This window comes from Mustela erminea, chromosome 4 (assembly GCF_009829155.1).
Source record: "Mustela erminea isolate mMusErm1 chromosome 4, mMusErm1.Pri, whole genome shotgun sequence".
Taxonomy (NCBI): Eukaryota; Metazoa; Chordata; class Mammalia; order Carnivora; family Mustelidae; genus Mustela; species Mustela erminea.
Window position 1 is genome coordinate 130,372,464 of NC_045617.1, and position 288,358 is coordinate 130,660,821.

The 288,358-nt window shown below is 40.2% G+C and overlaps 1 protein-coding gene across 2 annotated transcripts; it reads right to left on the reverse strand.

The window, feature by feature from the left end:
* Positions 1–373: 373 nt before the first annotated feature.
* Positions 374–164,990, reverse strand: F13A1 (coagulation factor XIII A chain). 2 transcript variants are annotated; one of them, XM_032341019.1, is made up of 15 exons: positions 164,880–164,990; positions 162,785–162,932; positions 151,044–151,232; positions 115,102–115,353; positions 92,381–92,499; positions 89,633–89,740; positions 68,163–68,337; positions 64,980–65,118; positions 45,230–45,333; positions 43,812–43,900; positions 34,947–35,100; positions 27,130–27,417; positions 21,617–21,777; positions 8,225–8,361; positions 374–2,122 (listed from the first exon to the last, which is right to left on the reverse strand). In XM_032341019.1, the coding sequence occupies exons 2-15, from the start codon at positions 162,912–162,914 to the stop codon at positions 1,969–1,971; spliced, it is 2,199 nt and encodes a 732-aa protein (XP_032196910.1). In that variant the 5' UTR covers positions 162,915–162,932; positions 164,880–164,990; the 3' UTR covers positions 374–1,968. The 2 variants fall into 2 exon arrangements, with proteins under 2 accessions (XP_032196910.1, XP_032196912.1); XM_032341021.1 differs by having other exon boundaries at positions 164,741–164,965.
* Between the last annotated feature and the right edge of the window lie 123,368 nt (positions 164,991–288,358).

Below are 288,358 nucleotides of genomic sequence, written 5' to 3' on the forward strand. Positions count from 1 at the left end.
AAAAAGAGCAGTGAGAAAAGCTAACTAACTGTGCATGAGTACCTATTAAAGTCATTTCCTTTAAAGGAGAAATGCTTGCTTTCCTAGCCAGGGTAGGTCATCTACTGCTAAGGAAGGGTGGTTTCTTGACCACTTGTGGTTAGTAGTATGTTGCGTTGAAAATTAAAAATGTTCACTTTGGGGTACCTGGTTGGCTCAGTGGGCTCTGCCTTCGGCTCAGGTCATGATCTCAGGGTCCTGGGATCGAGCCCTGCATCGGGCTCTCTGCTCAGCAGGGAGCCTGCTTCCTCCCCTCTCTCTCTGCCTGCCTCTCTGCCTACTTGTGATCTCTGTCTGTCAAATAAATAAATAAAATCTTTAAAAAAATGTTCACTTTTATGCAGATGCAAACACAATCACATTAACTTTATTTGAAGCTTTGATTACATTCTCGTTAATAAGCATATAATTACATGAAGCCAGTTTAACCATATAGCAACATGCATTTCATTTTAAAATTGGTTATTGGAAAGCTCGGCAAATGCTGGGATTATTAATTACTTAATAGAATTAGATATAATGCACATAAGGAGGTGACCAGCAGTCCTCTTGGGTCGCTGGTTCCCAGAAGAGTCTCAAAGGCTTAGAAATGTGGTTATGCAGATCAGAAAATTTCATTCTGGATTCTCCCACTTTGTTTTTGGTTTTGCTAAGAATCATACCTTAGGCATATTGATAGATAATTTTGATCATAAATCAGCCTTGCAAATAAACAGCAGGGGGCCTTGCCAGTTGGAATCTTGGAGCATAATACAAAGGATGTCAGCATCTTCTGTCATTGGGTCTGCGTTAGCATTGGCTACTTGCATGATGGCGTCTGTATTACCTTTTAGCTTCTGAGTCCTAAGCTGAGGTGATATGAAGGACACTCATATCACATGAGGGATATGAAAGACAACAGGGAATTAGTGGCTGCCCACCTTTCTATATGTCTGGACACTAAGTCTGCCAGATTCTTCAACTCATAGGGCTTATTCTCTCTCTAAAAATGTACCTGGGCTGGCATCAATGTGTGAAGGAGATGATCCCAGAGAGACAGATGAAATATAATCACTAATAAAAAAAGACTAATTCCTCATTTTTCCTGTCCCAAGTTAGCCTTGTTACTTCCTAGTCCTGAGGCCCCAAAAGAGTTAAAGTAAAGGATATTGGTTCCTGCTATCAGGCCACAGTGTGACAACCCTTATAGAATGCACCATAATACTGCATTATTTAATAGATCTGAGTATTGCACCTGCTATCTTATCTCCTCTTAGGTGATTAAGTTTCCCACAAATGCAATTTTTTAATATGGGGCCACATCTTCTCACAAGGTAAATCTGTGAAATTTGGCAGATAGTTGTTTTGCCGCAGGTGCAAGATGAAAGACCTTGCCCTGGCTTTGCCAAGAAGAAAAATGATGTTGTTCTTAATATCTGGGAAAAATAGTCTGACATAGGGCGTAGAACCTGATTCCAAAAAGGGAGTATAGAATTCTAGGGCCCAAATCATGTGCTTCTCTATCTTTTGGGGAGTATATTACCAAAAGGCTGAGTGGTAGATCAGAGTCTTGTTTTTACATGAAACCAGGTATTGAGCAAATCCCCTGGTTAAGAGAAGTCCTCTGATATTTGGAACTTCAGCCATTTGTGATGATAAATGATGACTTTTACTCTTATGAGCTATGAGAACTTAATTAGAGCTTAATTAAGGCTAATGCTCAGAATCCTTTGGAAGGTGGAGTGATTAAAAACTAACTTCCATATTGAATAGTCACACTGAAAAGTAGTCTTTGAAATACATGGCATCTCTACTCTAGGGCCCCTTGTAGTCCTGGCTGAGTCTCCACACCTAAGTTAAAGCAAGAGCTGACTATTTTTTGCATAAGAATTTCTTTAGCCAACACTATAAGAGGCCCAGTACTCAGGTCCGTCTCAGCTCCCTGTGCATTTATTCAGAAGGTCGTCTCTGAATCTGCAAATCCAGCTCGCCATACACATGTCTCAGGGCGTCACTGGTCATGCTGGCTATCAACTTCCGATGGCCAGACACCCAGGGTCGACACACTTCTTCCCATTGCACGGTGGAGTTGGGCTGAATTTCACTGTAAGGATGATAAAGAGAGGAAAGGTTTTACTTTGCAGAGAGGCAGATCCAGTTCCCCACCTTAACCAGGAAGCAGTGAGAACCCCTGCTTCCATCACAAGCTCTTTTTCTCTCAGTTGATGTTAGAGGAGACAGAAGGGCTGATTTTACCAGTTCCAACACAAATGAGGTCCCTAGATGGGGATGTGCCAATGACAGACTCATTGGGTCATCATTCCTTCCACTTGGGTGCATCAGCTGGCATCTGCGGCCACGCAGTAGATATGGTCCATCCAGTGCCTGGTGAAGGACTGAGTCCCCACTAGGCATGAATCACCTGACGTCTAGCTTATACCCCAGCCTCCACAGTAGCTTCGTGAATGTGACTGATCTTCCTGGGCTCATTTTGGGTCACTCTAGTTCCTTCCTGAATTAAACTCCTATCTGAATCCCCAGCTGCCTTTGCTGAGGTCCAGATATTCTGATTGGTTCTTGCCAATCCCTTTGGGATAGAGCTTATTCCCAGGCCTAAGATCTGGAACATAACCCTACCTGCTGCCAACGGATGGAGTGTTTGCATGTTTAAACACCAAATTGCATCCCCCTGCCCATGCACCTGTCTGCTATTCAATTGTATCCATTCTGATAATGGGGCTGGCCTTTAATGGTTCTGGTATTCTCATCTCCCTCTGCAGCATATGCTCTGAGATTTTCCTAAGCTTCATGGCCAAGCCCACTCCGGTGAATGATCAACCAGGGTTGGGAAGATTTAGGCTTCTCTGGGGTGCTTCACATATATTACACTATGGAAGCCTCAGGCGGAAGTTACATGCAGGTTTTACATGCATGATAGTCCCTCGAAGGGGTACCACTTGACACAATGAATAATTAAGAAAAATAGAGGAATAAACAAGTGAAGCAGTTTTTCCAAGATCACACAGCTGTGAATGGGCGGAGATGAGATTTGGACCCAGGTTGTTCTGATTCCCAAATCTATGCTCTTTCTATTATTGTATACTGTATTTCATACTATAGCCTCCATGAAGATGACTTTTCTGATCTCTGTGCTAGCTTTTTTTTTTTTTTAATAAGAAAGACAGATGCCCTTTTATTCAGTACTAAGAGCTTCTTGCAGTATTGTTCATAGAGGATTCCTGGTCTCTGCTCGCTGATCCTCAGGAAGAGCATGTAGTGGGTGGCCTTGCTGGGGATCTTGGGCCAGCACTTCTCTGGGAGGACATTAGGGAGATGAAGGGAGACGACCATAAGTGCCTTAGACAGAAAAGGGACCTGTTTTCATGGGGATTACTGAGGCACAGCAGGTCAGAATTGGAAAGGACTTAGAAATCACTTAGTCCAGCTACCTCATTTATAGGCAAAGAGGATGAGATCCTAAGGAGACTTATGGAATCTTCCACATTCATAGCCTGATGGCCCAGACCATGGATGAACAAAAACGTGCTGGGGAAAATGAAGAGCGCACTCGCGCTTAGATATGAGGAGCATGCTGTGCAGAGGAGTTCTGTGAATACATCCCTAGTGGAGGGTGCTTCCTACTAGTACCACGGAGGGACAGATCAAAGGAGCTGGGGATGCTGTAGCTTCAGACTGGAGTGGTGGTTGGAGGGGTCACAAGGGAGGGGAACTGCCAAAGAAATTCTGGAGTGGTTCAAAGGCCTCAGCTGTGGGATCCCCTATTTGCCCAGAGGGGCCAGGGCCATAGAGCATCACATTAAACACAGCCAAATTTCAAGGAGAAATGGGGGCCACATACCTGTGCTTGACCTATTCTATGTAAAGTTAGAACCCCCAAATTTCCTCAAATAGAGCTAAAACGATATCTATTTTAGATGGCAGTGGATGTGCAACCTCTGGGCTAGATTTCTAAACCTTAGAAATGTAGACACTAAATAAGAAATCACTTTCAAACTCTTCTACTTGTGTTCAGGGAATTGGGAAAGGCATCTAAGGCCTTGGGGACTCCTCTCTTTGGAACTGCTCCGGGCATGGTCTCTGCCACTGCAGGTCTAAATGTCTCAATTAATTTGGTATTTGCTAATTCTCTTCTTTATTTTTGTTCTTTATAAATGTGGTTCTATAAATTATTTTCATCCATGATATAAAAGCCAAACTGGGTGAAAAGTACACACATATAACCTAGATAGGTTGTTCAAACTCAGTAAGTTGATTTTATGATTCAAGGGTTGAAAAACATTGACCTCATCGTGTGTTTCTTTGCCTATATAAGGCAGACACTACAGAATATTGAATAGAGTGTGGGGGCACCTGGGTGGCTCAGTTGGTGAAGTGTCTGCCTTTGGCTCAGGCCATGATCCCAGGGACCTGGGATCAAGCTCCATATCGGGCTCTCCACTCAGCGGGGATCCTGCTTCTCCTCTTCCTCTGCATCCCACTCTGCCTACTTAGGCTTGCTTGCATTCTCTCTCTCTCTCTCTATCAAGTAAATAAATATTGAAAAAATGAATAGAGTGTGGAGAGGGGTGAATTATTATTTGTACTGCACTTAGAAGCATGGCATATATGGCAATCGCCAAGTCTCATTTAGATTTGTATTACTGTTGTTGTTGCTATAATTACTATTATTAACACAATCACCCTTGTGGTGGTTGTTTTCTCTGCCTGAACTCTGCAAAAGAACCAGGAAAGTAAGTTCCTCCTGCCTGTTTGCAAAAAAACGGTTCTTTGTCCTCATTTACAGTGATTAATTCAATATGAATACATGTTTCAAGATATTTATTTCTCAAGACCTGGGCTATTTTTACCCTGATCCATTTGTTCTTTCTTCCCTGGTTTCCCCAAGTGATCAATCAGAAACACTTTGCAAAATAGTTGTCTTGCTTCGGGATCTGGCCTGGGGCCATGTAACGCAGGTGACTACCTCAAATAGAAACTATAATCCCTGAGCTTCACTTCATTATTGACTCCCACTCACAAACTCAGCCCCATAATAATATTCACATACTTATCTCATACATGTATAGATGTCTACTCAAGACTATCATACAAAGATACTCATACATGAAGATGCACATGCATGTCTAAGTCTGCATTTATTCAAAGACAAATATGTCCAGAAAGAGAGAAGAATCACTCACTCATACTGGTAAGTAGAGTAATACTGGAATAATCCTATTTGCCTGAGGATAGATGTTGTGATAAATGGTTCTCAGTTAATGTGCTGAGCTATCAAGATACACTGGCCATTTATCATCTTGAATGCATACAGGCAAATGGGATTATTATTACAATAAACTGCAACTATCTATGGGTTGTTCTCCATGTGTCTAGCCCTCAGCTTCTGTCCTACTAAAGAAACTCAAAATTAAAAAAAAAATCACAAAGTCAGGGAACTTTTCTCTCGAAATAACTTACTGAACCCGATCATTTTTTAAAGACAAAAATGAATCTGGAAGATGAATTATTTGATGTTCTGGAAGTATCAAGTACAGAAACTTGAAAACTGAGAGTCTGTGGGGGCAGCACTTTCAAGCATCTGAGATAGGTGGGAGGTGGTGGCAGAAGGCAGGAAGGTGAAGCATCTCGGAGCACAGTTGGCGCGTACCCTGAGCAAAGAGTGAAACACCACTGCTTTCCTCATTCCTAGTTCAATTCCCTACTCTCTAGCTCTTGCCTTCCAGGACCCCAGCTTTGAGGTTGATGTCCTTTGTCTTCTAAGGCCCTGGCAGGACTATGGGTGGATATGTGGGGGTAGTGATTCCCTTGACTATTCAAGATGTGTATCCTAGAAGGGAATACAATCTTGTGAACGATTCTGTTTCTACACATTGCTCTTTTTAAGGGTCCAAGTTGTTACATGGATCTGTCACTCTTAGATCATAGCTTGGCAGCACTGGGTACCCTGGAGTGCTTATAATTATCTGACAATATGGATGTGGGTGCTGGCTGGCTCAGGTCTTGGTTGTGAATGTGTGTGCTGGAGTCAGGAGGAGACAGGGTAAGTAGTGCTCTCTCCAAAGTCCTAAACAGAACCTAGATCGTAAATATTTTCCGTCTCAAGTTCTTTCCAATTGTTGACAGTCTCAGAGAAATAAAGCTACCCTTGCATTGGAGAGAACCACCCCCTGCATCTGGATTCCCATGAGAGATTGAGGACCTTGTTTTCTGTCTGTTAGCTATCTGCCATAGCTGTGTTGGAAGTAATGACAAACAGTACCTTAAGGAAGAGTGTGGGCAGGGCATTTGCCTTGTGTCCATGTAAGGGCTGGACTCTTCCATCCTTTCCATGATTCATTCCACTTTGCCCTACTGCAATGTCAGATATTACCCATAAGCACCTGGACACTCCACCCACTTAGAGCCCTATGTATCCCAAATGGTGGGTCATTCCACTGTGTGAAGATTAATCTTTCTTCTAATACACAGATTGTCCTTTTTCATGCATTGGTCTGTGATCAAGGGGGTTTTTTGCCAGAGCCAAGGTGTGCTGGTAGCAGGAGGTTCTAGTACCCGCAGATGAGGTTTCTAGGGTTACCATTTGAGAAGGAAAAATTGGATGCAGCGGGGGGTTGTTCTGAGGAAGAAACGTGTTTCACTTTGCCTGAGTGATTCTCGCATCTGATTCGAGTGGGAAGGTGTGAGAAGGGGTGAGTGAGGCTGTCGTTTCTGACGAAAGCAGGGCTATCACTGCTGACCTCTCCCTCTCGCTAAGGATGATTTCTAATTTAATTCTTTTTTCCCTTCAACGTTCTTATTAGCACAGGAAGCGTTGTTATGTTTTGTGCTTGCTTTTTTAAAAAAAAGCACTCAAATTATTTTCCCTGTTGCTTATTGCATTCAATAAGCAGGCAGGCATCTCTTGGACAATGGGATTGCAGAAGCTGTGAACACTGTAATTTGAAAGAAATGCAGAGAGCCCTTAGTGGGCAAATTGTTCTTTAAAGGCATCGTGGAAGGGGTGAAGGAGGCATTGGCCTGGTCCCACAGATTCAGAGGGGGTAACTTCCAAAAAGAGTGTTAGGGAGATTCCTAACATATCTCGTCATCAGGCACTTTCTACAGCCTTCCACCTCCCCTTCTATGCTTCAGAAGTTCACCCCACAGGAAATATGCTAGACTGATTGATGCTGACAGGGACTTATTTGTGGTAGAAATGAAAGTATTAAGCCTCAAAGATTGGGATCCATTCTGGGTGTCACACTTTAAGAGGAGCACAGATGACCTGGAGTATGTGGGAAAGCGGCGGAAGCTAAAGCCACGTTAGGGGTCAGGAGAGGGTTAGAGAAGATGTGACAGTTGTTTGCAAATATTTCTAAGGCACCAGATGGAAGAGAGATGGGCTTTATTCTGTGCTGACCCAAATGACAGAATTAGGATCACCAGGTAGGATCAGAAGGTAGAATTGTTTTTGAACAATGAGAGCTACCTGACTGTGGAATGGGCTGTCTTGTTGGGGGACACTCTTTGTCAGCAGAAGTCAGAGAAGCTGAGCCACTATAAGGCACAGTCTGATGGGACTATATGTGAAAGAAGCAGTCCCATTCATTTTATCACAGAGCCTGAGGTAGTTATTGGTCCCCTAAATAGAGAACCAAGACTGAAACTCTTTAGGCTCCCCTTTATTTTACAGAAAGCAACAGTTCTAGAATGCTTGTATCAGGGAAATCTGGAAGGTGGATCTGGGAAGAAAGGACCCTTGAAAAGGGACATCTTTCAGCATAATAACTGACACAAACTAGGTACTCCATGTATACTAGTAGAATTGACACCTGAGGAGGTGGTATGGCAGAAGGCTTAAAACTTAATTTCTGAATCAGCCACCCTGAGGCTGAATCTGGGCACCTCTTATAAGCTGTAAAACTTGGGGCAAACCAGCTGACTTCTCAAAGCCTCTGCTCCCCAAAGGGTGATGATAATAGTACCTATCTCATTAGGATGGTCATAAGGATTAAATGATGGAAATGCCAGCCAAACCAATCCTACTTTTATCCCCTGAATCCTAGAAATGGCCAATAAGAATGCAGCAGCTTCTCAGACATATTCATCAGGTATTAGATGTAAGTTTGGAAAAGACAGAGAAAGCTACACCTTCCCACAGTCCCACATCCCTTGTCACCTTCTCAGTCCCCAATCCACACCTTACCGGAACATCTTCCTCCTTGGCTTCAACACTCCAGGACCATCCAGGTGTATCCACACATTCCTCAGAGTTTCTTTTAGAGGATTGGTGAACTCAACTGTCACCACCATGTCAGAACCAACCATCCTGGCGCCGCGGACCTAAGACAGGAGTTGGAGGAGAATGCAACTCATTAGCAGCACATAAACCCTTTCTGCTCTCCTGTGTCCTTAGCCATCTTCACTTTTGCTGGTTCTACAGAATGGTTATTTTCTGGCAGTAGAACTTGTGTGATGAGGATAGCTGATTGCTTTGACTGGGGGATACCTATTGAGACAAAGATGGAAAATTACTAATTAGGATCACACTCTTTTCCTCATTATAAAAACCACCCTAATTAGAGCTCAGGTTAATAGCCATGACCACCAGCTGCTCTTTCTCAGCAGGAGGTGGAAGTGTATTTGGTGAAGCAACACATTTCCATGGTGAGGATGGCCAGGCAGACTCTGCTTCTGGACAGGTATCAAGTTTCCTACCAGCACACAGGGGATTCCTACGTTCAAGAGGAAGAAAACGCTCCAGGGGCGCTGAGCCTTCTCACCTTTAGGTACACTAGAAAGAAATATGACCAAAGAGGGAGTCTTAACTGTGGAACTTGAAGAAAAGTAATTTGGATACTAAGATAGGCAAAAAAAGACTTTTCATCTGCACTTACAATGTCTGAGTCCAACAGAGTCTAAGCCCTTTGTTGGCAAGTTTATCTATGACAAGTCTCAGAAGTATCAGGTATTTGGCAAAGGATCTCATGAGGTGGCCAGAGTTCAAGGTCAGTTCAGCACTTACTAGTAGTGGGGCCTTGGGTGACTTCCTTAACCTTTTTGAGATTCAATTTTCCTGTCTCTAAGACTGGACTGACATTCCAGTGGGATCATTGATGTGAAATGCTATTATTATTTGCTCCTAGGCTGTGTTTACTAGGTCCAGGAACAGTACGCTTTCCTGACACCAACACGATGAGCTGGAAAGTGGCCATGTGGCTCTGAGGTTAGTTGGTTTGTCTGTTTAAGAGATAATATGTGCCAAATGGATAGATCTGACTAACCTCTACATAACTTGGGAGATAATAGTAATAGTAATAGTAATAGTTCCTACCTCGTGGGTAGAATGGGATTATGCATATAAAGCAATAAACACGCTGTAGGACACAAGGCAAAAGCCTTTATAGCACATACTGTTTTTGGAATAGCAATGCTCAAGGTAGTTTGTTTTATTCACCATATATTTAGTGTACTTTCAACTCCAACATCTAGCCAGAGCCCAACAAATATTTGTGAAATTAGGTTAACTGCTTAACAGTGGAATTTACGGACTGAGTTTCCTATGTAAGGACTCAGCCATTCTTACACCTTATTTCTTTAAGTGTCATATACTATAGAAAAAAAATCATATGGAAATGAGCCTTTCTTATGAACAGAGGAAAAGAGGAAGGACAATTCCCAGAGAAAAAGACTCTCACTGACTGACTTTGCAGTAAAGAACAAATCTTCATGGGCTTTACTCTTTAAGACACAGTTTGTGTCTAAATTTACATCTATGGAATTTTAAAAATCTATGAGAAAAATGAAAATTGCACCCAATTCTCCATGTCTAGTACATTCAAATCAGTATCTGCTGGGTGGGATGTGGGGAGTGGTAGCGTCAGAGGGATCAGGTGTAGAACAGACAAGGATCATGGTGCTGACCACAGCATGTGTCATCAAGAGAGCACAGATCATGGCCAAGTGGTTTCTCCAGGGCTTCGCTAGAGGTCTTCAGCCTGTCATGCACACAGAGTCACCTGGGGAACTTTAAAATCACAGAGGTCTAGGCCCACTCCCAAGCAATTAACTCGGAATCTCAGACGGAGCCTATAATAAGTTTACTCTAAGCACTCCTGTTGACTTCTAGGAGTCAACACCTAGATTGACTAAATTTTCACCCAGTGCTCCCTGGGTGAAAATCTCTGATATAGAAAAAACACTTAGAAGACAAGCTGAAATTTTCAACCCCCCCTTCCCAATGTCCTGATTCTCTCAATATATACGTTGGAAGTACAAAAGTGCTTTATGAGAATACTCTGAGTTCTCTTAGTTTAATTTTTGGGTGTGGCCAACATATTTTTCCTAAGTTGGCAAAAAAATTTCAGAACACTTAGATTTTTAAATATGTAAGATAAAGATAATATTTACAAAAGCTGTCTGAATTGGAGAAAGTGGGGCTGCTTCAGAGACCCTATTGGTAAAAGTCTGATCACTTTAATTTCGGGGGGGATATTTTGTAGCCATCTGCTGTCTTCAAGGCATGCTATTTATTATAGGTATGGACAGAAGCCCCTTACAAAAATCTGGTAATAGCTACTGATCCTTCCTCAACACAGACACACAAATACAAGACACATACACCCCTCACGTGTGGTTTTTGGGGATTCATTACAGACCCAGAAGATCTATCCATGGACCTCCCCAGGTTCATGGGCTGCAGGTGAAAAATGATTTCCATGTGTGAGGCTAGCTCTACAGGAAAATTCCTTCACTGTGGCAAGCAAAGCGTACCTTTCCAGGTCACTTTTGACAGTGTTGGGGAAATTAAGTGTTTGAAAGTCTGGCCTCTGTTCTTTGGGTCTTCATGGACAGGCTTTAGATTTGGCCATGATTGGAAAATTACGCCTTCTCACATAGTGCCTCACCATGCCTAACCAGTTTCCCTTCAGATGTTATTTCTGTAGCGGCTGCTTCCATGGGTGTGTAAATATTCCCTGGGCTTCCCCAATCCTGAGTAGGCAGGAGGCCAGGGAGAGTGGGAGGGTGAAAGGAGAGGTCTCTTCTCGGGTTGTAGAGTGTTTCTTTTGCAATTAACAAAGACTCAGTGTCCCTTTCCTGACATGCCTCTCCTGCACCCAGAATGTAAACTTCCTCTGCCTGACTACTGAGATGCTAATGAACCTTAGAGACTCAAACCAGCCAAATAGAAAAGCCTGTCTAGCAGTTAACATCACTGTTTCTGTGTGGGAGACTAAGTGGAGATATGTTCCTCCCTTCTTTTGAGGAAAACGGACATAGTATTTTCACAGTACGTGTGGATTGAAGCGAGGCACCATGCTTTGGTATCTGCCAAATGCTGAGAAGACCATTGTAGATGAAAATGTCCAAATCTAGTTCTGTAAGGAACCCACACTGCTCCCTTTTCTTTAGTGCTGCAAAAATAATTCCCTATATTGTCATTGTATTTCTGAATTTCTTGCTTTTGCAAGAAGTTAAACATAGGGAGCCTTGAGCAATCCAGAGGTTAGGTCAGGAAAAAACTTTTATGTGGACTCGCTTATGAGAAGAGTAGCCATTACTCAGTCCAGAGAAAAGGATAAAGTATATGTCATTCTTCATGACATCAAAGTCTCTTTTATGTGTTTGATAGTCCTTATTGTTCTCAATATTCTATTTAAAATATCTTCTTTTAAAATTTTTAAAAGATTTTATTTATTTATTTGTCAGAGAGAGAGAGAGAGCAAGCAAGTGCACAAGCAGGAGGAGCAGCAGGCAGAGGGAGAAGCAGGGACCCCAATGTGGGACTCAGTTCCAGGACTCTGGGATCATGACCTAAGCCAAAGGCAGACACTTAACTGACTGAGCCACGCAGGCATCTCTAAACTATCTGATTTTAGGGTACCTGCATGGCTCAGTCAGTTAAGCGTCTGCCTTTGGCTCAGGTCATGATCTCAGAGTCCTGGAATCGAGCCCCACATCCAGCACCCGCTCAGCGGAGAGCCTGCTTCTCCCTCTCCCTCTGCCTGCCACTCTGCCTACTTGTGCTGTCTGTCAAATAAATAAATAAAATATTTTTTAAAAATCTGTTTTTAAATATTGACTTGGGTATGATGCTTTCCTAGTTAAACATTCACCAATACTGACATACTGAGTTCTTGTCTTTTGTAGGACTTCATGGTAAAGAGTAACTATTTTGATTCTTTGGTGAAGGAGAAAGTTACTGATAGGCACACACACACACACACACACACACACACACACACACACTGATACTCACTCTTTAATCCTCACAACCCTATGATGTAGATACTATGAGTCTCTGCTTTCCAGAGGAACTGAGGTGCAGAGAAGTGAAGTAACTTGTTTGAGTTCACATGGATAGTAAGTAGGGGAAGTAAGAGGGAAGGCAGGCGATCTGGTGCCAGTCACTGCTCAACCACACCCCCACGCGGACTCGGATTGGTAGCCCTGAAAATAGCACCTCGCATAATTTTTAGTGTTTCTTTAGTAATGCAGGCTTGTGTTTCACTTACATTATCTTGTTTCATCTTCCCTACAGCCCTCTTTATGGGCTTGGGGGCAAACATTATCATTATCTTCATTCAATCGACGTCAGTCTGACACTTAGAAGATAATCAAAGAACCCAAGTGAACGGCGCTTGTAAACTGGCAGAACCCAGTGAGCAATCTAGGTCTTTCTGACTCCAAAACATTCCTCTGTAAGCCCTACATACACTGTCATCTCTGACAGCAAAGAGGCAAAAATAGTGACTTTTTTTCTGATGGAAGTAGCTGCTTTATCTTCTGAAATCCACTGATGAAATCATTCACGATATTAGCTTAGGCTACCATTAAACTTCCAGGTAAGCACAGTGATTATAATCTGACCCTGAACTAAATTTAAAAATGTATGTATAACCCAAGTCTTTGTTTTTTACTTCATTGGGGAGAGAATCCGATTCCTATGCCAGAGTAAAACATGACAAGGTAGCCCCGGGGCCTTGACACATTACTTGACGATAATAGGATTTTCTATTTAAGGTAAAGATAGAAATACAATTTTAAGAAAATAACCAGTAGCCTAAACAGAGTGGGATCATAGGAAGGTAGATAAGATTAATTATTCTTGAGGTTTTACCTTGTATATATGTTTCTTTTTTAAAATTCAATATAGCAAACGGGAAATGTATAGAGAAAATTATGTCTTAGGCACCCCAGTTAGCAGTGATTTCTCATTTTTGTTCTCAAATACAGGTTGTTCAATAGCTGTGCCCAGCAGGGAAATGGAAATGCACACTTATAGTGGCAGGGCTCGCTCAGAGACCTCGTCTAGGATGTGCTCTCCTGGCTGATGGAGCGTGTGCACGGTCTGCTCCTCTGTAACAAACAGCCATGAATGGGCAGAGAATCAGCTCCCCGAGCATGGAAAACCATGGCTGGTGGTGCCCCATCTGGGAACCTTTGGGGTACATAGGCTACACCTGTTCAGAGCCCTTCAGGATGGGACCCCATAGACTCACATCCTTGTTTTTCTCCCCAGATTGAGAAGACAGTGCCAAGGGCGACCACTGCAGTGGGTGAGACACAGAACAGGACTATAGTCAGGGGGAGCTGAGGGAGTGCTGCACTCAGGCTGTAAAGACCAGGGGCTGCTGCTGTGTGACCTCGGACCAAGTCCTTCCAACTCTCTGGGCCTTGTTTCCCTGTGCGGTTCTTGGGAGGAAATGTGAAATCATCTGACAAAGCATATGAAACGTGGCACTCATTGAATCTAAAGGCAATTGATGTTTAGAGGGAGAATCTGAAATTGCCAGCATGACCACGAGAACTTCCTCACCCAGAAGTCCTCTTCTGCGGAAGGACAGAAATGGTTTCTCAGGTACTGGAGTAAAGAGCCACAACGAGAGAAGCTGCCAGCCTCCACCAACACTTAAAAAAGTGGAGAAGCTCAGGTCCCCACGCCCACCAGCCTCCCGGTGACCTATGGTCATCCTGGTGGTCCAGACATGCCGTAGAGTCATGGAGAACCCAAGGGAGGTTGGAACGGATAAATGTGCTTGGTTGGTGACATTGGAGGGTTCTATCGGCTAGGCTTCAGGAGACAGAACACAGTCTTTCTTTCCTTCCTTCCTTCCTTCCTTCCTTCCTTTCTTTCTCTCTCTCTCTCTCTCTCTCTCTCTCTCTCTCCATCCCTCTTCCTTCCTCCCCTCCCTCCCCGCCCCCTCTCTCTTTCTCCTTTCTTTCTTGCCTTTCTTGCCTGGCTGGAAAGTTTCAGACGTTTACGCTGTCACAGAACAAAATGATTTACCCAGTAGCTGCCATGGGGGCACTCATTCCTCAAGCAGTTCTGCAATTTTACCTTCCCTCCAGGATAGAGGCATGTGAATTGAGATGCTGGAGGAGCAGGGCTCAGGCACTCCCCACGGCAACCCTCTGCTTTGCTCTCCTCTGGTTAAAATAGGGGCTTTGGGGAGCATGAGCAGAGGGGGAATGGAGAGGATTCTATACTTAACCTCAGTAAGACTGCTGAGTTCCAGTGAAGAAAAACCAATAGTGTTTCAAATCAGAGCAGATGTGGATGTGAAGACAGTGCTGGGGTTTATCTGTGCAAGTTAGGCAAGGGCACCCCTTTTTCGGGGCCGATGCTGCTCCCTGTATGGTACAGCAGGTGGTGAGTGGGTTGGATTTGGTTTCCTCCCTGCATCCCCCATCCCCAGGCTGGGTTATCTGCACCAGTGTTGGCCGGGAGTGGGGCCTGCCCAAAGGAAGATCTCAGCACGCTCCTGGGCTGGAGGTGGGGGGACACTGGGGACATTTCCTGTGGGACCTGTGTGGCCCTCAAGGCTGCAAGCCTAGAGGACATTCCGCATGTTGATTTCTATGAGTCACTTCCCTTTGTTGGCCCTGAGCTAGAACAGCCAACCTGAGCTAGAACAGAGCCATAGCACTTCTGGAGCTGACTGAGGGCAGCCACTGCTAGAAGGGAAATCAGCAGTCTCTCCCCATTTCAGAGAATAAGTCAATAAAAATGTTCCCGGTGTTGAGTTTTTCTCTGGTATTTTTTTTTTTTTTAAAAGCATTTGCTACAACTTATTTACAGAGTGCACACCAAATAACTATTTGTTGGATGGATTGAATACCTGCATGTGTAAATGTGTGAGTGGCTAGAAGGGAGGAATCAAAGGGAAGGAAACTCTTTCAGCCAACGGAGCAAATAAGCAAGGAGCACATGCCTGTTACTGTCTTGCTTGCGGGGCTCTTGCCCAACACCTAGTGGGGACTGGGCCCAACGCGGCGCGGGAGGAGGCAGGGAGCCATGTCAAAATGGTATCAAAAAAAGCTTGGAATCTCTCAATTGTTCTCATTCTGAATGCTAAAATGATTTTTTCCTTTAAATTTGGGGGTGCCTTGTGTTCATGGTTGTAATTAATTTTTTTTATTTTATGTTTTTATTCTAATTCCAGTTAGTTAACATACAGCGTGATGTTCGTTTCAGCTGCACAGCGCAGTGATTGAACACCGACACCCAGGGCTCGTGGAGACAGGTGCACTACTTAATCCCCATCACCTGTTTCACCCAGCCCCCCACTCCCTACCCTCTGGTAGCCGTCAGCTTGTTCTCTATAGATCAGAGTCTGTTTGTAGGTTTGTCTTTCTCTCTCTTTCTTTTTTCTTTTGCTTGTTTGTTTTGTTTCCTAAATTCCACGTATGAGTGAGATCATATGGTATTTCTTTTCTCTGATTTATTTTGCTTATATTCTCTAGCTCCATCCCTATCACTGAAAATGGCAATATTTCCTTCTTTCTATGGCTAAATAATATTCCATGATACACACACACACACACACACACACACACACACACACACACATCTTCTTTATCCATTCATCAACTGAAGGACACGGGCTGCTTCTGTATCTTGGTTATTGTAAATCACGCTGCTATAAACATCGGGATCATGGTTGCAGTTTTTTTTTTAATCACACACACAGGAAGTGGTTATGTTTTCTCCTAGCAAAACTGTCCCTAGTTCATATGAGGAAATTAGTTCTTTCAGTGTATTGTGATGTCCTACAAAGGCTGCAGGACGGGTTCCACGTGACAATACTACAGAGCTGTTTTATGATGGCACTTGGATGAATTCGTTTCCCAGATCCTGAATGGAGGTCATCTGAGGAACACGGGAATGCCTCCTCTCTCACAGTCTCATGCCGAGCACTGCAAGAGTGGTCGCCTTCCTGGGCATGTTCCCCAGGGAACAGAGCACACACTGCACACCTGGTGATCGATGCCACCTGGTGAGGTTACGTTTGCTCTAGACCAGAGGGCCACATGCTACCCGAAGCAATTCTCAGGGGTGCACCTGCTGGATTCCCAGGCACAGGTGGGACCAGGCATGGAGGGAGGCAGGGGATATTTATCAGCAACTACCAGGTCCTGGTGTGGGCTTAGCATTCTCACAAGCATCCCTGATGTTGATGCTCACAACTTGGAGTTTTGCATAGGATTGTACTGAGTAATAACTAATAATTATTCATAATATTAATTAAAAGAGTAATTATTATTAATTAAAATAAGAATGAATAATTAAGTGTTATTCATTCTACAAAAGTGGACTCAGAAGTTCAGAGAGACAATGTGCGTGAGACGGAGAGAAAGGAAGGGGAGGGGGAGGAGGAGGAGGAGGAGGAGGAGAGAAAGCAAGATGGTGACCAGGTGTGAGTGGTTGAGGATGTGCTATGATTACCATGGTTTCTTGCTAGACTCTTTATGGGGTTATTTCAATGATCCCTCCCAGAAACCCAACGAGGCCAGGACTCTTATCGGATCCATTTTACATAGAAGGAGGTCAGTAATTAGCCCAAAGCAGCTCACGTGGGATGATGAATTCAGGCAATCTGACTCCAGTCTTTGAAGTCACTATGCTGTTCTACCTCTCTACAGAGGGACTGCTGGTGTCCCTGCTGGAGTTCTCATCTATTTGGCTAAAGAACCTGAAAACTGAAGCCTTCACTGGTGATGGAGAACTGGAGAAATCCACCAGAACTGTTTCCACGTTACACAGCACAGATGGCAAGCAAGCCAGTCGCTAGCCTGCAGAACAGCCAGATTCCCTCCAGGTCCCCGTCCTCTCCAAAAAGTAGCTGTTCACTAAAAATCAAAATGGTGAATCTTTTCCTGACTCACAGCATCTTACAACTATCAACACATGAGAAAAACTCCATGTCTGATTTAATAAAACATACTTTTCTCTTCAAAATATTTTGATAGCACAGATAAAGAGCTGCGTGCTTATTAAAGTTTAATGAGTGTCTCTCCCTGCCATTTTCCACATGAGGATCAGACACTATGACTCATGCATGGTGGATGCCGGGAGTAGTTAACTGGGAGCACCATTTAACCCAGTCTCAATCTCTGTTTTCACAGGGACACATGCTGCCCCAGACGGGGTCCATTAGGGTATAAGCACACGTCCGCTGACCTTCCTGCTTTGAGAGTGACATAGGTTCAGAAAGGTGGGAGCAATAGTGCTCCTGGTTGATCTTTATTTGCTCTAAAAAGGGAGGGAGGGAAGGATAGGGGCACACCGGTTGCCAGGTGACTCCCACCTCAAGGCAAAGCTGGGGTCTCCCAGAAGAGGGCAGTGCCTTGGACAGAGGTTTATCTTCATTAGTGTCCTGCTGCCTGCCTGGACTCCATCCAGGGCAGGCCTTCTTGATCTTTCTGTAGACCGCCTACCGCTCTCCTTGCTTTTGCCCCCACTCTCTCCTAGCCTCTGGGATGGTCTCTGCACCCATGCCTGCAGCCTGAGATGTTATCCGTTCATTGAGGGTTGTCTACTGTTCTACCACCTTGAGTTTTGGTGCCTCGACCTGATGTGATCTCTCCTTCCCAGAACAGCACACACCGTCTGTTAAGGCCGGCACTTTCCATGGAAGTTCTCATGTAAGAGCAATGCAGCCTTGGGGTTATCTGCACAGACTTCCAGTCAGAAAGACCCCGCTCCTTCCCTGACCAGCATGTTATTACAGTCATGGACAGAATAGTGACCATACTAATGACGGCCACCTGATGCTTGGTGTTTACTGTGTATGTGGCATTAGGCATCCATCAGCTCATCATATACTCACAACAACCTGTGAGGTGAGTATGGCAATTTGCAGACGAGGAAAAAGAAGCTATGAGAGATTCAGTGATGCGTCAAGGCTCACACACATGAGAAGGCAGGCTTTGATCTCACAGCGTTTGGTCCCAGAACCCATTTTTTTTTTTTTTTAATCATGATGCTACCACCCACTCGGGGGCTCTGTTTTCTCATCTGTAAAATGGAGACTGCAATAATGCCCACCTCTAGGATGGGCACACGGACTAACTAAGATAATACCAGAGAAGTATAATAATCGAGAGCTCCGTGGCTCCTAGCTGCTGTCATTGTCATCACCACAGGCTGGTCTCACCCCTCTCCTGCCCCAAAGTGAAGGGGGGGATGGCCAAGTCCTCCTAACACTTTGTCTCTCACGCAGGGTCACCCTGTGCCCAGCATTCCTCACAGGGACCTTGAGAGGGTCTGTCCACTGTGGGCCTGACCTAGGCTCAAAGAGATTGACAAAGTGTTCTGCCTCTTCCTAGAATTCGGGGACGTGCATCCGAGGTAACTGTGGACCCCTTAGCCATTGTGCTTTTCTGCTTTCACGGCCTTTACCCCTTTGCCAACTCCTGCTTTAGACAAGTAATTCAACCCCTCTCCCCGAGGTCTCCGGGGCCAAGGTTCGTCATAACCTTCTCTTTCTCCTCTCCTCTCACTTCCCCCTCCCCTGCTCTTCCATCCGCCCCCTTCCCTCTCCCCTTCAACACCTCCCTTCCCCCCTCCCCTCCCTCCCCTGTTCCTCTCTCCTCCCTCCCCTTCTCTCTACTCCCCCTGCTTCCCCCTCCTCCACCCGACCCTTCTCCTCCGTTTCCCACTTCCCTCCCTTCCTTTTTGTCCCTCCTCTTCCTTCCTCTCCCCTGCTCCTCTTCTCTCCTCCCTTCATCCCTCCCTTCCCCCCCAACTTCCTCTCCCCTCCTCTCCCCTCCTCTCCTCTCCCCTCCTCTCCCCTCCTCTCCCCTCCCCTCCCCTCCCCTCCCCTCCCCTCCCCTCCTTTCCTCTCCTCTCCTCTCCTCTCCCCTCCCCTCCCCTCCCCTCCTCTCCTCTCCTCTCCCCTCCCCTCCCCTCCCCTCCTCTCCTCTCCTCTCCCTCCTCTCCCCTCCTCTCCCCTCCTCTCCCCTCCTCTCCCCTCCTCTCCCCTCCCCTCCCCTCCCCTCCCCTCCTCTCCCCTCCTCTCCTCTCCTCTCCCTCCCCCTGTTTCTCCCTTCCCTCCTTTTCTCTATGTCCTCTTTCTCCCTCTCAGTCACTCTCAGGATGATCATATCTTCAGTAGGCCAAGCAGCATCCCAGATCCCCGGCCCTGGAGCCAGAGTTTCTGGAACCAGGGCCCCCTACAGCTTGGTGACATCTGGGTGGCGTCAGGCTGTGAGGTGTTTTATGAGGAGCACCTCTTCCCTGGCTTGGATTTAGTTCGCCCCTGGGGTTGGTCTAGTTAATGAGGTTAGTGGTTGAGGGGCAGCTGAGGTGAGGATGTTCCTGCCTCCTCTCCTGAACGCGTAGCACTGGGCAGCAGCCAGGATCTCCATCTTGCTCTGGCTGGAGCCCTGGTCAAATGGCCCCGCCTCTAAGTAAGTTTCCTTCAGGAACAGCATCTCCCATACCTTTATGGAAATAAAAATTAAAAAACAAAAAACCCATAACTCTTTTAAAGGACGCTGCTGTTTCCCAGGTCACTCCACTTGTGGCCAAGGGAATTTCCACTCTGCCCCAGGGGAATTTCACTGCTCTTTAGGTAAACCCAGAAGATAACCAACAAATAACCTTTCACATTAATGATGTCTCAAAGATGAAAGGTATTAGTTTCCTTTATACATCCAGCTTATTGTCAGGGGTGCGATTAAATTCTATCCTATGCTGTGGCTGGAGCATCCCACAGCTTGGAGGGGCTCTCTCCTGAGACCTTCACAGGGACAGCGCATTGGTTCTTAATGAAGTGGGCCCCGCCTCTGGTGGGACAGGTCTCTCAGGGAGCACCTGCCATTGTGGAGGGACCCTGGTTACAGGACGGGCACCTCTCGCTACTGAATGCCCGTCCTCATTCCTTTGAAGGCCCCCCGGAGGAGCCCTATCCCACCCTCCATTTGTAGCTGTTTCCTGTTCTGCCTGAAGACCCTGCCTGACCTCATTTTTCAATTACATTCTCAGGCCTCTTGTGTGGATGGTACTGCCATGGGCTGTGGGTGGTGCCTGAGGGGGAAGGCCTCCTGATGACTTAAGCCTTTCTCAAAATGAAGGACTTGGGCTGTCTGGATGGGCATGGTCTGTCTGTGCTTGGTAAGCCCCGGCCTGGGTGACTCGTTCGTTACATGGCAGTCCTCTCGTGCCATGTGCACAGCACTAGACCCATTGATGGCTGCCCTGCTGAATGAATTAGCTTCACAAATGATTCACAGCAAAGGATTAATGAGACCCAGGGCTTACCGTCCCCTCCACCCCTGCCACCTCTAGGGCCATTTAAGATATGCACAACTTGGTAAACTTTGATCATCCCTTTAGAAGAATGATGCTTACCGTCTGTGCTAATATTTTTAATCACTTTTGGAAAAAAAAAAAAAAAGTTCTCCAGTACCTTGGAGTAAGGCTGACAAAAGGTGCCCTACCCCAAGGACATGGATGAAGGCCTGGGTTTCTGCTCACAGGACAGAAAGGTGTCTCAGGATGTGGCTACTGATGGTGCCAATGTTCCTCCAAAGAGGGAGCAAACAGGTTGCCATATTTGTGTTCCATTTTCATCCATCCTCAGCCCTTCTCTGTTAAGTTTCTTCAAACAATTTGGGGAGAGATTTCTGGTGGTAAACATAAGAACTACGAGGCAAACGGGCAAAATAACCATATGGTGATAGAAGTCAGGAAAGTGGTTCTCTTGGTGATGAAGGAAGGGGTTATTGACTGGAAAAGGCATGAAGGAACTTTCTGGAGTGTTGGAAATCCTCAATGTCTTCATCTGACTGGGAGTTGCCAAGCGTTCACGTATACACAAACCCACTGTCGCCAAGCTGACAGTGAGTGCCTCCTACTGTATACAGTTATATCCCAATGAACAAGATTACTGCCCCAAAGGCAGGCAGGACACAATCCCAGTGGTTTCCATTTCTTGCCATGCCTGACCCACTTTACTCTGGAGACACTGAAATTCTATCTGCATCCATTACACATCTTTATCTTCCTCCACAAGTATGTTTATACCCACAGGTTATATTTATATCTGCAGCCACATCTATATATTTAAATCTGGAGAGGAGAGGAAAGTGTTATATGTGTGTGTCTATATATAGGATAGTTTACTTCTTTCAAAGAACAGGAGGATCTTAGGCCCCTCCCCCCCCTTTTTATTTTGTTGAGCAGGACACACACACACATGCATGCATGCGCGCACACACACACACACACACACACACACACACACGAAGTATCCCTGACTGCCTAATCAACAACCTTGCTTTCTCCCTTGCCTGAGATGGTAAAACTGACCTTGATGGCGAGCTGGGGGATGATCAGCATGGTGGACTTCTGCTTGGCCAGAACATCCTTGGTCTCGTTGACACGCGCTGTGACAAAGAAATGTAGGTACGCTTGTTCCAGCAGCTGGCTCATGTACTCGCCTGCTCTGATCAGCACCTCCTCTTTCTTGGCTGGCAGGAGGAGAAACAAACACACAGGGCATCAGGACCTGAGTGAGATCTGCTTGACTTTGCCCAAGTGCCCCGTCCTCTACCCCATCGGGATTCAAGGGAGCAAAAGGACCCCAGCATCCACCAGACACACAACCAAGGTGAGGGACGAAGACTCAATCGAGGACAAAGTCTCCTGCCTTTTGGATAAAACAAGAATGTGCTAGAAATCTAAAAAAAATTATTTATTTATTTATTTATTATTATTACTTTTTTTCAGTGTAACAGTATTCATTGTTTTTGCACCACACCCAGTGCTCCATGCAATCCGTGCCCTCTCCAATACCCACCACCTGGTTCTCCCAACCTCCCACCCACCGTCGCTTCAAACCCCTCAGATTGTTTTTCAGAGTCCATAGTCTCTCATGGCTCACCTCCCCTTCCAATTTAGAAAGCCTTACTAGAGAAGGTGTCAATTTTTCCAAACGGTGCTTTTGCTGTTGTAAAAATGCAAAGCCATGACAGGCCTGTTCAAGATCAAGGACAAAGGGGTTTTAACTGTGGCTGTTTAGACTTGACCAGGAACAATCCTGAGATGACAGATATGGAGCTGTGAAACCCAGGGTCACCAGTCCATGCCCTGCCCCCTCATGCTACAAGAAACCTCTCTCCCAGGCCACAGGCCACCCTTGAGCAGAACTGTCAACTACCCGAACCTTCTCCTTACAGCTCTTCAGCTTTTCTTTCCAACTTTTCCTGTACCACGCTTACCTGATTTTTCCATTTAAGAGAAAGAAGCCTATGAAATCAGTTTTTACCTAAGGCATCCGGCTCTTTCCCATCCCATTCCTATTTGCAACGCAGAAGACCTCTGTGCCAAATGCCCGTTTCCTGAAGTCACTGACATTATCTTTTTGGTGTTGAGGACAGACCAGGGAGACTAGCACTTGGAGGCTGGGGAGTGGTCCGGGCTCCCCTCCATTCACCATCTGGGCTGAGGGTGGGAATGCTATCTTGTGGCTCTGAGTATAACAGAGAGGTCCTGTTTGGCTGCCCTGCCCCCTTTCTCCATCACTCTCATTTCCCACTGCTCAGCATTCGAGGGAGCAAAGAGGCCAACCCGGGCAGTGGTATAGCACCTGCTGCACCTGCTCAGAGTCAGGTGCTAGTGTGGCGTGGACTGCTGGCCCTGTAGGGCAACGTGTGGTGATGCCTCCATCCCCGTGCCCAGAACACAGGCTCTGCAAAGGTTCACAGGATGCAACATCTCCCCTACTGCTTCCCTGCCCCATGTCTGCCTTTGGCCGAAGATTCCTCCTCCCTGTGGACGTTATTAAAGGGAATGACTCCCAGCATCCATCACTTTACATGAAGGTGCAGGGCACAGTCAGTCCCCAGTCCTGAAATGAGGACAGGATACTGTGTAGGGTGAGCCGGGGCACAGGGAAGGCCCCTGACTTGCTGGCCCACAGGCGAGGGTGCATCAGCACACTCATCAGCGGCTTCAAATCCCCTTCACAGATGAATAGGCACTGTGACGTCTCTAGCCCCCAGTGAAGTAGGGTTTATGAGGCTGGGGTCCACGCCTTATTTTACAGGTTCGCAGCTGACTTTAATGTGCAGCTAGGGTGGGGAGACATTTCTCCAACAACCCAGAGGGTCCCCACAGGATCAGCTCTGTAGAAGCCTTCGTTCATGTAGAAAGTATGGCCCTTCCCATCCACGAGCTTGCTGCTCAGTGAATTAGGATCTGCTTTTGAATAAGATACCCATAGGGATGCATCTTCAACTTTGAGAAGCCCCCAGATTTAGGAGGACCTTGGCTTGAACTCGGCCCTTGAATTCTGCTTTTTTAATGACCCGTTCATATTGCCTTCTTTGGGCCCGATCCTGGAACTTACTTCCTCCATGGCTCCCCAGGAAATTAATTGTCCAGACACATAAGACTCTATCCCTTGACTGGATACAACCTCAGATGAGCACAAGGGGGCCTGTTTCTCATGCCCCCAGCTTTGGATGGAGGGAGTGGCAAATGGTATGCCTTGAAGAACAAGTGTTTTGCCTTCGGCTGTCTCCAGCAAAAATAATAATAATAATAATAATAGGCTTCCTCTGGTTTTTACTGGCAGAGGGGCTGTGTTCAACCACTGAGTTCCTTAAGGCTGGTGAGATACGCCAGACTTCTTCCTACCCATCTTAATGGAGGCTTTTGCTACCTTTATAATGTTGGCACCAGGACAATATTCTCTGGGGTAGAACATTCTCTAAATCATAGCACTAAGGAAACTGGGCTGTGCTTCCAAGCCCAAGAGAACAGTGCTCCTGAAATAGTATGTTATGTAAGTGTTGTGTTTTGCCACTGCACAAGAAATTGTTCTAGATAAAGTTTATTAAACGTGGCAAGAGAAAGAAGAATAGGTTTTCATTCTATGAGTGGTGAAGCTGGGCTCCTGCCAATATCACTTACTGTGTCTGGGGAAAGCCGAGGGAGACACAGACAGGAGCTGCCTCATCTCTTTTTCCAAAAAGCAAAGAAAACTAAATATAGCCAAGTGGAAATGATAGCACCTTTGAAGGTACTGGAAGGTTTAAGTTATTCAAATCTTCCAAGCTGATTCTAGCCCACACATTCTCTTTAATCATCAATCTGGAAAGTATGCCTCGCATTCTACTTGGAAAACTTTCTTTGCAATCGAGCCTCCGAGGAGTGTAGTCTGACCTGCTTGATCAAGGTCTAGAATCAGGTGGCTTTTTGCAACACGTTGCGATTTATTTTATTTTAGATTATGATTATTATTTTTTTGCAATTTATTTTAGATTGCAGTTTGCAACCTATTGCATACAGTTAAGTCCACCTGGTCACTGTCCCTACATCAGTGACCGAGAGGGTTAATGTATCATGCCATTCCAGCCCACCAACTCACAGAAGCTCATTTTCTTATTGGATTAGGGAGAAAGGGGGAAGGAGATGGAGAGATAGGACTCTTGGGAGGTGGTACAGGATGGTGCATAGTGAAACCTGAGTGAGATCACACCTCATTTCTGCTCAAAATCCTCTAGAGGCTCCTCCACTCACTTGGAATCAAAGCCTAAGTCCTTACAAGGCCCCACAGTTCTTGATGTGGTCTAAACCATCCATTCTCTTTTGCCACCTTTGCTCCCAAGACTGGTTTCCTTGCTACTCCTTGAACACATCAAACAGGCTCTGGCCTCAGGGCCTTTGCGTTTACAGTTTCTTCGGGCTGCAAAGCTTGCTCCTTTCCTTCTGCCAGGTTTCTGTTAAATGTCATCCCATTAGAAAGGTTTTCCCTGGTCATTCCGCCCCTGCCAATATTCCTTCCTTCCCTCACCCTGTTTTATATTTTTTATTATGTGCATTACTAAACGATATGGGACTTTGTTTATTGCCCAGCCCCACCTCTTAAGACCACAAACCCCTTGAGGGGTGGCACTTCTGCTGTGTTCATGGCTGTGTCTCCAGCACCAAACAGCATCTAGACATTAAGCAGCAAATAAAGGTTAGGGGAATGGATCTACAATCCTGTGATGTGGGTGGTATTTTTCCTATGCACAGAAGAGCTCAGATTAGTTAAGGAACTTGCCTTGGGACACATAGCCTGTAGGTGACATAATCACACCTAAAATCTCCATTTGTCTAACTCCAAGTCTCAGTTTCTCTAAACTCCACTGTTTGAGTCCTTTATACAGACTACTCTTGTCTTTAAGTATTCCAATCTTCCTATCTTGTGGGATAGGAAAAGTGCTAGATCTCTCAGCAACACCCCCCCCCCCGCCAAAATGTACCATGATGATTTCCTAATTGTTAGTCATGTGACAGTAGCTCTGGAAATTTGTTGCCCTATGGTTGGGTAGGTTTCTTGGAATTAGGATTCTTAGGAATGTTCCCCATTTTTCTGGGAATATCTTTCTAAAACATTACAAGGGTACTGATTGCGGCTTGGGACAGCCCTCGAAGCCAGAAAGCCTGAAAACAACTGGGATGTGTGAGTCGGTCATCCCCGAGGGCCATATTAGTCTTGCTTGCCTTCACGTTGTGAAACTCGTTATTTGTACACCTTTAAAATTTTTTTCTTTTTCTTTGCCACATGTCAGGCCAACAGAAATCTAGTGCTCTGAAGGGTTCAGGTCCTGAACCCTTGGCCTGGAGACTGGTTTCTCCTGGTTAACTCATTTTACCAGTTGTGTGACCAACTTCTGTGCCCCCTAAATACTTGTACCCCAAGAACTGAGATTGGTCAAAACTGCAATCTCCAAGGTAAACTGAAGTCTGTGGAGCCCAAGCTTGCTTAAAATATCCTGAAGTTACACTGAAGGAGAGGCTTTGCAAGGGCATGTGTTTGAGGGAGGCTGGGCAGTACCAAGGATGAGAAAGAGACCCCATGAGAGGTGGCAGAGAGAACAAAGTCCTTCAGAGGCTCCTGGAGAGCACGCCCTGAGTCTCTAGTCTCTTCTCCCAATGGGGGGCTCTCCCCTGTTCAGATATATCAGCAGATGAGTTTTCAGAAATGGTCTATATACAGAGCTCAGATCTTTTACCTTCTCAATGGTAAAACAAAACACATCCTTCCTGCTGGGGCAGTCCCCCAAAATGTTACCTGATGTGGGGATAGAGATATCAGCAGGTGGTGCTGATATTTCCTGACACAGGAAAGCATGGCAAACTTTCCTGGGCACTAAAAGCCCCTCGGGATTTTGTTACAATGTAAATCCCGGGTCAACAGATCTGGGGTGGGGGCTGACAGTCTGCATTTCTAATCTGCACCCCCATCCCCACTGCAGTTGTGGGGGAGATTCTGATGTTTCAGGTCCTTGGCCCACACCTGGAATCGCAAGAAATTATATTTAATTTTCATGACTCGGGGGGGTCCAGGACTTGAAAATTTCAGTATTCATGTCTACGCATGAGAGGGGAAGATGGAATCTGAGGCCCTCTGGCAGAAAGGGGTTCTCCTCTGGGGCTCATATTCCTGAGCTCTAAGGTAGAACTTCAACTTTGACAGGAAGTTATTATTATTATTATTATTATTATTTAAGATTAATTTATTATTAATTTATTATTTATTTATTCATTTATTTTAGAGAGAGAGGGAGAAAGAGGGAGAAAGTGGGGGAATGGGTAGAGGGAGAGGGAGAGAGAAGCCTCAAGCAGACTCCTGCAGAGTGCAGAGCCAGAAGTAGGACTTGATCCCACGACCCTGAGATCATGATCTGAGCCTAAACCCAGAGTCAGACATTTCACCGAATGAGCCACCCAGGCGCCCTGACAGGAAGTTATGAATGAGTGACAGCACCAAGCCGGACAGGGAGGCAGAGAACAAGTTCCCGGGAAAAGAGCCCCCCTAGTTAGCTTACGAGACAAGGGCTCCAGTGTCACTTCGAACGCCTCCTTCTTGAATTCTGTCTTGGAGACCCCCGTGTAGAAGACAATGTTGCCCGAGAGATAGGCCGAGAGGGTGTAACGGTTGTTGCTGTTGTTCTGGAAGGTGATGGTGAGCTTGAAGTCTCTTCCCAGCACAGCATTTTCCACTTCAAAATTCATGGTCACATCAGACCTGGGTTTGAGGATGCCATCCGTGTTGATGGGCTTTTTAGCCCCATACATCAGGGCAGTTTCCAGGGCCAGTCTCTCCTCTTCTTGGCCTAGGAGAGACTCAGAGATCATGACGGGGGAAAAGAAATGCAATCCATCCAAGAGAAATCATGAAACACTCAGCGCTCTAAGCACTGTGTGCTCTACTCATCCGTTGGCCTCTGTAAGCCACTGACTGCCCTATGAGACAGGTTTCATCATTACTCCAAGGCTACCAATTCTCCAAAATCAGGTTTCCGGGAAACTATGACCTGCCTGGGCTGCCGAGTGGCATCTCCAGGGCTTATCTGAAAGGGGGGTGCTGAGAGGTTGCTCTCGGGGCTGTTTCTCTGGGGCTGCTACTTTGGGGTTCTGTGGGCAGAGTTGGCCCAGTCGCAGTCTTCTCAAATGGTAGCACCAGTTTGCTTCCCTACCCAAACCCTAGCTAGCATTCGGGCTCTCTAAGCAAAGATTTGGGCCATAGTCGCATCTTGCCATTCCATATTGTGCTCTACGAGTTTTCTCCTATTCACAGATCTTTCTGATAAGACCTGTCTTCTTCGTTGTCTCTCTTTCCACGTGGGCCTGTCCCACTTGCTACTGCTGACCTGACCCCTGGACAGCTGCTGTCCTATCCCTCTACTCCTTCCCCTTTTGCCATTCCCCCCTGATAAAGTGCAGAGAACACCCCCCCTTTTTTTTTTTTTGTGCATATGCACAGCGCCATACACTCAGATCTGGCAAGTCGTTAACAAGTCTTCCCTGTCAAAGGGCTCCAAGGTCAAGTTCCCTTAGGGAGCACTGGGTTATCTAGTGCCTCCAGATAGATGTTCACTGTCTTGATTCCAGCCTATCAGACATTCTGAGCCTGAGCCCTACAGTGAGGAATTTTAGTTAACATAAGACTTCCCAAACTCATCTGATGCAAAACACGTTTTTTGTTTGTTTGTTTGTTTTTTTGTTTTGTTTTGTTTTTTGAAGAACACCTATTGGCACCTATTGGCACAGCTATTGGTACACTGAAGTTCTAATGCATTTGGAGATGTGTGTGCCTTTTTTAGGAAAATGTCATCTGTGGAGTATCCAGGGTGATGGTGGAGAAGATGAAGGTAGGGACAGAAGGAGAAGGGGTGAGCTCTGGAAGAAACGACCAGTAGCTTTGGACAGGTGTGGAAGCAAGAAATACAGGTACAAGTCAGACCTCAGGGCTCGCTCCTCCTGGCTCTGAGCTAGGCTAGTTCCTTACAGAGCTCTGGACAAAATGCTCGCTTGAGGGGACAGAGAGAGTCTCTTTTCTCCTTACCACTCGAATAGCTTTGGGTACATCTTGGTGCATTGTGGAAGACACAGAGGCAAATTCTTTGACTTGTAAAAACTAGTCATGGGAATGGTTAGCAAAAAAAGAATCACCTGGAATAAAAGTGCAAGCTTTTAAATTCATTAATTTTAAGATAATGCCTTCTACTTTACTTAGCAATGAACTGCAGGGCAGATGAGGAAGTCAATTAACAGCAACAGCTATCCCTGAGAGCTAACTCTGTGACAGGTATTGTGGTGACGTGTATACTGGGCATTATCTCCTTTAATCCTCAGAGAACTCTACAAGGAAGAGGCTATTATTGCTATCCATGTCCTTGTTTGTAAAAAAACAAGGGGGGCTACTTTCATCAGAAGGCTTTTAGGAGGTCTGGAGGCATGCATAAGAACTGGTACTTTGCAAAGACAGACAGTGCCAGTAGGTCTCGCAAACAAATGTGAATGTGTGTATGTGTTAATTTCTCTGATCGTCAGGATTGCAAGAATGTGCCAGGAGCAATTGGTCTAGGACAAGCATTGGCTAGAGCACATGTTTATAGATCAATAGGAGGGAGACATTATCTCCCTGTAAAGGGAAGGGGGGGCTATTTTAGGGAAGGGAAGGGGGTGAAATATTTTAGCAGAAAGCACCTGGCCAACAGCTCCTCGGGAGAGCTTTATTGATGACACTTTGGATGGGCACCAGATATGCATTTAGACAAAATATAGGAGGGGAACACCAGCACCAGGGACCTACCTGGCAGAGAGGTGCCATCCCGGGGGAGAGAGGCCGAGCTGGCCCAGATGAGGGGAAGGGGCAGTGGAAGGCTTGTGGCAAGCCACGAGAGACTTTCTATGGCATCACAGAGGAGCCTCCGGTCTCCTCAAGGGATCAGCTTCCCGTGAGCAGGAGTTGCCCGCCAGTTGTTCCAGGAAGCACAGGCCCAGATAGGAGGCAGGAACATCAGGGTTTCCCCAGAGCTCTGCAGAATTCCCGTCTCTCTGCAGCTGTGCTTTACGCTCTGACATCTTACATAATTCAGGGCCATGAATTTAGTGCTGTGGGAGAATGATCTAAAGCCAGATTGTATTTTCTGAGATTCCTCTGCAGCCCGCAGGAGCAAGGTCAAAAGCATCTTTCCGTTAACCGGGATGTAATGAAAGTGCCCTTTTATGTTTGATAAGCTTCTCATTGTTCAGATTTTTAGCTCAAATGTCACCTTCTCAGAGAGCACCCCCTTCCATCACCCTGTGTAATGTGTCCCCAAGCCCAGTCCTCTCATCTCTTCCTCACACGTTCCCTGGTTTTTGTCCTTTTCCCAGCACTTGACACTGCATAACATTATTTTTCTCACTAGAACCTAGCTCCCTGTCCCCAGAACCTAGGACCCAGCCTGGCACAGAGGCTTTGAAGGATCAAGGTTTGGAAAAGCACTTTGCTTTCATCCACAGACAGAACTCTCATCTTTATAATGGATACGAAATAGTCCAGTTTTGGGGTATGTGATGTGCATTTAAATTCACCTGTGGAAGTGTCACCTGCATTAGCATTTATTTGACTGTTTGGTGCTGCTTGAGCCACCGTGATGTCCAGGCACTGTATTAGGCTCAGATGAGAAGCACAAGCCTTCCCTCCCTTGTCTCAGGGACACATGCAGAGGAATCGCTATGTGTGTCCATCACAGATGCCGGGTCAGGGGGAGAGACCCAACAGCCCCTGGGGGCAGGAAAGACTTCTCGGAGAGGTTTTTCTCTCGGCAGTGAGAGCAAAGGCATGAAGAAAATGGCAGCCTGGCTTTCAGGAGGACCGTGAGTGAGCAGCTCTCTGGGCTGCTGCCTGGGGAGCCTGTGGCTGTGGTCAGGAGGAGGAGCTGGAGGGTCCCAAAAGGCAAACAGCAGAGGCTTGGTGAGCTCTGACTGAAGGGCCCTGCAAGGCAACAGAGGAGATGAAGGGCTTTTAAGCAGTATCCTAACAGGCTCAAATTTATATTTTAAATATGTCACTTTGGCAGCAATGCACAGGTTAGACAGAGGGAAAGAGAGGATGTGGCGGGAAGGTAGCCTTGGGAAGTAACCCAAGGTAGCCAGGAGAAGAGTACTCATACACTGACTAATAGTAGGGGTATCATAGTAAGAAGAGAATTACTAGCAGGAGCAGAAAGTAACTTTATCGGACACTTATTCTGTATCAGGCACTATGCTAAGGGCTTTCCACATCTGATACCACTGAATTCTCAGCATGCCCATATACAGAGAGGCAGGAGAGGAGATGAATTTGAACTATTTCAAAGGGAACATTTTGAGAATTTGCTGCTTGACTGATTCTCGAGTTGCTAAACCTGGGGGGACTGTGGTTCTCTTCACTGGGGTCTGGAATAGGGGAAAGAGATCCAGGCAAGGGAGGGAGTGAGAGAAGGTGACATTCTAGAAGGGTTGGTTTCAGGTTTCTACAGGAGACTTAGGGGAATGTGAAGCTGAACAGAGAAGCTGGGCCAGAGACACCAACGGTGATGGGGAGTTGGGTAATGAGTAGATATGTGACTCAGCCACGGAGAAAGAACATAAAATGGGTAGGAATGAAGCTTGAGGATTGAGCCTGGAATGAGTACCATTCAGAGGTGAGGGGAAAAGAGGAGCTTAGAGTTACAGAAAGGGTTAGAATAAAGAGTCAAGTAGGCTGGAACTTGAAGTGGTGTCCTAGGAACAAAGAGGAGAGAGAATTTCAAGATTTGAGGGGTTGAGCAGTCGCATCAGAAGGTACGAGAAGCTCAGGCAAGCTGAGATCTGCAAACATTTATTCCACATGGCAATCAGGTGGTGCTGGCAGTTTTGAGAAGAGGAGCTTCAAGGGGCACCTGGGTGGTTCAGTCAGTTGAGTGTCTCTGCCTTTGGCTCAGGTCGTGATCCTGGAGTTCTGGGATGGAGTCCTGCTTCCGGCTCCCGCTCAGCAGGGAGTCTGCTTCTCCCTCTGCCCTTCAACCCTCTCGTGCTCTCTCTCACACTCTCTCTCAAATAATAAAAGTAAATAAGACCTTCCCCCTCAAAAGGAGAAGAAGAAGAAGGAGGAGGAGGAGGAGGAGGAGGAGGAGGAGGAGGAGCAGCTTTAGGGATCTGGGGCTGGGAACAGAATCCAGGGGATGGTAGGTGATAAAGGAAAGGAAAAGGCACATAATGGGCTGCCAAGGACAGGCAGTGATTTCAAGATGCCTGGCTGTGGAGAATAGCGGGAAGAAAGAACAGGAAAGGTTTGGTGGGGAATATATTGCTGAAAAAAGGTTGCCTATTTTTTTTTTTTTAACACAGGTGACACCGGATCCTGCTTAAATGCAAATGAGAAGGAGCTAATAGGGAAGGAGACATGGAAATACAAGCGACAGAGGGAGTGATTGATGGAACAAAGAGGAAATAGGATCCAGACACCATCATAAAAGAAGACAGATGGCCGCAGAGGTTTGAAGAATTCTGGTTTTCAAAATTTTATAGTTTCCATATCTTACATATTTGAAAAAAAGTGTAAAATTAATATTAAGCTTTAATTCATCCACATGAAAAATGATCTATTCACAATTTAGTTAATTAAAATAGTTAATCCCTGAATCTGGTAATAATTTCTTCTCTATGTTTTTATTCATCTCCACATTTTAGTGGCCACGTTCAGCATTTATGGTTAGAGAAATTATATGAGAGATTCAATAATGAGAATCAGAGTGACAAATGTGTGACCACAGATGCCGGCAGCCTTTCCTAGGGGCCCGTGGCAACGTCTATAATCACTCAGTTGGTCCCACCAGATTCAGGCATGGTCTCTGAATCCTTCTGTAAAATTGCTCCCCACTTCGTCATTCCTAAGGTCAGAATTTAAAATGTAGCTGGCATTCTTGATTAAGAGGCTAATTAACCTCCTGAGATCGAACTCCAGCCCAGAAGCCAGGTGGAGAGTCTCATAACTATCTATGCAGATTTAGGGGTTCTTTTGCTTGGACCAGACCCCCATACTGTCCACCACCCTGAGCCTTGTGTTCTCGCCAAACTCTGGAAGCCTGTACCTCAGCTATCTTCCTCATCTGGAGTGGGCACATGTTACTTCTTCTAATCTGGTGTCCATCCCTGGTCCAACTCCTCTTCTGTTGGACTGGACTTTGGTCCTTTCTCTTTTGACATCTGACCCTGATTTGGTCTTCACTGTCACCTCCACGGATGACAGCTGATGACAATGGTGCTCTGCCATGTGGTTTAGAAGAGTCAGCGGGTTGTCTGGATGGCTCCCTATAGGGCCACGGCCTTTTCTCTACACTGTCTGTTCAAGACTTCTTCCACACCAGGAGTTTATCCACAATCCCTGATGGGCTGCCTTTTCCTGGAGAAGTCTCACCTCGTAGTGTTTCACCTGCCCAGTTCCTGTTTCTCCTTTTGTCTCAGTGAGCCCATCACTAATGTCCTTCAGGATTCCAAGTCTGATTTGGAAATTCCCTTCTCTGTTCCCTGTCCTGGGCACCTGCTGCACAGCATGGTGAGGGCTTGGTTCCTGATCATCTCTCCAGCTAGGTGGGAAGACAGGTCTGTGTGTCTCATCCCTACACAACAGTGCTAGGAATATGGTGGGGGGTTAAGAGCAAGTTGTTGAATGGATGAATGAGTAGATTACAGAATGTTGCAGTTAGTTTCTTTCTCTCTCCTTTTTAAAGACTTTATTTATTTTTTCTCAGAGAGAGATAGAGCGTGCACAAGCAGGGGGAGTAGCAGGCAGAGAGAAACAGACTCCCCACGAGCAGGAAGCCCTATGCAAAACTTGATCCCAGGACCCTGGGATCATGACCTGAGTGGAAGTTAGTGCTTTACCAAGTGAGCCACCCAGGTTTCCCCTCTTTCTCTTTTTCTATGGACTTTTGTTTTTCCTTTTCAAACCTTTCTGCCCATAACTCTATAACAAGAGGGCATTACTTGTTTGCTTTATTGTACTTATGGGTTTTTAAACTCTCATTTCAAGAAAAAGCCAAAAAGAAAAAAAAACACCCCACATTTGTATCTATGTTGTGTAATGGATGATAACCACTAGAAGAAAAGAATGAACCATTTCAGAAATACAGCAAAAATTCACTAGTTCAGGTGGCAAAAATCCTGAATTTCTAATACAATGTGTGAGAATTCTCAATTCAGCAAACTTTCTCTTTATAGTGCAAATTGCTTTTTAAAATAAGAGCAGAGAGACTATCTAAAATATTTAAAACAAATTCTGCCCTCCTTAGCACTTCAGGAATACTGATGAATATTTAGGTATATGCTAATTACTTGTCATTTCTCTCCATTCACTAAAATAAATGCCACTCCTAAGAACCTCCGCTGGTGAATCATTTGTAAAATATACACCACATTCCCCATCAAGAAACCCAAACTCCTCTAACTCCTGTCCACTACTGACCTTGGGCAGCCTTGCCTCTAGCCACTGGCACTCTGAGCTTGATGTTTTTAGAACCCTAAACACTGACTAACTCACACCTCCCAGATGCTTTTGGTCATGTTCCCAGTGCCTGGAAGCCCCCATCTAGATTTCTTCAACTGTGGCCTGTGATTTCTCTCTGCTCTGCTTTTTCTGAAACTTCTGGCTGGACTGAGTGTCTTTCTTTTTTGCTCCCCAAACACTCCACATGATGATCCTATCACTTTTCCAGGAAGAGAAACCGAATCCTGCTCACCATGGGGATCCCTGGCACCAAATGTAATTCCAGACATTAGAGTAGGTGCCTGGTACTGACTAAAATGGCTTTGAACTCCACAGCTCCCTTGGAAGCTCCCAATAAACACTATTAACATTAACATTATTTTATGATTGAAATGGGACTTTGACCTAATGGACCTGAATTAGTGAGATCACACTTCCCGTTGATATTGTATTATCTATCTCAAGGGACTTCTTTGATAATTCAATGGAACAATGCATGTAAAAATAGTTTGTTAAGTACTAAACAGCACTGAACGGTTGTTCAAATTTCTATTATTGAACTAAAGTCACATTAGTTGCACAGTGTTTTCTATTATTGGAAGTTAAGATTCTTCCATGTTTTTGTGGGCAAGAACTAGATTGTGTTAAAAAAGACATGACTTGCAACCAGATCATCTTCACAAGTGATGCAAAGGGGAATTCTGCTCAGAGCAAATCAAGAAAACTACAAGGAGAAATTGTGGGTGTGAGGTGTCTCCCTCATGAAAATTTAGGGTATTTTCTCCAGAACACATTTCATAGTGACAGTAAGTAATACTAAACAAACTTGGGCAACGGAGTCTTCATTCAGGGGCAGTAAGTTACCTTCTTGGAACTTGTACGTATCAGTAATATCCTTTATGCCGTCTCCTCCAACTTCTTTGGTCACAATCATTTTCCCAATGTGAGCGGTATCAACAGCTTCAACCACATGAGTGCCATCTTTCTTGGCTGTAATGTAAATGAGATCACTGTTGACCTAAAAACAGGAGAAGAAAGCGTTAGCTACCCTCTGAAGTCCTTGTCATCAAAATCCCTCCGTGGTGTAGCCGTCCGGGATCCCTAGCGCGGACGTGTTCTTCTCTTCGACAACACTGGATTCACAGGGCTGAATTTGTTTTAAAATGAATCTGAAGGACAAGCTAGCTTATTTTAGTCATCAGGCGTTATAAATGAAGAGTATTTGGATATTGATTGTTTAAACATCAATCACTTCTTTCTCCCCTTTTTCTTGCTTGTGAATTCTGCCTCTTCAGAAAGGAGCCCAAACCATCACACCCGTTGCTCACTTTCCCAGACTGCTCTTAATCTGGCTGTGGCTTTGTGACCTCCTTCTGGGAAGAAGAGGAAATCTGCTGGGTGGCTTCTTGGAAGGATTCTTCTCTGTTATAAAAAGAGAGGGTTTGCCCTTCCCTTCCTGCTTTTCAATGTTTTCACGTGAAGTGAGGTGATGCTTGGACCTTCTGTAGCCACCCTGGGACAGTGAAGAGAAACACTGCCAACAATACAAAGATGGCCGTGTGGAGAGATAAGAGGCATGTGAGGACTTAACAATGCTGTACAATAAGTACTTGGGGTGTGGGGATGCTGAAGATACCACGAGAGCACCTGGGGTAGCGGGGTGGGGTGGGGCAGGGTGGGAGGGTGGCAAGGAAGTAACAGCCAAGTTGAAAGCTGGAAGATGCATGGGAGTCAGCGAACTAAAGGAGCTCATGTTACTTGTTCTTACCAACCAACCCACAGAAGCTCACGAAAGAACACAAGGAAATTTGTGGAGGTCATGGCCATGCGTATTTCCTTCATTGTGGGGAAGATGTCACAGGTGTATGAATATGTCCAAACTCATCATGATGTATCTATTAAATATGTACCATAGTTTACATTAATTATACCCTGTCAAAGCTAAAAGGAATAAAGAAAAAAAAAATGGAAAGAGGAAGGTGGTGACAGCCACAGTCCTGAGAGGACGGATCAGGGCCAGGCTGGATTAGCTGCAAGAACCTTGGGTTCTGATCTTGAATGTGTACTTTTGGAAAACTGCCTTATCCTCTCTGAACTTCAGTTCCTGTTTCTATAAAACGAAAATGGTTATACTTGTTCTGCCAATCTCATAGTAAAGTGTTAGTGAGACAGCACCAAGTGAGATAGGATCTATGTGAGCATGACTTGTAAACTTTAAAACTGAGTGAAAATGTAGTGGTTTTTATTAGGTAAGGAGGAACTTGATGATAAAACCCTAACTTTCAGGGCGCCTGGATGGCTCAGTGGGTTGGGCTGCTGCCTTCGGCTCAGGTCATGATCTCAGGGTCCTGGGATCGAGTCCCACATCGGGCTCTCTGCTCAGCGGGGAGCCTGCTTCCTCCTCTCTCTCTCTCTGCCTGCCTCTCTGTCTACTTGTGATCTCTCTCTGTCAAATAAATAAATAAAATCTTTAAAAAAAAAAAACCCTAACTTTCAAAGTTGGGGTTACAAAGAGCAACTTTTCTCTACTGTCTCACAAAATGTTCTGAATTTACATGGACTCTGACCTCTACTGAGGTGAAAGCAAGTAGCCGACATTTACGGAACAGCTACAAGGTTTCGGGGACACTTACAGATTATTTAATCTAAACCTCACAGCAATAACCACCTGTGAGGTATGTATTCTTTTTTTTTTTTTTTTTTAAAGATTTTATTTATTTATTCGACAGAGAGATCACAAGTAGGCAGAGAGGCAGGCAGAGAGAGAGAGGGGAGGAAGCAGGCTCCCTGCTGAGCAAAGAGCCCGATGTGGGGCTCGATCCCAGGACCCTGAGATCATGACCTGAGCCGAAGGCAGCAGTTTAACCCACTGAGCCACCCAGGCGCCCGAGGTATGTATTCTTATCTGTGTTTTAGAGATGAGTGTGCCAGGTGGGTTAAGAAGGGTCAGCAAAGTGTTAGTGGTCCCATAGCCAGGAGCTGCTAGAGAAGAAAATCGTGGGCTAGCCCATAGCCTGTTCCCTGACCTTCCCCCTGGGCTGGCCCATTCCCTGACCTTCACTGTATGTTGCCTCTCCCATACAACCCTGCTGCACCACGAGGACTGCCATGAGGTGGGGAGATGGTTTCGTGCTTGGGGTACAAGTGGTCCCATGTATGGGGCTCAGATATCTGAGGGGTGATAAATGGTGACCTCATGTTTCAGCAGAATAATCCTGGCTTTGTGGCACTAGCTCTAGGATGTGCAAGACCAAAATAGGAATTTAGGAATAAGGATGGACCATGATAGGGTAGACATCAGGGATATTTGTCATTTGGGGGGGGGGGAGAAGGAAAGGAAACTTTAAATGAGATTCCTGAGGATTTTGGCTTCCCCCCGGAGAAGGCCATGGGAGCACAAACAGCCTCCTCCTTCACTTGCAAATTATAGCAACAATGCTGATAAATAACCTCGTAATAAGCACCCTTACTACAGTTTACAGTTTTCCAGGGAGACGAGGCTAAATATGACAGTGGCTAAATATGACAGTGGCTTAATCATTGTCTTCCCTTGAACGTAGAGCTTAGGAAATTTACGTGGGCTAAAATCTCAGGCCAGCCCAGCAGCACTGTCCCTTGTGGGGAGAGGCTAGGAGAACCCACATATGAAATGGCTCTTGCATATGTATGTTATGGGGGTGTGGGGAGTAAGTATTCTTTCCGATCAACATTAGCAAACTTTCTTTTCAGTTTCAGCTGCCAGGACAATGGTCCTCCAACCTGGCTGCATATGAGCCACTGAAGGCTTAAAAGGGTAATGGTGGTGCTAGGCCCCCAGCCAAAGCCAACTGCATGTCGACGGCAGACAGTAAGTGCAGGTGATGCTGGAAAGAATATTGGATCTATGTTGGATCTATACTCTGTGACTTTGGGCAAGACTCAATGTCTCTCAGCTTGGGTTTAATAATGCCATTCTTGCAAGGCAGAAAGCTAGATCAGTACTGCTGGAGAAAGCCCTATGTTGAAAGCTAACTTCTTTCGAATGAAAAGGAGTTTTAATGGCCATCTAGTCCTACTCCGATGCTTGAAGGGACTGTGGCATGCAGAACCTGGGCATCCCAGCATGGAATCTGGTGCTCGTTTCAGTCCACCACACCTTTGTCTCTTTGTCAGACACAGGAACTAAGCCTCTGTTCAGGTACTTACTGAGCTCCAGAGTCCCAGCAAAGGTGGACTGGGGTTGCAAGCTGAGGGTCCCCTCTCTACAGAGTTCAGCGTGTACCCCTAGAATGTAAGCTTATGTCTACTGCTGGCAGAAGCTATGCTTGTGACTGCTAAGGATGAAAACTCTTTTTTTTTTTTTTGAAAACTCTTTTTACAGGATGCAGCAAGATTTGTTTTACTCCTTTGTTCCCAAGTAGAGATAGCTACAAAAATAGGCTGTGGAGAGAAAGTGGTGCTCCTCTGAGAGGCATGGAAGCAGTGGGTCCATGGACCTTGTCCATCACCTTCTGGCACAATTGCCATCCTTCTACTCTGTGCTTGCCATTCCTTCAGCCTGTAGATGCTGGCTATGAGGCCAGACCCCTGTGTGTGTTTCCTGCTGCTTTGTCCCTGTGTCTCGTCTCCCCCCAGGATTGCCAGCTCTGAGGACACCATTGGGATCCTATCCTAATCTCCGAGATTCTGTTCTTAGCAGGGTCCTCTGCATCTGCTTTTGTTTGCTTGCTTGCTTCATTCAGCCATCCACCCATCATTCATTCATTCATTCAACAAGTACTCATCCAAGTCTACTTTGTGCCAGAACTTGCTTTCGGTGATGACAATACTTTCCCAGAACTTATGTTCTAGAAGGGAGAGAAATAATAACACTAAGGCAGAGTAGAAAGATAAAAGCAATGGGTCAGGAAGTGAGATTTTCGGTGGGGGTGGGATAGGGTGAGTCAAGGCCTCTTTGAGGAGGGGACCTGAACGGAGACTTGGTTGCAAGGAGGGGTCAGGTGTACAAAGTGTGGTGGAGGGTAGGGGAGAGCCTTTCCAGAAAAAGAAACAGTATATATAAGAGCTCAGAAACAAGAGTATGTTTACATGTTGCCAGAAGGGCAAGGTCAGTATGACCTGGAGGGAAATGAGCAAGGGACGAGATGGAAAGAAAGCCAGGGGCCAGATCACATAGACTCTAAAGACTTGTGATCAATGTTATTGTAAGGGTGGTGGAAATCCACTAGAAGGTTGGGGGCAATGGAGTAATGTGTTTTATTTACATTTTTAAGGGATAATTATGGCTAGTTTGTGGAGAATAGATAGGAAAAGGGTCAGACAAGAGAAGGGAGGTAGGCTAGGAATCAAGTTCATAGAGCTCAGTATTGTACAGAGTTCAAAGGATCAGCATCACAGACTTGGATGGATGCGTGTTGTTTTTAGAAGGCATTTTTTAAAATTAACATATAATGTATTATTTGTTTCAGGGGTACAGGTCTGTGATTCATCAGTCTCACCATAGCATATATGCTCCCCAAAGCCATCATCCAACCACCCAATCCCTCCCACCCCCTCCACTCCAGCAACCCTCAGTTTGTTTCCTGAGATTTAGAGTCCTTTATGGTTTGTCTTCCTTCCTGGTTTCGTCTTGTTTCATTTTTCCCTCTCTTCCCCTAAGATCTTCTACCTTGTTTCTCAAATTCCTCATATCAGTGAGATCATATGATAATTCTCTTTCTCTGATTGACTTAGTCTGCTTAGCATAATACCCTCTAGTTCCATCCACGTTGTTGCAAATGGCAATATTTGGGGTTTTTTGATGGCTGCATAGTATTCCATTATATACATATGTCCCAGATCTTCTTTATCCATTCATCTGTGGATGGACACCTAGGTTCTTTCCATAGTTCAGCTATTGTAGACATTGCTGCTATGAATATTGGGGTGCACGTGTCCCTTCAGATCACTACATTTGTATCTTTGGTGTAAATACCAGAAGTGCAATTTCTGGGTCATAGGGCAGCTCTATTATCAACTTTTTGAGGAACCTCCATGCTATTTTCCAGAGTGGCTGCATCAGCTTGCATTCCCACCAACAGTGTAGGAGGTATAGGCATATACCCTTAGAAGGTATTTCTGGCAAGATGCATGAAGAAGATTAAGAAGAGAAGCCAACCTGATTCTAAAATCATATACATTATTTGAATAAATGGATGAACTATTTTAGATCAGAATAGGAGCCCCCCAAATGGGCTAACAAGTGCTAGCAAAATAACCTTGAATTGAGAAGGAAGCATCTGTACCATTGGTATCCACAGTGCCTCTGGAAATTGCTATGTAGCTTCTGAGCAATGGAGCAGTTACTGTGGCCCTGGGGGACCAGTCATCCTTGCTGCAGAAATCATCTCAGGAACAGGGAGGGAGGGGAATGGGCATGTGCTCGAGTGTGCATGTATGTGCAGTTTTGGAGTGGTCTGGTATGAAGGGAAGACAGAGCCAATGAGAGGAAGCTAAAATCAAGTGAACACGGGAACTCACGAGATGACTCCACAGCTTAGCATTGTTCTGCTTTCTCCTCTCCCCCTTTAGAAGCCAAAGGCCATCATTAGTTGGGGAAAGAAAAGGCAGATGGGCTTCCAGAATGGAGGTCCTCTCCATGGCACTGAGGGCATGAGAAAGGAGGAGTTAGAGAAATAAGCTTCAAGCCCTGAAGCAATCTAAAAATGTGACGAATGCATTTCTGAAAGAGAGGAGGAGAGGAAATGGATGCTTCCCATGTACCTGCCTCTTTTTTAATTTTTAATTTTTCAATATGAGTCTAGTGGATACACAATGTTACATAAGTTTCAGGTGTACAACATAGTGATTCAACTTCTCTATGCTGTGCTCACGGCAAGTGTAGCTACCATCTGTCACCACACAACACTATTACAACATCATTGACTATATTCCCTATGCTGTGCCTTTCATCCCCGTGGCTTATTCTATAACTGGAAGCCTGTATCCTCTGCTCCCCTTCACTTCTTATTTTGGGTTTTGCTTTCACTAAAGGAGACCACGGCTCTGAGATGATCAAAAAACGTCAGTGAACATGATGTTTAATCCAGCCCGGAAGTGAGTAAGGAATGACCAGTGAGAGGCAAGAAAAGGCACACTGGGCTGCCTGCCTGGGGTGTGACAGGCAGGCTTACGCAGCCAGACGATAGAACAGGGAAGGGAGGATGCCATCTGAACCTGAGTCATGGACACTCTCATTAAAGTTAAATACGACGCCCCCCGTGTGGTCCTCCTTTGGGCACCCTTGAGAAAAGATTCCTCATACACTTTCAACAGCTTGAGCATCTCTTATAAATGGCTCAGCCCTGGGGCTCAGTCCGTGCCAAAGCAGCAAATCGTACGCTCTGTCAGACAAGTCTGCAGTGGTTGAGAGAGGAGTAATTATAATCTGCGAATCCTGATGACATGCCTAACACCCTGATCTATATTTAATAATAGCAAGAAGCGTTCGCATTAACAGCTATTAGGCAATTCGCTCTTGGAAGGAGGCTGCTCCCTCCTTCTCTGCAGCAACAAAGCATAATAAAAATATAAGAAACGTGGCTCTGTGAATTTTAGAGTGATTTCCCATTAAGAGGTTCTCCCAGCATCATAAACGATCAGCTGGCGGCTGGGGACGTTGGATAAATCTCCAAATCCCGAAGTGAAATCGAGGGGGATGAAATTCGAAATACAGTCTGCCTGTTTTCGCCAGGCTTCTAGCAATTGTAATGGAAGTCTCCATGTAAGAAATACTGTCCCCTCTGTGTATTCAAATTCCTGATCTTGCTGTCTGAATATTCGCGGTAATTTTGCTTCCTAAACATTTCCGGATGCTCCCTCCTCCTTCCCCCCTCTTGCCATTTGGGGAGCTCAGGCCCGGCCCTCTCGGGTGAGTGTGGGGCAAGCACAGGCTTCCCTCTGACCTCCTCCCTGGGGCCACTTCTTTCAAGTCCTAGCTCCACTGGACTCAGGCTCCTTCTGCCTGCATCTTCTGTACCCCGGATATGCCACCTTCCGTGAGCCTGCACAACTTGTCATTTCCCTCACACACCATTCAGAGGCTCAGACTGTCCCCTCTGCCTCAGTGTCTTTCCTTCCTCCGGCTTCTTTCTTACCCACTTGGACTGAATAACTCCAAACTCTCCCTCAAGACACAGCTGAGACACTAAACCCTCCAAGGCGCCTCCCTGTCCCTTTCTCCATGTGCTCCCACAGCGCTCCTGTCCATCTGCTGTGGCTCTCACACAGGTGTCCTTATCATCCGTCCTCATGTTACCCTCCCTCCCTGTTGGTGTCTTATAGCCTTTACTGTCCCACTCAGTTCCTGACCCGGCTTCCTCAATTAACAAATCTGTATGTATTAAATGCAGATCATTCTTCACCTACATGGCTCATCTAACAATTAGCTCCACAGAGCCTCATGTACTACTGTTATTTAACCTTTAGTGTGCTATGTGTTGCCACCTCTCACCAAGAATCTAATTTTTTTTTTTTAAGATTTTTTTATATATTTGAAAGCGAGAGCACCAGGGGGAGGAGCAGAGGCAGAGAGAATCTCAAGCAGATTTCTGTTGAACACAGAGCCTGTCCAGCGGTCCATCACCCAAAACCAAAAGTCAGAGGTTTAATGGACCGGGCCACCCAGGCGGCCCAAGAATCTAGTTTCGTAAGGGCATAGGATTCTGAGTTCCCTACAGCACAGTGCCCACCACATATTTATAATAGGGATTTATCCAATCCCAGTGTAGTAGTAGAGTGTGGCGGTTACTGACTTGAGTTTCATTCAGTCCCTGCCTGGCTTTAGATCTTAGCATGACTGTTTATTTAGTTCAGTGAGTGTGGACAGGTTATTAACCACTCTGCCTCAATTTTCCTTTCGGTAAAAAGGGAAGAATCATCATACTAATTTTGAAGGGTGGCTAAGAGTCTCAAACGGTAGGCATAGTGATTACATAGTAACTATTCTGTATACAACTGACATTACTTCTGTGCGTTTATTGGTGAAATTGTACTCTGGGTAAAACCTGCCTCTTAGCCTCTGACGTATTTCTCTGCTCTTCCCCGCCTGTCCCCAGCCTTCCAGCCTCCCAGCCTTCTCCTTTACCAATACCCTTTATATTTAATTTGATTTTTAGAGCTCTCCTTGGTGTAGTCTCTGCCTCATCTACTCCCCATCAACCCATGAAGTATGCTGCCTTCTAGCTGTCATTCCCTCCCTTCCCAATTTCAGCAGCTCTGCTTTCCCTCCCCAGTGATGGATGGCCTGCAGTGGCAGGAACTGGGCTGCAGTTCCCAGACTAAACCCCTGGATGGGGTGTGTCTGGATTTTGTTTTTATGGGAACTGTTACGTTAGTGTCGGAGTAAACCAGTACGCTCTGAAGTTTCAATTCATGGACTGTCTCCACCAATTTTTAGTTGAGTCATTTAGTCACTTAATTTCTCAGGAGCAGTTGGTATCTATTTCATGGGTGCGAAGAACTCAACTAAGGTTAGGAACACAATTGCTTTTCAAGGAGAAAATCTCAAAACATCAAGGAGAGAAAAATGTTAAGTAAGAATTACATTTAGAATTAAGAGCCTGGAGGTTGGAATGATGTTTAGCCGACTTTGTAGACATGAAACACATGCCACGGACTTGGGAAATTTAGAAGTCACAACCTGTTGTCTTATTTTTCAAGTGTTAAGAGGTTGGGGAAGAAAGTGGCGCGTCTCTCCAGCTTACTACTTACCTCTGCGAAAACAAAGGGTGCATCAAACTGGAAGCAAATATGGCCATGCTTAATGGCTTGAACAGAGGCTGGGCCACACCGATACATGCCTGTATCACACAAAGGAAGGGAAATGTGAGTTTGTTATCTCCAGTTCTGTCCAGAAACAGATACAGGCTCTGTAGAGGCAAGTGTTCCCAACTTCAACATTGATATATCCCCAATGCTTCCCATGGCCAGAGACGGCCAATGACCAATGTGTGTCATCAAGAGGGCTTCGTTGGAAATGCCTCCTCATACCAAAATACAGGGCATCACAATGTCTTTGTCTGGTCTCCCACCTGGAACACATAACTTCAGACATCTGTGCTGAGGCTGAGCTGTTTGCTTACAGAGGACTGATCCATTTCCCACCGGTCTCTGGAATGCTGGAGATGGTAATGTGTCCCCAGTGATTGTGTTAATTGTTTGTTTTGATTTTTGTGTTTTGTTTTTGGACATTATGGATGGATATCAAGTGTTAAATTGGGGAATCTGGACATCAATCAATGCCCGACATGCATTCAGGAAGTCAGTAGGCACATGATTACTTTTATAAAGTTCTTTACATTTTAACCAGCTATCTTTGGTTAATAAGAGATTAACTGCCATTAGTCATCTCTGACGTCTCCTCATGATACATAATTGAGAACAGAGAAAGTGTTGAACATTCTCCCTCAAAATCCAGCATAAATAAAGCATGAGTCTCTTATGAATAAGTTATGAATGTCTATGGATATATGCGTATATATACACACACGTCAATATCTCATATCAACACCTGAGGAAGTAAACATAATGTCCCCAGGCCACTGATTTTTATCATCCTATTAAAGAGAAATGGAGGCCTGTGATGTGATTTTATAAAAATCTGGGGGAGGTCATAGCTGTCACTCATTGCTTAGCATAGACTGCAAGTTAGATGATAAATACCCACATACTTAGGTTTTGGAAGAAATCACACAACATAAAAAGAAATCAGGTTCTGGAAAAACAACTAGATCTGTAACTATTTTTTGAGTTCTTTATTTTCTCTACTGCCTTATAGCTTATCACTGTGCATCACAGAGAGCCGAGGTATATTTTAGAGCCTAGTAAAAGTGCCTACATGGACATTTTTCTCTTGTCTTCAAAACTGCTTATCAAAGCAAGAGTAGATGAATTATATATGTTAAGTATTATGCACTTTTTTTTAACCAGTTATAGAATAATCAGGGGAAAGCCGACCATTGAGATGAAATTAAACTGATTGACAGGCTGTTAATACTGTACATGGGCCCAGGAAGCACGCTTTTGATGTTGGTTCCCAGTGGGAGTGTTGCCCACACATCAAATGCAACCCTAAGAGCAAAAGAAAGATTGCTGTGAAACGAGTTCCTGGGGGGAGAATGCGATTTTACCATCGCTGTTTTCTTGCGGGGTGCTGTCCACAGCTTGCCACCCTCCAAATCCAACAGGAAGATCAGGTCTTGTCATCCAGGCTTCATTCCAGCAGTGGTAGTTCCTGAGAAAACACCACCCCAAGAAGATTAAACTTCCCGTTCCAGTCAACGCCCCAAGAAATCAAAAGGTGTCCAGAATTCCTGTGAGTTCACTACCTACAAGTTGCTGGAATGGGAAAAAAAAAAAAAAAACTAAATTGAAGACTCGCCAGAGATGTCCTGGACTTGAGTTTGCTGGACAGATGCATTCCCATTGGCACCCTTGGGGGGGCATCAGGTGGCTGGATTTCTCTTCCCTGCTAGTATCAGTTTCAAGGCCACCCAGTGCATGAAACAGTTTTGGTCTCAACCATCCTTTGCTGCCTAATGAAACAGAGCATACTATGTGCTAAAAGGGTAGAAAAGAAAAGTTAATTGAAACCGAAATACATATATCTTTGCATTTCTTTTATATTTATGTTTATATTTATGCATACTAGATTTATAAGAAGCAGATCTCTTGTAACAATTAAGCAATAAAATGCTTGTGTTTATGGGCTTAGGCTGTTGCCATAGAAACTATAACGTTTACTGCTGACTATAATTGTCTCTAATTTGGGCAAATTTCCATTTGGTGTCCAAGAAGAAAAGGGTGTCAGGGTGAGTATCTCTTTACCCTTTATCAAAGGTAGGCAACCCACAAGCCAAAACTTTACAGAACTTTGCATATGACCCTTGAGGCAAGAGCATGGAATAAAATGTCATCATGAATTGTATTATGATGTCCTTGGAAAGGCCTGAAATTATATGACAGTACAGAAACCAATGAGAGCACATTAAGCCGTCCGCGCTATAGAAAATATTCATCTAGTAATAATGATTTAACAGTGGGAAGAAGTAGTTACAGAAGTCTTTGTCTATAGCATGGATGAATTTCAGTTCCAGCTACCATTCCTCCTTTACTTAAGTGTCCTTCAATGTCAGGAATTTGTACATGTTCCCATGTCTGAGTTTGACTCCGCTTTGATTGGCTCAATTTGGAGGTATTAATTTCACTGTGTACCTTTTATGTACCAGGCTAGTGCTGGGGATGCGGGACTGACCGACAGGTAGGTTCTTGCCCACAGAGACCCTCGTGATCTAGGAGGAACGATGAAAAGGTAAACCAATCGTTACAACATTTCATAGCTTTGCTGTGAGCCGTAAGCAAGATAATGGGTGTAAAGCACTTAGAATAGGACCTGGCATGTGAGAAGTGCTCAAAAATAGTTAAGTCTCAGACCTTTAAAAATAATTCATAGACGTGATGCACTGGAAATTCATTTGGGGTACAGCGGGGTCTCCGTGGGGGAAACCCTTAGGGTATGAAGAAAAGTTTCACAGCAAAAGTGATAATTGAGCTAAGTCCTGGGGAATGTGGGAGTTTGGAAAGTCAACAAGAGAAGTAAGAACAAAATTGTAGAGGTATGAAATAGCCCACACGATGTGTTTGGGGGACGGCACGCTGTTCGTCGTGGTGTGAGGGCAGCATGCTTGCATATTTGTGTGCATGGGGGAGGGGGTGGCTGGTAAGGGTGGGCAGAGAATCACAAAACTAACAAAAATGCACAGCACTTACTGTGTGCCAGGCACTGTTCTAAAATTTTATGTATATTAGCACATCTGACATTCTGCTACCCTATTAGAAAGATTCTACTATTGTTATCTCCAGTTTGCAGGGGAAGCCCAGAGAGGTTAAGAATCTTGCCTGGGGTCACAGAGTTGGTTCGTGACAGAGCTCCAGGGCTCAAGCTCTTAAACAATGAACTGTGGTATAAGGGAGGATGAAACTGTGAAATCCTTTTATCCCAGATCAAACGATTAGACTCTATTCTTGGGTAAGTTAGATTTGCAAACCCGTCTTTGTGGAAGACAGGTGGGGAGGCAGGATGGGCCTTGGAGCTGAGCTGACCTCTACTCCTCCACTCCCATGGGGACGACTGGGAGCCATCAGCGGATACAGGCATGTGGAGATGAGAGAGCTGGATGAGTGGAGGAAGACTTTCATGTTTTCAGGGAATAGGATGGTTCCATTGACCAAGACTGAATGAAGGAGGAAGGAAGGACAGTTTGGGTTGGGTGGTGTGTGTGTTGGGTGGCTGGCAAGTTCAGTTTCGGATGTGATGAACTTGAGAGCCAGTGAGAAACCCAGGAGACAAAACCCTAGAGACATTTTTATCTATCTGTGAGACACTCAGGGTTGAACCAATTGCTAGCGTCTTCACTGACGGTGGAGGAGAATGGGGGGCAGAGCTAAACGAGGAGAGCATGGAAATGGAGGCATGCAATGTAGGTTTCTCTCCTGAGTGATCTAGGTTGTGAAGGGAAAAAGAGAAGATAGGACCACGGCTAGAAGGTAATGCAACACAGGCAAGAGTGTTTTGATTATTTTCACTCTAGCAGAGATTATCATGCTTATGGAGGAAGCACCAGGGCAGGGAGTGGGAATAGAGAATAGAGAGATGGAGTAAGAGGGCATTCAACTCCCAAGAATGCAGGAGGATGAGGTTGACTGCTAAACTTTGCCGGGTGTGGGGATCGAGGCATTGTTCCCAGGGACAGGGAGGTGTGGGTGTAGATCAGGGTCAAGGTATGGAGGTGTTGGACAGGAACCTGAGGTTGGTTCTCGCTTGAGAGCTGCATCTTTCCTCTGAAGCTGGAAAGAAGGTCACTGTGAATTTAAACATGACTGTTAGCCTCCCTCCAGAACACTGAAAGTTGCATCATTAGGCAGAGAGATCCAGGAAAACAGCAAGGAAACATTTGCAATCCAAATGGACGTAGTCCTGCTTCCTACACAATCCGTGTAGGCAACCTGTGTTTAGCAATCCTGGCTCTAGCTATGATTTCACTGTTACACCACCACCCTAGATTAATAGGTGCCAGAACCTCCTTATTTAAATTCAAATATCCTGGGCAAGGTTAGCCTCGAACAAGATAAACAAGCTTTGCTTTTCAGATCTCAGATAGAGAACCCAAGTTGAGGTTGGGCCTTAGTCAACGGGTAGAAAGCCAATGGCTGGGCTCCCAGGCTCGTCGTGAACAGAGTGGGAGGATGTTACCTCCAAAGCCACAGATTTTTTTTTTTTTTTTTCCCCAAATCATGCTGTTCTCTCTGTTCAAGAATGGCCAGGGAAAATGTGTCCTGGGCCACTCATGCCATGAGGGTTCCCTTTTGGCTGGATGTTAAGTATTTCTGGGTACACATGTTTGTTTTTCATTTTAAGGTCACCCATGAAAGGGGCTAATATTTACAGACATTTCTGAATTCCATTTGCAACAAGGTTGTCTGTAGGTTGGGGAATATATATGTTTCCTGAAAGGTTTTTTTAAAGTTCCTTATCTAGATCTGTCATAGTCTTTCTGTTTTCATCTTGTAATTTTATTATGCATTCATTGAGGGATTGATTCACTTCTGGGACTCTGTCTTGTTCACCAACACATTCCCAGCCCTAGAGCTAGGCCTTAGAAAGTGCTCAGAAAGTATCGCTTGATCGAAAAGCAAGGACAACTCCTAGCAAGCATAGGACATCTCCAAGACAGGTGTAATTAAACTTTCATTTGCTTATTTGTTATTAAGATTCATTTTCTCAGAGGCTTCATTTGGAACTTGACTTCTCACTTCCCACTATATGATCAAAATGTATGGTGTCACTTTAAAGGTAAAAGAAAAGTTGGAAACCTTCAAAATGATCTAGTTTTCTTATTGCCACTTTCTAAAGAAGCAGTGTAGAAATTAAAATAAAGCCCCATTTCATTGAGAGTTATTTAATCAAGTTGAAAATAACTTTTTTGAGGGAGAGTAATGATGGAATGACAAGTGAAGAACACCACTTTGCTTTATGTTACTTTTTGCAAGTTTCCTGCAGTGACAGCTAGTGATTTCTAGAACTCCTTTCAAGGATGCTAATAACTCAGCAGAACTGGTACAAAGGATCAGCGGAATCTTCTCCAAAGGCAGAGCTTTTCTAGAAAAACAGCATCATGCATTGCTGAGGGACCTTCGGAGAACATCACAGCATTGGTTTGGTTTATCCTTTGATTAACCCCTTTCCTTGGAATTTATGTGTAGCAAATAATCACACAGATGCAAAGACAAGTACTTCAGAATGTTCATTCTTGCATAATTTGGAAGAAGGAAAAATCAGAAATAGTTTCTCTAATACATGACTGCTTTGAAATACAGAACAGAATATTATTCAATCATAAAAATGAAAATCTACATATATTAGGCAGGAAAGACACTTATGGAATATTAAGTTTTAAAAATCATAGACAGAACACATATTGTGTGTGTACTTATGTGTGGAAGGCAGAATTTTAAATGATCTTCACCTTTGTATAATTTCCCCCTCTTGAATGTGGGTGAAATCTATGAATAGGAGGGTGTAGCACTCCTGTGATTATGCTACTTTACATGGCAAAGAGGATTTTGCAAATGTAGTTAATATAATTAATTTGTGGGCTCTGAGTTAGTTAAAAGGGAGCTACAAGGTGGGCCTGATCTAATCAGGTGAGCCCTTTAAATCTGGATCTAGAGGTTAGGGACAGAGCAAGCTGGAGACTAGAAGCAGCAGAGACATTTTCCTACTGACCCTGTAAAAGATGGAAGCTTTCATGAGTTCTATAGCTTCAAGGAACTGAATCCTTACAGGAACATAAATGAGTTTGAAAGAGAGTACTGGACATCAGATGGGCCACAGCCTCCCCTAACATTTTGATTGCCATTATCTGAGACCCTGAGCAGAGGACGCAGTTAACTTGTGCCCAAACTGCTGACCCAGAGAAACTGATAGTAAACTTGTGTTGTTTTAGGTTGCTAAGTTTTTGGTAATTTTTTATGCAGCAGTAAAAAATGAGGAGTTAGAAGATGGATGACTCTGACTTTTGTATTTTTTTCTGCAACGTCTGAAATTTTTATAATAAACATGAACTAATTTCTACCGCCCCACACACATACACATAAGTGGACTATTTTTTTGTTAAAAGAAAATAGAGCACAGTTAACGATCTGTCCGGTTTTAAGCACTGTCTAAGGTCACATCTGGAGTCGCAAGAACCTGTGGGATGATGGAGAAAAGGAGAGAGAACATAGCTGAAATCAAGATGGGCTTTGGGTCTCTACATGTTAGATGTTCAAAGACAATAAACTGGATAATTTAAGCAAGGCATCCTTTACTGCCTTTAACTCGGCTAATTGCTTAAATGCTCCACAGGGTGGTCTCATTTACAATTTGTCCAGGAACATTTCCCTACAAGGGAAGAAAGAGGTGTGGGCCTGTAACCCTGTTTCTGCAGTTTTATAATAGCTAAAGGGAAAGCACGAATAAGATTGACTGAAAGCCCTCAAGGAGATTTATTGGGCCAATTTCAAATGTATACAATTCTTTGAATTCTTTTATTTTAAAAATGGGAGGGAGTGGACGAAAGGTCCTTAACTATCTTGTAAATTGGGTATTTGTGGCATATGCATGCAACCCCACTTCCCAGACTCTTTTGGTATACTCTTAATACAGACAATGCTATTGGTGACAAAAATGAGAGCAAACCCTGAAATTGTTGAGCTTTGGCCATTTCAGTGGTAGAGGGTATGGGTGGGCTGGAGTTGAAAGAAGTATAGACAAGTTGATGGATTCTGAGGCTTGTCTAGCAAGACATTCCAAAGCAGAAACGAAAGCTTGGACCAAAAAAAAATTTGTCAGTTAGGAAAGGTAATGAAGCAAAACAATGAAAAGGAATTATTCAGAGAAAAGGAGGCATGCTGGAGGAATCTTTTATGGAGCTGGGAGATGGGAGCAGTACACTACTTCAGAATGTAGCTGTTTATTGTCAGGGGCTGTTGGAATGCTGAAACCAGGAAGGGGCATTTAAAGTCTCTCTGGGATTGTTAGTCAAAGGTTGGAGGTCCAATCTTCTGGAGACCAGGACAACCCCTCTTTAGAAACTAACTACCCACCAAGAAAAAAGTGAAGTAATGAAGGTGTTTGTTTTTGCTTATCCTTTGCAGGGAAGGGGTCCTCCAATGCTAATTGAGAAATCGGTTTAAACAATCTTCTGTAGCATGAAAGATCCCAATTGGGGTGCTGAAGATAAAGGGGGTGGGCTTGCCCAATATTCCCAAAATGAAACTATGTGGTATATTTATAGAAGGGGTAATAATCAAAATAATAACTGCTCAGACACAGACATGAACCAATTGGAAATCTCAACCAATCACAAAGGACACTCAGCCTATATAAATGCTGTATGTCCCTACCAATACGTATTGGACAAATGCCAGCCTAGATGTATTCAATTACATATACGGTACCACAGTACCTAAGAAGTTTGTTTCCATTTACGAAGTTTTCTGGGAGTGTGTCTTTCCTTAGTCTTGAGCCTTTCTGCTCTCTTCTTAAGCTTTCAGGTACTGACTTCTTGAATATTTATTAAGGGCATTTTATAGCAGCCTTATTATAATGATTTTTTTAAATTTATTTTTTGTTTATTTTCAGCATAACAATATTCATTATTTTTGCACCACACCCAGTGCTCCATGCAATCCGTACCCTCTATAATACCCACCACCTGGTACCCCAACCTCCCACTTCAAACTCCTCAGATTGTTTTTCAGAGTCTATAGTCTTTCATGGTAATGATTTTTTTTTTAAATTTTACTTTTCTCTCTTCTTTTGATAGCTTCCCCTCTTTTGATTATCTGTTTTAATTTTTTTATTGTGGCATCAGAAAATGGGCAGACAGAGAATGAAACTAAATTTGGCAAAAATTGGCAAACACAAAATAAATAATCTTTAAGATGCTCAGAAAGTAGATGCCACTCATCCATATGAACCACATCTGCCATTACTTCTTAGCAGAAAGCTCTCTGTAACTCGCCTGGGTTCCATGCACTAGATTCATTTTGAAAATAAGACCCTGTTCCCCTTTACTACTCTCTCTGGCATCACAAATTGGGAATTAATCTCACACCTGAAAATGAAGAAAAAAATAGATTTTGAGAATATTTTTTTGGATAACTCTAAAGTATAAAAAATGTCTATAATAAATTACGGCCAGGTTTATCCATAACTATTGAAGGAATTTAAAAAATATATAGCCAATAGTTTAAATAGGTACCAAATCACCATTTTGTACTATAAAGCTATTTATAAGTGTAATATTTTAAGGTTGATAGCTCTTATTTATATAAGGTTTTTCTAGAGCTCTTATTAATCATCAAAAGAAATTAATACATTCAATATAGCCTATATGGTTTTTATTTTATTAGCTTCTAATCATTTGAAAGTTGGCAAAATTTGAATGGTATATATGATGACTTTTAGACAGAATTTATGATTAACTAAAACATGATATTTTTCTTGTTATGGAAAATACCTTTCTGTTTTCTATGTGGTTTATCAAATGGCTCCCACTTTCTTTTCCATTCTAATTTCCAAGAGGTATTTGTAGTAACCTCTGATTTTTTTTTTAACCTCTTAAACTCCTTCTTTATTTTTTCTTTAAAGTGGATCTTTAGTAGAATAGGGACTTCAGGCCTCTTTGGAGATATTCTTCAGGAGTATGATAGGAATGGGAAGAGAATCTAGTGAAGGGATTTTCAGCCTTCAAAATACAATGTCCCTTCCTAGTTTTAAAACAAATATTTTATAACATCTCTTTATTGTACTGAAATGAAATCCACAGATAATTTTTTATATACAATTTCTGAAAGAGCAATATAATGCCCTATAATGTACAAAAGAAATAGAGAAGTAAAAGGATATGCATAAAGTATTATTATTTTTTTCAATAGGATATCAGGAAGATGACACTGGATACTTAAATATTACTACAATATGTAAAACTTTCAAGGAGTGTGGTAGACTCCTAATTTGTGTTGTGGTTAAGAGTGTGCTCTAAGGAAACATTTCTAAAATGACAGAGTAAGGATTTCCAAGAAACTCTTCCTTCATAAAAACAAAGGGAATGTTAAGAAACATGATCAAACCAAATTTTTCAGAACTTTGGGCATGGACCAAAGACTTACAATAATCTGAGGTGGAACTTATTCAACAAAAACAAATGAGTCTCATTAAGAATAGTGAGCTTTGTAGCATTGGAGTTTGCCTTATCCCCACTCCTCTCCATAGCTCCACAGTAGTCATGAAAGTCAAGAGCCTCACAACTATGGTATAAAAACTTGCAACCTAGCAACAAATTAAAGGGAGAAAATTGGGTTTGGAATTCTCTAAAAGCCCCATCTCCAAAGAATTGCCACTAACCTGTCTGAGGGTTTTCTGAAAACTCCATTCTCAGGATTTCTTTTTATTTGATTAGATTCAGAATTCACCCTGTGCAAATAGCCTTACCCAAAGACTGTTTTTCAAAAACAATTAGAAGTGACTGTTTGATATCACAGCTGCCTTAAAGAATGATACCAATTGGTAATAATAAAAGGCTGACCTCCAAAAGAACGTAAAAGGCAAACCTAATGACAGAGATGTCCGTAGCGGGCTTTGAACAACTCTGACATACTCTTAAGAATCTGAATAGCTACACAGATGTGCAGGTCAGTGAGCATGGCCAGGAAGGCCCTAAGAACCCTAAGAGGGTTCTAATCTTTCACCTCTTAGTGTTCTTGAGATATGGTGGATGCAAACAGGATGTAAAAGCTACAGCAGAATTGCAAATTTACTGGTGGAGCATTGATGGCATCCCCCCAACACACAAAGAACTCCTTGAGGACTGAGGACTTCTTAATTCAATTAACTAAGGAAATTTCTGTCCAATTGCTAACTGACAATTAAGCTAACCCAGCAGAGACTTCAATGGCCAGACATGATAAAAAATACAGACTTTCCAGAATTAGTTCAGGAAAGTCACTAAACAAAGAGTGGCAGCAGCAACAATCCTACAAACATCTATAACACACTCTGGAGAGCAGGAAATCTGATTTACAGAGTTGTCACATTATATTATTTAAAATGGCTAGCATTTTTTATTTTTAAATCGAATACACACAAAGAAACAGAGAAGTATGATCCATACACAGGAAAAAAAAAAAAAAGCAGTCATGTGTCACTGAGGAAGCCAAGACATTGGTTTTACTAGACAAAGATTTTAAACCAGGTATTATAAGCATGTTCAAAAACTAAAGAAAACCAAGTGAATAATGTCTAATCAAACAGAGGATATCAATGAAAAGATAGCAATTATGAATAGAAATCAAATAGAAATTCTGGAGCTGAAATATATAATAACTAGAATGAAAAATTCAAAAATTCACTAGTGGGTCTCAAAAGTATTTGGGGTAGACATGAAGAAGAAAGAATTAGTGAACTTGAAGATAACTTGAAGATAAGTAAATTGAAATGAAAAAATATGAAGAAAAATGAACAGAGCCCCAGGGACATGTGGGACACTATCAAGAGTACCAACATACTCATAGTGAAGGTCCCTGAAAGAAAAGAAAGAGAGAAAGGAGCAGAAAGAATATTTGAAAAAACTAATAGCTAAAAACTTTCCAAATTTGATAAGACATTGATATAGACACCTGAGAAGTTAAATTTCAAAAAGGTTAAACTCAGAGATCTATACCCCTAAATACCTCAGAATCAAACTGTCAAAAGCTGAAAACAAAGGAGAATTTTGAATACAATATGAGAAAATGATTCATTATCTATAGGAGTTTATCAGAAGGATAAAACTAACTACTCGTCAGAAACCACAGAAGCTAGAAGGCAGTGGAATGATGTACTCAAATTGCTGAAAGGAAAAATTAAATAAGAACTGTATATCTAGCAAACACTACCCTTTAAAAAAGAAGGCAAATGTAACTTACATAGAGAAATAGACAAAACCAGTATAAATTTATATTTGTTTGAATTCTTTTCTCCTCTGATTTTAAAGACAGTTTTATAAAGCAGTAATTATAAAATTGTGTTGAAGGGCTTATAATATAGAAAGATGTATTCTGTATTACAGTAACAGAACAAAAGGCAAGGGGAATGGGACAATGTTTTTGTATGCTACTGAAATTTATTGGTATTATTATGAACTAAGTTGTTTTAACCCACTGAGCCACCCAGGTGCCCCTGAACTAAGTTGTTTTAAATGATGGTTTTATTTTTTTTAATCACTTCTTTTATTTATTTATCTATTTTTTTAAATTAAATTTATTTTCAGCATCACAGTATTCATTATTTTTTCACCACACCCAGTGCTCCATGCAATCCGTGCCCTCTATAATACCCACCACCTGGTACCCCAACCTCCCACCCCCCACCACTTCAAACCCCTCAGATTGTTTTTCAGAGTCCATAGGCTCTCATGATGGTTTTAAATTGTAGTCCCCAGAGAAACACTAAGGAAAAACCTGAAAAATATGTCAAAATAAACAGAAAAAGAATTAAAATAGTAAACTACAAAATATCTTTTTATATAAAGCAAGAAGTAATGGAGGAATAGGGGAAGAAAAAAGACATAATGCATATGGAAAGAAAATAGAATTGCAGATATAAACCCTATTTATCAGTAATTACATTAAACATTAGTAGACTAAATACTAAAATCAAAAGGCAGAGATTGGCAAGATGGAAAACAAAACTGTATGTTATATTTAAGGGATACACTTCATATTCACAGTTGCAAATAGGTTGAAAGTAAAAAAGATGGAAAAACATAAACTGTGCAAATAGAACATAAAGATAACTGGAGTGGCTATATTTATACCAGACAAAATAGACTTTATGACAAATATTGTTACTAGAGACAAAGAAGGACATTTTTTTTAATCTAAATTCAACTGGCCAAGGAATAGTACATCATTAGTTTTTGATATAATGTTTGATGATTCATTAGTTGAGTATATCACCCAGAAGGACATTTTATAATGACTAAAGGGTCATGCTTTAGGAAAACAACAATCATTAGCATCTGTATCTAATAGGAGAGCCCCAAAATACAAAAAAGGCAAAACTGATAAAAGGGAAAATAGATAATTTAACAATTCAAACAGACATGGGAGTAGGAGTAAGGAAAATGGGTGAAGGGAGTCGAAAGGTACAAATTTCCAGTTATTTGAAAGTTGGTAGGTAAGATCTTAAAAGTCCTCATCAAACACACACACACACACACACACATTTTGTAACTATGTATGGCAACAAATATTAGCTACTGTGGTGACCATTTTGCAATATACACAAATCATTATTGCACTGTGGTGACCATTTTGCAATATGCACAAATCATTATTGCACACCTGAAACAAATATGTCAATTATACCTCAATAAAAACAAACAAGCAAACAGAACAAAAATGATTTAACAAATAAAATTTGGAGACTTCAATACTGCATTTTCAATTACAGACAGAACAAACAGGTGGAAGATTAGCAAGGAAATAGAAGACTAAAACAACACAATAAACCAACAGACCTCATGGATGGCTATGAAATATCCCACCCAACAACAAAGAAATACACATTTCTCAAGGGGAAATGAAACATTCTTTGGAATAGACCATATGTTAGGCCATAAAACAAATCTTAATATTAATATGTGATTCATTAACATTTAATCTAATTACTGACAAGTAGGACTTACATTTGCCATTTTGCAAATTCCTTGCTATAGGTATTATGTTTTTTTCTTCTTCTATTCCTCATTACTTCCTTATTTTGTGTAAAAAGATATTTTCTAATATACCATTTTAATTCTTTTTCTGTTTCTTTTTACTGTATATTTTTCAGTTTTTCCTTAGTGGTTTCTCTGGGGATTATACCTAACAATCTGAGAATTCTAATTCAGATTAATACCAACTTATTTTCAACTGCATGCAAAAACTTTGTTCCATTTCCCCTGTCCTTTGTGCTATTATTGTAATTCAGATGACATCTTTCTACATTACAAGCCCAGCAACACAATTTTATAATTATTGATATGTGAATTATATTTCAATAAAGGTGTTATTTTAAAAAAGTAGGCTTTAGGGTCAACACCCTTGGATTTGTAATTCAGGCTCTGCCACTTTTCGGCTGGTAACTGTGGTTAGGTTACTGTGTGCCTTAGTTTCTTCATTTATAAATGCGGACAATAATAGCAAGTACCCTAACAGGTTGTTAAAAATGTTAAATGAGTTACTACGTGTCACCCACTTAGATCAGGACCTGGCACAGTGAAAGCATTCCATAAGCATGAAGCATTTTGGTTCTTGGAGGTGGCAAATAACTTTTTCCATCCTTTCTTCAAGACTTTGGTATAGATTCAGAGTGTATATTCTTAGTTCTTTAGTGACAGAGCTTGTGATCTTGTTTTAGGGGATTTCCTCAAAAACAACTTGGCTGACAGCAATGCGGTTAACAAGATAATCTACTTGAAAAGAAATATCTATGGTAGATGTTCAAAACTGGCAACCTAGATGAATCACCGGTTAATTTTACAAACCCTTAAACATGTTTAAGCAGTTTGGTTTATATTCAGAAAATTTTCTCTGCCTTTTTATTTGGAATTCATTTTTGTATAATCTTTTTTGCACATACAGTAATTAAAACTTAGTGTGATGTAAGAACATGAAAGTTTAACTAGCGGGATCACACTGAACATCTACAACAAGACAAATCGATTTAAATTTCAAAAACATGCCTACAATGGTCAAACCCCTATGTCAAGCGCAGAGACTGCAATGAGAATTAGGATCAGTATGGTACCCTGTGCTGATTCCTAGGTGTGAAGGCTGTTTAATTTCTGCTCTAAAACTTGCTTCAAAAGAGCTTTGTTTATAGATTCAATACTACCCACTACACAGTTTTTGTTTTTTTTGTTTTTGGTTTTGTTTTTGCATTTGAAATGAGAAAAATAAAACAATAAGGGCTGTACTCTTTCCAGCAAGCATGAAGGAAGTTGAAAGTTTCTTTTTTTTAAAAAAAGAACCAGATCCGGGGCGCCTGGGTGGCTCAGTGGGTTGGGCCACTGCCTTCGGCTCGGGTCGTGATCTCGGGGTCCTGGGATCGAGTCCCGCATTGGGCTCTCTGCTCGGCGGGGGGCCTGCTTCCTTTCCTCTCTCTCTGCCTGCCTTTCTGCCTACTTGTGATCTCTCTCTGTCAAATAAATAAATAGAATCTTTAAAAAAAAAAAAAAAGAAAGAAACAGATCCACGGAGGCCAGAAATTACAGCTACAAAATTTTTCTGTGGTGTGTGCCTGATTTTTTATTTTTGTTTGTTGTTTTTGTTTGTTTTTCTTTCCTTGGGAGCTGATGTTAAGTCAGTTTGCAAAGCGGCACTTATATGTGAGTGGGTGGATCCTAGCTGACCCTGTGCATGTGAGTAGGTCTTCACACAGAGCAAGGTAGAACCTGCTGTATACGGAAGGAAAGACCTTTCTGGAAGAACAGTGATATTTATTTTAAAAAATTTTGGGAGCTAGAAATGACCCTAGAGCTCATTAAGACCGAACTCATCCATTTACATAAGAGAAAATTAAGGTCCAGAGAAATCAAGCAACTTGCCCGAAGTGACCCAGCTAATTAGTGGCAGAGCTAATCATATTGCCTTGCACCATGAAGAGAGAGAGAGAGAGGGCAAAATTACAAGAATAGTTTGACTTGATTTGGTGTTTTTCCATAATGCCCTGGAGAAAAACAGAATAAAATTGTGATTACTTTCCATGTGAATCACTGACTAATTCTTAGATTGTTGCAGCATTGAACTGAAAGTGAGAAATACATATTTGCTAGTTCACAATTATTTGAAAAAAATTAAATTGTTAAAAGCCAGTTTAATCAACCCTACTTAATTCCAAATGAAAAGGAAATAAAGACTTGCTAATTGTTACAGTACTCATGGTTTTTACAATTATCTTTGATATCATATAAAATGTTTAAAACTCTGAGTTAGGATGTTTCTACATCTGCCAATTGGCTAATCAACCAGAATCTGAGAAGCAGACCAGTCAGCCATGGGCCTGGGTGTACACATATGTGTTCAGCTCCCTTCTCCTCACATCCTGAGAGCATGGACAGCACATGCTTCCACCCACCCGTCTTGAAGCTCCATTGTCAGGAAATGAACAACTTCCTTGGGAATGTGATCAGGATGGGAAGGGGCATGTGAGGGAGGGGCTGAGAAGCTGGACAAAAAGGAGTCATAGGGTCTCAAAGCTGTTGGTTCCAAGAGGGAATCTGGAGCACTGTTGGCTGTTGGCACCTCTGAAACTAAGAGTGAGGGGTGGGTTTATTTTAAAGGACTCAGGGATTACTGCCTATGGTTCACATATACAATGAATATTACTCAGCCATCAGAAAGGAAGAATACCCACCATTTGCATCAACATGGATGGAACTGGAGGAGATTATGCTAAGCGAAGTAAGTGAAGCAGAGAAAGACAATTATCATATGGTTTCACTCGTATGGAGAAGAAAGGGGAAAACTAAAGGGGGTTAAATCAGAGGGGGAGACAAATCATGAGACACTATGGACTTTGGGAAGCAATCAGAGGGTTTCAGAGGGGAGGGGGTGGGGCGATGAGTTAGCTCAGTGATGGGTATTAAGGAGGGCACGTGTGGTGATGAGCACTGGGTGTTATATGAAAACAATGAATCATGGAACGCTACCTCAAGAACTAATGTATGGCGACTAACATAACATAATTTAAAAAAAAAAAAAAGGACTCAGTGCCTAGGGTAGAGAGGTAGGAGAGGGGGTGATAGGTGGAGAACACAGAAGGAAGGATAGAAGGGTACATCCCTGTCCCTAAACAGTATCAACTCCATCTGCTCCTCATTGAATGCACAGCCTGGGGGCTTTAGCTCTTTCAGGATGGTGGGCAAAGAGCCAGCTGTTCTTGGCGTTTTAAAGGAAGGGGTGGCAAGGGGCTGGAAGGTGAGTTAGAATGAGTTTTGATTTTCAACAGCTGTGGTCATAAGAATATAGACTAACTCTGCATGAACTTTCATTCTTTCCTGTAGGGTCCTTGAAGCAGATTGGTCTCTGGTTGTCTCATCTCAGTGCTTTTGACTTTTATAGACAAACCCCTGAGTTTCGTTTGTGAGCTAAGGTCATTTCCTGGGCATGCCGTCTGTGAATAGCACAACCAGAAGATTGCAGGGGGGATAATGGCTTTGAGTCCATGGCCACTTCCCACGTGAACAGCCTTTCCCTTTGCTCCTCTGGGCTTAGGATGGAAGCCCTTTCCCCTCACCTCCGTGCCTCCTGCCTCATGTTACAACCTACCTTATAATTTTTAGAGTTCTATTGTGGTTGTCTCACCCACGAACATTGGATCAAGCTCCTGACGGGTAGTGACTCTAATTTCTCTCTGAATCCTTAGAATCTGGTATTTGGACATAATAGTGCACCATAGTGTTTGTTGAATGAATTAAATGACATTTATTCAGTTAAATGAGCACCAGAAATTTTTCCAACCAATTCCATTTATCAAGTTCTTGCTCTACACCCTGCACCTTGTTACATGCTGACAAAACAAACGAAAACAAATTAGATCAGACACTGCTCTCCCCCATGGGGGCTGCTGTCTGGTGGGGGCTAGCCAAGAGGTGGGCATAGTTCTTTCACCCAGAATCATCAAATCTGACTACATCCTCTCCAGCAGAAAGGACACAGGATAATGCTTTCATTTAGAAGAAGAAGAGTCTTTCACGGAAATACCTTCATGACACTAATAAGTGCCACCATCTCTTTCTTTTAAAATTGTTTCCATTTCCACTGTGATAGTCATATAATGAGGTGATCAAACCGAGTTCTTGCAAGGTGAGGCCAAACCGACACTTTACCCCTGCCCACGTAGTGAGCCGTGTTCTCCCTCCTCAATGAACCCTCATCTCCCTAGTCACTGTTCGCGCTGCAGCTAAACATTGTGCAAGCATCTTCATTAAACTGTCCGCAGTGATTCATAGTTGCCTTCCTCTAGAGGTTACACATAATTCAAAACCCATCAGCACACGGGGGACAGGCGGCTTAAATTGCTCCTTCCAGGATATGTTACCTTGCATTGGTCCACTCAGAATTTCATTTGCTACGGTGAGGTCCAATTACTCTGCCCAGCTGTGCCCTTCTAAGGTTCCTTGGCCCCTCCCTCTCCTGAATTGCTAAGAAGTGGACTCTTCCCTTGGTGGGCATCAACAGTGTGTCCACTCTGCAAAATTGCTGCTCCCAAAATTCACCTTGGAGGGACCCGAGGTGCCAAACTGGGAGGCAGGCACATAAGCAGGCAGCCCTCCATGGTCTGTGGTACTAGAGGGAGAAGTCAGAGCACGGACTGAAATCCATGCTTTGTGCCCCCCAACCCCTGGCCTTGGGGAGTGCAGCGCATAATATGCCCTTGAAAGCATTCTTGCACAGGCTCTCCGAGCCCTTTGTACTGGTTTACTTCTGCCCTGGCCACACTGGACCTGGCTGAGTCATGGGAAGAGGACAACTTTCAGTCACAGAGACCCAGTTGGACAAATTAACTCACCACAAACTGTGTACCATCAGGTTACCTCCATGTGAAAGAGATGGTGGAAGCACAAGACAGAGAAACTAAGAAGTCATTCTCATGGTTGCCTTTAGAAAGGAGGGGGCAGGGAGGGAGTGCAGGAGCCATGCACAAACCAGGAGGGAGGTGGGGCGAGTTTGTCTGACTGAAGCCTGTGGAAGGAAGTGAGTCTGGGGTCTTGGGGGAGGCCACTTGCACCTGAGACCCCTGCTAGGAAATCCGTTAGGTCATGTTTTCCAAGCCATGCTGTGCTGTCTCCTCAGTGATCAGCTGATGCCCACCAAATCCTCCCTGCCCTCACCTCAGCCTCTGTCAGCCTTCAGCCCCGCCCCCTCCCTTGCTCGCCAATGTATAGTTCAAGCAGCTCCAGCTTCTTACCCAAGGCTATTACTAATCTCATTAGTAGGCATGCGGGAGTACACCCTCTGGGCCTAGCACTGTGGTAAATACTTTACCTGTATTACCTCATTTAATTGTCACAGCTACCCCATCCGGAAATGGTTACCCTTATTCAACTGATGAAGAAACTGAAGCTCAGAGAGGTGAAATCATTTTCTCAAGGTCACACAGCAAGTAACTATCAAAGCCAGAGCCAGAGGGTCCTAGAGATTCTTTTGGTTTTATGGAACATCTATAGTTTGTAGGTCCACTAGTGTTTGCACTGGGGTGTGTGGAGGGAGACACACATTTCTGATTTTGTTTTAAGAATACCCGAAAGGTACAGAAATGGCACAGTCATCTTAGGACATGGAACACCCCCCTTCTTTTCTGACTGCTTCAATGTGCTTAGGTTGATGGCAACATATTGCTTCCAAGTAATTCCAGCTGTATGACTAATAATGAAGGCAATAATGACAGCTAACATTCATTAGGCACCTGTTAGGCTCTGCTCTGGGCTGAGTGAAATAGGAAATTCTGTCATCTCCACTTTAGAGGAGGAAAGAGGCACAGAGAGGCTGTTCCTTGCCCAAGGTCACACAGCTGGTTATTGACAGAGCCAGGCTTTGGACTCAGACCTGACTGAGCCCCTCCATTTTTGTGCTCCCTGGTCAGACGTGTCCCAAGTTGGGTCCACATCAGCCAGTTAGTGAGGCGTCAGTCACCGTATGTTGAAAACCCACCATGAGTCATGCAAGGGCAGGGAAGAGGAGCCTAGGGCAGTGGTCTGGTGGTGGAGGATGGGTGAGGCTCCCAGAGCAGGGAACATAGTCCCAGGGTGATGGGCATTTGTGGAAGGCAAGGAGGGAGCAAAGGCTGACAGAGACAGGGAAAGGAATTCAGAGTAGGAAGCCAAAAGAGGGAAAGGTTACCAAGAGCAAGATCTAATAGCTTCACAATTTGTTATCAGTTTTGTTAAGGGCCTTGTGGGGTTATTTGTTAGGGGGTCCGTGGGGATTCATGGTGGAAGCATTTAGATCAAGGAATAGGACGGATGAATTTTGAACTTCGGTGGGCTACTAAGGCATTAAGCGTGTGTGTGTGTGTGTGTGTGTGTGTGTGTGTAAGAAAAGGCACAAAGTACAGAATACCAAATAATTCTCATTTTGCCATTTTCTACTGTCACAGCAGGCTTTTAGGGCAGCTATTTTGGTCTTTTTTTTTTTTTAATTCCATACACATGTAGGGATGCTATACTGTAATTCCAAGGGCTTAAATGATGCTTTAAATTGCTGTTCAATTTACAGAGGTGAGGTTTTTGTCTTGCCTGTACTCTCTGGCTTACCATTCCTCAGCTCATTCCCTTCAAATGAACTGCACTATTTTTTATTCATAGTACCATACTGCTACTAGTTCCCTGATTTCCTTCTTTCCACATCCTCCAATGAGTGTTTCCCAGTACTGGCAAGTTAATACTGCTCCTACCACTGCGATTCATTCCTGTAACACGGGGGAGTAAAGGCACTTCTAACTTTTAATGTCTCTTCAAATGAGCTTGTAACTTCCTCCCATCCCCGTTTGGATGCTTTTACAACTGACAGTGTTTTCGCTTTATTACTTAAACAGAACAACCATAGTAGACACACTTTTGGCTTGGAGATTCCAACTAGTTCAATGCCTGGAAATTTCCCCCATTTAGACTTTCATAAATAGCCTTTACGTTTGGGTTTTTTCTCCTGTTTTTAGAATATTGTTTTGGACTGAGTAAGTCCCATGAACATAGGAAATTTCTCTGGGATCTTAAACCCCCCATAGCCAGCTGTAGTGCAGCTACTCAGGGCAGTGAAAGAAAGATGTGGTTGGTATTAATGACAATTGTTAACTTTACTCTCATTCCTATCTCTGTTTGAAAGATGAAGTCACGAGTCACGAAGAACCACATCTTTACATTCAAAGAGCATTCCCAAGGACACCTGGGTGACTCACTTGGTTGAGCATTTGACTTTTGATTTTGGCTCAGGTCATGATCTCAGGGTTGTGAGATGAGCCCAGGTCAGGCGCCATGCTCAGTGGGGAGTCTGTTTGCGATTCTCTCGCTCCCTCTTCCCCCACCCCCTACTTGCATACTCTTTCTCTCCCTCTCTCTCTCTAAAATAAAAAAGTAAATTTTTTAAAAAATTAAAGAGCAATCTCATACTGCAAAGGCAAAAAAAAAAAATCATGGTTAAGGGTCAGATTCACTTGGGTTTTATTTTCAGCTTATGAGATGTGTGACCTCGAGCAAATTGCTTTAACCTCTCTGGGTCTCAGTTTCCTCTTTCATAAATGGTGATACTAATAAGCACCCACATGATACAGCTGTTAAAAGAATAAGATGAAATCACATACATGCAGACACTGGTACATAGTAAGTGCTTAATAAGTGTTAGCTATACTATTCCTGGAGCTTAATAAGTGTTAGCTATATTATTCCTGGAGTCCTGACATAGAGAAAACTCGACTCCACCATAGTATGCCCCTCACCATAGTATTCTCATACTAAAGTAGAGACAAGCTAGTATGGACTCTCATCTGAAGGCATAGCTAAAGCCATTACCCTTTCCAGGGGTTGCTGTCGTAATGTAATGATGGATCTTTATTACTAGAAAAGCAAACTGCCTGTTCAGGAACAATTCTTTCATTCACTAAAAAAATCTCTACCAATCAGCCATTTTTGTTTGGGGTATTGATCAGCCCTTAACATAGAAGGGAAAGAAACATTAGACCCAGTCTGCCTTGTGGTTAATGTGTAATGTCACTCTAATTTGATATCAGCAAGTGCCCTTGTAAATCAAACTCACCACACGGAATCTTTGGTGAGTTTGGAGTTCACGTTCCCATCTTCTTCCAGGAAGATGTCCATTTGCAAATTGGCATCATTATCATGGGCTGAGAAGTAATTGGTAACAACTCTTGCTGGTATCCCAAGGCATCGCAAAACTGCAGGAAAGGACAGGCCACAGTTAAAACCATCACCAAAATTTAATATATACATAGTGAACAATTCCTTCTCATAAAGGACTTCCTTCTTTACCCAAAAGAAGAGACCTTTGCCCGTGTTTTATCCTCAAATGTTCCATACTGAAGAAGGGAGACTACTGTCAAGCTTTGGGACTGTGGACAGAAACCTTGCTATATGTTCATTCAGAATTAATGGAATAAAAGGACTAAAATCCTAATAATGGGGTTCTAATTGTTTAGTTGCTAATCATGCAATCACTTAAATAGTATTATTTTAGTCCCTCTAATGGGGACTGTGTTCCTGAAAATAAATTTTTTAAAAAACTCAGCTAGATTTTATTTATTTATTTGAGAGAGAGAAGGAGCACAAACAGAGAGAGTGGCAGACGGAGAAAGGGGGAGAAGCAGACTCCATGCTGAGTGGGGAGCCCAATTCAGGGCGTGATCCCAGGACCCTGAGATCAAGAACTGAGTCAAAGTCAGAGGCTTCACTGACTGAGCCACACAGGTGCCCCAGAGAAAGACAAATACCACACGATTTCACCCCTATGTAGAATTTAAGAAAAAAAAAAAAAAAGAACAAAACAGATGGACATAGGGAAGGAAAGGAGAAATGAAATAAGATGAAATCAGAGAGGGAGACGAACCATAAGAGACCCTGAACTCTAGGAAATGAACTGAGGGTTGCTATAGGGGTGGTGGGTGGGGGGATGGGTAACTGGGTGATGGGCTTTAAGGAGGACACGTGATGGAATGAGCACTGGGGGTTATATGCAATGATGAATCAATAAATTCTACCTCTGAAACTAATAAAAAATTAAAAAAAAAAAAAGCAACCCTCAGCTAATAGGAAGTTATAATAGAGGTCCTCAGTGGGGTTTGCTCTCCTGGCTGGAATTGGCTCTTGTGACACTTGGTGGAGGGTGACACCACAGATTCATTTTAATTGCTAGATAATAAATTACCTGGATGCATCTCTTGCCATATGTACCTATTGATTAAACTCAATCCAAATGCCCTCCCTGGCTCCCAGGATGCCAGACATCAGGGCTCATTGAAAATAATTCAGCTGACAATTTTAAGATTAATGACTTGGCTTGCCTTTTTTTCTTCAGAATAGTTTAGCATTTTTAACTAAAGGCTATCCACCTCCTTCAACAGAACAACCTTGGAAGTCCAAACTTGAGTCTGGTAGCATTCAAGTGTCCTCATTATCTGACTTTATCTTAATACCCCAAACAAAAATGATGGGCATCTGCTTCCTACTTCCATCTTCCTATATTGATTCACAGACCCTATTCAAGCCACAATTTTACCAGTAAGATGATTGGCACTCTAGCTCTATTTCTGGCTTACCACTAATTCACAGAATGAAAATTGTTCCAGACTTTGCCTGACCTCATAATTTTAAGACAGATGAAGCCTGACACTGGGGCACCTGTACCTTCTTCCTTCCCACTTCCCTCTTGGGGTTCATTCTTACTCTAACTTCCCCACATGTTCTTCTGTTTTTTCGTAGCTTACCATCAAAGCCTGTTTTCAGGTATAGATCTGATGACCTTTTCATATAAAAGGCATAAGTGTTTGGAAGGTGTTCACTATTTTATCTGGTTCTAAGCCTGAAGGAATTACGGTGGGATAGTGAAATTGTAGACAGCTGGAGGAAAGGCAGAGGGTCTTCTCTGTTTTTCTGGAAGCTTTTCCTAAGAGTGACTGCTCCCATCAGGCACCCTCTACATAGTCTGGGATTGTGAACAGAGAGGGGGCAGTAGCTACCTCTAATCATTAGCCCATCATGAATTTCAGCTTCTATCTGGAACCTCAGAGGCCAAACACCTAGGAAACTGGTAACACTGGACTTTATTGCTCTCAGGAAATATATTCCCTTATCTCTTGAGTACATTCAACTGGCTAAGAAAATAATCTTATTCAGTTTAATAACAGAAAAACAAAAGCACAAGAGGCATAATTTCTTCCCACTTGGATCACTGACTAATCTCGGACTGTCACAACTTTGAGCTAAAACTGCGAGGCTTCAGGATGATTTAAAAAAAAATGGCCTCATCCTGGTTTCCAACCTCCAGCCCTTCCTTGATTTTTCTGATTAAAAGAAAAATGCTAACTAGGTAAAACATTCTTTATTAAGGAGCAAGCAGAAAGGACACTTCAACCTGAGCTTAATATTTTCTCCAAGGCTGTAGAAATGGCAAGTGAATGAAAATCATTACCAATGATGAAGACATACTGAAATAAATGTATTTTTAAAAATATTCACTGGATTAACAATAATATTGTCTGGTCCTAGACGGGCAAATGGCATTTCAAAAAATGATGCATGACGCTGAAAAGACTAATTCTGTTCCCATATGTTTTTCTCTATAGATTAGATGTTGGGTAGATTAAAAACCAGAAGGGAAAGTGGGGAGTAAAGATTGTTCATTAAGTTCTGATATGTAATTGCTCATGGGCATTGAGATTCCCATGTAAAAATGGAGTTGAAACCACCTGTCACAATCTCTCGCACAGCTACAGTAAAAATTAAGTGCATATATTTACAAAATTTCTCAGTGGAAAACAATGTGGTAAATAACAAGCTGTTAAACATATTTATAACATATTTATAACACTTTAATAATCAGTGTATACCTATTATTATTTATTATTTTAAATTTTGTTAATTTAATCTTTTTTAAAATATGAGGGGTTACTGAAAAGAAAATGGCATATCCTTTCCCTCACATCATTTCTTGGACCCAGGACCCCCATTTCTCTGGATGTTGAATGATGGATTATGTAGGAAATAGTCCATCATTCTTTCTATAAAGATTCTGCAGTCAAAGAGAAACTATGAGCATATTTGGCCCAGTACAATTTAATTATGCATTGACTATATCCCAGAATAGCCATCTATAAATTCTAGAGAGCTAACAGGGTTGCTGGGTCTCTTCGCCAGTTTATAGATAAAATGTCTTGAAGTAAAATTCTCTTTACATTAAAAAAATGTTACTCAATTTTTTACTTACATGTATTAAAAACACCAGCAAAAACCCAGCACTGACCATACCGGACTGGATTCTTTGTACTCTGGTATTCCAACAGAATGTCAACACTTCCTGTCCAGGCTGATGGGGGGACACCATAGGCATAGACATTGTCCCAGGATCCAACAAGGACACCTTCATCATCTTTGGCGTTAACCTAAATGAGACCATGATGGTAAGAAGGAAGAAAAAACATATAGAAGGATTCTCTCCAGACTCTGAAATTCAGCAAGCTAAGGCATCCAGTGCCTTCCAAATGTCCTGTATGATAAAAACAATCCTACTAATGTTCTGTTCACTGTTGTGTTGTCAGGGAAAAGTGATGCAATAACTAACTGTGCAAGAGAAAACCAAATAACCAAGACAGCTTCTCAAATAACATATTATTGTAATTAAGGTGGTGTTGAATAGCAGCTATGAAGAGTTGTAATGTCTTCTCTATATGCTTAGGAAAAGATAGGCACAGGACACTTGGTCTGGTTGGAGTCATGAGGAAGAGAGAAAATACAACTGCAAAAGAGGACAGTTCAAGTAGGGATCTTGCCTTTGTGGAAGGAGCATTCAAAACTGACACATGACAAAAAGGTATAGGTAGAGTGGGGGGTCCAAAGTCTCATGGTCTAGTGAGTTTTGACTTTGAGGATTAATTGCAGGCTCTGACAAAGTAAATAGATATCATAGGAACCATTAAGAATTAATAAAAATCTAGATTTCCATGGATAACTTACAACATTTATTTTAAGCAAGTCACAATTACCAAGTATTTTCTTTATGATTGTTTAAGGGGACTAAGGTTTTGTAGTTTTGTTAAAAGATATCTGCATTTACAGGAAGGGCTTGGGTATTATAGTGTAAGTATGGGAGAGATTTAAAAATGGCAATCTTGAAGATTTGGGGAAATCTTGCTACACATTTAGAGCACAGTCTTCTGGTAGCAACAGACCTTAAGTGCAGGAACAAAGACCTTTTGTGTTTAGACATTAAAAAAGCTAAGAAGTAACCATTTCAAGGCATCATTTTTTGGGGGTGCATTATTGTATCTTACCTCTCTTGGTGTAACTTTCCTCATGTTTAATTATACTTAGAAGACTATCTAGATAACACGAAGTGGGAGTTTTTCCAAAAACTGATGCCTCTTCAACAACATTTATGTGTTGACATGACAAGCATTTAGAGCCTTGATCCTCAGATTGTGGTCTGTGGACCAGCACCAGTGGCATCCCCTGGGAGCTTGTTTGGAATGCAGAATCCCAGTCTCTGCCACAGACTTACTAAATCAGAGTCTGCATTTTAACAACAACATGGGGTGATTTCTGTGAGTGTTAATTTGAGAAGCAGGTTTAGACTATGCCAAGAAAACATTAGCAAGCAATGTGAAACACATGATTGAAGCAGGTGTATTTGGATTATGAAAACCATAGTAGATGTATTAAAACATGGGGACTTTATGTGCACTGCCTTGCCAATTAACAGCTCAGCCTCAGCACTTGCACAGACCCCTTTCTTAGGCTTGCTGAGTTTAGTTGTATAGGAGTCTATTCTACCCCACTGGGTCATGAATTCATTGAAAGTAGAGATTAAAAAAAAAAAAACCTATGTCTTTTTTACTTCTAGCAAGTACGAGCAAAGAGAATGTGTTCAATAGTGGTTGAATAACCACTTGTATATTCAACAAGCATGTAGTTATTGTTTATCTGAATAGGAATAAGACCTTCTCCCTGGGAGAGATGAACAAGAAACGAATCAAGTAGAAGTAAAGTTTACTAATGTTAAGACAGAAAGATGTACATGTAAGGTAGAAACACAAAAGAGGTGGTAATCAGTTTCATTAGGTTGGAGGGTTGTGGTGGTAGTGGGCTGAATAGGAGAAATTACATGAAAGTTAGGTCTTGAGTGGTTGAGGGCCATTTACACAGTGGAAACAGTTTGAATAAATGCTTGGTATCATAAAACAATATGGCAGGTTCAGGGACCTCCTAGGAGTTCTACATGGGTGTTATGTAAATAGACCACATTGGGTGAAATATAAAATGCCAAAAGGAGACACTTAAAATGTGCTTCTACTGTGAATGACAAACCCTCTACTGAAATGTGAGATTTACTCTAGCACTGAGCGGCATTTCCCAAAGAGGGTGCTTCTGGAAAGTGTTCACTAGATCACCATTCAATTTGATTTAGATGTCCTATTCCTCCCCCTTGATTCTGTCCCTTCAACTTAAAGTAAAGGTAACTACTCAGTTGATTTGTTTAAAGTAGAAAAAGTAATTCTTTGAGATTCCTGAAGGACCTTGTTCAGCTAATTGTAAACTCACACCTTTGATGTAAAGTTTGACTTTATCCTATAACTATATGAAAATGACTGGAATGCAACAGGATTTAGTCAAACATTTTGGCTCTATTACTGATCAATACATCTCCTTGCAGCTGAATTGATTATTTAAAAATCTGTATCTATTATAATGAAGTGTGAAGAGTGCCCTCGTAGGCTATGATGTAGTTTGGTCTTTGTGGATAGGTAGATTCAGGTTTAACTCATATCTTTATCACTGAGAAATAAAATAGAGCCTTCACACTTTTACCTCTCAGAGGTAAAAGTTCCTAAATTATGATTCTAATGACTGACTTTCAAACAGATAGCCATTAACTAGAAGACTATTTATAGCATCTGGCTGAACCCAATCTGCTAAGGGGAAGAGAAAGAAAAAAAAAACCTCTCTTATCTACAGACCTTTAAATTGTTAATGCTGAGTTGTTTCCTTGTTGCTAGATAAATCACAGGTCTCATTTATTAGCATTTGGTTGGATTAGCTACTGTTTTCTAATTAGAATATTGATTTCTGAGGGGCCCAGACACTGAAAGAAGTTAAGTCTTTGTGACAGATATAAAGGGTTAAAGTAATACCTCCCTCCCTTAGACAACAAGATATGTTTGGGGAATAGCTCAAGGGCATCCTAGTTCTTTTTCATGCCACAATGGACTGTTTTAATACCCTGTCATGAACTTGGAGTTTGACCAGTGTCAGAATGAAAGTCCTGGAGTTGTTTCACTCACCAGTGAGTGTCTAGGAGATGGTATGAGTGCAGGACTTCGGACAGGGAGTGTTAGCTACATTAAAGTTGCACTAGATTGTCTTCCCATAATACCTACAATATGGGAAAACTAAAAAACCAGGCCCCCCAACAGTCATTATCCACAGCCTCATTGGCATAACATAATTCAGTAAATTTCCAAAATCTGGTTCTAAGAAAAAAATGAGGATTATAGATTGGAATAGAGAGGCAGCACGGCTCAGCTACTGATCCTCATCTCCAGTTCTCAGAAGCCCACTGTCAAGTCCACAAAATCGTAAGAATTCTCATTTGTATTTCAGAATCTGGAAAGAAACTAGTGGAATTAAAAAGCCAAATTTTTTTCTTGTTCTGACCAGAACAGTGGAAACAACTGCTGTGGAGAAATGGGTGAGAATGGGTCTGCGCCTCTGAAGAAGTAGACTTTCTGGGACTAGAATGGGAAAGTGACCTAAAGCATGAGAGTTACCCATCCCCCCATGGAAATGAGATACATATCTAGTTAGGTGAGGTAGATTATCAGCTGAGAAATTTAGCAGAACCTTAAAAGAAAGAGCAGAGCCGAATATTCTAAAAGACATTCCCATCTCTTCAGCTCCCCTTCTCTCCCCTTTCTTAGGGTACTTAAGAGTAGATGGAACAAAAAACATTGGCTTCAAGCTGTAGTTCAGGGGGAAAACTAATCTTAAGGGGAAAGTGTCAAGATTTCACTACACTGTATTAGAGCAAACAGGACACTTAGAGAAGAATTATGCAAATATGAACGTGAATAAAAAGAAAAGAAGCAGTGAGGAGGGAGGGACAGAGAGATAGAGAAGGAAAGAGATGGGGAAGAGAGAGAGACAGAATATGAAAAAAAAAACAATACTAAGGAGAAAATAAAATTAAGAAATGGAAAGAATTTTCTCACAATCTCTTGGGAGATCACAGACTTAAAGGACCAAATTGAGGAACAAATCACATGATTATGAAACCAAAAATAAAGTACAAACCACAAGAAACAGAGTAGATACTGGTAGAAAATAAAATTAATGATGTGTACTAGGTGTTGGCTAATTGAATTTAAATAACAATAAAAAATTAATGACAGAAGAAAAGCTTGGAAAATATAAAGAGATGAAGTTATTTGGAAATGAGATAATAGTAATGGAAAAAAGGATGATACAACATAAGGATAATTAGTAGGTTCAAAATAGAGAACCCATCAATGCAGTATCTGATGGTTCAGTTGGTTAAACATCTGACTCTTGATTTTAGCTCAGGTCATGATCTCAGGGTGGTGGAATCAGGCTCTGAGTTGGGCTCTGAGCTCAGCGTGGAGTCTGCTTGAGATTCTCTCTCTCCCTCTCCTTCTACCCCTCCCCCTGCTCAAGCTCTCTCTATATAAATAACCAAATAAATAAAATCTTAAAAAATTGAGAACCTAACAAATGAGGCAGAAGATATATTTCTGATATAATATAAGAAAATTTTACTTGAGGAAAAATTGAATCTATACCTTGAAGGAACAATCTGTGCTCCAAAGTAATTTGATGCAGAATTCTTGTTGTTTAGGAACTTTAATTAATTAAGCTATTTGAACTTAAGAATAAAGAAATAATTGTTCAGTCATACAGGCAGAAAATGTAAATTAGCAACAAAGGAGGAAATAATGCTGCCTTTAGACAGCTCCGTGGCACCATTCAACGGCAAAACACAGTCAATCAATATTTGCGCAGTCTTGAGAAAAAGAAAGGTTGACCCAAGAATCTTAGCACAGCTAAGCACAGCTAAGAGGTTCTGTAAGTATAAAGGCAGCCAGCACTCATTTTCAAACATGAAGAATATCAGGGAATTTAGTACCCATTAAAACCAAACTACTTGAAAAGTGATATCAAGATAATTAAGGGCTGAACCAAACAAAGAACCCATGAACAAAGATGCTGTGGCAAAAGAGCCAGTGATGAGAAAAACCCCATATAAGTTTAAAGACCTTTGGGAATTGTAGTATCAGAATGAATATGAATTTTAAAACTTGATAATATGATAATAACAATCTTAAAAAAATTAGACATGAGGGAGGTAAGAGGGAGAATGAAAATGCTGATGTTTTAATGTGTTGGGCTCTCTTAGTTAATTGGCAACATCTAAAATTAAAACATAATCTAAAAATAAATAATTAATCTATTCTTTTAATGGTTTTAATGGTTTTTATAAATGATCTTAGATCTGTTAAGAAATAGTATTTCTTGTTGTGAAGAAACATTTATTTGACATTTAACGATGTCTTTTGTTGCAATTCAGATTTTTATTTCTGTGAAAGCAAAATTTAATGAGATTAAATAAAACTTAAAATTAAATAGAATTTGAGTACAATAGACATAATGCTTTTGAATTAAATAGCATGACACTATTTGGCATAAAGTTAAGCAAACAAACCAATAAAACACAATAGAGAACAGAGAAATAGACTTTAGAAATACAGTTAACTAATTTTTGACAAAATCATAAAGATAATTTCATGATCAAAGGATAATCTTTACAACAAATGGTGCTGGGACAATTGGATACTCATATGCAGAAATGAACTTTGATTCATACTTTACGCCATATAAAAATATCTCAGAATGGATCATGTACCTAAATATAAAACCTAAAACTATAAAACTTCCAGAAGAAAACAGGAAAAATAATTTTTATAGCCTTTGGTTAGGCAAAGATCTCTTAGCTATAATACCAAAAAGAAAAGAAAAGAAAAGAAGAGAAAAAAATAAAAGAAAAGAAAATTATTCATAAGGAATATACTTACAAATTGGAATTCATCAGATTATGGACTTTTGCTCTTTAAAAGACATCATTAAGAGAGTGAAAAGGTAAGTCCAGAGTGAGGGAAATATTTACAAATCACACATGATAAAGGACTTGTATTCAGAATTTGTAAAGAACACTAGAAACTCAGTAATAAGAAAATGAGAAAATTTAAACCATGGGCAAAATATTTGAACAGGTACCACATCAAAGAAGATACATGGATGGCAAACAAATGCAACTAAACATGCTCAACATCATTAGCCAGAGGGAAATGCAAACTAAAACCACAATGAGATAATATTATATACCTATTAGAAAGTCAAAAATTAAAAAGACTGATCATATCAAGTGTTGGGGAAGATGTGAATACATGGGACTCTCATACACTCCTGGTGGTGATGTAAAATGGTACAACCATTTTGGCAGTTAAAAGTTCTGCCAAAATCTTTAAAAAACTAAACATATACCTATCATATGACCTAGCAATCCCACTCCTAGGTATTTAAGAAAAAAAAAGGCTTATGTCTATGTAAAGGCTTTTGTATGAATAGCCCTAGCTTTATTTGTAAGAGGAAAAAACTGGAAACATCCCAAATACCCAACAAATAAGTGGATAAACAAATTGTGGCTCTTCTATATGATGGAACACGAGTCAGCAAGAAGAAGGAATACAAACATTAGTATGAACGAATCTCAAAATGAGATAAAGAAGACTGAAAAAAGTTAAAAAGAGTACATACTGCATGATTTCATTTATGTAAAATTCTAGAAAATATAAATCAATATGAATGATGGAAAGCAGGGGAATGATTGCCTGGGGATGGCAGACAAAGCAGAGACTTGTCAAAGGAGAAATTATAAAGGAAATTTCTGGGGAGTGAAACAGATGTTCATTATTTTCATTTTGGTGATGATTTCATGGATGCATCAAACTATCAAAATGTGTTCTTTCAATATGTGTGTTTTATTGTATATTAATTATATCTTTTAAAAGCTATAAAGAGTAAATGTAACACTTTTTAAAGTAGCATCTATAGTATAATATCATTATGATTTTAAAACAACATTTACCTCTTAAATATCTATGTTTCTACTTGAAATGATATACATCAAATATTAATAATGGTTATTGCCTGGTGGTACAATTTGGGTTGATTTTTTTTAATTAAATTTATTTCTTTTCAGCATAACAGTATTCATTGTTTTTGCACCACACCCAGTGCTCCATGCAATCCGTGCCCTCTCTAATACCCACCACCTGGTACCCCAACCTCCTACCCCCCGCCACTTCAAAACCCTCAGATTGTTTTTCAGAGTCCATAGTCTCTCATGATTCACCTCCCCTTCCAATTTTCCCCAACTCCCTTCTCCTCTCTAACTCCCCATGTCCTCCATGCTATTTTTTATGCTCCACAAATAAGTGAAACCATATGATAATTGACTCTCTCTGCTTGACTCATTTCACTCAGCATAATCTCTTCCAGTCCCGTCCATGTTGTTACAAAAGTTGGGTATTCATCCTTTCTGATGGAGGCATAATACTCCATAGTGTATATGGACCACATCTTCCTTATCCATTCACAATTTGGGTTGATGTTTTTGAGGAAAAATTTATTAAAGATTTTCATCTTTAAATTTTTCTGAATTGTCTAAGTTCTTTTTAAAGAGCATTATAATTTTCAAAAATATTTTATTTATTTATTTGAGAAAGAAGGAGAGAGAGAGAGCATGAGCAAGGGGAGGGGCAGAGGAAGAGGGAGAAGCAGATTCCCCTGATGAGCAGGGAGCCTGATGTGTTGCAGGACTTGATCCCAGAATCCCAGGTTCATGACCTGAGCCCAAGGCAAATGCTTAACCAACTGAGCCATCCAGGCATTCCAAGCATTATAACATTATAATCTACTGTGTCCAATTCCTGAAGTAGGAATATATATGTACATATGTAAATATACAGATACGTATATCTGTATATTTACATATGCACATATGAAGAAAAAATATATAGATACATATGTATATCTAAATATATATGTATTTATATTATATTTATAATATATATTATATTTATATATGTATATTTATATATAATAGAAATATAGATATAAATAGATATATACATGGATATATACATATATGTGGATATATATACATATATATATCCATGTATATGTATATATCTATTTAGATCTATGTATATAGATACACACATGTACATACATATACATATAGATATGTATACATCTATTTATATCTGTATTTATATATATTATATTTATATATCTATATAGATATATACATATATCTATATATTATATTTATATATTTATATGTGTGTATACATATATATTTTTTTTAGTTTTTTAAATGTTTAGAAATTTCTCATGCATGTACCTTAGGGGAAAGAATAGTTAAAATTCATTCTGTGCTCAGTGGTGTGGGGTATTTCTGAATTCCAGGCTTAGGCCCATGGGGAGTGATTACACTGGATTTGTTCAATATGGGGAAAGGCAGAGGCAATGTTCTTTGAGGCTAATGATTTAGGAACTGAGCCATCAGTGACTGGAGACTGTGGGAAATCCAGTCAGGAATTCGTGCTTTCGGGGTGAGAAGCCCGAATGGGATGGGATGACTGCAGGAGGACTACCCTTTGCTTGGTTCCGTGACGTTAGGGTCTGGTGCTGGGGCAACGCTGGGTAGATCTCCATCCCAGGGTCAGAATAAGTCCCCAGTTCCTATACAATTCAAAGGATAGGGAGGGCCTTAAAGCATAACCAATACTGGACTTCTCTCCAGTTTTGGTCTTTGGACAGATTTTCACCTGATATTGAAAAATAGAAAAGTGACATTTCTTGATTCTCCAATTTCCTGAAACATACATGTTTACATTTTATTTTTTAAAGATTTTATTTATTTATTTGACAGAGAGAGATCACAAGTAGGCAGAGAAGCAGGCTGAGAGAGAGGGGGAAGCAGGCTCCCTGCCGAGCAGAGAGCCCGATACGGAGCTCGATCCCAGGACCCTGGGATCATGACCTGAGCGGAAGGCAGAGGCTTTAACCCACTGAGCCACCCAGGCGCCCCTCATGTTTACATTTTATATAATTACAGTTTTTTTTCCCCTGCTTCTCCTTTTTTTATTTTTAAGATCTTTATTTGTCTGAGAGAAAGAGAGTGAGAGAGATCTCAGCGGGAGAGGGTGGGGGAGATAGCGATGGAGAGGGAGAAACAGACTAGCAGCTGAGCAAGAAGCCCAATGCAGAACTCAATCTTAGGACTCTGAGATAATGACCTGAGCCAAAGGCAGATGCTTAACTGAGTGAGCCACCCAGGTGCCCCAATTTCCTTCTTCTTTTTAAGTAAAGGTAAAGGTATGTAAAGGTATTTTTCTTATACTGTGTGCACATTGTACATGGCTTTTTTATGTAAAGGTATTTTTTAGGTACCAAAGGTATTGTACATGGTATTTTATGTAAAGGTATTTTTCTTATACTGTGTGCACATTGTACATGGCTTGATGAAATAACTTTTCTTTGTTATATTCTGTTGTTTCATTGTTAAAAGTTATGTTTTCATAAAGGCTAGGATTTCTGTGACTCTTGTAGAATGCAGTTTTATGCCTAATCTTGTTTATAACAATTTCTCAAAGACCACTGGATATAAATTTTGGGAAACATGAACTAGTTTCAAGACGAAGAGTTCAATTTGGGAAGGAAAATAATTATTTCTTGAGTGAAATTCTTTCCAGGTTTTGTGAACCACAAGCCCGCAGCTACAATCTGGTGGTGATCAATCTTAGCTGTAGGTGAAAATGGTGTAGTGGATGTCAAATTGTGCCCATGACACTTTAGGGATTTGCAAAAGCAGCTCAGTGGTCATTGTGTTGGGTGGTGGAGGAGGAGATGATTGAGTGATGGTGGTGGTAGCTTCAGGCACCATCTCTTTTCGATGACAAGAGTTTCTTTCTTTCTTTCTTTCTTTATTTCTTTCCTTATTTCTTTTGTATTTGGGTTCAAGTGATATTTGCTTAAAAAAGAAATCATTCCAAAAGTAAAATCTGAAAATTCATTCATCTTGGAATGTAGAGATCTGTTTCTTGTGTCTTCCGTGTCATTTGTCAAGTGATGTGGTGAGTATGAGGGAGATGAACAAAGGCATGAGAGAAAGAAATAGGGTAGCAAGAACTCTATTTCCTCCCTTGTCTGGATCCTCATCTTTGATCCTTTTGGGGCTTTCATAACACCTCTAACAGCTAGGATTTTGATCCAAAGAGTAAGAAAGCCATCTATTATCTCCTTGACTTTTATAGTGGTGGACTTAACAAACTCTTTTCTGCCTTGGTGCTTTTAGCAATGTCATCCTCTCTTTCTGGAATATCCTTCCATACTCAAACCCTTTCTTTATATGGTGCATGCCTACTCATTCTTTGCAACTCAGCTGGTTTCATTCTGGAAATCTTTAGCTATCACTTTGATTTCGATGTCCTCTCTCCATGTTTGTACAGTATTCTTTGATTTGTAATGCTCTCCTATTTATCATATTGCCTTGTGTCATTGGTTGATTGTCTTTGCTCTCATTGTGAGGATGGAAGATACAACACCGTTTGACTCTGTATCCTCAGTACCAGCCCAGAGCGAACACTCAATAAGTTCTGCAGAATGAATGGATATGGTATCAGTGGAAGGTGGTTGTAGGTCACTTTTTAATATTTCTTAGATCAGGGCAAATGGGTGAATCAAAATGTAACAGATATTTTGCTGAAATTGAGAAATTGTTTCTAAAATTATACAGAAATGAAAAGGATCTAGAATAACCAAAACAGCATTGAAAATGAAGAAAAAAATTTGGAGGACAGCCTGATTTTGAAGATTTACTGTAACACTACAGTAATCAAGATAGTATGGTATATAAGGACAAACAGAGATCAATGGTAGAACAGTGTCTAGAAATAGATCAAATATAGTTATTTGATTTCCAACTGTTATCAAAGCAATTCAATGGGGGAAAAGATAGTCTTTTCAACAAATGAAAGTCTTTGTGACAAATGAAATTTTTCCCAACAGGCTTTTCAACAAATGGTACTGAAATAAATGGATAAACCAGGAAAAAAATTTAAACCTTGACCCCTACCTCACACCACACAGAATGATAACTCAAGATGGATCATAGACCTAAATGTAAAAGCTGAAATTATAAAGCTCCACCCCCCCAAATACAGAATTTCCTCATGACCATGTGGAAATAATATCACTTCCTCAGGATGATTCTTTTTAAAAAGTTTAAAAACTGAATTTCATAAAATTTTAAAACTTTTGTTGCTTAAAATGCACTATTAAGAAAATTTAATGGCCAACTGTACTCTGGAGAAAATACCCTCTATACTCATATGACAAAAGGTATGTATTCAGAATATATAGACAGCCACTACAACTCAATAAAAAGACAAACAATCTAGTAAGATATTGGACAAAGACTTGAAAAGATACCACACTAAAAGGTTTTTTGAATGGCCAATAAATGCATAGGAAGGTGCATCATCAGTCACCAGAAAAATAAAAATTAAAACCCCAAAGAGATACCACTATACTTCTGTTAGAATAGTTAAAATTAAGGAAGCTGAAACACCAAAAGGTTAAACTGTAGAAAAACTGGAACTTTCATGTATTTCTGCCAGGAATGTAAGTGGTTCAATTACTTTAGACAACTGGCAGATCCTTACAGAGTTAAGCATATATAGACACCATAACCCCGACATGCCACCTTTGTTACTTGCCCCAGAGATATGAAAACATATGTATAAAACTTGTACAAGAACATTCATAGCAACTTTACCCATAATAGCTCCAAGTTGGAAATATCTCAAATGGCTTTCAACAGGTGAATGGATGGACAAATTATGATAGAAAATGCAATGAAATGCCACTTAGCAATAAAAAGGAACACATTAAAGACCCATACAACAACTGGTTGAAAAACAAGCCAGCTCCAAAGGGTGCTGTATGAACCCCATTATACAAAATTAAAGAACAGGCACTGTTGCAAGAAATCAGAACAGTGATTGCCTATGCGAGTGTGGATTGGCTAGAAGAAAGCACAAGGGAAATTTCTGGGCTGAAGATCATGTCTATTTTGGTGATAGTGATTCCCTCAATCAAAACTCACTGAAATTTGCATTTAATATGCATTTCACTATATGTAAATTTTATTTCAAGAAAGAAACAACTCATGAATCAACCCTAACCTATATTGTGAAGCATATAACCACTGTTATGCAATTGGACTTTGTATATATACTCCACACAAGCTCTGACAGGGGTGGGTAATTAGATTCATTTTTCATGGAAACCATTACAACTAGAGATTATTAACCTTGTTCCCTTAGTAACTGAGGATCCTTACTCGGCCAAAACATGTTTTACTAATTGATAATCATGAAAGAAAGAACCAAATGTGGACCGAGAGAGAGAGCCTGGGATTTTAAGCTCTTTGACTGTCTGCTTTTGTCATTGTTATACCTCTGTTGCATGGTCTAGGGTTGGTATAGAGAAGCCTCCAAAAATACCTGAGTGAAAGAAATAGATAGATGAGAAATACAAAAAAGCAGGGTAGGAAGAGGAAAGGAGAAGGCTGTCAGGGAGGAGGGAGAGGAAGGAAAGGGCACAAAGGAATCCGAAAGTGCATAACACTCTGTGGCATATCTTAAAAGTCTTTGCTGCATTGGATCCGTCCACCCTGGGGTGGCTCTCCTAGAAGAGTAGAGCAGTCCCAACTGCACAGCTTGGGGAGGGGGTGGGGAGTGCTGAAAATCATCCCCGTGTTTCAGAAATAGCCTATGTGATTATGAAATAGATGCAGCATTGAAACCTCATTCTGGGAAAGCAATTCAGGGAGAGCAGACATTTAGATTGACTACGATTATCACATTGGAGAGATGGTTGGTAATAAACGTCTGTTTTCCTCCAAAAATATGGTGACAACAGGCATAAGAAATGCAACCTTAATAATTGAGAAATCAAGCTGTTTGCCCACAAATGGAAACTTCATTACATTGCTGACTTTTACCATTAGAGAAAAAAATGATGTCAGTTCATTGTCCTCTTCCCACCACCCCCAGATCTAAAAGAGAAGGACCGAATCAGACAGAGCTTTTAAAAGGCATTATATTTGTATCTAAGGAGCTCATGCGATAGAGAAAGAGGACAGGCAAAGAGGATAAATCCAAGGAAATATAACACTGTGTATGGAAGGCTGAAGTCAGACAACCTAATATCCATTTCCAGTTCCTCCGGTGACCTTGGGCAAGTCGTTTAACTTCCTGATAGCCAATGTCTTCATTTGCATGCAGTTTGTTTATGGAATGAATGCAATTTCTCAAAAGTGGCCATGAAAATGATTCTGCTGGGTAGATTCTATTCTCCCACTGGCTTCCAATGTATTTGTTAACTGTAAACAATTCTTCAAAAAGCAAAAATGAAAATCCCTAGTCACCTAATAAGGTGACAGTATGGTAGCATGTTTAGTTTAAAATCATGATTGGATTGCTTGGTCCTTCCTGAACTTCTAGGAGTGCCTCCCATGCTGAGGGAAAATTTGATTCCAAATTTAAGGGTTTAATTTAGAACTAGGATGTTAGTCTTTTATGCTGTTGGACTATAATAATATTTTTCATTAATTCTAATCTGTAGGTTCTCCAAAACTGCCATCACGGATTGAGGTGTGTCATCATTGGAAAAGCTATAAAGAGTGGGAGGCGTCTCTTTTTCTGCTATACCCAAATGAAGAATGTCATGCCTGACATTCCTGGGCCTGAATCATAGAGAAAAAAGAAAACAAAAAAGCCAAATCAAATCCATCATGAAGCCTAGCTCTGGCAATGGTCACCAGCCCGGAAATTTTAACTCATGGGCATCTGTAAAGTTAGTAATGCAGATGGGTGTGTGCCATTGCCACTTTTCCAAAACACCACAAGGAAGTAGTATCTTTACCTTTACAAAGGTGGCACCAATCACATTCAGTGTACTCTTACTGATTATCTGCACTGATACCAGCACTATGGCCACCATTAAAAGTTCTGATTGGCAATAATGTAAATTTTTGACACAAGAATGGGGAAACAAATTATTATTATTACATATTCATGGTTTTTCAGTAGATGAAAAGTTTCCAAAAATAAGATGCATATGGGGAAATGTGAAAAACTCCACAGTGGTGGCATGACAGAGGACAATGGTCATTGAGCACCTAGGTCCTCAATTCGCCCCAATACAGGCAGTTTTAGCTGCTTATAAACCAAAGGCTCAGCTAGATGGTGCCTTTTAAATTTTTATTTTATTTTAAAAATAAAACTCTTAGGGAACTATGCTATAGTTGCCCTGTATAATTAGGGAATAGATTTCATGTTTTTATCTCTGACTTCACAATTTATTTGGGACAACGAAGGATGGAATTTCTAACCCAGGTGAATTTTTAAATGTAATTTGAGTAGTCATACTAGTTTGTTGCTTGGAGAGGTTTGCTTGATGTGAAACCTACAGTAGGATGCCAAAGTCAACAATTGGAGGAAAATAAAAGCATGGTTTTGTAGTAAGCCTCTTGTGGAACTGCTTGGCAAACTATAAAAGAAGTGATGTCAGTACTTTTTTTTTTTAATGCATGCAAAGAAAAAAAAACTTTCTAAATACTAGAACAAAGAGAAGTGAAAGCAAAATGGGTAAGGTAAACAATAGCTCTATTTTCAGCTTATCCACGAGATCATGTATGCCAAAGGACCAGAAGCCCTGGAGTCTGCCTTGTCTGCAAGTTCTATGGCCATGCGTCTTGTATTGGGCCCTACAAAACTCCAGGACCTACCTCTAGTTGTGGTCAATTTGATTTACTAGCTGGAGTTCAAGATTCTTTTACAACACTAAAGAGTACACCAAACATCGATTGGTTAAAAAAAGTTCAAACTTGAGTTAGTTCCCAAAAGGCATAGTCAGAACAGGGTATTAATGGGGATTAATGATGGCACTGTGGTTCAATATTAGCAAAAGACCAGGGTTAAAAATAAATGTGGATATCTCAAGGGAAGCAGGAAAGTCCAGGCTGGCAACAGTATAAAGACTAGAATTTTAAAATATGAAATTATGTTGACATTTCTCTCCTCTGTCTCTTTCCAAAATTTCCCAATATTGTCACATTATTAATATTAATGTTATTAATATTGTTATTGAATTATGCCCCTAGAGGAACAAATTACCCCCAACTACATTTTCCTGTAGTGCTTTTGGCAACTGGCTCTTCGGGTATAATTTCCACCTCAGAGAAGGGTTTCCATGAATAATAGCATAGTTTATTATTGCTGTGGGCCCTTGTCAGCCATTCTTCTAGCTCTTTGTCCAATATCCCAACACTTGCTAGGCCAGTGTTTAGTCCTGGGAAAACTCCATGCAAAGCTTGAGAGATTTGGTTTTCCATACAACCCTATGCTTATTTCATCAAAGAATATGCCATGTTGTGTTGACATATTCTACTCATCGGCCTGTCTTTTCTATTAGACTGTTAGGTCTTTGAAGGCAGACATTATGTTTTGTCTACACTGTACCCGAGTATCTAGACTGGTAGGTTCTCAAAGGTTCTCAACAAGTACTTGTTGAATGAATGAGTTAACATTGAGTGTTTTACTACTATCTGCACCATCATAACAATCACTGCCACCATCACCAACATGGTCATCCCATGACCATAATCATCACCACCACCATCATTGACACCATCGTCAACAACCAATACCACCATCAAACAATATTTGGTGCTTATCCTCTTTGGAACTCTCTCCTGAGGGACCCAATGCCTCTAGCTATTTAGAATTTTCTGGTTTACACCTTTTTTCATTTATTCATTTCACTTTTTCATTTATTCCCTTTTTTCATTTATTCATTTATTCTGGATGTTCTGGATGCCATTTGCTTGATGTTGGTTGTTGTTGTTGTTGTTTTCCCTAGGAGACAGCTAATTAACTTGATGTTGTAATTGTATTATAGTACTAACGTGTTGGTAGTGGCCTTCTAAGGTAATATGATCTGACAGCAAGAACACTATTTACTTGTTATGTGACCTTAAGGGACATCATTTCCAAGGGCTTCTTCCCCTATCAGACTCCTGGAGAGTCTTGCAGATTTCGTGTACTGGTACTGTGTGCATTTCAACACAGATTTTCTGTTGATAAACTCTCAACCCAAAAGAGGGAACCTGTATGGAGGTGAAATATTAGGGATTTAGCAGAAAATAAGCAAGTGGTATCCACAACAGTGGCCACTCAACCAGCAGTTTATCTCCCTGGAGAGCTTCTCTGCCCACAGTTGCTGCCAGATCCAGTCAGTCGTGGGACAGGTAATCTAACCACCCAGCTGCCAGGCTATACTGTCATTGACTTTCCCCTTTCCCAGAACTGTGTTGTTTTTGTCTCAGATGGCATAACACACTGTTCGGATAGTCTGACAGAGGCTCAGAGTCCATGCCTGGTTTCTTCACAGTGATTTAAGGCCAGCAATGGGATGCTTTATTAATGCCCTGTGAGCAAAATGAATTTTCAGAAGGCACAAAGCATCCTTCTACAATTTTCCTGGCACATTTCCTGGCAATTGTTCTGGTGGGGCCTGTCACATCAGATTTGAGGTAGAAAGAAAACACCAATCACACAATGTAATTTAAAGGAGAAAGTATAACTTTGGGCAAGTTTCTTCTTTTTTCTAATTTCCTCTATTTAAAATTTCTCTCTCTTCAGTCAGTTTGCAGTGTGGCTTTGGTAAAATGTACCACTCAGTATTTAGAAGGGCCTAAATAAAAGTCAGCTTATGTAAGGTTATAATATCTCAGACCCAATGCACCAACAATGAGATTATAGGACTTTTAGACTTTCTTTCTCTTGCAAAAATCCAGTAGCCCAAGGCTGTCCAGATTGTCATAAACTTTTCTAGTTTTCACATCAAAGTGAAATAACAGCAACTCAAAATGAGGACAAAATAAGATACTGAATTTATAAAGGAAAAAAACAGAAGAAAGGAGAACATTGGTTTGAAGAATAAAAGGATATATGTGCTACCACTGGGAATAGCAAACGTGGTTTGAGCAGAGAGACAAAATTTTGTTTTAAGAATGAAGTGAAGCCTGGAGAGGTTGAGTGATTTGTCCTGAGTCACATAGTAAGTTAGTGGTAGAGTCAGAGCTGAGGGTTCTGATCTGACATGGGCCAGAGCTCTTCCCATATGATGCTACCTCCACTTTTGTTTCAGTAGAGAAACGAAAACAAGCATATTTAAGTATATTTTATTTATTTATTTGATAAAAAGAGTGAGCGAGAGAAAGCATGAGCAGGTCGGCGAGTGGGGGAGGTGCAGAGGGAGAGGAAGAAGCAGACTCCCCGCCAAGCAGGGACCCCAGTGTGGAGCTCAATCCCAGGATGCCAGATTCATGATCAGAGGTGAAGACAGACACTTAAACAACTGAACCAACTAGGTTCCCTGAAAAGCAGCAGGTTTTGAATGAGTTAAGGAGGGTGAGAGAAGGTTATGTCCATTGCATAGACTGGGAAACTGAATCACAGGAAGATTTAGTGCTGTGGTCCTCACTGGGGATAGTTTTGACGCCCAGGGAACATTTGGAAATATCTGAAGCCATTCCTGGTTGTCACAGCAGGTGGTGGAAGGTGCTACTGTCATCTCTAGGGTAGAAGCCAGGTATGCAGCTAGAATCCTCTTGTGCCCAGACCAGCCCCAACAACAAGGAACTATCCAAGGTCATCGACACTGGACAATAAAGATTTTTATCTGGGGATTATGCCCTCAACATCCAGATTTATATTACTATTATTATCATTAGAAATTTTTCACACCTGAATTATTGTCTTTACTCATTTAGCATTACATACCCACCAAATCCCTGCAAATCCCTGCGTTCTTCAGTGCTAGACTTTGTTATGACCACAGTAGGCAAACTTGTCTTTGGGGCCTCAATCATCTGCTCCTGCCTCTTGTTGCTACTGGGGCCTCTTCAGGTTGCTCATTCCAAATCCTTTGTGGCAGAAGTTGATCCCAGGAAACTGAACTGAAGTCAGTGCCGTACCCATCCCAGAGAATTTGCATGTCACCATGTCTGGCTGTTCTAGCACTGGTATCCTGTGAAAGGAATTTCCAGCCTTTGTGATCAGGCTGGGCAGATATATAAGAAGAATTCCTAAAATACCCAGCAGCAGCCTCTGTTCTTCCTGCCGACGAGGCCAGCCCCCTGAGAAACCAGGCACAGGCTCCTCTGCCTTGGCATCGATGTTTTGACTGGACTCAAGCAACTTCAGAGCATTTTCTTTCTGGGCTTTCTTAACACATTTCATATTTTAAGGCAAATTTTTGAGAAATTTGAGGGGGATCTTTGTTTTGTTTTTCATTCAGTCTTTGTTTAACTTCACTCAACAATTTCAGGATAGATATCTAAAATTTGTGAACAGGAGAGGAACTGCCTAAATGACCAGAATTTTCAGAGGCTCAATATTTCACTTTCTAAAATCATTATAACTGAATAGATTTTGAAAAGATTTACAGAGCTCTTCTAAGGATTAAAGGAGAAAATGCATATGAAAAGGCTTTGAAAACTATCAAACATGTATTTTGTGTATGGAAACAACAATGGGGGTGGAAACAACTACTGTCCAAAATAACCCAGGATTAAACAATCAACAAAATTTAAAGAAAACATTCAGAATGGGAGAAGGTATTTGCAAATGACATATCTGATAAAGGGCTAGTACCCGAAATCATAAAGAACTTATCAAACTCAGTACCCCCGAAATAATCTAGTTAAAAAATGGGCAGAAGACATGAACAGACATTTTTCCAAAGAAGATATTCATATGGGTTACAGACACATGAAAAGATGCTCATCATCAGGGAAATACAAATCAAAACTACAATGAGATATCACCTCACATGTGTCATAATGGCTAAAATCAACAATACAGGAAACAACAGATGTTGGTGAAGATATGGAGAAAGAGAAAGAAACAAAGAGAAAATTTGTTATTTTAGAAAAGCAACTCTCAAACTGTTGGTGGAAATGCAAATTAGTACAGCCACTGCAAAAAACAATATGAGGTTTCCCCAAAAGTTTAAAAATAAAGCTACTTGATGATCCAGCAATTGTACTACTAGGTATTTATGCAAAGGATACAAAAATACTGATTCAAAGGGACACATGTACCTAGATGTTTATAGCAACATTATTAATAACAATCAAATTATGGAAAGAGCCCAAATGTCCATTGACTGATGAGTGGATAAAGAAGATGTGGTATATATAATGAAATATTACTCAGCCATCTAAAAGAATGAAATCTTGCCATTTGCAGTGATGTAGATGGAGCTAGAGTGTCTTACGCTAAGGGAAATGAGTCAGAGAAATACAAATACCATATGATTTAATTCATATGTGGCATTTAAGAAACAAAACAGATGAGGGTACGGAAAGGGTGAAAAAGAGAGAGGCAAACCATAACTGACTCTTAGCTATAGAGAAACACACTGATGGTTGATGGAAGGGGGGTAGGAGGAGGATGGGCTAAATGGGTTAGGGGTATTGAGGGCACTTGATGTGATGAGCACTGGGTGTTATATGTAAGTAACAAATCATTAAATTCTACTTCTGAAACCTATATTACACTACATGTTAACTAACTAGAATTTAAATAAAAACTTGAAACAAAACCAAAACCAAAACAAAACAAAACAGCGCAGAGTAGGGCCTCTGTCCCCTAATGTCCAAGACTACTGCATTCAAAAATAAAGCCAACCCAAACCAAACCAGCCCTCCCTTCCTATTCCCATAGATTCTGTCTAGTTCTAAATCTTATACTTGGGTTATGGATTTTCAAAATTAGAACTCCATAGGCTTTTTGTAACTAATAACACTCAAGGCAATTTGCATTAAGATTGTGTGCTTAATGCAAGATTCTACCACTTCTACTTGGTTAGATGCTACTAGAGAAGGTATTGGGTTAGCTGCTTCATGTTTACTTCCCTCTTGCAGTGGCTTGTGTTAGGCAGTGATTTTTAGATTAGTAAAAATATTCACAATGTGTGAGTAAGCTTAGGCTGGTGAGCATGCCATTTCAGAATGCTAAAGAAGGTATTAGTTCATATTTAACCACTGAGAGCTGTTGTTTCCTTCTCACTGCAAACCTATAACGGTAACTTCAAAGAAAAAGAAAAATGGGAATCTTGCCTGGGAAACAGGAATAGCAGTGATCACCTACAGGTCTAATAAATATTGTTATAAATAGTTACTATAAAGAAATTCCTAAGTTCCTTAGAACTAACCATCTTTTCATTCTACAATGTGAACTAACTACAAAAAAAAATTGTCTTAAGAGATTGGCTTTGTCTAAATTTATATGTCGCTTAGCCACCAATAAAAAACAGCACTTCTTAAAAGCTAAAAGAAATTATATTTCACATCATTCTCATTCTAATATGTTTGCATGAACAATATTGATTTTATTTAACTCCAACCAAACTCAAAGACAAAATTCTTCCAGAGAGAGAGAATTTGTTTTATAGAAAACTTAAGGAAATTAATAAAATAGACTTATTTTTTTTCTCAGTCTTTGTATGAAATAGTATCCTGCTTAGTGTTTCCTCAGGAATATTCCACTCACCGACCAGATTTGGTATGCTTTAATGTACCAAAGGCAGGATCCATATGCTGTATTTATCAGGACAGTCCAGGACTACACAGGACCTGGGCATCACATTTTATCCACTTCACCACCTGACCCCAAGCCTTCCTATTAATGATAATTCTATTCCTTCTCCTAGGAGCTATTCCATTGCAGGATCTCTGCATTCTTGAAGCTGTTTCAGGATCTCCTATAGAGAGCAGCATGGAAGGAAGAAATTGTCTAGATTGGGAGTCTGCAGACCTGGGTTTCAGCTGAGGCTTTGTCAAAAACAAACTGTTATTACCTTGTTTCCTAACTTGTAAAATGGTATGCATAATGTCTTCCCTACTTATCTCACGCAATTAATGTGAAGCATTAACTACAAACTATAAGCTAAACTAACTTTCATAAACTATAAAGCCCTATGGTATTATTATACCAGGTATTATTATAATAGAAGCTAGGATTTAGACTCATTTACTTCTTTATTCTTACAGTGGGTGTGAAAATGGAGAAAAGCTATATATTGCAATTTTCTCTCTCTCTCTCTCTCTCTCTTTTGTGTGTGTGTGTGTGTGTGTGTGTGTGTGTGTGTGTGTGTACTCCTTGATGTTTCTTTGTTTGATCAATAGATTATAGTTGTTGACATTTTGTCATGGTTGCTCCTCAGTCCCAAGGCAAGAGAGTCTAAGAATAAGTGGTCTGTGGTATCATGTCATCTATCACCATTTGTCTGAAGCCAAAGAAACATATAGTACTGAGATAAGATTTTGTTTCATAGCATTTGACAAGTCCAGGGAATTCAAATAAAAGTTTAAGTATAAGTCATCATTTCAACAACTCTTAATGAACTGGCATCTATACTGAGGCAAATGATGTGTAATCAACATAGTAATCAGTAATTGCTTACCATTGCAGACCCAACACGGCTGACTTTGATGGGATTCCCTCTACCAGAAAGATCCATCTGTGCTTTGTCCATCACATACAGGCAAGCGTCAAGGATGCCATCTTCAAACTATTTGGGAAAAATTAAAAAATAAAATGAAAAATATAAAGAAAGAAAAAAGAGAAACTATTTAATGTCCACTCTGCAAGCCCAACATTCTCTGGCAAAAAAAAAAAAAAAAAGAAAAGAAAGCACAGCCTTAATGTTTAGAGGTGCACATTTCCTATAAAGTAATCACCCATAATCTTTAGTATGAAATATAAAGTAGGAGGAAGAAAACATCTTCCTTTGTTTTTCAGTAAAATGGATAAAAACTTAAAAGCAAGCTAGAAACATAAATAGAACTACTGGAGAGCTGGTATACTCAAGGATCATGAACTGACTTGAAGTTCTTCAGAAAACTGTGTAAATTAATTTAGAAGATTTCTTCAACATGTGGGCTCTAGTGCCAAAGGCAAAGGAATAAATGATGTAACAAAGTCAGGCCAAAGTTTTGAGACCTCAAAAATAACACAAATCCTTGCACATCTCAAAAATAAATGGCTCTCAGGTGTGTCATAGGGAGGTATTTCAGACCTGTATACCTTGCATTGATAATAGTAGGATACCTTGTGTCATGAATGACTGTCCAAGTTTTTTCCTCTTTTAAAATAAGGGAGACTCCATGGTCTCTTTATCTTAAAGTCTTAAAAGTCTCTACCTTTTAAAACAAGGTGAACTCCTCCAAAGAGAGGGCGGGAAGGTCTAGAGAAAGATTACATTATCAAGGGAACAGATTAGAAGTCAGTTCCATTGCAAGATCTCTCTGTTCTTAAAGATGTTTCAGGACCTCTTACAGAGAGGAGCATGGGAGGATGTTCATAGTTTGATTTCCTTAGAAAGAATTGCTGGCCCCATGCAACACCAGATTTTTTTTTTTAAAGAAAGGAACAGGGACAAAATAGTAATAAAATAGCAAAATGGGGAAATTTCTCCTATATTGGATCTCGCTGAATAAGAGATCTGAAAACCTTGTATATCCACCCACGTACTTATGACAGAAACCACAATTTTAATGGCTAATTACTATGTAGTTCTTTATTAAATCTAGTTAAAATACCAACTTTCTGGAGACCCTAAACTGATAGGATGAATGTTATAATGTAAGGGCACTAGTTCTTCAGATATGTAAAGAACTCATTTTTCTGGTTCTTATTAAGTACCATCTCTCAGTCTGTGGGACTTAAAAGAGTGAACTGGGGAGGTAAAGAGATAGTCACAGGACTAGTTGTTTGCCTGCACCATTGCAAACTACTGGCTTGGATATTTGTTTTGACTAAAAGACCCAAATTAAGGGACTCTGAGTGGCAACAGAGACAGATAGGGCTCTGCTCAAGCGTGTCTACCCAAAGGCTACTCAGCATGCTGGCTGAGGAGAACCCTGATCACTTGGGATTCTTTCCCTCTCTTCCCTGTTACCCATCTTGGTGTCTTCTTTCCTTATTAGCTCTCTACAAAATGTTACTTTGGGGACACAAATAGAATCACACCTAAACATTAGGAATTAGGGCACTAGACAATAGGCAGTAACATGGATTTTATGTTTTTCAGGAGGGGAAGGCTTGTAACCAGGGAGCCAGCCTGGGATCCAAAAACAGGAGAAGAGCACACAGATGATTAGCTTGATAGGACATCAGAAGTGCAGGTGACCAAGGCTGACCACTGGGCACGCAATTCTCAGGAGTCCAGGTGGAGAAGTGGGTTGTAAAGTCAGGCAGACAAGACAAGAACTAGTGATGACATTGATCCCAATGGGCAGGCTGGATCAGGGGTAAGGGAGGCAGGGAAAACTCACATGGAAGTCAAAAGAAGGCATCAGAAACCAAGAAAATATGACGCAACCTGGTGAGGCCAGGTTCCATGAAATCTACCATCCTGGATACGCAGAGCAATGGTGCACAATTCCAATCATCTCATCCAAACTCTCTGAGAAATGACACACTCATCTTTTCTTATGTTGCTAATGAAGGGTCTTCACTGAATCACAGGACATACATTCTTAGGGGAATATGGCAGAAAAATCAGTCGCTTTTTCCGTTGTTAGAGATATCCAACTGAAATAGTTTGGATTATTGAATATCTTAAATGGAATACTATTTATTATTTTATATCCAAACAGTAATGTGAGATTCTAGTTGATAAAATGTCTCAAAGTAAAAGTCCAGTGGGCCCTCCTTTGATGAAATGGTGATAGTCTTTTCTAATTCTAATTCTAATTTCTAATTTTCTAGGATCTTATACTAACAACAATTTTAAAAAGGGGATTTCTTTGAGTTGAGCACACACCTTACAGTATCCTTTGCAGCAGCATCAAAACACTTTTCTTTATAAGAAAAGGAAAAAATCTATTCCGTGTTGAAGAACAAGTTCTAAGGTAATGAGATTTGACTGTACTGGATGCCAAGCATTTCTCACTAGAATGCTATGTTATCCATAGAATCTCTGATCTCGGTAACCTTGTAATACCTGAAGATACGTGCTTTCAGTGGATAAATTACGTAGTTGCCTTTTGAAGTCTCTGCTCCTGTGCTGTCAGCCTTGGAGTCTCAGATCCTCAAATGCGGGAAATTGTGTATGTCTGATATCAACATATGGCCTTGCAGTGATACATGTGACAAAAAAATATTAAGGAAAAATGTCCTTGACAACGACAAATGTTAAATGGCTCACCTGACCATAGCTCCAGCTTCTACTCTTGATGTCATTGAAGTCTCCATAAAAAATAACCCCGATGTCATTCAGGACATATTCTTCCTTTTCTTTCTCATCATCCAGGTACACAGCATCCTCTGCATCAGAATTCAAAAATAATGACCATTACCAAACCAGGATGCTTTAATATACTTGTAAGTTTGTTCTGGTCCTAAGTGGCATTTTAATCAACTAAATGAAAAACAAAAAAAGTCTTTTGTTTCACTAAAGAGAGCTCATTTCCCGATATGTAATTTCGGCAATGGTGAACCTAATCCGTAGCCAAGATCAGCATCCGAAGGATGACATTTGTCAGAAACCCTGGCTCTTTAAATTCCAAGTAGTACAATTAAATTGACACGTCTCATTAAACATTTTTAAGATTCTGGGACATCAGTAGTTTCAGAATCAGAATTCTGGGATGCAGATACAAATCTGTTACACAGATCGAAAAATAATTTCCAAGCTATTAACATTAATAGGAAACGAGCTGAACTGAAATGTTTAAAACAAGTCTGGGATGTGTTAGAAGAATCTAGCATGGTCTGTCTCGCCTGGTGTGTGGCCCATCATGGACAGGAGGAGACAGGCTGGGGGTCGTCTCCTACCAGTGAACAATCCTTGTGGATGTGCTGGTAAGTATCTGTGTCCGACCAGCCTTCCAAGTCAGCTTCTTCCAATACAAGGACTTTTCTCCCTGTGGCCATAATCTCAGTAAGGCCACGCTCCCCATCTGCCTGCTTCATAATTAGCCTGATATTTATTTCCAGGTCAGGTATGAGAGCCGCAAAAGCATCACTAACAAAGGCAGGACCATACAGGTACACTCAGATAAATTTGCATGGCTGGAGTAGGGAGACATTTGATTCTGACTGGGGACATGGTTTATTATGTTTCTCTGGCTCCCTATTACCTTTTTGGAGTTGCTTCCTCCTGATTCCGTAAGACTTTTATCATTTTCTTTGGAGTAGATGTCAACCTTGGCTGCATATTAGAATCATCTGAGTAGATTTAAAAACCTTTAATTCCATCTGGACTGAACTCTAGATTGATCAAATCAGAATTTCTGGGGGCTGGGGGCAAGATCCAGATATCAAGTGTTTGCTTGTTTTTTCCTTTATATAATCTTATTTATTTATTTATTTATTTATTTATTTATTTCAAGCTCTCTAGTGATTCTGATATGCAACCCAAACTGAGAACAAATGCTCTAGCCCTTTGCTGTTCAAAAGAATCATTGAAATACCAGTAGCTTCAGCATTACCTGGGAGTTAGGGAGAAATGCAGAGTCTCAGGCCCCAGCTCAAGACCTAAGGAATCACACCCTGCATATTAAGATCTGAAGGGGATTTATGTATACATTAAGGTTTGCAAAGCATGGCTCCGTCCAGCCCGTTTAGACCCCCGTTCTGGGTTATATTACAGCTGTGATTAAATCTCTTGGAGAGTCTTTGGTCTTATCTCCTCCCCAGTACTTTCTTTTATCTACCTGTTTCTACTCTCTACCTCTTGCCTACTATTTGGTTGGTTTTTTGCAAACACACACACACACACACACACACACACACACACACTTACACAGATACTAATATCCAAAAACTTCACATATTTAAAGTGTGCAATTTCACAATCAAAATAATATAGTTATCCATCACTTCAAAATTTTCCCGTGTCCCTTCGTAATTCCTCCCTCTGGATTCTCTGACCTCTCACTCCTTCCAGGGAGCCACTGATCTGCTGTCTGTCATCGTAAATTCATTTGCATTTCTTGGCATTTTATATGAAAAGAATCCTCAGTGTGTACTTTTTTTTTTGGGGGGGGGTCTAGCATCTTTCATCCAAGCTAGTTATTTGGAAATTCATCGATACCATATCAATAGCTCATTCATCCCAAAGCCATTTCATGTTTCCAGGAAAATCAGAGTCGCACTACAAATGTACTGCAGCCATCCCTCTTCCCTTGCAGATGTGAGCTCTTAGGCTTCACATTGGCCGTTCAGGGTCCGGAGGTGTATGGTCCCTAAACCAAAGTGAGAGCTTCCTTTCTAAGTGGAACAAACCAGAGACGTGACAACTGTGTTCGAGGTCAGTGTTTCTGAGCAGAAATATGAAAGAACACTTTTAAAAGAAAATCTCATAAGGATGTGTGTGAAGGAGCATTGACCGTTTACATGCATAGTCCTCCACCAGATACAATCAAATGCCCTGGAAAGTAAAGGCCACTTTTGCTTTCATCTTTTTATAATAGTGGCTTGACTACTGTGACCATTGTGATAAAAAACATCTTAGTCAAGTGGGTTTTAGAGGCCTGTTACTGAGACAGAAATCTCCTCTTAAGATCACTGAGGTCTAGAAGTGCCATTTGGCAATGTGTTTTTAACACGTTTTCATTATAATATGAGATGTTTATAGTCTTGTCCTATAAGATATTAGAAATTGGATTGTATTATTGAGCTACTATAATTTAAATGGTTGGTATAAAAATAGATTAATGGGTCAAAATAGAGAGCTTAGAAATAGATGTTACTGTATGCATGTTTCTATGAAATCAATATATGATAAAGAAAATACTATAAATTAAAGATGACTGGAGTGTTTATTAAATTCAGCTGAGAAAATTGGCTGGTTGTGAAAAGTAACTTCTCTGTACATCAAAATAAATTGAAAATTAATTTAAAACCTGAATTGAAAAAGAGAAAGCAAAAGAAATTTAAAAAAAATTGAATATTTAGTCTCTAGATGAAAAAGTTTTATCTAAACAAAAATAATAGAAAGAATTTTAAAAAGATTTAAAATTTTTATTATTTATTTATTTATTTCAGAGGAGAAAAGGGAGAGTGAGTTTGAGTCGAGGGGTGGGTGGATGGGGCAGAATGAGAGGGAGAGATATAATCTTCAACAGGTTCCACAACCAGAGCAGAGCCCAATGCAGGCCTTGATCCCACAACCCTGATATCATGACATGAACCGAACTAAAGAATTGGAAGCCCAACCAACTGAGCCACCCAGATGTCCCTCCATGTTTTTTTAAATATAAATATACCTTTTGAATTTCAGATATAATGTAATTTAAAAGTTCACTACAGAAATATTTGCAATAACAGAAAACCTTAGCAAATTTTCCTTATACATAAAGAATTCCAATAAACTGATGAAAAAATTAAAAAGTGCTTTTAAAAAGTCAACAAAAGGAAAATGATTTCACAGAGAGGAAATGGAAACAGAAAATAAATATATAAAGACAATTCTAACTGAGTAGTAACCTAAGAAGTGCAAAGGTTTGCAAGTAAATTTTCATCCACAAAAATATAATTTCAAGCTATTTTTATTCTTTTACAGATAATATTTTTAAAGTTGGCTTTAAGGTTTGTTTTTTTCTTTGAAGTTTTGACATTTAAACAGTTTGCATCTAGGTGTGGGTCTTATTTCATTTACTAGGTTTGATATACTCTGATCCTTTACAGTTTGACAATGTGAGTTTTTCTTTAGCTCTGGGAATTTCTTTCTCCTTTATCTTTGACTATTTTCTTCTTTTTATTTTTCCTTCTTTTTATTTTTCTGTATTTTCTTATAATAAAATGCCTTTTAGGCGGATATTGAACTTTCCAGATAATCTCCATTGTCTTATCATACTTTTCTATCTCTCTCTGTCTCTCTCCTTCTTTGTCTGTCTCTCTATATATGATATATACATATATATGTATATATCTAATATACATATATATGTATTATATAAGAACGTATGTTAAGAAAGAATATCATCAGCACTTCCAGGAGAATTGAGGAATTCCTGGAACAAAAAAATGGTTGAATGAAGTATGGTATACAATGAACAGCTATATAAAAACTTTGGAAGGATCCCTATATGCTGCTATGGAAGAATATCCAGGATCTCATTAGGCAAAAAAAAAGTGCATAAAAAATATATATAGTTTACTGCCTTTTATTTAAGAAAGAAGGGAGGTAAATAGATAGCTAGATACATATTTATATACATTCACATATGTGCTTATATTTTTAAATGTATAGATAAGCCAAAAAATTAACAAAATTATTATCTAAAGTGTAGGAGGGATAGTTGGGAGTTAGACTTTCTCTCTAAAGTGTCTTTATTGCTTTGTAACTTGACTTTGGGGTTACATACCCCAAAACATAAATGTTTTGTAAAGTCACAAAACAAAACTAAGAGTAGAGAGCCCAGATATGGACCCTCAACTCTATGGTCAAATAATCTTCGATAAAACACGAAAAAATATACAGTGGAAAAAAGACAGTCTCTTCAATAAATGGTGCTGGGAAAACTGGGCAGCTATATGTAGAAGAATGAAACTTGGCCATTCTCTTACACCGTACACAAAGATAAACACAAAATGGATAAAAGACCTCAATGTGAGACAGGAATCCATCAGAATCCTAGAGGAGAACATAGGCAGTAATCTCTTCGATATCAGCCACAGCAACTTCTTTCAAGATATGTCTCCAAAGGCAAAGGAAACAAAAGCGAAGATGAACTTTTGGGACTTAATCAAAATCAAAAGCTTCTGCACAGCAAAGGAAACAGTCAACAAAACAAAGAGGTAACCCACGGAATGGAAGAAGATACTTGCAAATGATAGTACAGACAAAAGGTTGATATCCAGGATCTATAATGAACTCCTCAAACTCAACACACACAAAACAGACAATCATATCAAAAAATGGGCAGAAGATATGGACAGACACTTCTCCAATCAAGACATACAAATGGCTATCAGACACATGAAAAAATGTTCCTCATCACTACCCATCAGGGAGATTCAAATTAAAACTACATTGAGATATCACCTTACACCAGTTAGAATGGCCAAAATTAGCAAGACAGGAAACAACATGTGTTGGAGAGGATGTGGAGAAAGGGGAACCCTCTTCCACTGTTGGTGGGAATGCAAGTTGGTGCAGCCTCTTTGGAGAACAGTGTGGAGATTCCTCCAGAAATTAAAAATAGAACTTCCCTATGACCCTGCCATTGCACTGCTGGGTATTTACCCCAAAGATACAGATGTAGTGAAAAGAAGGGCCATCTGTACCCCAATGTTTATAGCAGCAATGGCCATGGTCACCAAACTGTGGAAAGAACCAAGATGCCCTTCAACGGATGAATGGATAAGGAAGATGTGGTCCATATACACTATGGAGTATTATGCCTCCATCAGAAAGGATGAATACCCAACTTTTGTAACAACATGGACGGGACTGGAAGAGATTATGCTGAGTGAAAGAAGTCAAGCAGAGAGAGTCAATTATCATATGGTTTCACTTATTTGTGGAGCATAACAAATAGCATAGAGGACATGGGGAGATAGAGAGGAGAAGGGAGTTGGGGGAAATTGGAAGGGGAGGTGAATCATGAGAGACTATGGACTCTGAAAAACAGTCTGAGGGGTTTGAAGTGGCAGGGGGGTGGGAGGTTCGGGTACCAGGTGGTGGGTATTATAGGGGGCACGAATTGCATGGAGCACTGGGTGTGGTGAAAAAATAATGAATACTGTTATGCTGAAAATAAATAAATGAAAAAAAACTAAATATAAATAAAAGACAAAACAATTTTTAAATAAATGAAGCCAAAATGAAGCAAATGAACATGACTGTGTAAATAGATTAGTGAATTAACAACAGAAAACTATTTCAAGTTACTTTAAAACAAAGTAATTTCACTATATATCCCCAGAGTAATTTCACTGTATATCCCCACTATATATTCTTTAATATAAAGAAAAACTGTAAAATAACTATGTTGGTACTAATAATATTGATATTGCTATTTTGAAATAAATATAACATAAGCAATCATGTTAATGACACTAGAAACCAAGATCTGCAGGATAAGAGAAAAAAATGCATAAGCAAAATCAAATAAATAAAATCTGAAATCTTGTATTTTAACTTCAAGCAACTTATTACATAATATTCCTTTGCAAATAATTTTAGATTTAGTGCTATTTTTCCTCAATTGCTTTATTAATTTTTTTAATCTGGAGGGAAAGTCATTCTTTCATCTTTTTTTTTTTCATAGTGACTTGCAGGCCTGTTATGATACTTAGTACTGTAGCTGCCAGAAATTGGTATTGTAACTCTTGCTGCTACGAAGTAAGAGCTGGACTGATTTTGAGTAAGAATGAAAGTATTAAAAAATCTAATATCAAAAAGAAGTTTTCTTTAAAATCTTTGTAAAATGGGGGCATCTGGGAGGCACAGTCACTTGAGTCTAACTCTTGAATTCGCCCAGGTCATGATCTCAGGATTGTGAGATCAAGCCCCACATCGGGCTCTACACTGGACATGGAGCCTGCTTCAGATTCTCTCTCCCTCTCTCTCTGCCCTTTTCCTTTCCCCCAACCCCCCCAAAAAACCCAAATAAATAAGATCTTTGTAAAATGGCTGTAAGACTGACTCTTCCTTGGAAAACATCATAACTGATTGAGGTTTACATGGTTGCTGGACCTCCCAGCTCCAAACATTTCTGTAAGTTGCTGTGTGCCCGTGATTCCTCTTTAATCTTATATGCACACTCATTTCCTTACTCAAGAGAAAGAAAAATATATTTAAAAAAAAGAAAAAATGTAGGGTGCCTGGGTGGCTCAATGGATTAAGCCTCTCCTTTGGCTCAGGTCATGATCCCAGGGTGCTGGGATCAAGCCCTACATCAGGCTCTCTGCTCAGCAGGGAGCCTGCTTCCCTTCCTCTCTCTCTACCTGCTTCTCTGCCTACTTGTGATTTCTATTTGTCAAATAAATAAATAAAATCTTAAAAAAAAGAAAAAATGTATTGAATAAATCAACTTAATATAAAAAATTATTAAATACTTCTTTAAATAGTGTAACTTAGTCATTACAGCATGTCAATGATAAAGTCAAAGAATTTTTTTCCCCTGAAAATGCTACCTGGAGACTATTTTGCAAATGTAGATGTTTTGTAAAATAATCTTGAAAACATACCTTGACATGTTTTTGGTCAGATTGCATTAGGCTTAATTTGAATTTAAAAATGACTTTAGTATGGATTAATTCCATGGTTGCCATATTCTGACATTAAGAGATGTATATCAGAGCAGTAATACTGCAGAAATATTAATGAGTATAAACTTTGGGGGTAAGGGGCTTCTTTGTTTCTTCTCTGCCTATCCTTGCCAATTAAGGTATTTTTTTTTTCTCAACTCATAAATCCTTTGATGCTTTTAGCCAGAAATTAGCCTTATAAAGCTATTTTTGAGTACAGTTTGTGTGAAAAAAAATTCACTTTGGTAATAAATTTTCCAAGCTGAACTCTAGCAAGATATTTTTCAGTTCTTTTATTTTATTAGGCTCTGCACTTTTTCTGTAATATTTTGTAACACTTGACTTTTTTGTATTTTTGCCACTTGAAAGCTTGGTGTAGTTGGTCTGTAATTAAGTTTCAAATTTGAAACCACTGTTACTTTTGTAATCAAAATATAGGTATTTTTGTCTTTGTACATGTCATTCCACCTACAGCTCTACCTGGAATCCCATTGATCTTCTAGCTACCATTCATTTCTTCACAGTTCACAAATGAAGAATATGAAATTCAGTGAATGCAGTTACTAATCCTATTGGGGAATGACTCTCATTTAACCAAAATTAAAATGTATTTTCACTAAAATGAAGATACAAGTTGATGATAAACTCTGAAGTTGGAAGACCTTCTCACTTAAGACTCTGAAGTGATTTATTCAACTATGTTCTGGGTTACTGCTCTTTACTTTGTTCACTCGCTGGAGATTGTGATTTTTTAAAAAGATGGACATTCTAATGACTGTCAAATATCTATGTTTTAGAAAGATATAATATGAAAAATTTTAAAAATATGTATGAAGGAAGAGACTAGTTATCTCTTCCCATATTGTTGTGCTTATTCTCTTACGGCCTACAAATACATTTTTGGAAGTTTGCTTTCACCATGATTTTTCATCAACAAATATTATTATGAGATTTTTTCCATTTATACTAGTCCCTGAAATATTATGAAGTGTTTCAATCAGAGCATACTATGATAATCAGAAATCTAATTCCATTAAAATAAAATATCAAACAAAAGAATTTTTAAAAAAATATTTATTTATTTATTTGAGAGAGAGAAAGTGAGACAGAGCATGAGCGAGGAGAAGGTCAGAGAGAGAAGCAGACTCCCCGTGGAGCTGAGAGCCCGATGCGGGACTAGATCCCGGGACTCCAGGATCATGACGTGAGCCGAAGGCAGTCGTCCAACCAACTGAGCCACCCAGGCGTCCCAAACAAAATAATTTTTAAAAAAATAAATTTAAGTTGAAAATATCAGTATAGCTCATGATACATTTTCTTTAGAAACCACATTGTTAAATTCTATCCACAGAAAAGAAATAGAAAAAACAACCAATATAGTAGCAATGAGTCTCTTGAGCCTGGACTATGGTCTCTAAGTACCATTCCATTCCCTTCCCCTTTCCATACTAGAAGGGTACTCAGGTTTCCTATGAGAAATGACTCATTAAAAATCTGGGTAAGTAAATGTACAAGACCAGCTTGAAATACTTCTTGGCTATTAAAGATTCTAGGAGTCATGACAAAGGAATCAGAAATAAACTTGAAAGCTCCCACTGTCCAAGAATAAGAGAATTCAAGTATCAAAAAATAAGTCATCACAAAGTATTAAAAAAATTCAATATTCATAGATTTATAGTAATTTAAAAAATTCATTGGTTATCTCTACAGGGTGTTAAATACCAACTCATTATTCTGATAACTTAGAAATAAGGAAAGGGACACATATCTAGACTTCTTATATGAATACTTCCTCAAGGCAGCAATATAATTGATGCTAATAGATGCAGAAGGAATGGTAGATTAGAATATTGCCATTTTGCAATCCCTAATGAAATAATGAATCTAGGCTAAAATGATTCGTTAAAAGGCTAGTGGAGAATTTCATAATGGATGTAAGACTGATAAAACCTGATCCTATTGATAAATCTAAACATCACTAAAAGAGGGGCAACCAAACATCATGTATCTCCTGATGGGATGGATGCCCTGGCAAGTGTACAGCATGACTTACGTAGTATTCTTGCTCTATCTTCCTATCCCTACCACAAAAAAAGAATGATTCTCATGACGATAAATCTGATTGAGTCTCAGATCAAACTAACCACTTAATAAATAAAGGGCTAGAGGAATGTTATGTGACACCAGGTGATAGCATAGATACAGCAAAATCTTGATAACTATTGAATTTGGGACATATGTAAGTAGATATTCATTGTACTACTCTTCCTACTTTTGAGTTGTTTGAAAGTTTTAATAATAAAAATAAACCCTGCTGAAGGGCATAAGAGAACTTGAATAAATAAAAACATTAAAAATATTTCTAATTGCATGTGGAGATTCCAAATTATAAAAATTTATGAATTCTACCCAAATTAGTTTCTATATTAAATGAAAACCCAACTAAAATTCCACTCATACTTTTTTAGAATTCTGCATGCTGATTTAAAAGTTTATCTGAAAAGGGCGCCTGGGTGGCTCAGTGGGTTAAGCCTCTGCCTTTGGCTCAGGTCATGATCTCAGGGTCCTGGGATTGAGTCCCGCATTGGGCTCCCTGCTCCGTGGGGAGCCGGCTTCTCCCTCTCTCTCTGCCTGCCTCTCTGCCTACCTGTAATCTCTGTCTGTCAAATAAATAAATAAAATCTTTTAAAAAAAAGTTTATCTGAAAAGACAATGTGAAAAAATAACCCCAAGATAAAATGTTGAAAATAAAGAAAAATGGGGGGAATTTTCCCATGGTAAACTGAACTTTGGTTCTAACCCACCTGATCCTGTATCCATGCTTTTGTCATGTAACTACTCATCCTTCTTTCTAAAGGTAGAACATCCCCCTTTTGACTTTGGGGCTTACTTTGGCTGAAAGGGTGTTAGTCGATGTGATGCAGGTAGGGGTTTGAAATGTGCTTGCACACTTGAGCATATGCTGTTGCATTTCTGCCAGCACCATGAGAAAAACATATCCTAGCAAGCCCACTAGCCACAGGAGGATGAGAGATGCATGGAGCAGAGTATCTCCACAGTGGGGTGGTAAGGAGTGGGGCCTCTCTGGCTATTCTCAATGCAGAGCTGGCCAGTCCGGCCCAGTCTACAGTAGCCCAACCACAGACAAGCCAGATCCATGAGATAACATGCTTGTTGTTATAGACCAGTGACATTTTCTGGTCCTCTCTTAATGAACATTACTGTGATTATAGTCAACTAAAACAATGCTATAATGAAAACTGATTTTGACATAGTAATAGATAAATACATGCATAGAGCTAAATGTATATTAAACCTTAGAAGATGATAAAGTTGGCATTTAAAACCAACAGGTAATGATATATCTGATCAATAAATGATGTTTTGATGACTGGCTATTCCTGTGGGAAAAATTTTTCCATAAGATCTTTTTCTCCCACTAACACAAAATTTATCAATTGATTTAAAAAGATGCATGTGTGTCTTTTCTTGCCAACCCTTAATTCACCTAAATTGTCCCAGATATGAACAGGTCAAGAAATGCAATGCTCAATAAATATACACAAAATGTTCAACTTCATTAATAATTAGAGATACATGAATTAAACCATGAAATGTTAATGTATTACCAATTTTTGTCCATCATGTTAGCAAATTTTAAAACAAATGGTAATAGCTGGTGTCAATGAAAACATAAAGATATGAATATTCTCTTGTGCTGTGGCTGTATTATAAACTACAGCAGCATTTTTAAAAAAGATTTTATTTATTTGTTTATTTGACAGACAGAGATCATAAGCAGGCAGAGAGGCAGGAAGAGAGAAGGGGGGAGTGTGCTCCCTGCTGAGCAGAGAGCCTGATGTGAAGCTTGATCCCAGGACCCTGAGATCATGACCTGTGCCGAAGGCAGAGGTTTAATCCACTGACCCACCCAGGCATCCCTACGGCAGCATTTTTAAAGGAGTGATTTGGCAGTATCTATGCAATTTTAAAATGTGAATTGACTTTGACCAAGCAATGCCATTTCCAGATATTCATTCTACAGAAATATGTTTGTTTAACATCTATGTGAAACATTCAATATAACACAGTATTATGGTGAAAATGGGAGGAAATCAAAATATTTGTAAGCAAAAGACCAAATTGATTATGGTACAACCACACCCAGTAGTCATTAAAAAGAATATGTAGGTACTGATATAGAAAACTTTCCAAGATATATTATGTAAGGAAGTAAAGTATAGAATAACATGTATAAACAATGTCCCCTATGTTTTGGAAAAAAAAAGAAACTCTATAGAAGTACATATGGAAAATTATAGCAAAGTATCCAGAACAATATAGAAATCAAGAAAGTTAAAGTTAACAATCCAGAAAGTTAAAGTTTTCTAAGGAAGTGAGGATCGGAGGGTAGGTGAGAAGGAAATTTCACTTTTTACCGTATATATAACTACACGTGTTATTTGAAAAGGACATTCAGTTAATTGAGGGCAATTCAATTAATTGTGAGATAAAAATTAAAACCATTCAAAAATTCATTAAGGGGTGCTTGGGCGGCTTAATTGGTTAAGCAACCAACTCCTGGTTTTCAGTTAGGGTTGTGAGATCGAGCACTGTGATGGGGGTCAGTGCTCAGCATGGGGTCTGTCTGACATTCTCCCCCTCTCCCTCCCCACCTCTACCCTACCCCCTGCCCATGCATGTGTGCATGCACTCTCTCTCTCTCAACTAACCAGATAAATAAAATCTTTAAAAAATGCATTAAATGGATGGAAATACACCAAAATGTTAACAGTGTCTGTGATTTGTAGATCTCTGAGTTCCTTTCATGCTTTCATTATTTTTATTCTATAAGGCTTTCATCATTAGATGAGAGTTTTAAGACATTTTTAAAAAGTTCGTTTTAAATGTTGCATTTCAGTGACGCACCTATTTAATAAGAGGTTATGTTCAGCTCTTAAATATCACTTTTTCCTCTTTAGTAGATATCATCATATAACCATGCCTTTTAAATTTCCTTCAGGTCTCCCTGCACCCTTTTCTTCCCAGCACAGGTTGGATTAAACCTTGTTCCCCTAGTGTCCTATGGATGCTGTGGTCACATCCATCCGTATGGAGATTATTCTGTAATTTAGTTATTAATTGAAAATGCATGTTTTTAGTATTTACCATGTGCCAGGAAATTTCTGAGTATGGTAAAACAACCAAAACAATAAACTCATTGAAACTCCTAACACCCCTAAGAGGAAAGTATTACCTTTCCCTTATTTTATAGATGAGGAAGCTAAGGAAAACGTAAGTAAAATATCTTTGTTAAGGCCATAGTGCTAGTAAGACGTGAAATCAGGACTTGAATCCTAAGCTTTTCCCCAAGGAGACTATGACTCTTGAGTCCAAGGGATCAGGTCTCGTATCCCCAGCACACAGGACAGAGTGCCTGGGAACATGACGCAATAAATGTCTACAGCAAGATTGAGAGGTGGGGATGGATGTCTGGAGCTTGGAGAGTGAGAGAAGAAGAAAGTGATGGATTTACTATTGGGCTTTAGGTTATTATTGATGGGAACTTACAAATTTAAATGGTAAACTATGAATAAGGAGGAGTTTGAGACCAGGACACCCTTTTCCTTCCAGCGGCTGAATTAAATCTCACTTCACAACCAGCGGGCATAATCATGAATCCTCAACAAGCCAAGGAAGTCAAATGGGAAGTCTTGATTTTAATTTTAAATTTATTTATGATTTTAAAGGAAGATTGAGGGTAGAAAGCAGTGCTTTCTTTCCCCTGTTTTTATTCAGATCTGTCACTTTAAAATATAGTTGTCCAAAGCTAAGATTAAAAAAAAAAAAAAAGAAATTATATCACCATGGAAACTCCAAAAAACTCCCTGTGTTTGATAGGCTAACAAAGATAAGAAGACTTAATCATTTGCCTCTGGACACTTTTATTGTTGGTGTTTTGGTGGTTTTGGTTGTTTGTTTGTTTTTAATTTCTGGTTTGTTTCAGAGGCATATTGAGGTTTTATTAGATTCTGGGGCAAAAACTGGTTCTCCACCTTTGTAAAATGGAGGATGTTACTAAAAGTTAAAACAGTGACAATAACCCACTGTTCTAGATACTCACCAGTTCGAACTGTTGGAAAGTGTGTGTGTGTGTGTGTGTGTGTGTGTGTATGCATACAAGTATGGGGATTGGAAGCTATACCTAAATCTATGCAAGTTGGTAGCAGGAGGTAGGTCTAAAGAGATCATAGAGTTAGAAGGAGCACCAAGGACCTACTGACAACTTCTTGATACTAAGTGACCTCTGGAAATTTAAACTCAAGAGGAAAACAGATTACACATGGCATCACTGGTGAATATGGCATGATACCTCCATCTGCTTTCAACATGCCTTATAAAGAACTGCCTTCCCAAGGTGACGGATAGGAGGCAAGTAGTAAAGAAGAATTATCTCATTTATTTTACTATTCCTCTGGTGGGGATAACGTAGTAATTTTAACAACAGCAACAACAACATTGTGGGCTGAGAATTTTGGGATTCACTTATAGGGCTGAGTTTAGCCCCATTGGAAATTACCACTTACCTTCCACCACACAGAAAAAGTAAGAATTTATGACAAACATGTAAAAAGGAATGCTGAGCCTATTGATTTTAGTATCTGTATAACTTCTTTGAGAGAAGGATGGCTATTCATCACTGCCTAGGCTGAAAATTTCCTTTTGCTTATTTACATGCTATTTTAAAGTTAAAGTAAGACCCATTTCCAAAGGCATTAAAGTCAAGCTCCACAAAGCAAACTCAGGGGTGAAAGAAAACTACAGTGCCAGGAATGTTATCATGTAAGTCGTCTCTGAAGAGACCACCTACCAGCTTAAATCAGAGTTTGGTTTTGTTTCTGATCCTTTGGAAGAAATAATAGCTTGGTTCCTTCAAAAAGGCAAAATGTGTCACCTCTTTAGAGAAGGGAGAAATTTTGAGCGAGGGGATTGGGAATAACTTTTACCTGCCTCCCCTTTCTATAACAGCTGAGCATCACTGAAGAAAGAAGGAAGACATGTTGGATGAATGTAATCACTCTTCAAGGGAGTGGCTTCACATGTGGAACAAATGTGGCTCTAGGTTGGTGTCATCATGGTAGCTTTTCTATCTCAAAGTAGAGCAGAGGGGGTGGTGAACCCCAGAATCTGTGTGTGCTATCGGCATGTTAAGAATCACTTCACATCTCTGAGAAATGGGAAATGATAGAGCCCAGAAAAGAATGGCATTTCTAGAGTCTGTGCTTTTGTGTTTTTCCTTTGGAAGGATCCAAAGTCGCTGTCTTCCTAAAATGGTTTAATACAGACAACTTGAGGTCCACCTTTGCACTCATTAACTCTGGAATGAAACAAATCCAAGAAACACAAGTAAGGAGTTCCTCAACAATTGGGTCCATTTCATTCCTTGCAAACATATTGTATTATGTTACATCTTAGACCAGCTTGGGAAGTTTATTTGATTTGTGCTGATTTACTAGTTTTGCTGGCTAAGGACTTTTCAGGTACTTAAATATCTTCAGAAGATAGACTATTATTCATAAAGCAGTTCTACAAAGAAAATGTCAGAGATTCTTTACTTAGTATCCTCAAAGAGAGCCTGTGCCCTTGTTGGCATCCTTATTATTTTTTTTCTTTTTTTGCAAAGAAAACTGTCGTTTGATCTTATAGCTATCAACCTGGTTTTATTTTTATTTATTTACTTGTTTGTTTGTTTATTTTTAACAGCAGGACTTTCAATGTTGTAGAACATCATAAAAGCTTCTCAGCCCGACACCTACTTCTTGTTTCTCTTATTACACAAGATGGGATGCCAGTGGTTCTGGTTTTAAAGATAAAAGAGGGTATCCTGACCGAATCAGAATATCCAGGTTTTAGCCCCAGCTTGTTTCCTAATTTTCTATATGACCTTGAGAAATTTATCTAACATCACAGAGTCTGTTTTCTCTCTTGAAATGTGAGGCTCATAATTCTCTCTCTGACCCTCAGAATGATGGTTATCAGTTCAATTCAGCAGACATTTGTTGAACATTTAACTTGGTGCCTGGCACAATGCTAGGCTGAATGAGAGAAGAATCCTGCTTCTCAAAATACATAATGCAGAGAGATGCTGGCTTTGAGCACTCTTTGTAGAATATAAACAACTACACATAGAAGGAATTAGATACCATATGAATCGGCTGATGATTAGACCCTTTCAGCTCTGCTCCTTCCAGAGCATCTCAAAAACAGCTTTGGACCTTGATTCTGGGGTCATCTACATGCCATTGGAAAGAATTCTACTGTGAGCTCTCTGAGCTCCCTGCTCATTGCAAAGCTTGGTGTGAAAAGGATGAATGAGCCTCCATATCACTTGAAAGAGTGATATGTGCTCTTTTATTAAATAGGAGTTTTGAATAAATAAGGGCTTAAAATTTTCATATAAGCTTTTAAAAATTTTTTTAAAAATTTCATAAAAATTCAAGTAACCAACTATCTGATTGTTATTTTAGGCAAATACTATTCTAGGGGCTGGAGAGGGTACAAAGATAAGCCACTGACCCATTTTTCTTCACCCTCTGGCTAGGCCAGGTGACCCTCTTATATATTCTTGTTGTGCTATGACTTATGTCAATACTTTTTACAACTGTAAATCATGTTTATTAGTAATTTATTTGTGAAATATTTGTGGAAACTCTGTGAGGCAAACATTGTTTGTCTTTTTCACTACCATATTCCCAGTGCCCAGTTCAATGCTGACCCTTAGTATTTGTGGATGAATAAGTAATACTGTCATACTACCCATGAGTACTTATATATTGTCATTGGGGGGAAGGTATACCATCAATATATGTGGATTGATGAATGAATGGCTCTAGGTTGAGGGTATAAATTCTGGCCTGAGCCCCAAGGTCTTCAAAAGAAAGGGATATTGGCCATTGTTATTTTGTGCATTATGCCATTCTGTACTGAAGGGTCTAAAAGGCCATATATAATTATTAAGTAAATAGAATAGAAATGAATGTCATAAGAAAATACAAGTTGGTTGTATTTATTTACTATCTATTAAAGGTATCCAAGTATTGGAAACATTAATTTCTTTACATCAAATTTATTTGATTTCTTTGTTTAATGGAAAATACAAAAGTCATAGGGACATGGGGAGTTAGAGAGGATTAGGGAGTTGGAAGAAATTGGAAGGGGAGGAACCATGAGAGACTATGGACTCTGAAAAATAATCTGAGGGTTTTGAAGGGGTGGGGGGTGGGAGGTTGGGGTACCAGGTGGTGGGTATTAGAGAGGTCATGGATTGCATGGAGCATTGGGTGTGGTGCAAAAACAATGAATACTGTTATGCTGAAAATAAATAAAAAATAAATCTAAAAAAAGTCATAGTGAATAAAAAGTTAGAAATACCAGATATCAATTTGAAGTCAGATGCTAAGAGAGAGAAATCTACATACTCTATGCCCACAAAATCACTCCCACACATATCATATAAGTTTTTGACTTTTTTCAAGGTGGTAAGGTGTGAGATTGCATTTACAACTTGTCTATGATTATAGGTGCAGTGAGTCAAAAAAGCATTTACTTAGAATTATTAAATCAATGCAGTAAACATTTATTAAACATTAAGTATGTACTAGGTGCTGGGATACAAGGCTGAGTGAGATAAGAGGAAACCAGCAATGGGGGATATGGGGAAACAAGTTAGGAAGAGAAAAAAGGCCCCCGAATATGATTGTTGTCCCACCAAACGGAATACTCAAACATGACCCAGAGTACTAAGCACAGGTATGGAACATCTAAATCTTTCAGAATACACTATCTGGCACTAATGCTAGACTAACAATCTGGTACATTCTGAATTTAAATAAGGAAATATATTCCATAATCCAGAGATCCTGAGCAATTAGGAAAACAAGAGGAAGTCACAATAAATCCCTAACTCCTTCCTTCTACCCTTGTGGGTACAGTTTTCTAACACCCGGGAGAAAGGCTCTCTCTCTCAGATTCATGGGATGGATCTGAAGCCTGGTTAGCGCTATTAAATTAAAAAACTGACCAATAATTCTCACTGCTTCTGCCCCTGTCCTCACTGGTGTAGTATTGCTATTGATCCCCATTAATGATTTAGTGATTAAGGAGGATAAATTGCCTATGAATGCAAAGCAAGATGCAGGGCTCCCGGGAACTCAGCTGAACATTCTTCTGTCAATAAGTACTGTACATGCCTGTATAATTTTCAGCCCAATGTCCTAAACCACCTTGGACATCACTTACAGATCAAGTGCGCAGTATTTTCAGCATGTTTCTCATCTCGCTCTATTTTGTCAACTTCTGATTTCCTCTTTGTTATCTTTTCTACTTGAGCAATGGCTCTCTTTTTAACTGCTAACCCATTACCAGACTGTACAACTCTGTGAGTTCCTTGTTATGAATTAGCATAGCAGCTGTCAGGCTACAGTGTACTGGGCTGTGTGGAGGGCCATCACACAGATCTTTTTTTTTTTTTTTAATTTCTTTTCAGCTTAACAGTATTCATTGTTTTTGCACCACACCCACTGCTCCATGCAATCCTTGCCCTCTCTAATACCCACCACCTGGTTCTCCCAACCTCCCACCCCCCTGCCCCTTCAAAACCCTTAGATTGTTTTAAGAGTCCATAGTCTCTCATGGTTCACCTCCCCTTCCAATTTCCCTCAAATCCCTTTTCCTCTCTAACTCCCCTTGTCCTCCATGCTATTTGTTATGCTCCACAAATAAGTGAAACCATATGATACTTGACTCTCTCTGCTTGACTTATTTCACTCAGCATAATCTCTTCCATGTTGCTACAAAAGTTGGGTATTCATCCTTTAAGACAGAGGCATAATACTCCATAGTGTATATGGACCACATCTTCCTTATCCATTCGTCCATTGAAGGGCGTCTTGGTTCTTTCCACAGTTTGGTGACCTTGGCCATTGCTGCTATAAACATTGGGGTACAGATGGCCCTTCTTTTCACTACATCTGTATTTTGGGGCAAATACCCAGTAGTGCAATTGCCGGGTCATAGGGAAGCTCTATTTTTAATTTCTTGAGGAATCTCCACACTGTTCTCCAAAGTGGCTGTACCAACTTGCATTCCCACCAATAGTGTAAGAGGGTTGCCCTTTCTCCACATCCCCTCCAATACATGTTGTTTCCTGTCTTGCTAATTTTGGCCACTCTAACTGGTGTAAGGTTGCATCTCAATGTGGTTTTAATTTGAATCTCCCTGAGGGCTAGTGATGATGAACATTTTTTCATGTGTCTGATAACCATTTATATGTCTTCATTGGAGAAGTGTCTGTTCATATCTTTTGCCCATTTTTTGAAATGATTATCTGTTTTGTGTGTGTTGAGTTTGAGGAGTTCTTTATAGATCCTGGATAGATCAATCTATACTTTTAATGCCATTCTGATCAAAATTCCACTGGTATTTTTCAAAGAGTTGGAGCAAATAATCCAAAAATTTGTATGGAATCAGAAGAGACCCCGAATTGCTAAGGAAATGTTGAAAAACAAAAAATTTGTATGGAATCAGAAGAGACCCTGAATTGCTAAGGAAATGTTGAAAAACAAAAACAAAACATGGCAATAAAATCTTAAAAAAACAAACAAACAAACAAACAAACATGGGGGCATCATGTTACCTGATTTCAAGCTTTACTACAAAGCTGTGATCACCAAAACAGCATAGTACTGGCATAAAAACAGACACATAGACCAGTGGAACAGAGTAGAGAGCCCAGATATGGACCCTCAACTCTATGGGCAAATAATCTTCGACAAAACAGGAAAAAATATACAGTGGAAAAAAGACAGTCTCTTCAATAAATGGTGCTGGGAAAACTGGACAGCTATATGCAGAAGAATGAAACTCGACCATTCTCTTACACCGTACACAAAGATAAATTTGAAATGGATAAAAGACCTCAACGTGAGACAGGAATCCATCAAAATCCTAGAGGAGAACATAGGCAGTAATCTCTTCAATATCAGCCACAGCAACTTCTTTCAAGATATGTCTCCAAAGACAAAGGAAACAAAAGCAAAAATGAACCTTTAGGACTTCATCAAAATCAAAATCTTCTGCACAGCAAAGGAAAACAGTCAACCAAACAAAGAGGTACCCACGGAATGGGAGAAGATACTTGCAAATGATAGTACAGACAAGAGGTTGATATCCAGGATCTATAAAGAACAGATCTTCTTTTTGAATTTTATGCCTTAATTTCTGGGCTGGGAAAACTACACAGTGCATGAGGTGAGAAGGTGATAATCTTCTCCCATTTCATAAGCGTTCTCTCAGAGATCTCAGTGAGCTTGTTTAGAAAAGATTTTGTTACTTATTTTATTTTAGAGAGAGAATGACAGAGTAGGGGAAGGGGCAGAGGCAGAGGGAAAGAATCTCAAGCAGATTCTTCACTGAGTTTGGAACGATGCAGGACTCAGTCTCACAGCCCTGAGATCATGATCTGAGCCGAAATCAAAAGCCAGACACTGAAACGACTGAGGCACCTAGGGGGATCCCTATTAGGCGGCTAAAATTAATCCCCACTGAGGGGTAGTGGGGATTAATTTTAGATTTAAAAGGGTGTTAGCTTAAAAACTGGCACCAGAATTTTTCTGGAGGGAATGATCTTGGAAAAGTGTGTAGTCCCCAAAAGCCTAATTGTTGGAAGAACCCAAACAGCAAAATAAAAAACCTTGCTGAATTGCTCTACATGAGAGAATAAAGACAGTCTCCTCCTAAGAGAGGATGCAAGAGGAGCACAGAACAAGGAGGAATGAAAGGATTCAGAGAAGAGACAATAAGGTGGGGAGAGACTGGGATTGGGTTTAAGGAGTTGGTGAAATTTTAAGCAAAATAGAGAAGAACATAGGCAGTAACCTCTTCAATATCAGCTACAGTAATTTCTTTCAAGATATGTCTCCAAAGGCAAAGGAAACAAAAGTGAAAATGAATTTTTGGGACTTCATCCATATCAAAAGCTTCTACACAGCAAAGGAAACAGTCAACAAAACAAAGAGGTAACCCATGAAATGGGAAAAGATATTCACAAATATCTTCTTGCCATGTTCCTGGAATAAGCCCTCTTCCTACCTCCAAATTCTCAGTTATTTTTTATGAACCTCCAACACTCCCTTTCTTGCTTCTGATTCTCAACAGATGACTTTGCATTTCACCTCACTGGGAAAAGACCTCACAAAATGGAAACAACCTTGTCTTCCTTCCACTTAATCTAGAAAAGCTTCATACTTAACCCATCTTCCACATTGCTCTTGTCACAGTGGAAGGTGGACAGCCACACCTATCAAGGGCTCTTCACCTGTTCCCTGAATTCCATTCCGTCAGATACACGCCACCTAGAGTTATTCTTGACTCCTCTCTCTTCTTCACCTCCCATGATCAACCCCTCTTCATTTTCTGTTTTAAATCCAAAGCATTCTCCAATTCATCCCCTCTTCATCTCCACTGCCACCACCATCCATCATCATCTCTGTCCTGGGCCACAGCTTCCAAACTGATCTGCCTAGTTTTATTCTCATCTGTCCTTTCAGAGATACCTAGGGGAGGGCCCTCTGTTCCCTTTCTGTAATGTAGCATCAAGTGTTGGGCCATGTTATCTCTACACCAGGCAACTCCTTCTGAACAGGGAAACCTGGAAGCTGCTCACCATGGATACAACCGAGGCAGGGATCAGGTAGTAGAAAGTTATTAAACTACCCACTCCCGGAGTGATTCTCCTATAAACTCAATGTCAGGCAACATGACTTATCCTTTACAGCTCTAGAAAACTGGAAACATAGATTGAAATGCATGTAGACACATACCCCATGATATGTGATATAAACCTTTTTGGGGATTATACCAAATTTGGGGTAAACCATATCATTTCTAAATACCTTGGAGTGCCAGATAGTTATATGAAATTATATGATTTTCTATTTGTAATGCAAAGAAAATCAATAATGAATCCCTAGTTTATTTATTTTACAAATATGGATTCTTAAAATACAATTTTTTTACAATAAGCCATGACCAAAGTACTTCGCCATTTCATTTCTTTGCTTTCATTCTCTATTAGACCTCCAAACGCTGGTGTTCCTTAGGGCTTAATGCTATATCTTCTTTCCTCTCTGTATTTTCTCCCTAGGTGCAAATGACTCCCAAGTTTACAACTCTGATTCTTGTGTCCAGATTCACAGAATGGAATACCTACTTGTCATCTCTGCTTGGGTATCTACAGTTAACTCCAACTTAACATTTTGAAAATCATAGTGTGTCTCTACACCTTCATTCCCTTCAGTCTTCCCCACCTCTGTAAGCAGCACCACATCCCCTCAGTCACAGAATGCTTTATATCTGGTTGACAAGATTATTGTACACAGGAGGGCACCTTTGAACAGCACATAGCCCTATTAACATCTCCTATTACCATCAGCCTTGGACACCTGTCTCAGAGATAGGATTATCAGGTACAAGATGATGGGGTGGAGAGTGGGGAGTATAGGATTAGCTCAGTGCCATCTGCCAACACTACTGGAACTGATAATTCAAAGTAAAGGTCGGTAGGATTCGGTTTTATATTATATATGAGTAAACAATGTTGTTGTTCACTTATTATCAATAGGTAAGTGCAGCTCAATCCTGATTCAAATGCCATTCTCACAAGCAATATCATTCAAAATCGACAAAAAAAAAAAAATACAGCCTCATTTTGGAAGATAGTGGAGAGCAATACACAGGAAGTAAGATGATGTGAGACATCTCCCATCCTGTGTCAGCTTTTAATAAGTTTCATTACGTTATTTTTTAAGATGCAAAAGTGCACCCTCTCCCATTAATGCAGCTGCAATGTTTGCTTCTGCTTCTGGAACTGAAAATCAGCTCCATTCCAAGTATGGAAGCAGTGGGCAGATAAAGAAGGGCAGACACGGGGATGGGGGAAAAGTACTGTGCGTGACTAAGTTTTTAAACTGAATTGAGAGAAATCCTAGGACTTGACCTATTTTATTTGAATATAAGTAGATTCTCCCTTTCTGTAAAACCAAAAGGGAGAACCAGAATAGCAGTAGAGATTAAGTTGTATTATATTAAACTAAGGTTACATATTTGTACATCCAGAGTTACGGTTTATGAAATTTATACCCACTTGGTATTTATGGGATTCTTCCAACATTCAGGCTTTCTGTTCTTGAATTAGGGAGATAGAGAAGTTTGTTTTACTATGGATAGGATCAACTTTATCCTATTTTTCTGAAGCCAGATTATAGAACCTAACAGTCTTGAAAGCCCATTTTGTTTACAGAGTAATAACATACACAGAAGTGACACCATCAACACCCAGCTCCACAATTAACTAATTGTGCAACTTCAGGCATTCTTCGATTATTTCCTGGAATAAATGTTTACCAGTACTAATTTCACATGCACAGGCTTTGTCCTCATATACATTAAGGACAAATTTCATTTTTTCCCGTCTTTCAACCATGGGAAACAGTGTATGTAGAAAAGGGACATATCTTCTAGAATAATTCTGCTAACCCTCCAAAAAGAGATGCATTGGAAAAAAATGAGGAACTTTTTTTTAAAATGAGAAAAATGCTTGCTCCTTACCTTCACACCAAGGATTGAAGAGAATGTAGGTGTCTGTTTCTGGGTTTCGGCTGGTACGAAGTATGCCATATGGGGTCCAGACAGCAACATACATGCGGAACTTCCCCACAATACACTCTGGAGAAGACTGGATGGACAGCCGGACAGACCTGTCCTCTCTCATGACAACTTTGGCCCCCCACTTGCCTTTCTGCAACTCCGGGACGATAGGAACTGGAATGTAGGTTCCCTTGTTCTCCTGAGGGTAGCGACCTTTGAGAAGAGAGAAGAAGTGTTGAGTCTATTTCACAAACCATTTTTGTTCTCACTCTGTCATCTTGTAGCTGAAGATTAAAATAATTAATTGGACTTGAAATCATAAGACTTGGGTTTGAATTTCATTTCTGCTACTGTGTTGCTACGCGACATTAGTTGATTTTCTTCTTTGAAGCTCAGATTTGTCATGTCTAGATTAAAAAAAAAGAATAACAATACTTACAGGAATAGTCATTCGTTAGTTAATGAATTCAAATAAGATGTAGAAATCATAATCTGGGATACAAAACAAAACGGAGCTTCTAGGGTACTGTGAAGTTATTCCCTGAAATTCTGCTTTCTAAAAGTTAGAATTGCTTTTTTAGTGGGATAGGCAAATGTGTTTTTTCTTATTCTGAATGCGATTTGTTATATTACCTATAATAGGATTATATTTATAGGTTGTATATTTGACCTTCTTCATATTCAACTGAAACATGTGTTTATTGGCAGTCGTATCAGGGATTTAGCTTTATGTCCTGGGCAAGAATTCAGGTTCCAGAGGCAAGTTCTCTAGATTTGAATCTTGGGCTCTGCTCCTCCCCTATGCTGGCAACTTCTAGCCAATTACTTGACCTCTACAAATCCCTATTACCTTCTCTTTTTCTTCATCGGTAAATGACGATAATGATATTACCTGAGGACGAAGTAAAATAACCCATGTAAGATGCTTTGCCTATAATTTTTCATGCATAACAAATTTTAGCTGTTATTTCAATAAAAAAATGAAGTAACAGGGAATTTTTACCATATTTCCAGGCTTAGCACACTTTATGTATAAGTTTTCTCAGGATACATTTTATTTGTCTTTATTGCAATCATTTATTTTTTTTTAAATTTTTTTATTTTTTATAAACATATATTTTTATCCCCAGGGGTACAGGTCTGTGAATCACCAGGTTTACACACTTCACAGCACTCACCAAAGCACATACCCTCCCCAATGTCCATAATCCTACCCCCTTCTCCCAAACCCCCTCCCCCCAGCAACCCTCAATTTGTTTTGTGAGATTAAGTATTGCAGTCATTTAGACCAAATTCTTAATTCATAGTGTTAACCTCAAAACTAAATTTTACCAATGGTTTCCTGAAAAATAGTCTTCACAGTATCTCTCTCTCTCCATCTCTCTCTCTCTCTCTCTCCATATATATATGGAGAGATCTCTCTTTCCATCTATCTCTCTATCTATCTATCATCTATCAGGTCAACTTAACAGCATTCTTTTTTTTTTTTTTTTAAGATTTGTTTACTTATTATAGGGAGAGCATGAGAGCAGGAGGGGTGGTAGGGGTGGAGCGAGAGGGAAACAGAAAATCCCAGGCAGACTTCCTGCTAAGCAGGGAGCATGACCTGGAGCTTAATCCCAGGACCCTGAGATCACTACCTGAGCTAAAATTAAGATTCGGACTCAACTGACTAAGCCATGTAGGTGCCCCTCAACCTCACAGCATTCTTTAACTTTTCAGCTTACAGTTTAATTTATAGCTTAGCATACAGGATAATCAAATGTATAGATATTTTAAAATGGAGCAGCACTTTCATTTATAAAGTATTCCAAAATGTGTTACATATTTAATTCTAATTGACTGGAAGAAAAATACAAATTAGGCTAATAAGTCTACAAATTATTTTGACGACAGGCAGACAAAACTTTAAAAGAAAAACTTGTTTATTTTAATTATTTTATAGAAAACATATAGAGGATTCTGCATTAAAACTAACAAAAACAATGCTTCATTTGGGGCTCCAATTACGTAGTATGTGTTATGAGGTCTTTTAAGATTTTATTTATTTATTTATTTGAGAGAGAGAAAAAACAAGCAAGCACTAGCAGCAGACAGAGTGAAAAGGAGAAGCAGGCTCCCCGCTGATCAGAGAGCTCAATGTGGGGCTCGATCCCAGGACCCTGGATCATGACCTGAGGTGAAGGCAGACACTTAATGACTAAGTCACGTAGGTGCCCTATGCTATGAGGTCTTAAAGGATTCTTTGGTAGGCATATTTTCAAAGGTAGAGCATTCTAAGGAGGTGGTTGCATAAGTTAACTGCTGTGTAATTTTGTGAGATGTTTAATCTTAATGAAAACAATAACTTACACAGTGTAAGTTGGAGAGAAAGAGTAGAACCCCAGTGCTTTGTTATGTGTTAGGGGTATCAGTTAATCACACTCATGATGAATATTATAAATCCAATAAAGCCTTAAAAATGGTTTGCTGCCAAGGTGCAACATTGTCTAGGTGGTAATTTTGGAAATACCTGGAGCTTAGCCCCTGTGAATGCTGCACATAAATCCTGCAAGAGCTGTTTGTTCAAAGGCGCCTCCATATTTCCTGTGCATGTTCCTCTTTGTGCTTGTTCAAACTAGGAGATAAGGCTGCCCTTTTCTCTGGAGGCATTGTTGCTCTCTGGAGCCCCTCAGCAGTACTGAAGTGTACACATCAAACTCAATCTCACTAGCTAAATGGGACCATAATTCATTCATTACAGGGGCTCCTGGCAGCTGTTGCCACTAAATACTGGCTTGGATTTAGAAGAAACAGTATTAAATATAATACAAGCTTAGTAAAAACAAGTTCTCAGAGATAAAATCTATGCTATAAGGACAGATTCAATTTAAAAAAAAAATAAAAGGAGTTTTAAAGTGCATTACACAATAATGCTCCTTCAGGAGCAGCAATGAAGGTGGAGGGTATCTCTGAAGCTATGTGTGAGCGATGAGCCTCAGCTTCTACTTTGCACTAACATCCCCTTTTGTTAGGAACATTGAAATAATGAGGACAATCATTTAGTTTCCATTATTACACCTGCAATTATTTCAAAGACTCACATTAAATTTTACCTGTTAAATTCATGGTATACCATAGAAGGAACAAAAAAGGGGAGCCATGTTCATTCCTTCTGGCTTTGAACACAGTCACAACTTAATCTAAAGACTAGTTTGAACATTTTTCATTCATGCAACAATATTGTCTACTATGTGCTATACATTATTCTAAGTGCTAGGAATACAACACTGAACAAAACAGACTCCTGTGCTCATAGAGCTTGTAGTCTGTGGAAAAAGCCAATGCTTGTTTTGTGTATTATGTGCCTGTCACTGTTTTATTCCTTCTATTAAACTGTGAGAAGGAAATTATTATCATCACCCTAAATTTGACAAATCAAGGAACTAACAACATGTGGCCATTAAGCAATTTGTCCAAGGTGATGCAACTAGTTAAGCAGCAAGGTTGAGATCCAAATGCAATCAGTCTAGCTGGAAAGGCTGGCAGTTTAACCACTAAACTCTATGGTATTTGTATGTGTGGAAAAGGCTTTGGAGTTGGTGAGAACAATGTCCAAATTCTGACTCCACAATTCACTATAGGTGTAAGTTTGCGCAAATTGCTTAACTGATTGAGCTTTCATTTCCTTGTTTCTGCAGTTCCAGAAATGGAAGGAAAAATAGATTTTATAACATACTAAAAGCTTTACACTTGGTGCATGGTAGGGAGTAACTCAGGAAACATTTATTGTTTGTGTTTAAATGTAACAGCTACTGGCAAGTAAAACCAGAAGGAAGAAGAGGTGATACCCCATCCGCTCCTGCCCTTCAAGGTCTGGTTCTAAATCAGAAGAAATGTGAGTGTCCCAGTGAAAGCTGGTTACTTCTGTGGAGGGACATGTGGCCATGGGGAGAGTAATTCAGCTGGCTCAGCCCCTTACTGTGTGATCATGGTACTTGTCCTCTCCCACTTTTTCTGTAAAGTGGGATACTACGGATCATAGTTGGTGATGGGGAGGGCGGGTCAATAAATGGCAGTTATTGTTACAATATTTCCTGCACTGTCTCAAGCTTTCTGATTCCTCTAAGTGATCCTTTTTCTGCACCAAGTTTAGGAAGCCAGGATGGGTTCATTGACATTCAACTTAAGAATCCAAATCTACTTCAAGGGCCAGTTCATTCCTGAGTCAAATATGCTGAACTAAGAGAATGCACACTCAGTAAAAAAAATGACATCATTCATTATGAACCAAAAAGCCTTAATAATTTCAGAATCACCATGTAAGAATCACCTGAAACTTGTCCCTCACTCATAACTTGGGATTTTCTGAATCAGTTATGGTGACTGTCATTTTCATTCATTCGTGCCTTAATCAGAAGTCAGCAAGTGATGATCTACAAGCCAAAGGTAGCTGACTGGCTGTTGGTGTAAATAAAGTTTGACTGGCACACACTCGTCCGTTCAAGTATGATTGTGTTACAACAGCAGGCTAGAGTAGCTGTGACAGGGACCATATGGTCTGCAATGCCTAAAATATTTGCTATCTGGCCCTGGTAAATGGTTGCCAACCTGTGCCTTAGAGAATTTTACATTTTATATATTTAAGGGGTGATTTATTATGGAGACTCAGCATCTATGACTGGGACCTAAGAAGAAAATATTATCACCTAGTTTTCTCTTCTAAAGAGAAATATGTCACTAAACTAATAACAAGCATCTGAACTACTATTAGGTCAGCATTTGGTTTCTTTAACACCTCCTAGTTAAATTCCTCACAGTATTAGATGGTGTTGAAGACATAGGAAGAGGTTGTAATTTTTTTTTATGAATTTCACTAGACATAAATAAAATGTTCAATTTAATTACTGTATAAGGTATTTAGAATTGCCAAGGCAGCTCCTATAGCTAGAGACGGAAATAAAGTGACAGGAATAAAGGCTTATTTCTGGGGTCTTTTCCTGCGAAGGAATTTTTGCAGATGGGAAACTGAGGCCCCTTGAGGTTGTCCCATGAAGGGCATCTATATAACTAGGCAGAGGTTAGAGACAGGCCTTGGACCAAGTTCTCTGTACTGTGACACCCGTTCTCCTTTCTCTGGATCATGTTGCTTACATGGAGCTAAGGGGAGGATACTGAAGGCACTACAAAATAATAATAATAATAATAATGTATCTACTTTGTTAATTAATTATGACAAATATACCATATTAGTATATAACGTTAATACTGGGGCAAACTAGATGCAGGGTTTATTTCTTTATTTTTCAAAATTTCTTTATTTATTTTAGAGAACATGTGTGCACACATAAGTCGGGGGAGGGACAGAGGAAGAGAAAGAGAGAACCCTCAAGGAGACACCCTGCTGAGTATAGAGCCAAACGCTGGGCTCCGTCCCAGAACACAGAGATCATGACATGAGCAGAAACCAAGAGTCCAATGCTTAACCGGCTATGCCACCCAAGCACCCTTAGATGCAGGGCTGATAAAAACTCTCTGTACTATCCTGTACTATCCTTATAATTTTTCTTTAAACCGAAAAACATTTTTTTTTTTTTTAGAGAAGGAGAATATGAGCAGGGCGAGGAACAGAGAGAGAGAGAGAGAGAGAGAATCTCAAGAAGACTCTTGCTGAGCACAGAGCCCAACATGGGGCTCCATCTCATGACCCTGTGGTTAACGACGTGAGCCAAAGTCAAGAGTTGGATGCTCCACCGACAGAGCCACCCAGGTGCCCCTAAACTGAAAGTACTCTAAAATAAACTGTTTATCTAAAAATAAAGATGAAGAATAGAGAAGAATAAGGCTGGAACATCTGAAGGGTTAGGAGTCCAAAGAACAGTGTGGGGATATGCCTTGGTGGATAGGAGGGACAAGAGACAGAAGCATGGATGCAAGGGCTTAATAACCAGTAGTAAGAAAGAAAACCTGCAGGGGGAGGTTGCAAAGAGGAGTTGGGGCTACGATGGATTTGAGGTGGGAAGGGCTCTAAAGCTCTGTCAGTGACTGAAGGGAGAAGGGAAGAAGGGGAAGCAGGACAGCTGATATGCACAGGACACACTGCAGCAGACCAGCGTGTGGAAACAAATCAGGAACAGGCAGTCAGTACATTCATTCCAAAGGCAGGCGCAAGAACCCAAATTCACAGATGTTTTCATATTCACTGTATGGAAAAGCTGATTATTAATGGGAGACCTGACATGTCAATAGTACCGCAGGGTCTTGTCGGCTGCTCTGTACACCATGTTTAATTCTGAATGTAATGATTTCAATGACAGCTCTGGGGAAGAATTTTCTATGATTGAGTTGTGAGTGAGGGAGTTATGACAGAGTAGTATTTCATTTCGTTAAATAGCCCTTCTCACCCCCAGGAGGTAGCATGTATAAGAGACCACGAGCAGGCTGCACTCTGGAACACCCATCCATCAACATCTACGACTGCCCATCAACTATCCTTGGCTAAATCTGGATGTGAACCTCAGCCTTACACAGGTGGTGATCACCATACACATATTTGCTGAAAGTGTGGAATGCCTGATAATTGCTCCCCCCGCAAATTGTGTGACTTTTGTGTTAAAAAATCTGAGCAAGAAAAACAGAAGCAGAAAATATCTTGTCTCAGAAAGGATTCTTACTTTGTTTTTAATAATGTAGTCTTTGAAATTGGACTACCAATCGTGAAAAAAATATAATTACCGATTGCATTCTTTCACACTTATCTAAAATTGGTGCCATCTTCCCACCTGATCTAGAAATTAACACATGCTCTTAGTTTAAGTGCTTGTTTTCATTTGTAAATTAGTTTTGAGGCCATGGAAAAACTGTTTGTAAGGTAAAATTCACTTGGACCCTATGCCTACATTCGAACACGCTTGTGTCTTCTTTAACCTCATCCTCTCCTTACACATACATGGATAAATACAGAGAGCTGCACCTACCTTAACATCCCCATCCCGGGAGGAAGTGGGTGAACATATTTAGTTCCTTAAGATTTTATTTTTTACTAATACTGGCTTGTTGAGGCTGAGCTTTTTACATGGCTTAACATTTTTGTCTCATTCACATGACAGAAAAGAGAAATCCACCTCCAGGTCATATTCTCCCTCTGTGTCCCTGGGGAAAATTAGCTCTCAATGATTCATTGCACAGACCAGAGAACCCTCTTCATGCAAAGTGCTGCCTAGGCAAAACTCTACAGAGGAACATGTTGTATTTTAAAAATTCATTCTTAGTGAGTTGATTGCCTGGATTTTTTTTTTTTTATTGAAAACACAATGTCAAAAAAAGGAAAAAGTAAACATAATGTCCTTGTGCTAATTAGGTTCCCAGATAGTCCAAAAAGAGCACCAACCAGCATATAGTATGGTCAGTATGGTCGAATATTGTTGCTAAATAGAATTTTTTTTACTTCATTTTGCTCATACCTAAAACCCAGAAGATCATACTCAGCAAGGAGGAGGAGTAGGTACCCGTAACTGAAGAAGACATGTCTGCCAGTCACTTTGCCTTGGTGCTCTGAAATGAAGAAGTTTATACCTCAGAACACCTCCACTTCTCTCATCTTGGCAACATCACCTACAAGTGAAGTGACCAAAGTTGTGCTCCATCTATGCTAGACTTAGTAACAATCACCCGAAAAGCCCAAACAAAACTGTTCTTTCTTATTCACTTACATCTCTATTTTTCTTATTAAACGAAACAAAGATATTATCTTACTTGTCTTTATAGCCCCATAGAATGCTGTCAGAATGCCATGCACCAAACAGGTGCACCATAAATGTCAATGGGACTGAATCGTGCTTTTTGAAGATGTCAAGTCCGATTCAGAGTATCACAGAGATTATGCTGAGTGAAATAAGTCAAGCAGAGAGAGTCAATTATCATATGGTTTCACTTATTTGTGGAGCATAACAAATAGCATGGAGGACAAGGGGAGTTAGAGGGGAGAAGGGAGTTGCGGGAAATTGGAAGGGGAGGTGACCCATGAGAGACTATGGACTCTGAAAAACAATCTGAGGGTTTTGAAGGGGCGGGAGGGGTGGGGGCTTGGGGGAACCAGGTGGTGGGTATTATAGAGGGCAGGGATTGCATGGAGCACTGGGTGTGGTAACAAAAACAATGAATACTGTTATGCTGAAAAAAAAAAAAAGAGTATCACAGAGACTTTAGAAGATCTGGAACGAGATGCCTGTAGAAGCCAGTTGTCAATTCCAAGCATCTTTCATAAGAAATGAAAATTTCTAGTTCGAAACCTTTTCCTTCAAAGGGGTGTTTTCCATTCACATATAAATATGTTTTAAGTTGAGCTCTGACTCCACCTAATTGCAGACTTTCTTTAATAGTGAGTTCTTAAAAGAGGATCCTCTCTAGGGAACACATGAATATATCATGTCTCCAGCTGGGAAGGTAAATTTCATGATGTTAATTCATTTTTCTATTTGATTCATTTGTTTTTCCCGAGACGCATCTTTCACGCTCAAAATAATCAATCAATTTCCAAACGGGCCCTGAGAGTGTTGTTGTGGCAACATGGTGCATGTGGCAGAGCTGGAAAAAGGAGTATGTAGACTTGTATAGGGAAGGAAACCTGGTTTTAACAGCCTTGAGATCGAACACAAGTGCACAGCAACCAGGATGTGATAAGTCCCTGCATTACCTTCAGAAACATCAGGTTACCAACTACAAAAACGAAATACCACCATCAAAAAAGAAACAATTAAATGAAAGGCGTAGGAATCTTGGGTGGTAACAACGAAGAGGAGAGAAACGCCAATGGTCAAAAGCAAATCATTTCATCGAGGACCTCAGGAATTTGCCCTGTTTCGTGTTTTGCCAGTGGGAGAGTTTAGACGTATATTTTCAGATGTTTCTTAAGGGAAGAAAGCTTCCTGGCAATGTGTCTTCTGTGGATCCAGCAAACTGAGGAAGGAAAGGGAAGCTTGTTGAGGACAGAGAGTGATTTGTGTTTAACATTGCATACCCAGTGGCATGCAAGATGGTTGGAACACAGTAGGTGCTCAAAAAATATTTGGTAAATTGAAGATAGACTTTCCTTAAGCATCTTTTCTATCTTAATTTTATTTCACTTTTCTTTCAATCTTTTCTATGTCTTTTATTTTTTTAAAATATTTTATTTATTTATTTGACACAGAGAGATCACAAGTAGGCAGAGAGGCAGGGAGAGAGAGGGGGAAGCAGGTTCCCTGCTGAGCAGAGAGCCCAATGCGGGGCTCAATCCCAGGACCCTGAGACCATGACCTGAGCCGAAGGCAGAGGCTTAACCCTCTGAGCCACCCAGTGCCCCATCCTATGTCTTTTAAAATCTGTTTCAGAGTAAGATGAAATTTTGTGAAATAACCAGCACTGTGTTAGGCTCTTTGGGTGACTAAAAATAATAATAATAGTAATAATAATAAAGCTACCTCTTGATGCACCATCAACATTAAGAAGTACACACCTTCCATGGCCAAGCAAGGTAATAATCTGTACATGAGACCAGAGCCTGGCGTAAGGTGCTTCCAACAACATAGAGAGGAGGAAAAGGACTTGAGGAAAAAATCAGAAATAACCTCAATGGCATTGAGATATAAGAATTTCTTCATCTATGAATTAAGACTGTAGAGCCCCTGCAACAATTTGATACTCATCATAAATGTGCCTACAGTACACCAGGCTGTAGCTGGGGTTATTAGCCATGAGGTACAGGCATGGCAGAGAGGATTCCTCAGAGAAGGTAGCTTTGGGATATAATTTTAAAGATGGACAATGTGGGGAGAAGCCTTCCCAGCAGAGGGAATAAGGAAAGTGTGGGGCATACAGGAAAGATGAAACCCCTGTGGTAGTAGAAGCAGGTGGCTTGGGCAGAGTAAGAACCAAAGGGACATTTGAGGCTATGCAAAGGTATTGGGCTATGTCTCAGGAGGGGCTGGAGATAGGGCAGGAGCCATTGAGAAGCTTTAAGTGGCCTCATGAGATTTGGACTTTGGAAAGACGACTTTGATGGTGGGATTGGAGAATGGCTTGGAGGGGACAGCCATGGAGTAAAACCAGGCAGAGGGCTAATAAGTATTCAGGTGAGACATGACAGTATCCTCAGAATGAAAATGACTGGCTCCAGATAATGACCTAAAAGGGAGGATAAGTGAACAGTTAGGGTAGAAGCAATAGAGGCTTGGTTAGGTGGGAGATGCTGGTTCTGAGTGACAGGGGTGGAACCAAACTAACCCTAGGTTATGTTCATTCTTCACCCATGAGCTTTTGAGTGCCTACTGGTTCCAGGCGCCATTTTAGTTGTTATGTATACAGTCACAAGTAAAACATCACCCTCTTAAGTCCTAAGAATCATGATTAAGTTGCAAGCTTTGTTGAGCATGCTGCTTTCTAAGGGGTCTGCTCCAGAAGTCAGGTCTGATGTGGTTAACTGCCATGGAGCTTTACTCAATGAAACTAGTTTTCTGGAAATCCCCTTAACCACAGGAATGTGTTGCCTCATTTGAGAGAAGACAGAATATTTTTAGTTTAAAAAAAAATCATGAACATAAAATCTCTATGACTTAGATAAAGTTGGTTATAGAACATAACACTACACTGTAGATTTGTTCATATTGCTGATCCAATTCCTAAGGAACGGGAGGAATAGAAGTCAGAGAATCTGTATTTGAGTTCCAGGTTGTCAACTTGGGAAAACCAACTACTGTTTGTGCTTAGTGTGCTTGTTGGCCTCCTGGTTGTTTGTTCTCACACCCAAAGCCTATACCCCGTAGAACCGTCATCCTGGTCCTACAGAAAATCTTATTCCACGCTCCTTTGTTCTCTGGCTTCTAGGTAGGTTTGATCCATGAGAGCCTTTGGAGGCAGATGGGGTACATGCCAGGGTCTGTCTTCCCTTCTCTCTCTGCTTCTGGAGACGCTGAAACTCCTTCAAGGCTCTCAACTCCCACTGGGAACTGGATAGTCCCTGCCATAGCTCCAGCCCTTGGGGATTACTTCTGGGTTCTGGTAAGCCCTCCTCCTCTACAATGTGCCTCCAACTCCCAGTGTGGTAGCAATTTTCTGTTGTTACTAATTCTTGAGCTGCTTCATTCACTCTGGATTCTTGGTTGTTCTCTCAGCAGTGTAACTGATTCCTTTGACTACACTTCCATTGCTTATATAACCTAGAGAAATTTCTGTTGTAACCTCTGAACCCTGACCATGTAGTGTGTCAAATAGTACTAATACTCTCTATCAGCTCTAACAGTTATGACCATGTAATATCTGGGAAAACTGGGGCTCAGAGAACTTATGTAATTTGAACCCAGGCCTGTTTGGTCTAGCACTTATAACTGGGAAAGCTAATCAGCTTCCCAGTCCATTTTTCATTTGTAAACTAGCCTTACAAAGGATGAAGTTTAAATAATAATATGTGTGAAGGGCATGGCATGAGCTGAACATATTATAATTCTCATTATAATATGGTGTCTGATTGTCACAACAGAAAATAAAACTCATTAAACCTATTTTATTTTTATTTCTGAGCATGACACGTGGGGAGAGAAGAAGGTGGCTCCTGATGTGGTATGGTCTAAAGATTTATTCAACAGATATTTACCAAGCACCATTTAAATGCCAGGCACTGCAAGAACCTAGGTAGCTCAGTCAGTAAAGCATCTGTCTTCGGCTCAGGTCATGATCCCAGTGTCCTGGGATGGAGTCCCGCATCCAGCTCCAGGGAGCCCGCTTCTCCCTCTCCCTCTGCCTTTCTGCCCCTCTGCCTGCCTGTGTTCTCTCTTTCTCTCAAATAAATAAATAAACTATTTTAAAAACATAAAAAAATGCCAGGCACTGCTCTAGGTACTGAGAATATAGTGACATCAACACAGATAGGATCATGGAGCATATAGTTTAGTTGGGAGAAACAGACAATAGAAAAATAAATATATACATACCAATGGAAGTAAATGCCATGAAAATAAATAAAGCAGCTTAAGGGTACAGAAAATAATGGGGTTAGGGTGCTGATTTGGAGAGAGAGACTAGGTAGGGCTCTCTGGTAAGGTGGCATTTGAGCAGAGATGTAAAAGAAGAGAAGAAATAAGCCATGCCAACATCTGGAGAAGAGCACTGCAGTAAGTGCAAAGGTCCTGAGGAAGGTGATACTTAGTATGCTTGAAGAGACTGCTGTGCCTTAGAGCAGAAGGAATATTGGAAAGAGCAATAGGAGATGAGGTAAGGGACAGTCAGGGCATCAAGTAAGGCTTTGTAGGTTGTTGTCAGGACTTTGGAATTTATTCTGAGAGAGAAAAGAAATCACTAGAAAAAACACATTGTTTGTCTTGAGCTATTCCTAAAAATCACATTGGCTGCTGTGTGAAGACTATAGGAGAACAATCTAGAAGATTAGGAAGACCTCTTGACATCCTAAAATACTCCCACTTTGCCTTTCAATAATAAAAATCCTCCCAATGGAGAACAAATCAGAGATAGTGCTAAAATGTTTATATCTCTGGGAAGTTTGCTTACATTCATTATTCTGTGATATGAAACCTGATTACCATAACTTTCCTTAAAGCTTGTTTCACAGCTGGAAGACAAGTGGACATTAAACATGGGGAAACTTGCTCATGGAAGATGGTACAAAAATGTGGCTATTTGGAGTACAAAGTTTGTCTACATCATAATTGTTTCTAGAGCAAGTTTTAGTCCTTCCCTAGCATGAATTTAAATGAGGGTCTATTGTTTTACCAATTCATTGAAGTTTAAATCCTCCAGATTTCAACAATGTCAAGGAGAGAGCTAAAATGTTGATGCCACAATGACTAGTTTATTGTACTTTGATGTATTTCATGATTATAAACCAAAATGCATGTCAGGGTTTTGGGCTTTATTTCCCCCTTTTCACTCCAACTGTTAGCAACACTTTCAAGGGAGGGATAAAGGATGATTCCACCTTTTCCTGGGGTTCTGCCACCCTCAACGTGGGCTTTGGAAACCCAAGCCAGGTTTGGAGAGGGCAGAAAAATACACTTGTATTAAAAGTGGGGATCACTGACTGGAGGTATGATGGCTAGCAGCTTTGATGCCTACCTCCTTTATCTTCGCAATCAGCCTCAGGGAGCATGCCACAAAAATTCCCTACTACAAGAACTGAATTTCCCCAGCAAATGGTAATTGTATGGAGCCAAAACTCCATTTGTTTGAGCTGTATCCATCATGTAAGCAGACTTAGGCTTGTGGGTCCTATGAAAAAGACTCATTTAGCTAAAATAATAGCAACTGGCTTCAAAAACAGTGTCATTAGCCAACAAGGATAGGATCAAAAGTTTAGCTGAATATCTTCCAAGCAAAGCCATCCTCTGATGAAATTGTCACTAGAACATTCAATTCTTGTTAATAATTTAATGCCATTGCGGATGGGAATAAGGACAAATCATTGTAATCTAACAAAAATATTTGTCTGTCTTTGGAATGCAAATATATGAATGCAATTCATAAAAGCAAGTGTTAAATGAGTTTGCATTGCCAGAAATCAAACCAACTGCTGACAGAGCAAAAATCAGCATAGAAATATTCTAGGCAACGAGATGCAGTCCATTTGGTGTTAGTCTGCAGGTGGATATCAACAATACATACTCAATAAACATTTATGTAAACAGATATTTATAAATTGCTGACTATAAGCAAAGTCCTATCACTTTACCTGGAATTGACAAAGGTAGTATATGAGAGGTAGATGATATATTTCTTGTACTCAGTAAGTTTATACTCAAACACCAAGTTTAGATTGTAATTCCAGTCGGAAGTCTAATGCCACATGACGCTAACAGATCTAGAGCAGTGAATCAATGGTGGAGGCAGGAACAACTTTACTAAAGACATAACAACAAAAAGTAGAACTTGAGAGATGGGCACAAAGAATGACAAGCGTTGCATTTTATTACATCCTATGTACCTTTAAGTGTGGGTGTTCATTTGCTTATTATAGATGTTCATAGTTGCATCATGAGCTAATCACTGCTTACATTTAGGGGCATAATAAAAAGAACTGTACTCTAGCCTGATTTTCACGACAATGACATAATCAACTACATAAGTGACCATGAAGAAGACCTTTTTTAAACACAAGGATGTAAAGGAACCATATCGTAGGTTGGACCAGTGAAGCCCTGCTTAGAGATGCCTGTGGAAGAAGGCTATTGTTCTTCACGTCTCCCCAAGGCCCAAGATATTCCAGTCTCTCATTTTCTCTGGCAACCTGTTGCCCACTGATTTGCCTAAAATTTTTAAAATAAAGGTAACTTTCAAGTTTCTCTTTATTTGTGGATTAAAGGTGTGCAAGTTGGCCCCCTTTGAGTGACATCCAAGTCCCGTCCTTTGGAAATTGGCACTATGAGGGAATTTTGTCAAAAACATCTGTCACTACTCTTGAACTCCAAAGTTTAACCCCAAACTCAGGGCATATGCTCTGAAGTTTCATACTGCTGAGGAGCCAAAGAATCCTCACTTTAGGACTTCCTCTGGGCTTGCCTCCCCAACAGCTCCTGAAGACCAAACAACTCCACACTATACCTAATAAAAACAGCCATTTGGCTACTCATTCTAAGGGAACTGGTCTCAGCTAATAGTAAATACCAAGAGTCTAATAAATCCACTTTTGATAAAATTTTAATATCTGATAAGACTAGTTACACTTCCTATCATCTCCAAATTCACTCTTTATGGAATTAGTTCCCTAATATTTTAAAATGAATAAATTGTCATGGCACACAACTTGGAGAGAGGGATGGGCTCCTGTTTTCACCTCCCATTCAGTGGACACTGTATCCTTCCAAGACCTTTCCAGACCCCAGGCCTGGATATGAATTTCACTGATTCCTCCCTGAGGGAAAAGATTGGGTATAAAGATCTTGGCTAAAGTATCATTACACCTTGATCAGTCATTATCATTATGCTTAATGTCAAAATAATACATTTGTATTGTTTTAAGCCCCTAAGATTATAATCATTTGTTACAGCAGTCATAGAAGCTAACACAAACACAAAGCACACAGTTGTCATGTTGTGAAGTTTCATGAAGTATCAGTTTATGAGTGATATTATTATCTGTCCTATATACCATACTCATTCAAGTCTTTTTGGGTATAAATTAGAAGAAACCTCAAGGATGAGAAATGTTATGAAGGTCAGGAGTCAGGGGTCAGGATCATCACAGATATTTCATAGAAGCAAAAACAGTGAGTGAGATAAACCTACATTCAATTGGGAAATACTGACAGGTGGTAAAATAGCAGTGAGCCCACACAGGATTCAGATCATGACTTCTAAATATTACTTTTTTATTAAAAGGAAGCAGGACTCCTCAGAGAAATGGTTGATTTTAGGACTGGGACAGGGAAAACACAAGAATGAGCCTGAAACATCCTGTTGTGCCAGAAAATAAGGAAGGAAGGACATGGAAGCCAGTTGGAGGATCTTCCAACTGGCAAAATCTAGGATAATTTGAACATCAAATTAATTAATGATAGTAACCTGTTTAATTAAAAGAGGAAATCATGAATTCATACAGGCATCAATCATTCTATCAGTAAAAGTTTTGATGATGAATGAAATAAATTCAGAGTCTCAAGGTACTTTCTTATAAAATACTTATTAACTACAAAGGAGGGGGAAAAAATAACTTTGCAGTAGGGACCCCTGACAGACATCACTGGGTTGGGTTCTGAGATGTACTGCCTGGAGTTGCTGGGAGTGATGCCAGAAAATGGTTCTTGGTGGGTCAGCTCTCATTGGTGGAATTGCCTAAGCTGAAGAAAACTGCCTCTGAAGACCTGTTCTAGCTCCAAAACTCTCCATGAGATCAGGTATGGCCTTTGTTAGGACTGCTCAAGGCTCGTCCTTTCCCTCTGCCCAAGTATTCCCAAGAGCATTCTGTATTCAACTTCTTTCCTACTAATTTCAAAGTTTACTTCCAGTGGAACCCAACTGTTATATACTGAATGCTGATATCCCCATCCCCCAAACTCTATGTTGAAATCTAACCCTCAATAAGATGGTATGTGGAGGGGGGTCCTTGGGAAGACAACCAGTCTACAAGGATGGAGCCCTCATGAATGGAAATTGTGCCCCTGTAAGAGATATCCTGGAGAGCTCCCTTACCCTTTCCACCATGTCAGGACACAGCAAGAAGATATCTGTCTATGAACCAGGAAGTAGGTTCTCATCAAACACTAAATCTATTGGCACCTTGCTTTTTGGACTTTTCAGCCCTCCAGCACTGCGAGAAGTAAATGTCTATTGTTTATAAGCCACCCTGTCTACGGCACTCTGTAGAGCAGCCCGAATAGACTAAAACACCAACCTGTAACACTGCTTTCCTTAAGAGATCAGAGTCAACATCATCAGTAATGGGGTCTGTAAAAAATTATGTGCAACCAGATAGGATTCACTGAAAAGAATGCCAACCACTTTTGTGTATTACTGCCAGAGATGCATAACCAGATTGCAATCACGAGGAAACATTGGAGAAACCCAAACTGAGAGGCATTCTACAAAACTGACTGCTTTTGTGTGCTTCAAAGGTGTCAAGTAATGAAAGTCAAGACAAGTAAGTAATGACACTCAAATGGAGTCTGAAGATGAGATGATCATAACTGCACTATGTTAATTTCCTGATTTTGAGGGTTATATAGGAGAATGTAAAGACATGGGACAACAGATTGGTTCTGAAAAAAAAAAAGTGTTTTGTACTATTCTTTTTTAAAAGATATTTATTATTTATTTATTTGACAGAGAGAGAGAGAAAGACACAGTGAGAGAAAAACACAAGCGGGAGGAGTGGGAGAGGGAGAAGCAGGCTTCCTGCTGAGCAGGGAGCCCAATGTGGGGCTTGATCCCAGGACTGAGCCAAAGGCAGAGGCTTAACGACTGAGCCACTCAGACACCCCATTTTGTACTATTCTTGTTAATTTGTACACTTGTTAGTGTAGTTTGTTACAAAATTAAAAAAAGAAAAGACTTTCATGGGGGGCCTGGATGGCTCATTTGGTAAAGTGTCTGACTTCTTTATCTCCCGGTCGTGGAATTAAACCCCAGGCTCAGTGCAAAGTCTGCTTCTCCCTCTCCCTCTGCCCCATCTCCTACTAGTACACATGCTCGCTCGCTCTCAAATAAATAAAGTCTTAACTTTTATTTTTGCAACAGAACAACATATATACCTGTTATTTGTACAATTATCCATGTTCTTCTTCTTTCTTTCTTTCTTTTTTTTTTAATATCATCAGTGATGTAGGTCTTCCAATTTTTCTAAAGAGAGCAATACTCGTGGATCTTTCTCTCTTTGGAACTCCAATATCAATTCTTCAAAAGTATGCACCGAAGGGATACCCTCTTGATTGCCCCGCCCTAGGCAATAGCCTATTTTTAACAACAGGCAAAATACAGCCTTTCCCCTCAAGAAGCATCAGCTCCAGGAGAATACAAAACTGGGTGATGAGGAGCAAACTGTCAATGAAGGGCTCAGCCTGTTGCATAATAATGCAAACAGAGTCCAAGTCTGAAGAAATCAATATGGGGACGGTTACTTAGTAATCAACGAAATAGGGATGATGGAGCACCCAGAAGGCCAGGTTTACGGTGTCATATAAATCTAGGGGAAGTGAAGCAGAGAGCAAAAAGAGATTTCTTTCTAACTTCTGAAGATGATTACCTTATAGTTGTGCCCTAAATAATCAGGACTGTGGTTTTTTTTTCTTGAAATTTTATCTCGGTGGTTATAAACACAAATGCTGTCTTTATGAATCATCTTTATTTTTAAAATTTGGCTAACACTCCACTCAAGTGTCTTTGACATGTTTAAAGCAATTTGTTTCACAAATATGAAAGTTAGAAAAAAATGAAATGACGGAAATGAAGTGTAATGGAGACAGTGTGTCACTTTCTATCACTTAGAAATATGTTGCACAAATAAAAAAGTTGTTTGATGGAAAATGCCAAACTAGCTGTCTCCACTACTTCATGTCCATCATTTTAGTCATAGAAAGTTTGTTTTTGTCTCTTTCTGTGGAATTAATTGCTTCAAATACTAAGGGCTCTTGTCTATACTGTGCACTAATTTTCCGGTGAACAAAACCAACTTTGAGATGCTGGGCATCAAACATGGCTTCTCTTTTTGGGAGCCAGTTAGGGGATGGAAACAGAAAGATATATTGCCTTTGTGTTTTCTCAGTCAAGGAAACAGGACTTGAACAAGCATTCATTCTTATAAGTCCAAATGGAAAGCATAACAACTTTAATGGAAGAGTTGATAGCATCGTGCTGAGAAGGTGCTTTCCCAAAAAATTTCCTGCACGTGTATTTCTCTCTGGGTCATTACCACAGCACACAGGGATGCACACACTCCATTAGCCCCTGGATGGCAAGAAGGATCAGTCCCCAAGGATTCTCATTCTATGGTGTCTATCTCAGCCTGCTGGGACTGCTGTACCAAAATACCAGACCCGCTGGCTTAAACAACAGACATTCATTTCTCACTGTTCTGGAAGCTGGAAAGTCCAAGATCAAGACACAGGCAAATTTGGTTCCTGGTGAGAACCCACTTCTTACCTTGCAGATGGCAGCAAAAGTATGTGCCAAAGGGATACCCTCTTGACTGCCCTGCACTAGGCAATAGCCTATTTTTAACAACAGGCAAAATACAGTCTTTCCCCTCAAGAAGCATCAGCTCTAGGAGAATACAAAACTGGGTGATGAGGAACAAACTGTCAATGAAGGGCTCAGCCTGTTGCATAATATGCAAACAGAGTCCAAGTTTGAAGAAATCAATACGGGGATGGTTACTTAGTAAATTAATGAAATAGGGATGATGGAGCTCCCAGAAGGCCAGGTTTACGGTGTCATATAAATCACACTTCACATGGTGTGGGGAGACATGGCTCTGATCTGTCTTCTTCTTAAAAGGATATAAATCCCATCATCAGGCCCCAACTTCATGACCTCATCTAATCTTAATTATCTCGCAAAGGCTCCAGCAACAAAGACCATCCCGCTGGGGGTTAGGGCTTCAATATAGGAGTTTGGTGGATGGGCAAGAGAAAAAAAATTCAGCCAATAGTAATGTCTCATCTCTCTTCTCTATCGCCTCTGCCTCACTCAGGGCCTGCCTTAGGGCTGTCCTGCCAGGACTATACCTTAACCAAGTTTCTCATAGGTAGTCTCTTCCCTCGAAGAGGAATCAGTAGAATTCAGATTCTGAATATTGGCTGGTCCTAGCATTTCTGACCTAATGCTGAAGTTGGGATCTGGAGAGATCTTTGGAGGATACAGGGTTCACTGAATGGGAAATAAAGATAGGAACCCATCCCCATCTCCAAATTGTATGCAATGAATGGAACTCAACTACGGCAATGTATTCATTTAAATTATTTCCATGAAAAATAAATATGGAGGTGATAGTTGAATATTTGAATTTTAACAAGAATGGGTTTATAGAATCTTGCCATTAGCTGTTAGCTGGGACCAGTCCCTTTAGAATGTTGCCAAAGGCTAATTTCATGGGGTATAGTGTCGAGATGTTTGGTGACCAAGTGCTGCCAAGGAAGGCAAGTGCAAAGGTAGTGCCAACATAAAGATTTCTGAACTGCCCAATACATTTTCAAGACCACTGCCTCTGTTTCCTCACATGCAAAAGGTAGATTGTAACTGTAACTTCCTCCTATAGCTAGACCACACACAGAGAGAATGATGGCAGACCTGACTGAGGGTTCCACACTTACTGAACCACACTCACGGACTTTGGCCTGTTTATTCCCCTATTTGTTCCAAGTCTCTGTTACTCTCCCTGTCCAGTCCTAGGACTCTCCCAGGTGATCTGATTAAACATCCAGAGAACTCAAGGCAGCTAAGGCCTCCCAGAACCCTGAGGGGTTATAGAGAACTGTGGTAATATCTTGCACAGCTCCAAAAGAGATCTAGAGAGAGGTTTAGCTCTCATCTTCTGGGTGGCAAAAGTGGCTGCCTTCTGCCTCAGCTTCATCAGTAGCTCAGGTCTCTTTGCTCCTGTAGTGAGGAAGTGCAAAGGAGCCCACACTATGTCTCAGATAGCTCACTGGGGCATGCTTCCAGCTCTGTGCCTATATGTTCACTTCCGGTTGCTGGGTCTCCTTTCCTTTGCTCTGCCTCATCTTGAATGGATGTCCCTGCTTGACCTCACCATGCTGGAGAAACTCACCATCCCAAGTCTGCACTTCCAAAGCCATGTTAACATGGCACCACATTCAGTCAAATGCTCTTGGCTCATCACATCTTCCCCATCTGAAATGGTTTTTCTGTGCCCTGTTTGGACACTCATTCCACTTTTTTTTAACATTATGAGACTGTTCTCTTTTCCTCTCTATATACCTCTGATTTTCTAGTAGTTTCCTCTTGCCTCAGCTCTGATTTAGCAATCATATATCCAAGGTTTGCCAAGGACAGCCCCAGATGATGCCTATTTTCTTAGTCTCTCATCTATTTAGTCACTCATCCCCTCTCAAAAGTGTCTTGGCTTGGAGGATGTTTTATAGGGCCACTCTAGCTGTGATCCACTTTGCTCTACCAGGCCCTGGGTTGAACTCGTGCAAGAAAGCATTTGAAGACTTTATTGGTCATGGGTAGTTTCCAGACCCATAAAACAGTTAGTTGGGCAAAGTGATGGCTATGCTACTTTCCAGTGCCCAGATATTTATGATTCTGTGATTCTACGAAAAGCATCAAGCTTTGAAATGCTTCACATTTAACAATGAGCAAGTACACAGAGTAAAACATTTAGAGAGGCATGATTTTCAGAGCAGCCAATCCTAACTGCTTGGTGGGCAGCACTCCTGGGCTCCCCTCTTCCTCCTTCAGCTCCTGGTTGGTTTCTGCCTTGAATATAATCTCAACCCTCCATCTCTTTCATTCCACACATTTTCAACTTATGGTACCCTATTCTCCTGCATCTCTTCATACCTGACTTCCAAAGCTTTTCATCTTTTTTCTCAATATTTACTGTCAGAATATCTTGTTTCCTCAGGACATTGCTCTCCGCAGAGTGTCAGCAGTTATTCTGCAGAGCCTATTTGTACAAATTTGCAAACAGGTCAGATGGATAATATTATCCATCCTTACAGAGTATTTTCATTTTTCTAAGGGAGCTTCAGATATTATGCATTAATTTGAACGAGTAACTACAATGGAGAAATTCAACATCCTGTTGCTAGAATGCCTTTCATGGCATCATATAGGCAGCAGCCTCTCTACCTGACTATAGATTCAGCAGTGGTAATCATATGATGGTGAACATAAAGTATGCATGAATGAATGAATGAGGTTGAAAATCTATTTTTACTATAATCCATTTTATTATCATTCTACACATTCCTTTCTGGAAGCCTTTATTTTTAAAGTGTACTTGGTTTCTCAGTTTGAAGTATGAGAATTTGATCATCTTTAGATTATTAGGAAAATATGGATTGTAGATATCACTCTCTCTCCTCCCCCTACAGGCATATTGGGTGGTAAAGTAAAGGGATGCGGATATCACCCAAGTCTCTTGAGCCTTCATGTGCACAGAGACCTCCACCATTTACTGAGCCCCTTTTAAACTGCTCTTGAAAGCTAATGGTGACTTAATTGCATTCGATCATGTTAATGAGATTCTGATCTTTGACAAAAGATAGTTTTTCAGGGCTCGTGTTTTAATCTGACATGATGAAGTGGATTGTTTAGTGGCGATAATGATTCTGCTGTGTGGAGAATCCAGATGTCACAGCTCACCTCTAAAAACCCCTGCAGAAGACCCAGTGGAAAAACTCTGAATTCTAGTTAGTGAAAACATTCACTAAGCAAACAATAACCAGAGGCTGACTCCATAGGTAAGTGCATCCCTAATGGGCTTGTCAGAATGGGTCTCCATAGCACAGCAAACTCCATGAAACTCTGGGACCCTCAAGAACCAGTGGTGCCCAAACCAAATAATTAATTGTGGAATTCTCACCCCAACCACAGTAAGCTCTTTAAGGACAGGGATGGTGTCTTAAATCTTCCATGGTATCTCACACAGTGCCAGACACAGTGGAGGTTTCTGCATCAGAAATTCACTGAACTAGTATGACATGAGATATTATAAAGACACTTAAACAGAAATGGAGAGGAAATAGGGAAATAAAAGAAGCCACATCAAGACCCCACAAAGAGCCTTCAACAGTGCAGCCAAAGAGCCTCTAGGTGGTTAAGCTCACTTTAGCCAGAGATAAGCCAGTCATTCAGAGCATCCCACTGCGCTTCCTGAAGGCTCACACACAAATTGCTGTACCCAGCTCCTCAGGATAACCCTTATTACTCCCCTAATGGGTAAATACCAAAATATCCACCCATAAGACTATGTGTATGTGTGCACAAGAGAGAGAACAAGAGTGAGAGCAAGAGACAAACGGAAAGAGACAGAGATGAAGAGTAAGAGAAATGACATGAAAAGGATGGAAAACATTACAAGGCTGAGATGCTGAGAAGAAATAAAAGGTGAAAAGGATAGAAAGGGAGAGGTGCTGCTATTTATAGCTCACCTGTGGTCATCCCACAGCTGTCTGGCTCTGGATGCTGCTATAGTAATGCTTTATGAAGGTTATACTGCCTTAAGGAATACTGTAAGGATTTAGCTTTCCTATTTAGTTGCGATATTCAAAATAAGCCTGGTAATTGGGTCATCTTATTAGCAAGCAACTATCACTAAGGAGTTCCAAGAGCTTCCCAGTCAGTCCCTCGTCAGTCCATGAAACACACTCACAGAGTAATGAGATGGCATAGATTATGAGTAATTAGTCCATTTTTATCCATTCTTCAGTGGGTTTTCATTCCGTTTGGACACTCTCTCTCTCTTCACAGATTGGAGACTTAAGAGCAAGGCATCTGACTGGACACATTAATTTTCATTAAATGTTTTCCCTCTCCTTTTTTAACTTCACATACTGCAAGAATGTCTGAGAATTTACGTGGAAGAGCCCAGGCGCTGCCCATGCTGAATAAGCCCTGAATTCAGACCAGAGGTTTCTGGTCATGTACAGTTTCAATTATGTGGGTGCTAATTAGTCAAGGTTGTGAATTCTCACAGGTGAAAGAGGTCAATGCAAAACACGGCATGAAGACAAAAAGAGAGGGCAGCGAGGGCAATGGCAAATTAGGGGAAGAAAAAAGAGGGAGAAGGAGGAGGAAGTCAGGTATCTATGCAGGATTCTCACTCCAAGCTCCACTGTCTCTTATGAGTGTGTCACACAGCACACTTGATGTTATAAAACACACGGGGGACTCTATTACCCTCAAAATCCTAGGCTACACTTAGAAGCTCCAGCTCTGCAGGATGGGATGTGGGTCACAAGGCAGGGACGAGGGGACTCCTCACCGGTCTCTTGCACTAAAATATGGATGTCGAGTCCTCCTACTTTGAGACAAAACAGCTTCTGTCACTTCAGCTAGAACTGTAGGCAAATAATTCCCAGCAGAACTTGGCCTGTGAGTTGTCAGTGTTCCTATTTGATTAATTAAGCTGTCAGCATGGATGTTGTAAATACTGGATATTTTTGTTTGGAGGTTCAATGGTCATTATCTTTGCTTGGCTAACAGGAGAGAAAAGAGGGAGGAATGGCCTCCTATTTGCCTTTTTGACAGCACATTCTTACTTAGTAATAGTCCTTCCTCAGAGGACCTCACTCAGTGCCAATGGTCCTGACTGCAGACATTTTGAGGGCTCACCCTTCCATCTTCTCTCTCACTGCTCTCTCTTCAAACCCAGGGTAGGTGGGGGCATTACTAGGGCAATATATAATAGCAGAGAAATTGATTTCATAGAAAGCTTAGGAGTCAGTCATATCTAGAGTCAGGCTAAACCAGGGCCTCAGCAAATCTCCATTCACAGGGAGACAAATAAGAAGCTTAGAAGAGTATAAATGGATTAATCTACCAAAAAATGTAAGAGGATTAATTTTATTATTTGATTATAATCTTCACAGTGTGTCTGCCTTCTTTTAAAAATTTTATTTATTTATTTAAGAGAGAGATTGAGAGAGAGAGAAATAGCATGAGTGGGGTTGGTTGGGCAGAAGGTGAGGAAGAGACAGAATCTTAAGCCGACTCCAAGCCCATCGCGGAGCCCTATGAGGGGCTGGATCTCACGACCCTGAGATCATGAAATCAAGAGTTGGATGCTTAAATGAGCCACCTGGGTGCTCCTGGCCTTCTTTTATAGGACCAATGTGGACAGACCACTGGGCTAAGATTCTGATCATCTAAGAGGAAGTTGGGGACAGGGGACTTCCCCTTCCCTGCACAGCCCTGGGTCAGTCACTTAATCCCTACGCACTCTGGTCTCCAGATTTTCAGTGAGGCTTATTCCTATCCTTCCTGCTTCCCAGTATTGTTTCCAGAATAAGAAGGCAAGAAGGTACTTTCCTATATATTATCTCCTTTAATCCATAAATAGCTGTTAGAAGTAAATATTTTCAGGTGAGGAAATGTAACTCGGGGGATCTGTGATTCTGTTGTTGCTCTGAGTGGTGGAACAGAGACTCTCACTGGGTCTGCCGGTTCCAAACCCTCCCCAACCACTCCAACCACTGTATTGCTTCCTGGACCCTTTACCAGAGGAGCTGTCATCCCTGAAATGTCCACATGCACAGAAAAGGGTCAGTCACGGAGGCATATACCTTTTCCTCAGACCATAGCGCATTATTTTATTACAGGTGAGTCTTATTTGACCATGTAAAAACCCCAAAAAACAAACAAGCCACAAAATCACTACTTCTTGTTATAAAGGTAAATATTTTTTAAAAAGAGGGAAATATCATATAGAATGATGTATTGCACATTTACCCTGTCATCTATTAATAAGATTCCTTCCCCTCCCTAAGTCTGTTACTGATGTCCCTGACAGCAATCTCAGCCTTCCAATTTATCTTTCATGCTCTGCCACAGTAAGCTAAAAAGCAAACACTTAGACATTTTTAATATACTCCTTTTAAAAACTCTTCCATAGAGGCTTCTGGTTGCTTATAGAATAATATATAAATTTTGAATCAAGGTGTATGACGCCATCAATATGTTTCCAAGTTTTCTTTCTTCACTAAACTTTACATTTTTTTTTCTAGGACATATGTTTTCCCATTACATTGGGAATGTAATGAGATCCAACTCTTCCAGGGGGACTCTTCTAACTAGTCACACAGTCAATCTCTCTCCCAGTGTGCTTCCCAAGCACTGTGCCCAAGAGATTTGCATTCAGTTCAGTTTCTAGTGTGCAGGCCATCCCCTCCAGACTCTTTAAGATCAGAGGATGAACATATATTAATACTCTAATCCCAATTCAGTGCTTTGCACATGAAAGGTATTCAGTGAGTATCTAATAAACACGTTCGAAAGGAAAGTAAATCAAATTTATGATTACAGAAGCCAAACAAAAATCTGGCAAATAATATATAAATGTAAAAACAAAGTAAAGTAATCCTTTATGAAAAGAAAATTACTGAGTATAAGTGCCAAATTTATAGAGTTATTTCATTTTATTTATTTATTTTTAAAGATTTTATTTATCTATTTAACAGAGATCACAAGTAGGCAGAGAGGCAGGCAGAGAGAGAGAGAGAGAGAGGAAAGCAGGCTCTCTGCTAAGCAGAGAGCCTGATGCAGGACTCGATCCCAGGACCCTGAGATCATGACCTGAGCCAAGGGCAGTGGCTTAGCCCACTGAGCCACCCAGGCGCCCCTATAGAGTTATTTTAATGTTGGCACAAAAGCTAAAGTACTAAAGAAGAAAAAAAATACCCAGATAATATATTAAGTTACCTTAATACACAGACTACAGTATTCTGCAGAATTAAGGTAATCTGTAACAGTAGTTCAGCATCTCCTAGAGTGAGTTGTATGTTTTACTAAAGAGCGTAATGAAAATAAAAACATGGTAGAGTAATGTTTGTAGTGAAACAATTTTGAGACACATGAGGCTAAAGAAGATTCACTTTTTGACCCTGTGCCTCCTCAGAGCCTTTAATATACTAAGGTGTGTTGGGATTCTCCAAGAAAAGCCACAAAACACAGCATGACCTAAATGCATTTGACCACGGAACTTTTTTTTTTTTTTTTTTAAGGAGTCTTTCACATGACACGTGTTCATAGAGAACACACTCTGGGAAACACTGTCCTACTTTCTTAGATGCCATTATTCATCACTTCACAGAGGCTTAAAAATGAACACACTTATCGTCAATGCAGAAACACACAGAAGGAAAAATCTGAAATGATATCCCATATAAATGCTTCTTCAAAATGATGGAATGGGTAACCTATTTTTATTAAAACACAGCATGAAATAGTGGAGAGAACAGTGGCTAAGAAATATTTCTCTACATCTTACCAGCTTCATGATTTGGGGCAAGAAATCTCTCAGCAGACAAATTGTGCTCTGTCCATGAAATTCACAGATAATGATTTTATCTGGACTTTCTGAACCAAAAATCTGTAGGGGAACAAAAATCTTAAATGTCTTGGTTATGCTCTCAGATACAAGAAATGGTCTTGGCTCTCCTCAGTTCCTGCTGTACCTGCTCACCTCCAACATCTTTGAGATACTTGAGGTCATCAGGCCTGATGATCAGTTTCTATCCCTCCACCTAACACATACACATTCTTTCTTGCGTCTTTCCCAACACCTTCAGAGGACAGGGATTCTTCTTCCTGGACAATCCTTTATCCATGCCTCTTCACCTCCTCCAGCATTCTGCCTCAGCCACCCAGGGATTCTTCTGAATCTTCAGGATTCTTCATCTACTGGCTCTGTTACCCAGGCCTCCATACACATTAAACTACCTTCAATCCTAAAACAAACACCCAAACCAAGACACCACCTTCTCTATCTACATTCTTCCCAAGTTACTATTCAAATTGTCTATTCTTCTCTTCCAAAAAGATTAGTCCACATTTGCCACGTCCACTTTTCATATCTCATTTACCTTCAAACCATTAAAGTTTGGTTTGTCCCTGAGTAACCAGTGTCCCCATGACAGCTGAGTCCAGTGGGAAGTTCTTACATCACTGCCTCTCCTTGTTGTATTTGATAAAGCTGGTCACCCTTTCTACTTTAAACACCCAGCTCTCTTGGCTTTAGTGACCCTGCATTCCCTGATTTTCCTTGTTTATCCAATCATGTGGTCTTTGTCTCCTCCAGGGGCTCCAGCTCCTGAACTGATTCCTTAAAAGCTGTTTGCTCTCAAGATTTGAACCTCGGTCTGCTTCTTATCTGATTGACTTTTTCTGAATAATTTTACCCATCTACGATGTATGAAATCGAAACTGATTCCCTAAACTTCAAAGGCTGTCTATTGGACATGTTTATCTGGAAGTCCTTCAAGTACTTCAAACTCTGAAGGGCACAAACCAAATCACATTTATGACTCCACTATTTGCCTGGTGGAGGTAGTGTGCATTGTGATTAGGAGAGAATGTCAGGGTTCGAGTGGGAACCCCAGCACTCTTCAGATGTGACTCCAGGTACATTACTCATACCACTCCAATCCTCATCTCATCTGAAAAATGGAGATAACCATAGTCCCATACCCAGAGGTGTATGGGACTATGGTTAAATGGGACATACACAGAACCTCTGCACAGTACCCAGTGCTGGTGAGTGAGTTATCAGTGAGAGCCAGTATCTTCATTACCACTTCCCACACTCATCTTTTCTTCCCCAATTTCCCTGCATTCTTTGTCTCATTTGGAGTTGCCAGCCTCTGTTATCATAGGCATACAACTCCGCAGCCTGGGAAGCTACCTGACTCTTTCCTCCCCTCTGCTCACACAGACCTGTGGATTTTGCCATCTAAATGTTCCTCAAATCCCATCCGTCTTCTCCATTGTTACAACAGCTGCCCTAATCCAGGCTCTAACTCTCTCTCTCCAATCTTGAACCCCCAACTGAGAATTGTTAATGTCACTCTTATTCTTAAAACACATCAGAGTCTGACATCCCAGCTGGCTTTCAAGAAACTCATTTCAAGAAATGAGTGAAATAGAAATATTGAAGTTTTGAGGATAATCCAATATTTTATGTGGTTAAGAATGCAGAATATGTGCAATTGATATCATCCTGTAAATGGCCGGGTCCAGGATGAATGACCTCAGTGTGCCATCAGTAAGGGCTGTGCTTTCAGACTCACAGGACGGCCAAGCTGGAAGGGACTTCTAGCACACGCCACTGGGTGTCTACAAGCTTCTGCTACTAGTGCCCCTGCCGCTCTCCTCTCAAGGGACTGGAAAAATGAAATAATTTTATAGCTTCTCTTATAGATAATGGTGGCAAGTAAGAAGCTTCCAGAAAAGCTTTTTTTGCCCTGATGGCTTTGAGGATGACATTCCTCCCCTCTGATTTCCACTATAACCAGAAATATGAAGCCTGGGCCCATGGAAGCCATGGCAGGACTGAGAAAATGGCAAAAAAATCTTTGAGGTGCTGTCCTGCACATGTTGGGTTCCTGTGGTTGGGCCCAAGGAGCAAGGAACTTGCTCACGAATCCTGTCATTTGCTTGGAGGGCTCACTGGGTAGGTCTGCTTTGAGGGGGATTGTTGGTAAGGAATCTAGCTCATATGTCTCTCCTCAGAATGACTCTCCCCAGGTAAGTAGGGGGCCCATGTCAAAGTAGAACAAAGTAACACCACAAAATTCCTGTTTTCACAGTTGCTGCTCCAGGTTCCAAAACCTATAATGAACACTGTTCCAGATTCCTTCCATGATTTTTCATGGCTTCAGGCTCAGAGGTAGAAAGACAGAAAAGGCCCCATAGAGGATCAGGCACATTTTTCAGCCATGCCCACCTCCTCAAGTTCATTAATATGTCCCACCTAACGCACAAAGATGGTTATGTTCTGCCAGCAACTAATGAATGCAGTTATCAAAGCGTGGGGACCATCTGTAGCTCACGTGCAGGGAGTCTTGGCCAAGGAAATGCATTAGCTCTCCTGTTCATCTTCTCTAATCAGAGGACCCAGGAATCAACGGATAAATCTGGGACCATTTGAGAAAGTCTATCTTCTTAAGTGTTTAAAAAGAAAGAAAGAAAAAAACCTTGATTTAAAGGCAGGATCACCAGGCTCCTGGGTGGCTCAGTCAGTTAAGCATCTGCCTTTGGCTCAGGTCATGATCCTGAGGCTCCAGATGGAGCTCCACATTGGGCTCCCTGCTCAGCAGAGAGTCTGCGTCTCCTTCTGCCCCTCAGGCCCCTTGTGCTCCCTCTCTCTCCCTCTCGCTATCTCTCTCAAGCAAATAAATAAATAAATAACGTCTTTTAAAAAAATTAAAAAATAAAGGCAGGATCGCTTATAAATAAATGCTGTGGTTCTGAAGATAGTAACAAAGGAAACTCCAGCACTTAGCATGTCCCTGTTCATCTGACATAAAGTCACAGGGAAAGAGAAAGGAACATAATAAAGAACTGAATGCAAACTGCAAACAAGTAAGTGTAAGGTGACCTTTTTCCTGTGTTTTTTAATATTTTTTTTATTTTTTTATTAATATATAATGTATTATTAGCCCCAGGGGTACAGGTCTGTGAATTGCCAGGTTTACACACGTCACAGCACTCACCGAAGCACATACCCTCCTCAATGTCCCGTGTTTTAATATAGCGATAGCTTGCTCTATGCAGTAGCTATATTCTTTAAATTAGTGCATAAATTGATCTTTGCTGAGAAATCTAATCGTGGTGCAAACACTTCAAGAGAAATATTTGAAGAGATTATGTGTTTTTATTCTTTACAAAGCATTCTTTTCCTGTTTTTTGTTTTTTGTTTTTTTTTTAAATCACTCCTTCTACTTTCTAGGTTTCCTGAAACGGAGGTACACCTGCATGTATGCGTAAGACTTTGTGTGGGGCACTTGGGTGGCTCAGTGGGTTAAGCCGCTGCCTTCGGCTCAGGTCATGATCCCGGGGTCCTGGGATGGAGCCCCACATCGGGCTCTCTGCTCAGCAGGGAGCCTGCTTCCTCCTCTCTCTCTCTGCCTGCCTCTCTGCCTGCTTGTCATCTCTCTCTATCAAATAAAAAAATAAAAAATCTTAAAAAAAAAAGACTTTGTGCCTCATTCCATTACTACTGCACATTTAATACTCTTGTCTCTTCTCATTACCGCAATGACTTTCAAAATCCAATTTTCATGGCTTTATTCAATCCTATTGAAACAAATGTTGCCTTCCTTCCTTCCTTCCTTTCCTTTCCTTCTTTCTTTCTCTCTCTCTCTTTCTTTCTTTCTCACGACCCCGATATCAAGACCTGAGCTGAGATCAAGAGTCAGATGCTTAACCAACGGAGCGACCCAGGTTCCCCACAAATACTGCATTTCGAGAGAAAAATCTCTGAGTCCCATGAATGTCCCACATGCTCTTTTTCTTCAGTCCTGGTCCTACCAATGTCCTGAGAACTTGGGCGGTCATGGCACCCCCTGAATGACATGGGGTTCGCAAAAGAGCTAACGGGATAAATCTTCTATCATTGGTCTTTTAAGGCCATTTACAAATGTGTCTGATTTCTCATATGCCAAAGAGTAAATGTGGAATATTGTTATTTTTCTTTCCTTGTTTCTGCAGGAAATTTGGAAATACGAAATCCTCAAATGTAATAACATCTATTATAGGTTACACATACTGGAATACAGCTTACCTCTGAAAGTACACATTGTGAGCTCTAAGAAGGATTTAGAATACGTGTTGATTTTTAAAATATATAGATTTTTATCCCAAAGGTAAATTTGCTATGCCTCTCTTCTCCCACTTTTTTACTGAGGGAACAAAATACAGTGCCTTCTGTGAAAAAGAAGGGAGGACTTCATTTGCTCATGGTGGTGATGCTGTGGTCATGGCCCTGACCTTCCCACTCAGGATAAAGTGTCCTGCCCCAGTGACTCAAACTCTCCCTGGGAACCCAATCTGACACTCGTCTTATCATCTTCCCTAAGACTTCCATTATTATAACTATTTTCTGAGTGTCTGTGGGAAAGAGCCTCAGACCTCAGTCAAGTCCACTTCAGGGACAAAGATTTGCTCCCTCCTCTCTGCACTAAATATTTGACTATAAAGGAGATAAAAAATGTTCCTGGGTAGTTGGAGCTAAACTGGGGACAGAGCTTCTAACGTTGACACACAGGTAGTCATCATTGCGTTACAAAGGTGTGAAGGGCATTTTAATCAAATCTAGTCCAAACGTGTGCATGTACACACACCCACACCAATCCCTCCAACACCCCTCCCCCGCCACACACACACTCAAAAGTGATAAATGAACTAGGGGAAAAAATAAAAATAAATTTTCATCAGATTTTAAAATACTCTGAAAAATATTAGCTGTGGATTCCGTTCTTACCTGAAGTACACATTATTAAAAAATATTAATAATAATAGTCTGCTCCCTAAAATGTAATGAAATTGGGGTTATTACATGTCACCTAACTTACAGGAATGATAATTTAGTTTTCCTTTCTCTCGTCCCTCAATCGGGATAGCATACAGTTCTGTGCAGAACCCCAAGTTGTACTAATGCTGTTTATTCTGACTCTGTGATCTCTTTCCTCCCCTCCCATTTCCACTCTGGCTTCAACTGATTTTCCCACATTTCTGTTCAAATTTGTACTGTAAAAGAAAGGGAATACAAACCACATACTTCCAACTAGTTAAGGGTCAGAGATTTTTTTCTAAGGAAGTGTTTATTTTTAGCTCTGATGTTATTACTTTTAATTTACACACACACACACACACACATATCCCCGCAGAGATCCATAATTTTACCTAGATGCATACATATAATCATATCAGTGTGCTTGCTTTTTTTCTCTTTTCCTTACCAGCTTCCCCTTTCCTTTTGCCTCTCCTTCCCTTCTTTTGGCTACTCTCCCACCATGGAATGTCATCACCTGTGTGTGTGCTTCTTAGTCTTTAATGCACTCACAGTGCTTGACAGACCTAGGCACAGTCACACACACGTAGGGAAGATGATATGGGCCCATCCAAAGTATATTTCCTCACCACTACCTCACTTGAACTCATCTGACGTAGGTCTAATTCATTCTTGTTTTTAAAGCAACAATCCATTATGTGACTATATCACAACATATGCTGCCATTCCACTACCGAGGATGTTTACTTTTATGTCGCTCTAACAATGCTGCAGTAAATAATACCCATCTTTACAAACTAGACTTTAAATATCTTTGGTATCGATTTCCAAGAGTGGAGTTACGGAGGCAAAGGCATATGTCTTTTTAATATTAACAGATACTGCCAAACTGCTTTCTTAGAAGGTTATGAAATTATACGTTTATATCAGCAATGTATGTTTTTCTTAACATACATGCCAGCCACAGATATTACAGGTTTTTTTCTAAATTTTTGTCTGTTGGATAAAAATGACTTTGCTTGGCTTTTCCAGTCTGCTAGTGAATTTTACTATGTTTTCACATGACTACAAGTTATTTGGACTTTTTATTTATTTTATTTTATTTTATTTTTTATATGTTTTTCTTAATTTGGACTTTTTACATTGTGAACTGGCTCTTCATATACTTTGCATATTTTTCTATTGCTTGTCTTCAGATTGTCAATTTGTAAGAGTTTTTTTTTTTCTATGCTAACCTTTTATCACTGTTATATGTTCTGAAAATTTTTTTAATTTTTTATTTTTTATAAACATATATTTTTATCCCCAGGGGTATAGGTCTGTGAATCGCCAGGTTTACACACTTCACAGCACTCACCAAAGCACATCCCCTCCCCAATGTCCATAATCCCACCCCCTTCTCCCAACCCCCCTCCCCCCAGCAACCCTCAGTTTGTTTTGTGAGATTAAGAGTCACTTATGGATGGGATTGGGAGGGAGACAAACCATAAGTGACTTTTAATCTCACAAAACAAACTGAGGGTTGCTGGGGGGAGGGGGTTTGGGAGAAGGGGGTGGGATTATGGACATTGGGGAGGGGATATGCTTTGGTGAGTGCTGTGAAGTGTGTAAACCTGGTGATTCACAGACCTGTACCCCTGGGGATAGAGTATTATGCCTCCATCAGAAAGGATGAATACCCAACTTTTGTAGCAACATGGACGGGACTGGAAGAGATTATGCTGAGTGAAATAAGTCAAGCAGAGAGAGTCAATTATCATATGGTTTCACTTATTTGTGGAGCATAACAAATAGCATGGAGGACATGGGGACTTAGAGTGGAGAAGGGAGTTGGGGGAAATTGGAAGGGGAGGTGAACCATGAGAGACTATGGACTCTGAAAAACAATCTGAGGGTTTTGAAGGGACGGGGGGTGGGAGGTTGGGGTACCAGGTGGTGGGTATTATAGAGGGCACGGATTGCATGGAGCACGGGGTGTGGTGCAAAAATAATGAATACTGTTATGCTGGAAAAAAAAAATAAAAATTGAAATTAAAAAAAAAATAAAAATAAAAGCTAAGATATAAAAAAAAAAAGAGTCACTTATGGTTTGTCTCCCTCCCAGTCCCATCTTGTTTCATTTATTCTTCTCCTACTCACTTAAGCCCCCATGTTGCATCACCACTTCCTCATATCAGGGAGATCATATGATAGTTGTCTTTCTCCGCTTGACTTATTTTGCTAAGCATGATACGTTCTAGTTCCATCCATGTTGTCGCAAATGGCAAGATTTCATTTCTTTTGATGGCTGCAAAGTATTCCATTGTGTATATATACCACATTTTCTTTATCCATTCATCTGTTGATGGACATCTAGGTTCTTTCCATAGTTTGGCTATTGTGGACATTGCTGCTATAAACATTCGGGTGCACGTGCCCCTTTGGATCACTACATTTGTATCTTCAGGGTAAATACCCAGTAGTGCAATTGCTGGGTCATAGGGCAGTTCTATTTTCAGCATTTTGTTCTGAATATTTTTCCAGCTCTATTATCATTGACTTCATATGTGATATTTTTGTCATATACTTATAGTTTGGTCATTTGTTCATATATATGATCATCTGTTGTATTTTGGCATGTGTAAGCCAAATATATATACATGTAAAATAATATATATAATTATACATATAGTTAAATATATGTTAAATACAAGAATATGTTAAATGCATATATTTACATGTAACATATATATCTACATATACTAAAATACTACGATGTAAAATACTAGTTACTTCAGCATCATTTAATTTATTAAAACAACAAACAAAAAACCAAAAGCCCACATACTTTTCTTACTCCACAAAACTAACGACTATATTCACTAGTCTTATATACTGACATCAATTTCTGAATTGTCTATTCTGTTCCACAAGACGCTTCTTATAGTATGTTCAATAGTATGTTCTGATAGAAAATGCTCTTTTTTTGTATAATTTTCTTGATTTTTCCAAGTAATTACTCTTACAAATGAACTCTTATTTTATTTAAAAAAAAATCCTCCATTGTGATTGCTATTGGAAATGCATTATATTTACATACTAATTTAGGGACACTTAAAAAAATTGAGATATCACATCCAAAAAATGTTTTTCTTTTCCAAGTTTTTTCACATCTTTTATGAAGATTTAATAGTTGCTTTATTTGTGTTTTGCATATTGTTTTTTAAAATTTATTTTTACATTTCATAGTTTTACTAACTCTTATATGTGGAATATTTTTCTTCTTATTTCTATTTCTGGGTTCTCATGCTAAAGGGAAAGGCTATTGACTTTTATGTATTTATCTTCTATCTAGCCATCCCACAAAGTTTTATTAATATTGTGCTTTCGTCCTTGAATCTATTGGATCTTCTATATATACAACAATAGCATTAGCAAAATATATAATTTTATTTTTGTCAGTATTTATAGCAGATATTTCTCTTAAATTGTTCACTTGTTAAAATCTTTGAAGCTTACAAAAAAGGAATGTCAATAGCAGGTATCTCTCTCTAATTTCTCATTATAATTAAATTAGATTTTTGCCACTTAGAATACCAAGAATTGTTGGTTTGGGGTAATTTTTACTGTAATTGAGATTTCTTTTACTTTTGTTTTATTTAAAGTTTTTAAGAAAAAACAGCTGCTGAATTTTGTCGCACTCTTTTCAGTGAATATTGATCTGATTGCCTGATTTTTTTTCTTTTACTTTCTTTATATATAGGATTATATAGATAATTTTTCTGATATTGAGCCACCTTTGCTTTTTTGTGCATGTGTTTACTTGCTATATTTGTAAATTTCTAGGGAAATATTTACTAAAATGTGTCAAATATTAGTAGCTACAATTTAAAGAGTTCCAGAATCTAATTAATTTGGGAAACGCCCAACCAGAGTTAAATGGTACAAACTGTTAAGCTAATGTGTATTGTAAACTTACAAAAGGAGATTAGAGTACAAAGTGTTTAGTGAGCTTTACTTGACTGTCTATCTTTCCTGAGTCATCCCCTGGGAGTAGATTAGAGCTGAACAAAGCTTGGGAAATGCTTATATGGAAATTGTACACTAAGAATTGAAAATAGTTTTAGCACATAAGACTGATGAAATCAAGAGAGTAAAGTTGATAAATTAAAAGCCACACTATAGGATGTGAAAACCATTTGGAGAAAAATAACTAACATTTTGTACCAATTATACTCACTTTTATTATACAAGATTTTTACCCGGCTAGGCTCAAATTATTAATGTTTGGCATTATACTGACCCATCTTAGAGCATAGGGTGGTCCTGGGGCTGGATGTAGCCCCAGCTCTAGCCAATTGTCAACGTATAATTCTAAGAAGTAAACAGTTGCACTTGTATCCTTCTCTACTGTGTGGCCCATGGTATCATGACTATCATAACATGATGTCACAGATGGACTATCACAAAACAGCTTGCACATGGCACTCACCAATGACATATTCCACTCTGAAGAGATCTCTCCTGGGGTCATATGGACGATTGAAGTCGATCTGGATGAAGAAAGACTGTCCTCTACGTACAATCAACTTGTTGTTCTCATACTTGTCAGTGTGGTGGTCTACTTTATTGGTGTCCCATCTCTCTTTGAACAGGTGAACACTGGTGACATGAAGGTAGTCTACACATAAAAAAAAAATTGAGGGACACCACTGAATATCTTTGATACAACTGCAAACTCAAAAAACAAGATTGTTTTTCCTGATTCATTAGGTATTGAAGCAATGAGGTCTGTTGGATAAAACTCTATTGGAGGCCGATAGATTTAAGAGTCCTTCTCTTGTGACATTCTTGCCTTCAAAGAGGATTTTAAAAGCTTTGTACCCTCTGATCTCACTTCAGACCACAGGGCGCTCACTTGGGATCGACAGAGAAGTGCTGATGATGTCTCCCATATAGGTGTAGATACAGAGAAACTCAAGTCTTCACATTCCCAGAGCTCATGCTGGCTCAAGTCTTCACACTCCCAGGCTCATGCTGGCTTTCATTGTGACTATCACCTCACTATGTCACTAACTAGGAATAAGGACAGGAGAGCCATTTCGATTTTCTTATCTTTAAAAAGGGAGGAAGTAAATCTGACAAAGCCTCAAAAGGATGTTCCAAAGGTCCAAATTGACCTTTAGTTCAAAATTCTCCTCTTACTTTAGATAGGGTCAAATACCCTTCCTTCTACAATTCTAAAAGTAGATCTAGTCCTTCAAAGATAGGAAAGAAAAGAACAGGTATGGAGACAGAGTACTGACATTTCGCCAAGATAGATATAACTCTTTCCACCTTGAACATGAAGAAAAGAAGTTTTGCATTTCCACCAATCTGGAAGTCAACCCTGGTCTGATACAAAATCTATAGGTCTTTCCTCTGGCCTTTTGGAATTGGGAGGATAAATGTCAGTTATACATTTACTTCAGCCACGATAGCACTGGATAAAGGTTAGATCTCCTCCTACCTTTCTCCCACTCTTCTGCAAATGATCACTGAGTATGAAGATAACTCTACTCATCTACACTGTAGTTTGAAAATCTAGTCTAAAGACAGATTTCTGCATGTACACTTGGAGTTGTAAAGGGGGAATTAAGGAAGGAGTCTGGTGGGGGTACACTGGACTTCGGCTACCCTGATCGTGTCTGCTGCATGGTTTGCCTTCACAGTTATGAACACAGAGCACAGCTGCTGAGCCTGCACTCATGCTGGAACATCTCCCTGCGAGACTCCAATGCCTTCATTTGTGGTTACACGGGAATCCTGTGCAGGACACTTGGTCCCATCTGACTTCATTTTTGTCTCACAGGAGAAACCAAGAAGTTGGGATCATTAAGATACTCTCTAGTACTAAAATCTAGGAGTTTCTGAAATGTTCTTGATTAATTCAAAGTCCAGGTAATCCTGAGTTTGAATCTCAGGTCTCTTAATTATATAGGTAAGGAATGTTGCCTCATAGAAGCTGAGTTTTCTCACCTTCCAAATGAGGAGACTAATACTTTGAGAATTTCTATAAAAATTCAATTATGTAACAAGACAACTGCTCTGACACGAGGCCTGGCACATAGTGGGGCCCTAGGCTTACTTGCAGCTAACTTAACTATAAACTCTGATGGAGCCATGGTCTATATTACATGATGTGGTGCTCAGTGGGCTATTCTGACTGCAACATTACCGCACACAGAAAGTGCAAGATACAGTTTTATTTTTACCCCATTGCAGAACCCTGAACATGGTCCCCTAAAGGGCACTTTCCTTCTATTATGATGTGGGTGGAAGATGTTTAATTCTCTAGACCTCTCTCTTCCAAGCTGACTTTCCCCTAAGTTCTTTGTCCTTATTATGGTCACAATCCTAGTGTTAAGACAGCTTCAGAAAGAGCTGGAGACACATAAATGTCTTAGTTGAAAAGGATCTTAGTAATCAACTCATCTGGTCCTCTTTCTTAGCACTGTGCTTCCCAATAATGTTTTTATTTTGTTTAAATGTCTGAAAACCGAATCCTCAGAAATAGATTTAATCAGGTCTCCATTAATCAGCATCAATGGAAGGAATACACTGATATTATAGCCTCACGGAATCTCTGAGGGCAAAGGCACTTTCTAGACCATCTGGTAGACCTGCTAGGTACTGTATGAAACATCTTGAAAGCCCAAATGCTTAGGCTTTTTGTCTTCAACTGAACAGGAAACCCAGTATCTCACAAGGCAAACAGTCCATTTTTAAACAATTTTAATTATTTGAAAAGCCCTCTTAAGATGAACTGACATCTGCTTCCTTGTAATTTTTCTAACCACGGATCCTGGTTCTGATTTCTGGGTAAATATAGAATACATTCTATTCATTTCATCTGGCACTCCTTAGGTATATAAAGACTTCTATTCCTTTGACTAAAACACTTTCCATTTCCTCAACTGTTCTTTTCCAGAACTTTAACTCTCTACTCTTTTCTGGAACATATTTCATTTCATAAATTTCTTTCTTGTTGTATTTTTCCTAGAATTAAGTATTTATTCTAGCTACTGTTTTTCCAATGAAAAAGAGAGACTGCTACACCTTTCAAAACAAATAGCATATTTCTATTATTTCAGTCAAAGGTATCACTAGTATTTTGAATTGTTTTATCTGATTTTTTGATTTACAGTAAGCATCTGTTAGAGCAAAAACTTTAAAAATACATTATGATGTCATTTCTACCAGTAGTGCCTTATGATTCAATCCAGACTCCTAGAAGCCAGCCATATCTATACAAAAGTTTTCTTCTTTATAGCTCAATTTTAAGGTTTTCCATGTATTCATATTAAATTTCATCTTATTGAATTTGGTTAATTGTTCCAAGCTCTTAATATAATTTTAGACCCTAAGCATATATTCAATATACTTAACACTCTCCCTGATTTCCTGTCCTCCAGGAATTTTACGTGTGTCATTTTATGTCGCCATTCAAGGCATGGATATAAATGTTGATTAGGTCACTGCCCAGTAAATACAAGCCAGATAACTGCATGGTGGTAGGCTCTAAAAAGTGAACAGATAGTTATGACATAGCACCGTAAATATTCTGATAAAGCAGTATAGGGTATTGGGTGGAAGAGGGTATCTGAGAGGTATAGGGAGCCTGTAACTCAGACTGGGGGAGTGTAACTAAAGAAGATTTTTGGAAGAAGTGAGGTATATAAGCAATAGTCAGAAAGATGAACAAGTTAGCCAGAGGGAGGGGAGCAAAGACTTAGGCAACAGAGTGTCTGGTTTACTTAAGAAATTGAAAGATGATTGTTTGGCTGGAGTATAGAAGTGGGACCACAAAGGAGGAGTAGGCAGGAGCCACTCATGCAAGCCCTGTACAACATGTTAGGGGATTTGGACTTTAACTACATTGGGGATACCATGAAAAATCTGAAATAGCAAACTGGCATATCTTCGTGTGTGTGTGTGTGTGTGTGTGTGTGTGTGTGTGTGTGTAAATTTCAAATGCTTCTGGTGAAAAAGTAAAAAAAGGAATGGATAGTGGCAGTGTTGGAGGCAAGAAGGTCAGCTAAGAGGCTGCTTCAGCATTCCAAGTGAGGAATGGGGTGAGTTTAGTCTCCCTGAAGATATTGAATGCACTGGTCCTGGAACACTGCCAGGATTTGCCTTATCTCATCCCATCTCCACTCCCATGATAATGTCCCCCTGAAAATGAGTATATCAGTTTCAAGCTTTGGCTTCCCAAATTTGACAAAGAGAAAAATAAATCTGGAAAGAGAAAGTCAAGTATTTTTTAGAATCTTGTTCTCATCGGTTTTATTCTTATTGCAAATGGAAACTCTGGCTTTCTAGTTCCATGGGCCTGTCCAGTGAACTTGGTTAATATCTAATGAGTCCAGCTAAAGCCAGTCTATCTTCAAAGTAGTGTAATGTCGTGATACTTTGGTGGGATATTGATATGCACTGGAAGAATAAGAGTTCCATGGTTACTCCAATTTGGGAAAGGCTGGCTTAACCAAAGTCAGTCAGGATTCTTGAAGGATTTATGGGAGACCTTTAATGATGTAGACCATAAATTTCCTATAGGTCTCATGTTTTCCAAATTTAAATGACCATGGGAATTATTTTTTTGTGGCAATCAGTGTTTTGCAGCATATGTTCCAGGAGATGCTTCACTATTTACTAATTATGCAACCTCAGAGAAGTTATTTAATCTCTCTTCAGTTTCCTTATCTCTAAAAAGACAATGAAGCACTCACCTTATAGGGTTAGTGTAAGGATTAGATGAAAACAATGTAGGTAAAGTGCTTTAGTACAGTGTCTGGCACCTAGTAAATGCTCACAAATTATTTTTATTATATTAGCATTGTTACTATTAAGAGAAGAGATTATCATAGTGGATAAGAGTTTGGATTTTACAGCCAGACTGCCTTGAGTCACATCCCAGCTCTGGCACCTACTATTGCTATGACTTTGCACAAGCTATGCAAATTTCCTGTCCCTCAGTTTTATCATCTGCAAAATAGTGGTGGTGTTGGGATTAAATGAGAGAATGCTGCATTCCTGGGGCACTTGGGTGGCTCAGTCGGTTAGGTGTCCAACTCTTGATTTTGGCTCAGGTCATAACCTCAGGATTGTGAGACTGAGTCCCACCTTGGGCTCCACACTCAGCATGGAGCCTGCTTGAGATTCTCTCTTCCCTCTCCCTCTACTCACTTCCTGTCCCCACTAGTGCATGCTCTCTCAAGAAAGAAAGAAAGGAAAAAAAAAAGGAAAGGAAAGAAAGGGAATGCTGCATTCCCTATATTCTGAGAAGACAGGCTTGTTTTCTTTTCTTACATTTCTACTGGCAGATGAAATAATTTTCTCCTCTTCATTCCCAGAATATGTTTTTCCTTTTTAAAATAAAAATAAACTATAATCAAGCACTTTGTGTCATGTTAATATAGGTGATATTAATTTGTGGGACTATAAGCCCTTTGAGGACAAGACCTCATCTTCACTGTACCCGAGACAATGCAAAAAGAAACTATAGTAAATATGCCACTTTTCACTTTAAACAAATGTAATGCCTGAATAGGAGATTGAAGTTGGTTATGCATCATAAAATGGATATTCTATTTATCATAGGATTAACCATATAGGCCCTTAAACGTTATTTATCAGACAATTTCATTCTTATCATATACCATTTTCAGGACTATATATACAGTATATTGTATATTCTACAGTGTTGATGACAGTGATCTAAGGTTTTATAATATAAGGCCTCCAGAGCAGCACTTTTATTTCAGACTGGAATAAAAATGCCATGCCTTGATAGCACATAACTCATATATTGCTTATAACAAAAGGTGAGGAAGAGCACTAATATGTTATTTTGAGTATATAAAACCTAAGTCAAAAAATTATAGTTTCATAGTGAAAACAAATATATATATATAATATATTTATATTTTCACATAAGTATATATTAAATAATATTTTATATTACATAATAATATGTAAAATAAACATATAATAACATATACATGAGGAATTTGTTTTAAAATAAGGCAATCTACAATGTTATAATTTTAATAACATTTTATTCCAAGTATGGAGTTTCTAAAAATATTATTTTTTTCTAAGTGATCTTTTCATTCTCTCCTGCAATATCTCTCTAACCGGTCAGTGCTTTCAAGAAAAAAGGAAAAATAGTATCATGGAAAATTATAGTGGCACACTGTGTGGAGAAAAACTAAGGCAATGATAAGTAAAATCTCCCTGTGTAATCTCTTAAAATAAAAACCCATATTAAAATAATTTAAACCAAGGAAAACATTTCATTTAAAAAATAAAACTTGAGGGATGCCTGGGTGGATCAGTCGGCTCAGATTTTGGCTCAGGTCATGATCTCAAGGTCATGAGATTGAGCCCTGCACTGGGCTCTGCATTCAGCATGGAGTCTGCTTGAGATAATCCCTCTCCTTCTGTTGCCTCCTCCTGCTTATGCTCTTTTTCTCTTTCTAAATAAATGAAAACTTTAAAAAATAAGTGAATAAAACCTTGACCAAAACATGGAAGATGAAAAGCAACACTGAGAGTTTGAGAATATGAAGAATATTCTAGACTGTAGTCAAATGGACAAGACATATGGAAGAGAAATGGGAGGGCCATTTATACTTTAGAGGGAGAAGGAAATGACAGCCCTTTTGCCCTCCCCCTAGAGTAATCTGATAGATCTCCAGATCTGCTAGGGGGCATGAGTACTAAGGAATAAGGTGAGGTCCCAATACCACCAATTAAACATTTTTCTCATTGCTCATGGACACTCATCTGCAGAGAAACCTTTATATTTGGTGTTTACAATACCTAATAATAACAAGGGCTCTACAGATGTCACAAAATATCATAAAATATAAGCATAGATATACAAATATCGTAGTTTTTTCTTTTGTCCATTTTGCTTAGTGTTGTCTCTCTTCATGCAGTAAACACTCAGGAAACATTTATTAAGCTTGCATATTGATTTCCGCTTTTTTTTTTTTTATTGGATTAATGAGACATAGTTTAGTTTGAAAGAGCCTTCTCATCATCCAGGCTCCATTCGACACAAACAGGAAATGAATTTGCTTCTCCCTGTCCAAGCCCAGTTCCTGGCAAAATGGAGCCACTCATTGCTAAGCTACTTTTTTTTTTTTCTTTAGAGATATTGTAGTTGGAAAGTTGGCAGCTTGCTCTTTCAAAGTGACAGCTTTCAAAAAGTCTACCTAACACAGTTTAGCCTAATTCCAAACACACCAGAAAATGGACTGTTAAAAAAAAAAAAAAACAAAAAAAAACAAAAAAAACTCTCCTCATGAGCCAGCTGCCTCCCTGTCCTCCTACCCTTTCCCTAATATGAAAAAAAGTAGATTATTTTCTCCTTAGGTTGTAAAAATATCCTTCCGAGAATGATTATACCTGTCATCGATGGAATCTTGAAATAAGTTAAATGTTTAGGTTCATATCCTAGAAGTTCCCTAGTGAATTGAAATCTCCTTGCAATCTTTGGTAATATTATTACCAAACTGTAGGCATAAATACTGTCCATGAGGAAGTAGGTTTCTTTATTGTTGAGACAAGAGGATAAAAGTTCCTCTTTCGGGATGCCTGGGTGGCTCAGTTGGTTAAGCAGCTGCCTTCGGCTCAGGTCATGATCCCAGCGTCCTGTGATCGAGTCCCGCATCGGGCTCCTTGCTCAGCAGGGAGCCTGCTTCTCCCTCTGCCTCTGCCTGCCATTCTGTCTGCCTGTGCTCACTCTCTCCCCCTCCCCTCTGATAAATAAATAAAATCTTAAAAAAAAAAAAGTTCCTCTTTCATATTTCTTTTAGATACCCCAAATTTTAAAGTATCATTAATTAGAATTATTAAAATTAATTTCTTAAGCAGCTTATTGTTTTTTAACTGTTGCTACTGAAATGTCCTGTACCATAAAATGTATAAGAAATGCTCAGCTGCTCAGAGGAATCTAGAATAAGGAGTGAGACCAGGATCTTCTCCAGGTATGGAAATATGCCTTGTCTACTTCTCCTCTCACCAGAAGTATCTCAACTGCCTCCAAATGTATTTCCTTCTCTCCATTTGCTCCTTACCATTGGAATGACCTTCATGAAACATAATTCTGATTATATCGTTTTGCTATTTAGAATCCTTTGCAAGTCCTCCTTTATCTGCAGGAGCAAAGGTAAGGTCTCAGTGTACCTACTGTAACAGATCCCTGCCTGCTTTTCCCAGGTTCATCCCCCTCTTGTCCCCATTACTTGGTATGCACAGTTCCCTCTGCTGGAAATGCTGTTCCCATGCACTTGTCTGCCTGGAAGACTCCTATTCATCCTCTAGGACCCAACTCAGATGGCCTTTCATCATAAAGCCTTCCTCAACCTCTTTCCCACTGTTCCCATACCATATCATTCCAATCTCTGTTCTTTCACTGCAACTGGCATAATTTATGTCACAGTATCTGTTCCACTGAATTGAAATTTTATTTTCTGTGTCTATTTCATCCAGTAGATGGAGAGCCACTTGAGGCCAGGGATTGGCTTACTTATCTCTGTGTCCTCAGAGAGAACTTAGCGTACTTCCTGACACATAGGTGGCAATCATTAAATGCTTTTACACAAACCGAATCAAAGAACGAATTCGTTCTATACAACATCATTTCTTCATCACACATTAAATGCCTTTCTAATTCTTTTAAGACCCCTCAATCCAGATGGGTTTACTCTGCACTTAAGGGAGAGTGATAATTAACTAGTTAATTAATTGCTTTGGTTCTGACAGGGGTAGGGTGGGAAGGAGAAGGGATGCTCAGAAAGGCACCAGACCCCATTAGCCTGAAAGATTCTAGATCTCTCCTGGATTTGACTTTTTTAGAGATCCAGACTTGCTTTCCAGTTTGAATTCATCACATTAGATCTGCCAAGTAAGGATTATAATTACTACTGCAAAGGATCACCTATGGTTAATAACACAGAGTCAAACCATAACAAGAATATAAGGCTATCTTCCAGAACATTACATCTCCTGCAAAATAGCCTTTGAGACCAGGAAAGCTGTAGAGAAATTTCCAGAAACAACCACTAAACATTCAGAAGAGTCTATTAGGAAGAGATGCAAATCCAGCATTCTGAGGAGATTTTCACATACTTTAATTGGCTACAACTGAGTTCAGAAGGGGGCATTAAGTACCCTTAAAACACATGAGGACATCAAACATTGGCACTGACTGGCTTGTCCTACCTCCAGGGTCTCACTGTCACCTCAAATATTCCTTTTTTTTTTTTTTTTTTTTTTTAATATCATGCTGCTGTATGGGAAGTACCTAATGTGAGTTTATACATTTTGAAATGCATGCTAAAGTCATTCTTAATCAAATATTCACAAAAGCTCTGAATTAAGGGTATCATTCACACTCAGTGTTCATTGTATCTATCTATCTATCTATCTATCTATCTATCTAACTATCATCTATCTATATATCTTTACTGCCACAGAACTATTTGAAATGAAAAATCCACCATTTATCCTTTTTCTCCTCTTTCCTTTCTGCCTTCTCAGTCAGTTTGGCAAGAGCATCTTGCTGAAACTTTTGGAAAAGGTTTCCATTGAAACAAATGAGGAGAGTTTGACTTAGGACTTTGTGAGCCAAAGCTGCCCTCAGCCAGGAGCTCAGGGAGCTTCAAGCCCTCTTGGTCACCCCTAGGGGTCACTGCATAAACTGCAAGAAGACAGCAGCTAATCACACGTGACAGCCTTCACAGGGGATGACTTGGGAGAAACTGATGTATTTTGTGTCAGGAAACCTGCTTTTGGCACAATTAAAGAGAAATGTGAAATGTAAAGAATAAGTAGGAGATAGTTCTTGATCACAGGGTTTGTATACTGGTATTTTTCTTCTGTTCTACTCATCTAGGAGTTCGCCCATGATACCTGGGTTCAGAGATCCTATCCTCATTGTGTAGTACTTAGCTCACCTGTGGGAGACAGATGAAATAAAGGCATGTTTTTAAAACCTGGAGCCTGCTATTAGTAAGATTATAATGTCTCTAGGCCTGATGAGTCACTCAATTCTCAAGTGATTAACTGCTCATTCATTCTACAAATAGTCATTGGACACTCACATTCCTCTGCCAAAGCCTGTAATAGGTACCCCAGAATGTCACTTGGGCTGTGGACACATACGATTGCCAAGCAAATGATGAATGATTTTTCAAAATAATTCCCCACCCGTGCCTCCAAAAATAAATACACAGAACACAGTAATCCCAGATTTTTACAAAATCATCCTACCTACTCAAATTATCTGTTAGTTCTGATTTCTTATTAACCACATTTTTTCCAGATTTCAGATATACAGCTCCCACAGGCTGTTAATGTTCCCCTCAGAAATAAGTGTTCACTGGGGTGGCTCCTAACCTTGTAGGGTATGATATCTTGCACATTCTGAATCAATGAGTACTTGTTGGTTAACTCCCATAGACCAAGTGTCTCATAGACACTAGTCTTTTGATCATCATGGCAACTGTGAAGTAGGTATTACTTCCATTTTCTTGATGGAGAAACTGAGGCTCCCTAGGTGGCAAAGTGAGTAAGTGACAAATGAGGAACCAGAACCTAGCTCTTCTGAGTCCTGAACCAAGGGGCTCTTTGCTACATCTCACTGCCTCTGTTCACACTTCTCCTCACTGATCCTTTGCCCCTTTTCTCTTTCTGTTCTTTCTGCCCACATCTTCCAGCACCCTGGCCCCCACTCCACAGGGCGAAGAGACTTGTCTGCCAGAGGGGGGATTTTGCTAAAAAACTGAATACACCAAGGTATAATAATTTGCTCATAATTGCTTGATAGTTTGATGTCTGCATGCTTTCCAATTTATTTGCTTTCTTAGAGAAAGAGAAGAAAAAAAAGGAAAAGAAAAGAAAAGAGGAAAGAATAAACCCAAGATTGGGCAATGAAGGCGTAAACATCAGCTACTTACTTTGACCTCAGTTTCCCCACCTTATAACATGGAGATTTAAATGAGTTTATTAGCAAGTCCTTTTTAACTCAGTTTTGTGGCTCTAATGGTGGAGTTGTAGGGAATGCAGCACCCCACTGGGAAAGAGAGCTCAGAACTATAAGTTCACAAGTCTGTCCCAACCCTTCCACTCAACTGAAGAAGGCCTTTGGTGAGCTCCCCCCCTCCAAATCTGCATGGTACCTTATTGTGTGGTACTCGATATCTCTGTTTTCACAGTTGGACAGCAAATTGTCTAGACATGATAGTAACACAATCAAACCTGTCTTCAAGGTAAAGGCATTTCTCTGATTTGCTCTTGCATTGTTCTCTCCCTTTGCTTTCAACTGCTGATCTCTTTCTGAGGAAGGGGATTAACCATGTACCACAGGGTGATCCTGGACATCTGCCCCCAGCAAGTGGGTGTTCACCTCCCAGGGAAACCAAGTGCAGAGTACCCTCAGGAGCAGAAGTGGGCTTGCTGCATGAGTGCTACCAACAAAAAGTGGTCCATGTGAGATGCCATTCCGGGACATGAGTCTGAATGTCCCTGCTGTGGCCCAGGGGAATGGCGTCTGTGTCACCAAGCCACTGCTGGCACCTGGGCTCTGTCACAGTTGACAGGGCTGAGTGGAGGTCAGCTGCTGGCTGCTCCTCCCAGAGCAGGTCCCTTGGGATCAGTAGAGGCGAGAGCAGGGGAAGCAGCTTGCCTCACCTGCTCACCAGGCTGTTCTGGAGAGATGTAGAGGGCTTCCATCTCCATTACTGTCAGAGTCTGGCATCTTTTGCCAACTCTGAAATTCACAGCAAAGGAGAGAGAAGGGAGGAGGGAGAGGGAAAGAGGCACAAGCCAGACAATCAAAACAGCCACAATATTTTGGAAGTGGAAACTTCCAGCTAGAGAATATTTTTAAAAACAGAACAGTAGCGCTGGAAGAGGCATCCACTGAGCCAATGCCCTTGTTTTCTAGAGGAAATAGCGAAGAGATAGAAAGACAAAGTGACTTCCCTGGGATCACAAAGCTATTAAGTGGCAGAACTGGGACAAGAATCTGGATCTTGGGGCCTTTTACCACTGAAAAAGAAGGCTTGGGATTCTTTAATACCAGACACTGGCAGGGGAGCCGCTTTTGTGGGAGTCTAGTGGAGACAAAGGGTGCTGACCCAACCAGCACCTGCAGGGAGGAGCAGGTGGCCGACCCTTTACCTTGCAGATTGACACCTCGGGGCACCAGCCCCTGCAGTTCCACAGTGGGGAGGTCATCCTCTGCCGCATTGGATGCGTTGCGGGGCAGGGCTCTCCTGCCTCCAAATGCAGGCTCCGAGGTCTCAGACATTCTCAGTTTCACAAGCTCCTTATGGGAGAGAAAGGGAGACACAGAAAAGGAATGGGAGACAAGTTACATTTGAGACAAGGATTCAAAAATAGAGAAGCAGACATATCTGTGTGGGATAGCACATTTTGAGTTTCACATAAATAAAACTTGAGAAGTCTTAGTAGGGATTAGTCTAATGATGGAGTATAGTTCCCCAAGGATCTCGGGGAGGTTTCTTGTTTGTCAAAACACATGGAAAGCAGAAGAAAAGGGGCTTATCTGAAGAAAGGAAAAATGTAAAAGATTTTAGAAAGCAGGGTTCCCCCGCTCCATTACTCCTAAAGACAGTATTTTTGTAAGAAACATTTATTGTCATGTGCCCATACATATGTCCATTTCATATAGACTTGAGAAGGCCTAAGTCACTTCTAAGAATAAAGTCATCCAACCATGTCCAGGTAAGTGTTCATTTTTGCAACTTCATTCAACCAATGTTTAATGAGAGCCTACTATGTGCCAGGCTGTGATCTGGGCACTTAGAATACATCAGAGAACAAAGCAGAAGATTGTTGACCTAGAGCTTCCAGTCCAGTGAGGGTTAGGGTGGAGGCCACACTTTGCAGAAGTAAACAGAAAAGGGTATAACAAGGTGGCAAGTGCTTTAGAGCCAGGACCACACAGAGCAGGAGAAGGCAGATGGAGTCTGGGTGGGTGAAGAGAGTACATTGTGATTTTGAATTAAGGCTATTAATAGCCTTTCTCTAAATGCACTTGGTCAGTGGTGCTAACACTGCCTTTGCTCCAAGCCTGCTTCCCCTTCCTCTGGAGTTTGCACAGGCAAGAAGCCAGCTTAAACACCACATACCTCACTGTTAGGCCCCAATCAGTACTTGTTGACAAACTGACCAAATAAAGGGAGCCCTTGTTTCTGGCCCAAATGGAGCTTTCACCTTCAACACCTAGATCACCCAGTCATGACTCTTGGTTATTTGGCCCTTTTCAAAAACGAAGCACACCCTCAAAAGATGAAGAGCCTCCACCATAGAGGCAACCAGAGTAGACTGTTCCAGAAACATGTTGAGCAAATGCAACACAGCTAGAGACAAGAGAACCACTTTCTAGGTAGGGTATTTGGTCTGGGAAGCAGACAGCAATATTTGCAAGCATAAAGTCTGAATCAGTTTCCATAAATACCTACAGACATATTTACAAAGTCTCTAGTGAGCTGAGGGGACAGGGAGAAAGGGTCAATGATGGAAGGAAGAGTTAATAATGGAAGGTAAGAAAAAGCCATCCTCTGGAGGAAAAGAACCCTGAGGTGGGCTTAGGATCACTAAGGGAGGGAGGGTTTGGGGGAGAACAGAGAAGAGCAGTGCAGTAGCCTGTTGGGAGAGAGAACCCAGAAAGCAAAGAGCTGGGGAGCCCCAGGTGCTTGCCAGGTAAGAGGAGCCTGTGCAGGTGAGTGCAGGTGGGCAGAAGCACCCTCCTCTCCAGGGGTCTTGGGGGGTAAGTGCTCAAGTTCAGCTCTTGCATTGGGAAGGGGAAAGGGGATGCAGAGCCAAGACAAGCAGGTAGTCTTACCTGGCCTCTCTCTCTGTCTCTGTCTCTCTCTCTCTCTCTAACCTTCTCTCCCATCCCTCCACAGTTTTCTCCACTGAGGAGAAGGGAGCTCCCTTGGGGGAGCCCTCCCAAGTCCCTCATTCCCATCTGGTGGCCTTCTTGCAAGCAGAGCCTTCCGAAAATCTTGAAGGAGTGCCTGAGAAGTCCCTGCTTGGACAGAAGTGGGGCTGGGAAGGCGCGGAGATGGGGGCCAGGAAACACAGTGGACAAGTGGAGGCGCCTCTTACCCCTGTCCCCTATACCCGGAGCAGCAGACGCCCGAGGGATCACAGGAAAACTCCAGGGCAGGAAGGCAGGCGCAGCCGGGCCCCTTGGCTCCTGGGTGCAGGTTTGCGGTGAGGCCGGGCGGGAGGGGCGGCTGCTTACCTGCGGTCCGCCCGAGGTGCCCTAAGGCAGGCTGGCTCTGTGCAGCTCAGAAGTACTTCCTCAAAAGGACTCAGGAAAAACGACAAGAAAGTTGGCTCTTAAATAACTTCCTAACAGCCCCCACCCTCCACCCTGCCCTTCCCCCTCCCCTCCCGTCCCACAGGGTTTTCTCCTCCCCCTTCTAGACAGCTGGAGCAAACAGAGCAGCTTCTAGGACTTTCTACGTATTGCTGCCATCCCGCGTAGTTCTGGCATGAGCCCCTCTCCCGACCCACGCCCCTCTTACTTCGGAGTTCCTAGCCCTGCTTCTCCTCACCATCCCCACTCCAGCTCTGCAGCCCCTCTGCAGAGGCCCCTCACACCCTGCCTCCTCCTTTTCCTCAGGGGGGCTGGAAGGGTCTTCCTGCACAGGGCAGTGTCCCCGCTGGGGATTCTGAGGTTGGCTGCTTGGATGACAGACAGACAGCTGTGACCATGCATAAAGCAAGAGGAAGGTGTCCTTCTTGTGTCAATACGGCTGGGGTGGGGGGTGGTCTGTGATCTTGAAGCATCCATTCGAGCCTCACCCACCACCTTACTGCAGGACTTCCCACAGGAGGGGAGGCCCAGCCCTGAGGAAGATGACTAAATAACTTTAAGTGTCACAAAAATTAGAAAATAACACTTTTTTCCCCCTGAAAACCATTTTGGTTTATCTTCAAATAACTGGAGAAATAGAAAATTTTTCTTCCATGTATATGTTTTTTTCTGATTCTTTCTCTCTCTCTAAATACTCCTATTTTCAGACAGGGCTATTTTTAACCCTTTTTACTGTCTTCAAATCTCTGACCTTGCCCCTTGATCTAATTTCATGGGGGGAGGGGGAAGACCTCTGATTAGGAATTCTCCAAATTTTCTGCTACCAATCTATGAACTTGTTTGCAAATGTCTATATCTCCCTCTTTCTTCCTCTTACTAAAGTGGAAAATGGTTCCAGTCCTTTGTCCATGGCCAAGTGCACGGGGCCCTGCCTTTTTGCCTGTGGTCTATGTCACCTTGTTCTTCAGGGTCTGGCCATACTGCATATCCTTTCTTTCTCCTCTATCATAAAGCTCCCGCTTGAGCAGCTGTTCCCCACCAGCACTGACACAACTTCAAGGCAAGTCTCTTCAGTACTTGCTCAAACCTTCCCTGGGACCACATGCCCCCAGCTATTGCTCCCCTCTCTCCTCTTCATTGCAAGCTTCTGCCATCTGACATCTGCTCCATTGTTCTGTTGAAACTAGCTCAAGGTCACCAATGGCCTGTGCTAAATCCAAAGGAAAGTATTCTGTTCTAATTTACCTAACATTAGGAGACATTAAACTCGGGCACTCTTACCTTGAAGGTCTGTTCCCCTGGATTCTGGGGCATTACACTCCTCTAGTGCTGCACGCACCCCCTTGGATAAATGTGGCATTCCCATCATTCTCATTTCCCATCTGTATCCTGACATGTCCCAAATCTAGGTTTTTAGCCATGATCTTTTCTAGAACCTCAGAATCCCCAATGTAAGTGTCTCCCAACCATCTTGGCATGTCCCAGTGATAACTCACACTCATCATGTCTAAAATGAGATGTGTAATTTCCCCTGAAAACCTGGTCCATCTCAAAAGTTCCCTATCTCAGTGAATGCCACCACCCTACTTTCTGTTGCCAAGCCAGACATGTGGTGTTGTTCTCGGCACTTCCTTCTTTTCCTCCCCTCAACCCCCAAATCCAATCCCTCAACAAATACTTTCTATTCTTCCTCTTAAATAGCTCTCGAATCTACCCATTCACTCCCACTCCCACAGTGGAGGTTCAGACTCCTGCATCATCCTTGTCAAATCTCCAGTTGTCAAAATCTCCAGAACCACCTACCGCTTCCAATCTTGACTCCTCCAGTCCATTCTCCACACTGCAGTGAGAAAGAGCTTGGAGGGGCTTAAATCCGGAATCAAATTCTTTGCACAAGCTCTTCTATCACAACTTCCATTTGCTCTCAGGATAAATTCCAAACTTTGGTTGACAGGGTCTCTGCAATGTCGGTCCTACTTTGTCCTCCATCCCCTTCTCTTTCACTCTCTCTTGCCTTCTGCAATGGACGCCCAATCTACCCACCTCCTGCCCACCCCCACCCCCCCTCAGCCCCTGTGGTACGCTCCAGCCCCAGTGATTTCCCTGCTTGTACCACTTGTACCATGGCCAGAAACACACTCCACTCCTCTTGCCTCTTCTCACCACTGAACTATTTCTTATTCACTCTCCAGATCCCAGCCCAAACTGCACACGTGTCCTGCAGGAGGTGGCCTTGTCCTGGTGCTTCTCATACAAAGCAGCCATTCTCTGTCTCCTTGTCTGTACTCCCACTAAACTGCATGAGAGTAGAGACCCTAGCTGGAATTCCCCAGGGATAGTCTGCTGACCATTCGATTACTCAAAGCCCATTATTTCCATGCTTTTTGTTGAGTGCTAAAGAAGGACCAGCCTACTCTGATAATTATTCTGGCAAAAATCAAGCCTGAGTGTCCAGGATTCCTAGAGACCCCTTGCCTATGTGGGTCTGGGGAAGAGCCAGGCAGCTTAGCTCCCTTCAGGTTAGGTGACACAGCTGCCAAACCCTCTGGGATTCCTGACTGTGCTATGCATTCAGGACAGGTCTGTCACCCTCACAACTGCCACCTCAGTGCCATTTTGCGCCTGAGACTCACTCATTATTGTGTGACTATGCACATGTATTATTTAGCTTTCTAACTTCCCCAAACCACTGACCCAGAAGACTGAAAAAAGCAGTGGCTTTCCTTGTGTCTAAAACTAGTGTCAATAGCAGAGTGTCTAAGGACACCAAGCACAGAGATGTTAAGATGTTACAGATGTTATAAAAAAAAGTCAGTCACATCTCTGTTACTGATATTACAGAGCCTTTCCTCATAGCACGGGGGCTTAGAAGTCAGAACAAAGTTTTCTGGCCATACCATGAATCTTGAACTATGCCCCCCATCACCACCAAATGTGACTATGGTAGAAACAGCTGGATGAACAGACTCTGAACTCTGTGGTGTCCTTTGTTTCTGAATGTTTCTTGCCTGGCATGGAGGTGGCACATTATAGGTATTTAAGGAACGTTGCATGTGGGGTCTACCTGGGGGGGAAAAAAACCCAAAAAAACACCTTGGATATTTTTAAAAGAAGGAATTGATCACAGGGGTTTGGTTACCTGGGTGCCAGAAGAGACCAGAAACCAAAGAGGGAAATCAAGTCAATTAACTCAGCAGTTAGCAACAGCAGGGGAGTGGTGTCATCCCAGCACAAGGGTTAGGGTCATCACCAGAAACCCTGTCTGTCTGAGGTCAGGAGGGAGGGAAGAATGACTCTGGCTCTTCTCCTCTTCCCTTTCTACTTTCCCTCCTGTGTCTCTCATTTGCTCAATTGAATGAAAATCAGTTGATAAAGGAGTCTGGGCAACACAGTCCACAAAGCTGGCACCACCACACTGGGGTGGAGAGGGCTTCCCAAGATCACCCCCAGGTTTTATGATTCACCAGGCTGTCATCCTCACAGCTGTAATTTATTGTGGTGAAATCATGAAAATCAAGATCAGCAAAGGAAAAGGCTCATGGAGTGAAGTCCAAAGAAAGCCAGGAGCAAACTTCCAAGAGTCCGCTCCCAGCGGAGTCAGACACATGGTTACATCCCCCAGCTACGAATGTGACAACACATGTGAAATGTTGTCTACTAGAGAAGCTCATTAGAGACCCAGTGCCCAGGGTTGTTGTTGGAGGCTGGTCACACAGGTACTCTGCTGAGCATGTACCAAACTCTAGACTCACAGAAGGAAAGCAGGTGCTCAGCATAAACCGTGTTCTCTGTCCAAAGAGCGTGGGCACAGAGAGCCATGCTCATCAGTCAAGGAACAGTGGGACTCCTGAAGTCCAAGGTCGCAGATGCCAACCAAAGGCTAGCCATTTAAAGAAGGCTTTCTGGGGAGAGTAGTCTCAGGTGTGCTGTGTTGACTCCTTTTTCCATATCATCCACCCTGTCCCCCCCCATGCTCCCACACACACCCAAAACAGAGTAAAGCAAGGACAAAGTGAGGAGTGGATCTCAGGGCGAACAGTTGCAGTGAAGTCAGTCCCTTACTCTCCCTTCTAGACATTGCTCTCAGCGTCATAGTAATGGCTTGGAGCTGGAGGAAGCTCTTAGGGGAAGGTCCTTGACTGGGGTAATACAGGTTCCCCATACACACTTTCTCTGGCCTCACTGGCTCACGATGGGACCTCTGAAGAGGTGTACATTCTCTTGGAGTGCATAAGCCCTGGCACACCTTCTCACTTTCCTGGAACTGAAGAAGCCATGATCCTGGTGTCCTGTTGATTGAAACACAGCTGCAATTAACTCCTCATTGTCTATTCAAGGGGCAGGGCAAGAATACCTACACCTCTCACTGAGGGATCCTGGTTCCCTTCAGAAATATGTAGCAACCTCTGGAAGCCTTAGGTGAGCAGAAGATGCATGCGATGGCAGAAAGAATTCCCAGTTATTTTACTTTGACGTGTTCAGTCTGAGTTCTCATTTCTAGGGTATGGACACTCTTCTCTCTAGATGTATTACCATCTCTCTCCTATTTGGCAATATCCAAAAGCAGACTGTTTGCTCAGGGGATGACTTTTCTGGCAAACTCTGTTTGATTTATATGCAAAACATCACAACCCAAACAAACAAACAAAAAGTCAGTCACGTCTGGACCCTGTTTTCCAGTTGAAACAGGACTTGGATTTTGTTGGTTATAGATGTAGTTACACAGGGAGTGGATATAAATAACAACAAGTTGCCAAACCCTCCAACATAAATGATCAAAGTCCACGTCTTGGGGAAGACTTTCTCCTCTGGTGACCTTGAGTCTTAGGAATTGGGGGGCGGGGGGACTTTCCACTGCAGGAGAGGTGATTATTGGGGAGAGGATGGGAGGGAGGCTGGGTGGAAAGTTTGCAGTCACGTTCCAGCCACCAGAGTGAGCAGTCAGTAAAGGAGAGTGGGCCTCTGCATCCATTCACGCCTTGAGAGAAGCCTCAGGGGAGTCGTCACAAAGTCTGACGATGACATTTAAAGCCACGAGAAGGAATTTATAAAGCACCATCACATCTGCCTCTGTAACAGGGGCTTGGGTTCTGAGAAAGGACTGTTCCTCCAAAGGTTCTTTCCCTCTTCTTTTAGGAGAGATGTAAACCCACAGCAGTGACAGTTCCAGATGGCAGATGCTTCTCCTTGTTTCAGCTTCCCTAGGCATGACCCTCTTGCCAGCATTCTGCCGTCATCCTTAATCTACATTCCCAGGAACAGCAGATTGCTGGGTTCGGTCTCCTCATGGCAGGGTCCTCCAGGAGGGCTCATGGAGGAACGCAAGATTTAACTAATGCATTTGTGAGCTTACCAAGTACAAACCCCTGTCTTTACTATTATTGTCATTTTTAATTTTGGTAAAATATACGTAACATAAAATTTACTGTCTTAACCATTTTTTTTTAAGATTTTATTTATTTATTTGACAGAGATTACAAGCAGAAAGAGAGGCAGGCAGAGAGAGAGAGGAAGGGAAGCAGGCTCCCCGCTGAGCAGAGACCCCCACGTGGGGCTCGATCCCAGGACCCTGGGATCATGACCTGAGCTGAAGGCAGAGGCTTTAACCCACTGAGCCACCCAGGCACCCCTGTCTTAACCATTTTTAAATGTGCAGTTCAATGGGTTAAGTATATTCACAGTGTTGTGCAACCAACCTTCAGAATTTCTTTATCTTGCAAAACTGAAACTTTATACCCATTAAATAATTGTGTGTCTGAGTGTGTATGTAACAGTGTTTGTGAGTATGTGCCTGTGTGAGTGGGTGTGTGTCTGAGACTGTATGTAAGGGTATTTGTGGTTGTGTGCCTATACGTGAGTGCATTGACTTTGTGGGTGATCGTAATTGTGAGTGTGTGCTCATCTGTGTGAGCATATATGCAAGGACCAGGGAGGACAGAAGAACTGCCGCAGGGATGGCTCACTGTGTGGACTCTTAGAGGTGGGTTTAGCTTTGGGAGACTCTCCATTGGCTTCCAAGCACCTCCTGAGTTCTGGCTGGACTTAAGGAGACACTAAGAGAGCTCTGTACCCTTTAAAAGACTTTATAAAATATGACAAAAGTTACCTAGAACTAGATCTCTTACAGATAAAAGCCTTCAAACTTGAGGAGAGATTTTACAAAATGTTGATTAACTGGAGACATCCAGACTAGGGGACAGATGCCCTGATGAAACCATAACCAGCCTCACCAGCATACAGCAGGGACACATGGCAAGACCTGCTTCCTTTTTTATTCCCTTCCTTACTCTAGTGGCACCCAGACTCTACTGATCACAGAAGCAGAGCAAGACACCCCACATCCACCCATCCTGTTTACCTCACTTTTCAGCATTCAGTGATAACAAAGCATTATAAAAAAATAACAATTAAAATAGAAATGTAACGATGCATATTGAACAAAATGACCAGCAAAAGTGAAACCCAAGGTAATGCCACAGATTTGTTTCAAATAATGTACTGATTGAAAGAATTGTGGCAATGCAAAAACACCACTATCCCCTGGATAATAGGGAGGCACTACAAACAAACCCAGAATGCCAATTACCTTTGTGTGCCTGTGTGCAGGCTTTTATGCTTAAATTCAGCAGCAACCTTGCAAGTGTCCCCAAGTGTAATATGTAACTGGAGTTAGAAGCAAGACTTCCTCCCCTGCTACCTGTGTGATGGTGGGCAAGTTACTACCTTAATATCTCTGTACCTCAGTTCCTTCACCTGTAGAGTGTGATCATAATAGTGTTTGGTTCACAGGTAACGCGGGTCAAAGAAGAGGGTATATGTGCAGCCCCTGGCGTGCAGCCCCTGGCACACAGCCAACACATTACCAATGGTGGCATGTGTGACCTGAGCAAACCCTTCCCACCCATGATGAATATTTTAACTTTTCCTAATAATTGATATCATCTGTACTCTCATTATCAGGGAAGTGAATATTTAACTTGTTGATAATTTCGGAGGAGATCATAATCAGCATTTACTGAAGGAAAATTCTTCAGGAGTTTGAGGAATTTGATAATTGGCAAGTTGCAGGTGTGCACACAAGGATACAAATGGGTCTATTTCTGATGGAAATGAATGGAAAACCTTCCAACACAAGGATGCTGTCCAGGGAGCAGGTGTTTGTTACCTAGCAATGGATAACTGGGACGTGTTAGTTCAACAAGTATTTATCTAACACCAGCTATTGGTGGGCTGTGTGATGAGTAAGAGAAGGATTTTGGTTGGAGCATGCCAAGCAAGTGGACCAGCTTTTGTGTGGTCTTGGAAGCTGACATCTAAGTTGGATCGAACTCTTTTAAGGGGACTCTGGGGAGGAGTGCCCCAATCTATGGCAGTCACTATGCCCACAACCCTGTGTTCCCTGTTGTGATCATACAACAGCATCTTCTTCCTGATGAGGTTAAGTAGTAGAACTAGGCAAGTGAGACTGTTCTGAAGGGTAGCAAAAGCAGAGATAAACACTGAAACTTAGAAACTGAAAGAGGACCTTCGAGTAAGGGCAAGCCGGAAATGGAGAGGACGTGATGTTCTGCTGGATCTTCCCAGCAGCAGAAACTTCTGGATAATGATTTATGAATTTCCAAAGCAAGCCAAAGGCCATTGCATAATCACATGTGTGGGTGCCAAGATCTAGCCAAAGAAGGGGGCAAGTTCTCTTTTCTTTGGTGCTCACTCGGCAATTTCTGGAGGGAGGCTTGTAGTGAGGTGCAGTGTCGGTGCAGAGTCCTTCCTGTGAATGTGTTTCTTGTTAGTGCATTTCTGCGATCACAATGGTAACAAGAAGATGTTAAAGTAGCATTTGAAGTATTAGCTGTACCATATGGACATATAACACGATCCACCGAAAATATTTCCCAACCTTATTTTTAACTTAAATAAAAATGGTTTATATATACACACTCATGCAGTCCAGCCACCACGTGGAGGGATCATTTGGAGGGCCACATGGAGAGGTGGTGGTCCTGAGACTACCTGGATGGAAAGAGGAACCTGGCTGTCCCAGTATCCTAACTGCATCCAGCCTTCACCTGTCCCTGACCGTTTACCACCTACAGGAGGCAGCCATCTTGAAAACACATCCTCTGGTCCCAGGCAATCCATCCCAGTGGATGCCACATGGAGCAGACAAGCTACTCCGCTGAACCCTGCCAAAATCATAACATTTTGAGCAATCAAATAAAGTTGCTGTTATTTCAGTCCACTAAGCTTTGGAATAGTTTGTTAGTTTGTTACATAGCAATGCATAACTGTGACACATTAGTCCAACAAGTATTTATCTAACACCTACCATTGGGCTGTGTGATGAATAAGAAATGTCGCCTTTAGGTCATACACTCCAGATGGGTAAGTGTATTAAAAGCTAGGCAAGTATTATGCCTCCATCAGAAAGAATGAATACCCAACTTTTGTAGCAACATGGACAGGACTGGAAGAGATTATGCTGAGTGAAAGAAGTCAAGCAGACAGAGTCAATTATCATATGGTTTCACTTATTTGTGGAGCATAACAAATAGCATGGAGGACATGGGGAGTTAGAGAGGAGAAGGGAGTTGAGGGAAATTGGAAGGGGAGGTGAACCACGAGAGACTATGGACTCTGAAAAACAATCTGAGGGGTTTGAAGTGGCGGGGCGGGTGGGAGGTTGGGGGAACCAGGTGGTGGGTATTAGAGAAGGCACCGATTGTATGGAGCTCTGGGTGTGGTGCAAAAACAATGAATACTGTTATGCTGAAAATAAATAAAAAATAAATTTAAAAAAATTAAAAGTAAAAAAAAAAAGAAAGCTAGGCTATTGGAATTTAGTCAACAAGTCTGTTTCAACGATTTCATAGACTTCCAGATTTCATAGACATTTTCTTTTTCACTCCCATGACAAATGTCTTTCACGTGGACCTGATCTGCCCTATAATATATATTCAAAATATGTGTTGATTAATTGATGAATTAAAGTCAGTAGACTATCTGATCGATGAAAGCAATATGGGTTGCTGACAAAAAATAGGAAGAGCTTTCAGTAAATTATGTATGAAGAGCCAGTTTTACTTTGTTTCTTGCCTTAAACAGTCAGCCACTCATTTAAAGTTGTATTTCCAAGTCAGAGAGCCACATAAAAGGAAGCTCCAAGTAACTGCAAGGGTAAATAATGATTTGTGTTTTGTAAAATGTTCCACTCATATATAGTAATCCTTATTTAAGTAATCAGTGCCCAATCCCTCTCTCCATAGCCAGCTGCCCATTTACATTCTAACCTCCCCTCCAGCTTTCTTTGGGCCATTTATCCCATGGTTTTTATGTCCATCCAGTCAAACTTGTTTTAGTCGTGAAGAGAGGACTGAGGGAAGCACAGGAGAGCCTTATAGCCCCAGACCTGGGGATCCATTATGCATACCATGGCAGTAACTGCCTGTCCCTCTTCTGAGGACATATAGAGAAGGAACCATATACTTCCTGGAGGCTGAGTTTGGAAATATTGTCCCAGACACTTGGTATCCATGAATGGTCAAATAGCCACTCAATACCCTGACCCACTTCTGCCAACTTCTTCCCTCCGCACTCGCACTGCTTTCAACCATATTCCCTTGAAAACTTTAAGCAAGATCTCATTTTGAGAGGGAGATGGTGCTACAGGAAAAGAAAAATAAAGTATGTCATAGATGAACACAATCAGGCTAATTCAATCAACTTGAGATTAACATGGCATGATTTCCTTCAAGTCTTTTGTCCCATGAGAGCACTAATTTACATTGTTTTCCATAGTATTAAGTTCTTTTTATATATGTGTATATATGTACATATCTACATATAATTTATTGTTACTGCACATATTTTTAATTTCCATATGATATAATCCTTTTATTATGTAGGAATTCTATGATATATGTACATATATTTGCACACATAAAAAACATATATGTTTATATACATAAAACATATATATGTATGTATGTACATATATATAATACATATATATATGTATTTGTATAGGCATAATGGGTGTCATAGGGTAGAACAGTCTAGAAAAAGATATGGAAATTAGAAATTATTTTGATTTTTAACATTTGCCTCCAAAATGTTTTCTTTCTTTCTTTTTTTTTTTAAAGACTTATTTATTTATTTTAGAAAGAGAGGGTAACAGAGGGGCAGAGGGAGTGGGAGAGAGAATCCCAAGTAGACAACACACAAAGCACGGAGCCCAACACAGGGCTTGAACTCATGACCCTGAGCCAAAACCAAGAGTCAGACACTCAACTGACTTTCCCACCCAGTACCCTGCTTTCAAAATGTCTTCATCTAAAAAGGCAATTGTATCTTCTGTCACTCCTTAAATTGGAATCAATTATAGAAAACACAATTGTGATTTATTGCATAATATTAATACCTTCTAGTTGCTGGTATCTTACACCATACAAAGCATTTTCATGACTGCTATTTAAGTCCCCAAACAACCCTCTGCAGTATCTCTGAACACAAATAAGGGAACTGAGGCTTGACAAGGTAAGGGACTTGTTCATAATTGCACAGCTGCAAAGTTACACATATCTGGTACTCTAATGAAAGTTTTGTTGTTTTTTAAGTCAAATTCAGTGTCTCAGCTAAAATACACTTTTGCCAAGCCACTCTCCTTCTCTTAGTCAAAATTTCTCTTTAAACCTACATGCTCCAAGGTCCCTGTAGAGTTGGTCTCCTGTTACTCCTGGGAGACAATTGATTACATGTCCCCAAATCCTCCAAATGGTGACACAGGCAAGTAGGAACCTGCTCAGTGGTTTCTAAGTAGAATAAGTAGGAGACACTAAAGTGAGGCGGCCAGCCTGTACCTAGTGGGTGCCATCACTGTGGGTGGGAGCCCCTGGACACTGCAGGGACTAGACCTGGGTCCCCTCAAGCCTGACTGCAAAGCCCAGAATTCACTGAGAACTGAAACTCTTTGCCTCTTGAGTAACATCTCCTGAAGGAATGCAGAAGCGGAATGTGTACCTGAAGGAAGGACTCTACTAGGAAGACGTATGAAAACCGAACTAAACCAAGTCTGCCGCAAGGCAGACCCCAGCACTGACCTTTCACTAACTTCCTTCCTCATTATATTAAAAATCATGCCCAGAGGTGGGTATTTAACATGGTAATGAGACACATGATGCAAAGAAATATGACCTTTAAATGCACGAGGCGCCAAGAAATCTCCACCTCTACACTCTCAAACACTTCTTCTTTCCTACCTCAGTCCCTTTAAAAACTCCCCCAGCCTTTGTTCGGAGAGCCAGCCTGAAGGATCCTTTGCCCTGTGCTCTCTCTTTGTGCTAGAGCACGGGTCCCAGTAAAGCCTTGCCTGAGCTCCCATTTGGCCTCTAGTCAATTTCTATTGCTTAGAATTCCCACAGACCCAAGCTGGTCACACCTCTACCTTGTCGGTCAACACACTACAGTAAACTATAGCTTTTATTGGACCTCTGAATGGGCCAGGGATTCTTCTAGGTACTGTAAGGGATTCAGCTGCAAGCAAGAGAGATTGACCTTTTCCTTAAGGGCTGACAGTTAGTGCCTATGCTCACCAATGAAAGAAAAGAGCAATATGTACCATCCATCCTGGACACTTTAACCCAGATACACCTGCCCTCGAGAGCTCCTTCCCATGGCTCAGCTTTATGGAATTGTGCTCATTGTATTCCGGACCACCTTGGTTCCCCAGAGCAGGTTAGAACGACACAGTACATCAACCATTACGATCCTTGGCCCAACCCTCACTTGGTTCTTCCCTAAGCTAACAACAGGCAGGAAATATGACAGAAGAACTTTCCAGTCTAACAAAGGATAGCGGAAAATGCTTCTGTGGCTGAGACTTGGCGATCAAAGTGCATTGCATGTGTTCATCAGCTGTAATTCAGATGGTTTCTATTTTACTCTGCATTAATTTTTTATGAAATCTCTCTAAGACCCAGGGGACCCATAATTGGCTTTTAGTTCTTTATTCTGCGTGTCCTGTCTAATTGCTGAGATGGTTCCATGATAAGACTCACATTTTAAGGTGGTTTTATATATTTACCAGCCTTCCCATCTGTAGGCAAGCTCCCATCGCTGTGTGGAATGTTAATCAAGTTTTTCTTTTGGTGGCGGGATGGAGGAATTATTGGGCTATTTATATATATTCTTTTTAATATCCTTTTTTCCCATCAGTGGTATTATGTACAGAGCATTACCAACAACAAACCTCAGACTCTAATTTTCTGATTTCAGTTTGATTTTTTAAAATATTTTATTCATTTATTTGAAAGAGAGAGAGAGAGAGCAGGGTGGGGGGCAGAGGGAGAAGGAGAAGCTGATTCCCCTGCTGAGTGGGGACCCTGACATGGGGCTCGATCACAGGCCCCCCAAGATCATGACCTGAGCTGAAGGCAGTCACTTAATGGACTGAGCCACCCAGGCACCCTTTCAGTTTGATTCTTTTAAGACACTGGATAAATGTTTTTTGTGTTCTGACTGCTCCAGTGATCAGCTATTCCTCCATCTCTCTCTCTCTTTTGGGAGACTTGCTCTTGGTAGGAAACATGCTCATATGGTTATATGTGCATGATATGAGGCCTGTGGGGCCCGAGGGGGGTCTCCACTCCCCTTCGGAGCAGCAGTCCTGATTTTGTATTAGATTGTCTCTGGATCCCTTAGGGAAACCAGCTAGTGGCTCTCACAGCATGTCCTTGCCCCCTCCCCTTGCACCTCCATTATGAAAGGACCTCATAGACTATCTAGAAAACACTATCCTATAAAAATGAGAAGGGAGGACTGGAGAGTTGCTTTTTGCCAAGGGTCTCCATGCAAGGCCAGGACTACGATTTCTTTCTCTAATTTCAGATGTTCTTTTCCTTACCAACTTCATATACCTTTTGAAAGCTAAGAAGGAAAAAAGTGGTCATCTGACCATGCTTCCTTAAAGGGAAGCTAACAGAGGTATACCAGACCTGCCACCTGACGCTGATTTTCTTCCCGTCGTGACCGTGGCTACACACTTTGGCAGACAGCTTACGGGAGTGCCTGAAATGCAATGTCACATCCTTGACTTCTCCCCTTGGTTTCAACTGTTTGCGAAGTTTAGATTTTGCATTAGGAGTGATGTTTGCGAAGAAAGGGAAAGATTTCATTTTGGGCACTTTTGCCTTGACGGCACTTCTCCCGGTTTCCTGATTGCTTCATGTGTCGAGGGTACCATGGATCTGTGTGCGAGAGATCCCCTGTCTTATGTGCTGGCAGCTCCAAGCTCCCGAGACTTCATTCACTGGAGTGTGACTTTTGATGTGGCCCCTGGTTAGAAACCGCACTCTCCATGGTCATTAGCCTTCTTTCTTCTGCAAAACTTCCCATCTAGGAAGCAGCTTCGGCACCACTGTTAAGTCTGAATTTGCACGTATTTAACTCACTCCTCACAGACCATAAAAATCTCTGCTCCTTGAAGTTTCTCAAGTGTGTGAAAGCCGAATGTTGGGGAGGAGCTGCCTTTTAATGTATATTTTTCCCTGTGTTCTCAGGGCAAAGAGGTATTGTTCAGCGGCATTTGTTCAGTCCTTGAAAGCAGAAGGCAGTGCTTCTATTAGAAGCCTTGGTTCATTCAAAAGGAAGCAATCAATACGATTCAGCAAGTGGTCTTTGAACACTTCCTGTGACCTAAGAACAATGTGAGAGGCTGTAGGGCCATGCCCCTCAAATACTGGTGTGTCGGAGAAACATCTGGAGAGCTTCTGATTAGATAGGTCTGGGGCAGGTTCCAATTCATTCACATTTCTAAAAAGTGCCAAGGGATGCTGATGTGGTCTGCAGACCCAACTTTGAATAGCCCTGCTATGAGAGACCCCTTATTGAATTTGTAGGGTTCTGTGGAAAGACAGTAAAATATTCAAATTAATATAATGAGACAACACATAATGCAGGACCAAATGATCCAAGTTCCTAAATGCACACCAGAGAGAGGGAATGGCAAGGACCTTCAGGAGGTGATGGGAGCAGTGTGGACCAAACACATCAGACTAGTTGCTACTAGTCTGTGGTAGGAGTTGTGAGGTGGCAGAGTTTTGGAGAAAGGGCATGATAATGGATGGGTGGAGAATAGGGGAAAGCTCTCTGGGAGAGGAAAATAAAAGTGATATGTGGGGCTCCTGGGTGGCTCAGTTGGTTGAGCATCTGACTCTTGGTTTTGGCTCAGGTCGTGATCTCATGGGTCATGATCCCATGGGTTGTGAGATTGAGCTCCAGGTCAGCGAGGAGTCTGCTTGAAGATTCTCTCCCTCTGCCCATCCCCTTCTCTTGAGTAAATAAATCTTCTGATTTATTCTGATTCAATCTTCTCTTGAGTAAATAAATTCTCTTGAGTAAAAAAATCTTTGTAAAATGGTGATATTTAATGATATTAAAGGTGATTATTTAATGGGGAATTTGCACTGAGAGTTGATGGGATTAGTGTTTAAAAAGAAGACCACAAACCCAAAATGGCGTCACTTAGGTTAAGGCCCCAGGTCAGTAAACCAAGACTTAATAATACCTAACCTGACGTAGTCTCACCCCCCACACACCCAGGATGGAACCTTTAACCAACTAACATGGGAATTTTCTGTTCAGCATAGGAAACTTATTGATAGACCCTTTCCTTCCCCCTTAGGAGGAAGACCTTGCCTAAAACAATGGATTCTTTGCTAATAATTTATTTTCTTCTACCCCATCTCTACCTATAAAAACCTTTCCTTTTCTATAACCCTTTAAAGGTTCCTTCCACTTATTTGCTAGATGGGAATGCTGCCAGATTCATGAATTGATTAATAAGGCCAAAAATGTACTTGGTTGAATTTTTGTTATTTAACAGATTTGGTAGCAACAACGGGATTTAAAGTGAACTTCCAGAAGCATTTGGGGACTAAAAGAAACACAATCATGGTATCCCTGAACCTTTTGAATTCACTGTGTTTCTTGACATTTCTGAGGGTTGTGGGTGAGTTCCTCTAGGTTCTGAGGAGCTCTGCTTTTTCTTCATCCAATCTCCCAGTTTTAATCGGCTTTCCTTTATAGGGCAGGTCAGGTAGACTGGCAGACATTTATGCCTGGTACCCAATAGAGCAGCTGAGCTGGCAGAAGGGTCTGCCCAGAGCTAAGCCCCTAGACTTTCAGACCACATTTCCCCAGGTGGAAAACTCAGCGAGTATCCGCAGGAATAGGTGGTGGTGTGTGCAGACCCTCCCGTGGCCAGAGCACAATCACATTGCTTGGTTACTGCTGACGCATGAAGGTTCACTGGGCTTGTTTTGTGTAGATAAAGGCTATTGCTGGTGAGATCTCAGAGGCCAAAAAGCAACGAAAAATGGTAGGCCTGGGTAGAACATTTAAAGGCTATTAAGGTGGGGGCGCCTGGGTGGCTCAGTGGGTTAAGCTTCTGCCTTCGGCTCAGGTCATGATCTCAGGGTCCTGGGATCAAGCCCTGCATCTCTCTGCTCGGCGGAGAGCCTACCTCCTCCTCTCTCTCTGCCTGCCTATCTGCCTACTTGTGATCTCTCTATCAAATAAATAAGTAAAATTTTTATAAAAATAAATAAAAAATAAAGGCTATTAAGGCTATTAGAATGCTTGCTACCTCAAGTGTCAAGGTTAGATTGACACTAGGTCACTACCAACTTCAAGGAAGCTTCCATGCAATGAAGTTCTCTATAAACCATGCACAATCCCCCACCCTTCTGCATGTCCCTTTTAGGTAATAGTTCAGCTCTTCGAGAAACTCAAAGGCTTAGCAAATCGGATCCTTAAACTCTATCTAGAGTCAAGCACACCATCTTATTATACACCTGCTTATTTTATGTCTAAGGAATATACATAGTTCCAGAAGTTATTCATTTCTAGCAAAAGCAACAAAAATCCTACTAAGCTTGTTTTGTGTCCTGAGGAACTTGGCTTGGTAACTATCAGGCTGGGGGCCCCAAAATGAGGCCAGACAGATATGTGAGTTGCACCCCACCTGCGGCTAGATACAGCTGAACAGACATGTGGTTTCACTCCATTTGTGACCAAGGTCCTATCAAACAGCTGCCAGCCCTCAAGAGAATTACAGCCTAGCAATGCAGTGGCCGTTATGCGGAATGTTCCAATTAGATCGGATCATTTAAGAAGTGCACTTGAAAGCAAGGATTCCCAAATTAAACAGAATGGGATACCTGTTTTAATCGACATGCTGAAGCTTCCAAAAGGTTTCAAAGTTTCAAAGTAGTTTCACTGCAAAAGGCTAATAAAAAATTAAAGATGTAAAAAAGTACCTAAAACAGAAGGCTCTAAGGTCTCCTGCTGTTCCCTTTTCCTTGTGTACTCGTTCTGCTGATCCTCTGTCTCATTTGCACTCTGAAAAGACTACACAACTGAAACCAAAGTCTCCCGAGTTCATGGCCTTCCAGACACCCCCATATCTACCTTAAAGGGCCCTCAAATGGGCTACTCCCAGAGTTGTAGAAATAAAGGGATTTTCTGGGAAATTGCTATTATTTCCTAAAACAGCCCAGGGGGAACTTCGGCAAATAGCAGAGCCTCCAGAGGGGATCCTTGAAAAACTGGCAGAAGCCAGCAGAGTGTGAAAAATCTTAAGAGAATTAGTACTTCCAAATCTCTCTCTGTAGTGCCCACTGGAGAGAGGAAAATAAAATTTCACCTTGTCGGTTCCTTTTCAAATCCATACCCAGAGATAGCTGTTGTCTTCTTGTTTGCCTTGTTCGTGTAACTGTGTTGGTTCTCTGCCTGCCTGGGATGTGTCAGTTGTTGGTTCCTTTTGCTATCACTGGGAGTGACCCGGAATTTGGAGAAGGTAATAATACCCTTTGCACCCTCTTCAATGACCCCTCTTACACTAGATGAGGGTGTTATTCAATACTGCCAGAAATATTTAAAATTAGAACTATGTACTCAGAGAGAAAGAAGCCAACTGAATAATGTAGTTGCATAGGTGGCTTAACCTATGATGTCATTTAAGTTACAACCTAGTTCTTTGGGGAATTAAAAGCAACTGTCCTTATCTTACAAATATTTACAAAACTAGATATGGAGCTCTAGAGACAATTCAAAGTTCACCTATTCCTTTACCAGTCCCAAAACTTTCCCTATTTATCTCAAATGGCTTGTAAATTATTGGCTCCAGGAAACCATTTTGGAAGGACTTCTTTCTCTGCCCCTGAAGTCATGTCTTATCACGTCTTTTTTTATTTTTAAGATTTTATTTATTTATTTTACAGACAGAGATCACAAGTAGGCAGAGAGGCAGGCAGAGAGAGAGGAGGATGCAGGCTCCCTGCTGAGCAGAGAGCCCGATGCGGGACTCGATCCCAGGACCCCTGAGATCATGACCTGAGCCGAAGGCAGCAGCTTAACCCACTGAGCCACCCAGGCACCCCAAATCATGTCTTTAAAATGTAAACATGGCTCATAATCACCTGAGACTGAAAGGAGAAAAAAAAATAGGGATAGAAACCTTTTAAAATACAAACTGCTAAAAGGGCTCCTATGCTCAAACTCTACCACCCTCTCCTTGAGGTTAATTTCAGGGACAAATAAAAATCTTAAAAATCTTTTCTGCAATATTAGTAACTATAATAAGGTCTTCGCATCTGTGTGTTTATGTGTATGTTATCAATCCAAGATATTGTTCTGCCTCTGGATGGTATTGCTAAAATTAACTTGTAAACAAGTTTTATTCAGTTGGTTTAAAGACAAGCACTTGTAAGGAGTGAACATTCTAAAACTCTCAAAAAGATAGAAACTAACTCAAATGTTTTTCAAGTTCAGGTGATCTGGGAAAAGAAAGCCAGTGCAAAATTAGAATTTGGTGTTCTCTTTGTTAAATAGACAAAAGTTCTTCTTTTCTTTTCTTTCTTTCTTTCTTTCTTTCTTTCTTTCTTTCTTTTTTCCGTGGTTGGAAGGGGCGATTTATTGTCTGCTAGTGTCTTTTTGACCTGGAACATTTAAAAGGATTTGTTGAACTAATTAGGCTTATTTGATATGTTAATTATATGGAAGGCATTATTGAATAAGAACTAATACTATGTCTTCTTTATGTTGTGTTGTAAGAGTGTGGTACATGTGGCTAAAGTCTATCCCAATTCTATAAAAAATGGCCCCTCATTGCCAGGATTTTGCCATCCTGATATCCTTGTTACACGGCAACAGTCTGCTTGCTCCCCAATCAGAGAAAATCAGAGAAATTAAGATGAGCAAATAATGGTTGAAAATTTGATGAATAGTCCTGGCTATGGGAAGCCCTAGATGGCTACTTGGTTCTTCCCAACCCCTGGCAACTCCCATTTTTAAATTTTGACCAACTTCACCCACCACGGTACATTTAAGATGACTCAGATTATAAATAACATTGGTGGGGAGACTTCCAGAAAATTGCAAAAATAGTGTACCATCGATGTCTAAACTGTCCCATCCGTAATCCTGGAAAAATTGTTTTTGCGCCCAGAGGCTTCAGACATTCTCCTTCTGGACCCTTTGAACTCTTGCAGCTTGGACTTCATTCAACGCCCAGTTAGCATGAGTTACCAATATATTTTTTTAAGTTTTTATTCAAATTCCAGTTAACATACAGTGTCACATTAGTTTCAGGTGTACAATATAGTGATTCAGCACTTCCACACATCACCTGGTGCTCATCACAGGTGCCCTCCTTTATCCCCATCACCTGTCACCCATCCCTCTACCCCTCTCCTGCCTGGTAACATCAGTTTGTTCTCTATAGTTAAGAGTTTGTTTCTTGGGGCGCCTGGGTGGCTCAGCGGGTTAAAGCCTCTGCGTTCGGCTCAGGTCATGATCTCAGGGTCCTGGGATCGAGCCCCACATTGGACTCTCTGCTCGGTGGGGAGCCTGCTTCCCCTCCTCTCTCTGCCTGCCTCTCTGCCTACTTGTGATCTCTGTCAAATAAATAAAATAAAATCTTTAAAAAAAAAATAGTTTGTTTCTTGAGGTGCCTCGGTGGCTCAGTCAGTTAAGCATCTGCCTTTGGCTCAGGTCAGGATCCCAGGGTCCTGGGATGGAGCTCCTGGGATCCAGGCCCACACTGGGTTCCCTGCTCAGAAGGGAAGCTACTTCTCCATCCCTTTCTGCAGCTCCCATTGCTTGTCTGCTGTCTCTCTCTCTCTCTCTCTCTCTCTCTCTTGATCTGTGTAAAAAAAAAGGAAAAAAAAAAAAGATAAAATCGGTTTCTTGGTTTGTAGGGACAAACCAAATCACTCTCTCTTTTTTCCCTCTTTGCCTATTTTGTTTCTTAAATGCCACATATGAATGAAATCATAGTTTCTGTCTTTTTCTGACTGACTTATTTTACTTAGCATAAGACCCTCTAGCTTCATCCATGCCATTGTCAAAGGCAAGATTTCATTCTTTTATACCTGAGCAGTATTCCATTATATATAATGGATTATATATATAATCCAATTATTATATATAATAATTATATATAATTATTGTCCCTACAAACCAAGAAATTCTTCCATTATATATAATGGAATACTGAGATATATATGTGTGTGTGTGTGTGTGTGTGTGTGTGTGTGTATATATATATATATATATATATGGTGGAATACTGTATCTATATATAATGGAATAATGTATATATGTTGTATATACATATATATGTACATATACCAAATAATGGAGACAGCCCACATGTTCCTTATCCATTCATCAGTTGATAGACATATGTATGTACATCAAATATATGGACAATAAATGTACATATGTACATATATATGTCCATCAACTGATGAATGGATAAGGAACATGTGGGCTGTCTCCATTATTTGGTATTGTAGATAAAGTTGCTATAAACATTGGGGGGCATGTATTCTTTTGAGTTAGCACTTTTGTATTCTTTGGGTAAATACCCAGTAGTGCAATTGCTGGGTCATCGGGTAGCTCTATTTTTAACTGAGGAACATCCATCCTGTTTTCCAAAGTGACTGCACCAGCATATCATCGCCAACAATTGTTGTTTTTTGTGTTGTTGATTTTAGCCATTCTGACAGGTGTGAGGTGATAGCTCATCACGCTTTTGATTTGTAGTCCCCTGATGATTCATGATATTGAGCATCTTTTCATGTGTCTGTTAGCCTTCTGTATGTCTTCTTTGGAAAAATGTCTATTCATGTGTTCTGCTCTTTTTTTAAATTGGATTATTCATTTTGGGGGGTATTGATTTTTAGAAGTTCTTTATGTATTTTGGACACTAACTCTTTATCAGATATGTCATTTATACATATCTTCTTCCACTCCATAGGCTGCCTTTTAGTTTTGTTGGTTGTTTCCTTTGCTGTTCAGAAGCTTTATATTTTAATGAAGTCCCAATAGTTTATTTTTGCTTTTGTTTCCCTTGCCATAGGAGGCATATCCAGAAGGAAAGGTTATCAATATATTTTTGTTATTTTTCGTATGTTTTCCTGATGGGTTTAAAGCCTTTTCCTGCCACAAGGATAGTGACCTCACAATGGAAAAAAATGTTAAATAAATGTGTTTCCCACTTGGGGTTTACCTTCTATAATCTCTGGTGAAAAGGTCACCCATTTCACTGGGCAAATCACATGAGCTTTAATAAAAACCTTGCAGATATTTGTATTTCTATCAGTATATAGCCTTCTGTTGATCCCTTGCTGTCTGGTGCTGGTCTAACCAGCTACTCTAAGTCTCTACTGTCTTATGTTAAAGTCTATCACCAACAGGATAAATAAGCCTCCCCAGATCCCAATTCAAAGCATGCTGCTTATCACAGTGTAGAGTCTATCACTGGGTATTTTGAGAATGTCATCAGAGGAAGACAGCCCTTGAGGTCAGTTGAAAAAAACCTTACCAAGTCCTCCTAATGACTAATACCTTTGCAAAACTAGAAGGCATTAATCCTCGCATACATATCACACAGCTTAGGAAGTCTTAGCCTGACACTTGGTCCTGTATAGATACTGGGGACCTCTGAATCAAACTGATGAAAAGAGAATCAGCTTACGTCAAAGCAGACCGCTTCCACCCAAGACCACAGATCAAGACTTCATATATTAACTAAACATGAAATGCTTCTCCTTTTTCTTTCCTTTACTCTGGCATTGGCCTGGAAAGATAATACCTGCATCTGTATCTCCCAGGCTAAGACGGATAACCTCTGGAATTTAGAACAACCTTTTATTTCAAGCCAGGAGAAAATCTAATTGTGCCTTTAAGTTTTCATAAGAAAATAAGACATCTTGGGGCACCTGGGCGGCTCAGTTAGTTAAGCAACCTCTTCTTGATTTCAGCTCAGGCCTTGACCTCAGGGTTGTGAGTTCAAGCTCCATTTGAAAATGGAAAAAAAAAAAAAAAAAAGACATTTCATTGGTCAACTGCCCTACATTTACATCATGGAGTGAGAAAGGACCTAACTCGAAGCTTTCATGATTTGGGATTCACTCCTTTTGGTAAGTTCCTTTTTCCCTGGTTAGAAATAAATGTAAGTGAGGCTTTGATCAGGAACTTTTCCTTAATTCTTGAAACTATTGCAGAATCAGCTGCCAGAGCAATACCTGCCTAACAAAGATCCTTAGACAGATCTGGCCAGAATTATTCTTGATAATAAAATAGTTCTTGATTACCTTTTAGTTGAACAAAGAGGAGTCTGCTGTGGATAACACCACCTAGTACCTGGTTTAATACTTCAGGGCAGGTTAACATTCAGTTGCATAAGATCACCAAACAAGCCACTGGTTTAAAAAGATGACTCCTGGGCACCTGGGTGGCTCAGTTGGTTAAGCGACAGCCTTCAGCTCAGGTCATGATCTCAGAGTCCTGGGATCGAGTCCCACATCAGGCTCCCTGCTCCTTGAAGAGTCTGCTTCTCCCTCTGACTTTCTCCCCTCTCATGCTCTCTTTCACTGTATCTCTCTCAAATAAATAAATAAAATCTTAAAAAAAAAAAAAAAAAAAAGATGACTCCTTGGGGTTCCTGGGTGGCTCAGTCAGTTAAGCATCAGACTCTTGATTTTAGCTCTAATCATGAACCCAGGGTCGTGAAATCAAGCCCCACATTGGCCATCCACAGGGTATAGGTATGGAACCTGCTTCAGATTCTCTCCCAGGGCACCTGGATTAAGTGTTTGACTCTTGGTTTCAGCTCAGGTCATGATCTCAGGGTTGTGAGATCAAGTCCTGCATTGGGCTCCTGGCTGAGCTCAGACTCTGCTTGAGATTCTTTCTCCTCCCACTCTCTCTGCTCCTCCCTCTCCCCCTCTCAAGCTCTGAAATAAACAAATAAATAAATAAATAAATAAATAAATAAAATCTTTAAAAAAAGAGAGAGAGAGAGATTCTTTCTCTTTCTCTTTGCCCTTCCCTCATCTTAAAAAATGGTGATTCCTTCAGCAGGGTCTTTCTTTGACTTACTTGATTTGATTGTCTAGGGTGTTGGGGATCATGGCTTCAAAGTACACTCCAAACATTGAGAATTATCCTGTTTATAGTAGCCAGGATAATACCCCTAGGGCATTACAACCTCTCAAAATCTTTAAATGCATCTTACAGCCACTAACCACCAGGTAAATGGTCTTTCTTACACCAGAACATTAAAAACAAAACAAAACAAAACAAAAAAACCCTCAAACCATGTACACCTGAAGTCATAACCTCTGATTATCACAGAGATTAAGCAAAAATTTCATGATCTGTGAATACCATACAAAGGAACAGCAAGAGCTGTGAAACTACTGAGCATAGCTGAGAGTGGCTCTTAGGCCTTGAATTTTGATCACTTCTCTCAGTTAAGCTAAGAGTCTGATCAAAAGGGGGAATTGGTAAAAAGAAAACCACAAACCCAAAATGGTGTCACTTAAGTTAAGGCTCCAAGTCAGTAAACCAAAACTTAATACCTAATTTAACTGCAGTTACAACTTCCCAGAAATGGAACCTTTAACTAGTCAACATAGGAATTTCCTGGTCAGTACAGGAAATTTACTAATAGATCCCTTCCATTTCCTTTAGAAGGATGTCCTTGGTCAAACAATGGATTCTTTGCTAATAATTTCCTTTTATCTCCCCCCCCTTTAACAACCTCTTCTTCCCTGTAGCCTTTTGGAGCTCCCCTTTACTTGCTTGTAAAAGGGGGTGTTGTCTGATTCATACATTGATTCATAACATCAGATCTTTAAAAGGTAATTCATAGGGGCACCTAGGTAGTTCAGTGGGTTAAATCTCTGCCTTCGGCTCAGGTCATGATCCTGGAGTCCTGGGATTGAGTTCTGCATCTGGCTCTCTGCTCAATGGGGAGCCTGCTTTCCCCTCTCTGCCTGCCTCTCTGCCTACTTATGATCTTTGTCTGTCAAACAAATAAATAATCTAAAAAAATTTAAAAAATAGAATGTAGTTCATTGAATTTTTATTATTTAACAGTAGTTTCTGTGAAAATAAACAAAGACCAACCAAATAAGGACAAGAAAAGTCCACTTATTCTGAAGTTGTTAACATTGAGGAAGTCAGACACAGAAAGACTCAAAGGCAGGTAGAGAAGAAAGACAATTTTATAGTGGAATAAAGGAAGGCTAGCATGTGTGCCTGTTTGGAGGAAGCAGTACAGAGGCTAAAAAAGTAGGACATCCTATGTGATTTGTTAGGAGTGTCTATTTGATTTTCTTTTGTTAGTCCTCAGTTGGAGGTGGGGACAAAAGTGAGAGAACCTAATATTAATTAGGTCCTGACCATTTAGGGCTGATTGTTATAGTCAGTCACAAAAATTGTTTTGTGTTCTGGATTTTTACTCAAGATGGCAATCAAGCTTCCTGCCAGTTTGACTTACAGCAGGCTGGCTTCCTGGACTGGTTACAGGTATTCAATTTTTTACAAATTAAAGATAGGTGGCAGCCCCGCATCAAGTAAATTTCTGGACACCATTCTTCCAACAGCTTGTGCTCACTTTATGTCTCTGTGTCACATTTTGGTAATTCTCACAATATTTCAAACTCTTTCATTATTATTATAGTTACTATGATGATCTGTGATCCGTAATCTTTGACACTACTATTATAATATTTTGGGGAACCAAGCACATCTATATAAGACAGAATTTAATCTACAAATGTGTATGGTCTGCCTTCTCCACCAACTGCTGCTCTTGTCTCTCTCCCTATTTCCTGAGACACAACAAAATTGAACTTATGACAGTGAATAGCATTACAGTGGCCCCTAAGTGTTCAAGTGAAAGAAAGAGTTATTCATCCTTCACTTTAAATCAAAGCTAGAAATGATTAAGCTTAGTGAGGAAGACATGTCAAAAGCTGAGAGAGGTCAAAATCTAGGTCTCTAGCATTAAACAGTTAGCCAAGTTGTGAAAGCAAAGGTAAGGTTCTTAAAGGTAATTAAAAGTGCTACTCCAAGGAAAACGTGAGTAATAAGAAAGCAACACAGCCCTATTACTGATACAGAGAAAGTTTTAGTGGCCCAGATGGAAGATCAAAGCAACCACAACATCCCCTTATGCCAAAGCCTGTTCCAGAGCAAAGCCCTAACTCTTTCCAATTCTGTGATGGCTGAAAGAGATGAGGAAGCTGTAGAGAAAAGTCTGAAGCTACCAGAGGTGGGTTAATGTGGTTTAAGGCAAGAAGTCATCTCCATGACATCAGAGTGCAAGGTGAGGCAGCAAGTGCTGATGGAGAAGTTTCAAAAATTATACAGACAATCTAGATAAGGTCATTAATGAAAGTAAACAGCCGATTTAAATATACTCCAAACAGCCTTCTATTGGAAGAAGCCATCAAAGACTTGCATAGCTAGAGAGATATCAATACCTACCTTAAATGCTTCAAAGGAGAGGCTGAGGGTTAAAGACAGGTAAAGACAGGTTAAAGACAGGTTAAGGGCTAAAGCAGCTGGTAACCTAAAGTTGAAGCCTATGCTCATTTACTAATCCAAAAATCCTGGGGTTCTTAAGAATTATGCTAAGTCTGCTCTGCTTGTGCTCTGTAAGTGAAACAACAAAACCCAGAAGATAGCACATCTACTTACATCATGGTTTACTAGATATTTTAAACTCACTGTTGAGACTTACTGCTCAGAAAAAAAAAAAAGAGAGAGAGAGAGAGAGATTCTTTTCAAGATACTTCTGTTCATTGACAATGTACCTGGTCACACAAGAACTTTGGTGGAGATGTACAATGAGATTAACATTGTTTTCATACCTGTTAACACAACCCCCCTTCTGTGGTTAATGGATCAAGGAGTCAATTCAACTTTCAAGTCGTATTACTTAAGAAGTACATCTTGTAAGTCTACAGATAGTGATTGCTCTGATGGATCTGGGAAAAGTAAATTGAGAACTTTCTGGAGCAATTTCACCATTTTAGATGACATTCAGAACATTAGCAACTCATGGGAAATGGTCAAAATATCCACATGAGCAGGAGTTTGGAAGAAGTTGATTCCCACTCTCATGAATGACTTTAAGACATCCATAGAAGAAGTAACTGTAGATGTGGTGGAAACAGAAAGAGAACTAGAATTAGAAATGGAGCTTAAAGACGTGACTGAAATGCTGCCATCTCATGATAAAACTTGAACAGATGAGGAGTTGTTTCTTACAGATGAGCAAAGAAACTGGTTTCCTGGGATGGCACTTACTGCTGGTGAAGATTCATGAAGACTGTTGAAATGACAGCAGAGGATTTAGAACATGACATAACATGGCTGATAAAGCAGAGTCAGGTTTGAAAGGGTGGACTCCAATTTTAAAAGAAGTTCTACTGTGGGCAAAATGTTATCAAGCAATGTCATATGCTATAGAAAAATAGCTCATGAAAGGAAGAGTTAATCAACGTGGCAAATTTCATTGTTGTCTTAGCTGACCCACTTTTAGCAACCACCACCCTGATTAGTCAGCAACCAGCAACATGAAGGCAAGACCCTCCACCAACAAAAAGATTATGTTCCCTGAAAGCTCAGGTGGATGTTTTTGCAATACAGTATTTTTTTTAAAGATTTTATTTATTTACTTGAGAGAGAGACAGTGAGAAAGAGCATGAAAGAGGAGAAGGTCAGAGAGAGAAGCAGACTCCCCATGGAGCTGGGAGTCCGATGCGGGACTCGATCCTGGGACTCCAGGATCATGACCTGAGCCAAAGGCAGTCGTCCAACCAACTGAGCTACCCAGGCGTCCCTGCAATAAAGTATTTTTAAGTAAGGTATGCATGTAATTTTTAAAGACATAATACACACTTAATAAACCACAGTATTGTGTAAACATAACTTATATATGCACTGGGAAATCAAAAAATGAATTTGACTCATTTTATTGCCATATTCACTTTTTGTGGTGATATGAAACCAAACCTCCAGTATCTTTGAGGTATATGACTATACTGTACATAAGACATTTGTCTCCTTGGTAGGTTGCTGCTGTTTGTGGGTCAGAGCTCTATTGTTATGTGTGGTCTGGACACTGTTTGTATATTCAGTCTCTCATTTCTGTTTTAGAGAGAGAGATAGGTGCTTTATGGTTTTGTGGGTTGTCCTGATGTCACTTGTCCCTTCATTTTTTTTTCCCCATTCATCTTTTGGGAATGTGGGATTGTTGCCTCGGTCCATTTCACTGGTGAATTTTGAGTATCCCTTTCCTTTTTTCTTGAGTACTCAATAGCCCTTTCTGTGTTCTAATTATTCCATAATGCCTCAGAGAGATAATGAGTAAAATTCTGAGGCCAAAGATATTGGTCCAGTGTCCCCTAGGTAAAGCCCAAACTGTGGGCTGCATTGAGGCTCATTGGGTAAAACTATGACTTGTACCACTAAAGAGATGCCAGAGTTGCTGGGGAGGCATGAAGGACTAAAGGTCATAGTTCTCCTCTTGACCTCAAGTGAAAGGACAATTGAAACTTCCTGCAGAAGTTTCCATCTAGAGAGTTTTGCAGATTCTTGTTAGATGCATGTGGCCACAGGCCCCACGTCCTCTGCTGATGGAGGAAACTGGAAATTCTGCAGGTGGTATCCTTTGTTGCCAAAGCTAACATCCTATAGGCCTGCAAGCCCCAAGCAACTGAGAGAGGTCATCTCTTTTTTTGGCAAGCACTTAAAAAGGCTCCACAGCAGCGGATCCTAGAAACCATGCTGAGGATTTGTGGGAATACCCTCTGCTCTCACCATCTGCCTGCTGCTTCTTTAGCCTCAGAGTTGGGCTACCAATTTAAATATTCCAGCAGAGATGCTTTCCTTCAGGTTTCTTGACCAGCTCCTTGAGGATGGTCCATAAACTTTTTGCCACCTCCTTGCTCTGCAGGTGGTTCAACCCTGTTTTGTTTGTTTTGTTTTGTTTTCATCCCATTTTGTTTTACTCACTGAAACCTTTGCTGTTGTGGTCCCAGGATGTCTAGTGAGCTGTGAGCACCTAATTACACTCTCTAAGTTAAATCCATGTATTGGACCTTCCTTTCTTTTTTTCCTCTGAGTTATTTGCTGCACTTAAATTCTTTACTCATGGAAAAATTCAACAGGTAAATCCATCACAAATTAAATTAGTTTAGTAAACTAAAATGACCACAAGCACACAATGTAAAATATTTCAGCATTTTAAAAATCCATAGCAAAGATTTAGCATTTGTAATAAGCATAGATATTATTAAAATGAATAATACACCTAGAAACTAGGATTTTTCTGTTTTTTAATTAATTTATTTATTTTCATAAAAACAGTATTTATTATTTTTTCACCACACCCAGTGCTCCATGCAATCTGTGCCCTCCATAATACCCACCACCTGGTACCCCAACCTCCCACCCCCCCGCCACTTCAAACCCCTCAGATTGTTTTTCAGATTGTTTCCATAGTATCTCATGGTTCACCTCCCCTTCCAATTTCCCCCAACTCCCTTCTCCTAACTCCCCATGTCCTCCATGCTATTTGTTTTGCTCCACAAATAAGTGAAACCATATGATAATTGACTCTCTCTGCTTGACTTATTTCACTCAGCATAATCTCTTCCAGTCATGTTGCTACAAAAGTTGGGTATTCATCCTTTCTGATGGAGGCATAATACTCCATAGTGATTTTTCAGTTTTGACTTCAGACATGTTGAGTGTATTTGGGCCTGTGTATTTTTTTCCTCAACATCTCTTATAGCTACTTATGGCCAGGTAATAGCATCCTGGACAATGGGAAATAAATGGAGAAGTGTGTAAAATTTCTAGTGTGAGTCTTTAAAGGTGGGGTATGCCCTTTCTTGTTCTAATGTCCTTCTTGCGCCTGGAATGTGAACATGATGGCTGGAGCTAAAGCAGTATTATGAATCATAAGGCAGAAGGATACTAAGGATAGTGAAAAAAGCAGCAAAGAGCCTAAACTCCTGTGGTTCCTATTCTAGTCCTGGACCAGCTTGTCAAATCCTAAAGTGAGAGTAAAATAAATAGGTGTTGAGTTTAAAGTACTGTTATTTTTATTGCTGTTGTTAATTTTAAATTACTTGCAACCAAACCCGATCCTAATACATACACGAAAAATCATCAAAGAGCAAAGAATAAATTTCACATTGTTCTTTAACGAATGGGAAGAACATTTATGCCATACAGGACTGCTCCTGCTTTTGTCACTCTAAATAGACCCAGAAGGATATTCACTGGAGTTGCAAACAGTAACTCACCATGCTCACAATCTTGAGTGTTAGAGCTGTATATATACAAGATGAAACAGAAGTCATTATATCCGACCACTGAAGCTTCCTTTTTTGTTATCACCAAGAATAAAATAATCTCGTGTTGAGTATGGAAGCAGTACTGATATCATAGTATCGGGAAAGCTTCAGGTTAGAAATAATGGAAACAGGAAACAGACGAATGGATAAGGAAGATGTGGTCCATATACACTATGGAGTATGATGCCTCCATCAGAAAGGACGAATACCCAACTTTTGCAGCAACATGGACGGGACTGGAAGAGATTATGCTGAGTGAAATAAGTCAAGCAGAGAGAGTCAATTATCATATGGTTTCACTTACTTGTGGAGCATAACAAAAAGCATGGAGGACATGGGGAGTTAGAGAGAAGGGGGTTGGGGTAAATTGGAAGGGGAGGTGAATCATGAGAGACTGTGGACTCTGAAAAACAATCTGAGGGTTTTGAAGGGGCGGGGGGTGGGAGGTCGGGGTACCAGGTGGTGGGTATTATGGAGGGTATGGATTGCATGGAGCACTGGCTGTGGTGCAAAAATAATGAATACTGTTATGCTGAAAATAAATAAAAAAACAAATTTAGGGGCGCCTGGGTGGCTCAGTGGGTTAAAGCCTCTGCCTTCAGCTCAGGTCATGATCCCAGGGTCCTGGGATCGAGCCCCGCATCGGGCTGTCTGCTCCGCGGAGAGCCTGCTTCCTCCTCTCTCTCTCTTTGCCTGCCTCTGTGCCTACTTGTGATCTCTGTCTGTCAAATAAATAAATAAAATCTTTAAAAAAAAATTTTAAAAAATAAATAAATAAATAAATAAATAATGGAAACATGAGTTTTCTTTAAAAAACAAAAACAAAAAGAAAATCTGACCAAACAAACAAACAAATAGAACAGGGTTAACATAAAATATGTGAATGGTAAAAACCAGGCTGTACAGTCTCATTTTCAAATATCCTCAGGAATGAACAACTGATTTAAACATGGTGTGATTTAAGACGACTGCCCTGTTAGGAACCCACACTCAAAACCTGAGAGTCCATGTCTGGCCATCTGAACACATTCAGCTCTTTCTAAAACATGTTTCCAGCCAAATAAAACACACTGGTGAGCGGTCCTATAACTGGACCACCAGTTTGTGCCACTAGTAAATTTTGATCAGCATTTGCTTTGGATTATAGCAATTAGGTTCCACTATTGGGGCAAGACATGATCAGGCATCAAGGGGTTTACAATCAAGATGGATAAACAAACAGAATTTCTATTTGCATGATGATGTTTAGAAACTGAAATGCCTCATGAAGATTAGGAGTTATAATCTGGGAAGGTTAACTTTGAACTAGGTATGAGGTATAGACGCTAACGGAGTGATCCAGATCAGAAACCAAAACCCACGTACTAGGCAGAGAGGGAAGAAAACCCACGTACTAGACAGAGAGGAAAGAAGTGCACGGCCAAGACTGGGATCCAGAGATTTCTAATTTTCAAAACTAGCGTTTCAAATCCAAACAGTAAACCAACAGTCTCTTTCTTCCTTTTCAGGTTCATCAAACTATAATTGACATATAATACTGTGTAAGTTCAATGTGTACAGTGTATAGCCAACAGTCTTTGAAGCATATGACAAAAAAGTAACCTGTATTACATAACACAATCAGGGTTAGGTTCAGGAAGGACAATATGCAGAAAACACACTGATAGGTGGATAGTCATTCTTCCCATAACACTCAAACATACAAGGGTCAAAAATAATGACATAAAGTCAGTATTTATTAACAAAACTGAGTTAATGACTTAATTGATTCAAATCCCCTTTAATTTAAAAAAGTGATATGATCTTAGAAATTATTAAGAGGATATCAGTTCCCTTCAATTTCTATTTTGATTATTGACAAATGCACATTATTTCATATCCTGTGGCTAAGATAGGCTACATATGGTCCAACCCCCCATATGAAAAATACTGACAATTCAGAAAATTAAAACATTTTCCTCTAATATGCTTTTTTCTAGGCATAACACTGTACCTGAACTAATTACCTAACTAGAAAAAAACACATAATTTCATTTGGGTTAGTAAAAGAACCAGAATATTAGAAGATACTATGAGAATTGTGTACTGAAAAGAAGAGCTAGGAATGAATCACAAATCTTGGACTTTATCTTCACTTGTGAGATAGCTTTACTTGAGTGACGGGGAAAAGCACATACAAAAATTTGCCAAAGAAGCTCAATATATAGGAATCAACACATTGACATCTAAAAGGAGGAAAGCATGGTTCAATAGCATCAGTTCAATTCCTCGCATCTACATTGTGGGACCGATGGAGAAACAAATTGACATATAAAAGGTCACTGATTTTGATATTCCTAGGATAGAAATGATTCCAACTGGGAGTAAATCCACAAGTCACTGAAGTGTGAAGGGCTAATCCACTTTATCGGTTTCATCAAATATTTAGAAATGGTACGATACTCATTGGAAAGAACTAAAAGGATAAGAAAGGAATTTTTCAGTTCTACAGTTTAAATATGCACAAACTAAATACTTTATTAAAACACTGGCATTTTTCTTCTATGAAAACAAGAGCCTTCTTTGTCGAATTTGAGACACAGTCAATGGGACTATATATCCAAAAGATATTATATCTTTTCCATACGTCTTTATATGGTAACACCAAAATCCCACTTTTTGCATATTTTGCAGAATGGAAGTGGCCCGTGGTCATAGGCCAGTCACTTGGTCTGCTGGCCCAGTGACTGATTTTTTACATTAAGAATTTGATGTTGAAGACTTACATTAAAGATTCAGTTGCTGGCCTGAAACAGAATACCAGTAAGTCTTCCCGCATGCATTGCTTCTTCCCAAAATTGTTTCAGAGATATGGATTTTAAAAAGTCCACTAAACTGTATGTGGTTATTTTTAGAATCATTAAGGATAAAGCCTTCAGTATATGAGGTTGATCACTAGAATAAGAGTTACCTTGGGATCCATCCCAAATACAGTGAAATAATGCATTATGCAGAAGCTTTAAAATCAGAAACTTCTTCCTAATATTCTTAAAATTCTGCACAGTAAGACTCAAAGAATCCAGCCAGGATAAAATCGGTTCAATAGGGGCACCTGGGTGGCTCAGTGGGTTAAGCCGCTGCCTTCGGCTCAGGTCATGATCTCAGGGTCCTGGGATCGAGTCCCGCATCGGACTCTCTACTCAGCAGGGAACCTGCTTCCCTCTCTCTCTCTGCCTGCCTCTCTGTCTGCTTGTGATTTCTGTCAAATAAATAAATAAAATCTTTAAAAAAATCGGTTCAATAGAATACAAGAGGTTATGACACAAAACAGTAGTCATCACAAATTAATATAGCTTTGCTGATCAGGTACCAATAGTTCTTTTTCAGAACATCGGATGTCCTTTTAAGATTTTATTGATAAGGGGTAAAATAACTACACAAGATGCGACCGTTAAAAGATAATCTATAGTCTCCAAAAAAAATTTAAAAGATATCGTAAACAAGTTATAACACATAAACTGCACTTACTTTTCTCCTCAATCCAAGTTACAGTTCCTACCAGCTATTGGAATCCCTAAGCAATGGGCCAAAAATCAGAATTACATAATTTGTTTTTGTTTTTATTAGTTAAGATGGTGGGAAAATATGCTGGTGTTGAAAGCACGATAGATTTGAAATAATAATGCCTAAATTAGGGTCACAGCTGGGCCACCTTTGGCTGGGCAGCCTCGGACAATTCACTTTATTTATTTCGTCTTGAGTTCCCTTTCTATAGGTCTGTAGTATGCTGTCGGCAGGTATTTTTTCCCTTTAGGAATTCCTGGAAGGTGAAAAGGAAAAATAAAAATAGAAAGGGAATTCCTGGAAGGTTCTGTTGTCCTTTTCTCATGGCGTCTGTTGAAAATACCCCTGATTTCTCCTTCAGGATCCCTCTTATTGGTCCCCAGACCCAAGAGTAATCAGATTCCTCTTGTGGTGATTAGTTTGGAAAAGGGTATGCAACTCAAATTAGGAACATTGAAATCAAGAGCTCTGAGAAAATTCATTCTTATTTCTCTAATAAAACTTCTTTCTTTCTCCAGACCTGGCGGGCTACAGAATGTCAAATCTGAAATGTCATGATCTCTCTGCCCCTCCAGAGGTGACACCAATGTTTTGAGTAAGTCTAAGTCCAAGGACTACCAGGAAAAATGGACACAGAACTCAGGATGAAGTTACCACTAAAGCTGACCGTATTCTGCACTTCCAGTTACATAAGTCAATATGTTTCCTATTGCTTTAGCCAATTGGAGTTGGTGCTCTCTGGTTCCTGCCAGCAGACATTAGAAATTTTCATTTCATTGTACTTGAAATATTCATTCATGCTAGTCTTTTCTCTGAACTCAGGCAACATGCTGTGGAAGAAGTATTAAGAATGATTCACCCACAATGTGTCCACTTGGTCTAGAGTCTCAGCAGTGGAAAGACCGTAAGCTGTGAGGTTGTTATGTAGGGAAATAGCATTTAATACATATGTCATGAAAAAATAATCTGGCAGCTAACATCTATTGAGTGCTTATTACTTGCCAAAACACACAAAGGAATTGTTCCTTTTGGATGTTGTGAATCAGATGTCACTGTGATTATTCCCATTGATCAAAAAAAGTGAGAAATTAAGTAACTTGCCCAGGAGCATCGATAGGATTCCAGTCAACTCACCCAGTTTCAGGGCCCATGCTCTCCATCTCTCCATTTTTACTTCTATTGATGTGTGTGTGTGTGTGTGTGTGTGTGTGTGTGTGTGTGTCTGTTTCTTACTGATTTAGGTTATTTGTACAAATAGCACAGGAGGACACCTGCCCCATGCAGTGGAAGTCCAGTGGACACAGCAGTGTTTCTGTCCTCACTATTGGTTAACAGAGGCCTCTACACTATAGTCCTCCTGGGAGCCTGGGCACCTCTGGGAGCCAGAGCCAGAGTGGCAGCTTGGGCTTTGAGCCCTACCATAGGCCTTTGGCCAGCAGAGGCTGAGACCCTTGGCAATGTGATACAAGCAGGTGTATTAAGCTTGGGGTGAGTGATGTAGGAATGTTGATGGAATGGGTGGCTGCCCCCTTTTGGGAGCTTGGGCTTGACCTCATTGTGCTTGACCAGGGCCTGGACAGTCTCAGCACATGCACTCATGACCTTACTGTTGTTGGCCTTCCTCTTCTTCAGGCCCTTCTTGTTGTGCATCTTGGCAAAGTGCATATTCCTCAGGAACTTGGGGTCTATCCCCTTAACAAATTCCCATCTTTGTGACTGGGGTTTCTTGATGCTGTTTCTGTGCCATTTTCATGACCAGTTGTGTGTGGTATAGTTCTTGACCTTGATCATGTCTATACCAAAGTTATAGTTCCTGAGTACCTAAGTTCTGTAATTTTTTATTTCAGCTACTTCAGATGTTTTCTAGCTCAGAGTTACTCAAAATGTGGTCTGGGTCCAGGTACAAGTCTGCAAACCATCTGTAGTATTATATTCAGCTGATTTTTTTTTTTAATGGTAAGGCTTTCCTAGTGAAGAAAGCATGCATTCTATCTGAATAAAGGTCTGTCTTACTAAAAAAATAAGTTGTTAACATTTCACCAACAGTAAATATTTAGGATGGTGTGCTAGTTCAGTTCATTACCTTAAAGGAAAGTCTTTTACTATATGAGACTCACATATATAGAATTTGTACAATGGTGAACAACTTTTTCTTGCTATTCCTTTCAAGTTGATACCAACTCATAAAGAACCTATTTGGGTTATCCCCTTCTTTCTCTGATATGGCTTCCCCTTCACTCCTCACTTCACCACCTGAAACACTCCTCAGTGCTTCCTCTCCTCTGCTTCCCTTTCCCAGGCTCCAGATCCATCCTAGGTGAGACTCACCGGGTCTCCGATGTTCTGAGCATTGCTTTTGGCTCCAAGGTTGGGTCCTTACTGTGCTTTGAGGGAGGAGGCCTGAGAACTTTCAGATTCCTGAAAATATCTGCAGAAAAAAATATCTGCAGAAGAATATCTGCAGAAAAAAATAAAACACATGAAAACCATCCCTTTTAAAAAGCCAATATTGGTCACTTCCTATGGAATAGTTTCAGGTGTTATTTTGTTAATTAAGAACATCCTGTTCTTCCCCAAAGGAAAGAGGAGATGATGAGGAGGAATAAAAATTTTACCCTACCAAACATACGCCCTCTGGTTATGTTCATTTTTTTTTCTCACATGTTGAGGAATATGGAAAATGATATCCTCCTTGAGTGGCATTTGGGACCCACTGGTCTTGATCAAGCACTCATCTGTCAGACACTAATGCAAAATTGATCTCTCATGAACACAGCATGTACAGGGTAAGAGGAGAACATAATGGATCTTAAAATGAAGAAAAGACATTGCCTTCCTCACTCTTTCGGGTTTCTGACTCTGAGGTCAATTGCTTTCTGGTGAATCCATCAGTGGAATGAAAAATTTTGTATATTTGTACATTTTTTATGAAGAAAGAGTCTGTGACTCCAGGTAGGTTACTGACACATTCCTGATCTCTTTGCCCAGTGAAGAGAGACCAACTACATGGTTAGCATACTTTTCTTCTCCCACTTATGCGTGGATATATGTGTGTGTGTGTGTGTGTGTGTGTGTGTCTTATTTTTATACATATAATTTGTCTTATTTTTATAAAAATGTGATTACATATGTATGATCACTTTTTATGAAAAGAAGACAAAATAATAAACAAATTTGTGTAACATAACCATGAAAATCTATGCCATGATTTCAGACTATGCTCATACCTTTTCCAGTCAACTCATAAATACCCTTCACCCCTAATGGAGAAAAAAGTAAATGTATGTCTTATTCTATGTGAGTCAGTAAAGGAAGGTGACAGATTTGGATTTCATTTGGAGTTGGCTACATGGAGAGGACAAGTAACTTGAAATAAAATAAAGCTTAAAGACAATGCCAATTTGGAATTTAGCTTTTTCTGTGATAAGACAATTTGGAGATCTTCAGGGGATGAAGTTTTTTTTCTACAAAGTGAAAGAAATATCTTACTTTTTCAGTAATAATGGACACATTGTCACATATCTGTTGTTAACTTTCAACTTTTACTTTTCTTCTCCTTTGGAACTTAAATCCCTTATGAAAATATAGTAATATAGACCTTTATTTGAACTTTGCAAACAAAAAAGAAAATTAGCTAGTTCTACATTCAACCATACTTTTAAGAAAGAAAGAGGAAAAGTATGTAACAAATCTTAATTGAATTAAAAACCACACTATTTTTGTAGATGTGATTTTAGGTAATTGACCTTAAAGATTTTTATATTCATTTGGAAAGTTTTGTATCTTAATAAAGACTTTTGCAAATAAGCGCATTGGATTAAACACCAATTGACTCATAAATTAAGCCCTAAATAGTTAAAAAATATCTGCTTTCCCTGCTGTGAGTCTTAGATACTAAAGACTCAACAAAGTCACTCTGAATGCTTCTCAATGGTCACCCCTGACATTTTCTGACATGCTTCCCAGAACTCAGGGACCAAGGAACATCTGGTACCACATTTATGATTTATCATTACATAAACCAAAGATGCTGAGAGTGCATACATGAAAGAAGCAGACTGTAAGCAAATTTAGTTTCAATAATAATCAGTCTTTGATTTGTGCTGTCAACTTTTCAAAGAACTTGCATAAACAAATAACATGAACTCACATTTAAACATCAATTTATCACCTCCAGAACCCCTTTACATGCATGATTTCATTTGTCTTTTATAAGAAGTCTGTAGAATTGGTGGGCCAGAGACATATCCACATTCTTCAGATGAGAAAATCCAAATGAGAAAACCAAGAACTCATATTCACATTCTTCAGCTGACGGGATCTGACTGGGTCACACAACCAGCAAGAAGTAATGTTACAGTTCTCCAGTACTCTTTTCACCATACCTTGATGTAACTTTCATTTAATGCTTCCTGTTGATCTTACAGTTATTTTCCAGATAATTTCCAGATATCCAGGTGATAATATAATAAATATCACAATTATATCAATATGATAATTATACTGTTGTCTACTGTTGTAGTAGTTTCTTTGAGTAGCCACTGCTGGATTCAAAAGAAAAAGGAGTCAGGTATGATTTGAGCTTTCTGGATACACTATGTTCTTAGACCCTAAGGACAAAACAAAACAAATAAAAAACCAGCGCAAGACAAAACAAAGCAAAACAAAACAAAACAAAACAAAACAAAAAAAGGAAGCTTTTAAGAGTGGGGCATGTGGAGAGGAGCACTGAATGGTAGAGTCTAAGATCAGCTGGGAGTGGACCCATACCCACCTAATTATGTGGCCTTGATAAAATCACTAGAGATTGGTGCTAGTTTTGTGGACAAGGCAACCAAATAGTGGTAGGGAAAATTCCTCATACAGTGCTCTTAAAAATCTGTTTTCTAAATGAGAAAGAAATAACTAAATCTCTCAGAGAAATAAAACAGAAAAGTAGAATTGGGATTTATGGCTCCAAGACCTGCACTTGCCTTAACATCCTCAGTGATTTTGTTGAATGCAATGACCTTTAAAAGTCCCATTCATCTTTCAATTTCTGAATCTATATTGGTATTATTTAGAGGTTCACTAACAAATCAATACAATCTCCCAGGTGACTTCATTCTCCTATGGTTCTTTGACAACAATTTGAAATTTAAACTAGTCAATTGTGACCTATCTCAAAGGGCCATTATTGTTCTGTAGTAGTAGCTTGCTGTTGTTGTCAGTGTTGTTATTGTTACTATATTGGTTTTATGTTTCTCTAATTGTTTACTGATATCTGGTTTAAATTTTATATTGCACCAAATCATGTATCTTGAAAGACTACTCATACCTTTTCTGTTTTTCTGCTACCCATATACAATATCATCTGGCAATAAGAATAACATATTTTTAATCAAAGAAGTCTATTCTGACAAGTTAACATTTCAATACAGTTTCCTATAAAATAAAAAAATAAAATAAATTTAAAAACCCTTCTTATAGGAAAGTGTATTGAAATGCTCATGGGAAGCAATGAAATTAAACATAGGAAGCAATGAATCTAGTCTCCAATATGAAACAAAATTAAATATTTTGTTTTGTCCCAAATTTAGGGAATTGGCAGTCTCTTTTTCTTCAATTTTTTTTTATGACTCCTTCTTTCCTTTCCTTTAGAGATTTCAATTATGTGCATGTTAGGACTTTGAATATTACTCCACTGAGGCTCTGTTCATTTCCCCCCAATCTGTTTTCTCTCTGGTCTTTAGACTCAATGATTTCTATTAACCTGTTTCTGTTGCTCTCTTTCTTATGCTATCTTCAATCCATTGTTAAATTCATCAGTGAATTTTCACTTCAGGAAACTTATTTATTTAACAAAATTTCCATTAGTTTTTTTTTTTTTAATTTAAATTCAAGTTAGTTAACACATAGTGTAGTGGTTTCAGGAGTAAAATTTTGTGATTTATCACTTACATATAACACCCAGCACTCATCACAGCAAGTGCCTTCTTAATGTCCATCACCCATTTAGTCCATCCTCCATCCACCTCCCCTCCAGCAACCCTCAGTTTGTTCTCTGTAGTTAAGGGTCTCTCATGATTTACCTCTCTCTCAGTTTCTATCTTATTTTATTTTTCATTCCTTTCCCCTGTGTTTATCTCGTTTGTTTCTTAAATTCCATGTATGAGTGAAATCATATGGTATTTGTCTTTCTCTGACTTACTTTGCTTAGCACAATACACTCTAGTTCCATTCACATCATTGCAAATGGCAATATTTTACTCTTTCTTGATGCCTGAGTAACATTCTAGTGTGTGTGTGTGTGTGTGTGTGTGTGTGTGTGTGTGTGTACCACATCTTTATCTATTGATCCATCAATGGACATTTGGGCTCTTTCCATAATTTGACTATTGTTGATAGTGTTTACTATAAACACTGGGATTAATGTGCCCTTCAAATAAGCATTTTTGTATCCCTTGGGTAAATACCTAGCAGTGCAATTGCTGGGTTATAGGGTAGTTCTGTTTTAGCTTTTTGAGGAACCTGCATCCTGTTTTCCACAGTGACTGTACCAGTTTGCATTCCCACTAACCATGCAAGAGGGTTCCCTTTTCTCCACATCCTCTCCAACATCTGCTATTTGCTGAGTTGCTAATTTCAGCCATTCTGGCAGGTATGAGGTGGTATTTCATTTTGGTTTTGATTTGTATTTCCCTGATAATAAGTGATACTGAGCATTTTTTCATGTTTGTTAGCCATTCGAATGTCTTCTTGGAGAAATTTCTGTCCAGTCTTCTGCCCAATTTTAATTGTGTAATTTATTTTTTCTATGTTGAATCATATGAGTTCTTTATAGTTCCAGATACTAGCTCTTTCTTTACTATATCATTTGAACATATCTTCTCCTATTCTATAGGCTGCCTTTTAGTTTTGAAGTGCCCTTTGCTGTGCAGAAGCTTTTTATATTGATGAAGTCCCCATAGTTCGTTTTTGCTTCTGTTTCCCTTGCCTCAGGAGGCATAGCTAGAAAAATGTTGCTATGGCCAATGGTAGAGAAATTACTGCCTGTACTCTCTTCTCTCTCTTCTCTGATTTTTATGGTTTCATGTTCACATTTAGGTCCTTTTTCCATTGGAGTTTATTTTTGTGTATGTTTTAAGAAAGTGGTCCAATTTTATTCTTTTAGATGTAGCTGTCTAGTTTTCCCACCATTTGTTGAAGAAATTCTTGATCTATCTTTCTATTCTGACTGATAGCCTTGCTAGATAGAGTATTATCAGCTGCAGGTTTTTTTCTTTCAGCACTTGAATATACCATGCCATTTTCTTCTACCTGGCAAAGTTTCTGCTGAAAAATCAACAGATGGCCTTATGGGGTTTCCCTTGAATGTAACTGTTTTCTTCTCTCTTGCTGCTTTTAAAAATCTCTCTTTATCACTACCTTTGGTTATGTGTCTTGTTATGGACTTCATTCTGATTTTGATGGAAGCTCTGTGTACTTCCTGGATTGGGATTTCTGTTTCCTTCCCAAGATACAGGAAGTTTTCAGCTATCATTTATTCCTATAAATTTTCTGCCCCCTTTTGTGTCTTTTCTACTGGTATCCCTATAATGTAAATGTTATTATGCTGGCTAGTATTGCTGAGTTTCCTACATCTATTTTCATTTTTTTTTTAATTACTTTTCTCTCTGCTGTTCAGATCGATTGCTTTCCATTACTCTCTCTCTCAGGTCACTGATCTTCCACTGTTCCTTCACTTCCTCTAGCTTATTATGTATTCCCTCTAGTGTATTGTAAATTTCAGTTATTGAACACTTCATCTCTGATTGTTTCTTTTTTACATTTTCTATCTCTTTGTTAAGGGTTTGACTGAGGTCCTCTACTTTTTTCCTCAATTCCAATGAGTATCTTTATGATCATTACTTTATATTCTCTATCAGGTGTATTGCATAGTTCCATTTCCTTGAGGTGCCTTGTTGTTATTTTGTCCAGTTCTTTCATTTGGAATATATTCCTCTTTTTATTTTGTCTAAGACTCCGTGCCTATTTCTATGTGTTAAGAAAGTCAGTTATGCCTCCTGCTTCTGAAAATAGTGACCCTATGAAGAAGATATCCTGTAATGTCCTGCAAAGCAATGTCCATTATCCACTAGCACCTGGCCCTTTTGGAGTGCCTCCTATGTATATTTTGTGCATCCTACTATTCTGACTGAGCTGTGTTTGCCTTCAGTCCAGTCATCTGCAATGACTCTCTTGGCATGCCTGGGCAGAGCTTAGTCCCTGTGTTGTTAATGGGCCAGTCTGGGGCCACACTGGGCTTGAGTTGAATCAGACTAGGCATTTTCCAAAGATGCAGTAGCACCAAACTGCAGGCCATTTTCCCTTTATTGTGCCCTGAGAAGCTTCTGTTGGTGGGTGGGAACTATAGGCCGACTAGTTGTTTGCCCCCAGCCCACAGCTAGAGCCTTAGTCTGATGGTTGTACATGGTTATCTTTCCCTCTCCATGGGGCAGGAGTCACTTTGGAGTGGGGCTGGCCCCTCTCAGGGCTGCTTACTCACTACCAAGCTTGTGGCACTGCTTTGGATAGGCTCTTGCCAAGAACATATTGATGGGGTAGAATAAATGGTGTTAGCAAGGTTTTTGCTGATCCACTGCAGGATGGGACATGCAATCACTGGAACCCAGGCAGGCAAGGTTGGAAGGGGCAACTGCAGATGCACATGGGGGTAGGGCAGTAGGCAACAGTGTTAACAAGTTTTGGTGGGACTGCTGTTGGAAGAGACGTGAAGCATAGGCCTGGCTCAGGGCAGGGTCAGGTCCACAGAAGAACGTGGGGACAGGGAACACCATTAGTAAGTTAGGTAGTTAGTGTTGGCACTGTGCTGGTTCCTGAAGGTGTCCAGGTGTTTATGCTGGGGAAAGAAATGGCATCCATCAACTCCTTGTTCATGGAGGTCTCCCAAATCCCTGCCCTCCAGCACATGTTCTAAGATTATTTAACAAATTTCCCTCCCATAGACCCCAGCCATGTGTTATGTTTTAAAACTATTGCTTCTAAGCTGTATCTCTGTTGTGCTGTTGGTTGTGTTATCTCTTTGAGGAGAGTGAGGATTCAGTTTTTTCTTGCCCTCCTAACTCTCCGAGAGCCAAGCTTGATGATTTTTAAAGTTCCAGGTGTTAAGCTCTGCTGATTGTAAAAACTCACAGGATTCATCCCCTTTGATTTCCAAAGTCAAATATTATGAGAATTTGTCTCTCCAATATGGGTCCCCTATGTGGACTCCATGGTGTGGCTGTTTCTCTCCCTTCTCCATGCCTATGCCATCCATCCCTCATGTCAATAGTTCCACTGGTCCATTTTGCTTCCAACCAACTCTCTGCCCTTCCTAACCTTTTAAATATGGCCTCTTCTATACATTTAGCTGTGGAGGAACTGTTCTTCTAGTCTTTAGGTCATTTGGGGACATTATTTACACTACTGTGGGTGTTATTTAGTTTTAACCATGAGACAAGGTGAGCTTAGGGTCCTCCTACCCTTCCATTTTCCCCAGAAGTCTCACAAGTTACTTTTATGAAAGGTTTTTGGCTGGCATACAGTCATTAAGAATTGCAATTAACCTGCACTTACTTTTGCTGGAAATCAAGTAGTTTTTCTGTTATCAAAGCAAGGAAGAATGTAGAATCTCCGTGGAAAGGAATTTATACTTCTAAGAATTACTACTCCAGAAACTGATAAAATTTAAACTACTGAACTTGACAGATTATGTGAAGTGTTCTCATCTAACCATTATGTCATTTCATATAAAATCTGGATGTGCAATATTTAGAACTAAAGATTTTAGTCTTCTTCTCTCATGTAGCCAAGGTCCTATTATCTCCAAACCTGAAGCAGAGGTCCAAAGCAGAGATTTGCTTCAACATGTAACTAAACAAGGAATCTTCAAATCATAGCATAGACCCTGTGGGAGGCTGTTGTTTATTGTGTTCCTGTGCAGGGATAGTCAGGATGGAAATTTCCAGAGTCTTAGTCATCATACCAAGAATAATCCATGAAAACACACATTCTGCATACCTGAGGCTTGCGTCTCAAATTCCTATTTGGTTTTCTATCCTGGGAAACTAAGCTAAATAGTAGGTAAGCCTCAAAAACTATATTTACCCCCATCATCCTAAGGCATAGATTGGAAGCTGACCAAATAGTCTGTTCCTTGACCCTCTTCTTGAAACTGTACCTTGGGCTTGCCTTCTGGATCTATTTTTCCTACTGTAGAGAAAGAAGGGTGTGGAAAGATAAGAGCAGTGATGGAAAATGAGCCCTTCTTCCTCAAACTAGTGACCAGCTGGCCTAAGTTCTTACACCAATTTCACTTTATCTGGGTACTACTTTAATTTAGTTTCCAAGTATAATGGTACTTTAAAGAGCCATGTAGGATGGTGGTATCACATCAACTATATGGGAGGAAATGGAGGGGAGAAGAGACATGTAGAGATATCATCACTATTGTCCAGAAATTATGTCCTATAAGATACAGTTGGGATAGATGGTGCCAATGACCAAAGACCAATAGGAATCCTACATCTCATAGAAACTTGTGTCATATGCTCATGACTATGTGTCAGGTAATTGATACCTAGATGGTGAATAAGCTCCATCTATGGGAGAAAGAAAGGTGAAGAAAGAGGGAAAAACTATAAATCCACTGAGAGCTCACCAAAAATAAACTGAATTTATTTTGGAACACTCCATCTCAATTTGAATTGACTATATTGTGTGGGTTTTTTTTTTCCCATTAATGAAAACTGAAGTCTCCTTAGCTCAGTAATAGAGAATATTTGTCTGAAAGTGAAATGAATCCCGCTAAACAATCAACATTTTTGAGTGCACATAGGGGTACTGTGCTTAAAATAGCCTCATAAAGCAAATTTTTCTGAAGTAGATAACTGAAAATAGAAAGTGTAGGGTCATGAAGAATGAATATTTTTCACTTTAATAGATTATCTATGCAAAGGAAATGGCCATGAAAATAACCACACTGACTTATATTCCAACAGCACTGTATCAGAATATTGGTTTCCAAAAAAAAAAAAGAATACTGGTTTACCCATAAGTTCATCAGAACATATTATCAAACTTAAATTGATTTTAAATCTGAGCAAACTGTAATGGGTTTAATTAAACTATTATATTTCTTCTATGAATTTATATTAATATTCTATCCATAGCTAACCATCTATTACTGGTTGTTTGTATTTTACTTTCTAGTCAGTGTAACTCTGTATTTATTGTAGTTATTAATTCCTTAACTGTTATTTATGTTCATCTAATTATAATTTGTCATTTAACTTTTAAAGAGCGTTTTTAATAGAGGAGATATTAATTTTATGGGTTTAGATATATAAATCTTTTCTGTTTTATTTTAAAGGCCTTCATTATTTGTTTTACAAAAGATTCTCTAATAATTCATAATTTTGATTTTAACATTTAGGACTTTCCATTTAAAATTTTTTAAAATTAATTAATTTATTTATTTTTATTTTCAACATAACAGTATTCATTATTTTTGCACCACACCCAGTGCTCCATGCAATCCGTGCCCTCTCTAATACCCACCACCTGGTTCCCCCAACCTCCCACCCAAGGCCACTTCAAACTCCTCAGATTGTTTTTCAGAATCCAATTTACTTTGGCTATGGTGTGAGATAGAATTTTTTTCACCAAATGTATAGACAAGTACCCCAAAATAATTTGTTAAAATTTTTTTCTTCTTTCTCTCCTAATTTGAAGTGACACTGTTCTCACACACCCAATTTCCAGATAGATATGTGGCTGTGCTTCTATCCAGTGTTTTGTTTTTCTTTTCCATTTATTTGTATCATGCCACATGAGCCGTTCTCATTGTTCTTCTCTCCTAAAATTATTGTAGTTATTTCTGTTCATTTACTTTCATGGGTGATTTTGTTTTAGGATCTAGGTTATTTTTATATTCTTATTTATATTTTCTCTATTTTTTTTTTTTTTTAGTTGATTAAGCATCTTTTTTTTTTTTTTTCCAGCATAACAGTATTCATTATTTTTGCACCACACCCCGTGCTCCATGCAATCCGTGCCCTCTATAATACCCACCACCTGGTACCCCAACCTCCCACCCCCCGTCCCTTCAAAACCCTCAGATTGTTTTTCAGAGTCCATAGTCTCTCATGGTTCACCTCCCCTTCCAATTTCCCCCAACTCCCTTCTCCACTCTAAGTCCCCATGTCCTCCATGCTATTTGTTATGCTCCACAAATAAGTGAAACCATATGATAATTGACTCTCTCTGCTTGACTTATTTCACTCAGCATAATCTCTTCCAGTCCCGTCCATGTTGCTACAAAAGTTGGGTATTCATCCTTTCTGATGGAGGCATAATACTCTATCCCCAGGGGTACAGGTCTGTGAATCACCAGGTTTACACACTTCACAGCACTCACCAAAGCACATACCCTCCCCAATGTCCATAATCCCACCCCCTTCTCCCAAACCCCCTCCCCCCAGCAACCCTCAGTTTGTTTTGTGAGATTAAAAGTCACTTATGGTTTGTCTCCCTCCCACTCCCATCTTGTTTCATTGATTCTTCTCCTACCCACTTAAGCCCCCATGTTGCATCACCACTTCCTCATATCAGGGAGATCATATGATAGTTGTCTTTCTCTGCTTGACTTATTTCGCTAAGCATGATGCGCTCTAGTTCCATCCATGTTGTCGCAAATGGCAAGATTTCATTTCTTTTGATGGCTGCATAGTATTCCATTGTGTATATATACCACATCTTCTTGATCCATTCATCTGTTGATGGACATCTAGGTTCTTTCCATAGTTTGGCTATGGTGGACATTGCTGCTATAAACATTCGGGTGCATGTGCCCCTTTGGATCACTACGTTTGTATCCTTAGGGTAAATACCCAATAGTGCAATTGCTGGGTCATAGGGCAGTTCTATTTTCAACATTTTGAGGAACCTCCATGCTGTTTTCCAGAGTGGCTGCACCAGCTTGCATTCCCACCAACAGTGTAGGAGGGTTCCCCTTTCTCCGCATCCTCGCCAGCATCTGTCATTTCCTGACTTGTTGATTTTAGCCATTCTGACTGGTGTGAGGTGATATCTCATTGTGGTTTTGATTTGTATTTCCCTGATGCCGAGTGATATGGAGCACTTTTTCATGTGTCTGTTGGCCATCTGGATGTCTTCTTTGCAGAAATGTCTGTTCATGTCCTCTGCCCATTTCTTGATTGTATTATTTGTTCTTTGGGTGTTGAGTTTGCTAAGTTCTTTATAGATTCTGGACACTAGTCCTTTATCTGATATGTCATTTGCAAATATCTTCTCCCATTCTGTCAGTTGTCTTTTGATTTTGTTAACTGTTTCCTTTGCTGTGCAAAAGCTTTTGATCTTGATGAAATCCCAATAGTTCATTTTTGCCCTTGCTTCCCTTGCCTTTTGCGTTGTTCCTAGGAAGATGTTGCTGCGGTTGAGGTCAAAGAGGTTGCTGCCTGTGTTCTCCTCAAGGATTTTGATGGATTCCTTTCGCACATTGAGGTCCTTCATCCATTTTGAGTCTATTTTTGTGTGTGGTGTAAGGAAATGGTCCAATTTCATTTTTCTGCATGTGGCTGTCCAATTTTCCCGGCACCATTTATTGAAGAGGCTGTCTTTTTGCCATTGGACATTCTTTCCTGCTTTGTCGAAGATTAGTTGACCATAGAGTTGAGGGTCTATTTCTGGGCTCTCTATTCTGTTCCATTGATCTATGTGTCTGTTTTTGTGCCAGTACCATGCTGTCTTGATGACGACAGCTTTGTAATAGAGCTTGAAGTCCGGAATTGTGATGCCACCAACGTTGGCTTTCTTTTTCAATATCCCTTTGGCTATTCGAGGTCTTTTCTGGTTCCATATAAATTTTAGCATTATTTGTTCCATTTCTTTGAAAAAGATGGATGGTACTTTGATAGGAATTGCATTAAATGTGTAGATTGCTTTAGGTAGCATAGACATTTTCACAATATTTATTCTTCCAATCCAGGAGCATGGAACATTTTTCCATTTCTTTGTGTCTTCCTCAATTTCTTTCATGAGTACTTTATAGTTTTCTGAGTATAGATTCTGTGTCTCTTTGGTTAGGTTTATTCCTAGGTATCTTATGGTTTTGGGTGCAATTGTAAATGGGATGGACTCCTTAATTTCTCTTTCTTCTGTCTTGCTGTTGGTGTAGAGAAATGCAACTGATTTCTGTGCATTGATTTTATATCGTGACACTTTACTGAATTCCTGTATAAGTTCTAGCAGTTTTGGAGTGGAGTCTTTTGGGTTTTCCACATATAGTATCATATCATCTGCGAAGAGTGATAATTTGACTTCTTCTTTGCCGATTTGGATGCCTTTAATTTCCTTTTGTTGTCTGATTGCTGAGGCTAGGACTTCTAGTACTATGTTGAATAGCAGTGGTGATAATGGACATCCCTGCCGTGTTCCTGACCTTAGCGGAAAAGCTTTCAGTTTTTCTCCATTGAGAATGATATTTGCGGTGGGTTTTTCATAGATGGCTTTGATGATATTGAGGTATGTGCCCTCTATCCCTACACTTTGAAGAGTTTTGATCAGGAAGGGATGCTGTACTTTGTCAAATGCTTTTTCAGCATCTATTGAGAGTATCATATGGTTCTTGTTCTTTCTTTTATTGATGTGTTGTATCACATTGACTGATTTGCGGATGTTGAACCAACCTTGCAGCCCTGGAATAAATCCCACTTGGTCGTGGTGAATAATCTTTTTAATGTACTGTTGAATCCTATTGGCTAGTATTTTGTTGAGTATTTTCGCATCTGTGTTCATCAAGGATATCGGTCTATAGCTCTCTTTTTTGGTGGGATCCTTGTCTGGTTTTGGGATCAAGGTGATGCTGGCCTCATAAAATGAGTTTGGAAGTTTTCCTTCCATTTCTATTTTTTGGAACAGTTTCAGGAGAATAGGAATTAGTTCTTCTTTAAATGTTTGGTAGAATTCCCCCGGGAAGCCGTCTGGCCCTGGGCTTTTGTTTGTTTGGAGATTTTTAATGACTGTTTCAATCTCCTTACTGGTTATGGGTCTGTTCAGGCTTTCTATTTCTTCCTGGTTCAGTTGTGGTAGTTTATATGTTTCTAGGAATGCATCCATTTCTTCCAGATTGTCAAATTTATTGGCGTAGAGTTGCTCATAGTATGTTCTTATAATTGTTTGTATTTCTTTGGTGTTAGTTGTGATCTCTCCTCTTTCATTCATGATTTTATTTATTTGGGTCCTTTCTCTTTTCTTTTTGATAAGTCGGGCCAGGGGTTTATCAATTTTATTAATTCTTTCAAAAAACCAGCTCCTAGTTTCGTTGATTTGCTCTATTGTTTTTTTGGTTTCTATTTCATTGATTTCTGCTCTGATCTTTATGATTTCTCTTCTCCTGCTGGGCTTAGGGTTTCTTTCTTGTTCTTTCTCCAGCTCCTTTAGGTGTAGGGTTAGGTTGTGTACCCGAGACCTTTCTTGTTTCTTGAGAAAGGCTTGTATCGCTATATATTTTCCTCTCAGGACTGCCTTTGTTGTGTCCCACATATTTTGAACCGTTGTATTTTCATTATCATTTGTTTCCATGATTTTTTTCAATTCTTCTTTAATTTCCCGGTTGACCCATTCATTCTTTAGAAGGATGCTGTTTAGTCTCCATGTATTTGGGTTCTTTCCAAACTTCCTTTTGTGGTTGAGTTCTAGCTTTAGAGCATTGTGGTCTGAAAATATGCAGGGAATGATCCTAATCTTTTGATACCGGTTGAGTCCTGATTTAGGACCGAGGATGTGATCTATTCTGGAGAATGTTCCATGTGCACTAGAGAAGAATGTGTATTCTGTTGCTTTGGGATGAAATATTCTGAATATATCTGTGATGTCCATCTGGTCCAGTGTGTCGTTTAAGGCCTTTATTTCCTTGCTGATCTTTTGCTTGGATGATCTGTCCATTTCAGTGAGGGGAGTGTTAAAGTCCCCTACTATTATTGTATTATTGTTGATGTGTTTCTTTGATTTTGTTATTAATTGGTTTATATAGTTGGCTGCTCCCATGTTGGGGGCATAGATATTTAAAATTGTTAAATCTTCTTCTTGGACAGACCCTTTGAGTATGATATAGTGTCCTTCCTCATCTCTTATTATAGTCTTTGGCTTAAAATCTAATTGATCTGATATAAGGATTGCCACTCCTGCTTTCTTCTGATGTCCATTAGCATGGTAAATTCTTTTCCACCCCCTCACTTTAAATCTGGAGGTGTCTTCGGGCTTAAAATGAGTTTCTTGGAGGCAACATATAGATGGGTTTTGTTTTTTTATCCATTCTGATACCCTGTGTCTTTTGACAGGGGCATTTAGCCCATTAACATTCAGGGTAACTATTGAGAGATATGAATTTAGTGCCACTGTATTGCCTGTAAGTTGACTGTTACTGTATATGGTCTCTGTTCCTTTCTGATCTACCACTTGTAGGCTCTCTCTTTGCTTAGAGGACCCCTTTCAATATTTCCTGTAGAGCTGGTTTGGTATTTGCAAATTCTTTCAGTTTTTGTTTGTCCTGGAAGCTTTTAATCTCTCCTTCTATTTTCAATGATAGCCTAGCTGGATATAGTATTCTTGGCTGCATGTTTTTCTCGTTTAGTGCTCTGAAAATATCATGCCAGCTCTTTCTGGCCTGCCAGGTCTCTGTGGATAAGTCAGCTGCCAATCTAATATTTTTACCATTGTATGTTACAGACTTCTTTTCCCGGGCTGCTTTCAGGATTTTCTCTTTGTCACTGAGACTTGTAAATTTTACTATTAGGTGACGGGGTGTGGGCCTATTCCTATTGATTTTGAGGGGCGTTCTCTGAACCTCCTGAATTTTGATGGTCGTTCCCTTTGCCATATTGGGGAAATTCTCCCCAATAATTCTCTCCAGTATACCTTCTGCTCCCCTCTCTCTTTCTTCTTCTTCTGGAATCCCAATTATTCTAATGTTGTTTCGTCTTATGGTGTCACTTATCTCTCGAATTCTCCCCTCGTGGTCCAGTAGCTGTTTGTCCTTCTTTTGCTCAGCTTCTTTATTCTCTGTCATTTGGTCTTCTATATCACTAATTCTTTCTTCTGCCTCATTTATCCTAGCAGTGAGAGCCTCCATTTTTGATTGCACTTCATTAATAGCTTTTTTTATTTCAACTTGGTTAGATTTTAGTTCTTTTATTTCTCCAGAAAGGGCTTTTATATCTCTCGAGAGGGTTTCTCTAATATCTTCCATGCCTTTTTTGAGCCCGGCTAGAACCTTGAGAATTGTCATTCTGAACTCTAGATCTGACATATTACCAATGTCTGTATTGATTAGGTCCCTAGCCTTCGGTACTGCCTCTTGTTCTTTTTTTTGTGTTGAATTTTTCCGTCTTGTCATTCTGTCCAGATAAGAGTATATGAAGGGGCAGGTAAAATACTAAAAGGGTGTCACCAACCCCAGGAAAAAATGCTTTAACCAAATTAGAAGAGATCCAAAATCGTGAGGGGGGAGAAAGGGGATAAAAAGAGTTTCAAAAAGGAAGAAAGAAAAAAAAAAGAAAAAAGAAAAGAAAAAAAAAAGAAAAAAGAAAAGAAAAGAATTAAAAAAAAAAAGGAAAACACCTAAGAAAAATGTAAAAAAGAAAAAATATATATATTAGATAAACTAGTAAAAAATCGTTAAAAAAGAAAAAGGTAACAGTTAAAAAAAAAAAAAATTTTACCCGAAGGCAAGAAAAAAAAAAAAATGAAAAAGAAAAAAATTAAATTAACTGCAAGACTAAAAAAAAATCACAGGGAAAAAGCCATGAGTTCCGTGCTTGGCTTTCTCCTCCTCTGGAATTCTGCTGCTCTCCTTGGTATTGAAACCGCACTCCTTGGTAGGTGAACTTGGTCTCGGCTGGATTTCTTGTTGATCTTCTGGGGGAGGGGCCTGGTGTAGTGATTCTCAAGTGTCTTTGCCCCAGGCGGAATTACACCGCCCTTACCCGGGGCCGGGGTGAGTAATCCGCTCGGGTTTGCTTTCAGGAGCTTTTGTTCCCTGAGCGCTTTCCGTAGAGTTCCAGAGGACGGGAATACAAATGGCGGCCTCCTGGTCTCCGGCCTGGAGGAGCCGAGAGCCCAGGGCCGCACTCCTCAGTGCGCCCTCAGAGAACAGCGCCCAGTTACTCCCATCTGCCTGACCTCCGGCCGCGCTCCGAGCTCTCCGAGCCTGCGACCAGTTCAAGGTAACACCGAGCTGTGAGCTTACTGTCGGCTCTGTCTCTGTAGCCGGCTTTCCCGTTCCAATACCTGCAAGGTCTGCGACACTCAGACACCCCTGATCCTTCTGTGACCCTGCGGGACCTGAGGCCACGCTGAACCCGCGTGGGCTTCGCCCCGGTTTAGCCTCTGGAGCGATGTCCCTCAGTGGAACAGACTTTTAAAAGTCCTGATTTTGTGCGCCGTTGCTCCGCCGCTTGCCGGGAGCCGGCCCCTCCCCCCGGGGTCTATCTTCCCGTCGCTTTGGATTTACTTCTCCGCCGGTCCTACCTTTCAGAAAGTGGTTGTTTTTCTGTTTCCAGAATTGCTGTTCTTCTTCTCTTCAATCTGCCGATGTATTTCAGGTGTTTTCAATCTTTAGATAAGCTATCTAGCTGATCTCCGGCTAGCTGAAGCAGTCTCAGCCTGCTACTTCTCCGCCATCTTGACTCCCAGTTCTATTTTCTCTATTTTTAAAAAATTACTGTGTACAATGTTTATAAGCTAAAAATGTAGGTTTTATATCTTTTTATTTTTATAAGGGATATGATATTTTAAATACAAAATAAAGAAAACACTTCTGGATATGGCTTTGCTTTCTTTAATCACCTGGTTTGATGCACATGCCTGATGCTAATTTCAGAGGCTTTCTTTTGTTTTAACAACTTCTATACCAGTGATGTAAAAGATAATACTCAGGGCAATTGCAAGACAGCATAGCATAGTGGGAAGCACTTGAGTTTTGATAAACAAGACCTAGGATCTAGTTTATTTGATAATGGATAAGCCAAATGGACTTTTTTTTATTTCCCTTTAAGCTGTATGTATGAATGTATGCATTTTTAGTGAAGTAGAATTGACATATAACATATTAGTTTCAGGTATACACAGAAATGATTTGGTATTTGTATACATTGCAAATGATCACCACAATAAGTCTAGTTAACATCTATCACCATACATAGTTACCATTTTCTTATGATAAGGACTTTTAAGATTTACTCTTTTAGCAACTTCTGAATATACAATATAATATTTTCAACTATAGTCATCAGGCTGTACATTATATTACCATGACTTAGATTGTAACTTTTGACTCCTCTTGCCTATTTTACCCTTTGCCCCAGCAACCACAAATTTGTTTTCTGTATCTATGAGCTCAGTTTTTTGTTTTTTTGTTTCTTTTTATTTATTTATTTTTTAGTTTTAACAGATAAATGAGAATATATGGTATTTATCTTCCTCTGACTTATTTCATTTAATATAATACCTTCAAAATCCACTCATGTTTTTACAAAGTTGAAGATTTTTTTTTCTTTTTTATGGCTGACTGGTATTCCATTTTGTGGAATTCCAAATTTCTTATCCATTCATCCATCAATGGACACTTGGGTTACTTTCATATCTTGGTTATTTTAAATAATCCTGCACTGAACATGGACTGCATATAGGTTTTCAAATTACAATGGATCCTTGAAAAAACACCCCTTGAACAGCTGAAAATCCATGTATAACTTTTAACCACCATTGCCTATATTAACTAATAATAGCCTGCTATTGACCAGAAGCTTTACTGATAACACAATTGTTTACCACATATCTTGTATAAGCATTATACACTGTATTCCTTTTATTCTTCAATTTTTTATTTAAATCCTAGTTTGTGCAATGTTGGCTCCAAGAGTAGAATTTTATTATTAAAATAAATTAAACTAAAGAAAAGAAATGTTATTAAGAAAATCAGAAAGAAGAGGAAATACATTTACAATACTATAAAAAAAATAAATAAATCTGTGTAAGGCCCCCACACAGTTCAAACATGTTTGTTCAAGACCAGCTGTAACGTTCTATTTTCTTTGGATGAAAATAGAAATGAAATTGTTGGATCATATCGTAGTTTTATTTTTCATTCTTTTGAGGAACCCCCCATACTGTTTTACATAGTGGCTGCACCAGTTTACATTCCTACCGCAACGTGAGAGGGTTCATTTTTCTTCACATCCTTGTCAACACCTGTTTCTTGTGTTTTTGAAGATAGCCATTCTAACAAGTGGGAGATAATATCTCATTGTGGTTTTGGTTGGCTTTTCCCTGATAATTAGAGATGTTAAGCATTTTTTCATCTTCCTAGTGTTCATCTGTATGTCTTTGGGAAAATATTTAGATCCTCTGACCATTTTTGTTTGTTTACTTGTCTTGTTTTGTTTAGTGTGTGTGTGACTTGAAGGGTTGGGGGGTGGAGGAGAGGGAGAGAGAGAGAGAATCTTTTTTTTTTTTTTTTTTTTGACAGAGAAAGGGATCACAAGTAGGCAGAGAGGCAGGCAGAGAGAGGGGGGAAGCAGGCTCTCCACTGAGCGGGGAGCCTGATGTGGGGCTCAATTTCAGGACCCTGAGATCATGACCTGAGCCGAAGGCAGAGGCTTAACCCACTGAGCCACCCAGGTGCCCCAGAGAGAGAGAGAATCTTAAGCAGGCTCCAACACCTAGCACAGAGCTCGACCTGGGGCTGATCTCACCACCCAGAGATGATGACCCAAGCTGAAACCAAGAACTGGATGCTTAATGGACTGAGCCATCCAGGTGCCTCTGACCATTCTTAATCAGATAATGATGATGATGATGATGATTTTGTTGTTGAGTTTTATGAATTTGTTGTATATTTTGGCTATTTTCCCCTTATGAAATATGTAATTTCCAAACATATTCTCTCAATCTGTAGATTGCCTTTTCATTTTGTTGATGGTTTAATTTCCTGGACAGAGACTTTTAGGTGAATGTAGTCCCATTTGTTTATTTTTACGTTATTACCTTTGTGTTGGGAGTCAGATCCAAAAAGTCATTGCCAAGACTGATGTCAAGATGCCTACCACCTATTTTTTTCCTAGGAGTTTTATGGTTTTAGGTCTTATGTTCAAGTCTTTAATCCATTTTGATTATTTTTTGTGTAAATGCAAATGCTTGTCTAGTTTTATTCTTTTATATGTGGCTGTACTCTCCTTATAGTATATTCTTCTCTACTTTGTCATAAATTAATAGGGCATAATATGCATGGGTTTCTATCTGGGCTTTTTGTTTTGTTCCTTGGATTTATGTGTCTGCTTTTTGTATCAATAGAATATTGCTTTGATTACTATATATTTATAATATTTTTTGAAATAAGGGAGCGCAATACCTCCAACTTAGTTTACTCAAGATTATTTGACTATTCTGGGTCTTTTGTGGTTCCACACACATTTTAGGAGTGTATGTGTCTTATTTCTCTGAAAAATGTCATTGAAATTTTGATAGGGATTGCATCCAATCTGCAGATTGGATACTTTGATTATAATTCTTCCAATCTATGAACATGAAATAGCTTTCCATTTATTCATGCTTTCTTCAATTTCTTTCACTAGTCTCTCATAGTTTTCAATGTACAGATCTTTTACTTCTTTAAATGTATTCTCAAATATTTTTGATGTAACTGTGAATACATTGTTTTCTTAATTTCTCTTTCTGATAATTATTAGTATATAAAAATGCAACAGATTTTTGTGTATTAATTTTATATCCTGATACTTTACTTAATATATTTATTAGTTTTAACATTTTTTGGGGGGGTTGTCTTTAGGGTTCTTCTATACATATCATGTCATCTGCAAAAAGTGATAGTTTTACTTCTTCCTTTCCAATTTGGATGTCTTTCATTTCTTTTTCTTGCCTAATTGTTCTGACTGACACTTCCAATATTATATTCAATAGTAGTAGTGAAAGTGGTCATCTTTATCTTGTTCCTGACTTTAGAGGAAAATCCCTCAGCTTTAGCTGAGGACTTGTTATACATGGTCATTGTTATGCTGACATATGGTTCCCTCTATACCCATGTTATTAAAAGTTTCCTTTTTACCATAAATGAATGTTGAATTTTGTCAAGTGCTTTTTATGTATCTATTGGGATGACTATATAATTGTTATCCCTCATTTTGTTAATGTGGTATATCACATTGGTTGGTTTGCAGATATTGAACTATCCTTACACCCTTGGAGTAAATCTTACTTGATCATGGTATATGATGCTTTTATGTATTATTGAATTCAGTTTGCTAATTTTTTATGGAAAATTTTTGCATTTCTCTTAAGGAATACTATAGTTATCTTTCCTTGCAGTGCTCTTATCTGGTTTTCATTTCAGGGTAATTCTGGTCTCCTAAAACAAGTTTAAAAGCTATCTCTTCTCTTCTATTTTTTTTTGAAAAATCTTTTCCTAGGTTTTTCAACAATGCATTTTTTTTTATCTGAAATACAGTTGACACACCATATTACATTACATTAGTTTCAGGTGTACAACAGTGATTCAACAAGTCTACAGATAATGCTATGCTCACCACAGGTAGAGCTACCATCTGTCACCGTACAGCACTATTACAACACCATTGACTAGATTCTCTATGCTGTACATTTTATTCTCATGACTTATTCATTACATAACTGGAAGTCTGTATCTCCCACTTCCCTTCATCCATTTAGTCCATCTCCTCACTCTTGTCCCTTCTGGCAAACATCAGTTTGTTCTCTGTATTTTGGGGTTCCTCTCTGCTTTTTGTTTGTTTATTCAATTGTTTGTTTTTAAAGTTCCACATATAAATTAAATTATATGGTATTTGTCTTTCTCTCTGGCTTATTTCACTTAGCTTCATACTTTCTAGATCCATCCATGGTATCACAAATGGCAAGATCTCACCCTATGTATATATGTATTTATTCATTCATTCATTCATCATTATTTTTAAAATTCCATTTTAATTAACATACAATATTATATTAGTTTCAGGTGGAAAATATAGTGATTCATCAATTCTATACATTACTCAGGGCTCATCATGATAAGTGTGTTCTTAATCACTTTCACCTATTTCACCCAACCCCCACCCACCTCCCCCCTGCTAACCATCAGTTTGTTCTCTATAGTTAAGAGTCTATTTCTTGTCTGTACTGTTATTTGCAAATATCTTTTCCCATTCCGTGGGTTGCCTCTTTGTTTTCTTGACTGTTTCCTTTGCTGTGCAGAAGCCTTTGATTTTGATGAAGTCCCAAAAGTTCATCTTCGCTCTTGTTTCCTTTGCCTTTGGAGACATATCTTGAAAGAACTTGCTGTGGCTGATATCGAAGAGATTACTGCCTAAGTTCTCCTCTAGGATTCTGATGGATTCCTGTCTCACATTGAGGTCTTTTATCCATTTTGAGTTTATCTTTGTGTACGGTGTAAGAGAATGGTCGAGTTTTATTCTTCTACATATAGCTGCCCAGTTTTCCCAGCACCATTTATTGAAGAGATTGTCCTTTTTCCACTGTATATTTTTTCCTGTTTTGTCGAAGATTATTTGACCATAGAGTTGAGGGTCCATATCTGGGCTCTCTACTCTGTTCCACTGGTCTATGTGTCTGTTTTTGTGCCAGTACCATGCTGTCTTGGTGATCACAGTTTTGTAGTAAAGCTTGAAATCAGGTAACGTGATGCCCCCAGGTTTATTTTTGTTTTTCAAAATTTCCTTAGCGATTCGGGGTCTCTTCTGATTCCATACAAATTTTTGGATTATTTGCTCCAGCTCTTTGAAGAATACCGGTGGAATTTTGTTAGGAAGAGCAATAAAAGTATAGATTGCTCTAGGCAGTATAGACATTTTAACAATGTTTATTCTTCTGATCCAAGAGCATGGAATGGTTTTCCATCTTTTTGTGACTTCTTCAATTTCTTTCATGAGGGTTCTGTAGTTCCTTGAGTACAGATCCTTTACCTCTTTGGTTAGGTTTATTCCCAGGTATCTTATGGTTCTTGTTGCTATAGTAAATGGAATCGATTCTCTAATTTCCCTTTCTGTATTTTCATTGTTAGTGTATAAGAAAGCCACTGATTTCTGTACACTGACTTTGTATCCTGTCACGTTGCTGAATTGTATGAGTTTTAGTAGTTTGGGGTGGAGTCTTTTGGGTTTTCCATATAAAGAATCATGTCATCTGCAAAGAGAGAGAGTTTGACTTCTTCATTACCGATTTGGATACCTTTTATTTCTCTTTGTTGTCTGATTGCTGTTGCTAGGACTTCTAATACTATGTTGAACAAGAGTGGTGAGAGTGGGCATCCTTGTCGTGTTCCTGATCTCAATGGGAAGGCTGCAAGCTTTTTCCCATTGAGGATGGTATTTGATGTGGGTCTTTCATAGATAGATTTGATGAAGTTCAGGAATGTTCCCTCTATCCCTATACTTTGAAGCGTTTTAATCAGGAACGGATGCTGGATTTTGTCAAATGCTTTTTCTGCATCAATTGAGAGGACCATGTGGTTCTTCTCTCTTCTCTTATTAATTTGTTCTATCACATTGATTGATAGATGGATTGATTGCTGTTGGATCCTGTTTGCTAGGATCTTGTTGAGAATCTTAGCATCCATATTCATCAGTGATATTGGTCTGAAATTCTCCTTTTTGGTAGGGTCTTTGTCTGGTTTGGGGATCAGGGTAATGCTGGCTTCATAGAAAGAGTCAGGAAGTTTTCCTTCTGCTTCAATTTTTTGAAACAGCTTCCGGAGAATAGCTGTTATTTCTTCTTTGAAAGTTTGGTAGAATTCTCCGGGGAATCCATCAGGCCCTGGGCTCTTGTTTTTTGGGAGGTTTTTGACCACTGCTTCAATCTCGTTACTAGATATTGGTCTATTCAGGTTGTCAATTTCTTCCTGATTCAATTTTTGGAGACTATAATTTTCCAGGAATGCATCCATTTCATCTAGGTTGCTTAGCTTATTGGCATATAACTGTTGATAATAACTTCTGATGATTGTTTCTACTTCCTTGGTTCATTGTGATCTCTCCCTTTTCATTCATAATTTTACGTATTTGAGCTTTCTCTCTTTTCTTTTGGATTAGTGTCGCCAATGGTTTATCGATGTAAAAGGTTGATATCCAGCATCTATAATGAACTCCTCAAACTCAACACACCCAAAACAGACAATCATATCAAAAAATGGGCAGAAGATATGGACAGACACTTCTCCAATAAAGACATACAAATGGCTATCAGACACATGAAAAAATATTCATCATCACTAGCCATCAGGGATATTTAAATTAAAACTACATTGAGATATCACCTTACACCAGTTAGAATGGCCAAAATTAGCAAGACAGGAAACAACATGTGTTGGAGAGGATGTGGAGAAAGGGGAACACTCTTCCACTGTTGGTGGGAATGCAAGTTGGTGCAGCCTCTTTGGAGAACAGTGTGGAGATTCCTCAAGAAATTAAAAATAGAGCTTCCCTATGACCCTGCCATTGCACTACTGGGTATTTACCCCAAAGATACAGATGTAGTGAAAAGAAGGGCCATCTGTATTCCAATGTTTATAGCAGCAATGGCCACGGTCACCAAACTGTGGAAAGAACCAAGATGCCCTTCAACGAATGAGTGGATAAGGAAGATGTGGTCCATATACACTATGGAGTATTATGCCTCCATCAGAAAGTCTGGGTATTTACCCCAAGGATACAGATGTTGTGAAAAGAAGGGCCATCTGTACCCCAATGTTTATAGGAGCAATGGCCACAGTCGCCAAACTATGGAAAGAACCAAGATGCCCTTCAACGGACGAATGGATAAGGAAGGTGTGGTCCATATACACTATGGAGTATTATGCCTCCATCAGAAAGGATGAATACCCAACTTTTGTAGCAACATGGAGGGGACTGGAAGAGATTATGCTGAGTGAAATAAGTCAAGCAGAGAGAGTTAATTATCATATGGTTTCACTTATTTGTGGAGCATAACAAATAGCATGGAGGACATGGGGAGTTAGAGAGGAGAAGGGAGTTGGGAGAAATTGGAAAGGGATATGAACCATGAGAGACTATGGACTCTGAAAACAATCTGAGGGTTTTGAAGGGGCAGGGGTGGGAGGTCAGGGTACCAGGTGGTGGGGTTTCTAGAGGGCATGGATTGCATGGAGCACTGGGTGTGGTGCAAAAATAATGAATACTGTTATACTGAAACTAAAAAATAAATTAAAAAAATAAATTTAAAAAAGAGTCTATTTCTTGGTTTCTCTCTCTCTCTTCCTTTGCTTGTTTATTTTTTTTTCTTAAATTCCACACATGATTGAAATCACATGGTATTTGTCTTTCTCTGACTTATTTCATTTAGCATTTTGTCCTCTAGCTCCATCCATATTGTTGCAAATGGGAAGATTTCATTCTTTTTATTGCTGAATAATATTCCCTTGGATATGTATACCATACCTTCTTTTTCCATTCATCTCTCAATGGACACTTGGGCTGCTTTCATATCTTGGTTATTATAAATAATGCCACAATACACAAGGTAAAAAAGTTTGGGAGAGATTGCTATTAATTCTTTGAATGTTTGGTAGAATTCACAAGAGAAGCTGTTTAGTCATGGACTTTTGTTTTTTGGGAGGTTTTTGATTAATGATTCAATCTCCTTGGAAGTAATCAATCTATTCAGGGTTTTTTTTGTTTGTTTGTTTTCATGACTCAATATTAGAAGGTTGTATGTTTCTAGGAATTTATGCATTTCTTTTAGGTTGTCAAATGTGTCAACGTATAACTATTTATAGTAGTCTCTTATGATCCTTTGCATTTCTGTGCTATTCATTGTAACATCTCTTTTTTTTCCTTTGGCCTTATGTGAACCTTCTCTTTTTTCTTGGTTTGTCAATTTTATTTGTCTTTACAAAGGACCATCTTAGTTTCATTGGAATTTTCTATTGTCTTTTTAGTCTCTATTTCATTTATTTCTAGTCTGATCAATGTTTTTTTCTTTCTTCTACAAACTTTGGGGGTTTGCTCTTCTTTGGTTAGGAAGCTGTTTTTCTCTCCCTCAATTCTGAATGTTAACTTTGCTTGGTAGAGTATTCTTAGTTGGACTTTTTAAATTTTCTTTCAGCACTCTGAATATATTGTGCCTTTTTTTCTTCTGGCCTATAAAATTTCTGCTGAAAAATATGCTGATATTCCCTTGTACACAACAAGTTGTTTTTCTCTTGCTCCTTTTAAGAACCTCTCTTTGTCTTCAACTTTTGACCACTCAATTATAACGTGTCTTGGTGTGGATCTGTTTAAGTTCATCTTCACTGGAACTGGGAGACCAAGGTGTGTCCCCTGAGTGACTGCTACAAAAACTGTGGCATGAGATGTGCATGAAAGTGCTTCTCTGAGAGGTTACTGGCACTGTGGAGCATGGTAAAGAGAGAATGTGAAGATGATACACCTCACTGACACTAAGGGAAAGAAAAGATGGTGGCTGCCAGATTAAACAAGGCTGCACCAAGGAAAGCATCAAGATGGTGCCTATATGTTGGCAGGTAAAGATGGTATTCATCAGAAAAAAAAATGGTGCCTACCTGATTTAGCAAGGTAGAGGGAGAGCATAAAAATGCTGTCCATAAGTGCCTCCATTTCCAGAGAGTATCCCAATAGGCCCCTTCCCCTCTGGTGAATGCTTTTAGATGAACAAATACATATATTTCACATAGAATCTGGAAACTTTTCAAACTGCTGCTTTTGCACTCGGCTGTAGGATGAATAAGTGCACATGAGTCCTTTAAGAGTCCTTCTCTGTTCACTAAAGCCCTTTGTATCTTATAGATGGAACCCTGTGGATTTCAAAGCCAGATGCTATGGGGGCTCATCTTTCAGGTGCAGGCTGAGATGCCTGATGTGGGGTATGAACATTTTGCTTCTCAGAGAGAAGCTCCAAATGGTGAGTTCCCTCCCATTGTGAATTGCCATGCAGAGGGAAGGGTTTATGACAAAACCACATGTCAGCCTCTCCTACCCACACTGATGTCACCCTTTTCTTCTTTGTGATGTGAAGGAGTTGTTCAGCTACTTTTCAGATCTTTTTCATTTTTTTTTTTTAATTAATTTTTTATTTTTTATAAACATATATTTTTATCCCCAGGGGTACAGGTCTGTGAATCACCAGGTTTACACACTTCACAGCACTCACCAAAGCACATACCCTCCCCAATGTCCATAATCCCACCCCCTTCTCCCAAACCCCCTCCCCCCAGCAACCCTCAGTTTGTTTTGTGAGATTGAGTCACTTATGGTTTGTCTCCCTCCCAATCCCATCTTGTTTCATTTATTCTTCTCCTACCCACTTAAGCCCCCATGTTGCATCACCACTTCCTCATATCAGGGACATCATATGATAGTTGTCTTTCTCTGCTTGACTTATTTCGCTAAGCATGATCTTTTTCAGAGGAAATTTTTCCATATGTCCTTATAGATTCATTGAGTCACTAGGAAGAGGAGAGTTCCGATTATTACTACATTGCTACCTTGAAACAACTCCCCAGATGATTTTTCTAAAACAACTAACAACTTTCCATGAAATATCCTGCTTTTATGTTAACTAATGTTACATTGATTATATATTGATTTTGGAAAAATAGCTGTCTTTAAAATATTGAGTAGTCCCTTAAACAAATATAAAATAAACAAATATAAAATAAACAAAATGCAAATCCTTGCATTTGTTCAGATTTTTTTCTATATTTCATTAAACTTTATACTTTTTTGATAAAAATTTCTTATTAGGTTCTGGACACTAGTCCTTTATCTGATATGTCGTTTGCAAATATCTTCTCCCATTCTGTCAGTTGTCTTTTGGTTTTGTTAACTGTTTCCTTTGCTGTGCAAAAGCTTTTGATCTTGATGAAATCCCAATAGTTCATTTTTGCCCTTGCTTCCCTTGCCTTTGGCGTTGTTCCTAGGAAGATGTTGCTGCGGCTATGATCTCCCTGATATGAGGAAGTGGTGATGCAACATGGGGGCTTAAGTGGGTAGGAGAAGAATAAATGAAACAAGATGGGATTGGGAGGGAGACAAACCATAAGTGACTCTTAATCTCACAAAACAAACTGAGGGTTGCTGGGGGGAGGGGGTTTGGGAGAAGGGGGTGGGATTATGGACATTGGGGAGGGTATGTGCTTTGGTGAGTGCTGTGAAGTGTGTAAACCTGGTGATTCACAGACCTGTACTCCTGGGGATAAAAATATATGTTTATAAAAAATAAAAAATTAATTTAAATTTTTAAAAAAAATTTCTTATTAGGTTTATTTCTCAGGATTTTTTTGCTTCCTCATTTTTATTATTTTTATTATCAGTGATTAATTTATTTTTATTTTATTTAATTTAAATTCAATGAATTAACATATAGTGTATTATGTGTTTCAGGGGTACAAGTCTGTGCTTCATCAGTATTATATAATATCCGATGCCCATTACAACATATACCCTCCCAATGTCCATGACCCAGTTGCCCCATCCCTCCACCCATCTCCCCTCCAGCAATCCTCAGTTTGTTTCCTACGATCAAGAGTGTCTTATGGTTTATCTCCCTTTCTGGTTTTGTGTTGTCAACAAAACCAAAAGACAACCAAAAGAATGGGAGAAAATATTTATAAATGACATATCAAATAAAGGGCTAGTATCCAAAATCTATAAAGAATTTATCAAACTGAACACCAAAAGAAAAAATAATCCAATCAAGAAATGGGCAGAAGACAAGAACAGATATTTCTCAGGATTTCATTGTTTTTTTTTTAATTTCTATAATAAATTACTCTTTCTCTTTACATGGTCAGTTGATTGTTGGTTATAGCAAACATACTTATTTTTTAATACTGTTCTTATAAGTGATTGATTACTTTGCTAATTCTTTCATTAGGTCAGATCATTTATCAGTTGGCTTTCATACCTTTTATATTTTCAAATATGCTGGCTTACTGTCTGGGGAAAAAAAAACAGCTAAATGTCTTTATCTTTCTTCCAATATTTAAAATTTATATTTTTTCTTGTTTTATTGCATTGTCCAGAATCTCCAGAACAATGCTGAATAATAGCAATAGTAATGGGAATCCTTTTCTTATTAGAATAAAGTTCAAGAAGCAGAAATTTAGCATCAGAAGGTATGAAAATCTTATACTGTTGTTTCATATTATTAACTTCTCATCTGAAAATATTTGTAGCAAACCTCACTTCAACCAGTAGTATATGAACGTACCTGTCTAATTTATCCTTAGGCCACATTTTGCATCTGGTAATTGTTAGAATTGAGTCCAATCATCTAAACAATGATCTGATGTTGAAAAGACTATAAAGACATAAAGCACACCTAGCAGCTAGCACATCTTTTTAAATATATTGATCCAAAGTCTATCTTAATTTTGGAATACCCTACTAGCAAAATATATCTTTCACTGTGGTAGATAAATACACTCACTCTCAAAATGGCCTAAAATGCATCTCTTTCTAACATAAAATGTACTTTGACAATTACTACTCTTGACCAGTAGTTGCTATACTTGCTATCATTTTTGACAGTGCATTTTTTTGCATTTGCATCAGCTCAGTTTATGAAATTTGTGAATTTCATATTTACTGAACTTTTTAAAATATTTTTAATTTATTTTATTTATTTTCTATTTTTTATTATGTTAGTCATCATACTGAACACTTTAAACTTTTCATCAAGTTTGAAATAACTGATAATAGTAACTGGCTTTGAATAACTTTGAATGACTGGCATGGCTAAACATTGCTGCAGACTACAAAAGGACCTGTTCTGTACAATGCTGGCAGATGTCTACTAAATGGACATGCCTGAATATTTCATCATTGTAGCGCCTGCTCTACCACAGGAGTCAGATTTGCTGGATTATAAATGGAATAATATTTCTCATTTGCTTCTGTCTCTGCCCTAACTTAGGTGAAAGATTTAAAAACAAAAATATACCTTCTGGACACTGCTTTTTCCATGATCTCTGCCCATTTTAATCCCAAGGGTCACCCATTTTTTTAAAGTTTATTTATTTTTTATTTATTTTCAGCATAACAGTATTCATTATTTTTGCACCACACCCAGTGCTCCATGCAATCCATGCCCTCTCTAATACCCATCACCTGGTTCCCCCAACCTCCCACCCACCCTGCCACTTCAAACCCCTCAGATTGTTTTTCAGAGTCCATAGTCTCTCATGGTTCACCTCCCCTTCCAATTTCCCCCAACTCCCTTCTCCTCTCTTAACTCCCCTAGTCCTCCATGCTATTTGTTATGCTCCACAAATAAGTGAAACCATATGATAATTGACTCTCTCTGCTTGACTAATTTCACTCAGCATAATCTCTTCCAGTCCCATCCATGTTGCTACAAAAGTTGGGTATTCATCCTTTCTGATGGAGGCATAATACTCCATAGTGTATATGAACCACATCTTCTTTATCCATTCGTCCATTGAAGGGCTTCTTGGTTCTTTCCACAGTTTGGCGACCATGGCCGTTGCTGCTATAAACATTGGGGTACAGATGGCTTACACCAGTTAGAATGGCCAAAATTAGCAAGACAGGAAACAACATGTGTTGGAGGGGATGTGGAGAAAGGGGAACCCTCTTCCACTGTTGGTGGGAATGCAAATTGGTGCAGCCTCTTTGGAGAACAGTGTGGAGATTCCTCAAGAAATTAAAAATAGAACTTCCCTATGACCCTGCAATTGCACTACTGGGTATTTACCCCAAAGATACAGATGTAGTGAAAAGGGTTACCCATTTTTAAGAATCAAGAGCTGGATTCGTATGGGTTCTTTTCACTCTAATGGGGGTTGGGTCTTAAAAAGTTCGGAGCTGACAGACTCAGAATTTAAAAAGCAATGAGTCATTACTGGACATAGTGTTAATCCTCAAGTATCTTTACACCTACTTGTACTCCAGGCAAGCTCCCATCAAGTGCCTTTTGGACCCAGTAAGATAAAGAAGTGTACAGTGCATATTACTAATTTTGATCTTTTGGGTTATTGAATCATCTTCTTATAATTGCTTCTCTTCTATTTCCACACATCTATGTTGCATTCACCTAGGACACAGTTAGCTCAGAGTAGTTCTTGTAAAAATAAAGAGCTGTTCAGTGAGGCCCTGTTGGCTCTTGCTTGTTTTATTACTGTCAGCAGCACAGCATTAAAAAAGACTATTTAGCAAAGTACCCAAGATCTTTAAATGATTGCTCAACTAGCTCATCAAGATGATCCAACAGAGTCTCATGGAGTCAACTAACTATCTTTGCATGTTCCTTTCTTTATTATTTGTTAGGTCATTTAAAAAGGAACAGCTGCACAGACAAGCCCCCAATAGCAGCAGCTATGAAATGATAAAAGTGAAAAAATAGTAACTGTATAGGGGAGAAATCTGGCAGACACCTCTTTAATCAAAAGATCAAAGTAAATACAATAATGGAACAAATCAACATCCTGTGCCTCTTGACATGATACACTGAGAACCCAACATCATTTTTGAAGTATTGCTGCCCCAAATGCACAACCTGAATTTCCTTGTGAGGAAACACCAAACAAACCCAAATTGAAGGACATTCTACAAATACACCTGGTCCATTCTTCAAAAATGTCAAGGTCATAAAAATCAAGCAAAGACTGAGGAAACAACTATTCCAGATTTAAAAAAGACTAAAAAGACAGCTGAATATATAATACATGACTTGAAATTTTCTTTCATTATAAAGCAAAACATTAGGATAGTTTGCAAAACAGGAAAGTCTATAGATTAGAGTGGATGATGAAATTGCATCAGTGTTACCTTGTTAATTGTAATATTTGTCCTGAAGTTATATAAAAGAATGTCTTTGTTTTACAAGCACAGAATCACCTGACCACTTATAGCTATAAGGAAAAATGGAAAATTCAGCATATATGCAAGGATGAATGGGCTGGTTACAAATCAGGGTTCCACTACCCAAGAAGTGGAAGAGAATAGAATCAAATTAGTGGTCTTAGTCAGGAAGAACAAGTTTTTAGGAAACTTGACTGAAAGAAAGACAAGGTCACAGAAAAGGAATACTTATTTTAAGACTATTACAGGTGATCTCATGAATGAAAATGAAACTACACCCTGGAGTGGCCTCACATGGTATGTAATGGAAAGGTCAGGGGTTGAGCTTCCTCTCTATCCTGCTCTCTCATAGGTCGCACAATCTCCTACACCTCCACTTTCACTTTCCTTTTCTTCTACCTACCTGCCTCACCTATGATTCCAAATGACATTCCCAGTCCCCAAGTCTATATTACATGGCAAGTCCAGCTTTTACTATCAACTCTCCATGCCTATTAAATCCTCATTTACATCTGATTACTCCCACTCATACTTTTGTGAAAGGACAGAAGTTGACTGGAACCTGCATGAAGTGCTCTAGGACAGGTGTTCATCCCATTCTAACCATAGGTGGCTTAACAGAGAAGAGACAATGTCACATGGTCTCCTGGATTCTCAAATAGGGTTACAGTCAGAGATTCCCCCAGAAGAATAAATAGTCTGGGGGAGAAATGATTGTGACCTCTAATACAGTACGTCAGATAGACAGCAAATGGGAATATACTTCAGAATATTTCCCACCTGGAAAAAAAAAAAACAAAAAACAAAATGGAGATGAAGTGGCCCATTTATTTCCAGAAGTAAACAAACAAACAAAAAACAAAACAAAACAAAACAACCCAAAGATCTGCTAAGATTCATCTTGAGAATAGCAAATCAAGTAGCCAAAGTGGAAATGTACAGTAAACATGACAAGAGAAAGTTACTTTCAATAAAAACCATTATTGGCCTTTTTCAAAGACTTTTCCCCAAGAGCATATATATAGATTGGACTGGGCACAGGAGGGTCAACAGGCAGTAAATGCAGGCAATCTGCAGTCAGATGAAAAGAGAACTGAAACCTGAAAGCGGCCCCCCAACGCCCAATAAGCTCCCTGCCTTTACTTGAATCTTTTTCCTAGACTCAGAAGGTCTTGGCAAATCTGGCAGCTGTCACAAAATACCATCTGTCCTAAGAAAACGGGTGCAGAGGTGGCTGTAACCCAGGGGATTTTCCAAACGCTGTCAGCATGCATTTTTTGCTGGTAGAGGAGCACAGTCAACTCCCTGACAAGACAGTAAAAACCCTACAGAGCAAATCCCGGAAGCTGTGTTCACATGGGACCGGATGCAGGTTCGGATGTATGGGGTGGTGGCCACTCACTCATGGAAGAAGGGGAAAGTGAGGAGGAGGTCCCTGAAGGCTGCACACATTCAAGAGAGGCTGAGAGAGAAAGTGGGAGTGGCACTGGGGACCATATAAAGTAGGTAAAGTGCTGGTCCTCTGAGAATCTGTCAGTATCTGAGCAAGTGTGTGTGTTCATCAGTATCAACTGTAACTGTAGCCTGCAGTCTAGACCTGGTTCCTAACTTGACGCCATGTTAACATTTCAACGCTGTAAGCACATCAGCTGACGGATTCGAAACTGTCCTCATAAGTTCTCTTTAGGAAAGTTAGCCAAACGGGGCACGTGGGTGGCTCAGTGGGCTAAGCCTCTGCCTTCAGCTCAGGTCATGATCTCAGGGTCCTGGGCTCGAGCCCTCCATCGGGCTCTCTGCTTAAGGAGCCTGCTTTCCCCTCTCTCTCTGCCTGCCTCTCTGCCTACTTGTGATCTCTTTCTCTGTCAAATAAATAAATAAAATCTTAAAAAAAAGAAAGAAAGAAAGAAAGAAAGAAAGAAAGAAAGAAAGAAAGAAAGAAAGAAAGAAAGTAAGTTAGCCAATCATGTGAAAGGAACTCTTTGGGTCCTGTTCTGCCATCATTGGTAAGAGGAGGTTTTCTCCGAGTTGCTGGGGGAAGCCAGCTCCCTGCATTTAGGACAACCCCCAGGTGCTGGTTCTTTTAGGTGCCCAGGCAGGTATTTGGTTCTGGCATCTAGACTTCTCAGAAGACTCAGAGCACGGCAATTGCTATATATCGCCCAACAAAACTGTGGCTATGGGTCCTGTTTGCTTTGTGACCACCCCCTAATGTTTTGTTTTGTTTTGTTTTGTTTTGTTTCTTTTAACAAAGCCCCTGGTCATTGTTCTGAGCCAGTGCTAAGATGAGAGCAAACTCTCCGGGGAATACTTCAAGGCCTGCTGTCCATGCAGGAGAGTGTCCCCAAACACGCAGCAATAGTCCGACTTAACCAGGTGTTTAGGAGGAACCTGGGAGAGGCCTCTGAAAACTAGAACCTCAGCAAGGCAAGAGCCAAATGCAGGCAGATGAGAAAAGCACAGAAATAGTTGCAAAGGAAACACACACACACACACACACTTTTCGATTCCACAGTTAACCCCACACAGAAGCAGCTGTTTGTCAGTACTTGAGCCTCACTCATACCAGACAGCATGAAATATATTTCTGGAAAGGTGTCTGAGCCACAGGTGGAATATCGATCCCCCCTTAATGATGAAGGATTTGCAGATTCCTTAAGTGTCAGAGTCACAGGGCTTTCCTGCATGGAAGGGGCTGCTTTGACCTCTGGGGTTGGGAGCACGGCCCTTGGCAGAAGCCACAGAAGTTGTTCATTTGCTGGAAAGGAAGACAAAGGCTAAGCCACAGCCTGGTTTCACTTTGCGTGGTACATCCTGAAACCTAGCAGGTATGTGCCAGGCTGGGAAGGAGGTTGGCTGTGCCCTGCCTGTGGCATATGCTTACGTTCTACCAGAGTTTGAGGCATTTGGTCTTCATGTCTAGGTATGTGTTTTGCCCTTTCTTATCTTTGGCTGTGTCTACCATGTGGTTCTTGGGGCTTTTATATAGACAGTCAAGAAACCAAAATGCATAAGAATGTAGGAATCTCCCTAGTGACACTTGGTTATGAGTCTCATTAAAATAATTTATACATACATGTTTATATCTTTTATTTAATTAACAAACACTTATATACCAATTCCTATGTACACTTACACACCGGCTACCATGTTTAAAACACTCTTTCAAGACCTTTGCAAATAAGAATTCATTTAATCTTCAAGACAACTTCAGCACTGCTGTTGCTTTTCTTAGCGCCACTATATAGATGGGAAAACTGAGGCGCAAGCAGATTAAGTTACATGTTCAAGGTTACACAACTTACATGTGATGAATCCTGTGTTCAAAGAAACCCCTCGACTACAGAGTCTTTGCGTTACTGTTACATTCTTCCAATTTGTCCCTACACCACCTCTGCTTGCTCTCAGCTGGACAAGGACCTATGAGGGAGAGTTTGAGAACACTGAGTCACTTCAGGAGTCTGATGGTAATAGGATTTTTACATGGGTATTTTTTCCAGGCTATGAACTCTTTAGGATGATTTGGGGGGGGGGTGTACATCTACATTTCTGATCATTGAAATTCAGCTTTGCAAAGATTCAGACATTGTATAAGAAGAATTCTAGATGATGAATTTGTTAACACTGCAAACAATTGTTAACGGTGGTGCAATTCATACAAAAGTGTGTAAAGTGAGGCAGTCTGCTTTCACAAAATTTCAGTTAAACTATACATTCATTTATCTCAGAGAAAAAATAGGAATAATCTAAATGTAGTTTTAAAAAAAGGCTACCAAATGGTGCAAAGAACAGAAAGAAACTATTGTAAGTGGAAATGTCTGGTTATTTACCCATTGTAAAATTCTAGACCTTCATTTTATTAGTACCATTAATTGGTTATTACTAATTGTCACTAGCTTTTTATGCTGTTTATACTTGCTTTTATTTTATTCTCATTTTTTGAGTTTTACTTATACATTCAGTTTTACAATGAAATTCTTTCTTAACATTTTTCTGAATGTAGTCATTGTTTGACTTTAGAAGGTAATCAAAGATATTCAAGCATTAAAGTATCTTTTAATAGCAATAACAGTTGCTGGGGGGAATGTCTTAAGGACATTCTGAGGTGGGTAAGAATAAGATTTCGAAACTGAAGACAGGAATTTAGACCCAGAGCTCCCATCACCTTCCCTCCCAGAGGAAGCCATATAGAGCAAAAACGCCCGTGTGGGAATCAGATGGCACACTGTGCTAAAGGCTTTTAAATATTATAAATCCCCTTGTCCATACAGTGCTTAAGACAGACACCAGAAGAGTCATTATACTAATGCGCCTCCTATTTCCCTGAAAGATACCAAAAGAACAGACACCAATGTCCAAAGTAGCCCAGGGGCAGACAGAATCCAGACCCCCATGGAATGTTGTTGCCCAATTTGTCAAATAAAAATGTAAGAAGGCCAGTTCCTATAAATTTAAATTTAAGATAAACAACAAATAATTTATGATAAGTGTATCTCACACATGGCCTGGGACAAACGTCTACTAAAAAAAAATAATTCAAATTTAACTGGGCATCCTGTGTTTTACCAGGCAACCCTACGGCAGGGCTGGGGGATGCAATGAGAGCATAGACTTACCTCTTTCAACAGATGAGTGCAATTATCTTTGCCCAGATGAGTAGTATTAACTGCTTTTGTGCAATCAGTGTAGGAGTATATTTGGGGGAGTCTCTGCCCAGCCACGAATGAGAAGGTCATGTTAGCAGCAAGTGGGTAAGACTGGAAGTCAGAGGCACTGAACTCACGTCCTTCCTCTGGCACTCAGTGTGCCTTTGGACAAGCCAAGAATATGTAGGGAAGGGAGAGGGAGTAAGTTTTCAAGTACAAACTATGGTTCAGCTTCGTCCATAAATTGCGATGATGTCTACTAACTGTTAATGGTTTTGGGAGGTTTAAATAATATCACCAACCATCAAAGTGTTTTTTGGACACAAAGATTGTACACCAAGATACTACACAAAGATGAGATATCCTATCACATTCATCAGCTGTACCTGTTTAGAGAAAAAGAAGAGAGGAGAACAAGCAGGGACCCTTCTCCCCCTCTGGTCTCTGTCTCCTGCATCTAGAGCCTCTGACGTGTCTTTTAATATATTAAGGGATGTAGTATCACTTTGACCGCCCCAGCTCTCAGTAATTAATTCATTTCAAGCTGTCACCGTGGGAATGACTCAGCAAAATTTGATATTTTGTTAACTTACAACTTCTTAGCTGAGAGCAGCCAGGCTATTTCGTAACTAACCAAATACACATCAAAAAGAGGGAAGCCCTTCCATGCCACAGTTCTAGCACAGGTTTCTTTACAAAACATAGACGTAGGGTCAGTTGTCACTAAAGCAAATGGCTGACCTACAGGAATTGCTATCTGGCATGAAGCAAGGTTATCCTGGAGAACATTCTTGGGAGTCCGAAGATCTGGATTTGAGAACAAATTGCTCCATACTCTATGATCTGGGGCGAGTCATTTAACCTCTCTGAGCCTCAGTGTTGTTATTTACACAATAAAAAGAGTAACTTTCTCTTACAGACTGTTGTGAGGATTAAGTGAGGCTTAGGTACACACGCATACACACACACACACACACACATACACACATATATAGCACTTCGGGAAGTATTTTATATAATAAAATGCAAGTCATAATTCTTATTTATCTATGTTGTGTTTGTGTTATCCTAACTGAAATAGAAGTAAAATCTTCTAAAAACACCACAAAATGTCAAAATCTTGATATTATTTTTGTCATCTAGCTCCTACATTGATTTTTCTTTTTTCTTTTTGGACTATATACCTCTCTGAAATAAAATCGTCCTTGCTTTCTTTCAACTAAAATTTGAAGTATTTGGGAGACTTACATACAATTTAGTTCAGCAGTTTGGAAGGGTCTTTTTAATCTGAGGCTCTGAGAGCCTCGAGATGATTTTGGTGTCTGCAGATATGCTCTCTGACCACTCGAAGTCAGCTTTATAAAGCTCTCCACCTTTCATACCCAGACAAACTTGTGAACAGTGCCAACAAATGAGAATTACAGTGCAATTCAGACAAAGGGGTGTAATAAGTCAGAGGAAATCTGCTTTGGCAAGAATCATAGTGAATGCAGCACAGAGGGCTCTGAGTTGTAAATGTCACTCCCTACGACGTATGGGTCTCAGCTGAGCAGGTAGGGGTCCACCTTACCTCGAAGCACTGAGCAACTGGGAGCCTGACTAATATTTATAATTCATAAGAAATGGAGCCAGTGCATTTCAGACATTTGCAAAACGTTGGAGCCGTTAATGAGGTGGGAGAAGCGATCTGTTCCCCAGCGGCCCCCGACTGTGTTTATTTGAATGTGTGATCATTAGACTGCACAAGTCTCTCTGGGGCTCAGTGCCCAGAGTGCATTACACCCTGGAGAATGGGAAAATACTTTAATTAACAACAGGAGTGGGCAGGCCTGCTGGGCTCCTTCTGTTCCCATCCTCAGGACCTGAAAAGTCAGCACTCAGTCCGCACCTCCACCATTTTCATTACCAACATAAAAGAAAACACTAGGCAACAATTTCATTTTGATTTGGAAAGACCACTAAATATATTTCTCCTCCTTCCTTCCTCTGATTCAATGTTATTAGTAACCAACATACCAACACAGTAGCACGTATACACACCCACTAACATGCCCATAGACACACTCACACACATGTATATATGGCCAAGGCATGAACTTGATATTCCTGGATATTCCATATGCTCTGTCAACCATATGGTACTCCAGGGTGCATAGATGGATAACACGCCAAATTGGCTTGGAGTATGCATTCATTTGAACGTGCAATTTTGTGTCAGTCAATTACTCAGATAAATAATTTGGTTCATTAATTTAAACAAAAGGGTGGCAAATTCCTAGCACATTATCTAGCTGAGGGATGATGCGTGTTTGTTTGTTTTAAAATGTTGAACCAGTGACTTCTCCAGGGCGTCTGGGTGACTCAGTCGGTTAAGCATCTGCCTTCGGCTCAGGGCATGACCCCAGGAACCTGGGACTGAGCCCTGCACTGGGCTCTCTGCTCAGCGGGGAGCCTGCTTCACCCTCTCCCTCTGCCTGCTGCTCCCCCTGTTTGTGCTCTCTCTGTCAAATAAATAAATAAAATCTTAAAAAAAAAAGAGTCAGTGATTTCTGCCTGAAGTTGCCATGTTCACTGTTAAAAGACGAACTCTCATTATTGACACTTGTGCTCTATGTCCCAGGCTGATTTCTCACATATGAACATGAGTGTGATTCGAGCTGGCTACATGCACATGTATGAGCTGAACACTCTTTTTGGCCCCATGGCTCAGCCTTGGGCTGACTTTTTGCAGAATAGTTATTTTATGACAGAAATTCTAGGTTGAGCAGAACTCAGAATTCAATTAATGAAGACTCACTCTATCAATTGATAAGTATTGATTGAGCATTCATTGGTGTCCTTCATTGATACAGGCCCCCAAAAGAGTGGGCAATCCAGGTAGAGAGAGATCAGTGTGTGACACATATTTGGAGAAGATTAAATGTTGGTATGCGCAAAAGTTGGCCTTTTAGCCGTCCGGAAAGCATACTATTTTCCCAGGCATATTAAGGAGGCTGGATTGCTTTTTAGGGTAGTAAGCAGGAATGGAATAGATGGCAATCTAAGGGAACCTTAAAAAAAACAAATGTACTACTTTAGAACAATTTTAAATATACAGAAAAATTGTGAAAACAATGCAGAGAATTCCTGTATATCTCGCAACCAGTTTACCCTATTACTAACATCTTACATTGACATAGTACATGTGTTACAATTAATGAATCAATAATGATACCTTATTATTAATTAAAGCTCATACTTTATTTCATTTCCTTTCCTTTTTGCCTTAGGTCCCTATTTCTCTTCCAGGCTCAAAATACTATGTTTCAGTACAAGATACTGCTTTCAGTCTTCATGACTCCTGAGGCTCCTCCCAGTTGTGACAGTTCCTCAGACTTTATTTTGGATGACCTTGGAAGTTTGAAGAGACTGATTTCATAGAATTAAATTGGGATTTTTCTAATGCTTTTCTCATGATTAGATAGGGGTTGTGGTCTTTTGGGAGGAAGACCACAGAGATAAAGTGCCCCCTTCATTCCATGATACCAAGCGTACGTACTATCAAATGACTTTTTGCACTGTTTTCTCCTTCCCCAGTAGACTACTGCCTAAAAATATGTAAGACCCTTCTTGCAAAAGTGGCCCTACAAGGAATCTATCATACCCAAATGCTCCCTATCCCACTTCCTGGATCATGACTGGCCTTTTTTTTCACTTACGTGGGTTATAGACCCTCATATTTATCACACAGCATGTTCTTTTCCAAGTAAACATCATCTTCACCATTGACATTAAATATTTAAGATGCACAGAGGCTGTTAACTGTTATATAGAGAATATCATTTTAATTTTGTTCTAGAAAATCAAGTACGTCTTTTTATACTTACGTGTGGAAAATTTTGTCAATTGAGTGTTTTAAGAAAAATCTGAATCTTTACATTTATTAACTTGTTGGTGATCTTCACATTTTCCATGTTTCTATTACAGTTGAGTATTTTTGGTATAATTTTTCTTTAATAAAACTTAAGGAGTTGGAAACGTGAGTATTTACTGATTATCTACTCTACATAAGTAATTTATCTATTGTACCTAATTTAAATATTGCAGTAGCCCTATGAGTCAGGTACAATTATGTTCATTTTACAGATGAAGAAGTGGCTCTGGAAGACAAGGTCCCATTATTGATGAATGATGAAACAGAAGATCTGAACGACCTAGGTTCTTTCTATGATACACAACATTCCTGCTGGAATTGATAATAGAGTATATTGAGAAAGGACATAGTGGCCTCTATTACATACCTGAAGTGCCCCCATTAGAGGAATAAGACATTGGGTCTTGGAAAATTTCCATACTTCAAGAAACTTCTGGAAAAATGAAAGTTTTTATTCTTACAGACATTTTCACATTCTTTGCATGCTTGCTAAAAAATATTCCTATACTTCTTCATTTATTCTATATTTAGGCAATTATTCTTGTTCTTTTTTAATCTTAATACTAAAACAAATGTGCTTATTATAACTTCTCATGAAAATTTAGAGGAGTTTCCCAGAAAGTCAAGTGAGGGTGACTTTAATAATAGAGTATTATAGATAAATACTTCATTGTGACCAGTAATTGATCAATATGAAAATAGCTGCAACAATGCCACAAAGCACACTTTCTATTATATATAAAGAAACAAAATGACTTAATGAGAAAAAGGACAAGCCAATGGAATTCTGAACAAAGCCCATGAAGAGAGAGTTTTCAAACAGATGCCAATTTAAACAATATGACTTTGACACATCAAATTGGCAAAGATTAAAAATGCTAATACCTAAGAATTGGCAAGAATGTTAAAAGGAATAATTTTTTTAGCAATACCTATCATAGCTTTAAATGTATGTTTCCTTTGAGCCAAGATTCTATTCTAGAAATTTATCCTATAGAAATATTTGTTCAAATGTGCAAACATACACTTCCCAGTACATTAACTACATCATTCTTTGCAAATTACAAGAAAGAGGAACAACTCAAATGTCAATTAATGGGAGTATGTTGAAATAAATTACAGCACCTTGGAAAGCTATGCTGTTGTTAAAAAGGGTAGGATACAGTTCTGCATATCCACCTTTTTTGCAAGTGAAAAAAAAAATCAGGTCGCTGAAGAGTTTGTATTTCTTACCCATTTATGTCAACATATATGGCTTTACTTGTATATTTTCCCACATCTTTTGAATGTTGTAGTGATGGAGCTTTACAAAAAAAAGAGAATCCTAAGCTCAGCTTGCTCTTCGTCCTTGGAATGGGACTCTGTAAGCAACTGCCAAAGGAGCAGCAAAATAAGAAAACATTTGTAAGTAGAATGAGGATGTTGTAAGCAGGAAGCTCAAAATTTCATTGATAACATGTTATATTGAAGTCATTGTGTATTATTAACAGAGTCTATGGTGACCCTAGGAAATAGCAAAAGCTCTGAAGTTATATAAAATGACTCTTTAAACATGCAGATTGCATTAATTGAATGGTCACGACTTTAACATTTTCTCTGATTTCCTTATCATAGGCTAAATATTATAAAATGAAAAAATTTGCATGAATATTACATGAAATATTCCTATATTCTTCAACTTTATGTAATTGCTATTCAACTCTAATTGACCCATTAAAAAAATTAGTCTGAAATGGCTGCTAACATTTTTCCCCTGCTTAGTAATAGTCCATTTAAGGAAAGGCTTATCATAGCCATACTCAAATATTTTGACCACTAAAATATTTTATGTTACACCAATGAAGGTAATAAACTAAATGCAAAAACAACACCCAGCTCAAGTAAATACATCATCCAGAAAATCATTAATTGACACAGAAGTAAAAATTCATCCTGCCATGTGTAGGCAGATCCACTGGGGGCTTCTGAGCCTCTCAATGGAAAATGAAGCTTCTTATGGCAAAGGTGAAGGCCACCCACTTGATGTCTGCAAAACCTGGATAAACTTGTCATGTCTGATACCTTTTGAACTAAACCTAGCACAATGTTCCCCCCTGGATGTTCTTGTGTAGTTCTAAGGCTTTAAATATGGATCATATTTTATTGATAGTCAGCCTGAGTTTGGCTCAGAAAATAGTCTCCCCAGCCACTTCTAACATGAAGTGGTGTAGACAATTACACAGATCTGGGGAGCTGTCTAAAGGATACCTGGTCTGGGGCGCCTGAGTGGTGCAGTGGGTTAAGCCTCTGCCTTCAGTTCGGGTCACGATCTCAGGGTCCTGGAATCGAGCCCTGCACCAGGCTCTCTGCTCAGCAAGGAGACTGCTTCTCCCCCACGCCCCTGCCTGCCTCTCTGCCTACTTGTGTCTCTCTCTTTCAAATAAATAAACAAAATCTTTTTTAAAAAAGTAAAAAGGATATCTCGTCATCATCACAAGTATTGTGATTTAGAGCAGAGAGTATAGGCACAAAAATATTCTAATGTGGATTCCCAGGAAGGCCACCTCAAACAACAACCAATAAAGAAGAAAGAACAATAAATGAAACAGCCGAAGGACATAAATTGGCCTGATTGGACCCAAGGAATGCTTTGAATAGCAGCAAGCTCTAGAAATAGTAGCAGAATTTAGGTCCATCTTACATGCAGTCTGGTCTGTGGGCTGTTGTTCATTCACTGTGGGTTTTCTTTTGTTTTGGTTTTTTTTTTTTTTTTTTTTTTTTTTTGTAACTACTCCTCACAAAGGTGGAGCCCAGTGGTAAAAGATACTGTTACTACATCACTCAATCTGGTCTTCATTTGCAAATTGTGGCACAATATTTATACAAAATAACACATACCAAGTTTTTAATGGTCACGAACAAACCTCAAAGGCATCAAGACTAGGATAAGCTTTCAGAAGTCCAGCTCCTTAGTGAATGAATCATGATCTCTTTGATCTAACATCTGGACAGCATCCTCTTGAAGGATCTAATTCCCTACACATTCATTTATCTTCTTCATATCACAAGATCCAGCCTTAGGCATGTAGGCCAAAAGCAGGGGAACATTTCAGAGTCTAAGCTAAAATGACAATTTGTATTTCTTTAAGCTTTGTGGTTCAGTCTTTTTTTTTTTTCTTAAAAAATTTTTAAAATAAATTAGATATCTTTTATCACTGTGGTCTCAATATGTCACCCAGTGCTGAGCACATTGTTGACAATAAATAGCCAAGGAATAAGGAAAAAGGAGGAGCAGTTTATTTGAGAGAACTGGGACATAATTATCCAGTTATATCTTCAATTTCCAGATTTCCTATAGCATGAGTCAACTACTAGCCCAGCAAACACCAGACAACTTCACAGTATTTAAAGAAAAGAGGTGGGCCAGTACTATTTCTATGGCCAACAAAATCCAGGGATGGCAACAGCAGAGAAAGCAATAAAAGTTTCAAGGTTAAGAATAACCAGGGAAATAAGCTAAAAGCTCTAGCTTCAGAATTGTGAAAGTAGCCCCACAAAGTGTAGCACCAGGCCTGGAACTCCACAGTTCATGGATCTACAAAAGGAGTTTACATGGAAAGGACATAAGTATTTTCCTAGGGTACATGTATGCCCCTAAACCAAAGCAATCTGGACATAAAAATAGAACTTACACAGTTGTATGTCCATATTGCTGGGTCTCCATCCCTGTGTTCTTCATGGCATTCTGGCCACTCTAGGACTCTTCACTAAGAGTCACTGATTAATTCAACAAATATCTATTAAGACACAAGTATGGACCAGTCATGATATGCGGATCCAACTGTAAACAGGATAATCATGAACACCACCCTAAGTAGCTGATGACCTTGTGAAAGGTTCTGGGGTCTCTTACAATTTATCTGACTTGTTTTTTGAGTGTCAGTTATGTTGACTTCCACAACATCTACTGTTCTCATTTCCCTGTCCCACCTGGCTGGGAGATGATTCCTACCACTTGCCATACCCACCCAGCTATACTGTCAGTGCCCAGTAGAGTCCCTGCTCCTTTGATGGTGCCCATCAAATTGTTCTACAGTTGATAGCATCCCTGATAAAGATGTGGAGGACCACGCCCTGGTTGCCATGAGCTGAGGTGCTGAAGCCACTGGTGCCATTTCCCACCATGTTAGAAGTTGCCTGCCACCATGCTGCTGACATCTTAAAATCCATCAGGCGATGGTGACTATGGCTAAGAGGGAAACAAAGTAAGGTAACTAGACAGAGAAATGATAGGGATATCGTTTTATACAGAGTGATTAGCAAGGGCCACTCTGACAAGGTGAGCTCTGAGCTGAGACAGAAGAGAGTGAAGGAGGTAATCACATGGATATCTGGAGGAAGACATCACAGGCAGAGAGACAAGTGCAAGGGTCCTGAGGAAATATTGCATCCGATATTTTCAAGCAACCTCAAGGAAGAGAATGTGGTTGGAGCAAAGTAGGTGAGGAGGAAATGAGGTCAGGGAGTAGAGGCGTCAGATCACACAGTCTTGTTGGCCTTGGGAAGGATTTTGGGTTTTCTTCTGAGTTACACAAGAAGCCATTGTGAGGAGTTGCCAAGAAAAGTGGCGTGATGTGACTGGTTTATTGGGTTTGAGAATCATCACCCTCTGTCTGGGGTGTGCCAATAAACTGAAGGCAATCAAAGGGGGGAATAGGGAGATCCTTTGGAGGCTTTGAATGAATACAGGCGAAAGATGATGGTAACTTGGATTAGGGTAGTAGCAGTGAGGTTGGAGAACTTGGGCTCAAAGTTACCATATACTGGATGTGAAGAGGGAGGGAAAGAGAATTAGGATGACTCCAGGTTTCTTAGCCTGAGTAACTTGAGGAATGATGTTAGTTCATTGAGAAGTAGGCTGGTGGGGTAAGGCTAAAACTTCAGTTATGGACATGCTGATTTCAAGATGCCTGTTAAGTATCCAGCAGAGATTTTGATCAGGCTGCTGGATATACAAGATTAGAGGACAGGAAGACATCTGAATTTGATACTTAAAACTGGGAGTCTTCACCATATAAAGCATGGAACTAAGTGAGATCGCATAGGTACTAAGCATTAAAAGATAAGAGAAAAGTTCTGAGAACTCCTTCTGAGGGATCCTGGAGACCTGCAACATCCAGAACTGAAGAAACAATAAGCATACAGCAAAAGCACCTGAGCAGGATCAGCCAGTGAGATTGGTGCCCCAAAGACTCAGTTAAGAAAGCATATCCAGAAATAGGGGGTGATCAGTTATATCAAATGCTGTTAACGCAAGGACCAAAATGAATCTAAGGGTTGACTCAGGTCTTCAGTACAGAGGTCATTTTTAGGTGAAAGAACATTTATTTCTCAAACTGAAGTGCTTTTGAGAATGAAAGATGATGTATATTACTAATCTACTGCTGTGTAACAAATATATTGACTTAACAAACATTTTTTTATCCCATACAGTTTATGTGGGTCAAGAATTTGAGAATGACTTTGCTGCACAGTTCTCTCAGTACCTCTCATGAGATGACACTCAGATATTGGCCAAAGCTACAGCCATCTGAAGGCTTGACGGGGGCTGTAAGATCTGCTTCCAAGGTGGCTCACTCACATGACAATTTAGTGCTTGTTGTTGCCAGAGGACCCAGTGTCCTAACAACATGAAGTCTGATTTCCTTCAGTGCAAGGGATCCAAGAAAGCAAGGCTGAAATGATAGCATAGCCCTCCTCAGTGTGGGAGGGGACCACAGGAGAGTGTGAATACTTGAAGGCTAGGATAATTGAGGGGTCATCCTAAGGGATGGCTACAAGAAGATGTTAATATTTCTGCCCAGACAGGGTGGCTCAAGCGGTTAGGCATCTGACTCTTGGTTTCAGCTCAGGGGTTCTTTTCCTCTCCCTCTGCCCTTCCCCCAACCCCACTCACATACATGCTCGCTCTCATTCTCAAATAAATAAATAAATAAATAAATAAATAAATAAATAAATCTTTTTTAAAAATATTTATGCCCAGACAACAGATGTGAGCAGGAATGATCTCAGGCAAACTGAGATATGTGGTCACCCTAGTCTGGTGACTTTGAGTAGACTGGTTTCAGGAGAATGGTTTCAGAGTGAAAGAAGTGAGAACCACACCAATGAAATCCAGTCTCAAAACTTTTGCTCTATTACTGGATGAAAAAGGAGCTCTTTTCCATCTCTTTCTACTAGGCTTTAACTAGAATTGTGAATATGACTGTAGCCAATTTGCCATCAACTTGGTGTCAATGAATAAAGCCAACAGAAAACCTTCTGTCAAGAGATAGAAATTCTTGGGGCACCTGGGTGGCTTAGTCAGTTAACCATCTGTCTGCCTTCGGCTCCGATCATTATCTCACGGTCCTGGGATTGAGCCCTGAATTGGGGTTCCTGCTCAGTGAGGAGCCTGTTTCTCCTTTCCCTCTCACTCTTTCTCTCTCTTTCAAAAAAATAAATAAAAATCTTAAGAGAGAGAGAGAGATGGAAATTCTCAGTAAATTGTCTGAGTACTTGGATCCAGTCAAGCCTAAAGCTCACAGTAGCTGGAACAGTCATCACACTTTCCCCCATTCCCTTTAAAAGTAAATAGATTTCTCAAATTTACAACCAAAAGAATCCAGATGAATATCTCTCTTATTTAAGCAAATGCTCATGGACCACAATTTACAAGTGTCCCAAACACATCCAGGCTTGTCTGAGTGCAGGGTAAACATAGCTTAAACCCAGTCTGGTCTCCCCACCACTCCAGGAAGGTTGTTCAGATCATCTCCTTTAAGGACTTTTATTTATATCAGCATCTTAATTGCTAGCTAAGATTATATAATGGATTTTACATGTAAGACTGTACATTGACATTGAGTTCATACTGGGGAAACAACCCATAAATGTTCATCTTCAAAAGACCGGCAATGCCACAAGTCCTCCTCTAAAGACAATGTTACTCTATCAAACACTGAGGGTTCTCTTTCAATCAATCCAATAACACAAGTGTTGCCTAGAAAATGCTTCCAGCAGAAAGGCTGGACCATCCATCCAAACCAAACTGAAGTCCCTCTCTATACAGAAAAAGAAGATATGTGGGTTTAGATTATGTGCTAGTTACTTTCTCTTCTCTTACTTTCTAACTATCCTTGTTTCAAGATCTTGATTCTTGGGGCGCCTGGGTGGCTCCATGGGTTAAGGCCTCTGCCTTCAGCTCAGGTGGATCGAACCCCGCATTGGGCTCTCTGCTCAGCAGGGAGTCTGCTTCCTCCTCTCTCTCTGTCTGACTCTCTGCCTACTTGTGATCTCTGTCTGTCGAATAAATAAAAAATCTTAAAAAAAATGATCTTGATTCTTTCAGTCATCTAGCCAGAACAAAATTGGATTTTCATACAGCCTATCGGAAATTATTCTGAATTTGAAAAAAACAAAACAAAGCAGAAAACAAAACAAAACAAAACAAAAACAAAAAAACCCTCCATAGATAGCAGGACATAGAAGAGAGGCTAGAGGTAAACGGAAAGAGATGACAGTGGCTGAAATCAGCCTGCAGTCTCTCCATTGCAGAAGGGATATATATCCCAGAGCTGTGGAGTAAGGACTTGAAGCCATCCTGAGATTTCCCCAGACCACTGCCCCTTTGGAATGCACATTTGGAGACAAGAACAGAACTGAGCCGTGCATGCAGAAATTGAATTTGTCCATTGATCCAGCAAGTCTGAACAAATTCTTTGTTCTTGTTAGCATAGCGATTAGTCCCCATGTTCACCAGAGCATTGAAACAAGGCAGTTTGGGTGCCACTTGTGTTTTACCTAAACATGAAACACATTCAGATTGGGACAGAACAACCCTCCTTAACTTTCAATCACCATCTGCTTCAATTTAGGAAATGGCTTGAGGATAGGGAGTGGTATGGAGGTGATATTTAATTTCAAGATCTCTGGGCTTCCACCACTCTGCATTAGCTTGTTCCTTTCAGAGAACACAAACATTTCCTGAGCAACTACTTTACATGAGATACTTTCTAATACATTGTCTCATTTAGTCTCACAAGTAGGATTTATATCTGCCCCTCCTGAAGTAGGCAGAGCTTACATGGAACACTGCTTGTGGTGGAAACATTCGTAATGAACAAAATGTGCCAAAGGGTTGAACCTAGAACCAAGAACCCACAGAGCCAATTCATGATTCCACATCCGCTACTCTCCTTGAGCTATGACCTCAACAACACCATCTGTATCTCAGTTTCCCTTAAAATGCAATGTACAACAGAGGAGTGTTATTGCCATGTTGACTGTAGCACCCTGAGCTGCTTTAAAGGTGTTTCAAGATGCATAGCATGATAACTCTTGAGTAAATAGGCATTTCATACTCAGACTTCCTCCGTGGGGGTGTGGAGGATGATGTAAATTGATCCTACTGCTCTCTCCATGTGGTTCAATGTTTCCAGACGGTACGTTCAATTAGAGTTTATTTCAGCATCTTAAACAAAATCTATCGAGAAATGATAGTTCACTTTAGAAGTGTACAATCTACTAGAGGGACAGAGAATAACAACACACTATCCCTAACATGCTATGTTATTCCTCCACAGCTCATGGCATGGAATTTGCCATAACTTTCCCCAGCCAGACTTAATAGAAAAAGAGTCAGTGCTGTTTCCTCTGCTGAGTGTCAGATTTTTCCTCTTGAACAAGGTTTCTTGAGTTTGGCACTATGGACTTTTGAAGTTGGATAATTCCTTTTTTTTTTTTTTTTCTTAAGTAATTGGGCATGGAGCCCAATGCAGAGCTTGAATTACAATTCTCTGGCCGTAGAATGTCCCATCCCCTTCCATTCACCAAGATCAAGACCTGAGCTGAGATCTAGAGTTGGACACTCAGCCAACTGAGCCACCCAGGTGCTCCTGGAGTTGGATAATTCTTTATTGGCAGCGGTGGGGGGGGGGGGGTGGTTATCCTGTGCACTGAAGGCACTACCCATTAGATTCCCATAGCAGCCCTCCCCAAACTGTAACAATCAAAAATATCTCCAGACATTGCCAGCTGTCTCCTGGGGGTAAAATTGCCCCTGTTTGAGAATGGGGTCTTCTGACTACTCCTGGCCACATATCTAGTCCTTGAGAATGACAAAGGAGTTATATTCTCATCTACCTGAACATAGTAAGAAAGGGAAAATGAATTTCCTCTGAAAGAAGTCCATTAAATGTAAAGTGATTCTTCCCAGAACTACAGTTATATATAAATTATTATAGGGCTCATCCAATTTCCTCTGAAGCCATGCTGATTTGGCAAAACAGCCCTTCATCGATTTCTCTCCCATACTTCCTCTTCTGTTCCGTCCTATGCCTGGAGAGGTTGCACTATTCCCAGAACATACAGTCATAGAGTATCCTGCAAAATTGGATACCTTTGGATCCTCTAATACACACACACACACACACACACACACCCCTAGACAACCCAACACGTGGCTATACAGTCATGAATAAAGTCAGTTTCCACCACCATGGTTTCCTTACGCCGCTCACCTGACTTTCTTTTCTCTGGCCGTAGAATGTCCCATCCCCTTCCATTCACCAAGCACTTACCCATCTTCTGCCAAACCCCCTAATGTAACCTTCCTATCAGAAAATCCATACCTTCTCAGATTCCAAAATACTATATATATATATATATATATATACATGCACACACACATACAAAATACTATATATATTATATATATATAAAATTTACCACAAAAATTTTATAACATATATACATGTATATATACATGTGTGTTACATATACACACATATTATATATGCATACATATATGCACAGCATATTACATATGTATATAATGTTTTACATATATGTACAATATACACATATCTTAACTATATAAAATTTATTCAATATTATAATTATATAATAATTATATATTATTGTAGTTTTATATAAAATATATAATATTTTTATTTATTACTGTAATACTTATATATACTTATATTATATATATATAATTATTGTAATACTTCAGCGATTTCAAATGGTCAGTTCTCATAAATGAATAGCAAACTTTTTTTTTTTTCCTTCTGACTTAGCTAAATCTATAGTTGGTGTCTGTGTTGAAGATATTTCCCTTTTGCCCCCTTCCATGTACACCCTGCTCAGGACAAAGTTTCCTGTGCCTCCCCACTGTGCACACCCCACTGCTTACCCTATAGCCATGCTCTCACACTTCTGTGCTGAGAGGGCTGAGAAGCTGCTGCAGGACGGATGGACTCTGAGGACACATGAGCCTCACCCTCAAAGAGCTTAAGGTATAGCAAGGACCAAAGCCAGGTAAGCAAGTAATAATACAGGGCAATGTGAGCAGAACCTACAGGACAGTCTGACGATCTCATCTTGGGGATTGGGCTCCAAGGAACCCTCCTAAACAAAATGCCATCTAATTTAATTTTTTTCACTGAAAAACATATTTTTATCTGTAACAAACAAATATTAAGTTATAAAGAATTTTGGCACAAATTCAATACTTTCTTAGCATGGTATTTATCATCTGTGAATAGTTTTGGGGAATTCAGAATTGTTGTGAATATTTGTACAGAAAAAAAAACCCTCTAAAAAATAAACAGTAATTTTTAAAAAGCAAAAAAAATTATGACATGCATTTTTTGTTGTTGCATTGAATATATTTTAGTATTCTAGACTGAGCTCTATGCAATGCTTATTGTTAGAGAATTTTTTTCTAAAGGGGAAAGGTTTTACCATAAACTTGAAAAGCGGTATGGAAGAATGGGAAGACCATGGGTTTTAAAATCAGATCTGGGTTCGAATTCCAGCTCTGGTACTCATTGGCAGTATAAAATTTAGTTAATGTGACTCTGTTTCCCTATGATACTGCATGTCATATCTACACTCCAGGACTGTCGGAAGGACAAGACGTAGAACGTGAATGGAAGTCCAGACAGAAACATCCCCCAGACTTATCATACATTTATTTTAGGTGGTAAAGAGTTTAACTCAAGAACATGACTCCTGCCCTCAGAGAACATGACATGTATCTCTGAGTGATGCAGGCCAAGAGAGCCTTGGGAGAGTGTTGGAGAGGGCAACTAGTCCCTCTCTGACTCAACACTTTCTTATATCAGCAACAGATTAAGATGGGTTTGCCCTTAGATAAACCTTCAGGACAACATGATTTCAGGGCAAAGATAAGATCCCCTAAACTCCCAAAATATCTCTCTACCTGTTAAGTAGTGCCCAAAATTAACTGGGAGGAGTAATGTTTCATTCTATAATTAGAAATAAAATGCCCTAGAAAAAGAAACTTCTTAACAATAAACATTTGGCCAAATAATACAAATAATGGTATCAGACCTTTATTAGCAAGGTTCTAAGGACAGTGGTTCTTATACATTAAAGGTAGTAAAAATTACCCGGACAGTCTATTTAAGCAGCAGGTTCAAGGGTGCATGAGTGACAGAGTCAGTTGAGTGTCTGATTTTTGATTTCACTCAGGTGGTGAACATGCAGTCATAGGATTAGCCCCATGTCAGGCTACATACCCAGCTTGGAGTCTGCTTTAGACTCTCTCTCCCTCTGCCACACCACAGATTTTTGGAGGTTAACAAGACTGAATTACTCTTCACGGGACTTTAGTGGATGTGCTGACGTTTTCCTAAGAGCAGGTAGTGGAGTAAAATTATAGGCTGTGTCTTATAAATTCTGTCCACCAAAGCTTGACACTATAGCTTATCCTTCCTTCCTTCTTTCCTTCCTCCCTCCCATTCTCTTCCTGTCTGGAATAAATTTTATTTATTCTCTCTGTCTGGAATAAATTTTAAGGATGAATAAATAAATGAAAAGCTGGTTCAGATATGCATACACTCAGGTACACGACAGCATTAGCCACTGCAGCCAGAATGTGGAAACAGCCTAAGTGTCCGTGGACAGACACACAGATGAACCAAGAGAGGTAAACACATATAGTGGATTACTATACATTACAAAGGAACTTCTGACACATTGTACAACAAGAGTGAACCTTGAGGACCTTATGACAAATACCATGTGATTCCATCTCTATGATGTATCCAAAGTAGTCAAAGTCAGAAAGGTAGTTGCCAGGGGCTGTGGGAGGGAGAATGGGAAGTTAGGGTTTAAGGGGGACAGAGTTTTCCATCTGGGAAGGTGAAACGTTCCAGAGGTGGATGGTGGTAATGGTTGTACAATAATGTGCATATATTTGATGCCATTGACCTGTACACCTAAAAATAGTTATACTGGTAAATGTTATATATATTTTACCACAATCTAAAATAATAATAATACAAAGGGGAAAGAAACCAGGTTCCTGGGCCCTGCTGTCAATAAGTCTGATTTAGTAGGTGTATTTGTTAAGTCTCATCTGTAGACAGAATTCATCCCAGATGTCTCTGCTGATAAGATGAGGGTGTGAACAAGGTCCAGAAGGGCAACAGGGATGTTTAGGCACCCAGAGACCAGTGAAGGCAAGAGATGGCGACGCTGCTTGTGAGCTGAAGAAGTGACGGTGGAGAGGACAGAGCTGGTGTTGCTCAAGCCCAGTGAGAACAACCGCCATGACGTGGCCCAGCCAGGATGAGAGGCTGAGCAGCCATGAGGAGGTGTTTGCTACAGAGACGTAAAGACAAAGCAGGACAGAGGCTGGGAGAAGTATGCTGACCCCTGCCTCTTCTCTTTTCTCATCTGCCTTCAGGGCCTCCCATTCACCAAACCCAACTCAAAGCCAGACAGCAGACTAGGAGCCAGGGATCCAGTTAGCAAGGGACAACCCAGTAGGGTGCAGAGCAAGCAGAAAAATGTGGAGAATAAGTCTGGAGGAGGCAAACAGAATAAACCACATAACAGGTCTGAGTAGGGCTCTGGATTTTGTGTTTTCGTTTTTTTTTTAATTTAACTTCAATTTAGTTAATATATACTATACTATTAGCTTTAGGGGTAGAATTTAGTGATCTGTCCATTGCATACAACACCCAGTGCTCATTCTATCAAGTGCTCCTTCATGACCATCACCCGGTTCCCCCAACCTCCCTCCCACCCACGTCCCGTCCAGCAACACTCAGATTGTTTCCTAGAATTCAGCATCTCTTATGTTTTGCCTTCCTCTCTGTTTCCATCTTCTTGTATTTTCCCATCCTTTCCACTATGTGGATTCTGTGTTTTAAAAAACAAAACAAAACAAAAAAAAAAAACCTTAGGAAATCCTTTTGTAGGGGCGCCCAACACATCCTGAGGGCATGGTCTTGGGAGGAAGGGCTGGAATGCAAGAAAGCACTGAGTGGTCGAAGTGTTGTGGAAGGTGGACATGGGGTAGACTAAACTGATAGAAGGGGCACAAGACACAATGCCACAACTGTGACCCAAGACCGGTACTAGTGTTCCCCTTCAGTTCCCAAACGGAGTCGTCACTGGAGGACACTGCCTGTGCTGCGCCGTCTCAGTGAGCTCTGAACCACAATGCACACAGCTATGGTTCTGTGGGCGAGCAGTCACCTGATGCAGATTTGCCTGTCTGAGAAAGTGGGCAAGTTCTTGGCAGACCCAGATGTGATACAGAGCCTACTAAAACCACAAGCATCATTATTCTAAAGACCGCATCTGCTTTCCAGTAAACTCTCAGATTAAGCAATAAACCTGCATAGTTCTAAGAACTATGCAGATGCAGCCCCCAAAACATTGTGGCCTGTGTATGAATACAGATAGGTTGCTAACTGTGGGCAAGGAAACAGGACCTATGTCAAGAAATCGTAAGTTATGTAGAAGTTGAGTGTAAAGCTTCTAATATACAATAAACATCAGTTATATAGTGGCAGGATTCATTCTTACTTATTCACTTATTTCACTTACTGACCCCTAGAGTGGAGGGGTGAATCTGGATGCCAGGGCGATAGTGCTGAACACAACACATGAGACCTGGTATCTTGAGCTACTGAAGTAATTCAAGATGGGGCAACAATTTCTGCCACACCACAGATTTTTGGAGGTTAACAAGACTGAATTACTCTTCACAGGACTTAAGTGAATGTGCTGATGTTTTCTAAGAGCAGGTAGTGGAGTGAAATTGTAGGCAGTGTCCTATAAGTTCTGTCCACCAAAGCTTGACACTATAGCTTCTCCTTCCTTTCTTCCTTCCTTCCCTTCTCTGATTCTCTTTCTCTTTCTCTCTCTCCTTCTCTCTCTTCCCTCCTCCCTCCTGCCTTTCTCTCATCTCCCCCTCCTTTCTTCCTTGCTTTGCTTTCCCCCAATCATACCGAAACTGTTATACTAGTTATGCTTTTTAAAATTATTACTCCAATATTCAGTCCCAGCCAAATAGTTCTGGAACACAACCTTAACCTCCTTCCCCAACAAATTCAAGGAGCTTTTAAATTGAAGTCAGAGAACACCCAGAATTGTTCAGTAAATAGGCTATTTGAGTTCTTACAAGTGAACAGAGAAAATACTCTTCCTAAGGAACTATCACATTGTTACTCAATCGTATTTTATTGATCGCTGATGCCCCAGCTCTAACCAGGGGGACCAACTCATTCCAGTTTCAGCACTAGTGTCTCAGGAAACTGCTCAGTCCTGAGAAAGCTGAAATAGTTGGTCATCCTTCCTCTAACACAGTAATACCTAGCAGATTCTCAATACACATCTTCTGTATGAATGAATGAAGAAACAACCTCATTAAAAAATATGCAAAACCCACTCTCACACTCCACCAACTCAGTTCTCTCTAAGACATTTTCATGTAAAACCAGAAAAACGTGACTTTCATACAAAAGGCTGTTTCCACTTAGAATTCTTAAAAATCAGATGTTTTAGGTTTGAACCTTAAAATATTAAAATCCACATATAAACTCTGTCAATATGTTTATTTTAGGATTTTAGGAGAAAAATGTCACAGTGCTTACTCTTGTTATATGCCGTAACTTTCATTCATTCAGATATAAGGGGGCAAGCAAATGCATTTTGGAAAATAGGTTTTGAAACTCTGATCTTTAAAAAACAATCTGATGGCTTTGGGGCAGTCATAAACCTGAGATTATGGCTTTCTTCAAGGCAGAAGCAATGAGGCATGCAGAAATGTGGTTCTAGCCCCTCCTTTCCCTCAATGGCCAAAAAGATGCTCATTACATATGTAACATCCCCTCAGGAGAGGCTGCAGAACCCAAACAAGCTGCATTTCTGTTTCATCATTGAAGGCAGCCCTTGTCTTGTGACCTCACGCTTTGCGAGTGGTCATCGGTACAGTGACATTTCATCGCGCACAGATACCTCCCAGGCCAGCTCATCAGGAGAGGGCTGGCTGCGGGCTCAGCCTCTCCCACTGCAAAGCTTTATTAGCCATTATCCTTCGTGACTTCAAGGTGAGATCTCAGCATGCAGTAAGAACTGCTCATTTTCCACTGTTTCTCACATAACAGGCAAATTTATTTCCCTTATAAAACAGAAATTGCAGGTGTAAATGCCACCTACGCAGCTCTTTCACTGCAGGGGCCACCCCCCAAAAGACAGTATCTTATCCACGGGATGTGCTTTTCTGTAGTTTAAACCAAGTTAAATAAGAGAGAACCACAAATTTATTTGCCCCTTTCTTTCTTCTTTCTCTTATTTCCTTCTTTACTCCCTTCCTTCCTTCCTTCCTTTCCTTCTCTCTCTCTCTCTTTCTTTCTCTTCCTTTCTTCCTTCCTTCCCCTTTCTTTCTTTCCTTCATTTTTTTTGTTAAATGATTTTTATATTTGAGCTGTCTGTTGTGAAGCATAACTTCTCTACTGAGTTACAATCGGCAAACAAAATTGTAACATATTGAGAGTGTACAATGTGATGACTTGATATACACATATGCAGACAGGGAGCAAGGACATCAAGCTTTAATTAACACATCTGTCACATCACATAGTTACCTTTTTTTAGAGAACACTTACATTTTACTATCTCAGCAAATTTCAGTTGTATCTTACGGCGTTATCAACTACAGCCACCATGTTATACACTAGATCTCCAGACCTTATTCACCTTATGACTGAAAATCTCTACCCTTTGACCAGCCTCTCCCTATTTATCTCCATCTCCCCAACCCGTCTCAACCACCATCTGTCCTGCTCTCTGTTTCTATGTGTTTGCCTTTTTTTTTTTTTTTAGATTGCATACACAAGTGATACTGTATGGTATTGGTCTGTCTTTGTGTGGTTCATTTCACTTAGCATAATGCCCATCTGGTCCATCCATGTTCCCACAAAGGACAGGATTTCTTTCTTTTAAAAGGCCAATATGCCATCGTATGTATATAGGCCTCATTTACTTTATCCATTTGCCTGTTGTTGGATGCTGAGTTTGTTTCCATACCTTGGCCACTGTGAATAATATGCAATGAACATGAGGGTATGAATAGCTCCTGAAATAGTGATTTCATTTCCTTTGCATATGTACCCAGAAGTGGAACTGCTGGATCATATGGTGGCTCTATTTTTAATTTCTTGAGGAATCTCCATACTGTGTTTCACAGTGGCTGCACCAGTTTACAAGGATTCCCTTCTCTCCATATCTTGGCCAACACTTGTTATCTCTTTCTGATAATAGTATCCTGGCAGGTGTGAACTAGTATCTCATTGTGGTTTCAATTTGCATTTCCCTGATGATTGGTGATGTTGAGTATCTTTTCATGTACTTGTTGGCCATTTGTATGTCTTCTTTGGGAAAATGTTTATTCAAGTTCTTAGGTACTGAGGGTTAGGTCTTCAACATATGAATTTGGGGTGGAGGGACACAATTCAGCTCATCACAAAGAAGATCTTAAAATTTTGGTTTAAGAATTTACATTTTTTTCCATCTGTAGTAGGGAGAGAGTAGAGGTTTTTAGCAGGAAGCAATTATCTGAGTTGTTGTTTTTCAGCAAACTAGCCTTCTTTGGTGTTGTGTAGAATGTCCTGGCAGAAGGGAAACCCAAGGGTGACTATTGTTTCATGGTAGGCAAGAGGTAGTAATAATATGATTTAGGACAGTAGAAATAGAAATGCAAATAGGAGGAAATGGGGCAGGGGAGAAATTCAAAATAAAAAGCAGGATCTGGTTTAACACAGGGGTGAGGATAAGGGAGAGGTCAAAGGCCATCCTGAGGTTTCTGAGGCCAGAGGATGGAGTGGGTGGGGGCTGTGCTCACTGAGATGGGAATAGAAAAGGAGAAGCAGATGGGGTGATGAGGGGGAGGGCAAGTGCAGTTTTGGGCCTGATGGTGATTTTGAGATGCGTGCATGACACCAGAATGGAGCTGTTGCAAAGGCAGCTGATGTATCAGGACAGACCTTGGGCCTCACCAAGAGTCATATCTTCAAGCTGAGGCAAACTTTTGAGTAGAAAACTTTGTCATTGAGGTTTTTTCACTTTCCTCCTGTTATTGCCCCTAACTCCTGGGTCCCAGGCCCACATGCTCTCAAATTACCTTTCTTCCTCCCAAATGCAGATCCCCTACACTCAAATTCCGTGCCTTCTGAGTCATATAGAAGGAGGACAGAATGATGATGCTAGTTGGAAAGGAGTGCTAGCTGGTCCTAAGAGATCCGCAGTGGGTGTCATTTCAGGCAGTGTCAAGAAAAGGGGAGGGATTTTAGCCCATGCCTGGGAAGTATTTTGACTAAAAGTGCCTTCCCAGTGCTCCTGGAATCACAGCATCCCCTCAGCCTTCTCAAAGGACTCTGAACCAAGAAATCATACTTTGACTACCTACTTGTAGCTATTTCTGACAAAATGCCTTCAGCCCTAAAATTTGTATTTGAAAATCAAGAATCACGTGCATGGATTTGCATGTAAAATGGGTTTGTATCATACTTGCAAACTTGACTTTCCTGAAAGAGTAGATAGCTAGATGGGCCCCTTGTTCTGAGAAAGGGTCATCGATTCACCATTCCACTAGCATTATTTAATGGATGAATTATCTTTCTGTTTGCTGCTGAAGAATTCTCCAGAATGTTCTTTGTATTAGGATTAGCTGTGGGCCAATGCCTGTCCAATTTTAGGTTCATGACACCACGAGTAAATGGATACCTGTCTATTTCAAGCTTGCCAAGTCTTGTACTTTGATGGAGAAACGCAAGCATTCTACCGAAAGAGGAATTACCTCTTTTCTCTGGCCCCTATTTCTTTTGGGTAGTGTCACACGGATTGGCCCCTGGGCTGCTCCTCCACTTCTAAACCTGTCATTGCTGTAGTAATGCCAGGTCTTCAACTAACTGAAGGTCTCTCACTGCAGCACACCTTCCAGTGACTATACTCGCTGACACACGGGTGACCCAGTTATCTCTACTCTCCTCCCAGTGTCCCCAAGAAATGAGCTTGCTTGAGATCAGTCATCCCTGTCCAGCACATGGCTTGGCGTTGGGACGAAACACTTTTATTCCTTCAACAGGGAAGGAAGAGAGTCCAGAAAGAACAGGGAACAGAGCGAGAACCAGAGAGCAGGTGCCCAGGGCAATCATACAACAGTGAAGGGCTATTGAGGAGATGTGGTAGGAGGAAGACCCCCTCTTTCACTCCAGGGCCTCTTTCTTCTTCTTCTTTTTTTTTTTCACAAACTGCATTTCTGACATTCTTCACCTCAAAGCCAGTAGGAGGGACCACTCCTTTTATCATTCCAAAGGCTGAGCTGCTGGCCAAGATCCGAATTAGCAAGTTCATCTCTTTGTAACTATGGACCATCTGCAGTGAAATGATACCAATTGCCCAATGATTTCCAGGCAGTGATCACCCACTGGGCACCAGGCCCCTTGCCCTAGCAAGCATCTCATTCCCTTTTTTCTGGTTTCAGATAAAAAGTAACCTGGAGCTATTGTTTTCCCCTTTTCATTCAGGATTGGGAAGTTTAGCTTAGACAGCTCTACTCCTCTTAGGCAGAATGAGAAAAATCCTATGGCTCTTGAGCTCAGACTTGTTGCTAAATTAATATGCCAAGGTGGGTTTTTTGTTGTTGTTTTTGTTTTCAATGGATAACATTATTCTCGGAAAAAACTGTGGTATTCTCATTCTGTGCACTGGCCAGTACAGTAGGGATTAACCTTATGTTTGAATTTAAATTTAAATTAATTAAAATTAAAAAAAAATAAAATCCAGTTCCTCAGTCACACTAGCCACATGTCAAGTACACAGTGATCACATGTGGCTAGCAGCTACCTTGCTGAACAAGCAACATAGAACATTTCCAACTTCGCAGAAAGTTCTACCAGATTGGTTTTTAATAACTACTGTTTCAGTTTGGTTGTGAAATGTAACTATTTCTTGGCCCTATGGCCCTTGCCACATACTTGGCTTTGATCTAATAACAAAAGATCACTGGTTATAGGATATGTTTTCTTTGTATTACTGTCTTAATTAGGTTGATTCACAGTAATATACTTGCCAAGTTTATGACTGATTTACTTATTCATCATTTTACCGATATAATTTGCTTGTATGATTAGTAGAATTTCTAACCTGTATTCTGCTTTTCTGATATTGACATTCATTCATTTATTCTTCATTTATTCATTGGGTACTAACAGAGTTTGTGTTCTCCATGCTTAGAGACTGTGGTGTATTAAGTACCGAAAATATAACATCACAATTAAGATCTGGGGCTCTGGTATCCATCCACTGCCTAGTGCCATTCCTCATTTTCCCATAAAGATAATAAACATACGGATCTCATGGAGTAATGAAAATGAAATAGAAACACGTACCATTATTAACACAAAAATGTTCATATACTAAATGGTCAAAAATGTTATTTTAATAACCGACCTCTTTACTCTCATTATTGTTATTAAGGGGTGATGTTCAAGGCTCAAAAATATGGAAGAATCCCCATCTGCCCTTGTTCTCAGTGTTGTCTTGTCTTTTCTGGCCAATCATTCTGCAAAGGAAATGAAGAGGCAGCACTGGGATTGTGGTTAGTGGGAATGTGTAACTTCTTGCTAAAACAACCATTTTGACAGTTGCTGTAGTATGGTGAAATTTCCTGTTCTTTGTGCCACTGCTTTTTCTCCATAAATAAAAACTATGAATAAGCTGAACAGCAGCAAGCAAATAAGAAATTCGATTCTGAATATGCTTGCTCTTCTCTTATAAAAGAACAGAGAACATTCTAGAACAACAACCCAAGTTGAAGATAAGTGAGTTTTCCTTGCTCGCTCAGTCTCATTCCCTACTTTTTATTTAAAAAGAATTTATTACTTATTGAGAGACAGAAAGAGAGCCTGTGAGCAGAGGGTGGGGCAGATAGAGAGAGGGAGAGAAAGAATCCCAAGCAGACTCCATGTTGAGCATGGAGCCCTATGTAGAGCTTGATCCCAGGACCCAGCGATCATAACCTGAGCTGAAATCAAGAGCTGGAAGCTTGACCAACTGAGCCACCCAGGCTCCCCTCATTCCATACTTTTTAAAGTGATTTCATTTTAACAAGAATAAAATTGGTGATGAAAAATAACACCACCCTTATTAATTTGGAGCACTTGGATTTAGTAGAAATTCTTTCAAAGAATCCAAAGCACTTAGAGAACTAGCTTCTGTCTGAAACCTTTAGATAATATGTGGCAGGAAGTCAGTTAATGGGTTGGGTACACATTTAAGGAACTCTTTGGTGTGCTAAGATTACCTTCACTTCATCTCTACCTGTTCTTGCCTTTACCCCTTACAGTGTGAGCCATCTAAGCCACCCATAGTCATGCAATTATTCTTTGGACCTTCCCAGGCACCTGACAGTTCGACCTCCCTGCTTCCTTGGGCACTACTAACCACCTCACTCCTTGAAAGGGTATCCCTGGTATTCACAGCTTTGTTTCTGAGCCTGGCTTTCAGGACGCTCTAAACCAGAGTATATAGGGATGTAATTTTATTGAAATTTAATAGTATTTCGACAAGGATATTGCTAATATGCTATTCACATGTTTAGATGTTGTAAAGTTAAGAAAATTACCTAAAGTGATGGATTACACAATGAGGACAATAAGAAAACAACAGATTGGAGCAATGAACCCATTATAAAATCTTCATCTTCGGTGCCTCCAAAACAACGTCCAGATTGAGAATGGAGAAAAAGAGAAGTGGGTAGAGGGCGATGTAAGATGGTTGCAAGTTTATTAAGGAAAATTATATTAAGTGAAGTTGAGGGTATATTAAGAGAAGTTTGGGATATGGATAGAACAAGGGACTCTAACTCTTTTCATTGATGATTGAGAAAGTGATTTAACAGTCATGAAACATCTGGGGGAGTGTGTGTGTGCCACACACTTTGTGCTCAGTATCAGACAGTTTTCTTCTTTTCCCTGTTGGTTAGACTAGAGCTAGAATTTTGTGGACTCTTCTGGGGTGTGTGCATGCTTTAAGATGGACATTGACCTGAAGAGCTCTCAGAGGAATGCAGGAGGAGTTGAAAATCCATATGATGTGATGTGTGGAGGCACCATGTCTGTCCTCAAATGTGTGAGGATTGTCAAAGGATGGTCTTATTTAGACTGATGTTCATCTTGAAAGGGTCAGCTTATAGCTGTGCTATCACTGAGCTGTAATATTGGGGTTAAAATGAGTGTCTTTGGGGCTGTCTTCTATACCAGGCATGTCCTGGTCTTTTCAGTAGGTATAGATCTCAAGTTCCATAAAAAGTGGAGGTTATAACCATCTCTTGCATCCCTGGATCCCACATTTAACACAGCACTTGGCACATAGTAAGCACTCAAAGAATTATGTGTTGAGATGAAGACAATTTCTCTCCATAAATTGTGTGCTCCCCATGGTTAACCCCTGGCCTATCTCTCACTGCTTTCTCCCTCTGATAGATTTCTTTAAGATGTATTTATTAATGGTTAAAAAAGATGTGGGGTGTGTACACACACACACACACACACACACACACACAATGGAATACTATGCAGCCATCAAAAACTAAAATCTTGCCATTTGCAATGACATGGATGGAACTAGAAGGTATTATGCTAAGTGAAATAAGGCAATCAGAGAAAGACAATTATCATATGATCTCCCTGATATGAGGAATTTGAGAAACAAGAGAGAGGATCACAGGGGAAGGGAAGGAAAAATGAAACAAGATGAAACCAGAGAGGGAGACAAACCATAAGAAACTCTTAATCTCAGGAAACAAACTGAGGGTTGCTGGAGGGGAGTGGGGTGGGAAGGATGGGGTGGCTCGGTGGTGGACACTGGGGAGGGTATGTGCTAGAGGAGTGCTGTGAATTGTGTAAGACTGATGAATCACAGAACTGTACCCCTATAACAAATAATACATTATATGTTAATAAATTAAATAAATAAATATATTTTTTAAAAGATGTATTTATTTATTTGAGAGGGAGAGAGAGGGAAAGCAGGGGGAGGGGCAAAGGGGGAGAGAGAGAGAGAGTCTCAAGCAATCTCCCCACTGAGGGAGATGTGGGGCTCCATTCCAGGACCTTGAGATCATGACCTGAGCTAAACTCAAGAGTCAGACACTTAAACCACCCAGGCAACCCTCCCTCTGATATTTCATTCATTCATGGTCTTAACCTTCACTTCTCTATAGGGAAGGTAACTTAAGGACTGGCACTTCTTGCCAGACCCATATTTCTACTTCCCTGCTGGATATTTCCAATTGGAAATCTCATTGTCTCTTCAATCACTAAATTACTAAATTCAACCTTCTCATCTTACCCTCCAGGCAAGCCTTCTCTCTGATTTCCCTATTTCAGTTCTGACTCAACCATTTATTCAATCACCCAGCTTCTCAATAATGAGCATAGGTACTTGAGACTGTGAATGAGAGATACATAGTATAGCTTGTTATTAGCTAAAATGGGGCCATCAAAGCTAGCCAATGAGGCTTATGTAGACCCAAGGCATATGCCTAGTGCAGAAGCCAACTGTTGGAGGAGATCATGGAGAAGACATGACCACCACTTGACCTGTGAGCTGGATGCCACCAATTGAGGCTCCACACCCTGTCTCCAGTCTATGGAATATGCATTTTTCTTGCCTTTTCCATTTCCAGAAACTACCCCCAAGGACATAATCTTGAGAAAGTGATGTATCTTTGAGACCATCTAGATGCTATACATGACTGAACCTGGTTAAGACCTCTGTACAAACTTTTAACATTTGGAAGGCTGGTGCAGACATCTACTCATCTTGTATCCCCCCAAGACAAGCCTCATAGGTAAGTTCCTTGCTTATTAAACCTGCCAACTACCAACCTGGAGTGGCCAGCCTCTTTCTTTGGTCTTTCCCAGCCTTCTCCACATTGAACCCGGCTTCAGATTTCAGCTAGGAACCTCCTAAGGAGGTTGTGAACTAACACTATCATAGGCAAAGGAGAAGCTAAATTTGATCAAATGTGAATTTCTATGTACACTTAATGAATAAATTCATGGTTATCACCTTCTCCTCATTAATAATAAAGAAATGAGATAAAGAATTGTAAGCTAGTTTCATCAGTGAACTGGAGACCTAGGAGAACTAATGGTCAACTACATCCTGAATCCAAATGCCTGAGGACCAGGAACGCCAATGGCAGAAGTTCCAGTCCTTGGGCAGAGACAGATGTTACAGCTTAAAGACAGGCAGGACGAATTCCCTCCTACTCAGGGGAGGCCAGTCTTCTTGTTCCATTCAGGCCTTCAATAGATTGGATAAGGCTCACTCACACTGAGTAGGGCAATCTATTTTACTTAGTCTACAAATTCACATGTTAATCTCAACCAGAAACACCTTCACTGACACACCCAGAATAACGTTTGACCAAATACCTCGGTACCCTGTGACCTAGTCACATCATACCTTCTGTGAGCGGCATTTAACCTGTGTTCATATTTAGGCAATGAAGAGGAGTTCTTCCACAAGATACCCATTCCGCTGTAGGGTAGCACCCTATTTAAAAGGATATTTAGCTTTTCTATCATGTCTACACTAGGGAAATGACCTGACCTCAGTAGCTTCATTGGTCCAATTAGGCAGTTGGACTAGATAATACTGAGGTTCTGTCCTTGCCTACCCATCCATGAATCCTCTCCTGCCCAGCTCCCCCTTCCACAGGGCAACCCTCCAAATCCCCACAAGCAGCACTTAGATCTCCCCTTAGTCTCTTTACCAGCTTTTCTACAGCTCCTTGGCACCTCTGAGAGTTTTGTAAAGCATTCCCTTCACAGCACCATCATAAAATATCTACCAAAGCTCTCTTGAGGGAGGGGCAGCTCACCGGGCTCCAGGGGAGGCTGCTCCCTGCCTTGAGATGTTTCTGTACCACTCTGTACCTTTTCCTGCATCCCAGGAGGCAGGGCAAGGGAGCCCCCAGCAGGGCTGCTCCCACTTCACTTCAGAAAGAATGCACAGTCAGTTAAAGAAAAAAAGACACACTGGTGCCTTCAAAGAGGAGAAAATCAGTATCTTGTTACAAAACAGACAATCAGGTCTGGGATGAATTGCTGAGCCCAGAACAAAGAAGCCAGAGAGAAGCACCAACACTCTCCTTGGAGAGGAATCTCTGGCAGCCTTACCACCCTCTCCCTGTAGTGTGAGTACTAAAGACTTGCCCTTGACTGCTCGTGCTCTTCTGCCTGCCTTTCTAAATAAGGATGTGGAATAACTCTCCGCCCTAGAACCATGATCTCTGAAGACGCCAGTAAGAGATTAGATTTAATTTTGATCATCACCAACCTCTGGATTAGTATGCTATTAGCTGGACAGCCCCTTTGGCAGAATGACTTAGAGAACTATAGAAGATATTTCCCATATAAAATTTTCAAATATACAGCCTATAATTACATTTAATTTTTCGGTTCTTAAAGATTTTTTTTTTTCAGTTTTCTGAGGTATCTTTTTAAAGATATCCCTTAAAGGGACCAGACTGTAAGCCACTATCAGTGACTCCTTAATTATCAATGAGTGTCTTTCTTAGGGGGTCACTGGCTCTCAGCTTGGTGGTATTACACTTGCATTGGGCTGCACTTACAGAAGACAATTATCTGTTCTTGGTGTGTGTTGTTTCCCTGAGACAGCATTTCCTGATTTTCCAGTCACTTAAGGACAGTTAGAACACCCAAAGGGCAGTTGTTTGCAAACCTGTTCAGTGCATATACACAGGACACATATTGGATGCTCTGTAGAAGTTAGGGACCATGTGTCTTCTCTGAGTCTTCAACACCAAGAATTTGCTAATACACATTTATTAAATTAATCAGAATCAATATATGAACCTGGATTTCTCTGTTCCTAAATTAGCCAAGGGCACAATTCACCATGACCTGTGTTCCTTTCAGGAATTCATTTAATATTTACTTGTTTGCAACATGCCAGGTACTGGACTTGCAGAATTTAAGGAGAGAAAATGAGTAAGAGGTAATCATGACACGGAGAGAGGAAAGCTGTGTTAGGGGAGGTGTGGGCAAGGCTAACTCCTAGCCCCTTGGCAAGGTCAAAGCTAGTCTGGTTGTTTACAGGTAAGGTTTATGCTGATTGGTCAGCAGAAGAGAGTGTAATCTGGCTAGTGAGGAGGGGCAGCTGCTCAGATCTGGAAGCCTCATTAGCACCTGTAGGCCAATAGGGGTAATGAACCCAAACTTTCAGTATTTGATTTAAAGCTACACAACCCTGCCACCGGCACCTTTTGACTGACTCTCTCATACCATACACACTGGCCCCATCCCCTTGTCTTCTTGTTCCTGCTACTGCTGGTCTCCTTTCCAGGCTCTTCAAGCTTGCCCCCCCCACCCCCAATCTGTCCCAACTCCTCCTTTCCAGCACCCATCCATAGCCAGTCATATCTGGTATAGCATCCTTTGTCCTCAGAGCATATTTCAGAAGCCTGGAGCCTCTTGGCACACTTACACCCCAGTTGGAGGGAGGTACAGAGAAAGGTCCCGGGGGGTGGGGGTTACAGTTTGAATTGTAGCCCCATCTGTCAGAGCTATGCAAATTTGGGAAAACCATACAATATCTTTGTCTGTAAAATGAGGATAATAATGCCTGTCTTGAAAAGGATTGAATGAGATGATGGTGTAAGTTTGTAAGCAGTGAAAATCTGACTGAAACGTAAGGGTCTCGCCTCAGCCCTTAGGAGGACGGTGTGGCCTGAAGCTCCACACCTGTGCACAGTCCTCTTTCAGTTTTGATCATCATCAAATGACCGAAAGTTGTTGAAACCTGCAAACTCTGATTGCCTATTGGCTATTTTCCCAGGGATGATCCACAGCTACTCTTTGAATCATCCTGGCTTACTTCTACTTTTTGCCTAAGACTTAAGAAGAGCACTAACTTCTCTTGCGAGCACTTCCTGGTATTTCCCTCTCCCTTTGCCTAATTCAAAACTGAATCCCACGCTCCTCCTGGGCATGCTGATGGCTCCCAGAGCATGCCTCTATGAAAGCACGCATGTAGCACTGATTTTCTGAGCTATTCCCCTCTATGAATCCCATGATGGTGGAGGCAACATCTTTCACTTCTAGATCTTCATTACATAGTAGGTCCTCAGTAAATATTTCTGGAGCAAATGAATGAATGGAATTCTGGACTCATCTCTAATGTGTACATTTCCTGCTTTCTTTGAAGAGTCTGTCAATATAAAATGATCCAGGAATTCCATTCCCCGAAGTAGGACTGCATATCTTCATAGTAGATGCTGCTTGGTGATGGCTCCTGTACAAAAAGATGCAGGGAAGGAAGCCCAGGCATGGTGGTTTCCCTTACACACTCCTTTATTACAATATTCCTCTATTGCATGCTTGGATTCTATGGAGAAGCAGACAACCATGGCATAAACAAAATTTATAAAAAATCGGTGCTATATCACTTTGACGGATTCACTTTAGAATGGTTGGAAAGTAGAGACTTCACGGGATGTGTATCTAATGTAATATTTGAATGCCTGGACTTTGGTGTCCAATAGACATGAACTCAAACCTTAGCTGTTTCTCATCAACTACATGATCTTAGGCTACTTTCTTCAACTTGCTGGGCCTCATTTTCCTCAGCTTTACAGGCTTTGTATGCCTCACACTTTTGTGCTGAGGGTTAAAAGAGATAATGCATTCCAGCAATTAGCACAGTCTCTGGCACCTGGGAAGTGCCCAGTATCTGCCACCTCTTGCTTTGGTGTCATTGTTTTCATTATCAGGAAGTCACCCCTTTCATCGTCCTGTCAACTGTCCCTGAACATCTCTCCAGTTCTGTGGAGGTCAAGGGCATCATACTCCATAAGACTTTCAGTGTCTCTGATAGCATTTGTAGATTTGTGTCTGTTTGTGGATAGAGCTATTTATTTTTTAAAAAATCAAAATTCTTTACCCCTCATCAAACCAATAATGTCTCTACAAGTATTCAATCACATCTCAGTTTCTTATGAACAAAGAAATTCCAAACATTTATTCTTTTCTTCTCTTCAGTGTCCAGCCACCTAGCTGGTGCATCTTGCCCTCCACAGAGTACAGAGCTCCTGTACTCTGCAGAAGAACCATATTCTACCATCTAGGTAATTTCTACGCATATCTTTTGCCTTTTTGATCAGGCCTGTTTCCATGGAAACAGAAAAATTTACTCCCTTTTCCTGACTTCCTACTATTGCAGGGCATGTGGGTCAGGGGAAGGAATTCCTATTTCATTTTTCTTGATGTGATTAGATAGCCAGGCTATGATGCATTACCAAATTTAAGTGGCTCTACTGTATCTGTTTCCAAAACAAACCTATTCACAGATGTAGACCCCATCCTGGTCTCTCAACATCAGCCATAAAACCAACTATACACCTTTCAGGTGCTCAGAAATGTACAGGTGAGTTAATGAGTGAGTGAATAAACAATTAAGAAAGCCAGCTGTCAGTTGTCCTAACCATAAGTTGCACTGGTGTTGGACATCAGGGGGAAAACCCCTAAGCTTCTCTGGAAAACACTTTTTCATTCTGTGTCATACCACGGAGAAGGAGAAGAGGAAGAGAAAGAAGGACCTAGATCATTAAACAGTTTATACAATTCCAGTTAGATGTGTGTTTTACCTTACAGCTTTTGAGGTATCTTCATGCTCATTGTTAACACTCTATTTCTATTAGACAACTACATAGTGTTTGTAGCAATGTGGCTACAAATTGAATAGGACAAAGTTCCTGCCCTAGTTCACAGTAATCCTAAAAAATATAAAAGGCCTATATTTGGATTATGCCCCATGTATGACGAGCAGACTGAAACTTGCTCAGCCGTGAAGATTACTCATCCAAGAGCACATAGCTGGTCAGTACGGCAATGGGACTAGAACCCAGTGTTGCATTCCCTGCCTATACCAAGCTACCTCCTTTATGCCTCGGTTAAGTCAAGCAATGTCCAAGCTACTTGTGAACTGTAATAAATGTCACAAAATATGTGTACAGGGCAAGAAGACTTTGTGTATATTTAGTAACTCAAATACTGTGAACTTTGTTTTTCTAATATAGTTTACTGGCCAGAATCTGAAAAGGGAGCATTAGATGACATTTATGATCCATATCTACACAACCAAGAACTAACAGCATTCATCCCAGAATACAGTAAACATTACACCAAGCTTCTTGTACATGGTTACTAGCTATTTGATTATCACGTAATTAAGCAAACCAATTTCAATACTAATATTTAGATTTGAACTATGAACCCTACTCAAATTAAAAAGCAACATTTTGCTGAATCCTGAACCAATAGCAAATACTGATTACTACACCAGAATCAGAAGCTAAATTCCACCAAACCACCAGTGAGTCATTTCAAACAGGAGTTAAATTGGAAAATACTGGACTTGAAAATCAAAATAGTGTTCAGAACTAAATGTCAGTCTTTTCAACATTATACTCAGATACAGTCCCTATAATTGATGAAGCAGTCAACAGAAGGAGGGAGGGTGGGCGCCTGTTCACGTGCCAGTAATACTGGCCAACCCTGCGGCCAAGTTCACTAAAGCCAACAAACTTGACCTTGTTATTTGGAAACGAATATGGAGTGAAAAAAATTTAAATAAAAAGCAAGACACTCATCGTTCAATGGGAGCCATTTTGTAAAGAACAGCTGCGAAAGCAAATTTCACGTCTCCCTCTGTTGCAATCCCAAGTAACTGAGAGTACTGCTCTGCCACTTCTATTTTTGTAATGTCACACGCCCACAGAGAGTTCACAGGCACGCTAGCTGCAGGAAAGATTGGTTCTCCCTTTTGTACTACCACCCTTGAGAGGCAGGCAGGGAATTTGCTGCTAAGGAAAGCTAATAAACGTAGTAACCAGAAAAAGGAACCAGAGGCAATCAATAGATCAATCAGTCAGGCTACTGAATTCGTTTCCCTCGTGTCAGAGCTTGAACTGTTTGTTGAGGACGTGGTGGGGAGAGTTAGGAACTGGAACAGGAAATAAGTAGAATTTGAGATGGAGGTAGAACTGAGTGGGGTTAAGGGAGTGACCTCCTGCATTAGCGGGCAAAATCCTTCTGGTTGTTTTCTTTCTTTCACTTGCAACAGACTTGGGACCAATCCACTGAAGCTGCTTTTTTCAGGATCCCAACTTGAAAAGTGAAATTTCCCAATTAGAAGTGGTTGAGCCTACAGTGTGTGTATATATTTGATTCTTCACCCAGGTGTACAGCGTGGCCCCTCTGTACTTGTGTCCAGCCTAGTTCTAAGCAGTGGAAACATGACTGAGCATTTAAATTAGACACAACCCCTGCTCTTGTAGGCCTTATATTACAGTAAGCCAATAGAAGCTAAAGCATGTCACAATTTGGGTCTAAGCTCAGAACTGCAACACTGTCACTTCTGATGCATTCCACAAGGTGAAACGACTTACAAGATCAACCCAGATTCAAAGAGTGGATAAATAGTTGCAAAATCATGTTGCAAAGGAGATACAGTGAAAAAAAAAAATTGCAGCCTTTTTTGCCATGAATCTACCAGAGTCGGATCCCTTCCACACCCCCACCAGAAGCAGCTCTTGAGATAAAGAATTGATTGCAAGTAATTGATTCAAGAGGTGATTCTAAGGAAAGAGTAGGGAAGTAAGATAGGGTAAGGAGGAAATTCTAGTCAGGGTTTATTCATAAGAAGGTTCTCACTGCAGAAAACTGAGTTCAATCCCACTGGAAACCTCTGGGACCCTGTACAGAACCTGTGTCAGAGTCACCCCATCAGAGAAGAGGGAAGATAGGGCATGTATGCACCAGTTCCCTTATCATTGGCTGAAGACTCCTGCTGGAGACATTGACACCCTGGGACTTCTAGCTTTCCTTTAGCTAGCCAAGTTTGCTTCCTTTTTTTTTTTCTTTTCTTTTCTTTTTTTTTTTTTCTTTCCTTTTCTTTTTCTTTTCCTTTTTCCTTTTTTTTTTTTTTTTAAAGCTTGCTTCTTTGAGAGAGAATCAGAGGTGGTTACACTAAAGGACCTGAATGGTGAGTGCCATGAGACAGGAGTCAAGCACCAACGGGGAAGTGTGAATGGAGAAATGGCCACAGGATTTGGCCATCTGATGGCTGTTGGGGATCTGGACAAGCACAGTTTCATTGGCGTGGTGGGAATAGATGCTTGTTAGAGTTGGGATCAAGAGAGAAGAGGTGTAGAAATAAAGGGTGAGAATCTATTTAGCAGACTTCCACAGTGAAAATAGTAGAACAGTGAATGAGGTGCAAACAGGAGGGGGCAGTAAGACCAAGGAAGGGTGTATTTTTTTTACTGAGGCATATATTGTAGGCCAATTGTATGCATACGGAATGATTCAGTAGAGGAAAAAAATGTGATAATACTTGATAGAGAATGGGCATCTGTGAGATTCTACTTGCTTTCTTGGGATCCCACCTCGGATAATGTTAAAAAGCCTAAACTAGCCCAGGAGTACATAAGGAGGGGGTCAGACCAGAGCACTGATGAAAGGGGGGTCTCCTTGAAGAAAGACGCTGCAACATGACTGTAAGAATCAGTAGCTGTTATTCTACTCCTTCCCCAAAGGACTAATGCTGTTTAGCAGGATAAATATAAAATGGGGAAAGGGAACTGTCCAGATCTTCTGACAACTTCAGATTAAGGTCCAATCTGACATGGGGGCCATGAAACCACAAACACTGCTATGATACCTTGTTAGATTTGGGATTCATGGATGCCAGGTGATTAATGGAGTCCAGGTTAAAGTCTATCTCACAGTGAGTTCAGTGGGTCTATGGACCCACCTGCGGTCATTTCCTTGGTTGCTAATTGCATAATAAGATTGGATATACATAGCATCTGGTAGAACTTTATATTCATTTCCTGACCCGTGGAGTAAGAGTCATAATAATAGATAAGACCAAGCTGAAGAACCTTAAACTTCCTCTTTTCCTCCACCAAGACAAGAAGTCAGAAGTGATACCGCATCCCAAAGAGAAGGTCTGATATTAGTGCCACCCTCAAAAATTTAAAAGAATAGAAGTGGTGGTTCTCATCATATCCCTATTTAATTCAACCACATGGCCTTTGCAAAAACCAGATGGGTCATATTGCTGATGAGGTGTTATCATAAACTTAACCAAGTGATAGCTCCAATTACAATTGTTCTGGATGTGATATTTCTACTAGTTTTAGAACTAGGTCAACATAGCCTTTGTACTTTGTATGTAGTTACTGACTTGGCAAATTCATTCTTTGCTATGTCTATCAAAACAAAGGGATCAAAGGCAGTTTCCAATAACACATAACTTCATGCATTTACCATCTTTATTTCTTCTGAGTTCTGTTACAATATAGTCCAACTGCTTTTTGATGATCTGGACATTTCACAGAAAATTGTGCTGGTCTTCTATATTAGCATCATGTTAGTCAGACCTGGGTAGCTGAAAATGGCAAGTGTTCTCTATGCTCTTGTAAGATGTGTCCATTCTGGGGGCGCCTTGGTGGCTCAGTGGGTTAAAGCCTCTGCATACGGCTCAGGTTACAATTTCAGGGTCCTGGGATTGAGCTGCACATCGGGCTTTCTGCTCGGCAGGGAGACTGCTTCCTCCCTCTCTCTCTGCCTGCCTCTCTGCCTACTTGTGATCTCTGTCTGTTAAACAAATAAAATCTTAAAAAAAAAAAAAGATGTGTGCATTCTGGAAGTTGGGGTGGGGGTGGGCAACCCACAGAGATTTAGTAAAGTTTCTAGGAGCTGTAAGGTCTGGAGCATGTTAGGACATTCCTTTAAGGTAAAAGACAAGCTATTGGAGTTTGCATTTCCTACCACTAAGACAAAGGAATAATGTTGGATAAGCATCTTTGAAATTTGGAGATAATCATATCACATGCTTAAAAATCCTACCCTATCCTATTTATTGGGTGACTTAGACAGCTACAAGTTTTGGGTGGATCCAGAACAAAAAATAGCTCTGCAGCAGGTTCAGGCTGCAGTAGGAGCATCTCTACTAATTGGTTCATATGATCCATGGACCTAATAGAGATAGAATACCCATAGTAGAAGAGGACAGTGGGTAGAATCTTGTGCAAACCTCCGTGGTAGAGGCACAGTGCAGAGCCCGAGGGTTCTACAGCAAGGTAATGCCATCTGTATTGAAGAACTATTCACTCTCCAAAAAGCAGCTCTTGGCCTACCGTTGAGGCCAGATAAGGACTGCCTGACTATGGAGCTGCAAGAGATTATCAGATGACTGGAGCAGGGATTTACCAGATGGAAAGATTGATGGAAATCTTGCCATAAACCCTGAGTTCCCTTCCCTGGAATCCAGAACCTCTAATCAAAGTGAATCCGAAAGTATAGAGTTAGGAAGCAAGTATTTCCCCAAGGGAATCAGGATTTAGGGAGCAGGGATTTACTAGAGCCAACAAATTATAGGATTGGTGCGGCTCTTCAGTAATCTATCATTCAGTGAAAATTGCACATTTGGGATTGAGCCTAAGCAGGTCTGAAAAGCACAGGCAAGTTACACAAACATGTCTAGACACTATTGCTACATATCTCCATTGCACAAATGCCTTTTCCTCACCTCACAACTATGTGAACTAAAACATGGATTACTTAAAAACTATAACCCTACCAAAGAGCTTCCCTTGTGTAGAGTGGAGAGGAGAAATACTTTTCAGTGGACAGAGCCCCATACACACACTTGGATATCACATTTGTGTGGAAAGGGAAACTAGGTAAGGCTCCATATAGCTCCTCGGTCATTGATTAAGGCCTCACCAGGACAGAGGTCAAGATGTGCAAGTCTGAAAGGTCAGAGGCAAGGAGTTGTGGAGAAGAATATATTAGAGGGACCTATGGGAATGCACACAATGAGTCTTGGGGTCAATATCAGCAGCTCAGCCACTCAGTCACCCCCAGGCAGCAAAGTAAGAGTGAAAATGGACAAGTGACTATAGGCTCTATCATTCCTACACTATGTCCCATCACTTAGAAACTGCCAGGCTGATAGAATGATGAGTGGTCTCTTGAAGGCACAGCTAAAGCATGAGCCTGGCACAGCTGAGACACTTCATAGGATTGGAATGGAGCATGGTCATTTGGGATACAATATATGCTTTGAGTCATCATATGGCCATTGTAGGATACATTATCCATGATAGCTAGACTAGATGAGCCTGGGAGCCAACAGTTAAGAAGGAATGAGCTCTCATATAATCAGTCCCAGTAGCCCACTTGGGGAAATACTTGCTTCCTAACTCTATACTTTCATATTCACTTTGATTAGAGGTTCTGGATTCCAGGGAAGGGAACTCAGGGTTTATGGCAAGATTTCCATCAAATCCTTTAAACACAAAGCTATAATTTTGGGCTCCTACTGTCAATGTACAAGTAGGAAAAGGAAGGAGTTATATTGGTGGACATAGTCAACCTTGACTGTCATCAAGACCTCTGGTTGCTGCTAAATAAAAGGGTGGAGAGGGGTATATCAAGAATTCAGGGATGACTTTTTTATTCTTCTGTGCCTAGTGATAACCATAAAGGGGCACTTGTAGCAACCATGGCATGACTAAGGCACAATAAACAGTGGCTCAAACCTCTTGAGGGTAAATGTCAGGATTACCCATTGCATAAGCAAATTAAACTAGCAGAAGTGTTAAATGAGGGAAAGGGAAATCTAAAGTGAATAGTGGAAGAGGGAAAGTGGAAGAGTATCTATTCTGTCCCTTAGGAGAGATGGTGGCTTGTCCTACTCATCCGCCTGTTGAAATTTGCTGTATTTTAAAAGAAATACACCTTGACATATTAGTTCTACCTTGAAGATTGAGTTACCAGAATAAACTTAAATCGGCCAGAAGCTGATCACAGCAGCGCAAGTGTTGATGCTTCCTCCAAGGACTTCTGTTGACATTCACTGTTCCTTTACACACAGGTGGTTATGTACCAAAGAACCTTGTGACCCTTTTCCTGATTCCTCATCCTCTATTCAAAGAAGGTTGTCTGGTCTATGTTCAAGACTTACCTGAAGATCTAAAAAGTTAATTTCCTCAAAAGGAGACCTCAGCTAATGTCATGTATGTGTTGGTTAAATAAATAACCAATTCAGCCCACCTTCAGATGGGACACACTGAAGTAGATTAAATATAGTCTTCTGGGGACCCATCAGTAGAGTCAAGCCCAAGGTGCCCACAGGCTAGCTTGTTCATTAATATCACCCATATTGGCTTTCTTCCCTTCCTCAGTCCTAATGTTTCTCTCTATTGTTACAGAATCCTAACATCTCAAGGATTGGGTGTCTTGAGCAGACCAGGACAAACCTTGTTTCCTTGGTAATTTAAAAAAAAAAAAAGGTGCTATTATAATTTTAAAATATTATTCCCCCAAAGAGGCTTATAATTAAGAAAATGACACTAAGGTTTATGTTTTTAAAGTTAAATAATGACTTCTCCATGGAAAATAATCAAAGGAAGATCAGTTGTAAATTACTGTAGTAGCCCAGGCAGGAGATGATGGTGGCCTGGTTTAGGGTTTTAGCAGTAGATATACATTTGCTTATCAGTTTCAGAAATGGGGTCTGGACTCTGCGTCTTCTAAACAGAAGCCTGAAACTTGACTCTGATAAGATTGTCTCATTGCTACAAGCTTATGCTAAGGAAATTGTTTAAAATTGATTTGCCCAATCAGGGATGGATTTTAGAACACAGACCTTTTTAGAACTGTGTTCCAACTGGTTGGGTTAACATTTTAAGTACAGTAATAAAAATATAAAATTATACAAAGCCCATGTTATCCAAAGTGTTTCTCAGGTCTTTGAAATGTCATTGCCGTAATTACTATGATGGCGAGGTAGAACATAATGGTTCAGGGAGGTGGAGACCTCTGCATGTTCCTGAGGGCCCTATTTCTGCAGGACTCACCTGGTTCTGCCCACCTGGGCCCCAGCACCCACCCACCTGGAGTAACACGCTCTGGGGTAGGAGTTCTCAACCCTGGCTGTCCAGTGAAAATCACCCAGGGAGTTTTTATGCATTATTGAGCGCCCTGCAGAGTTTTAGTTTATGTGAAGTTTATCTGTAAATGTTTACTGTATTAGAAGTTGAAATAAAGAAATGTGTTAATATGTATTTTAATTTATTTAAAAATAATAAATGCATTGTGTGTTACCATAAAAAAAAAAAAAAGTCCAGAAAGCGGAGACTGGCTACCTGGATTCAAGCCTACAATCCTACCTTTAAACAGACCACTTAAGTTTCTATGCCTGAATTCTCTCATTCATAGACTAGAGATAATAGGATCTACTTCATAGGTTTATTGAAGATTGAGGGAGATTATCAATAACAACAATGAACAAATCAATATAATGAGATACCCTACAGATACTAACAAAGGAATATTATCAACTTTATGTCAACATATTTAAAAATTTAAATGAAGTAGACAAAGTCCTCAAAAAAAAAAAATCTCTCATCAGGTGCCTGGGTGGCTCAGTGGGTTGGGCCTCTGCCTTCCGCTCGGGTCGTGATCTCCAGGTCCTGGGATCGAATTCCGCTCCCTGTCGAGCAGAGAGCCTGCTTCCCCTCCCACTCTGCCTGCCTCTCTAACTACTTGTGATCTCTCTCTCTGTGTCAAATAAATAAATAAAATCTTAAAAAAAAACTCTCATCAAAACTGATTCAAGAAGAAAAAGGAATAAATAGTACTATAACCATTAATAAACTCAAGTCAACCAAACTCTCCCCAGAAAGAAAGCTCAAGGCCATTTAGTTTCACTAGATGGTTCTGCAGAATATTCAAAAAAAATAAAAAAAAGAATTTACAATTTTCCCAGACCCTTTAGAGAAAGAACATAATCCTCAATTCAGTTTATGATTTGAACAGAACTTTGATACTGAAATTTGATAAAGATAATAAAATAAGAGGAAAAAATCACAAGTTGATCTATAAACTTAATGCAAATAGTGTAAACAAGATATTAGCAAATGTAACCTAGCAATTTTTTTAAAAAAGAAGGATAAATCATGGCCAAACTGGATTTACCCCAGGAATTCAAGATTGTTTCAACATAAGAAAATCTATTGTTGTGATTAATCATATTCACAGATTAAACAAAAAGTCCATATAAAGGATGTTGATAGATGCAGAAAAGTGCTTGGTTAGTTTCAATATTCATTTGTAATAAAATACTACAACAGACTGCAAATAGAATAGAATTCCCTTTACTTGCTAAGCAGAAAAAACCTACATCAAATATCTTTTTTTTTTTTTTTTTACTTTGTTTGGGTTTATTTTGTCATTCTTTTTCTAGTTTCCTAGATTGATGCTTAAATAATTGTTTTTGTGCCTTTCTCTTATCTTACACATTCATCTTGAGAATATAAGTTTTCCTCTAATCATGTCTCTAACTGCATCCCATGAATGTAAGCAGTGTTTTCATTATTATTCATTTAAAAATATTTTCAAGCCTCCATAATGATTTCCTCTTTGATTCATTAGTGATATGGAAACATATGTTTTTACTTCATAATAGAGATTTTTCTAGTCTTCCTTTCTTTAAAGCTGCTTTCTACATCATTGCTAGAATATACTCCCTATGCTTGTAAAGTACGTCAATACCTTGCTTTATGGTCAAATATACATGAACAAATTTTGTAACTGTTCTATGTGTGCTTCAAAAAATGTGTATTCTACTTTTTTATATTAGCTACACTACTTTTAAAACTTTTCTTTGGATACGTATGTATTTTAAATTCCTCTTTTTGCTTTTTTGAACTTATTAAGCATCATTGTTTTATGATCTGTGTCTGGTAGTTGCGGTATCTGAAATCATTGTGGACTCTGTTTTCTTTTCTGCTGACAATCGATCATGGTGTCTTATCTCCTTGTGTACTTGCCTTTCTTTGATCGTATTTGAAAATAAAGAAAAGTTATGCATATAATTTGAGGCCTGGAATGGTTGTGCCTTCCTTTAGACTGAAGTGTTATTCTCTACAGCTGTATGTGGAGCCCCTAGTGTGAGACCACCTGAATGAAAGTTTAGGTCTTGAGGTTCCCCGGACTATTTAAAGGAAGAGAACATAGGCTTTTAGTCAGTGTGAATGCTGGCTTGCTTCTGATCTGCCTTGACCCTATGGCTGAAGATCTTTAGTATCCTAGCTTTAAACATGGGTAGGGATGTATCAGACTTCCCTCTTCTAGTAGGCTCTGGACTTTGACTTGGGTTCCTCTTGCCCTGGGATTCTGCTTTTCAGTTGCTCTCTCTGGATCAACAAATGCCCACACAGCAAAGTTTTAAGTATTTTTTTTTCCTATTTTGATATGGCTTTTTCACTTGTTCTCAGCAGGAAGGTTTATTCACATTATCTTACCATTACTGGAAGCAGAAGATACTAATTGAAAAAATGTTTATGTCCCAAATTTCAGTATTTATCACATCAGTAAAAGAGTAATAATAACAATAACAATAAAATGATGATAATAATAATAATAATATCAACCCACTCTTTTATTATAAATATTAAGCAAGATGAAGATGGTAAAAATATATTGTCTTTTTTTTTCATTCTACTGGCATTTAAGCTCTTTCAGAAACAGACTCTAAATTGAAATCACTATAAATTCTCTTAACAAAAACCACAAATAATATGCTCAAGCTCTCTTTTTCTGTTTACTTTAAGGATTTGTTCTGTTTTAGAATTCTCAAATAGTGAGAAATGTTTTCTTAACAAAAGAACTCAATTTTATTGCCATAAATAAATGAACAAAGTAGAAAGGATTTCTAAGTGATAACTGAAATATACACTTCCTACATGAAGGGAGTAATTTTTCATTCTGTTTATGAGAGTGGCTTAAACTGCATGATTTAATTTTACCTTTCTTAAAAATAAAAACAAGTCCAGTGGAATCCCAAAGTAGCAGAAATATCCAAAGTTAAAAATCTTTAAATTACTCCAAAAACTAGTGGGTCCATGAAAATAAGTTGAACTCAAAAAAAACTCTGAAAATGGTTCAGTTTATTCCCAAAACCTTCCTGGGAAAGAAGTGAGAAGTGGATCTGTTTAATTTCAAGTCTAAAAACATAACCCATTTTATTGAGCTTATTACACCATTAGGTTGCACATTAGGGAGCCAAAATAACAAAATTACAAATCGTGCTTTGCACCTAAACCAAAGCAGATGAAATTTCTTAAAATTTATCAGTTATTCCATAAAGAATGCTACTCTGAGACCCACTAAGACTTTCTTCATACCAGACTATTATAGTGATTTTGTGTCTAAGCAACTGTGACTTCTAAGAAATATATTACATGGTCCCAAGCCCAGCCACTTTCAATTTTATCAAAGCCCTTATTTTTATATGCCTTGAATGCACTTAGGTTGCTGACTTTGGATTCATTCTGATTGTTCATGACACTTTTTTTAGTCTGTTGCTAAAATGTGGTGTCATCATTTCTTGTGAACAGAGACCAAGAGACATCATACAAAACTCTCTTTCTAAACCTAGATCGGCTCTAAAAAATCTTAATTCACCTACAATATCAAAAACAGAACAACAAAACCAAAGTTCTCTATCACTTTGAAGTGAAGAATTATGTTAAAGATAATTTTATTGGCAGGATAAAGTGTTTCATCTGTATTCCCAACTCTCTTTACCACTTTCCAAACCTGTTCACAGACTCTCAGCCAGGTATTTTCCACCCCTCTCCTGCAGCAAATCCCAAGCTCTTGACAGCGTTACAGGAAAGACTGTGTCTAGCAAGCTTGTATTGCAATGTGAAGGTTTCACATGTAAATTTTAGGTGAATATATATATACAACAAATAATAGTGGACACTCAAGTAGGCTTGCCTAATGATACTAATCTTACTTTTTCTTTTGAAAAGTAAGGTAAAACACTCATTATGTACAGGCTAGGAAAGGGACACAAAATCAATCAGATATCTCCCCCCGCCCCAATGTAATCTTTGGTGGTGGTCATTTGGCCAGTTTAGGAAATCTTCAAAGCAGTAGTTTTGGTCATCTTCTGATTTTCCCTTGGGAGTCTTCCCATAGTCAGTGCTGTTTCTACTTCCTACGTTCCCTAACCAGGTATCTGGTATTATTTCCAATGTTACATTTCACTTCACAGAAAGCACTTTCTGCTTCCTCTTAACTGAAAGACTCTTTCTGACTTATAATGTAAATACAAGGAGTCCTCACTTTGCACAGTTCTAATATGTATGAATTTCAGTTATCACTGTGTTAAATGTGACTAATTGCATCAAGCTGAAAGTTTGCTACTTGCTCTTCAGTCCAAAGATCACCACATAAAAGATGTGAGTCATGATCAGTGACCACTATGTCACCCCCTTTAGAGTCTGCCAGTGACTAGTCCCTGCATCTGTTATCAGGTCATGCACAGGCAGCAAAGTGTGTGGTTGTGTGGCCTCCTTGTCTCCCCGGGATAAACCCACATGACGTTTTACAGAAATGAACAATCAAAAGAGAGACTAAGCCAACAAAGATGAATGTATAGCTAATAAAAAAAAAAAAGTGGAGACATTGGGAGTGAAACTCAAATTGTAAGTAAGTGGAGTTATAGAAGAAATAGTTGATTGTGGGAAATGTAGACGCTGCCCCTACTGGAGAGACTCTAGACATGCAGGCAGATGAGCTTCAGGAAGATGAACTTAACACACAAAAATTAGGAAAGTAGCTATAATGGAAAGGATAAAGATGTTCTGGCGAATTGACACCACCACCACCAACAACAGAGATTTGTATTTATAGAACTCTCAGATTTTTCATGACATTGAAGATTCAAAAGATAGAATGTTGGAGGTTAATACAAACTTAGGAAGGAATATGGCAACCAGCCAAGGCACAGCAAAGATCCTGGCTCTATGGAGTAAGTTAAGTGGCAAGAAGAGGAAGACAGACACTGTTCGGAGCCCTCTTAATAAACATTTTACCGAAAAATCAAATTCTTTAATTTCAATGTTTCTAATGTTTTATTTATTTATTTTTATTATTATGTTCACTTAACATATAGTACATCATTAGTTTTTGTTCAACAATTCATTAGTTGCTTATAACACCCAGTTTTCTCTGGCCCAATCTTGTCTAATATGTTCAGTTACAGTGTACTAAATAGATACTAGTTTTGTTTTGTTTTGTTTTTCATTTTCTTGCATATTTATAACTAATAGAAAGAGAGTTCTTTTTTTTTTTTGGTGTACAATGTTATAGTGTTTTTTTAATTTTATTTTATTTTCAGCATAGCAGTACTCATTATTTTTTCACCACACCCAGTGCTCCATGCAATCTGTGCCCTCTATAATACCCACCACCTGGTACCCCAACCTCCCACCCCCCCACCACTTAAAACCCCTCAGATTGTTTTATAGAGTCCATAGTCTCTCATGGTTCACCTCCCCTTCCAATTTCCCCTAACTCCTTTCTCCTCTCTAACTCCCCATGTCCTCCATGCTATTTGTTATCCTCCACAAATAAGTGAAACCATATGATAATTGACTCTCTCTGCTTGACTTATTTCACTCAGCATAATCTCTTCCAGTCCCGTCCATGTTGCTACAAAAGTTGGGTATTCATCCTTTCTGATGGAGGCATAATACTCCATCGTGTATATGGACCACATTTTCCTTATCCACTCGTCCATTGAAGGGCATCTTGGTTCTTTCCATAGTTTGGCGACCGTGGCCATTGCTGCTATAAACATGGGGTACAGATGGCCCTTCTTTTCATGACATCTGTACTTTGGGGTAAATACCCAGGAGGCAATTGCAGGGCCATAGGGAAGTTCTATTTTTAATTTCTTGAGGAATCTCCACACTGTTCTCCAAAGAGGTTGCACCAACTTGCATTCCCACCAACAGTGGAAGAGTGTTCCCCTTTCTCCACATCCCCTCTAATACATGTTGTTTCCTGTCTTGCTAATTTTGGCCATTCTAACTGGTGTAAGGTGATATCTCAATGTGGTTTTAATTTGAATCTCCCTGATGGCTAGTGATGATGAACATTTTTTCATGTGTCTGATAGCCATTTGTATGTCTTCATTGGAGAAGTGTCTGTTCATATCTTCTGCCCATGTTTTGATATGATTGTCTGTTTTGTGTGTCTTGAGTTTGAGGAGTTCATTATAGATCCTGGATATCAACCTTTTGTCTGTACTGTCATTTGCAAATATCTTCTCCCATTCCGTGGGTTACCTCTTTGTTTTTTTGACTGTTTCCTTGGCTGTGCAGCAGCTTTTGATTTTGATGAAGTCCCAAAAGTTCATCTTCGCTTTTGTTTCTTTTGCCTTTGGAGACATATCTTGAAAGAAGTCGCTGTGGCTGATATCGAAGAGATTACTGCCTATGTTCTCCTCTAGGATTCTGATGGATTCCTGTCTCATGTTGAGGTCTTTTATCCATTTTGAGTTCATCTTTGTGTACAGTGTAAGAGAATGGTCGAGTTTCATTCTTCTACATATAGCTGCCCAGTTTTCCCAGCACCATTTATTGAAGAGACTGTCTTTTTTCCACTGTATATTTTTTTGTGTTTTGTCAAAGATAAATTGACCATAGAGTTGAGGGTCCATATCTGGGCTCTCTACTCTGTTCCACTGCTCTATGTGTCTGTTTTTATGCCAGTACCATGCTGTCTTGGTGATCATGGCTTTGTAATAAAGCTTGAATTTCAAGAAGGGGAGTTCTTAATATTTGGGTAAGTGAACATCTTATCCCTTCTATGCAATAGTCAGTTGCATGTTAAAAGCCCATAGTTAGGCAATGCTTGGGTGGCTCAGTTGCTTAAGCATCTGACTCTTGATATTAGTTCAGTTCATGATCTCAGGGACTTGAAATCAGCCCTGAGTCAGGCTCTGTACTCAGCAGGGAGCTGCTTGAGTACTTCTCAGAGAGAGAGCCCACTCTCTCTCTCTGCCTTTCCCCCAACTCACAAGCTCTCTCTCTGTGTTTTTCTCTTTATCAAATTAATTAATTAATTTAAAAAAAAGCCGCCCATGGTTACTACCATTAAGTAATAGTTTCAGTCACCCTAAATCAAAGACAACAAAAATTACAACTTCAGGATTGTGCCACCTGAACTAGACTGCAAAAGCAACCATCATACTATTTTAATTCAGTTAAGCTGAACGATCTACACCCTTACTGATTTCTTTTCTAACCCTCCAGCTTCACCTCTCTTTCCTTGTCTCTTTTCACTCAGGCTCACTGGTCTTTCTTTAAAGGAATTAATAGTTGGGGCACCCACATGGCTCAGCCAGTTGAGTGCCTGACTTGTGACTTGGGCTCAGGTAATTATCTTGGGGCTGAGATCATGGGGCTCTGCACTCATCAGGAGGTCTGCTTGAGATTCTCTTTCCCTTTCTCTCTCTTTGTCCCTCTCCCCACCAGTGCTCTCATTTTCTATAACATAAATAAATAAATCTTTTAAAAAAACTAATAGCAGATGTATGAAAGTATAAGGAGTGTTATAATGAACTCTATGTGCTCACTGCCCAACTTGAAACAAAAGGCATAATAATATTATAGTTGAAGCCCTTAGCTTTCCCCTCCTAGACTTCATCTCCTTCTATCATTCCTGGCACACAAACCAAAACCATGATCTCATACTCTATGTTCATTGTTACCATTAATTTTGTTATTCTTATTCTTTAGCAGTCAATCATTTCCTTGATTCTTGAAACTTTTCTGCTTCCTACTACTTTAATACAAATTTTTTTAACACATATTCTTTTCTTTGCTTAGGTTTTCCCTACCCCAGTTACCACCTGCCTTTTATTTAGGTCTCAACTACTCATCACTTTCTCTGGGAAGCATCCTTTATCGTCTCACTAGGCCAGGTCCTTCATTGCAAGTTCTCAGGGCACCCCACATTGCCCCTCTATGCTGGTATCTCAAGTGTGATTTCACTTTTATTTGTGTGGTTTTTCTATTAATAGATGTCTCCACTATGATCCTGATGGCAAGAATCATGTCTGTCTTCACCCAGCACTCTATCTCTGGAACTGAGTTCAGTGGCCAGTACATAGAAGACACTCAATCCTGATTAAATAAATGTGGGTAAGACTTTCCTTAATGTTAGTCATTTTGGGAATCTCTTATAAGTATTTGAAAGATCAAATCCCTCTGGCCACAAATTGCAGACCCTCACCCCTCCCAAAAAAAGGTTTGTAAAACCATATACCAGTAATGACCAATGGAAAATGTGCACACAGATCCCCGAGGTAATGGAATTTATTCCACAGCACTAAAGAAAACTGGAAAAATTCAAGCAGTTTCTAAAGCTAATTTACTTTCTTCTTAAGCCTAATTTATAGATTAAGAAGATTTTTTCTGTAAAAAGATGGCACAGGCACCCCCGCATGACCCAGGGGTGATGATGATTTCAGCAGAACTTAAAAGAAATGGAAGGGGTGCCTGGTAGAGAAAAGGAAAGTGACCTAGTACACTCATCAGAGGCCTGCAGGATTAGGAAATCTTTTAGGAGGTAGCAAAAATGAGGCCATGTAAAGGATTCTTGCTCAACAGCATGCATTTTTAATGAGACTGCTTTGTACTTTCTAGCCCTTCTCACCCAAGGACCTCAACTCCAGTCTTCTCACAACTTTCTCTCCCTGCCCCTGTCGTGTCCACATACGTTTGCTCATTAATCAGCACTAACCCTTCTGAAAGAAGCAGCTCCAAAATATTGTTATCCCAGTTCATGTTAATTACTGGGATGGTCCCACAGAATCCTGAGGGAAGTCAGAGTTCTCTGTCCATGAAAGTGCCTCTGCAGAGGCTAATATTAGGATTTTAAAATACCTCCTTTTGAGATCCAGCATGCTTGGCCTGAACAAATCCTGTAAAGATTGTTTCCATGTAGAGGGCAATGCATTTCTTATACAAAATTCTCTTGGGTTCCATTGGCTTAGATTTGGGGCCTTGCAGGCGTAGAGAGAAAAGTTTCTGTAGTGTTAAAGTAGGTGTTCTAAATTTCAGGTTTATGAATGAACTGGGATGGGGGATGGAGGAGGGAGAAGCAGACCTCCATGAAACAGTAGGTATATTTTTAAGTACACTAGTAGCATAGTGGCTAGTACATTTTTTTCTATAGCAAGAATGATAGCCTTTATTAGACCCTTAAAGAAGTTCATAGCTTCAAAAAGAACCTTATGATTGGGCTGATGACTTAACTGCTAAGCTAATCCCTAAACTTGATTGGCCAAATCGCCTTAGATATTGTCACATGCTGACAGTGAAGCAGCTGTCTCATGACAGAGGGGTTATTATATTCTCCATCGTTGCTGTAACAGGTTTCCCGAGATGGCCATAGATGTTTTACACTAAGGAATACAGCATATTATTTACAGAAATGCCAAAGAAACCTGGACCTTAGAATCAATGCAGACAGTGACATTAATTGGACATGAAGTCTCTGAGATACATTTTGCCAAAGTGGTGCCCTTCCCAGGATGCCCTCTCTGTTAGAAGGCAAGGAAATCAGGGCAAATTGGAACCAGAGAGAGGTTGGACCCTGCTCCCACAAGCTCAAGGGGATCATGAGTCACACACCTCTTCTCATCAACGTGCTTCAAGACATCACCTTGGCAACTTGACACCACCCATGGTGGGAGTATCTACACTGTGGAAAACAACAAACATTACAAATCAGGGCCTTTGTTCTCAGAGATCATCATTAAACATCTACCAACACACCACTGACTGTTCCCATTTGTGAAAGTGGGCGGGGACTGGTTGTCTTGGGGCCACACCTGTACACTCCATGGAAGCCTTGTGAGACCTTGAGTATAGAAAATATAAGGTTCCTTTCCATAAATAATTATAAAACAAAAGCTATACTAAGTGATTAAAAAATACACATATACCAAATTTAAAGTCTTTTTAAACATTTTGAATGTAAAATTATGAATATGTTTATGAAAATGGAAGCCTGCACCATTATCTAGTATCCCTATGTTGATGGTTCTCTTAGCTCATGCTTCATCTGTGTGTTAAATATCCAGCACAGCTGTGAACGCAGATGGAATTTTATTTTGCTTTCTCAAACAAGAAGCATATTCTTTACTGCGCCAATGACCACAGGCCTGCATTTTTCAAGGTTTCCCAAACAAGGTGGTGTTTTTTGTGTGTGTTTTTGGTTTTGGTTTTGTTTTTTTGCTACTGTCGGAAGCTCCTGACTGGTTAGGTTGCCAAACAGTAACAAAATGGCTTGGCTAATATAACCTGGATGGGTCTAAATGAGGCACCTTGGCTGAATTCCTGGAGTCGGTCTCCCGAGTCTGGAGGCAGCTATGTGCTAATGTCTCCTCCTGTGATTACAGCTGCCCTAGAAAATGCAGGGAAAAACCCAGGGAGAATAAACCAGATTTCACTCTACTCTGACTTCACCAGTTCACCCAATGTGTTGAACCACCAGGGCAGCCCAGAGGCTACCAGACGTCTGGAGGACTGAAATATATGAATCTCCAAATTCACACGGGTTACACTGGCAAACACATCTCAGATTTGTAATCAAACATCTCCTCAATCATTGGCCATGTTAGTTTGTGTTTGATAGGAAGCAGATACCAGGACAGGATTAGAAGTCCAAGAAATTTATTGGGGGAGGCATCCAGGGAAGTTAGGCACCACCTTCAGCCCACAGGGCAGGTCTGGCAAATGTGGGAGGAGAAAGAGAAGAGAGGACAATTGGGCAAAGGAAAATTTGGACTATAGCACAATCTCATGTCAGGTTCAGCCCCACTGATGGTGAGGCCTCCATCCATAAGAATCACCTACACGAGTCCTGTATCTCACCAGAACGGACCTGCCTTAAGGCCACTGTCCTGTTGAATCTTGCTGAGAGCAGCCCTCAGTGAGCATGGCCTCAAATGAACATAATCTCAAGAGAGTATGATGGTGGATTTGGAAGTCATTGGCTGTGCTGCTGGCCACTTATGTTCCTGCAGCAGGTCTCAGTGGTGCATCGTTATGGTCACCGCAAGGGTCTGTGCCATCCTTGTATAGATGGCTTAACTTATTTTTTTTAATAGAAGGATCTGTGATAGAGATGAGGCTCCTGTGTATAGAAGTATGAGAAATATGAGGTCATTCAGTCATCACGAATATCATCCCAGACCTGCCACTCACCCAAGGAAAGGTTTGCACCTCAGACTAGAAGTAAGAACTGGCTAGATGTTTTTCCAAGAGTATCTCTTTGTCGATTTTGGCTTGGGCTCATAATTTACAAAGTATCTAAGACACAATCTACAAGGACAGGAAACTGAGGACATTTGAGGAGATGAGAAGCCCAGAGCTTGGACAAAATGTGGACCCATCCTTGGGCTTAAGAGTGTATACCTCTCTTCTCACATTGGAGGCAAATGGGTAGGAATGATGATGACTTTGTCCATCAAAAACTAGTGCTCAATATTTTCATATTCCTTATCTAACTCCCTCTTAACCCTCTAAAATGTTAAGAAAGTCTTCTAGAAAATCCTAGTTCTTAAAATTCAAGAATTCAGAAAAGTGATCTTCATTTACTCCTGGGACAGAGTTTTAGAAAAAAAGCCAATGCAATGATGGCCACAGTAATTAAAGATAGAAAACCCATGGGATAGATGAAATTTAAGAACAGAGGTAGATTCACTTGGCCCAAATACCTTGTCTTACTTTGGGAGTCTCCTATGAAGACTAAAACTTTGGAGAGTCTGCATTTTGTTTTAATAAGGGAGTTCAATTCCCTTAGACAGATTATAAAAACATATGCATAATAGTGAACCAAAGGCTCATTACACAACATTCCACACAGTGTTCCACAGCCACCATCACAGATTTAGGAACTTAACAAACCATTAACTCTTCCAAGCAACCTTGTGGAGGCTTTCTCTGACATTTCCAGCAGCTCAGTCCCATTGTCCCTCAAAGGCAGTGACTACAGTGGGCACTTCAGAAATTGAATGACACCAGTCATTTCATTTTTTTTAAGATTTTTATTTATTTATTTGACAAAGAAAGATCACAAGTAGGCAGAGAGGCAGGCAGAGAGAGAGAGAGAGAGAAGGGAAGCAGACTCCCCACTGAGCAGAGAGCCCGATGCGGGACTCGATCCCAGGACCCTGAGATCATGACCTGAGCCAAAGGCAGTGGCTTAACCCACTGAGCCACCCAGGTGCCCCGACCCCAGTCATTTCTTAGGCACCTACCTTGCTTTCCAGCAGGAATTGAAAAAGATAATCTCTCAGTTCTATTTACAAAATAATCAGAAGGTCAGAAAAATCAATCTCCCCCCCTCTCTCACATGAGTCCACTAGAAAATAAATGTTGAGTAAATGAACAAAGGGATGATGCAATTAGGAGGTGAAAACTTAGACTAATTTCAACCTTACCTTCTAACATCCTTTATACCCAATCAAACAAGAACTGGATTTATACCTGGGCAATGGACAGTAGAACTGAGATATTCCCAGATTTCTTCCCAAGCCTGTTCCAGGTAGTAGGAGACATAAGATGAGCACTTGATTTCTTCCATGCATTTGGGACTCTGAGCCTTCTAACAGATGAATAATAATTCCTTAAGTTTGCTTAGTGTTTCATAGTTTTGAAAGCAATTTTATATGTTATCTTATGTTATCTTTTATATGTTATCTTATGAAAGCAATTTTATATGTTATGAATTACAACAGACTTACTTCTAAAACAGGAATTACTCACATCTCCATTATATCCAAAGAGGAAACTGAGGCTCAAAGAACTGAATTAACTTATTCAAAGTCAAGCAGGCACAGAGTATTATAGCAGGAATAATGGTAAAGCAACGACAACAATCACTCAATGAGTGCTTATTTTGTACTAAATACTGAGTATTTTATATAGATTACCTCTAATTATTAAAAGAATCCTGTAAGGAAGGTATTCATGCATTCGTTTTACATCCTTCAGAGGAAGCAGCAAAGTGCATTTCATATCTAGAGCCTCAAAGAACATTAGCGGATTGACTTATTGGAAAGAGATAATATATATGTTGGCTGAATCCAAATCCATTAAACTTTTAGGAAGTGATTCAGAATTTCACAGAACTGCACTTGAGCAGCAAACACAAAAGGGAAAGAATATTAACCTAATTCAGGAACAGTAGTTTTCTAGCTGTCTGAGCTGTTGTACTCAAGTATAAATTTGGGGCCTTTATTTTTATTTTTGATTAAATCCCTCTCTATCAAAGTTAGACTAATCTTTAGGTGGAGTTTTCTCCAGGATCTCCAGAACCTTAAAAATCCTTCCCAACCAATCATCTTTAATTGGTATTCCACAAGTTAACCTAGCCACCATGTTCATAGTCTGTGAACAATCTAATTAAAATAGAAGAGAATTTACAAGTGGTCCTCTTTTGACCTGCCATCTATCGTTTACCTCTTGGTGTGAATAAATATTTTGACCACAGGTTTGGATTAGACAGGCACGCAGAACAATGCAGTAACATGAGACGGAAGAAAGAGGAGGACGTCGATGCAGAAAGGAGGCAGGTTCATCGGAAAGGTGCTGCACACTTTTGACAGAGCCTATTGTATTGACTAGGAGTGAATCAGTGTACAGTCACACACAATCATTTCACTCATTCTTCTCCATCTGCTTCATCGGTTTTTCATATCTCTTCCACAAGCATCCCCTCACTTTGCACACTCACACTCACATACACAGATAAAAGAAAAGACATTTTCCCACCATACCCCCAGGATAGGATTCAGACACAAGGGAAAGTCTGTCCCTAGCATGGGTCCTTCTACAGTCTAATAAAATAAAAATAGCAAATGTGATAATAGCAATGAAGAAAACCAATAACATCCCAGGGAAAAAAAATAAGAGAGAAAAAAATACTGACTACAAAAAATGTTTTATTGCTAATATCGTTTACTAAAGTCCCGGCTGTTATTCCTTTCCTCAGAAGGCTTAAATAGTACAGTCAACTAAACACTTGGGCGGTCTAAACACAGATATAATTATTGGGAGAAGTGTCAGGGTCATAGACCGCTGAAGGCACTGTTATATCTCCAAAACCAGAATGGTTGTAAGTTGTAGAGAAAATAAGCCAGGCATGTGAGTCTATTTGTATTCATGGACTGATGGTGTGGCTCTGTGCTTTAGGACATGACCCCCAGGAGTCCTTTTCTATTCTTCCTCAAATTTCATTCTTCAAAACACAGCTCACTTTCATGCTTTCCAGATGCAACCCTGGGTCTCTCAAACCTCATACAC

Excerpts from the sequence above, each read along its gene's own strand:
- F13A1 (XM_032341019.1), bottom strand. The coding sequence starts at position 162,914 with ATGTCTGAGACCTCGGAGCCTGCATTTGGAGGCAGGAGAGCCCTGCCC. Across the intron at positions 151,233-162,784 it reads CCGAGGTGTCAATCTGCAAG|ACTACCTTCATGTCACCAGT; the intron begins GTAAAGGGTCGG and ends TTTTATGTGTAG. Across the intron at positions 2,123-8,224 it reads CCAAGGAGGAAGATGTTCCG|TGAAATTCAGCCCAACTCCA; the intron begins GTAAGGTGTGGA and ends TCATCCTTACAG.